The 286,268-nt window shown below is 43.6% G+C and overlaps 1 protein-coding gene across 4 annotated transcripts; it reads left to right on the top strand.

The window, feature by feature from the left end:
• Positions 1–43,195: 43,195 nt before the first annotated feature.
• Positions 43,196–164,410, top strand: LPIN1 (lipin 1). Of its 4 annotated transcripts, none has more exons than XM_075861094.1 (21): positions 43,196–43,371; positions 77,343–77,543; positions 98,182–98,277; positions 103,030–103,355; positions 106,209–106,328; positions 112,917–113,046; positions 114,354–114,660; positions 118,958–119,051; positions 120,519–120,709; positions 124,725–124,818; positions 126,975–127,044; positions 132,365–132,442; positions 132,603–132,695; positions 133,494–133,573; positions 135,454–135,595; positions 138,353–138,501; positions 140,682–140,768; positions 142,322–142,474; positions 148,642–148,756; positions 153,006–153,109; positions 158,724–164,410. In XM_075861094.1, the coding sequence occupies exons 1-21, from the start codon at positions 43,294–43,296 to the stop codon at positions 158,881–158,883; spliced, it is 2,868 nt and encodes a 955-aa protein (XP_075717209.1). In that variant the 5' UTR covers positions 43,196–43,293; the 3' UTR covers positions 158,884–164,410. The 4 variants fall into 4 exon arrangements, with proteins under 4 accessions (XP_075717209.1, XP_075717210.1, XP_075717211.1 ...); XM_075861096.1 differs by lacking the exon at positions 43,196–43,371 and adding an exon at positions 54,142–54,534; XM_075861097.1 differs by lacking the exon at positions 43,196–43,371 and adding an exon at positions 55,075–55,144.
• Positions 164,411–286,268: the final 121,858 nt, after the last annotated feature.

The following is a 286,268-nucleotide window of genomic DNA, read 5'->3' as shown; positions in this document are numbered from 1 at the left end:
GCTACAGCGAAGCTCCAGACAGAGCTACAGCGAAGCTCCAGACAGAGCTACAGCTAAGCCACAGACAGAGCTACAGAGAAGCTCCAGACAGCACTACAGAGAAGCTCCAGACAGAGCTACAGCGAAGCCCCAGACGTCACTACAGAGAAGCCCCAGACAGAGCTACAGCGAAGCTCCAGACAGAGCTACAGCAAAGCCCCAGACAGAGCTACAGAGAAGCTCCAGACAGAGCTACAGCGAAGCTCCAGACAGAGCTACAGCGAAGCCCCAGACGGCACTACAGTGAAGCTCCAGACAGAGCTACAGCGAAGCTCCAGCCAGAGCTACAGCGAAGCTCCAGACGGCACTACAGCGAAGCTCCAGACGGCACTACAGAGAAGCTCCAGACAAAGCTACAGCGAAGCTCTAGACAGAGCTACAGCAAAGCCCCAGACAGCACTACAGAGAAGCTCCAGACAGAGCTACAGCAAAGCCCCAGACAGAGCTACAGCGAAGCTCCAGACAGAGCTACAGCGAAGCCCCAGACAGCACTACAGAGAAGCTCCAGACAGAGCTACAGAGAAGCTCCAGACAGCACTACAGAGAAGCTCCAGACAGCACTACAGAGATGCTCCAGACAGAGCTACAGCGAAGCCCCAGACGGCACTACAGAGAAGCCCCAGACAGAGCTACAGCGAAGCTCCAGACAGAGCTACAGCAAAGCCCCAGACAGAGCTACAGAGAAGCTCCAGACAGAGCTACAGCGAAGCTCCAGACAGAGCTACAGCGAAGCCCCAGACGGCACTACAGTGAAGCTCCAGACAGAGCTACAGCGAAGCTCCAGCCAGAGCTACAGCGAAGCTCCAGACGGCACTACAGCGAAGCTCCAGACGGCACTACAGAGAAGCTCCAGGCGGCGCTACAGCGTAGCTACAGACGGCGCTACAGCGAAGCTCCAGACAGAGCTACAGCGAAGCTCCAGACAGAGCTACAGCGAAGCCCCAGACGGCACTACAGCGAAGCTCCAGACGGCACTACAGAGAAGCTCCAGACAGAGCTACAGCGAAGCTTCAGACAGAGCTACAGCGAAGCCCCAGACGGCACTACAGCGAAGCTCCAGACGGCACTACAGCGTAGCTCCAGACGGCACTACAGCGAAGCTCCAGACGGAGCTACAGCGAAGCCCCAGACGGCACTACAGCGAAGCTCCAGACGGCACTACAGCGAAACTCCAGACGGCGCTACAGCGAAGCTCCAGACGGCGCTACAGCGAAGCTCCAGACGGCGCTACAGCGAAGCACCAGACGGAGCTACAGCGAAGCTGCAGACGGCACTACAGCGAGCACTGAGACCCCCACCAATCGCTAAAATGAAGCGGCAGAAGCGCTCGTGTGAGTGCTCAGCTGCTTCGTTTCTGTTCAGCTTTTTCACTGTGACAAGCCAGAAGTTTGTTGAACGTTTAGTTACCATTTAAAGTGTAAGTTCACACAGGGCAGATACATTGCGTAAAAGTACACAGCCTATCCGCCCATGAGCCTGCAGGCGGATTGTCCGCTGCGGAAAACTGTAGTTAAAAAACGGTATACATACACGTAGTTATGGCAACGCGTCCCTCTGATGTCCTTTGGAACCTGGCCTCCTGGGATGACGATTTATCCCATGGGACCACTGCAGCAGTCACGTGACATGAAACGTCTTCCCAGGAGGTCGGCCTGCATGAAGAAGCATAGAGATCTTGGTAAGGCCTCATTCACACAAGCGTGGCGTTTTTGCGCACGCAAAACGCAAAATCCACTTAACAGCTCCGTGGGGCAGCAGCATATGATGCGCGGCTGTGTGCTTTTCGCGCAGCCGCTATCATTATGACACTCCATTTGGATGTTTGTAAACAGAAAAGCACGTGGTGCTTTTCTGTTTTCATTCATCCTTTTGACAGCTGTTGCATGAATCACGCTGTTCGCACGGAAGTGCTTCCGTGCGACATGCGTGGTTTTCACTCACCCATTGACTTCAATGGGTGCGTGATGTGCGAAAAACGCCCAAAGAACGGACATGTCGTGACTTTTTTTCAGCGGACTCATGCTGAGTAAAAATCACGGACATGTCTGCACTGCCCCATAGACTAATATAGCTCCATGCAACGCGCGTGCAAATCACTCGCGTTGCAGGGACGTAATTCACGTTCGTCTGAATAAAGCCTTAGAATAAGCTTTTTGTTTTTTTTCAGAGTTGCGATTTTTGCATCTTTTCCGCAGTAAAAATCGCAACATCTGCTATTTGAAGCGGATTTTACCTCCTAATTGAATTCAATGGGGGAAAGCAGCTATTCCGGAGCATAAATTGACATGCTGCGGATTAAAAAGTCGCACTGCAGGTCAATTTATGAACGGCATATTTTTTAAACAGCATCTGGATGTAATTTGTCATTTTTATCCACTCTGCTGCTACTGTATTACACTGCAGATTTTCCGCAATGAAATCAGTTGCGGAAAGTCTGCAGTGTTTACGCTACACACTAACTGCTGTTTCAGGGGACTTTTCAGAATAGGATGACATGTGTGTGTAGGAATATCAGGATTTCCGTCCATTATATGACTTGCATATGGCGGTTTTTTTTCAGCAGCTATCTCCTCTGCAGACTCGAATTGTTAATTTTCCCTGTACTCAGCTCCAGAGAGGCAGAGATTAATTGCTATGATGTCCCCTATACACAGCACACAGAAAGAAAAGAAGATCCTGCTTCCCTATCCCTCTCACAGCAGCATGTAGGACATTATACCGCAGTAATGAGCAGTGTAGCTGAGAACCCAGCACTGGGATGAGAGAGAACACTTACTAGAAGCAGCAGCGTTTCTGTGCATCTGTGTCTCTCTCTGACTCTCTGCCTCAGTTCCCTTCTCTTTGCCCTCCCCTCTCCCTAGACATATATGGATAGTAGAGAACCTACAACTGGAAAGGGTCAATAATTACACTAAAGTCATAATGTATAGAAAAAAGTATCAAACTTTATTAAGGACATGTATACAAACAAAGATTAAAAATGAGTCGTACAATGCAAATAAGGCGTCAGCCTGTGCCAGGAGTAAATGAGAGGATCGTACAGATATGTACAACAGGGGCAAACAGTTTGTCCATATACCTCGGACAAATGAATCTGTAGTGAAAGGAACTTAGTGGAGAAAAATATACACGCTAGTACAGGGACTAGTAATGCGTGGTTTAAGAAAGATCCCATTGATCACTGACAGCCCAATTGTGAAAAGTATGTGAAACATAAAAAAAAATCCATGTCCACAGACATGGATATAAATGGACAGATGTAATAACAGTCAGGGAAAAGCAAAAAATGCTGTCCCTGATAAGGTAAACATAAGAATAATCAGATAATACACATGATGTTTATCCCAATAAGGAAACCGAATGAAGTTATCATAAATAAATCACGGTTTGACATGACCATCACATGAGAAAATACAGGTAAAGTACCATGAATGCCCACACAGGTGAACACATACCCATGTAAGAGCTCCTGCACAGGAGACGCGTTTCGGCTGATGCCTTCGTCCGGGGGTGTTTTTTTTTTTATGGGTAGTAGCTGTAACCTGATCTCTCCCAGGGAGACTGATAATCCGTCTTTATCTCTGTCTCACTGAGTATGGATTTGAGTGAATTTGGAGTGATTGATCAGTGAAGGAGGCAGGGGAAGGAAAGGAGTCTGATAAGTGGAGATAGAGGCATTTTTCTGTATAAGGCTTCGTTCACATCTGCGTCAGGACTCCCTTCATGGATTACATCTGAGCTTTCCATCAGGGGAACCCATGAATGAAATCCAAACTGAAACAAATGAAAACCATAGGTGACAGATTTCAATGGTGACTGATACGATGTAAATGGTTTCCGTTTGTCACTGTTGTGTAAGGGTTCCGTCGTTTTAATGTGATTTGAAACCTATGGTTTCCATTTGTTTTAGTTTGGATTCCGTTCATGGGTTCACCTGACGGAAAGCTCAGACGGAACCCATGAATGGCGTCCCGACGCAGACGTGAAAGAAGCCTTAGATTTATTACAGTTTCTTGGTCCACTCCCGGCACCGACCTCACTTGCCTGCGGCCGGCCTGCATAATTTCAGATTCTGCAGAAGTCAAGTGGGATCTGAAAATATGGCCGGCCGCGGCCACTCTTCCTTTGCGCATGTACATTTTGGCGCATTCGCAGTGCAAAGTTACGGGAAAATAAGGAAAAATCCTGGACGGTGCTTTTTTTCTGCCGGACGCTACAGACGGCAGAAAAAAACACCTATTTTTGCGGACTGTCCATAAATTTACGGACAGTTGGCAACCCTGTCTAGCAGACACACCGCATTATAAAACATAGTTATTAACAAGTCTGAAGAACAAATGTAAATGGGTAACTTTGGATGTTCCCCTTGAAAGCTATCTGTCAGCAGTTCTGGGATGTCACCAGTGGCGTAACTACTGCTGTAGCAGCCATAGCGGCTGCTACGGGGCCTGCATAATGAGGTGGCCCACGCCATCTGGCCTGACACATATCATTATGACCTGGTGCCGGGCGGCATTGGCCCCCTCATTCCCAGTGGCGTTGCTAGTACCGAACAGCTGGGGGCCCGGGACACAGATACAATTGAACACTATTGCATAGCAGGGAGCTAGCTCTCTGCTCTGCCATTTACTAGGCTATATGCCATGTTATGCCTGCAGCCTATAAGGCGCTGGGACAGGGTCCCTGCGTAGGCCAGCGAGATGACGTGATCATTACGGCGCCGTACACAAGGGTCCCGCAGGCCGGCATGATGACGTGATCATCACGCTGGCCTACGCAAAGGTCCTGCCTCAGACTGCTGTGGAGCAGCTCCGTTTGGTGTGGGAACGATGCTAGGTGAGTATACGTTTTTTTATTTATTTAAGGTGGCATTATCTACAAAGGGGGCTCCTGGAGCTGTGTGGCACTATCTGCAAGGGGGCTATGTAGCACTTTCTACAAGGGAGGGGGGTATGTGGCACTATCTACAAGGGGGAGTATGTGGCACTGTCTACAAGGGGGGGTATGTGACACTATCTACAATCGGGAGTATGTGGCACTGTCTACAAGGGGGGGTCTGTGTCACTATCTACAATCGGGAGTATGTGGCACTGTATACAAGGGGGGTATGTGGCACTGTCTACAAGGGGGTTATGTGGCACTGTCTACAAGTGGGGTATGTGGGACTATGTACAAGGAAGGCTATGTGGCACTATGTACAAGTGGGGTTATGTGGCACTATGTACAAGGGGCTCATGTGGCACTATGTACAAGGGGGTTATGTGTCACTATGTACAAGGTGGACTATGTGGCACTATGTATAAAGGGGTTGTGTGTGGCATTATGTACAAGGGGGGTTGTGTGTGGCACTATGTACAAGTGGGGTTATGTGGCACTATGTACAAGGGGCTCATGTGGCACTATGTACAAGGGGGTTATGTGGCACTATGTACAACGTGGACTATGTGGCACTATGTATAAAGGGGTTGTGTGTGGCATTATGTACAAGGGGGGTTGTGTGTGGCACTATGTACAAAGGGGGTTGTGTGTGGTAAAATGTACAAGGTGGATTATGTGTCCCACTAGCTACAAGGGGGGGGGGCTGTGTGGCATTATCTACAAGGGGGAGGTTGTGTGTGGCACTATCTACAAGGGGGTTGTGTGGCACTATCTACTAGGGGGAGGTTGTGTGTGGCACTATCTACAAGGGGGAGGCTGTGTGTGGCACTATCTACAAGGGGGTTGTGTGGCACTATCTACAGGAGTCTATGTGGCACTGTGTACAGGGGTGTGTCCCGGGGCTTTAAGTTCCGGGTCCGTTTTTTAATAACTATTACGTCTATGAAATAACATAATTAAGTGATAACAAAAGTTATAATATTTGTGCTTAACTGTTTGTTAAAAATAAAGTGCCTGCTGACAGGTCCCATTTAAATGCTAAAGTGGAATTTGCTATGAAGTAACATTTTATAAGTGGAATGTTTTGCATTTGATTCCAAAAGTAGGGCTGGGTAGATGACAGTGCCCACTAGGTTTGGGGGGGCCCATGATGATTTGGGTAACCATGCTCTGCATGGAGGGGTGGGCCTGTTTTGAAACCTCAAGCTACATTTCATTGGAGGAAGAAGTGCATTTGTACAAACGTGGCACAGTCCACTACAATACAAAGCAGTATGATGCTGGCTTATAATGCGCGGGGTATAGATCACACGCAGGTCTATCTTGTGGTTATTTGCACACGTTGTTTCACATGATATGTAAAGTCACTTTATGAATTTCTTTACATTCTTTTTAACTGGGTCAATGTTCTCCCTGCAGCAGCTCAGCTTATTTTGAGCACATATTCAGATTGTTTGCTTACTACCTAGCTGGGATATAATAGCATTAAATGGCCTTTCCCTTAGATGGAATTTACTATAAAATGCCACCTGCTTTTTCTCAATGTTATCGCTCTGTACATAAATTGATTTTTTTATTTTATTTTTTTGTAAAGTTAATAATTTTTATTAATGGGTTTTTCTACTCTCAGACAATTCCTTCCCAAACACCGTCTTAGGGCATGTGTGCTTAACTGTGGGTTCTTTATGGGCACAGCTCTCATGTCCGCCAAAGTAGACAAGAGTTCCATAAAGCCATGTTAGTTTAGAGTGGCTGCTCATACGGATCCCAGGGGGCCACACTGCGGAGAGTCCTCCAATCAGCTGCAAGCTGCATGGGAGATGTAATGTTAATGATTAAAGCATGATGGTGTGCCCACTGAAATCAATGGGCATCCGTTGATTTCAGAGAGTACCCTATAATCTCCAGTGTTCCAGATAATGTTGCATTTGGGTTCCTTGGCTCCAAAGTCAACTCCAAATCCTGTAATACCTTTAATATCTAATATTCCGTGAGAGCCTGGGCCCACCAATGGATCCTCTGGTTATCTGGTGGGCCACTCAAACCCAGACATCAAACAATAAATCCCCTTCTCCCAACTAAGTCAGTTTTTAAAGGGTTATCTTTTGCAGATAGCCCTATTGATAGGATTGTTAACTGGAGGATATGACTTTACAAATTGCCCACTAAGGGCACATATTGGGTATCCTTTAGATCAGTGGTCTACAACCTGTGTCTTTCCAGCTGTTGAAATAAAATACAACTCCCAGCCTGTCTCTTTAAGAAACTGACATTAAACCTCAGAGCCATTCGTAGGTTTCAAGCTCATGAATGACGTAGAGTTCCTACACAGGTGCCAGCTTGTCAAGCCCTGGCAGTAAATGAAGTGCCAGTTATCACAAGCCTCCTCTGTGTACTGCGCTGCAGGGTCTTATATAACCACAGATATGTATTATGCTGCGGAGCCCTCGTGGCTGGCATGTAAGTTAATAGCAGGCACTGCCGTACTTTTCATGCACATTTCAGAACATATTTGGGCATTGCAATGCATCAGGTGATTATTGGGGCATGTAAGACATGTAACAACATCTTATCCTTATGACACGGTCCAAGATTTTATTCTGTATCAAGCAAAGACAAATTCAATGCATAATTTCTTATATAATCCTTATTATTAATATTATTACATGAAAAACACAGTTATTCTGGTAATGCGCAGTCCAGAAGTCCTACTACTAATCCCATTATTTAGGAGCATAGCTAGATGGGAGCTGGAGGGGAATTTGCTCCAGATGCTGAGTGCCAGGAGGGGGCGCCAACAAGCCACTGAGCATAGCTGGTTTCCTCCTCCTTTGTTTGCTAATGTTGTGGGGCTGTGGACGACCCCATGACATTAACCATGAACAAAGTCAGGTACACATAGACAATCAAAGGCACAAGAATAAGAGTTCTGGAGTCAGGATGGGATTTAATAATCTGACACCTATTGTGTGCCCAGAAATAGGCAGTCCAAATGAATCATTTGACACCAGAGGGAGGTCTTCTAATTTAAAGGTACAGTAGCAGCACACACTAACCACTAGAGGGAGCTACAGCATGTAGTACTGCATGCTGACCACTGGAGGAAGCTCTGGAAATTGCTGAAAGATGATATTGGGGAGAGGAGGAGATTAAGCCTAGGAGCTCAGTCCATAAAACAAGGTAAGTAGGCGCTTGGCACCGTTTTGTTACATAGGATTTAAAACTTCTCTGATTCACATTTTGATTAAAGGGTAACTAAACGTTCGACACACTTCTGACATGTTATAGTGACAAGTCAGAAGTTTTGATTGGTGGGGGTCCGTGCACTGAGACTAACACAATCGCTAAAATGAAGCGGCAGAAGCGCTCAGCCGCTTCTTGTCTATTCAGCTTTTTCTGGAAAGCCGATGTATCGGAGTACGGGCTTGCAGACTTTCTATTGAGCCTGTACTCCGATATATTAATTTCCGGAAAAATCCAAACAGAGACGAAGCGGCTTAGCGCTTACACGAGCACTTCTGCTGCTTTGTTTTAGCAATTGGTGGGGTCTCGGTGCTCGGACCCCCAGCAATCAAAACTTCTGACATGTCACTATAACATGTCAGAAGTTTGTCAAATGTTTAGTTACCCTTAAGTGTTTGGCTGCGTACGGCAGAATAGATTCTGAATCAATACAACAGGTGGCATCAGGGCATGGCAGGGTGCAGGATATAATGTAGGCTATACCTCCTCCTCAACCTGGGGTTGTAATGGTAGAGGGTGTATTGGTCGCAAGCGTGTTCTGTAGCCTGGAGGGCCCAAAACGCCTCATATGAGAAGACCAGTACTATAAATTACACATGATAGTTGGATTGAAGCTCAGAAGCGGCAAATCATGCCTCTGCCTCAGCTCCATATGTATTAATGTTTTCTTGCAGAAATAGGAGCTGTGGGTCAGGCGGTGGCTGCGGATGCCATAAATAAAAGCATAACTCAACTTTTGAACTATTTTCTTTACTGCACAGATGTTCTTATAATGCTGAGTTTCTCTAAGGCTCTCAGAGCTCACATCTCACTGGAGCCACTTGCTGGTTCAGCGTCTGTTTAAAGGATGCCCTGATATTTAGCATTTTGACAGATTTCATGTGTACATCAGACACTGTAGAGTAATCTGGCATGGAGAAAAGCTACAAATAATTGAAAGCATTTCACCAGAGTATCTTGCAATATTAGGCCTTATTCACACCAACGTGTTAAACGTCCGTGTGACGGCCATTGAAATAACGGCCGTCACACAGACCTATATAATTCAATGTGGCCGTTCACACAGCCGTTGGTTCAACGGACCGTGTCAAGGGTCCGTGAGAAAATAGGACATGTCCTATTTTTTCACGCTTCACGCATCCCCCCATAGACTCTAGTGTATGGGGGATGTGTGATATTGCGTCCCGCAGCGCATTGCACGGATGCACCTCGGACGTGAAAAATGTTAGTTTTTCACGTCCAAGATGCGCAACGCTTGTGTGAATTCGGCCTTAGACACGTGTCTATTAACCACTATTGGACTATTTTGAGTATTAATGTGGATGTAGCTAGGTCATAAGACAAGATGTAACCAGAGAGGACAAGATAAATAACGTTATGCAGATTTAAATTGTAAAATGAAGTTAAAAAATAGAATCGAGGAGTAAACATACACTTTATTCATTATTGACACATTCGCTCCATGCACTTCTGAGGAGAATTATTTCCCTGTGAACACTGCGTATGGTGTCATTTATATATCAGGCTCTGTTCACATCACGTTTTTCTCATACATGAAACGTTTACATCGGAAAAGCTTGTGACGCCATGAGATTTTCAATAGCATTTTATGGCATTTTCATCATAATGGGGTGATAATATAGCCTATGGGCGATGGATGTGCTAAACGGATGCCTAACAATGGCATGTGTCACCCATAGACTATTAGGGCATCTGTTTATTGGATACGTCATGAACTTTCATGACCCCTTTTCATGACGTATACGGATATCATTATAGCCCATGGGTGGCGGATGCCACTGTTAGGCATGTGTCATAGTCTACGTTTAATGTATACGTCAAAAGTAGGATAAAAACATTAACACAGAATTAAATGCTAAAAAGCCAAGGTCTGAACATGTAGGACCCCTAGATAGTGGTAATGGGGAGTTGGTCACAGGGGATCAAGAGAAGGCAGAGTTACTAAATGGGTTCTTTAGCTCTGTATATACAACTGAAGAAAGAGCAGCTGATGTAGCCGGTGCCAGTGCTGTTAATATATCAGTTGATATACTGAATTGGCTGAATGTAGATATGGTCAAAGCTAAATAAAATAAAATAAATGTGCACAAGGCCCCGGGACCAGATGGGTTACACCCTAGAGTTCTTAAAGAGCTTAGTTAGTTATTTCTGTCCCCCTTTTCATAATATTCAGAGAATCTCTAGTGACTGGTATAGTGCCAAGGGACTGGCGCAGGGCAAATGTGGTGCCTATTTTCAAAAAGGGCTCTAGGTCTTCCCCGGATAATTATAGACCAGTAAGCTTAACATCCATCGTGGGGAAAATGTTTGAGGGGCTATTGAGGGACTATATACAGGATTATGTGACAAAAAATAGTATTATAAGTGACAGCCAGCACGATTTTACTAAGGACAGAAGTTGTCAAACTAACCTAATCTGTTTTTATGAAGAGGTGAGCAGAAGCCTAGACAGAGGGGCCGCTGTGGATTTAGTGTTTTTGGACTTTGCAAAGGCATTTGACACTGTCCCTCATAGACGCCTAATGGGTAAATTAAGGACTATAGGTTTAGAAAGTATCGTTTGTAATTGGATTTAGAATTGGCTCAAGGACCGTATCCAGAGAGTTGTGGTCAATGATTCCTTCTCTGAATGGTCACCGGTTATAAGTGGTGTACCCCAGGGTTCAGTGCTGGGACCACTATTATTCAACTTATTTATTAATGATATAGAGGATGGGATTAATAGCACTATTTCTATTTTTGCAGATGACACCAAGCTATGTAATATAGTTCAGTCTATGGAAGATGTTCATGAATTGCATGCAGATTTAAACAAACTAAGTGTTTGGGCGTCCACTTGGCAAATGAAGTTTAATGTAGATAAATGTAAAGTTATGCATCTGGGTACCAACAACCTGCATGCATCATATGTCCTAGGGGGAGCTACACTGGCGGATTCACTTGTTGAGAAGGATCTGGGTGTACTTGTAAATCATAAACTAAATAACAGCATGCAGTGTCAATCAGCTGCTTCAAAGGCCAGCAGGATATTGTCGTGTATTAAAAGAGGCATGGACTCGCGGGACAGGGATGTAATATTACCACTTTACAAAGCATTAGTGAGGCCTCATCTAGAATATGCAGTTCAGTTCTGGGCTCCAGTTCATAGAAAGGATGCCCTGGAGTTGGAAAAAATACAAAGAAGAGCAACGAAGCTAATTAGGGGCATGGAGAATTTAAGTTATGAGGAAAGATTGAAAGAATTAAACCTATTTAGCCTTGAAAAAAGACGACTAAGGGGGGACATGATTAACTTATATAAATATATTAATGGCACATACAAAAAATATGGTGAAATCTTGCTCCTTGTAAAACCCCCTCAAAAAACAAGGGGGCACTCCCTCCGTCTGGAGAAAAAAAGGTTCAAGCTGCAGAGGTCGACAAGGCTTCTTTACCGTGAGAACTGTGAATTTATGGAATAGCCTACCGCAGGAGCCGTCACAGCAGGGACAGTAGATGGCTTTAAAAAAGGGTTAGATAATTTCCTAGAACAAAAAAGTATTAGCTCCTATGTGTAGAAATTTTTCCTTCCCTTTTCCCGTCCCTTGGTTGAACTTGATGGACATGTGTCTTTTTTCAGCCGTACTAACTATGTAACTATGTAACTATGACTAGCACTGCACTTTTTCTATGTGTTCTATTAGTGCATGCTGAGTTTAGAGAGCGAAGTCCTAAGCCCTCCACTCATGACCCTTTAAGGCCAAGATGTGCATTCAACGTAATTCCTGGCACTGGTGAACTGCAGGCGTTGATTACAATAAATGGACTCTTATTGATCTCCACGGGCACCCTGTGACATGAGACTAAACAATGCTGACATGCCACTGCCCATTTATGATATTATGATTTTCTTATGCATCAGAATGGCCTTTGGGTCCCCTCTGCAGCCCCTATAGCTATACCACTTACACCAAGCTTGTCTGGCTAACCTCCTTTTGGGAGACACAATAATGACTAGCTGCCATTCAGGAGTTTTGAACTCTTAGCGGAAATGTCTCACATGTAAGCGCCTAACTTAATGCTGTCCCTTATAACATTGACTATACTTCCCCAACCACTCCTGATTAGGAGTGTTGATCATTTTCTGATCACTGGGGGCCCCATCACTAGGACCTCCACCGATCTTGAGAGGTGGGTCCCGAACCCCCAGATTGAAGGACATTGAATGAAGCGGTGGTCTATCAAGCGCGCTGCCACTCCATTCAAAGTCTACAGGATTGACGGAAATAGCCGAGCACAGCACCCGGCTGTTTCCGTCATTCTAATAGACAGTGACTGGGACAGCAGTGAGGAGGATCTTGTGGTTTTGAACCCCCTGTGATCATGATCGGTGAGGGTCCCAGTGGAGGGGCCCCCAGTGATCAGAAAATTATCACCAATCCTGTGAAAAGGTAATAAATTATTAGTTTGAAAATACCACTTTAATAGTGGCCAAACCCTTTAAGGACAGAAGTGCAGAGTGACCTATAGTGCTGGGAATCCACGACACTTTGGAGTCAGGGGATAGGGTCGCCATGAGCCACATACAGCTCCAGGTAAGGTCGTATATACCATAGAAGCAGACCATGTGGCTGCTATGGGGCCCTTGAAGAGATGGGGCCCAACTCAGGTTGATCTCATTCCCTTCACTACTGGGAGATGGGAACCTGTGCAGAGGACCCATAAACAAGGTTGTGGGCAATTCACCCAAAGTAATGGAAGGGGTGTGGAGGGGGCAACAAACACCAGGCGCTTCTGTCCTTGGCAATACTAGTCACCATAATGGGGCCTATTTTAATCTTAGTGGCCCTCTATCTTCCATGTTTGTTATGGGTCTGGGGCCAAACTGTTATCATGGTGACTAGAAACAAAAGCCGAGATATCTCATAAAAATTGTTCCTGTCACAGGAAACAAATAAATGAATAGTCAATGCAGATAATCTTCTCTCTTAAAAGTGCTTGCTGCTGAGTAAATGCTAGATGTTGGGAGTGGATGTCACCTATGCACGCAACATGGTGACAGGTTTCAGATAACAGGTGAAGTACTGCACATTCACAGTTCTGTACATTAGGGTTGCACTGTGTGTGTGTATATATATATATATATATATATATATATATATATATATCATGAGCTCCACATTCTTGGTGCCGGAAATTGCTCTTCCCACAGGACTCTGTTGAAGTGAATAGTTACTCTATAGCTGAGGCTCGGCCAATCACATAGTATTAGGACTTGTGTAGTGATCACTGATTGGACAATAAGGACCACCGCCTCTTTCTTAGTAGAACATCTCGGAAACATTCAGTGCTTTCCAGGAAACTCTTGTTTTCTTCTGTAGTGTTGACATTCCTTCACTGACTTCTCCCTCACAAATACTTTCATTTCTGCTCTCATTGAATACAACTGTGGGAATATTAAGTAAGAAGAGTTTGTAGATTTCTGTAATCTGTCACATGTAGCAGAGCAGAAATTGAATTCAACTCTTTGGAACACTAGCAATTGTGCAGTGTGATCAATTTCTGAGATAAGATAATACAGCAGGCTTACCTGCAGTCCTATGTAAAGCCATAAATAATACATTGTGATATCATAGTGAGTAACACAAATGTGAAGCTCAGCTGAGAAATACTTTGCTACACCCATTGCTTTATTAGATAACTGTTCTTATGCATATTAATAATATTAAAGTTAACTTTCTGCAGTCATGAGTGGCAGAACGTTACCGCATCATAACAAGAATACTCGTCAAGAACGGCCGGACCAAGCCGCAGGCTAGGGGGAGGCCCCATGACGAGGGGAAGAGGAAGGGGAGGAGCTGTGGGACACTAGGGTGGGTTAGATAGCTCTCCGTGCTGAGTGCCAGTCTAACCCGGAAGTAGCAGCAAGTAGATTGTGTCCCGCAGCTCGCTCCACTACTGAAGCACACAACCCACCTGCAAACATGGCGGACGTCCCCACTCGGTGGGCGAGCGGGGAACGGACTGACTGAGGTCCCTGCTGGCCGGCCAGGCGGGAGAACCGCCGGTGATCGGCGCAGCGGCGCCCATAACAGGGAGAGTTACAGCCAGGTGAGGTGGAGGCGGCTGGGGGATCACAGGACCGCGATCCCCAGAATGTGAATCTGTGGCGGTTCAGGAGGGCCAGGCCGTCTGCAAGATGGAGCCGGACGCAACTTCCAGGGCCCGACGCAGGGTTGGGAGCCCCACCAGGGACCCTGGAGGCCGGGGCCTTCTGCCCTCTCATTCTGGGCGTAAGCCCCGGGCTGGCAGGAATCCCGTCTGCCGGCCGGAGCCAGCGGTGTCGGAGGGTCTGGTGCCCAGAAGGCGGGGGACGCCCTTAGGCCCCAGGACAATGGTACCAGGATCTGCGGCAGGCCGACCTGGCGATGCTCCAGTCGGGCGGCCTGCCTGTCTCCATGAAGACACCGCTGATGACATCGCTTGACGGTGGTCGTGCGGGGCAACAGCGGTGGGCGGCACTCCATGGGCTTGGCGATGGAGGACCAAAGGGCACGGACATCACGGACGGTGTTGTTGCCAGCATGGGCGGAGGGATGCAGGAGCGGACTTCCAGGGACGGCTGGTTACGAGACTCACGAGGAGGACCATGTGGGAGAACAGGAGGCATTTCACGGAGGGCGACGAGATGATCCGGTTTCCCCGGCTGGTGAGCCTACAGCTCTTACAAAGCCCGCTGAGTACACAAGTCCGTATTTTACTCATGCTAGCCTTAGTTTCCCAGGGTGGGGCGGGGAGTCACAAGGGGGGTTAGTAAAGGAATCATGTGCGGGTAGGGTAGGGCAGGGGCAGGACAATAGTTTGCATGATTTGTTGGGGGGTATACAGGAATTATTGTCGTGGTGCCAGAATGTCGGTTTATGGGGGAGTCCGTCGCCGGTTGATGCATGGGCAGGTGCCACGGGAGCATCTCAGAGGTCACTGGGGACAGGCACCGGGGGGTCAGGGGGTTACAGTTCGGGAGTCGGGTGTGGCAGTTTCGATTCAGACTGATAACGATGGAGAGGTTGATCGGGTCCAGTTAGCTGATAAGGCAAAGGGGGAGGTTTACGTTTGCTTTGAGGGACCCGGGGAGCATATTTAAAACCCAAGGTTAAGGAGAAGATATGGAAGGACAAGTGTGTGGAGATTTTTTCACTGCTACCGCTGGAGAAATTTAATTTGGATAAGCCAAAGCGGGTGGAGAGTAAGAAAGAGGAGGAGGAGAAGCATAGGTATAGATTAATACCACAAACTTTTCCCAACTGGTTACAGGCGTTTGCTATATTAGCAAGTGTCATAGGGGAGGAGGCGCCGGATAACTGCTCCAGACTCTTCTGCTATTTAGATTTCATAGATGAGACGTACAGGGTTTACGGGGGGATGACCTGGCTCAGATATGACGAGCAGTTCAGACAGCGTAAGGAGGTCCGCCCCAGTATACGGTGGGATCAGAAGGACATTGGGTTATGGCTGAGGGTAATGGCACCGGTAAGGTTTGGCAGGGAGTCCTTTCCAGGGAGGGCTGGGGGTCGCAGCTGCATGGGAGGGTGGAGTTCTGGTTTCGCTGGTCTAAAACGGATCAGTCAGGAAGGGGAAAGCGGGTGGTGTTGGGTACAGTGTCAGGGGCAATCATGTGTCTGGTGCGTACCATAGTCTCTTATTTGGGGACTAACGAGTTGGGGCGGGTCCATTGCTGCGTCATGCGGACAGGGGGTTTATGTCTCGTTTCCAGTCCACGGTTGTTTTTCGAAGGTGTCTGCGGGTACATGGGCCTAGAGGATACATCTTACGCGCCACATTCATTTCGGATTGGGGCAGCCATGGAGGCTGCCAGCTAGGGGTTGGCATTGGAAGTGGTGTGCGTCGTATAGGGAGGTGGGAATCTCGTCGATATAAAACATATATGCGTCTGCACTTGCTTGCATGAGGGCAGGGGAAGGTGGGGGAGCGGTTTCCGGGGGGGGTGTCGTGCCTTAGGCTCTTGTTATTGCTCATGCCTAACGGTTGTCTTCATTCTCTTTCAGACCAGTCCCCGTGCCTGGTATGGATCTTTGGGCACCCGTATGTCCATTGGGGGGCGGTTCGGGCGGATGTTTGGCCGGATGGGTGCCAGCTGGGATTCGATAGATCGGTAGCCACGTTGCGGTGGCTCGGATTCCGGGGCATGTCGCGGGTGAGGGTTTTGATGGAGTTCAATCACTCGGCAGGGCTGGATAGGGCGCCGGATGTCTTAGTGCTGCATGTTGGGGGTAATGACCTAGGCGTCCGTCCTTTTAGGGAGCTGATTCGGGACATCCAATTCGATCTCCTGCGGCTATGGGCCATTTTTCCCAGGGTGGTAGTGGTTTGGTCGGAAATCGTCCTGCGAAAATCATGGAAATCAGGTCTGTGTCAGCGATCAATAGGGCATGGGTGAAGGTGAATCGGGTGGTGTCTGCATTCGTGGCAAGGAATGGCGGAGTGTTTGTGCGTCATGTTGATTTTGAAGATGGTGTAGGTAAATTTTTTTTGGCGGATGGTGTCCATTTGAAGTAGGTGTGGATCTGTGGGCATTGAGGATTCAGGAAGGAACCGAGCGGGCCTTGGTGTTGTGGGGGAACTCGCATACTCGCTGTGGCGGGGTTGGGGGTCCTTGGAGTTGGTCAAATTTGGTGGGGGAGGGACTAATAGTAGGGATGGTCCCTCCCCAAATTATGTTCTGGGGGATCTGGTGGATTTGGGCTCCTGCTGGGTGGTGTCCCGAGGAGTAGGTACATGTGATGTTTTTAGCCATCTGCGGTTGGTCACAGTGCCCCTGAGCCTGTGTTTTGGACGGCTGGGGGTAAAATTACAATTGTATGGGCAGATTGGCGCCAGATCCTTCTTCCTGAGCTTCAAGGACCTCCCTCCCCATTGTTATGTAAATTGTGGTTATTTATTTCCTGTGTATTGATGTGTTGAATTGTTTTGTTTTGTTAATAAAATGGCTGCTGTGGCCAAATCCATTCCAAGCCAAAGTCTCTGTGTCTTATTGGGCTAGTTAGCAGTATGGTAAGTGGGGGGACGCAGGGTGTGAATTGGTACAGTAGTGGGAGGTAAGGTAAGACAAGACCACACTCTATTATCCCTCGTCATTATGATATCATGGGCATAGCAGGTGTGCCTCTGCGATCAGGAGCGGGGCAACAACTGTACTATACACTTGCAGCCTCACTCTAACGGCAGAGATCAGAGGAACCGCTGATCTCCGCCGTTAACACCTTCTCATCTCGTGGACCACGATCCTGGGGAAGCTCCTGATATCACGTCCATATATGGACATCCATACATGAAATACAACAGCTCCGATCCTTCTCTTCCCCGACTAACAACTAACAACTGTGTACTTATAGTATACAGACTAATGTACTAGAACATAGATACAGTATATGCTAATATATCCTAATAGAAAAAAAAGATCATAATTTAACCCATTAAATGGGTTGTCCAGTTTAGGCAAGCCATTTTCATATACCCTTTAAGGAATTCTAAGTTAATACTGGGGGATCCTCAGTTCAGGATCCTCTTCTCTAGTCCAGAGTGGAGAGCAGTTACAAAGAGTGTCTCTTGTTCTGGGGGACATGTTCTGTCCCCCATTATACAGACAACTAACTGCTATGAATGGACACTGTGTAATGCTTAATTTCTCCTGTGGTGGCACTGCAGGGAAAGTGAGACTTTTTTCCAGGTAAGAAAGGATCCCCAGCAATCAGCTGTAAAGTAACAGCTGATTGCTGGGGGTCCCTTTTAACAAATAGGGATTGTTAGAAGGGACAATCTCTGTAAGGACTCAGCCTATTTTGAGTTTCAGGACCGAGCTAATTTTTTTTATGTTTTTTCATTGCTGAATTCCAAGAGCCATAACTTTTTCTTTTTCGTTGAGATAGCCAAAAGATGGCTTGATTTTTTGCGGGACCAGTTCTAGTTTTTATTGGCACAATTTAAGAGTACATATAATTTATTCATTAACTTTTATGGATTTTTTTTTGAGGGAGGGGAATGGCAAAAACTGTAAATCAGTCACTGTTTTTTTACAATTTTATGTGCTACCTTTATTCTTCGGGTTGGTGCGAATACAGTGATACAAAATTTCTATAGCTTATGTTTTACTATGTTTGTACAATAAAATTAAGTTTAATGAAAATAAAAAAATGTGTCACTGTATTCTGAGAGCCATGACTGTCAATGTAGCCATATGATGGTTGTTTTTTCTGCAGGACGAGTTGCAGGTTTTGTTGGTACAGTTTTTGGGTGCATATCATTTATTGAATAACTTTAATAATTTTTTGGATGGGAAGGGAATAAAGGTAAATTTGCGATCATTATGTTTTTCTTTTTAAACCAAATGCAGTGCGGTATATATATTATGTTGACTTTATTTCCTGGTTAGTTACAATTGCGGCAGGGCCCTATATGTATTTTTTTTATTGTATACTATTTTCAAACAATAAAGTATTTTTAATGAAAAAAGAGGTTTGTTCATTTTTTGGGGGATTTTTTATTTTGCTTTTTTTTTGTTCCAAGCTTTGATCACTTGTATAATACCTCTGGAATGGCCTAATAGGCAAATACTGGGAGCCTTTGTTAAGCCCCTGGCTGCCATGTTAACCCAACGGCACCCCGTGATTGCATCATGGAGCACTGATGGGCTGACAGAGGGAGTCCCGTCTCTGTCAAGCTCCTTAGATGCCACGGTCAATAGCTATCAGTCCTCAATGGATTAAGACTATAACAATTCCAAATTATTAGCACATACATGTCAATAGGCTGGCATTCAGGGGGGTTATCAGCCCCTGTGCTTGGGCACTGTGATCATTTATGTGTCTAACTTTGAGGAGTGAAGCTGCCAAAAGCAGACCATGCAAAACCTTTCCATGAGTATTGTTGTAGTCTTTGTTGAAACTGCAGGCATTATGTGTGATGGATGATAGGCAGGTTTAGACCTATGGCTGACTGTTGAATTAGCTATTTTATCAGTGCAGAGCTTTTTCTGGAACGTAATTGCAAGAGGTCAGATTTTGCTTTTCCTATCAGATCCCAGAAAATGATGACATCATCGCTTTATATGCAACCAATATAAACATATCCTACATGGCCTGATGATGGCTTTGACTAAGCGTACCTGTTACTTATACAAAGGAGTGGAGTGAACTGTGCCGAGAAACTTGGAACTACTCTGAGGATTAGGACACGTTGGTCTTCATCTGTCGGATACTAATGTATATACAGTGCGGTATACTTCTATATTTTGTATACAGTTGTATTGAAAAGTACAGTTGACCACACTTATCAATAGAGTTAGGGCTGTGAGTTCCCAACATATCCAAGCTAAAGGTAGGCCAAAATAACAGCCTTTTGTCATACAGTATGGGCATGTTGACATATACATAGTTACATAGTTACATAGTTAGTACGGTTGAAAAAAGACACATGTCCATCAAGTTCAACCAAGGGACGGGAAAAGGGAAGGAAAAATTTCTACACATTGACATAGGAGCTGATATATTTTTATTCTAGGAAATTATCTAAGCCTTTTTTAAAGCCATCTACTGTCCCTGCTGTGACCGGCTCCTGCGGTGAGATATTCCATAGATTCACAGTTCTCACAGTAAAGAAGGCTTGCCGCCTCTGCAGGTTGAACCTTTTTTTCTCCAGTGCCCCCTTGTTTTTTGAGGGGGTTGAGCCCGCTGAATATTTAGCTGGTGTTGGCTGTATATTACAGCCGGTAATGAAAGCCTCCAGGTCTGCCATCTTTCTGCTCCTATTAAGCCCTGCCATAGGTATTGCAGTGTACTGTACCAGCAACCAAATGATTGCTTGTTCAAGTCCCCGGGACTAAAAAAAATAAAAATGTAAACAAGTTAAATACATTTTTTAATAACGTACAAAAAAAAATGTTAAAAAAAGTTAAAAAAACAAAAACCTTTTTCCCATTTTTCCCTAAAGTAGTGTAAAAAATAAAAAAGTCAACATAATTGGTATCGCTGTGTTTGTAAATGTCCAAACTATTAAAACATCACTTTATTTTAGCCGCAGGATGAACAGTGTAGGAAATTTTTTTGCAATGCTAGAATTGCTGTTTTTTGGTCCCCTCGCTTCGCAAAGAAATGTAATAAAAAGTGATAAATAATTCATATGTAAAGGAAAATTATACCAATAAAAAGTACAGCTTGCCTCGCAAAAAAACAAGCCCTCACACCACTTTATTGATGGAAAAATAAAAAAATTATAGGTTTAAGACTATGGCGACACAACATTGTTTGTTTTTTTTAAAAACTGATTTTTCTTTGTAAAAGAGGTACATCATAAAAAAAAAATACATTTGGTATCACCGTAATCGTATTAACCCACATAAAGTTGAAATGTAGTTTTTACCGCATGGTAAATGCCTTAACAACAAAACCCAAAAAATTTCCAATTCCACACCACAAAAAATATTTTTCCGTTTCCCAGTACATTATAAGGTACACTAAATGGTGAACTACAACTAAAAACAACAGTGATGAATTTTGGAAGATGGGGAGCAAAAACGAAGATGAAAAAAAGAAAAATGACTGACACCAATGGGTTAAAAAGTGCTGGATTCATACAATTCTTAACCTAGAAGACTTCTTTCCAGTAAGGAAGTTCATTTCTGCATAGAGTTAAATGGGGTGGAAGTGTTAACTCACAGTCTCTACAAATTGGCACCTATGGAGTTGTCACTTTTAAGCCTGCCAAGACTCTCATTGTACTACAAGTCACTGTAACAAGGCGTGACCTGCAGATACCTGCGGTACAAATTGCATAGAGTACTGCAGCAATTCTGAAGTGGACACAGTGGACACCTGTAATGTCCCTAGATATGTTAATCTGCTGACATACCTGTATAGCTGGCTTTTCCCTTATTCCGGCACAGTTTATTTTATCTTTGTAGCTGCCCCCGTTCCCCCCACAATTGACCAGTTCATCTCGGGCAGCTGATATGTTAATTTATGAATAAAATGACAACTGGTCGGTACCACCGCCCAAATGTCCACGGAACTTGAACCTAAGTGGCTCTGACAGCGTGGCTAAGGTTCATGCCCTGTTCACGCTGATTGGTGAAGACTGCCCAGTTGTCACTTTATTTATATTACAGTTGCAGTATTCCATAGAGAGCGTTATAAGAACCTATAGAACTGCTTCTTTTAAGGGGTTATCTGCTTTGGACAATCCAAGCTTGTTAGAAGTGTTCCTTGACAATCAGCTGATCGAAAAGTGTCCACCTGCTGGGACCAACAGTGTTCTATTTTGCTGTAGCACCACCACAGGATAAACAGAGCATTACACCGTGTCCATTCATTTCAATTGATTGTCTGTGTAATGCAGAACAGGATCTCCAGTACAAGAGACACTCTTTGTAGCTGTTCTCAGCTAGAGATAAGGATCCTGAGCAGAGATCCTCCCACCTCTATCAACTCAAAATTCCTTTATAGGCTATGTTCACACATGACGGATACCCTGCGTAAAAGCACGCAGCGTATCTGCCCTGTGTGCCGCAGGGAATTCCAGCTGAAAAACTGCACCAAATTGTGGTGCAGTTTGCCAGCTGGAATGTCCGCTGCGGAAAACTGAAAAAAAAAAAAAAGGATTCTTACCAGGGCGACTCATCCCTCCGAAGTCCTGACGTCATACGCTCTACAGCCCGGATCAGGGGTGGGATTCAAGTTTTTATCAACAGGTTCCCTGTTTTGCGGACAAAAACATACGCACTGGGAGGGGGGGGGGGTCGCTGTGTTTTGCGGTGTATTGATATTTTAATAATAAAATAAAACAATTATATTCCAAATACACTCTATATTAAAGTGGACTCTAAATAAAGAAATTCCCTGTCCAGAATGTTTAACTGGATTTCCACACTATGTATAGAATTACATAAGCATACATACCCACCTACCCACACTCATTATATTAAACTCACCCCAGAGGCGTAGCTAGGTTCTCCTGCACCCGGGGTAAAGATTCAGATTGGCGCCCCCCCCCCAACTTATTTGCCGACATCTCCTTCCCCCTCGCCATGTTTTCTTTCCCTACCAATCAATGAGATGTAATTTTTTGTTCACAATTTTTTGAATGTAACTTGAGTATAAAAGCATTTGTACATTTTACAAGCGATATAGTTCTATAATGTAATTAACATAAAAATAAATTAACAGAAAATAAATTAAAGAGGCCACACAGCCCCCTGTAGATAGCGCCACACAGCCCCTCTCTTGTAGATAGCGCCACACAGCCCCCTGTAGATAGCGCCACACACAGCCCCCTGTAGATAGCGCCACACAGCCCCCCTCTTGTAGATAGTGCCACACACAGCCCCCTGTAGATAGTGCCACACACAGCCCCCCTTGTAGATAGTGCCACACACAGCCCCCTGTAGATAGCGCCACCCAGCCCCCCTCTTGTAGATAGTGCCACACACAGCCCCCTGTAGATAGTGCCACACACAGCGCCCCTTGTAGATAGAGCCACACACAGCCCCCCCTTGTAGATAGTGCCACACACAGCCCCCCTCTTGTAGATAGTGCCACACACAGCCCCCTGTAGATAGTGCCACACACAGCCCCCCTTGTAAATAGTGCCGGCACACAGCCCCCCTTTTAGATAGTGCCACATTACAAACAGATAGTGCCCATTTACAAAGGGGCAGCGGGCTGCTGCCCCTTTGTAAATAGCGCCACACTCCCCCACCCCCTTTTAAATAGCGCCACACTGTGAACAGACCGGTGAGCGGTAGCCTACCGCTACCACTCTCCGCTCTGCCTGGTGTGACTTACCGGAGGAGCCGTGGAGGTCATTCGGCGCAGGCAGCGGCGGAGTTTCTTCTGACTAGGGTTGGTGACAGCCAGGGCCGGCCTGCCCTTGGATGGCGCCCTGTGCGGGACTCTCTATTGCCGCCCCCTACACAAACCAAAAATTAACCACATATATGGACACGCTGGAACATATATACTGTACATACATAAAGATAGATATTTAGACATACAGGCAAATATACATACACACATCAGGAATATATACAAACAGGTAAATATATAGACGTACAGACACATATACACACACACACACACACACACACACACACACACACACACCGGCAGATAAATACACAGACCGGAACATATGCAAATACATAAAAGGCACAAATATACAAGCACAAAGACACATTCACAAACAGACCCATATATACGCACACAGGCACATATGTACACAGCACAGATAATGTAGTAGATGTTACCTGCAGTCCTATGTAACACCACAGATAACACAGTGATAACTCTCTGAGTACAGATAATGTAGTAGATGTTACCTGCAGTCCTATGTAACAACACAGATAACACAGTGATAACTCTCTAAATACGGATAGTAGTGTTACCTGCAGTCCTATGTAACACCACAGATAACACAGTGATAACTCTCTAAATACGGATAGTAGTGTTACCTGCAGTCCTATGTAACACCACAGATAACACAGTGATAACTCTGAGTACAGATAATGTAGTAGCTGTTGCAGTCCTATGTAACACCACAGATAACACATTGTAGTAGAGCTGAGATTGTAATTTAGCACTATGTGTTATCTGTGGTGTTACATAGGACTGCAGGCAACAGCTACTACATTATCTGTAATCAGAGTTATCACTGTGTTATCTGTGGTGTTACATAGGACTGCAGGTAACACTACTACATTATCTGTACTCAGAGATAGGACTGTGTTATCTGTGGTGTTACACAGGACTGCAGGTAACAGCTACTACATTATCTGTACTGTGTAGCAGAGCTGAGATTGTAATTTAGCACACAGTACAGATAATGTAGTAGATGTTCCCTGCAGTCCTATGTAACATCACAGATAACACAGCCATATATCTCTGAGTACAGATAATGTAGTAGTGTTATCTGCAGTCCTATGTAACACCACAGATAACACAGAGATAACTCTCTGAGTACAGATAAAGTAGTAGATGTAAGAGACAAACACATGCAGAGACACAGAGACACCGAGACACAAACAGACACACACACAAACACACACACACACACACACACACACACACACACACACACAAACACAGAGACACACATTACACACAGACACTCACCATGTCTCCTCTCCTTGCTGACAGGTCAGGAAGGGCTGTGTGTGGGCGGAGCTTCCTCTCTGCTTCTCGGCAGAGCACAGGCAGATGCAGGGAGGCTGCAGCACAGGAGTGGACCTGTCCCCTGACCTGAGTCATCTGACCTCATGTCACTGACTTAAGGTCAGGTGACTGGAGTGGTCCACTCCCTGGCCGTCACGGACCCCAGTCAGAACGCCGTACTGTCCTGGCTCTTCCTAAGCTCCTGCAGGTGTCCCACATACGGGGCGCCTGTCAGCAGCGATCAGCTGCTCTTCGGTGCCCCCCTATCAGTATACTCCAGTCTGCGCCCGGGGGGAACATGCCCCGCTTGCTCCCCCCTAGCTACGCCCCTGCTCACCCATTACTTATAGACCTATATATGCACATTCAATATCCTAAACGTGCTCAGTCTATTTAGTTACACTGAGCTTTGTTCTGGTACTGTATATAAGTACTGAACTTTGTTATGGTGTTGTATATATGTACTAAGCTTTGTTGTGGTGCTGTATATATGTACTGAGTTTGGTTCTGGTGCTGTATATATATATGTACTGAGCTTGGTTCTGGTGTTGTGTTTATGTACTGAGCTTTGTTGTGGTGCTGTATATATGTACTGAGCTTGGTTCTGGTGCTGTATTTATATGTGGAGCTTGGTTCTGGAGTTGTATATATGTTCTGAGCTTCTCTTTGGTGCTGTATATATGTATTGATCTTGGTAGTTATGATGTATATAACTCCGGAACCAAGCTCAGTACATATATACAGCACCAGAACCACACTCAGTACATAAATACAGCACAGGCACAAATACAGCTCAGTACAGATATGATTTGAAAATTCAGTTTAACCCCTGTCATATAAGTTTATACGGCATAAAACTACAGCTCCCAGTATAGCCAGAACCATGGTAAGGATATGCTGGATGTTGTGGTTTCACAAAAAAGAACGATACACCCATCATCTCCCTGCAGATCATGCAGTGACTACAGTATTTAACAATCACAGGGAAATAAACATTTACATTTAGTGACTCACTGGTGAGGTCTTCTAAGATTGTAGTCGTTCTTTTTCTCTTCTCTTTTCCATCTGGTCCAGACCTCTATGATGACACCTCCTGGCCACGATCCATTTCTGCAGAGTTTGTCGCTCAGATGTGTTTATGAAGCTCACTTTTCCAACATTTTCACACCTATAAAGATAATATTCTCATGGTGCCGCACTCTATGCCACTAAATATAATAGTATCATACACTGTGACCCTGAATATAATAGTATCATACACTGTGCCCCTGAATATAATAGTGCTACACACTGTGCCCCTGAATATAATAGTACCATACACCGTCCCCCTGAATATAATAGTACTATACACTGTGCCCATGAATAAAATTGTGTCAAACACTGTAATGTAAAGCATCACACACACAGTGCCCCTTGTAGATAGTGCCCCTCATAGAACCCCCTGTAGACAGTGCCGATCATATAGCCCTCTGTAGATAGTGCTCCACATAGAGCCCTCTGTAGATAGTGCTCCCCATAGAGCCCTCTGTAGATAGTAGCGTTCCCTGTAGATAGTGCCACCTGTAGCACTCCCTGTTGATAGGGCCCCCTGTGGCAGTCTGTGTAGTGCCCCCTGTAGCGTTCCCTGCAGATAATGCCCCTTGCAGCGTTCCCTGTAGAGAAGACACCCTGCGGCGTTCCCTGTAGAGAGGGCCCTCTGTGGCGTTCCCTGTAGATAGGGCCCCCTTTAGCGTTCCCTATCAATAGGGCCTCCTGCAGCGTCCCCTGTAGTGTTCCCTGTAGAGCGTGCACCCAAGGTGTTTCCAGTAGATAGTGCCCCCTGAGGCATACCCTGCAGACAGTGCCCCCTGTGGCGTTCCCTGTAGATAGGGCACCCTGTGGTGTTCCCTGTAGATAGGGACCCCTGTAGCGTTCCCTGTCAATAGGGCCCCTGCAGCATCCCCTGTAGTGTTCCCTGTAGATAGTGCCCTTTGAGGCGTTTCCTGTAGATAGTGCCCCCTGAGGCATTCCCTGCAGATAGTGCCCCCTATGGCATTCCTTGTAGATAGTGCTCCCTGCGGCGTTCCCTGTAGATAGTGGCTCCTGCGGCGTTTCTTATAGATAGTGCCCCCTGAGGCATTTCCTGTAGATAGTGGCCCCTGCGGCGTTTCCTGTAGATAGTGCCCCCTGAGGCGTTCCCTGTAGATAGTGCCCCCTGTGGTGCTTCCCATAGATAGTGCCCCCTGAGGCGTTCCCTGTAGATAGTGCCCCCTGTGGCGTTCCATGTAGTTAGTGCCCCCTATATAGTCCCCTGTAGTTAGTGGCCCCTATAAAGTCCCCTGTAGTTAGTGCCCCCTATATTGTCCCCTGTAGTTAGTGCCTCCTATATAGTCCCCGGTAGTTAGTGTCCCCTATATAGAACCCTGTATTTAGTGCCCCATATATAGTCCCCTGTAGTTAGTATCCCCTATATAGTCCCTTGAAGTTAGTGACCCTATATAGTCCACTGTAGTTAGTGCCCCCTATATAGTCCCCTGTAGTTAGTGCCCCCTATATAGTCCCCTGTAGTTAGTGCCCCCTATATAGTCCCCTGTAGTTAGTGCCCCCTATAGATAAGGCCCCTAACACTGGCCACAATAAAAGGTAAAATTTTTTTATATGCTTACCTGTGCCCGTTCCCATGCCGTCCTCCAGAGATGCCAGGCCTCTAATCAGAGGAATGCAGCAACGCGATGATTAGCGGTGCGATGATGAGCGGTGCGATGACGTCATGGCAACGACTGCATCATCGATAAAGCGCCGAATGGTGAGACATCCTGTGCCTCGCCAGGGCAGCGCTAGGCAACTAAATTGTATCCGCGTCCTAAGGACGCGGATACAATTGTGTGCAGAGGGACCATTTCCGGTCTCCCGCTTCACTCCTGTTCTGCGAACCGACTGTAATTTTTACAACCGGTTCGGGCCAGATCCCACCCCTGCCTGGGATGACGTTTCATCCCGTGTGACCGTTGCAGGCTTTGATGAAACGTCATCCCAAGAGGCCGGCCTGGAGGAAGAAACACAGAGGTTTTCTTTTCTTCAGAGTTGCTTTATTTGTGGCGAAATCACTGAAATTCCGCTGCAAAAACCACAACATCTGCTATTTGTTGCAGGTTTTACCTCCCCATCAACAAATTAGCAGCGTTTACACAAATACAATTGACATGCTGTGGAATAAAATTCTGCATGTCAATTTCTTTTTCCGCTTATAATTTACGCAACGTGTGGATGAGATTTGTTCGAATCTCATCCACTCTGCTGCTACTGTATTATGCCATAGATTTTCCACAACAAGATCCAGAAAATCTGCAGTATTTACGCTACGTGTGAACTGACCTATAGGGTGTATCAATTTTTTTTTATTAACTAGACAACACCTCTAAGGAAGTCACTAATTCCCAATAACTATGGTATAAGCCACAACTAACTCTCCCTCATCACTACCATCCGGTCCGAACAGGGCCTGAAGCTGCCCATGGTTAGGACAACAGCTTCCTCTATCTTATCTATCCATTTGGCTTGGCTGAACGGGATAGTAGTTCTATAGGCAAATGGGGATAAGTGATCGTCTGACACCTACTGTAACATCCATGGCCGTGGACCGTTGGGATTACTCACCCCTCGATGACTGCAGCCATGGACTTGTGAGTACTGGTCTGCATCTCCTCCCCAGGAGACACCAGCGCTCAGTTCCGCTCCACTCTGCTGTGTCCCGTAGGGTGCATGCGCACGTTCGCGCCCAGCCTTAAAGGGCCAGTATGCACACATGTAAAACATCACTAATTAGCCCATGATCACCCTGGACTATAAGAAGGGCTCTGCCCTTTTACTCCTTGCCTGAGCATTGTTTGTATTCCTCTGTTAGTCTTGCAAATGGTCCCTTAGTTGTATCCTGTTCCCTGTGTTCCTGTGCCCTGCTACCTGTATCCTGTATCCCATGCTATATTTGTTCCTGTGCCATCTCTAGTGTTGGAGTCGTGTTGTGTTGTCTACTATGCCTGCTGACTTACACCACGTCTGGTGTCATCTGCAACGTTTTGCATCACCTGCCGCCAAGGTCCCATCTGTGCCTAGCTGTTGCTACTGTCTGGACTATTACAGGTACCCTTGTGCACAGACTCTATATTGACTTGGTACACCGTTGATTGGCCAGCTGCTACCCCGCTACGGCGGTGCAGCCTAGTGGGTCCACATACCCAAAAATCATGACACCTTTGGTGCTTCTTATCTCATGAAACACGATACTGTAGGATCAGACAGGCTGAAATCTAACCCGCCTTATAGCATGAATATTGTTACAGAAATTGGGTGGGCATCCCTGAATGGTCGCTCTGTTACTTAAAACATCTTTTAAAGTAAAAGAAAAGCACAGCTCACAAGAGCAGGTAATACAAAAAGGAAATACAAAAGTAAATATCTTTATTAAATCCATGACTAAAGACAATTTAAAACATACAAAAAAAAAACAAAAAAAACATTATGGCCGGATTTACACGAGCGTGTGCGTTTTGCGTGCGCAAAAAACGCTGCGTTTTGCGCGCACAAAAGTTACTTAACAGCTCCGTGTGTCATCACCATATGATGCGTGGCTGCGTGATTTTCGCTCAGCCGCCATCATTATGACACTCTTTTTGTATGTTTGTAAACAGAAAAGCACGTGGTACTTTTCTGTTTCCATTCATACTTTTTACTGCTGTTGCTCGAATCACGCGCGTCACACGGAAGTGCTTCCGTGTGCTGCGCGTGATTTCACGCACCCATTGACTTCAATGGGTGCGTGATGCGCGAACAACGCACAAATATGGGACATGTCGTGAGTTTTACGCAGCGGACACGCGCTGCATGAAACTCACGGACAGTCTGCACGGCCCCATAGACTAACATAGGTCCGTGGAAGGCGCGTGAAAATCACGCGCGTTGCAGGGACGTATTACACGTTCGTCTAAATAAGCCCTAATACTAGGAAATTGATTCCTGATAAGATGTATTCCTACTGTGCTCTCCATGCAAAATATTTCTCAACCTCTGGCACAGTTACTTTTCTCATAAATTCTTATGTAAAGCACTGGACTGTTTTTCTTCACTTTATACTCATTGTAGCTCCAGAACTTCTGTTTACGCCAACCATTGGCCATGTGCCCAGGGAGACATGTGGCTGTATTGGTAGTTATATTGTCCTCGGAAATTGTAAAAAATCATTGCTAAATTGTGACACACTGCTTGCAATTATACGTCTTATCTTATTTTTAATCTTTACGGTTGATATGCAATAGACGGGTGGAGTTGCAATATCTGATGTTTCTGCCAAGTTCAGGTGCTCTCCTGATCTTACTGTAACAATGTGGCTATATTTGCCTGTGGCAAGTCTGAGCGTATTTACTGCAGAATCCGTGGCAGAAATCTGACGATGATCTTGGATTTTTGCAGCAGATTTGCCGTTTGATGCGCAGCAGATCCGTGCGTGGATTAGCCATATTGTAAAGATATGGATTTCCCATTGCAATCAATGGGAGGTGGATATCAAATGGATTTCAGTGCAGAATCCGAGTGAAATCCGACCCGTGTGAACATAGCCTGTCCAACGCTATATAATACTTCTACTAAACAGTGTATAGTGTCTCCATCTTTAGCTGTAGCTAGATGCAGACTTGTCTTGCTCCATGCCGAGCCTCATGGTCATCATTGGCTGATTGATTCTTGAGTCAGTGACGTTCTTTAACCTCTAAACATTCCTATGGTATGTACGTACATCTTATTGTCCAGGACTCATTTAATAATATTCTCTTAAAGGGTGACTAAACTTTCATAAAACGTTTGACATGTCAGAAGTTTTCGCTCGGTGGTCTTCCGAGCACTGAGCCCCCCCATCGATCACTAAAACGAAGCGGCAGAAGTGCTCAGGTGAGCGCTGACCCGCTTGGTGCCTCATCGGCTTTGAGTTCGTTCACAAACAGCTCAGCTTTTCCGAGGATAGACAATCAGAAACTAAGTGGCACAGTGCTCCCCGGAGTACTTCTGCCGCTTCGTTTTAGCGATCAGTGGGGGTCTCAGTGCTCGGACCCCCCCACCGAGCAATGACATGTCAGAAGTTTTTTGAAGTTTAGTTACTCTCTAATGTCCAATCGTTAAGTGAACAAGTAAAATATTAAAACAATGCTTTACATATTACATGTAATAATTGGTAGGAGATATTACTAAACAAAACCAAAATAGTCTAATAAACTAATCAATAATAAAAAAAATAAAAATAAATAAATAAAAAAAAAAAAAATATATATATATATATATATATATATGTACACTACCGTTCAAAAGTTTAGGGTCACTTAGAAATTTCCTTATTTTTGCAAGAAAAGCACAGTTTTCAATGAAGATAACATTAAATTAATCAGAAATACACTCTATACATTGTTAATGTGCTAAATGACTATTCTAGCTGCAAACGTCTGGTTTTTAATGCAATATCTTCATAGGTGTATAGAGGCCCATTTCCAGCAACCATCACTCCAGTGTTCTAATGGTACATTGTGTTTGCTAACTGTGTTAGAAGGCTAATGGATGATTATAAAACACTTGAAAACCCTTGTGCAATTATGTTAGCACCGCTGTAAACAGTTTTGATGTTTAGAGGAGCTATAAAACTGACCTTCCTTTGAGCTAGTTGAGAATCTGGAGCATTACATTTGTGGGTTCGATTAAACTCTCAAAATGGCTAGAAAAGAGAGCTTTCATGTGAAACTCGACAGTCTATTCTTGTTCTTAGAAATGAAGGCTATTCCATGCGAGAAATTGCCAAGAAACTGAAGATTAACTACAACAGTGTGTAATACTCCCTTCAGAGGACAGCACACACAGGCTCTAACCAGAGTAGAAAGAGAAGTGGGAGGCCCCGCTGCACAACTGAGCAACAAGACAAGTACATTAGAGTCTCTAGTTTGAGAAATAGACGCCTCACAGGTCCTCAACTGGCAGCTTCATTAAATAGTACCCGCAAAACACCAGTGTCAACGTCTACAGTGAAGAGGCGACTCCGGGATGCTGGCCTTCAGGGCAGAGTGGCAAAGAAAAAGCCATATCTGAGACTGGCTAATAAAAGGAAAAAGATTAATATGGGCAAAAGCACACAGACATTGGACAGAGGAAGATTGGAAAAAAGTGTTATGGACAGACGAATCGAAGTTTGAGGTGTTTGGATCACACATAAGAACATTTGTGAGACGCAGAACAACTGAAAAGATGCTGGAAGAGTGCCTGACGCCATCTGTCAAGCATGGTGGAGGTAATGTGACGGTCTGGGGTTGCTTTGGTGCTGGTAAAGTGGGAGATTTGTACAAGGTAAAAGGGATTTTGAATAAGGAAGGCTATCACTCCATTTTGCAACGCCATGCCATACCCCTGTGGACAGCGCTTGATTGGAGCCAATTTCATCCTACAACAGGACAATGACCCAAAGCACACCTCCAAATTATGCAAGAACTATTTAGGGAAGAAGCAGGCAGCTGGTATTCTATCTGTAATGGAGTGGCCAGCGCAGTCACCAGATCTCAACCCCATAGAGCTGTTGTGGGAGCAGCTTGACCGTATGGTACGCAAGAAATGTCCATTAAGCCAATCCAACTTGTGGGCGGGGCTTCTGGAAGCATGGGGTGAAATTTCTCCCGATTACCGCAGCAAATTAACAGCTAGAATGCCAAAGGTCTGCAATGCTGTAATTGCTGCAAATGGAGCATTCTTTGACGAAAGCAAAGTTTGAAGGAGAAAATTATTATTTCAAATAAAAATCATTATTTCTAACCTTGTCAATGTCTTGACTATATTTTCTAGTCATTTTGCAACTCATTAGATAAATATAAGTGTGAGTTTTCATGGAAAACACTAAATTGTCTGGGTGACCCCAAACTTTTGAACGGTAGTGTATACTTTATTAGTCGTTGTCCCCTCTGAGGACAAAATTACCCCCCTACAAAAACAATTAAAAAACATAAGTAAAAACGGTCCCAGGAGAATACAGGTCACACCAAACAGGATTTAGGCCACAGTCACTATTATATAAGCACATCAGATAGGGATAATCTAGGATTCTCCTCCCCATTGTACCATAGTATAAAAGAGTAGGGTGACCAACAATGCAAAAATGATCAATATTCCCTTATTAGATTAGTTACCTGTGGTGGACATGATGGCAGATGAAGGTAGCTAGATGCAGATATTACTAAACAATCAGTACTACTCATGTTGTATTAGTTGACATTTTAAACTAATACCAAGCATACTACTACTAATATATTACTGATATAGTCATTGCGAAGTGTGTTACTGAGCCACCTTACCCCCAGGGATGTCATTCACCTAATTCTCTCAATCAGGTTTTAAATTCACAGCTGAATTGCAGAACTGATGTTGGCCAAATCCAGATCTGGTTCCCTTTCCGCACTGACAGCATTAGGGTATGTTCACACGGCCTATTTTCGGGGCCGTAAACACCTGAAAAACGGCCGAAAAATCGGAAGCAGTACGCCTCCAAACATCTGCCCATTGATTTCAATGAGAAAAACGGCGTTCTGTTCCGATGGGCTGTTATTTTTAAGCGGCCGTTTTGAAAAACCGCTGCGTAAAAAAACGGCTGCAAAAAAGAAGTGCAGGACACTTCTTGGGACGTTTTTGGAGCTGTTTTTCATTGACTCTAATGAAAAAAGCTCCAAAAATGGCCGTAAAAAACGCAGCGAAAAATGTGGCTTAGAAAACGTCTGAAAATCAGGAGCTGTTTTCCCTTGAAATTTTCAGACGTTTTGGAGTTTGTGTGTGAACATACCCTTATAGTGAACTCGGCCAAGGCTGCTTTATTACACGGTGGATGTAAGACTCTATTGCATTTAGGGGTTTTCCTGCATACATAGTCACATAATTAAAAAGGGTTAAAAAAAAGACACCAAGATCCATCAAGTCCAACTTATAATCCTACCATGTTGGACAAACTGGACAATTCATAGGGTAGAAGAGACAAATAGCCTACAGATTTGGTTGCAATGTAGAAGTAAGGATAGGTACGTTTAACAGACACTTCAGAGGTCTTGTATGGCACTGTGTGATGGAATATAAGCACATAAAGACATCATTTATATGGGAACTGTACTGCACGGTTTATCTGGGTACTGTGTGAACTAGTTATCTGGGCACTGTTTACTCTTACCTCGCAGTCATACGCTCTTCCATCCATCCCCTACTTTTTGTTAAACTACTTTCGGCAGAACATATTTAAGGCAGTATGAGCGGAGATTTGACTGCACAAGGTCTGTTTGTAGTGTGTTACCATGTAGACACATAGAAGCTGTAGGCACAAAACGCTAGAAGATTTTCAATTAAGACCTATTTCAGCGTTCCTTTTTAATAACATTTTTGCTCAGGTGTACATACCATACACCCCTTTAATGTGTTAGGCAATTGCATAAGTGAAAACCCCTTAAAGGAAATGACGGCAATCACTTACAGAAGCCGTCTGATAACAACCTTGCAGGGCTTTTGGGAACACAAACTTTTGTCTATTGCAATGCACATCCTTCTGAAGGATACAGGTTGAAGTTTACAGTAACCTGTACTCAGTCTTTGCAGCAGCAGATATACTGTAAGATGCCATAGTGGGTCCTGTACTTGTTGACACGCTGGTGGGAAGAAAACTTCTACTACTGTCAAGGGCCCAGTCCAAAAAGGAGCCCGCCCTCGCCTTTCTGCTCTCTTCTGCTGCCCAGTCTCTATTTAATAGGTAATTGTGTAAAATTGGAGAAATTTGCTCATGTAACTGAAACTGCACAAGCCCCAAACAGTCTTCGATTTCCCACTTCCCCAGTGACCCACCAAATATTTGATGTCAGCCCCACAGATTGAAACGTCCATGGGGCAATGTGAAGGCTGGTAAACTTTATGCTGGAGAAAAATTATATTAATACTCAGGACATCCAACAAAAATACACAATGCGGTCCACGACAGAAGATGGGAAGTAGTAATTGAGTACAAGGGTCATGGCCATTTGGCTGTATCGGACCTAGTTATTTCTGGTGGCAGATCTAAATATTATGTTACCAAAGGTGAACCACACTTCAATGGCTTTAACAGAAGCAGATTCATCAGTGTCTGACGCATATTTCCTTTATTATTTGCATTATGCATTCAGTCAGATGTTGTCGCTCACGAAAACCAGTTTTTCCCGAAATGTCCCGCCCGTTGTCACTGTGTCATTGGGTCACACAAATGATTGCATTAATGCCATAAGACACATGTTTATGACCATTGTGTATTGTTCTATTTCTTACAATGTTCATGAACTAGGGCCACTATTGTGAATATATCATAACTTGTATACAGTAGATATAATTAAAGCGCTCGTCTCCATCCAAAATGTTACTGTAAAGCCTGGTTTACATGGCGGTGTTATGGCGCTTTTGTCAAATTTTTGGGAACTGGACAAAAGAAGAATATACCGCTTTGTTTAATTTCTGCTTTCTTCAAGATTTAATCCTGTTTTTGGGTGAAGTTAAGTCTAGATAGTAAATTTCTTCCGCCTCAAAATATGAAAAGGGAAAGAAAAGTATATGTAATCCCTTTGATTTGGATGTCAGCTTTGCAAATGAAGTATAGGGAACATATAGCAGCCACAGCTGGCTGTTTTATTGATTGGCTGATCGTAGGGAGTGCTTGGCTCCCTGCACGCCATTTTTCATGCAGCCGGCAAGAATCTTTTAGCCTGTGGCCTGTGTACCATAAAAAGCTACTATGTGGTGCAGTACACGGTATGGCAGTATTTATCAGGCTACTGATAACACACATCCCCGATGTGGGAGCGAGGACAGGTAAGTTTAATGGGCACTTTTGGAGCACTGTTTAGCTCTTTATGGGGCCTAGGGGTATGAAATTACACTATTAGTATGTGCAGTGTATAGCACTGTTTATCGGGACACTTAATAGTAGTATATATCTGGGCAATGTATGCCAGTATTTATTAAATCACTGAATGGCTCTTTTAATCACGGCAGTGTATGTCACAATTTATCTGGGTACCGTATGGCTCGTTTCATTCGAGCACACTATATTTATATGGGCATTATTTATCTGGATGCTATAGTCTGATGTTTATCTTGGCACAGTATGGCCCTATCTGGGTTCTTTATGGAACTCTTTTTCTAGTTACTGCTTGGCATTTTTATCAGTGCACAGTAGGGCACAACACACTGTACATCATTATATAATTAATTAGGAGAGCAAAGGCAAAGTCTAAAAAATGTCTAGAATGTTGAAAAACATGCAATAAATATTTATTTCGGGGTCCCATTAATATTTGGTACATGTGGAATATTTTCATTGTTTTATTTGTTTTTATTTGGCATAGAAATAATTAGCATTGGCACTCTTTGCAACATCACAAGCAACCCCCCCCCCCACACCCACTCCACCACACTCCACTTACAGGTCTCACCTCTGGCTGCACCAATCAGCCGCCCCCTTTACCTAAGTTGAACTTGATGGACATCTGTCTTATTTCAGCTATAATAACTATGAAGCTTCCTGCTGAAACATAAAAGAAGGGTAATAAAAGGAACTGTAAAATAAATAAAAACATATAGCAGTTATATTGTAAACCTTTATATATACCCAAAGTTTTCTTTACCATATCATTGGACAGTACTTGTGCCTTACGTGCCATACTGCAGTCCTTGAACCAACAAGTTAAATATTAGTTAGCTTAAAGGGAATGTGTTGCGAGTTTTTTTTAAAAATTGAACAGTTAGTGTAAAAATGATTAAACATTGTTCTAATTTTTTACTTGTTTTCACTAGTCAGGAAATATTATAAATTAGATTCTAATTTATAACACTTCCCAGTGCTGGTCACTAGATAGAGCAATTCCCAAAATTGCAGCATTGCATGTGGTAAAGCAACCACATTGCTTTATGCTGCAAAATTTGGGAAAACTCACTCGCTCTAGTGAGCTCTCAGAATCACCCCCTCCTTTATCCTGGCTAGTGCCGGGAGAAACGAGGGGATTGAACGGTCAAACCTCCTACACTGTGTGTCGCCATTTTTTGAGCTAACACACAGTGTAGAAGGTTTACATACAGTAGTAAACACAGTAAAACACGAACATACATAGAAATAACTTACCTGCACCAGTCGCCGCCGCTCCCTCCGGTCCGTCCGCTCCGTCTGCTACTGCCGCTCCAAGTGCACAAGTCCGGAAGCCGCGACCGGAAGTAGTAATCCTACTGTCTGGCCGCGACTTCCGGTCTACAGGAAAATGGCGCCGGACGGCGCACAGTTTAACTTGGACTGTGTGGGAGTGGCGCATGCGCCGTTCCCACACAGACGGCGTACAGCATAGTTAATGGAACGGGCCCCGTTCGCATTCACTATGGGACTGTATGTGCCGTATTCCATGTCTGTATGTGTCGTTAATCGACACATACAGAAATGGAAAAAAAAATGGCAGCCCCCATAGGGAAGAAAAAGTTCAAAAATAAAAAAAAGTAAAACACAAACACACAAATAAATATAAAATGTTTTAATAAAACACTAAAATCAAACTGATGTAAAAAAAATAATTTTCGGGACACTGTTCCTTTAACAAGGCGCGCATCCACAATATATTATTGCGATGATGTAAACAATGAGTGATATCTCCCATCTAAAATCTTCACATAATTTTTTTATCTTGAACGACAAATTAAGTATATTTTACTAGTAAAAGACAATGCCCCTTTATTTATTGGAAGGTGTTAGGCCGTCCTTAGCCCCCTGCCCACTATTTTTCATCCAGGCTACAGTACTTTTGTGTTTTTGGGTCTGCACAGTTGTCCATTTGCAACCTTCATTACCGGACGCCAGCCAGCGTGATGACATTAAGGGGCAGCCTGGCGTCAGTACACATGGTGGAATATCCACAGAGCAGAAAAAGGCGCTGTATGGTATTATTTATCAGGCCACTGTCTGATACCCTTCATCTGGGTCTGTGGCCTACACATCCTCAACGTGTGAGTGAGGACAGATAAGTGAAATGGGCAATAATGGGGCAGAGAAAAATTCTGAAGGAGCCGCAGTGGCGCTACTACCCCTTTATTCTGGCAATTGTGGGGGTTCTAGTGGTCAGACCCTATATAACCATATGTCACCACTTGCTAAGATTGGTTCAGTTAAAGGGAAGGTGTCGCGGAAATTTTTTTTTTAATATAAATTTGTTTTTAGTATGTTATTAAAATACATTTTATTTATTTGTGTTTTTTTGTGTTGTACTTTTTTATTTTTTCTTACTTTTACTTCTCTATGGGGGGCTGCCATTTTTTTTCATCTCTGTATGTGTCGATTAACGACACATACAGAGATGGAATACGGCACATACATCCCCATAGAGAATGCGAACGGGAGCCGTTCCATTCACTATAGTGTACTCCGTCTTTGGGGAAACGGCGCATGCACCGCTCCCACACAGTCCAAAAGGAAGGTCTTTGGCAGAGCGACATCCGGCGCCATTTTCATGTGGACCGGAAGCCGCGGCCGGACAGTAAGATGACTACTTCCAGTCGCGGCTTCCGGACATATGTTCCATGCAGTGAAGACGCGAGGAGTCGGATCGGAGGCAGCAGCGGCGGCAGGAGCAGGTAAGTTATGTTTGTGTATGTGATGTGTGTATTATGTTCGTGTTATACTGTCTGATTACCACTGTATCTAATCCTCCTACACTGTATGCTGCCATTTTCTGAGCGAATGCACAGTGTAGGAGGATTAGAAGATTCAACCACCTCCTTCTCCTGGCACTAGCCAGGATAAGGGAGGGGGGATTGTGTGAGGACACTAGAGCGAGTGTGTCTACACCAAATTTGCAGCATAAAGAAATAAGGTTGCTTTACCACATTGCAATGCTGCAATTTTGGGAATTGCTCCCTCTAATGACCAGCACATGGAAATGTTATAAATTAGTATCAAATTTATAATATTTCCTGACTTGTGAAAAAATTTAAAAATTAAAACAATGTTTAATCACTTAAATACTAACTGTTTAACTGATAAAAAAAATAAAAATTTCTAGCGACACATTCCCTTTAAGAGTTCAGGTAAACAGTGAGCGATATCTCTCCTCTGAGATCACTATATCATCATTAGGATTTGGATGACAGTTTTGCAGATGATCCAGCATTACACACACTTATTGGCATAAACAAAATAAAACAAATGCAGTTTGCACAATAAGTATTAATCATATTCACTTCAAAGACCTTCAAGAAAGCCTGTCACCACCCTTCTTACCGCTCATGAGTTTGTCCCTGTTTTTGTCTCACCAACTTCTATACAGTTAGTAAATATTTCCGTCATAAATCATTTGTAGGAACTAAAAGTGAGGAGGAAACAAGGGGGTAATATAGGATAATATATAAGTAAATATTGTAAATGAAAATATACGAAGAATACAATAGTGCTTGGGGAGCGCTCATGTGTTCTTTTCTGTGATGAAAATTGCTTAGCTGGGTAGAGATGTATCACTTGGTATCAGCTTAGGGCTCATGTACAAAATTGGAGAATTTTTTTTTTTTTTGGCGGCGTGGGGGGGGGGGGGGGGGCGGGGCTTTATAAAAACTGGTTCCGATGAAAACGCATGGCAAAAAATCTGATTGATAAAATCAAATAATTTCAAAGCTGCAAACTGATTAGTTGCTATGGGCCACTGTTCCACATTTGGACCAGAACATAGTACTTCTAGAAGAAGACTTAGTCCAATACTCAGCATCTGATGGACCTTGCCACGGTTATTTATGTAGACTCCACATAGAAAAAATCTCTTTTATACCGTCACATTTTTATACGATGGTATGCATGGCCCTATTGAGATGAATAGAGGCTGTATTATGGTCGTTAGCCCATAGAGCAGTAACAGTCCATGCTGCCAGGGGCGTTACCCGTGCAGGGAATGGCAGTACAAACTAGCTTCAGGACGGGTTCATGATTTTGATATTTGTTACGGATCCCCTTATGTTCTATGTTTGGACTTGTGTGGTATGAAGAAGTCCTTTTTATTGTGACTACGACTACGATGTTTGTCTCCACAGCATTCTGAGTTGCTTATTAAATTAATATAGTAAAAGCAATTAAAAACAAAGACAAAAGATAAAGGTGTTGTGCACTATTTTTCGGCATTGTTGTAATTTGTAGGACTGTCAATTTGGTTTTGACTCTTGGTGATCCCATGGATATTGCTTTTCTAGTATATGTTCTGTAAGGGTATGTGCACACGATAACGACCATTATGTCTGAAATTACGGAGCTGTTTTCAGGAGAAAACAGCTCCTGCATTTCAGACGTAATTGCATGTACTCGCGTTTTGCGGGGCGTCTTTTACGGATGTCATTTGGAGCTGTTCTTCATTGGATTCAATGAAAAACGGCTCAAATTACGCCCCAAGAAGTGTCCTGCACTTCTTTGCCGAGGCAGTCATTTTACGCGTCGTCTTTTGACAGTGACGCGTAAAATTACAGGTCGTCGGCACAGAACATCGGCAAACCCATTGAAAGCAATTCGCAGATGTTTGCCGACGTATTGGAGCCGTATTTTCAGGTGTGAACCCAGTCTTAAAGGGTTTGCCTCATCAAGTCAACCTCTTTCCAAATGTGCTATTATGGACGTCATAGTGGGGTTTCCCACTCAAGAGAAAAGAGACGGAGAAAAGAACCGCTGAGTGCCACTCAAGACCACCCTTTATAAGCCAGAACGAAGAGTCGTAAGTAAGAGCAGTTCTCACTCTAATGGTTCCGGCTTATATATGAATTACAGCGAGTCAGCAATTTTTACCCTTCTCAAAAATGGACATAGATATACATCATAGTTGGGAGACGGGCAGTATGTAGCGGAGCCCGCTCCATGCAAAGCGAGTGTCAGCTATATATTACAACCGACACCTCGCTGTAACCACTGTAATACCGCCAAGATGCCGTGCTCAATAGTGACTGTGGAATCTAAGCTATTAGATAAAGGGGGGGGGTCCCCTCTGTCACCCCATCGAATAAAGGCCTCCAGGTCTGCCATCATGGTATTCCTATTAAGCCCTGCCATAGGGAGGACTTAATAGGAGACCGTTAAATGTACAATACAGTGCAATACATAAGTATTGCAGTGTATCGTGCAAGCGATCCAATGCTAGCAGGTTCAAGCCCCCTAGTGGGACTAAAAAAAGTAAAAAGTACTTTAAAGAATATAGGGAAAAAAAATTAAACAGTATAGAATTAAACATACATTGCGTTAAGTTATATATTTTGTCACAATACTAATTAAATACAATCGCCTTTGGATGGCATCCATCAGAGGCATCCGTCATAGTCATCCAGTAAAAAAAGTATACATTAAATGTATACGTTTTTTTAACATGGGAGTCTATATGTGACGGATGGCCGATGGGTGCCTCTAACGCTTGCCATCCATCGCCCATAGACTCCCATGTCAAAAAACGTCTATGCTTTTTGACTAGATGACTGTGACGTATACGTTTTTAAACATGGGAGTCTATGGGCGATGGATTAAGCGAACATGTCATTTTTACTGCACGGTGAACGCTGTAAAAACAAAAACTAAGAAACAATGAAGGATAGCTGTATTTTTTCCATTCAACCCTATAAAGTAATTTGTACAAGATTCCCAGTATATTATATTGAACATTAAATAGTGGCGTCAAAAACTACAACTCGTCCTGCAAAAAAAGGCCCTCATACAGCTATGTTGACAGAAAATAAAAAAGTTGTGGCTCTTGGAAGGAAGGAGGAAAAAACAAAAATTAAAAAAAATAAAACTGTCTACAGTAGAAAGAGGACAATGTCCGTATTCCCTTTTAGGCCCATTGCGCCAGCTTCTTCGTGAGATAATAATAATAATAATAATAATCTTTATTTATATAGCGCCAACATATTACGCAGCACTTTACAATTTAGAGGGAACATGAAACAAACAATATCAGACATTACATAGTGACAAAGTTCATTTACAATTCAAACCTGGGGATTGAGGACCCTGCTCGCAAGAGCTTACAATCTATGAGGACATAAGGGAGACACAAAGTGTAACAGTGTTTGTTCTGCACAATAGTCCGGCCATTTTTATACACATGCGGTGGTAACATAAAGCTGCATGAGCCGGTCACCAGCCACTATCCGTGTATGACGGACATGAAGAGAAGTAGTGTGAGGGAATCTTATTCTGATGACTAATCTAAATGGAGGGCCATGGAAAGGAGTCAGATTAGGGAATGTTATATGCCTGTCTAAATAGATGTGTTTTCAGGGCACGTTTAAAACTGTGGATATTGGGAATTAATCTGATTGTCTGGGGTAGCACATTCCAGAGGACGGGTGCAGCACGAGAGAATTCCTGGAGACGGTAGTGGGAGGTTCGGATTATGGAGGATTTTAATCTAAGGTCGTTGGCAGAACGTAGAGCCCGAGTAGGGTGGTAGACAGAGATGAGGGAGGAGATGTAAGGAGGTGCAGCTCTGTGGAGAGCTTTGTGGGTGAGAGTAATAAGTTTGAATTTTATTCGGAAGGGGATGGGCAACCAGTGCAGTGACTGGCACAGATTAGAGGCGTTGGTGTAGCGGTTGGTCATAAAGATGAGCCTGGCTGCTGCATTGAGGATAGATTGGAGAGGGGAGAGTTTAGTGAGGGGAAGACCGACTAGTAATGAGTTACAGTAGTCAAGACGAGAGTGAATCAGAGCAACAATGAGAGTTTTGGCAGTTTCCTCCGTAAGAAAAGAGCGGATTCTGGAGATGTTTTTGAGGTGAAAATGACAGGAGCGTGAAAGTGATTGTATGTGAGGAGTAAAGGAAAGATCTGAGTCAAAAATAACCCCGAGACAGCGGGCGTGCTGCTTAGAAGTTATGATAGTGCCACACACAGAGATGGAGACATCAGGTTTAGGGAGGTTAGTAGATGGTGGGAACACAAGGAGCTCAGTTTTAGAAAGATTCAGTTTCAGATAGAGAGAGGACATGATGTTAGAGACAGCGGACAGACAATCACTGGTGTTCTGTATTAGAGCAGGGGTGATGTCACGGGAAGAGGTATATAATTGGGTGTCATCAGCGTAGAGATGGTACTGGAAGCCAAATCTGCTGATGGTTTGTCCAATAGGAGCTGTGTAGAGAGAAAAGAGGAGTGGACCTAGGACTGATCCCTGAGGAACCCCGATATCAAGGGGAAGAGGAGAAGAGGTGGAACCAGCAAATGACACACTGAATGAGCGGTCAGAGAGATAGGAGGAACATAATACTACATTTGCTCTGCAGTGACCAGTGCAGGGGAGATATATGGCTGACGAAACTTTCGGCAGACAGGACGGCTGTCTTTAGAGAAGGGGGTTGTCTTCAAGAAACAACTACTTTAAGCTCTTCATACTTCTCAATGGCACAATTCATGATTTTTTAAAATTTTCCCTATCAATCCCCCCCTTTCCAAACATAGCTGTATTTTCCTGGCTCTGATGCATCATGGTTTGATTTGGACAATCATCTCTATTGTTTAGCATTTAGTAGTGTAAAATATGGTATTGTATACATGCGTGTATATATAAGCATTGGGTACACCGACCTGTATTACTGTTCTGCACTGTGAATTGGACGCTCAGCCCTCCTGCCTATTCTGCTGCGGTCAGAGAATGAGCTTACAGCATCATTAACAGGCTGCACACATCTACTAGAAAGTGCTGTCCCTCCATATAACAAAGCGTGCTGTATATTCTGGCCAGCCTGCCATCTGCTCTAGTTTAATACAGTGGATCCAGATACTACGGAAAACCAAGGATAAGCTGGCAGGTTGGCATTTCTGGAGCCCTCTATGAATCCAAGAAGAGTTCCAGATATATGGGGACCACAAAATGGGAAGAGTCAAACAAATCCTCCACTCCCTGAAGTACAACAGCTTCTTGTCGGAATCTGGAGTCAAAAGGACGACGGTTTGTAAAATTTTCCAGTAAATTATTAGCTGATAAGCACTGTATACATAGAAAACGATAGATTCTGATGAGTTTATTCGCTTTGCTGCTTCACGTTGTGTTGATATTCTAGATTTGTTCCATTGTTTAGTTCTGTTTTTATGTGTTTAGTACTGTGGTTTCAGAAATTTGGATAATGATGACAATATTTGGATTATATTACACAATTGTTTCTTACCAGTCCTCAAGTCCCCCCAACAGGTCATGTATGGTGGAATGAGCGCTTTTTTTTTTTAGTTTGGAATAGTTCTGTGGTTAAAAATAATACCTCACATTCCAGTGAATTGGATTTTAGCCATGTGGATTTTAAGAGGTGCCACAGATTTTATGTTGTAATTTTACACATTTCAATGGGGTGGAGAAGTGTGCATGGAAATCTGAATGCAAATTTGTGGATATAGTCCAGATGTACATACACAGCATGTAAACATATCCTCATATCGTGAGGAGGGCGTCAATTCATTAGTCGTTGTAACAGGTGTTGTGCGGTTAAACTGTGGTAGGACTATGATGTGTGAATATACCCTTAGAGTGCCTATACACATAGTGGTAGCATGCCGCGCGTCCAAGAGCTGCGAAGCAAAAACTCACCTGCTTTTACTGTAAATGACTGCAGTGTTTCACCTGTATAAGCTGTGCGGCCAAAAACAGCATTGCAAAACCGCAACAATTTGTGATAAAACGTTGTGCTGTTTTTCTGCACAGTTCTTAGTTGTGAGGCACACTACCACTATGTGTACAGGCACCAGTACCTGAGTATATAACACAAACCACAATGCTGTGCCGGATCCGTCCGTTTGATGGACCCGATTGACTTATAATTAGGGCCTGCCGGGTTCCGTCGAGGTGTCTGTCGTCTTAAAGGAAAAAATAGAACTGCTTGGGGCTGGTTCACGTCAGCGTTCGCTTTCCGTTCAGGGGTTCCATCTGAGGTTTCCGTGGTGGAACCTTAGCTTCCGTTTACATCACCATTGATATCAATGGTGACGGAAACATTGCTAATGGTTTCCGTTTGTCACCGTTCCGGCAGGTTTGTGTTTTTTCGACCGAATCAATAGCGCAGTCGACTGCGCTATTAATTCCGACGAAAAAACAGAAACCTGCCGGAACAGTGACAAACAGAAACCATTAGCAATGTTTCCGTCACCATTGATATCAATGGTGATGCAAACGGAAGCTAAGGTTTCCGTTTCACTTTGACGGAAACCTCCGACGGAACCCCTCAACAGAAAGCCAACGCTGATGTGAACAGGCCCTTACAGCGCTATTTTTTTCTGTTAAATGTGACTAAATCTACGTTAGAGGCTTCAAATGGAGCCTCTGATGCATATGTACGCAGCCGTGTTGTACTGAATGGTAATACAGTGCACATAGCCTGCTATGGGGCCATACTACACCCGTGTGCTATCGATTTCATACAGTAGCACACAAAAATGTTTTCTCATGGAAATTACAAAAGTCGAGGCAAAAACCATGATTAGACCCAACCTGTGACTACACCCTTACGCAAGCATTGCCTACTAGAAGCATTCTTTTGGCTAAGATCAAGTGCATGATCTGCATCCGAGGTTAGTAATCATTCCCGCCGGTGGTAGAGCCGCCATGGTTGGGAGATGACAGAACGCCGATATTAGGGGCAGAGAACCACACGGTCATTACTCTGGTGTATGCATTTGATTTAAAGGTACCATTTGTAGGTGACCAGGTCGTTAGTAGTTTGGAAGCCCGAGTTGCTAAGTGCCCCAGGGCTAGTGACCCTGGGGTGCCCTAACTCACAGTGGGTGGGATCCCACCGAGTGAAGGCACATTTGCACGCAATTGTCTTTCACGCTATTTGAGCACACACCTTTATTCTCCCGGCCTTCTCGCTGGGAGATGTCCAGGCTGTATCACAGCGTACATCCACTTATTTAGTTTCGTTTTCTACTGTGCGTTCGTCACGTGTGTCACAGGATTTTTGGATGCAGCGCCCTATTGGGACCCTACCAAGGTCTAGGGGAAAATGTGTGGTCTTCTGGTTCCGTTTTCCTCTGCAAACCCGGCCTCCCTTCTTCGGAGGGAAGGTGCGGATGCAGGCTCCTGGGTGGACACTGGGGTGGCAGCCCAGGTAGAAGCCTTGGTGTGTTGTTGGGTCTAACTAAGATTCGGCAAGGGTTGATCATCGATCCTTTCGGCCTACGGTTCAGAGGGTCGAGGAACGGGTATGCGGGGCCTCTCTCCTTTAGGAGAAGGGCTGTGATAGACCACATCCTTGTGCACTTTTTGTGCGGCACCTCTGCACTTTTTATGCACCTTCGTGATAGAAAGCACGACCCAGGCTTTCAATAAAAAAAGAAAAATTTGTTGTAGGGGAGAATACAGTGCCATACAGAGGCACCATATGGTGGCACACAAAGTGCCTATGCTCTGTAATATGGACCCGTAGGGACTGCATGTGCCATTGTATGTTGAATGGCACATGAAATCTGCACAGATTTTTGCCGCTACATGTGGGTAGGGTTTTGAAAACCAGATAGACTATAACAGTATTTCTGGGTAATTTTTTTACACATTGGAAGTTGGGAGCACAGGCAGGTACTCAATTTTGGCTGGAGGTACACAGATTACTGTTGGAATCAGCCATATTTAGTACGGAGAACCACATTGTAAATACCTGTTTTCCCTGTAGCCTTTATGCACGGAAATGAGACATTACATGCCATTCACTGTAAGTAATGGAGCTCTAGTGTTTTTATTGTATTTGTGTGGTACTCCAGCACCAAGAGCCTCTGTATTTATTCCATATACGCTAACAAGTTATGGTCAGCCAATTATAGTCATAGAGGACCATCCAGCATTCCAAAAATGTGGAGCAAACAGTGCGATGTTGTGCCATTTTTTTTTCTTTTGTCTTGCGTTGTTAGGTCAGTGGTGTTTTTTTTTTTTTAAGTTGCAGCATGTCAAAAATGTGTAACTAAAAAAAAAATGCCACCAAAAAGCGCTTGTGAAAAGTATGAAATTCATGTTGATTATTACAAGGCCCAAAATAAGCCACACATAAAATGTGTTTGAAGGAAGTCTTAAATAGACATTAACTTATGCTGATTTAATAGTATACCTGATATAGATCAACTTTTAAATTTACTTTAATGATACAATTTAGTTGTTTTATCCATGTAAATTCTGTGTGAAGTTACTGCCACTAGGTGTCTCCCTTCCTGTAATCTGATGTCCACCCCCTGTAGTCAAGCATTGGCCAACCCTAGTTACAGACAGGCTGCAGAAGTTGGGGGAGTATCTCTTTAATGCCTGGCTATACAAGTCTATGAAGAGGGAAGAAGCAGGAGAGAGGAGAGAGAGAGAGTGAGTCACGAAGACACGTTGCATACAAGTCTATGGGGAAGGGAGGGGTGAGAAGGGGAGGAAGCCGGAGCACAATGAGAAACACACATACGGCTGGTAAGATTTCTATTTCACCCCAGTGCTGGATTCACAGCTACAATGCTCATTACTGCTGTATAATCTCCCCCCTGTTGCTTTAGCGTCTCTCTCTCTCTATCTATATATATATATATATATGTATATACATCGCATTCCAAATTATTATGCAAATGTTATTTTTCGCTGATTTTCCTAAATAGTCCATGCAAATGACAGTCAGTATAATCTTCAAGCCATCAACCGTTGGAGTATAATGCGAATTTTATTGAACAAATCTCCTAATGATAACAGATTTTTTTTTAGAAGTAAAAAACTCTAAATGCACTGTTTCAAATTATTATGCACAACAGAGATCAAAACATTTTAAAGGTTGTAAAGAGAACTAAAAAGGTAATTTGTTGAATTTGCAGCATCAGGAGGTCATATTTACAGAAATCAAAAGCTCTTTCAATAAAAAAAAACTTAACAGGCCAAGTTACATGTTAACATAGGACCCCTTCTCAGATATCACCTTCACAATTCTTGCATCCATTGAATTTGTGAGTATTTGGACAGTTTCTGCTTGAATATCTTTGCAGGATGTCAGAATAGCCTCCCAGAGCTTCTGTTTTGATGTGAACTGCCTCCCACCCTCATAGATATTTTGCTTGAGGATGCTCCAAAGGTTCTCAATAGGGTTGAGGTCAGGGGAACATGGGGGCCACACCATGAGTTTCACTCCTTTTATGCCCATAGCAGCCAATGACACAGAGGTATTCTTTGCAGCATGAGATGGTGCATTGTCATGCATGAAGATAATTTTGCTACGGAAGGCACGGTTCTTCTTTTTGTACCACGGAAGAAAGTGGTCAGTCATAAACTCTACGTAGTTTGCAGAGGTCATTTTCACACCATCAGGGACCCTAAAGGGGCCTACCAGCTTTCTCCCCATGATTCCAGCCCAAAACATGACCGCCACCTCCTTGCTGACATCGCAGCCTTGTTGGCACATGGTGGCCATTCACCAACCATCCACTACTCCATCCATCTGGACCATCCAGGGTTGCACGGCACTCATCAGTAAACAACACGGTTTGAAAATTAGTCTTCATGTATTTCTGAGCCCACTGCAACCGTTTCTGCTTGTGAGCATTGTTTAGGGGTGGCCGAATAATAGCTTTATGCACACTTGCAAACCTCTGGAGGATCCTACACCTTGAGGTTTGCGGGGACTCCAGAGGCACCAGCGGCTTCAAATACCTGTTTGCTGCTTTGCAATGGCATTTTAGCAGCTGCTCTCCTAATCCTATTAATTTGTCTGGCAGAAACCTTCCTCATTATGCCTTTATCTGAACGAACCCGTCTGTGCTCTGAATCAGCCACAAATCTTTTCACAGTACGATAATCACGCCTAAGTTTTCTTGAAATATCCAATGTTTTCATACCTTGTCCAAGGTATTGCACTATTTCACGCTTTTCGGCAGCAGAGAGATCCTTTTTTTCCCCATATTGCTTGAAACCTGTGGCCTGTTTAACAATGTGGAACGTCCTTCTTAAGTAGTTTTCCTTTGATTGGGCACACCTGGCAAACTAATTATCACAGGTGTCTGAGATTGATTACAATGATCCAAAGAGCCCTAAGACACAATACCATCCATGAGGTTCATTGAAAAACTAATAATTAAATGTTTATGACACTTAAATCCAATGTGTATAATAATTTGGAACACGGTATATATGTATCTGTGTGTGATAGATAGAGATAGGAAAGCAGGATTATCTATCTGCAGATAGATCGGCAGAGGAGAAAACTGATAAATAATGCCGGAAATAGTGTTCACAATTACAGCTTATTCCAAAAAGCCCCTTGAAAAAGCTGACGGCGAAACGTGCGTCGGGGCGTTTGTTGTGGTCTGGTTTGTGTTTTTTTTGGGGGTATCAATATGCAACACTGGTTGGTATTTGACCTAATTTGGGTCTTTGATCCTTGTTAATTGTACATCTGTACCACTTGACTAGTGATAATGTATCTACATACTGGTGATTTTTGAGGTGTATATTTGTATACTGCTATTCAGTGTTTATATACCATACCCTAGTGCTGATTGTGTATGTAATTTGATGCATTGTGATCCCTCATAACATCACCACATTTTATTGTATGTTATTTTATTTTTATTTTTTTGATGGCCTATATGTTTTTATCATATGTTCTAATAAAGTATTTTTTATATACTGGATAGTGCTATATTTTGTACTATTGGTTATTTTTTTGTGTTTGGGAAACCATTATCTCTATATATATATTTATAGGTACTCTATTCTAAAAAGTCACCTGAAAAGTTAAGTAAGTATGCTCTAAAGCCAGGATACACATGCAATTTTAATAAAGATTTCAATGCCGTTTTTTTTTAGCCAAAGACAGAAGTGAATCCTAAAGGAAGGGAAGGTATAAAGAATAAAGAGAAGGTATAAAGAAAAGACTGATGCATCTACTTTCCTTTGTGCCCACTCCTGTGTTTGGCTAAAAAAAAAACGGAGCCAAAAACTGCACCAAAACTGCGTGCATGTGATCCATTTGTTATTGGCATCTAATAAGGCTTTATTCACACAGTGCAGTTTTGTTTATGCAGTTTTTGAAGCCACAACCAGGAGTGGATCATAAAGGGAGAAAAAGTATATAGGTAAGAGTGTACTTCTCTCCACTACTGGTTAAAAACTGCACCAAAACTGCACTGTGTGAATATACCCTAATGGTTATATCTATTCTCCAATGTGTAAGTATAATCCCAATAATACATTAACAAAAGCAGAATATATGCTACTTCTGTGGTCCTGGCACCTTATATAGGGGTTTGATTTGAACAGAACATGTGACCACACAGTTATAATACATGACAGTAGGTACAGTATACTTAATGGATAAGGAATTGCTACTCAGGTCACCTTGATGATCGATACCTTTCCTAATCTCTCTGGATGCTTTTATCAGATCCCATTCCCTGTGCCCGGCACGTCACAGCCTCCATGATCCCGTTCGTTCTATAGGATAACACTGATGTAATCAAAATACAGGAATCGTCCTTGTGCAGAAAAGTCTCTTGTATTCCCAGGTGTCTGAGCTGGCAGCAAAGTACAGGGTGGCGCAGAACACAACCAGCACTGCAGAGTCATCAGTAGATCCTGATCCTCTTATCAACATATGTACGCCTTATACACCTTCCCATATAGCACATCCAGTCAGTAATTATAGAACAGTCTTATGTTATATAGTAAAGACATTGCTGACCGGCAGTGTGCACAGTCCCACAGAGGAAGACAAGTGTCAACTGATTTAACCACATCTATGGCTTAGACAAGTGGTTATCACTTTTGAAGTCAATGCACCCAGTGGCCTGACAAACTAGTCTGAATATCTTGTCTGTACTAGTAAGGGTATGTTCACACGGCCAAATTTCAGACGTATACGAGGCGTATTTTGCCTCGTTTTACGTCTGGAAATACGTCTCAAATACGTCGTCAAACATCTGCCCATTACTTTCTATGGGTATAACGCTGTATTGTCCACACGACGCGTAATTTTACGCGTCGTACGGCAATTACGACGCGTAAAATTACGCCTCGTAAAAAGAAGTGCAGGACACTTCTTTGGACGTTTTTGGAGCTGTTTTCTCATAGACTCCAATGAAAACAGCTCCAAAAACGGACGTAAAAAACGCCGCGAAAACGGCGTGAAAACGCCGCGAAAAATGCGAGTTGGTCAAAAAACTTCTGAAAAGCAGGGTCTGTTTTCCCTTGAAAACAGCTCTGGATTTTCAGACGTTTTTGTTGACTACGTGTGCACATACCCTTAGGGTATGTTCACACGAGGGCGTCCGTAACGGCTGAAATTACGGGGATGTTTCAGCCTGAAAACATCCCCGTAATTTCAGCCGTAACGGCATGTGCAGGCGCTTGAACGCCGCGTCAATTACGGGCGTAATTGGAGCTGCTATTCATTGGAGTCAATGAATAACGGCTCCAATTACGGCCAAAGAAGTGACAGGTCACTTCTTTGACGCAGGCATCTATTTACGCGCCGTCATTTGACAGCGGCGCGTAAATATACGCCTCGTGTGAACAGACAAACGTAATTCGGGGCAAAAACGTCCGAATTACGTCCGTAAATAGGCCGTGTGAACATACCCTTAAACACACGCTTGACAAAAAACGTCTGAAAATACAGAGCTGTTTTCAAGGGAAAACAGCCCCTGATTTTCAGACGTTTTTTGAGCAACTCGCGTTTTTCGCAGCTTTTTTTACAGATGTTTTTGGAGCTGTTTTCATTGGAGTCTATGAGAAAACGGCTCCAAAAACGTCCCAAGAAGTGTCCTGCACTTCTTTTGACGAGGCTGTAATTTTACGAGCCGTCTTTTGACAGCGACGCGTAAAATGACAGGTTGTCTGCACAGTACATCGTAAGACCCATTGAAAGTAATGGGCAGATGTTTGCCGAGGTATTGGGGCTGTTTTTTAAGAAGTAATTTGAGGCGTAAAAAGCCCTTAATTACGTCTGAAAATAGGTCGTGTGAACCCAGCCAAAGGGTATGTGCACACGATAACAACCATTACGTCTGAAATTACAGCTCCGTAATTTCAGACGTAATTGCTCGTACTCGCATTTTGCGAGGCGTCTTCGACGGCCGTAATTTGGAGCTGTTCTTCATTGGATTCAATGAAAAACGGCTCAAATTACGTCCAAAGAAGTGTCCTGCACTTCTTTGACGAGGCAGTCATTTTACGCGTCATCTTTTGACAGCGACGCGTAAATTACTGGTCGTCGGCACAGTACGTCGGCAAACCCATTCAAATGAATGGGCAGATGTTTGCCGATGTATTGGAGCCGTATTTTCAGGTGTAAATCGAGGCATAATACGCCTCGTTTACGCCTGAAAATAGGTCGTGTGAACCCAGCCTTACACTGCCCCCTATGAACAAGAATATGGATGTGAATCAGTAAAGGAATTCTCATAGCTGACCGAAGTTGCTCTTAAAAATATACCCATTATTACTCATTGATAACTGGTATTCCATCAGGCTAGGGTTCACAGCAAATTGTGGAATTACTATAACTTGCCCGACTTTAATGTTCTCCCATGAGGGAAAAAGTTGCAGACGACCATGATGGAATCCATGCAATTGTCGCACAACCATATGGAAACTTTGAGATTGTGCTTGAATTATGTCAAGACTTATTGCAACTCATGGGCAACCAAATGTCACTGTGGAGCCCTACTCTTAAAGGGGTTGTCCGGTTTCTGCAAATTAATGTTATTTTTTGTATAATTAGAAGTTACACAATTTTCCAATATTCTTTTTGTATTAATTCCTTATGGTTTTCAATATCTCTGCTTGTTGTTATTCAGTAGGATCATTAATTGTTTACTTTCAGTGGATAAAATTCTGTCCATGGTCATGTGATGGACACACAGTGGCTGGGAGCGTTACATGGTCATGTGATGGACACACAGGTGTTGGGATTGTTAGAAGACACAGCTCTGATACAAATACTGTAACTGTAACGAGCCGTGCACCTGTGTGTCCATCACATGACCATGGAAAGAATTGCCTTCCCCTGGAAGTAAACAATGAATGTCCCTACTGAATGACAACAAGCAGAGATCTTGAAAACCGTGAGGAATTAATACAGAAAATATATTGGAAAATTGTCTAACTTTTAATAATACAAAAAAAGTAACATTAATTAGCAGATACCGGATAATTCCTTTAAGGGTAGGGCTCCACAGTGACATTTGGTTGCAATAAATCTTGACATAACCCGTTTAAGGAGACAATTGCGATCTCATGAAAAATTGAAAAAAAAATCCTCACATGCGCTACACTGGCCGCTATTGTAGTAAGTAGTGGAAATTCTTCAATTGGTTTTCTGTGATTGCGAAATCGAGGACGCATGACATCACATGTGAATCATATGCCCCCCATAGACTTCGGTTGGATCTGAAATTGTACAATATCGTTCTGCGCTCTAACACGCTTGTGTGATTATCGGCTGCCCTTGCCTAAAGCGTAACAATCACTGATGGGATTACCTACTGATTTGACAGTATATGTGTGCACTGATGTCCTGGTGAGCTGGTGCTATGTTTGTGCTTATACACAGCACAACCAGACATTTTACTTGGAGGGTGGTCTCCTGAGCTGGCTGCTGCTGCCGCCCTCCTTCAACGCCCAGTCCCTCTATCCAAAATCATGGCCAGCGCCGGTAGCCATTGTCCATCATTCACTTATCTAATAAGATGTGGAGACAGAGGAGAAGAGGGTTGGGTACATAGCGCCGAAGCCAACCGTACCCGCTAGTATCACGCTCTCCCACTTTCCTTACCGTGGTCCACATTGGCGTGCACTTCTCATGCTCTGCTGCTCCCTGGGGCTATGCAGGAATAAAATCTGAGGAGGAGGGGAAGAAGAAAAACAAACAAAGCTAACACACTCTAATAGCCACATAAGTAGAAAATGTAGGATCGGGGCAGTAAAGGAATCAAACCCCAGACCAGAGCCCAAAATAAGTATCAAACACCTAAATAAATACAAACCCCAGACCAGACGCCAACATGAATTCATACTCCAGGACTGGCCTCTTAAATAAATAAGACCCCCGACAAATCCAATAAATTAATTCAGACCCCAGATGAGACCCCTAAAGAAAAAGGAGGCCCTAAACCAGACCCCTAAATAAAATACAAATCCCAGACCAGAGCAAAAAAAAACGTAGATCTCCGATCTGTGCCATTTACTTACCGCTGTCACTCACGGGTCCCCTTGACCCCCAGGCGCTGCCGCACACTTTGTCCTGGTGATGGTCAGCATCGGGACAGCTCGACAGACCTGGATTGGATTTACCCCCCTCCTTCCAGATGACTGGCAGCTATATTGGTCTTTGCACAGCTTTCCCAGACTTCTGCATGGCAGCTGTGGTTGACTCATGCAGGAGCAGTAACAGCAGCCAGCCATAATGGTGATCACCCAGCTTTCCCAGACAGATGAATGGTACTTCTACCAACTTGTCAGTGATTTTAGAGGTGGGGGTGTTGTTAACTATGTGACTGCCTCTACATGATGCTGGTGGCCTCTTATCACACTGACTTACATCTTGCAATGATTTCTAAATATCTAAGCAGTTACTAAAGACTAAGATGACAAGTTCCTGCGCACACTAGTGAGGATTAGTAATATCCTGGGGTATATAGCATGACAGCCTGTGGAGCTGCTGATGTATTGGGCTGAGAGGCTGCAGGCCTGTGATAGGCTGTGAGGATCACCCCAGCCTCCTCCCTACAGCTCAGTCACAAGTCATTTCCAGCATGGGTGCAGACACACAGCCACTCCACTCCCTGCCTTACACCCACAGGATGCCCTGCTGCCTGCACCTACTAACTCTGTACAACAGCACCCAGATCTTATAACCCAGCCGCCTGCGCTGCTTCCTCCTGAGGACCGACCATTGGAGTATTTCTTCTAGTGCGAATTGGACGAGCCACCATTGCAATGCAGGCCAGAGACGTGTTGTCCTTGCTGTGATGCTGGATGTCGTAATACCCCCTAGTTCCCCCCCACTGCTGCTACTGCTGGCTGCTTTGTAACCTGTGCGGGGCCCCACCGTAGGGGCTGGGGGGTTGCAGGGTATCGTCTTAATTGGATCATTTCTCTGTGCACTGATCATTAGCCGTAAGTAATTGTGTATTTGCATTTATTTGAAGTATGAGTTCAGTAATGTAATGACAAGTCTCTATCTATCTAATCTATCCTATCCGATCTATCTATCTATGTCCCTTTAATCCAACCTTGATGCTGTCTACATGTGATATGTTTACAAACAAGGTTGATTGATGTGATACATTGTTGCATTATGAATACAACACTCAGAGAGGTGGATAACAGTTTACATAGTTGCATTGTACAGCTCCGGATCAGGCAATACATCCCTGTTACTACCGTATGTATAGCAATGACCAGGTGACATTATGGATCAGGAGATCTGCTGGTTCTGGTCATTATTGCAGGATCGGTACATCTTGGTTTTGAGATCTTTCTGTCATTGCTTCCTGGGGGTGGAGAGAGGGACATGGAGGCTGTTTTCTGTCTATTTTTCTTTAAACTGAGATTTATTTCCCAGGCCTGGGATGTCATTGGCTGTCTGTAGTAAGAGGCTGGCACCTGCAGGCGGGTAGGGAGGGCTCCGCTGGTGTATTTTGGGTGCACTGACAGCTGATGATCTGGGACTATACAGAGCACTGATATCCTGGGTACTTCTAACCTTATTCTCCTCTAGGACTATGTAAGTTACATCAAATCAGCATTTTCTTCCAGCTGTCAGGACCCTTTTTGTTGACCAAAATTCTTCTTCCTTTTGCGTGAATGTCCCATTTGTGCGATACATATTAATTTGCCTGAGGATCTCCAGCTCCTATTCCTGTTTATTATATCATATAATATGTATGTTTTTGTGGTGTTTGTAGCGTTCACTGTTTTTTTGTTTGTTTTGTGATGCACATTGTTGACTGTTGAGAATAATGAAGAATGAAAATCCACAAAATAGAAATTGTTCATACTCCAAACCTTCCGAGTGGGTCTACTGTTGAGAACTTTCTGAAATGACATCTATCGTGGTTCAGCTGCTAAAACCACTTCAGATGCCATGAATGAGAAGGGTCCTGGGGACTTCTTTGGCCCTAATTGGTTTTGACTTATTCTCTGACGCATTCACATGCAGTGGAAAATTGTGGAAATGGCTTTCAAAACTGCACCAAAATCTGCATGTATTGTTTGGATATTCTGCCATGGGTTTTGCTGCACATTCGGCTGTAGATTTTACTCTTTACGCATAAAATCAGCAGCAAATCCAGAAGAAGTCCACAACAGATACGACATGCTGGGGATTTGATATGACAAATTATTCAATAGTGAACATGTTCTTAATAAAGGTGCTCAAAGGGGGAGAATGGGACTTGTTTGGATTAAAGGGGATTCCCTTTAGCAGCAGTAAAAACCGCTCATTTTTACGTAGGTCATTGTTGGGCATCATTTACACGAGCGTAATATACGCGCGTGCGACACGCGTGATTTTCACGCGTGTCGTACGCACCTATATTAGTCTATGGGGCCGTGCAGACAGTGCGTGAATTTTGCCCAGCGCGAGTGCGTTGCGTAAAACTCACGACATGTCCTGTTTGTGCATCACGCACCCATTGAAGTCAATGGGTCCGTGAAAACCACGCATGCCGCACGGAAGCATTTCTGTGCGAACTGTGCAATTCGCGCAACAGCTGTCAAACTCTGAATGTAAACAGAAAAGTACCACATGCTTTTCTGTTTACAAACATCCAAACGGAGTGTCATAATGATGGCGGCTGCGGGAAAATCACACAGCCGCGCATCATACACTGATGACACACGCAGCTGTTAAGTGCCTTTTGCGCACGCAAAACGCTGCGTTTTTTGCGTGCGCAAAACGCACACACTCGTGTAAATCAGGCCTTATGGCGAGGCGTCCCTGAGTCACCGTCTGGTCCGGCCTCTCTGGATGACGCTGCAGCCCATGTGACCGCTGCAGCCTGCGATTGGCTGCAGCGGTCACATGGGATGCAGCGTCATCCCAGGAGGCCGTACTGCAGGAAGGAGGAGGGCGTTCTGGGTAAGTGTGGTTTTATTTTCAGTAGTTGCGATTTTTTTCGGCGTAATCACTGCGAATACGCCGCAAACGGAAAATCAACAAAAACGCAGCATAAATTGACATGCTGCAGGATTAAATTCTGTACTGCAGGTCGAATTATTAGTGTTTACTATGCGTCTTTTTTCCGCAGCGTGGGCAGGAGATTTTCTGAATCTCATCCAATTTGCTGCTACTGTAAATGCCGCGGAATTTCCACACAGAATTCCGTTGCGGAAATGACGCTACATGGGAACCTGGCCTAACTGTAAAGAACCCTTTCCTATATTGATGTCTGAAACGTCTTTCTTCCACACGCAATAAATGTCCCCCGGTCTTTTGTAGAGTCCTTGGAAGGAACAGATCATGTTCTAGTTCTCTGCATTGACCACACATATATTTATACATGTTAATAAGATCGTTACTATTTATTTTTTTTCAAACTAAACCAGCCCAATTTTTAATATTCTTTCATTGTAAGAGACAACTCCCACCCCATTTAATAATCTAGTCACCCTAGTTTGAACCCTCTCCAGCTCTCCAATATCCTTTTTACAATTTGTAGCCCAAAACCGAACTCCATATTCAAGATGTGGCCTTACAAGGGATTTATAGACGGGTAATATTCCATTTGAGTCACTGTTTTTTATGTCTCTCTATACACCTTCAAATCCTATTTGCTTTTGCAGCTGCTGCTTGACATTGAGTAGTGTTTCTTATCTTATTCGTAACCAGAATACCCAGGGGCCAGGGGACCTCTGTTCTCCTGATTGGTGAATGCCCCAGATGTGGGATCTTCATCTATCAGACATAAATGTCTATGATGGGAAAGCTCCTTTAATGCTGGATTCACACATACAGTTTTCGATGGATATTTTGAGCCAAAGCCAGACGTGTATACAAAAGGAAGAAAAAGTAGGGAGGGACGTCTGATACAAATCTACACTCTTTTGTATCCATTACTGGCTTTGGCTTAAATACTGCTTCAAAACCTAATGTGTGAATCTAGCCTAAAACAAAGCAAAAGCATGAACAGGGATATGTATTCATTTTTCTAGTAAGGCTGGATTCACACGTGCACATTACGTCCTCAATTGACGGACCTATTTCGACCGCAAGTCCCGGACCGAACACAGTGCAGGGAGCCGGGCTCCTAGCATCATACTTATGTACGACGCTAGGTGTTACTGCCTCTCTGCAGGACAACTGTCCCGTACTGTAATCATGTTTTCAGTACGGGACAGTTGTCCGGCAGCGAGGCAGGGACTTCTAGCATCGTACATAACTATGATGCTAGGAGCCCGGCTCCCTGCACTGTGTTTTCAGTCCGGGACTTGCGGCCGAAATACGTTCCATCCATTACGGACATAACCTGCTCGTGTGAATCCAGCCTAATAAGGATTCCCCTTTAATGTACTTGTACTTGATTTACTACCTACTAGCAGTAAAATATATTCTTCTTATTGTAGATTAGAATAAAGGAAATGGTTTGCTTTTCCTGCCAGGACATGCTCTATCGTTCCGCAGGATACATTGTTCGGTCTTGGAAAGTCCCATTTACTGCTAGATGATCGGGTTCGGCGAGTAAGGTGTCACACTTCTACGGTTTAGCAATTAGAGGTGCAGCTTACAAGATCAATTCGAGAACCTCCTTCTCCTAATGACAGATTTGTGGTTCATGGCGCAGGCTTTGTCCTAATGACTCCTGGCTGTTACCCAATGTCAGATGTCGGAGGAAAGAGGGATTGAGCATGTTAGATTAAGGCCAGATTTACACGAGCATGTGCGTTTTGCGGGCGCAAAAAACACGACGTTTTGCGCATGCAAAAGGCACTTAACAGCTCCGTGTGTCATCACACGTGGTGCTTTTCTGTTTTCATTCATACGTTTTACTGCTGTTGTTCGAATCACGCGCGTCACACGGAAGTGCTTCCGTGTGCTGCGCGTGATTTTCACATACCCATTGACTTCAATTGATGCGCGAACAATGCACAAATATAGGACATGTCATGCGTTTCACGCAGCGGACACACGCTGCGCGAAACTCACGGACAGTCTGCACTGCCCCATAGACTAACACAGGTCCGTGCGAGGCGCATGAAAATCACGCGCGTTGCATGGACGTATTACACGTTTGTGTAAATCCGCCCTAAAACATACCCGATCTTTTGTTAGGCCTTATTCACATGGACCTGTCCGTATTGCGCGCACAAAAAACGCTGCGTTTTGCGCACGTAAAAGGTCCGTGTGGCATCAGCATATGGTGCGTGGCTGCGTGATTTTCGCGCAGCTGGCATTATGACACTCTGCTTTTCTGTTTTCATTTATTTATTTTACTACTGTAGCGTGCATCACCCGGAAGTGCTTCCGTGTGCCGTGCGCAATTTGCACGCACCCATTGACTTCAATGGGTGCGTGCAGCGCGAAACACAGCCATATATATTACATGTCGTGAGTTTTACGCACCACACATACGCTGCGTGAAATTCACTGACAGTCTGAACGGCCCCATTCATTAACATAGAGTAGGTCTGTGCGACGCGAGGGAAAAGCACGCGCGTAGCACGGACGTATAACACGTTCGTGTGAATAAGGCCTTACTGTGAGAGATATATGCTTCTGCCTGAGTTGTCAGGCAGCGGCTTATTCCCTATTAAAGAAAAAACTCTCGGCCGAGCGTATGGGGGCGTCCAGAGAAAAATCTGTTAGCTCATGTTTATGGCAGGCTTAAAGGGGTTGTCCACTTTCAGCACATTAATATAATTTTTGGTAAAATTAAAAGTCCTACATTTTTCCAATATATGTTCTAGATCAATTCCTCATGGTTTTCAAAATCTCTGCTTGCTGTTATTCAGTAAGAACATTCATTGTTTACTTCAGGTGGATAAACCTCTATCCATGGTCATGTGGTTGACACACAGGTGCTGGGATCGTTACAGTTACAGTATGTCTAACAGAGCTGTGTCGTCTAACGCTTCCAGCACCTGTGTGTCCATCACATGACCAATTAACACTCCCAGCCCCTGTGTCTCCATCACATGACCATGGACAGAATTTTATCCCCTGGAAGTAAACAATGAATGTTCCTACTGAATAACAACAAGCAGAGATCAGGAAAACCGTTTGGGATTAATACAGAAAGTATATTGGAAAATTGTGTAACTTTTAGGGCAGATTCAGACGAACGTTGCGTTTTTGCGCGCGCAAACAACGCAGCGTTTTGCGCGCGCAAAAACCATTTGACAGCTGCGTGTGTCATCCGTGTATGATGCGCGGCTGCGTGATTTTCGCGCAGCCGCCATCATAGAGATGAGGCTAGTCGACGCCCGTCACTGTCCAAGGTGCTGAAAGAGCTAACTGATCGGCAGTAACTCTTTCAGCACCCTCGACAGTGAATTCCGATCACAATATACAGCAACCTGTTAAAAAAAAGAAAAAGTTTGTAATTACCGAGAACTTCCCGGCCGTTGCCTTGGTGACGCGTCCTTGGTGACGTGTCCTTGGTAACGCGCCTCTCTTGACATCGGGCCCCACCTTCCTGGATGACGCGGCAGTACATGTGACCGCTGCAGCCTGTGCTTGGCCTGTGATTGGCTGGAGCTGTCACTTGGACTGAATTGTCATCCCGGGAGGTCAGACTGGAGGAAGAAGCCGGGAGTTATCGGTAAGTCAGAACTTCTTTTTTTTTTTACAGGTTCAAGTATATTGTGATCGGAAGTCACTGTCCATGGTGCTGAAACAGTTTAACTCTTTCAGCACCCTGGACAGTGACTATCTCCTGACGTTGCGTACCTTTTGACAGCTGGTGCGCTGTTTCAGTCGGTTCGCATGGAAGTGCTTCCGTGCGACCTGCGTGGTTTTCACGTGATGCGCGAAATACGCGGAGATATTGAACATGTCGCGCTTTTTGCGCAGCTGACAAACGCTGCGCAAAAAGCACGGACTGTCTGTACTGCCCCATAGACTTGTATTGGTCTGTGCGTGGCGCGTGAAAACCACGCGGCCCGCACGGACCGAATACACGTTCGTGTGAATCCCCCCTTAATTCTACAAAAGATAACATTAATGTGCTGAAACTGGACAATCCCTTTAAGGCTCTGTTCATCTTGGCGCCATGATACAGGCCAACTAAAAAGTTGTTTTAAATACCATGATACATTTTCGTTAAATTTTCGTTACATTTTATTACAAAAACAAACAAAAAACAACTGTTCGAAGGTTTACATAGCCTTTAAGGCTATGTATTTCTTTATACTGCTTGGATAGTTCTCAGCCTGATACTCCATGCCTTTCCAGGATCCAAACCGGTTGCTCCATAATAAGTAAATATATATAAGATGCGGTGCATGCATTAAAATAGCACCTGATTTTAATTTTTTCACCTTCGGATAGCAGTTGTCAGAAGATTCTTTGCCTTACTATGGTATGTTCTGTCAGTTTAGCCTTAGGGAATGGGTCAGATGTTGTTGAATAGTGAATTATCATATTGTAAGAAAAAAGCACAAGGCACATGGCTCAGGGCAGGTCCCGTATATTTAGAATCAAGGACCGGATCCAATCCAAGCACTATAGGGATAGCCTTCGGCACAATGCCATAATACAGCCATGTGCGGAAAGCAATAAAACCTGGGGACCTGAGGTAGGAAAGTCCACCTTTACCTTGGAAGCTCGATACACAATCCACGTCTCTCAGGGGTGCCAGCAGTGATGGTTTTTGGGGTTAGCAAACTGGGCAATGCCCAGAACCCATGTTTCTTAAGGGACCCCAGGGACTGACCTGAGAATGGATCTTGTAAACCTTTACTACTCTGAACTAACTGGAACTTTACCATTATCCACTTTACTAACCCCTTCATCATTTAGGCATTGTATGACAGTATTATATGAGTATTGAACGGTACTATTATGTGGGAAATATATGTAATTGTTGTGTGGGCACTGTATGGTAGAATTATTTGGATACTGTATTATTTAGGCATTTTAAGGCCCCATGCACACGACCATAGAATTTGTCTGTAATATCAGTCTGCAATTACCGATCAATTCGCTTCTTCTGACCACGGACTCCTTCCCGTATATGGGGTGGGAAGGTGTCCGGGCCGTAGAAAGCCTCCGCAAAAGATAGGACATGTCTTATCTTTTGCTTTTTACGATCCGTGCTCCCATACTTTGTGTGGGAGCACAGGCTGAAAATGCGGATGGCTGTCTGCCGCTGGCTGTGCACGTAATCCCGGATTGCGATTACGAGCACGGCCGTGTGCATGAGGCATTAGGCGGTATTAGTTGAGCCCTGAATGGCAGTATTATTTAGTATTGTATGGTAGTATTGGGGTATAAATGTTTAGGTAAAAAGTGCATATGTATCTCAGGTTTTATATATATATATATATATATATATATATATATATATATATATTTTGAAATTATGAGAAAACTGTCTAAAAATGACGACCATGGGGAAAGTTCTACTTTGCTTGTTGCCCTGGAAACCTTTTTTTGTAAAACCAGTCCCGTTTCCAGCCATTATAATGGAGGGAGCAGCCCAGGTATTCAGAGAAAGCATCTATGAGCCGGACCACCTCAGAAAAAGCTACATCAGATAGTTTTTCAGTAATGAAAGTTCTTCCTATCACAGATTTTTACTCAAAGGTTTCACTAAAACTCCTACTAACAAACACATGAGTGATTCCTGCAGTTGAAGTACCAGAAGGCCACAGTTCAGACACGGTTTTCAGAGTGTATTAATATGTTGCATGGTTGAAAGCAGATATCTTGGGCATGAGAAGAGGGTATTGTTGCCCCAGATGGGTGGGATTGTGGAGGAAACCATGCCAAGATCCTGTTTACTAGGAATCGCTGTTGTGTCTTTGTGTATTTTGTCTCTTTCCTTATCCAGACTTCAAGCAATCAACATTTATGGCACGTCCACTATTGCTCAGTATGCCCCGTGAGGGGGACATGTGGCGAGGCGGTTGGCAGAGGAATATTGATGGAATTTGGGCTAATTACATCATTCGGTCCTCTTGTATTGCACGCTTTTTGTCTCCATTGTTGCAGTGTCTATGCTCAGATTGAGAGGCTTGTCCATCATGTATTGTAGTTTTATTCAGAATCCTGGCAGGTGCTAGGTCGTTGATGGCAGCCTCTGATCTGCGAATGGAGTGTGTGGTCCTGGGCCTCCCGATCACAGCTAGGTCGTTGATGGCAGCCTCTGATCTGCGAATGGAGTGGGTGGTCCTGGTCCTCCCGATCACAGCTAGGTCGTTGATGGCAGCCTCTGATCTGCGAATGGAGTGTGTGGTCCTGGTCCTCCCAATCACAGCTAGGTCGTTGATGGCAGCCTCTGATCTGCGAATGGAGTGGGTGGTCCTGGTCCTCCCGATCACAGCTAGGTCGTTGATGGCAGGCTCTGATCTGCGAATGGAGTGTGTGGTCCTGGTCCTCCCGATCACAGCTAGGTCGTTGATGGCAGGCTCTGATCTGCGAATGGAGTGGGTGGTCCTTGTCCTCCCGATCACAGCTAGGTCGTTGATGGCAGCCTCTGATCTGTGAATGGAGTGTGTGGTCCTGGTCCTCACGATCACATTGCAAAAGTTTTTCTAAGTGTTGGTCAATACAGCACGTCACCGTCGGCCAGGGCTGGGACATTGGATAGACTTTCATACATATACAGTTCACTTCCACATCCGTATTTGCTTTCTCTGTTTACTTGATGCTTGTCATTTTTCCAAAAACTGACCTTCCGAGGGAGTAAACATGACCTGCAAGTACAGCTACATCTACAAGTCCATATGTAGTTACACACACATATACACACTTCTCAACTGGAAATGGGGAAGGTGCCATAATACTTCCAAAACTGTTCTGCGCTCTATGATTGGGCAGAGCACTCGGTGTACAGGGGCACAGCTGCCCAATTATTAACCTGGGTAAGGTCATGCATCCTATGAAGTTTCCTTCTCTTGGGGCTCAGGATGCACAGCAAGCACATAGAAGCCAACATTTGGGCATCACTGGTATATTTGCTCCCTATAGTCATCGAGTACAGGCTGCCAGAAACGTCACCTGTATTCTGCTGTTGGGGACTCCACTACACTGCTGTCTTGCTGGAATTGTATTCCTGCATGTAATGATAAGATTCAGGTGGATATACATTGAAAGGGTTTTCCGGCAGCTTAAAAAATTAGCCTAACAGCAGGGAGTGTGATAAAATAAAAAATAACCCTTAAATCCCCCGCTACTCCAGTGGTCTACGTCGGCATCTGTTTACTTTGCTGAAGTAATGACGTGCCCGTAAGGCCAGTGATCGGCTGCTGTGGTCATGTGAATGTATGGCACGTCATCACCACAGCAAAGTAAACAAAGACGGCGGGGACCACCGGAGAGTCAAGAAATTTAACATGTGAGTAATGGGTTATTTTTTTATATCACATTTTCTGCTTTTAGGCAAAAAAATTTAAACTCCTTAAACCCATTTTAAAAGGGTTGCACCGGAATTAACAATTATCACCTATCCACAAGATAGGTGATAATATTCTGGGACCCCCCACCGATCGTTAGAACGAGGGTCCAGATCCCCCATTACTCTGCAGTGAGGACGACATTGAATGGAGCAGTGGTCAAGTATGACGGCTGCCGCACCATTCAAAGTCTATGGGAATGACAGAAACAGTCGAGTACCGCGCTTTATTTATCATATCTGAAGTGAATCTTAATCATGTTTAAAGCATGTATTAAAATACAATCTAATATATAATTGCATAATTTTTATTTATTTTTAAATTTAAAGGTTATGTGCACCTTTTAAATAGTGTTTTTTAAAAAAAAAAAAATGTGTTTGATGCAACTTTCTAAATACTTTTTATTAAAAATGATTTTCACTTTTTGAGATACAGCTGCTTTGTATAATGAATACAGAGCAGCTGTATCGTGCGCTGACACCTGAATCTGTTAGGTCAGCGGCACTGACGGGTTCAATTTCAGACACGCAGGATCCACCTGTAATCGATCACATCTAAGCTATGAACTTAGATGTGATTGGTAACCGCTCAATCCTGCGTGTCCGTGCCGCTGGCCTGGCGGATACATTTTGGGACCCCCGTTCTCGCAATCTGTGGGAGTCTCAGCGGTAGGGCCCCCGGCAGTTATACAATTATCACCTATACTGTATATATTTGATCATTTATGATTCTGGGAAAGCCCCTTTAAGAAATTGCCTAATACAACCCCTACAGGTGTTATAAGGGGTGCCACCTCCGCACCATCCTTTTTTTGGGTGGTTGAAGAACCAAAGCTCCTGTCTAGGAGATCATCGTCCTCCATGGTGAGAGGATGCATAGTACTCAGAAAAAGCCAAGCTCCAGATATCCAGTGTACCATCTGTCATGGCAGGCAAGTGGTGCAGCAGGCTGGCTAATAATTTGTCCAGCCTCGCCATCAATAAGCTGGAAATATTATGCTGGAAATAGTTTCTTTGCTCTTTTTCCTGCAGCCACATGTAAAGTAATTAATGATAGATCTGAAGCAGATGAATATTGCATTGTCACCTCTATAAAAAAATATGTAACCTTCCTAAATATAGTACATAGATGTGACTCTATTACATTGCTACAGAATGTCAGCCTGTCCTCTGGGGTCCTTCAGACATACAGAAGAGTCATTTCTTTCAACACTCTTAGTCAGTCTGAGTTTGGCAATGTAGGTTTTGCTGCCGTAATACAATCTAATTCCGCATTTGTATCAAGTGGCTCATTGTTTGTGGCAGGATAATTATTACCTATTTATTCATACTTGTTGTTTCTTGTGCTGTCCCCTTTCCACTTGAAAACCGTCAATTTGGCATTAGGGAGTAAAAAGAACTTAGAAATTACCCGAGAGTCTGGGAGTCCGCAATATCAATCCAGCACCATATAGCGCATGCACATTGTGCATATGAAGCCAAAGTGCATGCATCTGATGCCGCTGGACTAGTCTCCCTGTCTTGTGTCTGCTTGCTTGGGTTTTTCCGTATTAGGAATTAATGTAGAGAGCTGTTTTTATGAGCGGCCACCTCTCCAATTATTCCCTGCCTGGATGCAGTGGCCGGGAGCTTAAAGGCTATGTACACCTTTTGAAATCAATATATATATATATATATATATATATATATATATATATATATATATATATGTGTGTGATTGGCTCAACTTTGAAAATACTTTTTATTAAAAATGATTGTTACTTTTTGAGATAGAGCTGCTTTGTATCCTGTATACAGAGCAGCTGCATATCTCCCAACTTTCAAGTATCGCAAAGAGGGACAACCACTGCGGCCCCATAGCTGCCCCCATACAGTATAATGCTTCCACAGCTGCCCCATACACTATAATGCCCCATAGCTACCACCATACACTATAATGCCCCCACAGCTAACACCATACACTATAATGCCCCTCTATCTGCCACCATACAGTATACTGCCCCTAGTGCCATTGCCCACATAGTGTCACAGTGCCCATGTAGATAGTGCCACACACAGTGCCCATGTAGATAGCGCCACAGTGACGTCTGGGATTCCCTCTAGGATTGGAATCCCCGGCAATAGCGTTGGCAACGCCCTAGCAGGAGATTCTGCTACAGGAGGAGCCACTATCGTCACTGTCCGTATATGGACAGTGATGTCAAGGGATTCCCTGGGCTCAGCGCTTAAAGTAGCGCTGTGCCCGGAGAGTCCTCTGTACTAATACTGAAGCAGGGAGCTGACGGTTCCCTGCTTCAGAATTGGGTTCAACTGTATCGGCTTCCTGAGGACGCAGGTACAGTTGACACCGGGAGTCCAGGACATACCGCCGGCCGCCCGGGACTGTCCTGATGAATCCAGCACGGATAGGAGGTATGCAGCTGTTGTTAGCATTGAAACCTATATTCATCAGGTCCGCAGCACTGACCGGTTCAGTGAAAGCGGGTCCTGCGTATCTCTGACACACAGAATGGATAGTTGCCAACACTTGAATTTTTTTCCCCCAAGGACACTTAGGGTGTGGCTTCTTTGGTGGGTGTGTCTTATGAGGGAGTGGCTTATCTGGTTGGAGTGGCTAATAGGCGTGGCTTTCTTCCCCGAATTTCTTTACACAAATAAACGAACAAAAATGTCTTCACTAGTTTAGCTGACAACTACTATGATGGCCGGTATCTCTCTGGTTATCTGGTTGTTTACAAGTAAGTGATATCTCACTTTATCATTAGGTCTAGGTAATATGTGCTGACCACTACTGGTAGCATAAAAACCAATGTAGATAGTGCCACACTCCGTGCCCCCTGTAGATATTGCCACACAGTGCTCCCTGTAGATAATGTCACAGTGCCTTCTGTAGATGGTGCCACACATACCCCCCCTGTAGAGCATGCCACAGTGCCCTCTGCGGAGAGTGCCACACACACTCGCCCTCTGTGGAGAGTGCCACACACACTCGCCCCTGTATATTCGGGACAGTCCCGGCAAATTCGGGACTGTTGGCAACTATGATAATGCACCAGTAATCAATCACATCTAAGTTATGAACTTAGATGTGATCGACAACAGCTCGATCCTGCGTATCAGAAACACACAGTACCCGCTTCAACTGAACCAGTCAGTGCCGCAGAACTGATGGATACAGGTTTCAGCGCTAGATACAGCTGCTCTGAATACAGTATACAAAGCAGCTGTATTTTAAAAAACAATAATTTTTAATAAAGTTCTTGGAAAGTTGCACCAATCAAGCTGATATATAAAAATGTCTGTCTATAAAAAAAAAACTATTTCAAAGGTTTGCATAGCCTTTTAAAGTGTAGCTAAACGTTCAACAAACTTCTGACATGTCCTAGTGAATCCAAAGTTTGGTTCGGTGGGAGTCCGAGCGCGGAGAACCCCACCAATCGCTAGAACGAAGCAGCAGAAGCCCTCGTGTGAGCGCTCAGCTGCTTCATGTCTGTTCGGCTTTTTCCGGAAAGCCGATGTATCGGAGTACAGGCTCATAGACTTTTTATTGAGTCCGTACACCGATACATTTATTTCTGGAAAAAGCCGAACAGACACGAAGCGGCTGAGCGCTCACATGAGCACTTAAGCTGTTTCGTTCTAGCGATTGGTGGGGGTCTCCGTGCTCGAACCCCCACCAATCAAAACTTCTGACATGTCACTATGACATGTCAGAAGTTTGTCGAACGTTTAGCTACACTTTAAGCTCGCATTAATCATACATTTTGACCTAATTCGTAGATATGACATAAATATCAAAGGTGGACATACTCCTTTAACCCTTTACAAGCAGCTGTGTCTCCCTCTAGCTGTGCTGCATAATATATAAGGAATTCCTATTATATGGCTGATAAAATAATAATTTTCTCTGCGATAAAGTTCAGGCTCCTGGCTGAAGGTGTGGAAATTTATCGCCTGATTTGTGTTTCGCTGATTCGTCACTTATTACGATGCATTTGGAAATATATTATCTGGGTTTTAGATTTGCTTTTGGCAAGTTTTTGAGAAAAATAATGGGATTTATTCTCTCGTTGTATTCTATAGAGCAGCAAATCGGCAGAACAGGTGAATTAAATCTCCCACCCATACTTATGACCAGATCTGAGCACAAGACTTCACTTTGCTATTCGGACACTGTATAGAATCCGCTCCCCCCACCACACAGTTGGTATTTCCCAGAGAAAAGGAGAATTTCTTGAAATTGGGACGTCACTTTGCTGAAATGAAAGTTAAAACTGTGTCCTGTAATACCGAGAGAAATCTTCTGTTTTGCTGATGATATGTATTTAGGAAAAATCTTCGGATCTGTTCACACATGTTGGATTTGAAACAGATTTCCGTGTCTAAATCTATGTCCAATCCAATGACGATCCGCATCCCATGCATGTGAATGGGGTTTCCGCAACGTGGTTCACATGCTCCGGAAATTTTCTGCACTGATTTTTGAGGAAAAACTTTACCTGCAGAAATAAGACGCATGCTTCCGCGGATTACAAATGGAAAATGCGAGGATTAGGCCTGTTGATTGACAATGGGGCTAATCCTCATGCAAATCTGCTGCACATCTGTGGCAGATATGCTTCGGATTTCTGCCGCGGATCATGTAGTAATCACGTGTCCGAGTTACAATGCTTAAATTTAACATCTGCGTCAGGGCTTTCTATTGTTCTGCTTCGTCATAGTAGCAGAACAACGAAAAACTAGAGCAATCTCATCCAACCGTTGGGTTTCAGTCACGGTGTCCTCCATTCTGCGCTATTTTGTCCAGAAAAAACAATGCAATCTGTGAGCCTCCGATGCAGATGTGAACAGAGCCTTAAAGTTTAATACATATAGGTCTCTTTAATACCTTCAGGCTGAAGTTACTGTAATATCATAAGAATTGACTGTGTAACGCGGCTGTATTTTAGTGTCTTGTATTTTTGGGGCATGTCCCGGACTGATTGTGGGTTTATAACGCAAACTTACAGCATCCTAGAGATCTATGCTGCCTTTTTAGTTCTACAGTCAGGCCAGGACTTGTGGCCATAATATGGACACTAAAATGCAGTCACATTACAGGCGTCAGGTGAAGCCTAAGGCCGGGTTCACACTACCTATTTTCAGGCGTAAACAAGGCGTATTATGCCTCGTTTTACGCCTGAAAATAGGGCTACAATACGTCGGCAAACATCTGCCCATTCATTTGAATGGGTTTGCCGACGTACTGTGCAGACGACCTGTAATTTACGCGTCGTCGTTTGACAGCTGTCAAACGACGACGCGTAAATTGTCTGCCTCGGCAAAGAAGTGCAGGGCACTTCTTTGCAACATAATTTGAGCTGTTCTTCATTGAACTCAATGAAGAGCAGCTCAAGATTTACGAGCGTCACAGACGCCTCGTATATTACGAGGAGCTGCTTTTACGGCTGAAACGACGCAGCTGTTTTCTTCTGAAAACAGGCTGTCATTTCAGCCGTAAATGACAGCTAGCGTGTGAACATACCCTAAGAAAATAGTATAGCAGCCACATATGTATCGGCAGCTGTAATGATTTGCACGCTCAGTGTCCGTGTACTTAATACGTGGGTGTATTTCAGTCGACATGCTGGAACACAAAGGAACCACCTACAATGTTGCGATGTAGGATTTTCTAGGACAAGCAGGTCATTTGTATATCGTAGTAGGATCTTGGGATCGAGAACAGGAGGTGGAAACCAGCAAAGTTCTTGTCAGAGTACATCTATTTTAGTTGCTGATGTCAGAGCCTGAGATAGTGTTCCCCGAAGGTATGTCATTAATGATTAACTTTACTGTGCGGCGGTGGTAGGAATATTGAATGAGAAGCAAATCTGAAAAAACAGACAACGTGCGTGTGAAGAACAGCCATTCCGAAAAAGGCCTCCGAAATGACCATATCTTAGATCTGCAGTCCATTGTTAGTCCAAAATCTTCTTGTCCTTTTTCTGACATAAATGAAGACATGCCAATGAAAGTGAGATCGGTCAAGGTCATGTAATCATCTGAGGAATTATAATAACAGTACTGCTTTGTCATATGGTGTTCTTGAGCCCCATGCAAGTAGCTGTTTATCACTGCTTTTGGACTCCCTCCTTCCACAAATGTCTGTCTATCACTGTTCTTCATTTATATAGTACCGACATATTTTGCAGCACTGTACAGAGATTGTCATCACTCATCAGTCCATGCCTCGATTGGGGAACACAATCTAAATTCCAAATTAACCTATCAGTATGTTCTTGCAGTGTGGGAGGAAACCTACACAGACACCGGGAGACCATACAAACTCCATCTAGAAGTTGTCCTTGTTCGGATTCGAGCCCAAGGCTCTAACCACTGATCGGCCTCGCCGCTCATGCTGCCCTACTCTTGACCCTCTCTTGCAGTGACTGTAATGGCAGGGGGTAGGGAGACGGACAAGTGAGCCCTAATCTACCCGCCCTAGGCGACGGGGTACAACTGGGCGGCGGTCCCTGCGCTCAGTAAGTGCACGACAAACACGACAAACATACAAAGGAACACAAGCAAGAAAAAGGGGCCGTTGCCCACGGCAACACCGTGAGCAACCAGAGTGGTGAACGAGCCGAGTCAAACCAGGAGTGTGCGAGGTACAAAACGAAAAGCAGAAGAGTAGTCGGTAAGCCAGGGTCTGTATGGAGCAGGATCAAAAATAGCAGGAGCTGTAGCTGGGCCAGGAAACCACAAGGAAAGAATCACAAGCACCGAGGGACAGGAAGTGCAGGCTTAAATAGACCGAGGGCGGGAGCTAGCTGAGTCTGGCCAGGTTACGATAGGCTCCCCCACTCCTAAGCCTGCCAGCCTGAATGGTGGAAGCAGGAGTCAGTCTCAGGGATGTATTCTCAGGTGCTGACTGATTAGTTCTGGGAGTTAAACCCGAAGCTGTGCCTGGCAGATCCTTTACAGTGACGCTGTTGTACGGCCACAATTGTATAATAGTTTTAAGGTTCTTTAAAAACGTCATTGAAATGTGGCCGTGTATCCTGGTTCCTGAGATTCCCGTTGGTGTACCGATTTTCTTGAGATCCATGTATCGTGTTTCTAAGTGACCAATTACGGTCTATGTATCATTGTTCTAGAGCGGAGGTGTACCCCTGCTCTAGAACATGGATACATAGACATTCATACATGACTCAAGAACATAATACACACACCTGTAGGGAGCACAAGAAGAATGATAACCAGTACTTGAAAGGGATCTCAAGAAAATTGAACCACCAACATATGAGGGGGAAGCTTCATAAACTACTATGGAGAGAGTTGCACGAATGAACGTCATCTCCTACTCTTTGGAGTGTCAAACGGGGTCAGGGAACTTACTTTCTCCTAATATGTGGGGGTCACTGACATGAATCCCTCACCTATCAGACCTTTATGGCATATCCTGTGAAAAAATGTCTGATGGAAATACATCTTTCAAGTAGAACTAGTGCAGGCCTGAGGGGGCAGTGCATGACACAGGGTCAGGGATTCAAAGAACGCCAGAGAAATTATCTGTCATGTACCTCCCCCCCCCCCCAGGCCTAAACTAGGCATAACATAGGAACAGTTTTGCAAGCTGAATCTTTTTGAACTATTGGGATAAATGCAAACATGTCCATGTCCTGATGATTGGGGGCAACAGAACGGCATCATGGACTGCAGGCTGCTTGTCCCTTTTCGAGAGTTACGCTTATGTACGCTATAAGTATTGTGTTTTATATATATATATATATATATATATATATATATGTATATATATATATGTATATATAATGTGTGTATTACATAGGTTGAAAAAAGACACCGGTCCATCAAGTTCAAATATCTCTACCAATTACTTACCGTTCATTTCTTGATCAATTATAGCCTTTAATGCCTTTTCAGTAAATAATCATCTAGCCTTTTTTTAAATGCTGACATAGTATCTGCCTTCACTATGTCTTGGGGTAAGGCATTCCATAGTTCGACCCCTCTAACTGTAAAGAACCCTTTCCTATATTGATGTCTGAAAACTCTTTCTTCCACACACAATGATGTCCTTAGAAAGAACAATTATGTTCTGTTACTCGATATTACAGTATTTTACACGGTGATCGCTCCTTGTAAAAGAGCCTTAAGTGTCATGGTTCCTGAGTTTCCACCAAGTGTTGGTGTATTCTTTAGTCTCCTTTTAGATGTCATTGCATCATTAAACATGTTTCATTCTGCATTAGAGTGCCAACTCATAATGCCTGATTCACACATGTCAGATTTGGCACGGATTTCGATGGGTATTACGTACCGAAATCCGTTTCAAATCCCACAACAATCTGCATCCCATGTATGTGAATACGGCTTCCGCAACCCCATTTACGTACTGTGGAAAATGTCCACGCTTATCTTTATCCTCAATGGGGGCAAAAAAAATCAGCCAGGGAAATGAGTAGCCTACAACTTATTTCTGCATAGAAAATCCGAGGATAAGACCTATCGAATGGCAATGGGGCTAATCCTCCTGCGGATCTGCTGTACCTCCGCAGCAGACATGTCTCGGATATCTTCCGCGGATCATGTAGGATCATGTAGTATTTGCAATATGCAAATCCGTCGTGTGAACGTAGCCTTACAGTGTATCTGGTCTTGAGAACTCTCCATTTCATATTATTTACCACCTAAGGAATTATTTGTTGTTATTCTATTATGTCTTCTATATAGCGTCATTTAATTAGTAAATTCTCGGTAAGTCAGGCGACCACAGATCCATGACTGATTCTCAGACTTCATACGCTGCCTGTGGAGTACTGCACTTATGTGTTCTCTGGGAGTGGAACAAGTTGTTTGTTTGCTCTGTCAGCGGAGCGCGTGAGCGTAGTTTTTCAATGATGGCTTTTCATGGGATTCAATAACAAAGACAAGCCCTGAAGTCCTGGGATGAATGTAAACAAGGGTGTTTCACACCAGTATCACTTGTACTAACTTTCTGAGGTTATCAATGAATGTATAGCTCTGCTTTGTGTGTCTCATACACCTGTAGAGGATTGTATTTGTTGTGGTGTTTTATTTTTTATGTGTAAGGGCTCCTTTACACATGCTATTATTTTTATTTTTTTTTCAAACGTATTTAAAAAACGTCATGCTTTTTTTGGGCATTTTGTGAAATGTGTTTTTTGTTCCTGTTTTTAATTTAGTGTCATTTTGTACAGGCATTCGGCCTTGTGTTTTCACAGTCCTATCAAGTGGCCTGAAGCCTATAGAAAAAACACTGGATGTGTTTTGAAAAAAATGCCACGAAGTCCAAAAACGCTACAAAAACACCACAAACCAAAACCCATATGTATGTAGGCTTCATCACGTTTTACTATAGACTTTAAAGGGGCTCTGTCACCACATTATAAGTGGCCTATCTCCTATATAAGGAGATCCGCGCTGTAATGTAGGTGACAGTAATGCTTTTTATTTAATAAAACGATCTATTTTCACCACTTTATTAGCGATTTTAGATTTATGCTAATGAGTTGCTTAATGCCCAAGTGGGCGTGTTTTTACTTTAGACCAAGTGACCAATCAGCCTCATGCACTCCTCTCCATTCATTTAGGCAGCGCATAGAGATCCTACTAGATCCTTATGTGCTGTCTTATACTAACACATTAACAATACTGAAGTGTTTAGACAGTGAATAGACATTCCACGGGATGTCTATTCACAATCCCTGCACTTCGTTACTTTGTCTGTGGTAGTTACAGCAGAGGAAGCGTAATCTCGCGAGATTACGCGGTAAATGACAGGTTACAACGAGATTACGCTTTGCTCTGCTGTAACTACCACAGACTGAGTAACGAAGTGCAGGGATTGTGAATAGACATCCCATGGAATGTCTATTCACTGTCTAAACACTTCAGTATTGTTAATGTGTTAGTATAAGACGGCACATAAGGATCTAGCAGGATCCCTATGCGCTGACTAAATGAATGGAGAGGAGTGCATGATGCCGATTGGTCACTGATTGGTCAGCGTCATACACTCCTCTGTACAACGCCCACTTGGTCTAAAGTAAAAATACGCCCACTTGGGCATTAAGCAACTCATTAGCATAAATCTAAAATCGCTAATAAAGTGGTGAAAATAGATCGTTTTTCGAAATAAAAAGCACTGCTGTCCCCTACATTATAGCGCCGATCTCCTTATGTAGGAGACCGGGCACTTATAATGTGGTGACAGAGTCTCTTTAATGTAACATAGAATAGTGTCTAGAAAGTTGTTACATTTTATTTTTTTTTGTACACTAGTTGGAAACTATAGTTTATGGTGACAGTAAAATGTAATTTAAAAGACAGATATCTATTAAACATTCATCTCTAATAATAATTACCGCTATGACTGTAGTGTGTAACAGGTGTCGCTAGAGAGAAGCTGTCAGAAGATCTTACGCTAAAGATTGGGAACTAAAGGGATAGTGTTAATGTAAAAATGCACAAACTTTATTGATGTTTGTGTGTTCGGTGGTGTGACTGTTTGATGCAACTTACTTGATGGCGCGATCCAGATGCTGGTAAACGTTAAGGTCGTGGAGTCACTAAATGGCTTAATTTGGCTCAGATGGGTGATATTCTCACTATAGGGAAAAATAATAATGCTCCCTCCTTATATATGACCATGAGAGCAAATATGGGCTAGAGCCAAGATCTAGCCGACACTAGAGCCACTTGTAGCAAGGATGTATGAGATCCGTCCTTGACTGCTGAAGTGCTCTGTTGACGTCCTTGGCAGAGAGAGGGTTAATCTATTAGTATGTTTTTGGTGTGTGGAAGGAAACCCGAGTACATGGAGGAAACCTATATAAGGAGAACATACAAACTCCATGTAGATATTGTCTTTGGTTGGATTTGGACATAGGACTTTGGCGCTGACCACGGAGCTGAATTTACATGTGCTAGTTTTTATACTCTATTTATTGAAGTCTGATACAGAGCCCAGTTCTTATTGAACACCTAGATGAAATCTATTTTCATGAGCCCGCAGATTTTATTATTGATTTGCTGGTTGTTGACTTTTATGTACAATATAAAGTGATTCTGCCTTGACTCTTAGTTCCTCTTCATGCCTATTTTTGGCCCTGTCCTAGTAACCGAAGTAGAAGTGTTGATGTGCCGCAAGCAGCCGCCTTCCTGACTATATAGTTCGGATCGGGTAACTTCCTTCAAAGAGCATTTCCACTGTAAATAAATCCTTAAAGTGAATTTCGATCCCTAAAATTTTTTTTTTAATAGGTTGATAATTCTGCACTGATAAATTTCTTAATATATCTTTATAGCGTTTGGAGCTCAGTTTTTCTGATCCAAAGCTCCAGCTCTTCTGCATAGACAGATTTAACACAAGATAACATGTTGGCTACCTGCAGCCTCCACTCGGGAGATTTTTAAGCCTTTACTGCAGCGATCCCCAACCAGTTTCATGCAAGACAATTTTTTCACTGACCGGCGGGAGGGGAGGGAGCGGTCACTATCACACGCATTACAAAACACCCCGCAGACTGCAATTAAATGGAAATAAAATAAAAATTTTTTTTTTTTTAGGGTCAGTTCACACTTGTGTAAATACTGTGGATTTTCCGCAATGGGATTAGTTGTGGAAAATTCGCAGCATAATACAGTAGCAGCAAAGTGGATGATATAGAACAAATCTCATCCACACGCTGAGTAAATAGTGAGCAAAAACACCGCTCAGAAATTCAAGTTTTATTCGGCAGCATGTCAATTGTATTTGCGTGAACGCTGCTAATTTGTTGCGGGTTTCCCCATTTGAATTCAATGGCAGGTAAAACCCGCAACAAATAGCAGTTGTTGTGTTTATTCTGCTGCAATAAACGCAACTCTGAAAAAAACAAAATCTTATACTTACCCAGAAGTCTGTGTTTTCTTCCTCCAGGCCGGGATCCCGGACTGACATTGCATCCCATGTAATCGCTGCAGCCAATGAGACTGTAGCGGTGGTCACATGGGATGAAACGTCATCCCAGGAGGTCGGCCTGTATGACGTCAGAGGGCCGGCCTCCTGGGATAACATTTCTTTCCATGTGACCGCCGCTGAAGCCAATAACAGGCTGCAGCGGTCTCCTGGGATGAAACGTCATCGCAGGAGGCCAGCCCGTTAGCCGGCCGTCTGTTGCAGTTTTCCGCAGCGGACATTCCTGGGACGAAAAACTACACCACAGTTTGGTGCGTTTTTTCGCCCGAAATTCCCTGCGGCTACCGGGGCGGATAAGCAGTATAACTTTACGCAGCGTATCCGCCAAGTATAAACTCAGCCTTAATCTTCCTTTGCGGTTTGGTACCAAATGATCTACGGCCCGGCGATTGGGGACCACTGCTTTACTGCATATTGTTATACATTGAACTTCATAATAATGCAGTATATAGTAAGCTACCCCTAGTGGCGGCTGCAGGCTGACAGCTTGTTATCTTTTTTTAAATCGGTGTATGCAGGGGATCTGGAGCAATTTATCAGAAAAAAGATCTCTAACTGCTATAAAGATATATTAAGAAAATAATAAGCACAGAATTTTGGATCAAAATAAGACATGAGGCTAAAAGGTGGAGATTCCCTTAAAGTTGTCCTCTTCTGCCAAGTTGGTAACAGTTGTATTCAACTATCTTCTAGTGGGAAAGCCGGGTAGCCAGCAACCCAGCAACCCAATCGAGCTTACCACCCAGTATACCCACAGTCCTAAAGGGCATATGAGTTTAGTTATGTGTCGACCCATCCTGAATCCATGCACAACCGGCTTTTGGGAGATATTATTGCGGTGACATTTTCTGCACCCGTTCCAGATATAGGTAATGCTTTGTTTACATCAAATGTGGGCTCCAAAATGATAAAAACGGTATCCAGACATGAAGTTGTCAAACATATGCCAAAAGGAGCGCTCTTGGCACATGTTTGTCCCATAGACAAGAACGTTTAACAACTTGACAGAAGAGGACGACTGAAGGACGTGATTGTACATGGACATGAGAAGATGTAAGATACTAAAATAAATGCAGAACAGGAAGATCTTGAGATATCGGAACAGCCAGGAAGGTTGAGGATGTTTATATTCAGTGTGAGGCGCAAGACCTCCTGGGACAGACATTTGTCTTCTAGTCAACACCTGGATCTCTCTGAGGAGCTTTTCATCCGACATACTGGATTGCATTAGGAAGTCACTATGGAAATTCTGTCTTTGGCTTTTGCATAATAAGTATTTGTCTAGCAGTGGGGCTACTACAGATCCCATGTCTAGGCATGCTGGAATTTGTAGTTATCTGTCCAGTATAGAAACTGATTTTTTTTCTTTCTTCTTTTTTCCTTAGTCTCAAACAATGAATTACGTGGGGCAGCTAGCTGGACAAGTATTTGTTACTGTGAAGGAGCTGTACAGAGGTCTGAATCCTGCCACTCTGTCTGGCTCCATAGACATTATTGTGGTACGTCAGCCCAATGGAAATCTACAATGTTCACCATTCCACGTGCGCTTTGGGAAGATGGGAGTTCTGCGCTCCAGGGAGAAAGTGGTGAGTGCTATGATAATTCTGTGAATGTCCAGACTTCATTATATAGCAATTCGGTGTGTGTATATAATATTTTTAGTGGGGACACTACAAGCCTACAGACAGTTTCAGTCTTAGGGGTGTGCAACCTACTGAAGGGGAGTACAATTGGCCCTGATGGCATTGAGCTTGCGTCCCTAATCCCACAGGGTGCTCAAAACGTAAAATTTTTTGATTGGGCAGTGTTATATGGGTACCTTATGGCATTACTATTTAGACACTGTATAATTGTATTACAGATTTGTCCACCCTTACCTTTTCTTGAATTTAGTAAAGGACTCTAATTTCTCATGAAACCAGTTCAATACAATATCGCAACATGCTAGCAAAACCCCAAACGGGCTGCAACCCAAATCACAACCACTGGGTGGCCACACACAGACACATATAGCAAAGACATCTCGTGACAGTGTCACAAAATCATGTTCTTTCTCAAAACTGGTCATCTTGCGCCCCACAACTCGGGATATGTTAAAAGAAGAGGAGCGGTAGGGAAGGACATATCTGTGTATGTGAATTACATGGCACACAATGTGGAGGGGGCATCCATAGAAGGCACTTGTAAGCGCACCAACCAACCTAAGGCTGACCATGCCTATAAAATTATCTCTATTCTTGCAAAAGTCAAATATAAGGCCATCTAAACAGCTTCTAAGAGGAGGTGAGTTCTAAAGTGGATCTGGGTAGGGCTGTGGAGGTTGGTACATAAAATAAGAATTCTGGTACTAGGGAAAAATGTGTGTATTTGGGTTAATAACTGGCTCAGGAATAGAAAACTGAGTATTCTTATTAAAGGCTATGTACACACTTTCTCATTACTTTTTATTTAGAAAAAAAAAATACTTTTTGAGAACAGCTGCTTTGTATCCTTTATACAGAGCAACTGTATCTAGCACTGAAACCTGTATCCTTCAGGTCAGCGGCACTGACTGGTACATTGACAGAGGGTCCAGCGTGTCTCTGACAAGCAGGATCGAGCTGTTACCGATCACCAGGGCCGGCCCTAGGATAGATGGTGCCCTGTGCGAAATGATCTTTCGGCGCCCCACCCCATCATTAAAAAAAAATGCCCCTTAAAAAAATGATAATGCCCCTTTAGTGCCCCCATACAGTATAATAATAATATTTAATAATATATATTACAACCCCTTCAAGGACACAATATTTTGTCCTCTAATTGTGCCCACAGTATTATGCCATCTGTAGTACCCCTACATAGTATAATGTCCGCTTAGTGGCCCCCACACAGTATAGTGCCCCCCTGTAGATTTTGCCATACAGCCTCCCTGTAAACAGTGCCATAATTCCCCCCCTCCTTTTTGTAGATCGTGCCATACAGTCCCCCACCTCCCCCTTGTAGACAATGCCATACAGTCCCCCACCTTCCCCTTGTAGATCGTGCCATACAGTCCCCGCACCTCCCCCTTGTAGACAGTGCCCCCAAACAAAAACAAAAATTGTACTCCCCTAGGCCCCGTTCCCATGACTAACTGAGCTTCTCCATGATGGGACCCTGTAGCCTAGTACAGAATTTCCCAACCTTTTCGGACTCGAGGCAGCACTGGAAAAACAAAATTTCCTCAGGGCCCCCCTACCAAAAATTGTTTTGAGAAAGACAGAAAATGGCTAAGAACAAGCACTACACTCGTAGGGTATGTTCACACACGTTTTTTGTAAGGCAAAAAAAATCTGCCTCAAAATTCCTTCAGCAACTGACAGCGTTGGGTGACAATTTTTTTGTTTTTTGTTAAGCTGTTGAAGCGAATGCAAAAGACGCTGGAAAAAAAAAGCTCCAAACGGGCGCCGCAGATATTTTCTGCCTCCTATTAATTTCAATTGGAGGTCAGTGGTGGAAACAACTTGAAGACCATCAGCCCCCCACTCACAGTAAAATGACCATCAACCCCCCACTTACAGTAAAATGACCATCAGCCCACCACTCACAGATTCCCCCTTTAGGTAGCGCCACACAGCCCCATGTAGGTAGCGCCACACAGCCCCATGTAGGTAGCGCCACACAGCCCCATGTAGGTGGCGCCGCGCAGCCCCATGTAGGTGGCGCCGCGCAGCCCCCTTGTAGGTGGCGCCGCGCAGCCCCCTTGTAGGTGGCGCCGCGCAGCCCCCTTGTAGGTGGCGCCGCGCAGCCCCCTTGTAGGTGGCGCCGCGCAGCCCCCTTGTAGGTGGCGCCGCGCAGCCCCCTTGTAGGTGGCGCCGCGCAGCCCCCTTGTAGGTGGCGCCGCGCAGCCCCCTTGTAGGGAGCGCCGCACAGCCCCCTGGTTGGTAGTGCCCCTCAGCCCCCTGGTTGGTAGTGCTCCACAGCCCCCTGGTTGGTAGTGCCACACAGCCTCCTGGTTGGTAGTGCCACACAGCCCACTTCCCCCTGGTTGGTAGTGCCACACAGCCCACTTCCCCCTGGTTGGTAGTGCCACACAGCCCACAGCCCCCTTGTAGGTAGTGCAAGGACTACGAAATGACCCTGATAGCTGGCGGGCAATAGACATTCAAAAAAGGACAACTGTGCAGGAGCACACAAAATACCCAGCTTTCCCAGCTATCAAATAAATGTGTGGAAATAAACTAAGATATAACTTTTATTTAGTCTGAGTAAAGGATTAATCCTTTTAGCTAGATTAAATAAAAGCTATATGTAATGGCAGGGGGTAGGGAGACGGACAAGTGAGCCCTAATCTACCCGCCACTCTGTCCCTGCCTACTTGCAACGACCTGCCCTAGGCGACGGGGTACAACTGGGCGGCGGTCCCTGCGCTCAGTAAGTGCACGACAAACATACAAAGGAACACAAGCAAGGAAAAGGGGCCGTTGCCCACGGCAACACCGTGAGCAACCAGAGTGGTGAACGAGCCGAGTCAAGCCAGGAGTGTGCGAGGTACAAAACGAAAAGCAGAAGAGTAGTCGGTAAGCCAGGGTCTGTATGGAGCAGGATCAAAAATAGCAGGAGCTGTAGCTGGGCCAGGAAACCACAAGGAAAGAATCACAAGCACCGAGGGACAGGAAGTGCAGGCTTAAATAGACCGAGGGCGGGAGCTAGCTGAGTCTGGCCAGGTTACGATAGGCTCTCCCACTCCTAAGCCTGCCAGCCTGAATGGTGGAAGCAGGAGTCAGTCTCAGGGATGTATTCTCAGGTGCTGACTGATTAGTTCTGGGAGTTAACCCCGAAGCTGTGCCTGGCAGATCCTTTACAGTACCCCCCCTTTTATGAGGGGCCACCGGACCCTTTCTAAGTGGACCTGGCTTACTGGGGAAACGCAGGTGGAACCTCCTGACCAATACCCCAGCGTGAACATCCCGGGCGGGTACCCAAGTCCTCTCCTCGGCCCCGTATCCTCTCCAATGGACCAGGTACTGGAGGGAGCCTTGGACCATCTTGCTGTCCACAATCCTGGCCACCTCGAATTCCACCCCCTCAGGGGTGAGGATGGGAACAGGAGGTCTCCTCGAGGGAGCCAAGGACGGGGAGCAGCGTTTGAGGAGGGAGGCATGAAACACGTTGTGTATCCGAAAAGACGGGGGTAACTCCAGCCGGAAGGAGACAGGATTGAGGACCTCAATGACCTTATACGGCCCAATAAACCGGGGAGCAAACTTCTTGGACGGAACCTTGAGACGCAAGTTCCTAGACGACAACCACACCAGATCCCCGACCATAAACAGGGGGTTATCAGAACGTTTTTTTATCAGCCTGAGTTTTTTGTACGCTCTGGGACACCTCAAGGTTTTTCTGAACCTGGGCCCAGACTGTGCACAGTTCCCGATGAATGACCTCTACCTCGGGATTGTTGGAACTACCAGGTGAAACGGAGGAGAACCGTGGATTAAACCCAAAATTACAAAAAAAAGGAGAGACCCCTGACGAGTTACTGACCCGGTTATTAAGGGAAAATTCGGCGAGGGGAATGAAAGAGACCCAATCAAATTGACAGTCAGAGACAAAACACCTTAAGTATTGTTCTAGAGATTGATTAGTCCTCTCCGTTTGGCCATTGGTTTCAGGATTGAAGGCAGAGGAGAAGGACAGATCAATCCCCAACTTCATACAGAAGGCTCTCCAAAACAATGAAACAAATTGTACCCCTCTGTCCGAAACAATATTGACAGGGACCCCATGGAGACGCAGGATGTGTTTGACAAACAAGGTAGCCAACGTTTTGGCGTTGGGTAGTTTCTTGAGGGGCACAAAGTGGCACATCTTACTGAAGCGGTCCACCACCACCCACACCACCGACTTGCCTTGGGATGGAGGCAAATCGGTGATAAAATCCATGGAGATATGTGTCCAAGGTCTCTGGGGAATGGGCAACGAACGCAGTAAGCCCGCTGGTCGGGACCTGGGAGTCTTGGACCTAGCACAAACCTCACAAGCGGCAACGTAGGCCTGAACGTCTTTAGGCAACCCAGGCCACCAATAATTTCTGGAAATGAGGTGTTTGGTACCCAGGATGCCTGGATGGCCAGATAGTGCGGAGTCATGATTTTCCCTAAGTAACCTTAGCCGGAATTGCAGGGGAACAAACAGCTTGTTCTCAGGAAGGTTCCCGGGAGCTGCACCTTGATCAGCAGCAATATCAGAGACTAACTCAGAATCGATCGAGGAAATGATTATACCTGGAGGCAAAATACAAGCAGGATCTTCCGCCGAAGGAGGGCTGGCCATGAAGCTACGCGACAGTGCATCAGCCTTAATATTTTTAGACCCAGCCCTATAGGTAACCAAAAAATTGAATCTGGTAAAAAATAACGCCCATCGAGCTTGTCTCGGGTTTAGCCTCCGGGCAGATTCTAGGAAAACCAGATTCTTGTGGTCGGTAAGGACCGTTACCTGGTGCCTAGCCCCCTCCAGGAAGTGGCGCCACTCTTCAAATGCCCATTTAATGGCTAAGAGTTCGCGGTTGCCAATATCATAGTTACTTTCAGTTGGCGAAAACTTCCTGGAGAAGTAGGCACAGGGGCGGAGATGGGTGAGGGACCTGGTACCCTGGGACAAGACAGCCCCCACTCCCACCTCAAATGCGTCAACTTCCACGATAAATCGCTCCATTTGGTTGGGCTGAAGCAGCACCGGGGTCGAGACAAAGCACTTCTTAAGGACCTCAAAAGCCTGGACAGCCTCAGGAGGCCAGCGGAGGAGATCAGCACCTTTGCGAGTGAGGTCCGTAAGGGGCTTAGCGATGACCGAGAAGTTAGCAATAAATCTCCTGTAATAATTAGCGAACCCCAAAAAACACTGTAACGCCTTCAGGGAGGCGGGTTGGACCCATTCCGCCACAGCCTGAACATTGGCGGGGTCCATGCGGAATTCATGAGGAGTGAGGATTTGACCCAAAAATGGAATCTCCTGTACCCCAAACACACATTTTTCGGTTTTGGCAAACCGTTTGTTTTCCCGAAGGACCTGGAGCACCTTCCTGACATGCTCAATGTGGGAGGACCAGTCCTTGGAAAACACCAGTATGTCATCAAGGTACACTACCAGAAAAATCCCCAGGTAATTTCTCAAAATCTCATTTATGAAATTCTGGAAGACCGCAGGGCCATTACACAACCCAAAGGGCATGACGAGGTATTCGAAATGGCCTTCGGGCGTGTTAAACGCAGTCTTCCACTCATCCCCCTCTTTGATGCGAATAAGGTTATACGCCCCCCGTAGATCCAATTTAGAAAACCATTGGGCCCCCTGAACCTGATTAAAGAGATCAGGAATCAAAGGAAGGGGATACTGGTTCCTTACCGTGACCTTATTCAGGCTACGGTAGTCAATGCATGGCCTAAGACCACCATCCTTCTTCCCCACGAAGAAGAAGCCAGTACCTACCGGAGAAGAAGAGGGACGAATGTAACCCTTGGCCAGGGATTCCTGGATATACACTCTCATAGCTTCACGTTCGGGACAAGGAAGATTAAATATCCTACCCTTAGGAAGCTTAGCTCCTGGTACCAATTCGATAGCGCAATCGTATTCTCTATGAGGAGGTAACACTTCGGAGGCCTCCCTAGAGAAAACATCAGCAAAGTCCTGAACAAACTCGGGTAGCGTATTCGCCTCCTTAGGGGGAGAAATAGAATTAACAGAAAAACATGACGTACAATATTCATTACCCCATTTGGTTAGCTCCCCAGTATTCCAGTCAAACGTGGGATTATGCAACTGCAACCAGGGAAGACCTAGAACCAAATCGTACGATAATCCCTGCATCAACAGTACAGAGCATTGCTCCAAATGCATGGAGCCAACAAGGAGTTCAAAAACAGGGGTATGCTGTGTAAAATAACCATTAGCAAGAGGAGTGGAGTCGATACCCACTACCGGGACAGGTTTAGGCAAATCAATCAGCAAGGGACATAGCAAATTCCACAGACATGATATTAGTAGAGGACCCTGAATCCACGAAGGCACTGCCGGTAGCAGACCTACCACCAAAAGAGACCTGAAAGGGAAGCAAGATCTTAGTACGTTTCATATTTACGGGAAATACCTGTGCGCCCAAGTGACCTCCCCGATGATCACTTAGACGCGGAAGTTCTCTGGCTGCAATCTTACGCTTAGGACAGTTGTTCACTTGATGCTTGTCATCCCCACAGTAGAAGCAGAGACCATTCTTCCTGCGGAATTCTCTACGTTGTTGGGGGGACACGGAGGCCCCGAGTTGCATAGGTATCTCTGAATCTTTCGGGGAGGAACAAAGCAACGGAGCTTCGGGAGGCATCATGGGGGAGTCAGAGGAGAAAACACATAAACGTTCACGTTGTCGTTCCCTGAGACGTCGGTCAAGTCGTACCGCTAAAGCCATAACCTGGTCTAGGGAGTCAGAAGAGGGATAGCTAACTAGCAGGTCTTTCAGGGCATTCGACAGACCCAACCTAAACTGGCACCTTAAGGCAGGGTCATTCCACCGAGAAGCTACGCACCACTTCCGAAAGTCAGAGCAATACTCCTCAACAGGTCTCTTACCCTGACTTAAGGTCACCAGCTGACTCTCGGCAAAGGCAGTCCTGTCAGTCTCGTCATAAATAAGTCCGAGAGCAGAAAAGAAACAATCAACGGAGGAAAGTTCAGGGGCGTCAGGAGCCAAGGAGAAGGCCCACTCTTGGGGCCCTTCCTGGAGCCGGGACATAATTATACCCACCCGCTGGCTCTCAGAACCTGAGGAATGAGGCTTTAAACGAAAGTAAAGCCTACAACTCTCCCAAAAGGAGAAAAAAGCCCTCCGGTCCCCTGAGAACCGGTCGGGCAACTTGAGGTGGGGTTCAAGAGGTGCGGTGAGGGGAACTACCAGGGTAGCATCAGGCCGGTTGACCCTCTGAGCCATGGCCTGGACCTGTAGGGAGAGACCCTGCATTTGCTGAGCCAGGGTCTCACGGGGGTCCATAGTGGTGTCAGGGACCAGGGGTAGACTAGGTATGGGCTTGTGATTATGTAATGGCAGGGGGTAGGGAGACGGACAAGTGAGCCCTAATCTACCCGCCACTCTGTCCCTGCCTACTTGCAACGACCCGCCCTAGGCGACGGGGTACAACTGGGCGGCGGTCCCTGCGCTCAGTAAGTGCACAAACACGACAAACATACAAAGGAACACAAGCAAGGAAAAGGGGCCGTTGCCCACGGCAACACCGTGAGCAACCAGAGTGGTGAACGAGCCGAGTCAAGCCAGGAGTGTGCGAGGTACAAAACGAAAAGCAGAAGAGTAGTCGGTAAGCCAGGGTCTGTATGGAGCAGGATCAAAAATAGCAGGAGCTGTAGCTGGGCCAGGAAACCACAAGGAAAGAATCACAAGCACCGAGGGACAGGAAGTGCAGGCTTAAATAGACCGAGGGCGGGAGCTAGCTGATTCTGGCCATGTTACGATAGGCTCCCCCACTCCTAAGCCTGCCAGCCTGAATGGTGGAAGCAGGAGTCAGTCTCAGGGATGTATTCTCAGGTGCTGACTGATTAGTTCTGGGAGTTAACCCCGAAGCTGTGCCTGGCAGATCCTTTACACTATATCTTAGTTTATTTCCACACTTTTTTTTCATACCCGGGAAAGCTGGGTATTTTGAGTGTTCCTGCAAAGTTGGCCTTTGTAGGTGGTGCCACACAGCCCACAGCCCCCCTGTAGATAGCAACCCCCCCTTCCAGTAAAGATAGCGCCACTGTAGCTCCCTGGAGCGCTGCAGTCACCTTTCCACCCGGGCGCTTCTTCACTTACCGCTGTAGCAGCCATAGCGGCTGCTAGCGGTGACACCGAGCATGTGGGCGGTGGCGCCGCTAGTAGCCGCTGCGGCTGCTATAGCAGTAGCGACGACACTATAGCAGAGCAGGGAGATATCTCCCTGCTCTGCTGTCTACTAGCGCTACTGTAGCTCCCTGAAGGAGCGGAATCCCTGTGTGGCCTGGGATTCCGCTCCTGGAGCGCTGCTTGATGTTTCTGTCCATATATGGACAGTGACATCAAGCAGCGCTCTAGGAGCGGAATCCCCGGCCACACGGGGATTCCGCTCCTTCAGGGAGCTACAGTGGTGCTATCTACAGGGGGGCACTATAGCGGAGTAGGGAGGTATCTCCCTGCTCTGCTGTCTACTAGCGCCACTGTAGCTCCCTGAAGGAGCGGGGATTCCGCTCCTGGAGCGCTGCTTGATGCCTCTGTCCATATATGGACAGTGACATCAGGGAAAACTCCTGAAGAGGGATCCACGGTCACAGCGTGTCCATGACGTCATTGGCTTCTCCTGGAGTGGAATCCCCGGTCATGCAACTCTGTGACTGGGGATTCCGCTTCAGGAGTTTTCCCTGATATCACTGTCCATATATGGACAGAAACATCAAGCAGCGCTCCAGGAGCGGAATCCCAGGCCACACGGGGATTCCGCTCCTTCAGGGAGCTACAGTGGCGCTAGTAGACAGCAGAGCAGGGAGATATCTCCCTGCTCTGCTATAGTGTCGTCGCTACTGCTATAGCAGCCGCAGCGGCTACTAGCGGCGCCACCGCCCTCATGCTCGGTGTCACCGCTAGCAGCCGCTATGGCTGCTACAGAGGTAAGTGAAGAAGCGCCCGGGTGGAAAGGCGACTGCAGTTAGTGTGTGTATCCCCGATGGTAGTTGCAATGGCGCGGGGATACACACACCCGCTGGCGCCCCTCTTGCCGTGTGGCGGCTGGCGCCCTGTGCGACCGCACTGGTCGAACATAGCTAAGGCCGGCCATGCCGATCACATCTAAGTTCATAACCCGACAGATTCTGGTCTTCGTGCATGATACAGCTGCTCTTATACATGATACAAAGTAGCTGTATCTCAAAAAGTATTTAGAAAGTTGCACAAAACACACTGATACATTGTTGTTTGTTTTATTTAAGAATAAAAATGTCAAAGGTGTATATAGCCTTTAGGCCCTGTTCTTTGAAGTATATTTGTTACTGAACTTTTAAGAGGATCGTATTGTATTCCAGAGGAATCTAGAAAAGGATAAAAGCACTTGGTAGAAGATAAATTGCACCCAAGCACATGGTAATACTGACATTGAAAGATCTTATAGGATATTAGTAAGGTTGAGTGTAGCAACCAATTTCAGGAAGCTGCTGCCAAGGCAAATTGAAATTGTGGGATGCTGTAAAAGGGGACTGGATGTACATGATGAGAACATATTTTAACCCTTCTAGTCATTACTCACAGATGGGATATCTGCAGTTTTTGGCACTTGTATATTAAAAACACAGAGCAGGAAAAACGGCTTCGGGGCGAGCTATAGTACTTAGTTCACCCCGAAGCCGTTTTTGTTCTCAAAATTTCAATCTAGCAATTTTTTTCTTTTGTATTTGTATCAATGGACCGTTCATAGATCTATCTAATAATCTTTTTAAACCATGCCAAGAACTATAACAAGAGATGCAGATAAAACAAGGATCTATAATGGCGCTGCTGCTTGTTTGTGGACAAAGTTAAGTATCCTGAGGTCAAGTATAGAGTTTTGTAAAAAACTGTTTATTCGCAACGCGTTTCAGCACCGAACTGGCGCTTTCATCAGGCATAGGGTTACAGAAAAAAGAGACCTGTTTATATAGGGCCAGTTCAGATTGGATGATTGGGTAAAAAACCGCGAAAGCACAGTAGCAGGTCAAAGTTCAAAATGTACGATCTAATAAAACATGTTAAAATACAAATACATAGGGGGCAGGTAAAGGGTATAAATAATGAAAGGCTGTATGTTCTGTCAAAGATTGATTACGGGACGGAGTGAGTTAAAAAACATGTGCAACGTAAATGTGTATACTATCAATATCATTTTATTTTTACTTTTACTAGAAACAATGGTTGGTACAATCGGGAAGCAGGGGTGGGTAGACATGATTTTATTAGGGGTTTGTGTGTAGTGTTTTACGGAGTAATACTGTGTGTTGTTTTCAATGTTTACACGTTGCCTCGGGAACCAGAAGAGTTACGGAAGCCGAGGCGCTCCAAAAGGTAATGGAACGCAAGGTGAACCGCATTACGCGAAGGAAGGATGAGGTGCTCAGACAGGACCGGCGGAGACTGCTGGACCGAATTGGAATATGAAGATCGGGCAGGGGGTGAGTGAAAAATCTATATCAAATATAGATAAGCTCCAGAACCTTAGGTTAATAGGTTGATATAACACTTGTGGGCGTTTATTTGGAAGGAGCGTACATCAATGGTAGTGGGTGAGGATAACGGCGGTAAGGATGCCCATACCTGTATTAATTGTTTTGGTGACAATTGCCACAGTGTGCATTATATAGCAGAAGAATTGGATTATTGGTTTATTAGTTTGTTATGTAAAATGCATTACGTGATAAATGCTTATTGCCCATCTGGAGGTTGGATATGGCTAAATGTTGTAATAAAGAAGAGATCTAAGTGATGTTTTATTTTAATATTTTATTATTTTATAATTCTTTTAAAGAAATTAAAACTGGTTTAGTATATAGTCAGATAGATTAGTCTAGAGATGACTCTGTAATGTCATTTAGACCCAAAGGGTGAAGTGTGTTCATTTTAAAAATCCAGTAGTTTTCTCTTTGTTTTAACTTGCTGAATCTGTTTGGGACATCAATACTGATATGTTCTATTGGTGTGATATTGATTTTATTGAATTGGCAGTCATGCATTTGGAGGAAATGTCTAGAAACGCTATGCTTGAGGTATCCATTGTTTATATTGTACCGATGGTTGTTAACTCTGGTCCTTAGACACTGAGTGGTTCTACCAATATATTGTAGGTGGCAAGGACACTCTAACAAGTAAATGACATAGGAACTGCCACAATTTAGGAGAGTTTGTATATTGAAGGTTTCGTTGGTAACTGTGGATGTATAATCAAATTTTCTGTGGTTGATGGAATTGCAGCACAGGCAACGTGAGTGTCCGCATTTGTATGACCCTTTGATGCTGGAAAGGAAGTCTGTACTAGTTATAGGATGTTTTCTTACTCTGCTAGGGGCCAGAATATTTTTTAGGGTTAGGGACCGTCTGAAAGTGATATTGGGTTTACATAATAATGTGTCTTTGAGGTACGGATCATTTTTAAGGATGTGCCAATGTTTGGAAAGAATATTCCTGATTGTTTTATTGCCCCTGTTGTAAGTAGTGATGAAGTTGAGATTGGAACTATTTGCACCCAATTTTGAAATCTTGACGGAGGGGTTTAGACAAGACATTTGAGTAAGCTCTGAAGCTTTTGATCGTGCGCCTTTTATGAGATTTGTTGGAAAACCTTTGTCTTTGAACCTTTTTTCAAGGACTGCGCATTCTTTGTTGAAGTCATTGTCAGTACTGCAATTTTTCCTGATCCTCCTGAATTGGCCAAAAGGTATGTTTTTCAGCCAGGGGCGGTGGTGGGCACTTCTGAAGTCAATATAACTATTGACATCGACTAATTTAAAATGTGTTTTCGTTATAAATTCGTTGCTGACAATGTCGTAACACCTCATCAATTGAGGAAACCCTAAAGATGACGGACCTATACCTGTATCTTGAGGACCTCCTGAAAAAAGAGGCCCTACAGAACATCGACTGTCAATTTTTATTGTTATACATCTCTGCCAACATTACCCCTAGAGGGTTAAGGTTATCTATCACTAACCCCTACCCTGCAGACACATCTTTCAGCAACAACTGGAAGTCCCATATAGATGCATGCCATCTAGGTTTCCTTGAAAGACTGCTTACCAAACGTACATCACTTAGCAATGCTTTGCTGTCAGACATCTCTGCTACTAAGGAACAATTACTACACTACAGCGATCACTGTGATTTCCTCAAATTAGAGGAATCCACTAGTAGAAGACTAATCTCCTACGAAAAAGACCTCATTCTGAGAAAAGTCAAAAAATTCAAAAGGGACCAACTAGACTATGCCATTGACCCTGCCGGTGGATGGAAAACAAGCAACATTCCTCCCCTAGATAAAAAGACCACCATATCTGAACCTGATATTTCTACAAATAGAAACATTTCGAACAAACCCATTCATACAACCCCACGGGACAAGGTCATTACTTACAGCAGGTCCTTCAGGAATAGCTCCAAGTCCAGACCTAACCGAACCAATGTAACCACAGTACTCGGGAAAGAGGGTACTGAGTTGACTCAAAACCACCCCCCGAGGACGAACACCCCAATATTGGTCCCAGAAATCATGTGTCTCAATACAGTTACAATACCCACCCTAAATCAGGTCCCACAACCAAACATACCCTCCCGGTACAGCCAATATAGCCCCAGAATACCCATGAACGCTTTCAAATCCTCAGATTTAGCAATCCATTTATCCCGGTTACCCTCCGTATCGGAACCAATGGAAGTACCCCCAGCTATCAACCTTTCAACCACATCCCTGATCAACGATTCCATAGACGAGGAGGGTGGTAATCCTTTTCCATCCCTTCTTGAATTATCAATCCATGACACCCCCTATTTTTCTAATCCAACTTCACCTGATGACCATTTCTTTAATCACAACATCACCCAGGGGCTCATTAACCCCAATATTGATTTAGCCACATCGGTTTTGGATACTACATATGCAGCGACATCTTTTTTAGGTCTACCCTCCCAGCTAGTCAGACCTCCATTAACTCCCACCGTTGTGAGCAAGGACATACTGATCCCATACATCATGAGCCCCAAAGCTCAAACCATCACCAATTTCTTTCCCAAAATCCAAAAAATCTCAACCAAAAGGAAACTAGGTTCAGACCCAGAGGACGAAGAGGGGGTAAAAAACGCCACAAACCATCATCCATCTCTCAACAAAAAGAGGAACCTTGTCCAGCAATAAAAATATTCAATCTGTCACTACATTCTCTAAGCACATATGAACACAGCCTCTTGAATAGGGGTCTCTCTTTTTGCCCTACATCTTCAACCAACAATTTTGAGCTTTTTATGGACCTCAACAGGTTCACCAGGAAGCTCACCCTCACCAGACATTTTGCCATGACCAAATTCACCACTATACCTAGCATAAACATAGAAACATCTGAAAACCCAGCCACACCTAGGGCCATCCCAGTAGAAGTCCGTCCGAAATCGAATTTTTATCCAACCCACCACCAAGGGCCTATGATCGAAACTTTTTCGTCCCTGGTAAGCAATGAGTTCAGAACTCTTGATTTACCATCTCATTACTCTGACAATTTAACCATACATGAAAGGAAGGCCATGAAAAATCTTCAAAAAAACCAAGACATCATAATCCGCCCGGCTGATAAGGGAGGGGGAATAGTCATCCAAGACATGGATAATTACCTAAAAGAAACGATGAGGATTCTGAGCGACACCACTTTTTACACTAAATTGACCAGAAACCCACTACCTATGTACACACTTGAATACCAAAACCTAATTGAATCAGCTGCCTCATCAGGTTTGATTAATAAAAAAGAAAAAAGGTTCCTCTCTGTCACTTTTCCAAGCTTACCTTTCATTTACCATCTACCTAAAATTCACAAATCACTAATAGATCCCCCCGGACGTCCCATCATTTCGGGAATAGGTTCCCTCACCAGTAATCTCTCACATTTCATAGACCTTCATCTCCAACCACTCGTCCTCACCCTACCCTCCCACCTCAAGGACTCCACACAACTAATCAGAGACTTAAACGACCTAAAGCTTGACCCTACAATAGCCCCAGTCTGCTTCCTGACAGCGGACGTAACCACACTGTACAGCAATATCCCACATGATAAAGGCATAGAAGTAGCCCACACATTTCTTTCCCAAATTAACAATATTTCTAAACCCCAGGTTGATTTTCTAACAAACTGCATTGACTTCATTCTTAAACATAATATCTTCAGTTTTGACAGCAGCTTCTACCATCAAATAAAAGGATGTGCAATGGGCAGCCGTTTTGCACCATCCTATGCAAATCTGTATATGGGGTCCTTCGAAGAAACATACATCTATGGCGAACACCCCTACAAAAATAATATTCTACTATACAAACGGTACATAGATGACCTGTTTTTAGTGTGGAAGGGCACTGAGGAGGAAGCTGTACGCTTCATCGATACCCTCAATAAAAACAATTATGACCTAGCATTCACATATGCATTCTCTCCCACATCCATAGATTATCTTGATCTGACCATTAAATACGACATTGTCAGCAACGAATTTATAACGAAAACACATTTTAAATTAGTCGATGTCAATAGTTATATTGACTTCAGAAGTGCCCACCACCGCCCCTGGCTGAAAAACATACCTTTTGGCCAATTCAGGAGGATCAGGAAAAATTGCAGTACTGACAATGACTTCAACAAAGAATGCGCAGTCCTTGAAAAAAGGTTCAAAGACAAAGGTTTTCCAACAAATCTCATAAAAGGCGCACGATCAAAAGCTTCAGAGCTTACTCAAATGTCTTGTCTAAACCCCTCCGTCAAGATTTCAAAATTGGGTGCAAATAGTTCCAATCTCAACTTCATCACTACTTACAACAGGGGCAATAAAACAATCAGGAATATTCTTTCCAAACATTGGCACATCCTTAAAAATGATCCGTACCTCAAAGACACATTATTATGTAAACCCAATATCACTTTCAGACGGTCCCTAACCCTAAAAAATATTCTGGCCCCTAGCAGAGTAAGAAAACATCCTATAACTAGTACAGACTTCCTTTCCAGCATCAAAGGGTCATACAAATGCGGACACTCACGTTGCCTGTGCTGCAATTCCATCAACCACAGAAAATTTGATTATACATCCACAGTTACCAACGAAACCTTCAATATACAAACTCTCCTAAATTGTGGCAGTTCCTATGTCATTTACTTGTTAGAGTGTCCTTGCCACCTACAATATATTGGTAGAACCACTCAGTGTCTAAGGACCAGAGTTAACAACCATCGGTACAATATAAACAATGGATACCTCAAGCATAGCGTTTCTAGACATTTCCTCCAAATGCATGACTGCCAATTCAATAAAATCAATATCACACCAATAGAACATATCAGTATTGATGTCCCAAACAGATTCAGCAAGTTAAAACAAAGAGAAAACTACTGGATTTTTAAAATGAACACACTTCACCCTTTGGGTCTAAATGACATTACAGAGTCATCTCTAGACTAATCTATCTGACTATATACTAAACCAGTTTTAATTTCTTTAAAAGAATTATAAAATAATAAAATATTAAAATTAAACATCACTTAGATCTCTTCTTTATTACAACATTTAGCCATATCCAACCTCCAGATGGGCAATAAGCATTTATCACGTAATGCATTTTACATAACAAACTAATAAACCAATAATCCAATTCTTCTGCTATATAATGCACACTGTGGCAATTGTCACCAAAACAATTAATACAGGTATGGGCATCCTTACCGCCGTTATCCTCACCCACTACCATTGATGTACGCTCCTTCCAAATAAACGCCCACAAGTGTTATATCAACCTATTAACCTAAGGTTCTGGAGCTTATCTATATTTGATATAGATTTTTCACTCACCCCCTGCCCGATCTTCATATTCCAATTCGGTCCAGCAGTCTCCGCCGGTCCTGTCTGAGCACCTCACCCTTCCTTCGCGTAATGCGGTTCACCTTGCGTTCCATTACCTTTTGGAGCGCCTCGGCTTCCGTAACTCTTCTGGTTCCCGAGGCAACGTGTAAACATTGAAAACAACACACAGTATTACTCCGTAAAACACTACACACAAACCCCTAATAAAATCATGTCTACCCACCCCTGCTTCCCGATGGCACCAACCATTGTTTCTAGTAAAAGTAAAAATAAAATGATATTGATAGTATACACATTTACGTTGCACATGTTTTTTAACTCACTCCGTCCCGTAATCAATCTTTGACAGAACATACAGCCTTTCATTATTTATACCCTTTACCTGCCCCCTATGTATTTGTATTTTAACATGTTTTATTAGATCGTACATTTTGAACTTTGACCTGCTACTGTGCTTTCGCGGTTTTTTACCCAATCATCCAATCTGAACTGGCCCTATATAAACATGTCTCTTTTTTCTGTAACCCTATGCCTGATGAAAGCGCCAGTTCGGTGCTGAAACGCGTTGCGAATAAACAGTTTTTTACAAAACTCTATACTTGACCTCAGGATACTTAACTTTGTCCACAAACAAGCAGCAGCGCCATTATAGATCCTTGTTTTATCTGCATCTCTCGTACTCAAGCGGTCTCCTAGGCGACCGGCCCGGATCTGGCAGCAGCTACCCCGTGGACCCCGACGCTGAACTCTTTTAAACCACACGGTGAGCATTTATATTTCCTCCTATTCTTACCTCATCGTCTTTGATCCATACCAAGTGGCGCCGTGGCTTTGTTCTCTTCATTCTGAAGAACTATAACAGTGGGGCATCAGTATAGATGATGAATGAAGGTGTCAGGAAGCTTTTCTTGAGAGACATAACAGGGACTCATCTCTATAGATAACTTTTTATTAAAGAGGTTCTGTCACCACATTATAAGTGGCCTATCTTGTACATGATGTGATCGGCGCTGTAATGTAGATTACAGCAGTGTTTTTTTATTTAGAAAAACTATCATTTTTGACGGAGTTATGACCTATATTAGCTTTATGCTAATGAGTTTCTCAATGGACAACTGGGCGTGTTTTTACTCTATGACCAAGTGGGTGTTGTACAGAGGAGTGTATGACGCTGACCAATCAGCGTCATACACTTTTCTCTCCATTCATTTACACTGCAGATAGCGATATAGCTATATCTCTATGTGCAGCCACATAAACACACTATAACGTTACTGCAGTGTCCTGACAGTGAATATACATCACCTCCAGCCAGGACGTGATATGTATTCATTCTCCTGACCACTTCTGTAGCGTCTCTGTGATTTATAGCACAGCACAGCGAGATCTTGCTGTGAATGACAGTTTACAGCGTAATCTCGCGAGACTACGTCTGCTATGCTGTAACTCACAGAGACGTTACAGAAGTGGTCAGGATTCTGAATACACGTCACGTCCTGGCTGGAGGTAATGTATATTCATTGTCATGACACATGAGTAGCGTTATAGTGTGTTTATGTGACTGCACATAGTGATATAGCTATATTGCTATCTGCAGTGTAAATGAATGGAGAGAAGTGTATGACGCTAATTGGTCACTGATTGGTCAGCGTCATACACTTCTCTCCACAACGCCCACTTGGTCATATAGTAAAACACGCCCAGTTGTCCATTGAGAAACTCATTAGCATAAAGCTAATATAGGTCATAACTCCGTCAAAAATGATTGTTTTTCTAAATAAAAAAACACTGCTGTTATCTACATTACAGCACCGATCACATCATGTACAATATAGGCCACTTATAATGTGGTGACAGAGCCTCTATAAGTTTGGAGGAGTTTTGCCTTTCTTTGGATCATCGGCGGAGGATGATGGGTTCAACTAATCGTTTTTTGTTTTTTTTAATGTTTACGATAAACTATGTCGTTTTGGGGCTTGGTTGACTAAAAATTAATATAATATACAAATCGCGAGAAAAAAAATCTGTTTGTGACCATTATTGTTATTATTATCTAAGTGCTGATCATTTTAGAGCATAGTTTAGATGTTTTATACAGGATGGAGACATTTGAGAGGCAATTTTTTAAAATTCCTCTTAAATGCTTTTTATATTTTTCTCAAAACTCCCACCCAGGCTAGGATAACTGTACCTCAGTCGTCTGGGGAAAGGGAAGTGACAACTGCATCTCCTGAGCAGCTCAGAATGGTGCGTCTAGAAGTTTATAAAGATTGTAGGAACCAACCTTATGACTTTCCTTCATGTTTGTGTCTTTCTAGTTCAATATATATGTTTGTATAGAGCTGGTATATTGACCCTTTGTCACTAGAAATGCAAAGATATTTTAGCAAATTGGTAACATGGCCATTATAGGGGTTCTCATTTATAGTCCTAGAAACATGTCAGAAGGTAAAAACATTTTCCAGAATTATAGGGGTTTGCCTCATTACAGTTCCTCAGACCTCCTGCAAACAGCTGATTTTGCCTGAGAAAGCTGTGACTAGCCAGAAATTTAGTATTACACTGCAGGACCTTCAAATGACTGGCTGTCCATGTAATACATGAATGCAGTGTCAGAATGGAATAACTTGGCCCACCAGCGGAAATTATTTTTAGGTCCCATCCTTCAGCTATATAGAAATAATGGGAACACTATTAATTGTGTAGTAAAACGCATGTAGTAAAACAAAGACCAATATTACCACCATATAGTGGTAGATGCCAGTAAACGCTCTGCAGACCATATAAGTGAATACTTTACAGTTATATCCAGTGACTCACCGGTGACGTCTTCTCAGATTGGAGTCATTCACTTTCCCTTTTCTTCTTTATCCGGCCCAGAACGCCATGACAACCTCTTCCAGCTATGAATCGCCTCTGCAGAATTTGCAACACAGGCATCTTTGGCTCCTCACTTTTCTAGCATCTCCCCACCTATTCCCCACCCTCTACAAAATCTTGCCATTTATAGTGCCACCAGATGGAAATAATACCCCCTCTTGGTGCCCCACACTGTAATAGTACCACTCTTTAGGCCCCACACAGTAATAGTGCTCTTCGTAGTGCCCCCAAAAAGTAACAGTGCCCCCTTTAGGCATCACAGTAATATTGACCCTTTGTACTCCCTACAAAGGAATGCCTACCATATATGCACAAAGTAGTCTACTACGCTATTGATTCCGTCAAAACGATGGAACCCTTGCAAAACTGAGACAAACGGAAACCATTGGCACCGGATCCGTCACCATTGAAATCAATGGTGATGGAAATGCAAACCTTTGGTTTCCGTTTGTGTCGGTCAGGGTCCCGTTCCAACGGAAAGCTCTGTCGGAACGGGACCCTAGCGCAGACGTGAACGACGCCTTACTCTTCTCCTGTGCCCTCCTTCCCTCTCCATAGACTTCTATGGGCTGCTGTAACCTGATCCCTCAGTGAGCTGAGAGCGAGTCTTGTCTGAGAAAGCAGTAAATTCAAAGTGAGTAAACAGTTTAGGGGTTAGGGCTGATAGGTAGAAAAAGAGGCATTTTTTTCTAATAAGATATATTACAACATAATTTATATTCACATATACTAGTGATTTATGCAAATCGTGTTCAAAGTGCAGTGCTTATTTAACGGAAATGTCCCCCCCCCCTTGGGATTTCTTCTATTGCAATTAGCGACCGATTAACTTTTAACAAGGGCCTTTAGGTTATGCCATCTTTAAACTAGTAGACTAGCACCCACTATACAACAGCACATCACGTCCAGGAATTGACCAGATAGGTGTCAGTGTGAGGGTTTTCTTTTTTAGAATTACTCCTAGCTCTTTCAGTGATGCTGTGGACCGATTAGGGCTTTTCTGAAACGACAAGATCCATTTAGCCAATTCAGTTTGGTTTGTTGGATTCTATAGTGGGCACTTTCAAGCAGATTGTTTGGCCTGTTGGTTGCTAATCTAAAAATTAGTAGCAACTGTGGTTAATTAAAAGAAAACCTCTGATGGAATCCTGTTTCTCCTGCTGAGTGCTGATTCTACCTCTATACCATGTGCCTTATACTACATGAACCATTACTGGGGTCTTTTGGTCATCTTGCAAGAGGTAGAAGTGCCTGGTGGCTCATCAACTGCTACCAACACTTCTACAATATAGATGACCAGGTTGGTCTCCATCAAGCTGTGGAGAATCCAAGTGGTCACCAATGTTTGGTAGGGCTGTTAATGGATCCTTAAGTTTGTAGGACTTTTTAATAAATAGTTACAATTGAGAACTCTTGGAGGTGGAGCTTTCTAACCAAATTTTTTTTTGGGGCTATACATTTTTATTTTATATCAAAGAGCGGAGGAATACGGTGGAGAGAAGAAGAGGAAGCATAACTACTAATAGTGATGTCTTCATTCCAAGACCATAGAAGCAGGGAATACTGTCACACCAGCTTATTTTCTACCTTTTCGTTTTTGGACTACTCCTTAGTTAAAACATGGGCCACCTGGAAGTTCAGGATAGGCTTCTAAAAAGGGGAACTCCTGATTCCTTGTGTGTGCACTTGTTTTACTGTCCTATTAAAAAAAATATGTTTTAATATTCTAGGTTGATATTGAAATCAATGGAGAGTGTGTGGACCTGCACATGAAACTTGGAGACAATGGAGAAGCTTTCTTTGTTGAGGAAACTGAGAATAACGAGGTAAATTCTGTTCAGAACGAACAAGTCAACTTCTGTACGTAATAAGAACCTCGATGTTACGTTTCTATTCACACCACTGTAGAAAACATTTACAATAAAGATCGCTGCTCCTAGACTGTCCAAAAGTTCATTGACTATGAATGGCCCATGAGTGGTCTCCTGGATGGTCTAAGGCAGTGGTTTCCAATCTGTGGCTCTCTAGCTGTTGTGAAACTACAACTACTAGCAGAACTGCAGCTATTAGGGCATGATGGGAGTTGACATTTCACAACCGCTGGAAAGCGACAGGTTGGAGAACAGTGTATAGTGTGCTTTAGAACCCATGAACGGAGTTCCGACACAGATGTGAACGAAGCCTTAGATGTGTTCGACTACAGGTGGATCCTGGGTGTCGGAGACACGCAGGACCCGCTTTCACTGAACCAGTCAGTCCCGCAGACTTGACAGATTCAGGTTTTAGTGCGAGATACAGCTGCTCCATATCTCAAAAAACAAAAATAATTTTAATTAAGTATTTTGACAACCGCACCAATCACACTGATAGTTGTTTGTTTTTTTTTAATAAAAATGTCTGTTTCAAAGGTGTACATAGCCTTTAAGCAACTTTCAAAATCACTTTGATTAACTTTAATTAATTTTTTTTTATATAAGATACAGCTTCTGTGTATCCTGTATACATAGAAGTTGTATCGTTCTGTCTCAGCCGATTCCGTCAGTTCAGCTGATCGATATTAGCTGGATCCTGTGTGTCCGATACGCAGGACCCGCTCTCGGCCGAGTTGTCAGTTCAGCTGAACTGATGGAATTCGTTGAGACCGAATGATACAGGATACATAGAAGCTGTATCTTAAAAGTAAACCCCCCCCCCTTTTTTTTTTTTTTTTTATATAAAAGTGATTTTAAAAGTTTCTTTAAAAAAAACTAAATACATTAATTTAAATTAAAAAAATCCTTACAAATGTGTATGTGTACATAGACTTTAAGGCTGATGCTGAGTGATTCAAAATTATCCATACTGTTAGGGCAAAGCCACACGTGGCGGAATTGCTCTTGAATTCCGCTGCGGACACTCCGCAGCGTTAATCCGCAGCGGAGCCGTTTCTCCATTGCCTTCCACTTCTTTTTAGTAAGCTTCGTTTAGACGAGGCTGAAAATTCCGCTGCGGAGCATAGGCTGCGGTGCGGAATTTGGTGTCCGCAGCATGCAATGGCTGTTGCGGAGTTGTGGCGGACTGGTTGCGGACTCATGGCGGAATTTCTCCATTGACTTCAATGGAGATTCTAAATTCCGCAATGAAGTCCGCAGCTGTCATGCACATGTTATGTGTGGTGCGGATGCGTCTTGCTTTTTTGACATGACATTTCTTCATTCTGGCTGGACCTATGTATTTCTAGGTCTACAGCCAGACTGAAGAAATCAATGGGGCTCCCATAATTACGGGAGCGTTGCTAGGAGACGTCCGTAAATAGTCACTGTCCAGGGTGCTGAAAGAGTTAAGCGATCGGCAGTAACTGTTTCTGCACCCTGGACAGTGACTACCGATCCCAATATACAGCAACCTGTAAAAAAAATAGAAGTTCATACTTACCGAGAACTCCCTGCTTCTGTCTCCAGTCCGGCTTCCCAGGATGACGTTTCAGTCTAAGTGACGGCTGCAGCCAATCACAGGCTGCAGCGGTCACATGGACTGCCGCGTCATCCAGGGAGGTCGGGCTGGATGCCGAAAGAGGGACGCGTCACCAAGACAACGGCCGGTAAGTATGAAATTCGTTTACTTTCACTAGGGAAAGTGCTGTCCCTTCTCTCTATCCTGCACTGATAGGGAGAAGGGAAGTACTTTCACCGCAATACGCAGCAGCTAGTCCGCATCAATTTACTGCACATTTTGGGCAGATCGGCCGCAGAATCTGCAACGCAGATTCTGTGCGGCATTGATGCGGACAGTTGCGGAGGAAATCCGCCACGTGTGGGCATGCCCTTACAGTGTACTATTTATTGATGCTGATACCAAGGGCGGGGTTGTGACAACTATTTAGTTGGTCCTGCACCAAGGAATGGTGGCCGCCTTCTCCTTCCAAAGTGTTGAGCAGACAGGTGGTCAGGGCATAACCTGTGCAACCGCTCTGTTCTAACGTTCTGCTGGCGTATATTCCACCACTGTTGTCTATTTGACCTATTTATAATATCACTTTGAAATATTTTTTACTGATCATTTTGGTATTGCAACAATATCAATTGATGTTAACCCGTTAGGCCCCACCCCTTTACCCTATGATGTCATACTTTTATTTTCCCTACCTTTTTACTGGTGTATATAAACCCCTGTGTAATGTACTGCTGTTACACTTGCTTGAGGAAGACACCTGTTTGGTGTTGAAACGCGTAGCCCTATGAAATAAAACAACTTTTAATAAACGTATTCCAGTCTATGTCCTTCATCCAGCAGCGCCCAGATATCCTCGTTTTCCTAACTATATTTATGCCACTTATTGCGGGTGCTTTTATGCACGGCCGGCCAAGGAGGAGCTGCAGCTTCTCCTAAACTGTACAGAGTTGTGCCTGTTATTCGCACATCTTGCCCAGGTGAGCAGTTATATCTCCCTCTCTCCATTCTCAACATACCAAAAGGTTTCTTCATTATGGAGCGCCGTGTTTTTATTTCTTAAACACGTTTGTATGTTCTCCTGTGACCTGTGAGTTCCCATCTCCAGTACCAGCCCCACTCCAGTGAAAAACCTCGCCAGACCATTGCAAAGCCCGCATGTGTGACTTTTATGAGTAAATGACTCCTTGCGCCAATGTACTCCAAATTGTCACCACCCATAAATAAATTTTCCAAGATATATCACCTGATAGATCAGCACAATATTACAATACTGTCTTAGCAGAATTTCACGTCTTGCCCCTCTTTAACATAAGGGACTTCTTCATTTCTTCTTATGTGTCGGGAGAGCCTGGTTCTAGATCACAAACAGATCGGAGAAAGTACTGGAAGTTCTGTTCTGTGAGAAGGGGACATAGCGGGAGTTATTCAGACTCTATTTGTATAAAGTCCCTGGTCTTTGACATTAGACTGGACACAAATGGACGGCATTCATGTAATACCAAAGTGACAGAGCCAGCTCTAGACAGACGTGGTCTTGTTTTATCTTGGCTACATCTATGATAAAATCTTGTAGGGGCCAGACCAGAGCTGCTGGAGGGTTTCTTGGCAGGAGCTGTGAAATTCTGACCTATACGCGGCCTTGTGCTTCTTGTTCATATTAACCCGATAAATGAGTTACCCAGATAAATGAACAGTTTAACTCCAGGGGGTTCACCTAACAGACGTCTCCTGATCACATCTATGTCTCGAGACTTTTTATTAGATGCATTTGTGAAACCGGTCTCAATGACCTTGTACTGACCTTGTAGTTCTAATATACATAACCTGAGTGTTTTATTCGTTTGCTTTGTCATCCTGAGACATGGAAAGGATCCTGATAGAGGTGGACACTAGAATATCCATATTGCCTTTAGTCAGAGGTGTCAATTAAAACGAATGGGACAAAATGTGACATCTGTAACCTACCCCCCCCCCCCAACTGTTAACACCCAGTTGTCAATTTATTCATACATTTCCAGGAGGAATAACAGAGGAGCGGAATCGACAAAAAAACGAGAGAAAGATGTCTCCAGCTCACCTTGTATTTGGACTTTTGTTTTATGGTCTAAACAGAGGAGCGGCATAAGTTAGAGTACTAAGAACAGATGCTCCAGAATTGTTTTTTTTTTACATGGCAGGAGAGCAGACAAGACCTCTTTAATCACTGAGCTACAATGCTACTCTATACTTTGGGTTTAAATTCTGCCCTTTTCCAAGATGGCGTGCTGTCCGTAAATCAAACCACCTTGTTTACGTTTTTAAGGCTGAAAACCTGTAAAGGCCTAGTCCTATTTCCCCATATCTGCAGCACAGGAGTAAGATATGTGCTACTGCTGTGTTTAGTTCACAGAGGGATGCCTACAGTGATAGTGTTACAATCGGGGCAAAAACGCCCGAATTCCGTCCGTAATTAGTGTGTGTGAACATACTCTTACACTGATAACTGGCCAGAATGATTCTTTGTTGTTGCAGCTGATAAATATGTTTTAAAATGCTTCCTAATTCCTGGGGGGTCATCTCCGTTTATGCCAATAGATGGACGTCTCCACTGGATTCCCTAATAGGGTAGAACTCCCATTATTAGAAGCCTTCGAGAGCTAAGTGACAGACCAAGGCCATCAGTAGACATGTATGGAGCGATTTTGTTTTTCTTTTGATGAACTACGAAGCCTAAATTTCATTTAGGTAGCGATGCGTGAAATACCAGTTTTAACTTTATCAGATTTAAATGATAAAATTCTTTCTGCTGGCACTAGGTGGAGCTAACTGCATATACATATATTATAGAGATCAATAGGAGCTGTATACATTCTTATGCAGTGAGCTCCCCCTAGTGGTAGCTGCAGGCTAACCAAATTTTATCATGTAACTCCATGGCTGTGTGAACCTTATAAAGAATTTTGGACTTGTATAGATAAGAGAAAATGTAATTTTAGGTACATCACATGCCTTAAGCTACCTCCACTAACCCCTGCACCATCCCAAACCACCTGGAGTATTAGATGTTAACCAGAAGCTTTATCTTCCTATAGCAATTACTATGCTGTAACTGAATGTTATTGAATTAAATAAAATCCATACTTATACTATGACCTTTATCATCCCAGGAGTATGTCCCATCCCACCTGGCAACTTCTCCTATATTATTGGATGGAGCATCTCTTATGGAGTCGCAGTTGAAGAGAAACCCGATAGAATGGTCGAGAAATTTGGATGCGTCCGGATCAACTCTATCCCCTGGCAACATGCACCTGAATCAGGGTGGCACGGAGAGTGCCCCCTGTAGCTCTGCTAAGAAGAGACGGAAACGGAGGAGGAAGTCAAAGCTAGACAACTTAAAGAGAGAAGACAACGGGGACACGACGGAAGATGAAGATGTGTTTACCATAGAGATCAGCTCTGAGGAAGAGACTGAGCCTCTCGAAACAGCCAGGTTTGCTTCTGAGCTTATTTTTTTTTCATCATTTGTTTGTTATCCAATTTTTCCTTAATGCTTTTTATTATATAAGCAATGTTAAATACTTTTGTGTCAAAAAATCCAAAAATATAGTAGGTATGATACCTTTATTGGCTAACCATAAAAGTTCTATATTCTTTCACGGTTAGCCAATAAAGGTATCATACCTATTATACTTTTGTCTTTTTTTACACAAAAGTATTTAACATTGCTTATTGTTTCTGGCTAACACGGTACTACACTATTTTTTTTTTTACTATACTTCGTATTATATAAGCGAAAACTTTAAACAAAAAAAACCTTTATTACAAACAACATTTTTATTCAAATGGGAAAAATCACCAAATCCCTTCAAAGTGGAGGTGGAGCGTCGTTGCGGAATATAAGTAATGCATAGTTCCACTCTGAACATGATTTTATTCTTTGCTTTACATATTTTGAATTGATTTTGAGCTACATCAAATCACATTCAAAGCTGCTTTCAAAATTCTGCTGGTTGACCTCTAAACAGGGTCTGCAATTATAGTCATGTGACGTAACCGCTTCGCTCTTGCTGCGTAACTGGGTATCCACCATGCATTGCTCTCTGGTAACCAGCAGAATTCTGAATTTAGCTTTGGATGTCAACAGAGAAGAAAAGTCATTGTAACTCAAAATCAGTAATAGAAAAGTAAAGTATTTACAAAGTTTATTGTCATTTTATGCAGATTTCTACATTGAAGTCTTCTAAACTGGGGGGTTCTGAATGTTCACCCCCATGTGCCTGTTTCTGTAGCATTTCTCCTTCAGCTAAATAGGCTAGTTATCCTATTAATAATATTATTTATCATTACTATATAGTCACATGATGTTAAATTATAATTAAACATGAACAATTCCCATTATTGAAGCATTCTACTTTTCTTATGTCCTGAACAAACCTGTCAGGAAAAGGCGCGAGATAGGTTAATTTACTAGTCCAATATGTCGCAAGTCAATTGTTTGTAGCTGGCAGTGCTGAATTCTATCTGAATTCTGGGTTTTATGGCCTGAGGTGTGCCCATTATCACAGTCTGTATCTGATTCCGATACGTGAGTAATATCGAGAGGAGGTTATAAGAGGTGACGGTAAATAAATATACATGTCATATAACACACACACACACTATATATCTCATGGCATTTGTATTTCAATATATGATTTAATGGAGGTAAATCACGTTTCAGTATATATTAGTGTTTAGTGACCTCTGGTGGAAAAAGATAGTATTGCACGTGAAGCTCTGGCTACATTGATGTTATACTATGCGCTTGTCCACACACAATGGAATTACTGCAGAAAATTTCTGCAGCAATTCCGTTGATAGTTGCAGACTTTCCGCTGCGGCAAAAACACACCATTTCCTGCGTTTTTGACAGCAGAAAATGGTGCGTATTTTGCTGCGTTTTTCACAATGCAAATTGATGGTGACATCTCCTTTGAAAAACGCAGTGATTCTGGCCAAAAATGACGCACCGCATATCAATTTTGGCTCAGAATTTTTACACAGTGTGTGGATGGGATTTGTTAAATCTCATCCACTATGCTGCTACTGTATCCTGATGCGTTTTTTTCCATTCGCAATTCCGGATGGAAAAAAACGCAGCAGTTCCGCAGCGTGTGGATGAACCCTAATAGTAATAATATTTTCCTGTTTAATGTTTATATGATCCGCAGTACTAAAAAAATTTAAAATAAGTGTTAAAACTAAATATAATAAACAAATTCAGGTGGAGCGGAGACCACAGCAACCATAAATACATAGACATAACACATTGTACATTTTTTTTTACCGTAAAAGACATTTATGGCATATTGAATGCAATAATGCTGCTGGATCAAGGCTGTTTCCGTATAGCCACAGACTGTAAGCTCTTAAGCTCCCCCTAGTGGTGGCTGCAGGCAGACAGAATTTTATCATTTAACTCTGTCTACGCAGGGAATTTGGAGCTCCGTTTCAGAAAAACAAAGCTCTGACTGTTCTACAGATATATTAAGAAATAAATGAACACTGAATGCTGGACCTAAAATTTAAATGATGATAAAAGGAGGACATTTCCGTTAAGCTAACCCTCCTCCTGACACCTCAACCCTCACATGGAGAAAGCCATGCGGAGACACGTTTCAGATTCTACCAAATTTTTACAAGTTTATTTTGGTAAACTTGCAGAGGCCCCTATAGACTTGCAATGGGCTAGTTCATTCTTTCTGTTTTTGTTTTTTTTCCCACTCGTTTCTTGGTTTAGTGCATTTATTACTTAAGTATTGAGTCTTCCATGATGTCCATTATTATAGGCCATGTACACATTTGAAATGGTTGTTTTTGTATTTTTTAATAAAAATGTCAGTCAGCGTGATTGGTGCAACTTTCTAAATACTTTTTATTAAAAAAAGTTTTTGCTTTTTGAGATACAGCTGCTTTATAACCTGTATACAGAGCAGCTGTATCTAGCGCTGAGACCTGTGTCTCTCAGATCAGTGGGGCTGACTGGTCCAGTGACAGCGGGTCCTGCGCGTCTCTGACACACAGGACCCACCTGTTATTGATCACTTCTAAGTTAAGAACCCGTCAGTGCCGCTGACCTGATGGTTTCAGCACTAGATACAGCTACTCTGTATACAGGATACAAAGGAGCTGTATCTCAAAAACTAAAAAACATTTTTAATAAAAAAGTATTTAGAAAGTGGCACCAATCACACTGACATTTTTAATTTAAAAAAAAACACACAATTTTAAAGGCTTATGTAGCCGTTCAGCCTAGTGACTGCATTTAATGATCAATTATTATGTCCTGTGTAATCTTTTCTAGACCTTCAGTTCAGAACAGCTTCGGTGACCGGGTCCTTGAGATGAAACAGTCACTGGGTGGACACTTCCCTAAAACCGACACTTACCGCCACTCTGACGGAGAGTGGAATCCAGGACAAAGGTTTGTACATATCATGATAAAACATTGAATAAATGGACTTCACTTCATAGGGGGATATGCGTCAAATGGAAGGCCGCTGCCTTCTATGTATATTGATATTATTTGCCTGATGAAGGTTAACAATTAACCCGAAACGTTGCTGCAAAAGATTCATCAGCCGTGTTTTATGGATATGGTTGTAAAGTGTTAAATAAAGTTTTATGCTGCAGATTTTTTTTTTTTTTAAACTAGTCAAACAATTCAAGTGGAAACGCAAGATAAATTGACATGTATCATATTTTCAAATATTTATGTATGTGATGCCACGCACCTCCCTGTATGTGATGCCACGCACCTCCCTGTATGTGATGCCACGCACCTCCCTGTATGTGATGTCACGCACCTCCCTGTATGTGATGTCACGCACCTCCCTGTATGTGATGCCACGCACCTCCCTGTATGTGATGTCACGCACCTCCCTGTATGTGATGTCACGCACCTCCCTGTATGTGGTGTCACGCACCTCCCTGTATGTGATGTCACGCACCTCCCTGTATGTGATGTCACGCACCTCCCTGTATGTGATGTCACGCACCTCCCTGTATGTGATGTCACGCACCTCCCTGTATGTGATGCCACGCACCTCCCTGTATGTGATGCCACGCACCTCCCTGTATGTGATGCCACGCACCTCCCTGTATGTGATGCCACGCACCTCCCTGTATGTGATGCCACGCACCTCCCTGTATGTGATGCCACGCACCTCCCTGTATGTGATGCCACGCACCTCCCTGTATGTGATGCCACGCACCTCCCTGTATGTGATGCCACGCACCTCCCTGTATCTGATGTCACGCACCTCCCTGTATGTGATGTCACGCACCTCCCTGTATGTGATGTCACGCACCTCCCTGTATGTGATGTCACGCACCTCCCTGTATGTGATGTCACGCACCTCCCTGTATGTGATGCCACACAGCCCCGATGTAGATGATGCTACACAGCCTGACATGAATGCCCTACATACTCACCGATGCAGCGCTGTCTTCTTCAGGCAAGGCCTCTCGTCTTCACGGGATCTGCGGCGATGCGATGACACTCACCGATGCAGCTCGTCTCTACGCGTGGTCTCTCGTCTTCACGGGAACTTCGAAGGTGGCGTGATGACGTCATCGCGTCACCTTCGCAGAACCCGTGAAGATGAGAGATCACACCTGAAGATGTCAGCGCTGCATTGGTGAGTGTCATCGAGCCGCCGATAGCGAGCAAGGCAACCAGTAGTTCCCTTGCCGATCCCCATGTCACAGATGCGCTTTTAACGGTTGTTACATGTATTGACAGCCGTTAAAAATGGATCCTTTGACTTCTATGGGGGCCGTCCTATTTTTTGACGCCCATTATTCACTGCCATTAAAAAACCGGACATGTGAATACACCCATAGAACATCATTGTTCTGAAAACAGCTGTGGTGTGACGGCCGTTTAAAAGAACGGTTGTCACACTGTCGTTTTTCACTGTCGTGTGAATAAGGCCTAAGGCCCTGTTCGCACATGTTGGATTTGATACGGATTCCGATGACATGCCGATGATTCTGCATCCCATGCATATGAGGTTTCCACAACCCAGTTCACATGCTTAAAATTTTTTTGTCTGCACCATGATAAGAAATCCACCACAGTAATAAGTAGCATTCTAATTATTTTGCATGGAAAAGCCGAGGATAAGCAACATTGAATGACAATAGGACTCAGGCCTTGTTCACACAGTTTTTTGCAGGCAGAAAAATCTGCCTTGAATTTCCTTTATGCTTTCTCTGCCTCCCATTGATGTCAATGGGAGGTTAGAGACGGAAATGCTCGAAGAAAGGACATGTCACTACTTTTTTCCCGTAAGCGTTTTTTTCCGCTTCTGTACTCAGGCTTTGCAAAGCTTCAGACGTCACTTTACGTACATGGACATCAGGAACAGCGCCAGAGTCCCTGGGCAGTGCGCTAGTAGAAGGCTCCAGCCCTGGGAAAGCTCCAGGTGTCACTGCCATTCATGGGCAGTGACTTCAGGAGTTTCCCCTGGGCCATTCCGCGGGCGACGTATCCCACTATATGCCATACAGTGTGATACGTTTTGGCTACATCAAAATCCAGAGCATTAACCGGTCACTGCCTGCTCCATGGTTTCATTCACTGTAATTGACATCAGCACCAAAATAATTTAATGTGTATAACGTACAAACGTGAGCGCCACACTTTCCTTTGCTCACCTGAGGTAATGGGGCAGATATCTTAGCTGTATGGGGCCCAGAAATTCCTGATAGCGGCCCTGCCCCCGTCACATGAATACAAGACAGGGATTGGTGCGGTCCTAGACTGCACCAATCACTACCTATCACTGCCCTGACAGTGTTCGGTTTATGCCGAAAAAAGCTGCAATTGGATGGTCAGTATTGACCGTCCAATCACAGCGATCGCTGATGCGGGGGGAGGGACCCGATTGTCCCCTGGTCATTGAGTAAAGATGGCCTGCTGTCAGGGACAGCAGCCATCTTTACTCTGTCACCGTGTTCTTAGACACGGTGACCGCTTAACACAATTCAACTAACAGTTACGTTGAAGCGTTAAGACCTTGGCGACAGCGACGTAATAGTATGTGGCATGTCACCAAGGGGTTAATGCAGCTCCGTATATGACTGGAGTATAAGACAAGCCGTAAGGCCTCGTTTACACGAGCGTAATATACGTGCGTGCGACGTGCGTTCTTTTTCACGCGTGTCGTACGCACCTATATTAGTCTATGGGGGCATGCAGACAGTCCGTGAGTTTTGCCCAGTTGAAAAAAAACTCACGACATGTCCTTTCTTTGTGCGTTGTTCGCGCATCACTCACCCATTGAAGTCAATGGGTGCGTGAAAACCACGCATGCTGCACGGAAGCACTTCCGTGCGAACTGCGTGATTCGCGCAACAGCTGTCAAACTCTGAATGTAAACAAAAAAGCAGCACGTGCTTTTTTGTTTACAAACATTCAAACGGAGTGTCATAATGATGGCGGCTGAACGAAAATCACGCAGCCGCGCATCAGACACTGATGACACACGGAGCTGTTAAGTGCCTTTTGCGCACGCAAAACGCAGCGTTTTTTGCGTGCGCAAAACGCACACGCTCGTGTAAATGAGGCCTAACTCAGTTACACATAATTATATAATGCAGCTCTCCTGACATGTCTGTTTTAGAAAAATACTTGCGTTCCCCATGAAATAACAATGCTGGTGCATCTTTTCTTGGAATGTGCTATTCCTCCTGTAAATGTTTTGTGTATTATTCCTCCTGGAAATGTAAGAATAAACTAAAAACTGGGTGTTACCATCATCTTGTCAATAGGGTGTCAAACAGCACTGATTGGACAGTGTCAGGCTGTGTAGCGACTAGCTCCATTGTCTAGGGGAGTGGTAACACCTAGTTGTCATTCATACGTTTCCCGGAGGAATAACAGAGGAACGGCACAATGCAGAGTTCTAAAGATGCTTTAGCATTGTATTTTTTTCATGGGGAATACAAGTATTTACTAAAACAGAGAATCAGGATAAAGTGGAGATACAGTACACTTCAAGCTTACCTCATATATGTTGATGTGCTCCTTTTCTTTGTGATCTGTTGCTGCAGATAAATAACAATGTGAACCTTCTATTATACACGTTTCGTGTGCTCGGTCATGACTGATTTCTCCTGTTCCTTCATATCACATGGATGGAGCGCCATATTTTCTTTCTAGTTCAGCAGATCGAACATTTGTTCAAATGTTTCACCATTTGAAGCATTTCAAAAATCGCCAGGGACACTTAGGATGTGGCCTCTTTGGTGGGTTTGCATTATGGGGGCGTGGTTTATCTGGTGGGTGTGGCTAGTGGGCATGGCTTTGCAGAATTTCTGCATTGGAAAAAAAACGAACAAAATTTCTGCACTAGTTATGCTGACACCTACTATGGTGGCCGGCATGTATCTGGTTATCTGGTTGTTTACAGGCAGGTGATGTCTCATTTTATCACTAGGGCTAGGCGATATGTGCTGACCACTACTGGTAGCGTAAAAACCAGCTTAGATAGTGCCACTCTCAGTGCCTCTTGTAGATGGTGCTCCACACTGCTCCAATAGATAGTGCCACACACTGCTTCCTGTAGATGCCACAGTGCCCCATGTAGATAGTCCAACATGGCCCCCTGTAGATAGTGCCACAGTGCCCTTTGTAGAAAATACCACAATGCCCTCCATAGATGACGCCACACACAGGCCCCCTGTAGATGACGCCACACACAGGCCCCCTCCCTAGATAGAGCCGTCGTGGCTTCCTCTATGAGTAGAATCCCTGGCCAGGCGTCGGCAATGATCTGGCCGGTAATTCCTTATATGGACAGTGAAGTCATGGACTACTCCTGGAGCTTTGCTGACGCCCTGGCCGGGAATTCCGCTCCTAGAGAGAGCCCTGACTTCATTGTCAATGGCACCTCTTGCGTCGCAATCCCCGGCCAGGTGTCTGCAATACCCTGGCCGGTGATTCCGCTGCAGGAGATGCCCCTGACGTCACTGCCCTTATATGGACAGTGAATTCATGGGCCACTCCTGGAGCCCTGGAATCCCCGGCGAAACCGATGCTGACTCCCTGGCCGGGAAGAGAGAGCCGTGACTTCACTGTCCATATAAGGTCAGTGACGTCACTGGCACCTCCTGTAGTGGAATCCCAGGCAGGGCGTCGACCACGCTTTGGCCGGGGATTTCGCTCCATGTAGAAACCCAATAAAGGGGTAAAACAATGTATGAGGATACAAATGTAATATATAGTTGATAGTCGAGTAAGATCATTAATGGCCTAAACACAACTGAATAGGAGAGATGAGAAAGCGTACCCATGTTGTTCACTCTGCAAAGAGAGAGACGTCAGACCCAACACGCGTTTCGGCTATCAATGCCATTGATGATCTTACTCGACTATCACCTATATATTACATTTGTATCCTCATACATTGTTTTACCCCTTTATTGGGTTTTTACATGGCATTTCAGATATATGCAATCCATATCTTCTGTTTATTTCTCTGCATATTTCATGCCCTTTTTTGCATTGTTGCTTGTACATGCTCTCTCCATTGACAGACGTCTCTTCCATGCTTTGCATGACTAATTTTTTATTGTTGGTATTTCTAATAAAATTTGTATTTTTCTATTACATATTTGCTGTGTTAACTGTACCCCGCATTCTGTAGGCTATATACTAAGTGTTGTGGGTCAATTCCGCAAGATATACTTGGTTTGAATATGTTCTTGTCTGCACATGGTTTATAGTATACACTTTACATGTGTACGCTGGCAAGATTTCTTCCTGAATGTAGCAATAGGTTATGATGTACCATTGAATGAAGCCATTTCCGGGACAAGTCCCGGGACAGTAATTTGCGGGTGCTGTCTTTGTAAATTCTGGACAGTCCCGGCAAATTCAGGACAGTTACGCAAGTATGCAGATCTGTTCTTCTCTCTGGGTCTAATGTACAAGATAAACATTCACTGCATAGAGCAACTCATCTAATACCCATTAATAAACGAGATTCTGTCCTCTCCCTGGAAAAATAATGTCGGTAGCATTCTCCTACTCAACTGTGCGAGAAACGTGAGTCATAGCAAATTCTACAATTCTCACTCTCACTCTCACTCTCACTCTCACTCTCACACAGAACTGCAGTTTTTCTCGTCCGGTGTGCACCCGTGCGTGACCTGTTGTCACGGATCCCCCACAGACTAGACTCTATGGAGAGATGCGTGACACGCAGTAAAATAGGACCTGTCCTATTTTTTCACACGATCCGGTGAACGGCCCCGTTGAAATACAGGAGTCCATGGTATGGCCGTTGTTTTATTGGTTGTCACACTGACGTGATACACGCTCGTCTGAATGAGCCCTAAGGGTCGGAGGGGAGTCCCAGCAGTTGAACCCCACCAATATGGAAGTGATGGCATAGTCTAGCAATATGCCATCACTTCCTGTACTGAGAAAAACCATTAATGGATTGAGTACTATATAGGTTAGAAAATACAGGTGTTTTTTTTTGTCGTACGTCGTATAGATCTTGATGGCCACAAATGGGAATAGCATGATCTATTCCCACAATATCTCCCGTAATTAAGAAACAAGAATTTGTACTAAGTCGATCCCCCAAAATAAACAGGAACCACAATCTTAATGGGTATGTTAATGGTGTAGTCAAGGAACGGCCTACATCTGTGTTGTCTATGGCCCGCTTGAGAGATAGCTGGGGAGAGAGATGAAGAAATATAGGAGTGGATAGACGGGCCTGAGATAAGCCGGCCATACATATTAGGTTAAAGTTGGACAAACCTGCCGATGTCGCTAAAGAGAAGGATCGGGTACGTTCGATTTCTGCATGTCTAATACAATTTTCAGAACTAGTTGCTGTGGGTTAATGCAAATAATGTAATTAATGTCTCCTATATAACCAGCATTTCTCCACTGACGTCATTGTCTTATGTCATCGTCATCTCATCTTATTGTATTAGACACCATGAACTGCTGCAGTTTTTTTGGTTTTCTCACGTTCATGTTTTTCAGTCCTCCAGGTTCTCGTCCTGCTACTCCTAAAAGTGACTCTGAATTGGTCAGCAAACCGCAGGATAGGAAAATGTCCTCTAGTGAGCTCCCAATGCACTGGGCTTGGGGAGAACTACCTCAGGCTACCAAGGTAAATCCTAGTCATGTATGTGGTCACTTGAATAGAATTCTCTTTTTAGATTTGTATAGTGTTGTTTCTTCTAATCACAGCCAGGGGGCGCCAAACCCCAAGGCCCGATTGGGACTTTATACTGAAGAAAACAGGCCCTATTTTTCTGCTGCTTCCTGTCAAAACAGACCTAAGTGTATAAAGCGCTACGTTCACTCATTCGAAAGGGCTTCTTTGGGTCGCCAGCATATTGGGGTGTGGGTTGGTGGGTAAGAACCATCTTTATAATGATGGAGAAGACAGGAAACTGGTTTGGCACACACTTATGCATGTATAAAAGCAGCAAATATATAATTTTGTATTAAAACTCCCCTAATTACCCAGCTGGTGCCCAATTATCATACTGATTACTGAAAATTCACCATAAAGAAGGTAAAAAATGATGTATAAAGGCCACTAGGACGACAACTCCTCATTTTATTCCCCTGCAATTAGTTTCTCATGGGAGTCTTGCTGCCTGTATCTCCTGTGATTTGAGAGAGAACTGCAATGTACATGCTCCTTTTTCCAGTAGTGACACTGAAGAGAAGCTGGGTTCCCATTGATATGAACGAAAATGTTCCTTTAATCAAATTTTGCTGTATATAAAAGTGTTTATGTGCCTATCCTTAAAGCATACCTAACCTTTCAGGTGACTTTTCAGAATAAGCTGTCATATGTACGTACATGGCGAATAATACTATTTGTGGCCATTATATGACTTGTATTCTGCATTATTTAGAAGTTTTCCCCTCTGCAGGCTCTATTTCTAATTCTCCGTTTTCTATGAGCAAGTGGGCAGAGCCTAACTGCTATCATCTCTTCTATACACTGCAGACATATGGAGGAGACTGTGTGTGTGTGTGTGTGTGTGTGTGTGTGTGTGTATATATATATATTTTATAATGTTGCAGCAACATGGAGGAAATCATACAGCAGTAAGGATCAGTGTACGTGCGTATCCAGCACTGAGGTGAGATATAACACTAGAAGCAGCGGCAGCCTCTCTCTCACTCTGCACCTGTTCCCTCCTCCCCCTCCCCCTCCATAGGCTTTTATGGGCAGCTGTAACCCGTGAGTTGATGGTCTGTATCTCAAGATGGATTTTAGCAGTGAATTGGAATAGAATAATCAGTGCAGTCGAGTCTGATAAGTGGAGAAAGAGGCATTTTTGTCTAATAAGATATATTACAAAGTTTCTTATATTCGCTTATACTTTTGATTTATGTAAGTTTGTTGAAAGTTTATTAACCATTTATTGATGATGTGATGTTTATTTTTCACCTCAGTCTCTGTATAAAGTAAAAGAACAAACTGTTGTGAACATAAATCCTACAGCAAGCACACATTTCAGGATCATCCTGAACACAAATGAAGAAGGGAAATTCACCTCCTCCGAGAGCATAGGGGAACAGCCGTCGTCGCTGATTGTAGAAGACGTTGGTCCTGAATGTGACACTCCAAGGACAAGTGAAGCTGATATTGAATCTTTGGGAGCCGCAGCCCCTCCACTCTCCATTCATGAAGAGGTGACCCCCACATCATCACATATGACTCCCCTTCTAAGCAAGACCGACTCCCCTTCCAAGAAGAAAGGTACATACAGTCAGGGTCACACTGGAGCAATAGAAGTGATGATTCCTAAAAATGAATATAATCCTCTGTTACATAATAACATAATCGGAAACAATGCTACATCAATAGTGCTTGCGGTTCCCTGTGTGCCCCTTCACCCCTAATATTTCTCCATATACCAGGCACAATGTGGCAGGTACGATAAGAAAAAGACCATGTAAAAATACCTTGAGGGACTAAATCATTGGAGCTGTCGAATAATTCTTCATGTTGAAAGGATTGTCCGGTTTCAGCAAATTAATGTTATTTTTTTTGTATAATTAAAAGTTATAGAATTTTCCAATAGAATTTCTGTATTCGTCACCGGTTTCAAGATCTCTGCTTGTTGTCATTCAGTAGGAACATTCATTGTTTACTTCCAGAGGGTAAAATTTTGTCCGTGATCATGTGATTGACACACAGGTGCTGGGATCGTTACATGGTCATGTGATTGACACACAGGTGCTGGGATCGTTACATGGTCATGTGATGGACACACAGGTGCTGGGATCGTTACATGGTCATGTGATGGACACACAGGTGCTGGGATCGTTACATGGTCATGTGATGGACACACAGGTGCTGGGATCGTTACATGGTCATGTGATGGACACACAGGTGCTGGGATTGTTACATAGTCATGTGATGGACACACAGGTGCACGGCTCGTTACAGTTAGGGTTCATTCAGACGAGTGTGTATCACGTCCGTGTGACGGCCGTTAAAACAATGGCCGTCACACGGACACATGTATTTCAGTGGGGCTGTTCACATGACCGTTGTTTCAACGGAGCGTATGAAGGGTCCGTGAAAATATAGGACATGTCCTATTTTACTGTGTCACGCATCCGTCCATAGACTTTAATTTATGGGGGATCCGTGAAATCGCGTCCCACTTAGGTGCACCTTGGACGTGAAAAACATCAGTTTTTCACATCCGAGGTTGCCGACACACATACTGTAAGGCTACATTCTGACGAGCATCAGATCTGTGACTTCTAATGATCCCAGCACCTGGGTGTCCATCACATGCCCATGGACAAAATTGTATCCACTAGAAGAAAACCATGAATGTTCCTACTGAATAACAGCAAGCAGAGATCTTGCAATACTTTCTGTATTAATTCCTCAAGTATATTGGGAAATTGTATAACTTTTAATTACACAAAAAATCACATTAATTTGCCGAAACCAGAAAACCCCTTTAAGATAATACAGATTTGCTTCCAGTTCCATGTAAAACCTCGGATTAGACAGTAATCATAATATTACAATGAGTAATGTGAAATGACAAACTTGGCACTACCACATTTCTTCAGATGTAGCAGAGCTACATTTTGAGATTTTGGGCATGCATTTTAAAAAATTACATTAGGGTGACCTGTATTGCTATGTAAAGTAATCGATAATACATTGTGACATACAAAGTTGTGCCAAATAACCGGAGCCTGTCTTAGGGGTGTGCCACCTTTGCGTTCACACAGGGCACACTGGCCACCCCTGCGTAAAAGGGTGCCACAGATGGCTCTGTATGGTTGGGTTATTTGTACACTGTATGATCCTACACCATATGCGGCGAGGGGGGGCGCCAACTGAAGGTACGGCACAGGGCATCATCCACAGGCCGGCACCGCAATTAACAAGCTCTTTTCTTCTACATAATTACATGTACACCACTGGTTATCGGAACATGTCACTTTTACGCAGGCATTCCCAAAAACTGATCATCTTTTCTTTTTACTGATGTTTAGTTGTATGTGATTTCTAATCATTCTGTCCTGGCTCTAATAAAAATCAGCTCGCCGTGCCCATCCCCTGCTGGGCCTACGCTTATGAAGCACTAGCAAGTCGTGACAAGCAAAGCTGCAGTGTAAAGCATGGGGGAGACAGAACAGCATTCTTCCTGAAAGTTCATTCTTATATATCCGTAAAGATTTGTCCTACAGAAATCAAATTCTGTTTATTGCTGAATGTTGAATGCAACCACTGAAAATACAAACTCAATGCAAATGTCAGATCCTGCAATAATATAATTGTATTCCAGAGGCAGGAATGCAAATGATAGAAGAAGTAAAGACTTACAATGTGCCAAATGATGGAGCGTAGTCATGCATGGCTAATGTGGGCCGCTGGAGTCTCTCCTGGCTGATACTACTAAACATCGCTGTTGTTTGTGTAGATCACGTCATGTTCCAGGGTTATTCTCCGCTGCTGTTTGCTGCCGGCTCTATCTGCCTTCTTCAGTCTCGGGTACTCCGGGGTAACTCCAGCTGCGCTGCCTCGATAGACTACAAGCTGTATGCAAAGTTTAGGGATATTGTAGAAGTCGTAAAGTATTGCGGTAAATATTGGTACAAGCTGTCCTCAAATACAGGTGCAGGAAATCCAAAATTTACAAAAACAGTAGAGAAATTATTATGATAATATACTTATTACGGATGAAAAATATGAGCTCTACATAGTAATTCTTCATTCTGGAAACCTTTGATTCCCTAATTAATCATTTTTGAGCGGGTTGTCTTTTAAGCAGCAACTCGAAAGATTTCAATATGTTGCTTAGCAACAGACACTTCTGTATAATGAGTGACGCCGGCTGAAGGGTTGGGCGTGCATATTAATATGCGCCACCAGAACCGTTCTACAGCGCCAAAGAAAGCTCTGCATTTAAAATAGATGGAAGAAAGCACTACATGGCACCCGCTGAAATCAATGGGTCATCTGTGTAGTGGTCTGATTAACCAGGTCCTCCAGGATCCGGAGCAGTGGACTTGGCCTTTAAATTTGGTTTAGTACTGTTGATGGCAAAACAAACAAGTGGAGCAATCTTTAAAGTGAATGTCCACCTTAGAACATCTTGTACTTTTAAGGTCCAACACTACATGTTGATTATTAAAAAATATCTTTATAGTGGTCAGAGCTCTGTTTTTCTGATGGAGTAAAAAATCCCCTGCATAGATATGGAGTTCAATGATAAAATTCTGTCTGCTGGCATCCGCCACTAGGGGGAGCTCACTGGATACTACTTTGATTGTTAAATGTATGAATCATATGCATTAAGCTATAGTGGTGACTGCAGTCAGCATGACTTTTTTTTAATAATAATTTAAAGAGGATCAGTCAGATATTAATGTTGCCCTGTCTGAGAGCAGTATAAAGAAGTGACAGACACACGCTGATTTCAGTGTGCTGTCACTTATTAGTTAAAGAGGACCTGTCACTAGGTCATCAAATTAAAACTCTATATCTAGCCTGATTCCCGCTGTCCCTCTGATTTCAGATCCGTTTTTTTATTGTTTCTGGGCCCCCTGTTTTTGAAATATGGCCCCCTCTTGTTTTGGCGCATGATATGCAAATTCACTGTAGTTGGCCAACAGGGTGTGAACTACACTGATTCTCCCGAACTGGAGCCAGCATTACAGACTATGACGCTGTCCAATCAGGATGAGGCAGCTTCAGACCGGTTAGAGATACAATGACAAAAATCATGAGGCAGAATTTTTGGCTCCTGAACACAAGGGCCAGACTGGCCAAACCGCATAACCAGAGGATCCCCTGGTTGCCCAGACTTTGACAATAATGGCCCTTAATACAACAACGCCCAAAGGTCCATCTGAAGCCAACCCCATTAACTAACTTTGGAGATAATCACTTGCAATTAGGGTCTCTTCCAATATAAATGGAGGGTGGGTCCAGTGGCAGATCCCCATAGGGCCGTTTAGGGGAGATGGGCGGGGCCGAGGCTCCCGAGTGGCCCATGCCCGGCCAAAGAATAAAAGCACATTGCAAAATAACACTACAAAACTATTCAGTGCATGGGGCGCCCGCAGGGGCGTTTTCCAGTTGTGCGGAAGGCTCTTGCGTGCTATAGGGCTCAATCGTATCTGCGTCCATTGGACGCAGATACAATTGACATCGCTGGAGAGGCAAGGGAACCATCGGTTCTCTTCCCCGCCATTCGGCATTTTTGTGTGATGCAGGTGGCACCATGATATCATCGCGCTGCTTGCGCGCTCTGCTGTAGCAGGCCTGGGCCTGCATTGCTGGAGGAGAGCACGGCATGGGGACAGGGGGCAGTGTGGCACTATCTACAGGGGGCAGTGTGGCACTATCTACAGGGGGCAGTGTGGCACTATCTACAGGGGGCAGTGTGGCACTATCACTATCTTATTATATATTCAGGACGTCTGTCGGATTAGGGCCAAAATCTCAACATGTAAACTCAACTGAACATAACACAATGCAGCTAAAGTAAAAATCTTTCTTCTTTCCAATCTTGCAGATAAACGCAGCAGACATCTTGGGAAAGATGGTGTGTATTTAGATGATATTAACTGCATGGATCCTGAGATCGCTGCATTATATTTTCCAAAAAGGTGAGTAGTTTTACCTTTATTACATTCCGTTTTGTTTTATGTAATCTTCAGAAAGGCACAGCCAGTGTGGGAAGTCTTGTAGCCAAGAGAAAATAGAACTACCTGCCGACTAATGATGAGTATTCTTGTCACGAGTGGTAGACCGTAGCCGCTTCCTGACGAGCATACTCGTCACGCTGATCTCGCGGGCACTTCTAATGTGCCTGTGCGATGAGGACCCAAGCAACGGTTGTAACACACAGCCACAGCTCCGCTCTAAGGGTTGAGATCATTCAAATCTGTGATCTACATCCATTTTAAAAAGACACAAACGCACATATTTTTTTTTACAATAAAGAAACTTTATATTATTGTATGTCTTGGGACTTAAACTGGACAGATGTATTTGGTCTCTTCCTGACCATAACAATGAGTTTCTAACATTATTTATGGTGTATGGTTTATACATAATAAAAACTGCAGCAGAATATTTTTTTCTTCCTCATTTGTGTGAAATTAAAAATGTATATAAATTAAACGCTATTACAGAAGTACAAAAAAAAAATGGCACACATATAAAGTACAACTCGTCCCGCAAAAATCAATGTCTCCTGCAACTACGTAGAAAAAAAAAAAAATGATGTCCTTTGAAATGCAAAAAAAGCAAAATTAAAAAGTTGTTTTTGATCAAGGCCAAAATTGGCTCGGTCCAATAATCTTTACACCAGGAATTTGAAATTGACTGTACTCCAGACTTCTGTACTTGCCTTCAATTGCTGGGGCAGAAAGTAGTTGTAGATGTCAGACCGCTGTCAGCCATGTTGCCCATGATGGGACTGTTTATTCTGTCACCTGGTCACCCTGAGGTAAACTCTACCACTTAGTCCATTTCTGATATATTCATTACAGATCCAGTGTTAAGGGATCGAAATAGAAGCAGAACAGATACTTATGAATTCCATTGACATTAATAGCATAGATTTTGGTTTGGTTTACTGGGTAGAGTAACGTAGAAGACTATATTATCATTATCCTGTCTGTCAAAATCAACAGCAACCCGATAGAACGGAGGCTACCTGAAGCCACTGAGATCAATGGAGACATTTATAGGAACTTCTCTATGTTTTTCTGATAAAACGTCAGAACAGAATAACATAGTGCAACTTTATGGTTGACAGAGCCTTATCACTATGGTTTCTTCTATGCCCATTGTCGCCCCCGTTTGTTTTGTTTTTTTACTGGCTTAGCCATAGGGCTGTGGACTTCCCCTGTCCAAAGGCTCTCGGGCACGGTACTAATGTCCGAATGGTCGTTCCACCACTGGGTGCCCCTTTAAGTGTCTGCATGTACTATGTGTAACATTTCCCAGTCTTCTCCTTGTGCAGTAGTAGTACACGCTGTGACTGTACAGATATGTCATATCATAATGTAAGTACAGGTTTGCTCTTCTGTTGTCTTAATTTGTTCGTACATTGTTTTTTTTTCTAGTGGCGAGTCGTCCACATCTATAAAGGGCACAGGAGAGAATGGGGCTCGTTCTGCCAACCAGTCACCACAGTCTGTAGGAAGCTCTGGAGTTGACAGTGGAGTAGAGAGTATCTCTGATGGTTTACGGGATCTGCCGTCCATTGCTATATCGCTGTGCGGAGGCCTGAATGACAATAAAGAGCTGACAAAAGGTAGAATACTGAATGACCCACTGCTTCCAAATAGGGGTTTTCTGCTTTTTTACTTTACTAGGCATAAGAATCGATAATGGTTGGCTATTCTGAATGACAGTCTTCCTCATTAACATATGAATAAAATGTAAATCCTAATAAGATCAGTCAACAGCAACTAGACTGCTTGTTGACCGTTTCAGGTAGTAGTTGTTTTTTTTTTCTACACTGGACAAAGTCAAAACAAACTGGAAAAAAGGAAACCGCACCAAGTATTTTATCAGTTTGCTGATTTTGATCCCATCATTGATCATAATTGTACAAGACTCGTGATTTCCTTGTAATTTTATTTATATAGCGCAGCGATCTACAGAAGTTGTCGTCCCTTTGTGGGGCTCACAATGTAAATTCCCTATCCGTATATCCGTATGATTTTGGAGCGTAGGTGGAAACCCACGCAAACACGGAGAGAACATACAAACTCCATTCATTTTCTTGTTATTATTATTATTATAATTATTATTTTTGGGGAAATGCTCTTTACTTCTTTACATGCTACGGACATCTCCACATTCTCCAACCATATCTCTTCCATGATTTGCAGTCTGTATATATAGTTCTTACTTATGGATACAGAGTAGCGGGAGTGGGGGGCTGTCAATCACACGGAGTATTTCCTTCAGGAATTTTGAGGCAGATTTTGACCTGCCGGCACATTCTTGCCTCAGTTTGCGCTGCGTCTCTCTCTATGTTTTTCGTCCCCGGCCTTTGAGCGATGCGGGCAAAAAAACGCTGCGAAAGGCGCTTTTTCTGCCTCCCATTGATTTCAATGAGAGGACAGAGGCGGAGCCGCGGCAAGAAAGGACATGCTGCTTTTTTTCCCCACGAGCGGCTAGAAGTGAAATCAATGGGAGGCAGTTTCAGCCGTTTTTGGTGCTGATTCCGATGCGGTTTCCACGTCAAAATCGGCGCCAGAAAAATGCGTGTGAACTGGGCCTTGTTCTGTCTGCCATTTTCCCTGTGCCTCCGCTGACTGGTTTACCACAGCTGCCTTTATTTGTTTTCGCCTGGAGTAGTTGGATATAAAATAATGTTCTTTCCTGGCAAAGAGCCAGCTGCCTTTTTATTTTATTTTAGATTGCACAAACATAAAACGGTCCCTTGTATATATGCGATTTGTCATCCTGACCTCGAGGAAAAGCGGTTACCAGAGAACAAAGAGAATAAAATGCCATAGAAATGAACAACCTGTTTTACTGGAGAAACAAAACTAAGCCTTCATTTAATAATTCTAGATCTTCAATTTAAAGGGAGCTGCCAGTCGTAAAACGCTGAGCATTTATAATCTAAAATAATCCTGGCAGCATGAATGGAACTAGTTTTATATTTTATGTTTATTTGGAAAGTGCTTATTTATAGAGCAGAAAGGAAGGCCAGCTATCGTGTCAAAAATCTATCTATCTAATCTATCTAATCTATCTAATCGATCGATCGATCGATCGATCGATGTCCATATTCAAGGACTCAACTAATCCCTTGTACCACACAGTCAATGCATTTAGAAACTTGCTACTGGATCCTCACTTCTACTGAGCGCTTTAACGGTCCGTTCACACAGTAGATTGTGTGTGGCGGGTTCCGCCGCAGAATTACTCCTCTTCCCACTGAGTTCAATGGGAGGTTCGGGCAGAATCTGCCCAAAGATCGAGCAGGTCACTTCTTTTTCCCGCTAGCTGAAAAAATCGGCTAGCAGGATAAAGAAGCGTTCGACTCCCATTGAAATGAATGGGAGGCAGAATTTTGCGGTGGAATCCGCCACAAAAATTCCACCATGTGAACAGGGCCTAAAGGTTCCTTCTGCTGGGCCAATAAGAGAAAGTCATACTATCTACTGGATATAGCCTAACAAGCTTCTAAATGCTATAATATTTGACCCTTCACTACATCTACACTGCAATTCTCAACTGTCCGTACTATCAGAATTGCTCGCAGATTACTGGACGATATGGAGATCAAATTTCTCACCATTGTCCAGCAAATCTATCCACTGTTCCTCCACCACCAGGCTGCATGGTACCCCATCGATATCTGTGTACATTCCTATGTGATCTGTTATCCAGAGGAACATCCAGTTGTGTGATCACCGGCCGATTGCCACCCGCTATGGTAACGCCAGTAGTATTGGCTGATTTCTCAATATAATTTTTGTTCTATTTCCCCCACACATGTAGGACATAAAAATGTATGCTGAATTGTTCTCAGATCTTCCAGTAAACTTTCCAAATGTCATTAAATCATCCTTTGTAGGAATAAAGCAAACCGCTCCGCAGACAGAGGCTCGCGTGCCGCCAGTGTGTATTCAATATGTCTTTTAATAACACAGACTCGATGCTGTAACAGAGAAATGCTGGATTTATGGACTTTTTGCTCTGGGTGACACCTCTCATCGATCTATAGAGCTGATTCTGCCTGCTAAGCCAGAAATATTTTCTCCTTATTCGTGGCAATTCTCTGAAGAGAATGTAACACCATTTTTTTGTATTTCGGAAGGGAAGGACCAACTCTATAACATGGATTTGTTTGTATGTCCAAAATTGTGAGCAAATTAATTTCATAATATATTTTTCTAAGATTGGAGATCAGTTTTTTTTATACAGAGCTTCAAATTTCCTGCTTTCTTTACAGCCATAGTCAGATAATCTAATTCTGGTTGCCTTCAGCAGCCACTAGGGGGAGCTTAGAAGCTTGCTGCATACATGTATAGTATTGCGCTGAATGTATATGCATATGAAATAAGCTCCCCATAGTAGTAGCTGTTAGAGGACTGGCTGTGTATGGGCGGTGTGTGTTTATACATTTTGTAATCCATTAACCCCTTCCTATTAAATCCTAATTGGGGTTTTCTGGACGTAATGGTACGTCAATTGGATGCCAGGAACTGTACTTGCTCCATCTGCAGCGGGTGCCAGCAGTAATATACAGAGCAAATCCTGCTGCATGTAGATTCTGGATGTTTAACCATTTAGATGCTGCAGTTAATAGCGCTCACAGCATCTAAGTAGCAACAGAGGGAGACCTCCCTCTGTCACCCCATCAGCGTTCCACGACGCGATTGCTTGGAGCTGATTGGTTGTCATGGCGGCCGGAGTCTAACATAATAATTTTGTATGCTGGTTATAAAAAAGCATTATATAAGTAATCAAACCGTAAAGTCCCCTAGAGGGACTAAAAAAATATAAGTTAAATAAAGCTTATAAAAAAAAAAAAAAGTGTTTCAAGTGAAAATAAAACATGGTTTTATTGTGCAAAAATGCTTTTATTAAAAAAACCTGTACATATTTGGTATCGCCGCAATTGCGACTACCCATATAATAAAGCCAAGACTTTATTTATACAAAAACCAAAGCGCAGGATTGCTTTCTTTTTTTTTTTTCTATCCCCCTCCAAAATCTAAAAAAAAAAGTTAATCAATAAGTTCTATGTACCCCAAAATGGTGCCATTAAAAAAAAATCGCCTTGATTCGAAAAAAACAAGTCCTTATACAGCTACATTGGCGGAATAGTAATAAAACAATTTTGGATTTTGGAATGCAACGTTAAAAAAAAAACCTTGCAGTTCCAAGAACAGCCCATGCAAAATAGGGGTTGCTCTTAGACCCCTTGGTCTAATTTCAGAAACCCCTTGAATACATGCCACTTTTAGATTTTTGTGTACAATTGTGCTTCTGTAAGCTCAGATGTATTTGCTCCAGACATTTCCTGCCTTCAGATTATGAGACAGGAAGTAGCTGTCTGACAGCAACCCATCTCAGCCATATTTTCTCTCAGGGACACTATTTCATTTCCACACCATCACCCTAGAAGATCCTCCGCCATCCTCTCCGCTCTTCCAGGCAGTCAATCACAGTGAATGAATGAAACCCCCAATGAAAGAAGATACTTTATTAAACCTATGCCTTTAAAAAATAAAAAAAAATAAAGTTTTTTTTTTTAATTTCTAGAAACTACTTTCACTTTACATATTTTGTCTTTGCAGAGCAATTTTTAGAACAAGTAGTAACATACCAGCAATTTGTGGACAATCCAGCAATCATCGATGATCCGAACCTTGTTGTGAAAATTGGAAACAAGTAAGTATATGAATGTGTTAGGGCTTATTTCATATAGTGCACTGTATATTATTAGAGGGGCTGTATCATCTCCACAACCCCCTCCCCATAAGCCCTATTGGGGCATGTGGATGTCATAAAATGGATCCCCCTTTCGGGTTCCCGTCAATGACACAGAGCCACTAACAAGCAATTGCTCTCAGTCTGGCAAACTCGGCTTGTCCATGGACGACTATTTAATTGAATGGCACCTGTAATAGGACATATCACCTGCAGAGGAGATAAGCATCAACTTCCTCTAGCCAAAATCAGCTGTTTGCTGGGGGGGGGGGGGGGAATTTTTTGGTAGTCGGAACCATGGAAATCGACTAAATGCCTTGAGGGCTCTAATATTAAAGGGGTTATAGTAAGAGGCTTACTTTATGTATACATTTGGATATAGAGCTACAAGAGTTTCAATCCGGACCCAGTCTAGTCACAGTAGAAATGCTCTGCCGTCCATGAACGGTCTTGCTTGCCTATAGCAGAAATTACACACCCACGTACCATGACCAATACATAACTATTCTCCTCTTTCTCATATAGATGAACGAGAAGTTCTATGTTACGATGGACATATATATGCATTTCCAAATTCTGTTGTAGTAGAAATTTGACTATTTACATATGGCAATAAATGTATATTATCTATGGAAGTATCCCATACACTTCCTCTAGTCATGGTCCTTGTGATCAGCGAATTGGAACGTATTTTTAACAGAATTTGGAGAATTTCATTATCTGTCTGATCGTGTACTTACAGTTATACTTTTATTCTAAAAATCCAGAAGCATAAAGGATGTAGAGCATTTTTCTGTTTCTCTTAGGCCTTGTTCACTTTGCTATATTTGGGATCCCAAGTACGGTATTAATCTATTTCAATCGTGCCATGTCTACCACCCAATGAAATATGGCGGTATATGGGGACTCTGCAAGAAAAAAAATGCAGCATTCTCCATCAGATGCCATATACAGTATCCGACCGAGTCCTTGGTCTGTGAAACAGAACCTCTTGGGCGACAATTATAAATTTCTGTATTGTCTTACATTTTAAGGCCCTTTTACACCTGCCGATCGGTCAAACGAGCACTCGTACGAACAATCGTCCACGATCATTGACCCGTGTAAACATCGCAGAGATCAGCAGACTAACGACCAAACGCTTGTTTGTCGGCTGATCATCTCTTTTATGCCGCCATAAAAATGTTTGTTTCTCATCAGCACATCTTCCTGTCTAAACGGGGTATGTGTTGCCGACAGTATGCAAACTATATTGGGACAAACTATCATATTAATGATCATTTGCCCCAATGTAGCCACGATCATTGCTCCATGTAAATGGAATGAGCTAGCAGCGATTGACCTGTTATCGCCCATCGGCACTCCTTACCGTATTTGGTCCATGTAAAACCACCCTTAGAGGGTGAAATACACTCTGTAATAGACCCTACACGCCTACTTGTAAAAATCTCAGCTTCCTATAGCCACCACTAGGGGGCTGATATATATATATCACTCCGATTGACATATTGTCTCCCTAGCTGTTATTTTTTGGGGTGGGACAGAGGAACGGTGCTCTCTATACTAAGGTAATAGAGCGCCTTAGCCTGATCCACAAGGAGAAACACGCTGCTGGTGACAGAATAGCCATATTTATATAAAAGCATAGACCCTGTTACATTCCGCTGTACACCAAGTATTTTGAGGTTTGAAGAAGGCAGTGCTTATTCATTGTTATAATTTATTCGTCACTTGATTATAGATATTAGCAGTCATCGGTTTCCATGGCAACCGTATAAAAATGCTGAGTTAGCGATGTCAATGTCTAGAAAAAATTAGATGCTAAAAAGTCTCATTCGGCTTCTCCATCTTGGCTGTCTGCGTTGTTTGCATATATGTAAAGTAGCGATGAATAATTCATACGACAGAGCAATTGACGTGACCCTTGCAACTTTTTTTGGGTCGTCATTTTATGAAGTGTCTTTTTTTTTTTTATAATTTCCCTTGCAAATGTTTTCATTTAAATAATGTACAAATAATAATTTCTTCCTAATGCATTGCAGATCTGAAATTTCCATTCATTGTAGTTCTATCGGTTCCCATATATAAGTTGTTTAACCCCATCATTTCCTCCGCAGATACTACAATTGGCCAACAGCTGCCCCCGTTCTCCTGGCCATGCAGGCTTTCCAGAAACCATTGCCTAAGGTAGGCATAAGTAAAACAGCAGCACCAATTTAGGCTGGGTTCACATCTGCGTCTGGATTCTTTTTTTAAACGGATCCTTATTTTATTTGACCGATCGTAAATAAAAACAGACAAACTAAAAGGAGCACCAACAAAAGTGTTTTTTTTTTTTTAACAGATCTGTTAGACTGAGTCGCCATAAAACTGAAACTTTTGCTTCAGTTTGTAATCTCTTGTGCTCCGTTTTTGGCTGATCCGTTTTTTGGCTAATCAGGATTGCACATGTCCGACACTGGCGAGATTTCCTAGATTCTAGCTGGTCACTAGATCGTGCTCTGCACAGAATGTTATTTTGCACATGTACAGACTATTTAAACGAATCCATCAAACTGAATGAATGACTGATAAAAGCATAAGACATCGTCCATTGACTACCATGTCAAAAAAGTTCCATTAGGTTTCTATTTTTTGGGGCCAGAATAACTTCCTGCTTCAGTCTCCATTCATATTTGTGCTGTTTTTCTGTTCCATCATGGGAACAGGGGAATGAAAAAAAAGGAAGTGCCAGAGCCATTGCATCATGGACTCTAACGGTGCTCATAGGAACCTATTGATTTTAATGGGTTTCCATGAGGTTATCCGTCGTTTTGCCAGAAGAAATAGCACAACATTTCTTCCGCCATTTTTCACCGGAACTGCAACGAGGGCCCCTAACGGAGTGTCCGATGCAGATGTGAACAGAGCCTGAGTCTGCTAAAAACTAAATAAAACCTCACTGAACGGAAGTGAACTGAATCAAACGGAGCTTAAAAAATACCCATTTAACTCATTGGGTGTTATATTTCTGTTTATCGGTTCTTTTGACGGAACAGAAAAGCGCAAATCACAACGCAGATCTGAACCCAGCTTTACGTGTTGTTGAGAGCTCTGTCGTATCCTAACAGCTATAAATGTAGTAAGGTATAACAATTGCTACTCTGCTTGGTGGTCTTTTGTTGAGTGGGGGAATGACACACTGGTAAATCCCCATAACTAACACTATTTCGACACTAACTAAAAACAAACGCCACTTCCAGTTTGCTTTGCTGTCGCTTGTTTTTCCACGTTAAGGACAAATCCATTTAAGATCTGATAAGGCTGAATGCGAGAGAGTAGCCCTTCCAAAGAGCAACCAAGTATACTGTCCACTCATATATTGTTTATTATGTATGCAATCGGCATCCATTTATAAAAATTCTATTATGGCACATTTCACAAAGGTCAACCCTAAAAGCCCTCTTTTATGGTACTGAAATTCAAGGCCATGAAGCTTTACAGTAGGGTGCTGTCCTACAAGCAAAAGCTTAGTTTGAAGCTCTGTATGAGGGCCCTTAAAATGGCACTCAACCCGTGTCTAGGTGTGACTTTGACTACTGCACCGCTATACCACTGCTTTTTTCCTTGTCACTTATTCCTTCTAAGTTAGATCTCCATTACTCTCATATTGTATAGTGTGTCCGGTTGTCACTAGTTAGGGGTTGGCTTGTGGTGGAGAGCTCCTGCTGCAGCCAGTTGCCTTACAGTCAGAGAGAGGTCTTAGATTAATAAGAAGGGGTAAATTATTTATTTCTCACATTTTTTTTATTGCAACTGAGATAGAGTAGGATTAAAGGATAGGCAAATATTAACCCCTTCATGCACCAGGATGTGCTCGTACATCCTGGTGTGGGAGTTGAAATATGAGCTGGGGTTGAAGCTCCATAAGCTGTGTTACAGCTGACACCCTACACTAACTGCCAGGAACAGCGATCGCTCTGTTCCAGGACGTTTGACGGCTTAGATGCTGCGGTCAATAGCGACCGTGGTATCTAAGCTGCTAGAAAGAGGGGTTGGCCCCCTCTAACAACCCATCGGACCCCCCACGACGCAATTCTGGGATGCCAATGGTTGTCATGGCAGCTTGTGGATGTAATGAAGGCCCTAGCGCTGCCTTCTTTCTGCCTCTGTTAATCCCTGTCTCTGGTAAAAATTACAATGCACTGCAATACGTTAGTTATAAAATATTCAAAGTTCACATAACTGGTTCAATCGAGTCTGTAAAAAGCCAAACTATTAAAATATAACGTACCTTTTTAGATGAGCGCCGTAAAAAAAATAATAAACATTGAAAACGCCCAAATAAAATTTTTTGGTCATTTTAGCTCCCCCAAGAAATGGAATAAAAAATTATCAAAATTTCGCATGTACCCCAAAATGGTACTAATAAAAACTACAGCTCGTCCTGCAAAAAATAAGTCCTCGCTTCGCTAAATCGATAGAAAAATAAAGTTATGGCTCTTTAACAAATTTTTTAATTATAAAAGTGTTAAAACATAAAAAAAAAACATAAATTTGGTATCGCCATAATCACATCAACCCACAGAATAAAGTGTACTTGTAGTTTTTACCGCACAATGAACGCCGTAAAAATGAAAAATTGGCGCAATTGCTCCACAAATAATTTTTTCCCAGTACATTATATGGTACATTAAATGGTGCCATGGAAAGCTACAAGTTGTCCGACAAAAAAACAAGCCCTCCTATGGCTATGTCGACGAAAACATTAAAAAAAAGTTTACGGCTTTTGGAAGGCGGGGAGGAAAAAACAAATATTAAATAAAAATTGTCCGTGTCGTTAAGGGGTTAAAGAGGTTGTATCATTACAGATGACCCCTTTCATATGGGAGCCGCCACCAGACATTTCACCTGCATCCTTCATGTAATTTTTATTTTTTTTTTACTTTTGCTCATTCAAAGGCTTGTAAGAAAATGCACAGAACAAGTAACTTGACAAGGGGTGTCAAAACTTTTGCACAAGATTGGATATACATTTGAAATTTGTAGCATAAAGTATATTCAGATTTGTAATACAGCAGCCTTCTATTTAACATAACGGTAACGGAACAACCCCGGCCATTCTTATCTTTTAGATCCCTATCTCTATTCCATCAGTGATGTTTCCATTTTCAATTCCACTTTCACGATGGGAATGGGCCGCACTTATTCCGGCTTACGTAATGTTCCCGAGCTTTACTACTCAGGGCGAGAAAGCTTGATTTATGAGGATAGAAACAAAATATTATTGCCGGAAAGAAAAGCTTTTTGCTGCATTCTACGTTCGGTTACTATGGACAACTCATTATTCACATATAGACATAATTGAGGCGTCCTATTGTCAGGCGCTTTTTTCGTAAGAACAGATTGGTCGCGCAGCAACATTTTCCATTAGAACTTGTTTTGTTTATCCGGAGAATAATAAGACATGAATCATGTAATTACCCATTATGGCTGAGCGCTATTCTTTCAAGGTGGTTCGAAATAGAATTATTTGTTTGCGAATGCTCCATTTTCCCCGAGCACAATGGTTGATTATCTAATCTTCAGGCTATGGCTATTCAAACAAGTTTAGTATTTATTCGCAGGCTGTTTACCAAGCTGGATGAATCCTACAGAGCTATTTCTCTCTCTCATAGTTTATTTGTGATCATAAATTCTGATCTGAATAATTAAAATATTGCAGGGGGTTGTAAAATTTAAAATACATTTATTGAATGTAAGAGCAACAAAAAGCTTCGCAAACAAATGGGTGTATTGCTTTATACCTGAGGGGGCGCTGCATGACACAGGAGTCTTTCTTTGGTGTTCTTTGAATCTGTACGTCATGTACTGCCCCCTAAAACCCCACAATAGATATAACTCCATGTATTCGCTGTGCCTGGAGTGTTTCTTGTTCACTGTTTTACAGTTTGCATATATAATTAATCTACATAAAAAGTAGAGTAACTTTGTAAACACATTACATTATTTGTTACTACATTATCCCAGAGCTGCAATCACAACTCTGCAGACCTCAGAGCTGAAATCTCCAAACAATTATTGCTGGCTTTATGTCTCTACAAAGCTAGCTCTAGGGATTTGCATTCTGGGAAGTTTTGTCTTTATATCGTACCGTTTTCTCCCTGCTTTATCTGATTATATTTAACTATGCATGATCGTTCATTTATTTTTGTAGTGGTATCAACCAAAGATACGGTTGGAGGACCAATTGGTTGCCCTTCTTTGGGCCAGTTGAAATCTAATTTCTATAGTCTGCTACACAAAGGGCAAGGTTTTGCAAAGTTGTGACACGAGGCTTCTATTAAATTTGTAGAGGAAAACGATCCTGTGAGATGCTTCACTCTACAAAACAAAGTGCGTATAGTTCATCCATTTTATAAAAGGGATTGTCTCGTTTTAAAACGGAGATGCTGCGTCCGTCAGCTGATCGACACGAGTTCGGCTCCTGGCAACCACAACAAATAGCTGATTTTATCAGCGAAAGTCACAGCCAGCTGGGCATTTCCCTTGCAGCAGCCACTGCAGGGGAAAAGTAGTATTACATGGCAGCCATTCACATGTTTGGCCATCCATGTATTAAATGGGCAGCTAGAATCCGCCAAAATGGGAGCTGGTCTTACAGAGTGGCTCTCCGACCTGGCTCATAGAGAGGGTCCCGAGTGGGTGACTCCCCTCTATGTCGACTACATACCCTAATGGATCATATAGAGAGGGTTGTCTTTGTGAGACAACACTTTTAATTTATCATTATCATGCATGGAACTGGACCAGGGTGTGTTTCTGACCCTGTTCTTAATTAATGTTTCTCCAGGACCTTTGCTTCTTTGGTGGGATCACAAAGTATACCCTATAGCCTTCTCAACAGCCCTATCCTCCATAGTTGTGGGCATAAAAGAAAAATGTTGGCCAAGTGAGAGAGTGCCAAATTACAGTTAATTGTAATTTAGAGTCTTGTTCCAGATTTTCACACATAATTTTTTTTGGGAATGGGCATGTGAAGTTTATTAAGATCATATCATTCTCATTTGCTATTGGGTACATCAGAACAGTTTTTAAGGTGACTGAAGCTGACTATAAGTAATGCTCTGTTCACTGGTGATACTTTAGTAGAAAATGATTTCGAGATTGCTACCACTTGATGTCAGAAAACAAACTGGTTCTATGCCTATAAAAGATGAGGAGGAACGTGTCACCCATTGCCATGTGTTGCTATCTATAAGACCAAATAAAGAACAAAAGCGTATTATTTATTTGCTCAGGTGACAACTAGATTTTTATTTTTTTTAAAACCTTTTAAATACTCATGTGAAATTCCAGGTAGTTGCAATATATACTTCTTGAGGTTGTCACCAGAACCTGCTAATACCATGTTTAGATAGTGAGGGCACCTTGCAAGGTCCAAACCATTCTTTGTATGTGTCCATGTGTCTACATAAACTCCAAATACTAACAGACTTTTATATTTTTCTTTTTCTTGTCTTTCAAGTACTCTTGCTTTGATTACGTCTGTGCAGTGGTAGATTCCATTAGATTTTGTTTTTCTAGTCTCTGTGGCCAGCAGACAGTATGTATGTTTCTCATACACGTGCTTGCTTGCTTGCTTGCCATTGCTTCACTGCTTTCTACTTGTTGTTTTTTGTTTTTATACATTTTCATTTTATTCATTTTAGATATTTCTTTTTGCTTTCTTTTACGTTACTGTGGTCACCGTGCATTTATCACAGGTTACTGTGGATACTCTGATGAGAGACAAGATGCCCAAAAAGGGTGGAAGATGGTGGTTCTCTTGGCGTGGAAGGAACAATAATCTAAAAGTGGTAAGCAACTGTCACCAGGTTTCTTTATTTTCTATTTGCCCATGTATTACATGATTATATCTTAACTTACCTCACTGCATGGGCCAAAAATGACCAGCCAATTCCATATAGTTCGTGACTCGTGACTCAGAAATTCAAAGGGTTCCCTCATTCAGGTCTATTAGGGCCTGGCATTTTTGCTGGCATTTTTGCTGGGGGTCACAGCAGCAGGGCAGTCTTTCGTTGTCGTGGGACTTTTTAAAAAAAAGTAATTGTACACACCGGGCACCACCTATAAAGGGAAAGTACCACTTTGGCCTAAATAGTAAGCTGTTCGGTATCCTTAAAAAAATGGTCCAGACGCCAGGAAATGTTGTACATGGAGAGTCCCAAGAGAAAGATCCTAAGCTAAAGATGCTGTGGTGATTAAGATTGTAAGAGTCCCAAGAAATACTCCAGGATAGCTGAGCTGTGTTGTACAGTAAAATGGTGGTGGTCCCAGGAGATAGATCTGAGGCCATCATAGCTGGGTGGGATACACAGGGCTATAAGAACTCATCATGCTTATATATTGGATCATTATACAAGAAAAATATGAAAAAATGTAACAAATTTATTTTCTATGAAGTGTATTTCTCTGCCAGGTTTGTACCTTCTCAGTAAAGTTAATTTTAGTTGGGATCAAGCCTACAGATTTTTTTAAAAATCTTGGATCTTGGTAAAATCTTGGACATTCTAGATTAATCAAAGTAAGAAATGTCCCTTAACTACGCTTTCTTATACCTTAGACTAACTGGCTTTACATCTTATTTTTATTAGGAGTCAAAGACAGAACAAGGCTTAAGTGGACAAGAACCTTACCCTGGTGAACCAAATGATGTACATGGCATTGAACAGAGGTAGCTAATTACATCTGCCTAACAGACTGGAAAAAAATAATCTTTGACCTGAAAATATGGGTCTGATCTGAGTTTTTCTGTTAAAGCTCCAAATCCCCTGCTCCCCTTCATTGATTTTAATCGGCGCCATGAAATACTTAATTGTAATACTTAACTTCCCCTCTGGTGGTGCTGCAGGGCAGTTGATAACTTGCTGTCCGATTCCCATGCAGACTACACCTGATTGCAGGGGGTCCCAGCAGCAGGAATCCCTGTGATCCACTTATTTTCAGAGGGTTTTCCAACAAAAATGGATTGACCAATGTTGACAGTCTCAACCTTTTTTCTTTTTTTTTTAAACAATTGAGGGATGCTTTGACCACTCTTTGACATAAACTATTGACTCAAATAGACTTCATGTACTTACTCAGAAGTTAGTTCTAAAAAGTTCTATGTATACTGTTTACTATTTGCCAACATTGCCCAGTCAACCAATGGCTATGGCATTGAATTTTTTTTTATATTGTTAGAATTTGTGCTCTGGGGTTTTCTGAATTTCACATATTATTAATAAATCTGTTATATAATATAATTAATCTACAGCTTAAAGCGGCAGATAGAGGGGGAGACCCTGAGCTCGGAGATATATAGCTTTCTATAATTTGGGTAAATATTTATGTTTCTTGTAATAAGCTGTAAAAAAAGCCTATGAGTCCTTTTCCCCCTGACCACACATAGCGGTTGACCTCTTTTCATACAGGGAGAACTGTCAGACACTGTGTGGCTGGTGGGTAATAGGAATCACATGATTTCTCTAGGAGTCCAGGTGGCATTTAAATGTCTTTTTACATGAAAAGACTTATAATCGTGGTGTTAAGATGGGGCTCCCTTTATACACCCACCAGTGAACCCTGGCAACAGTTTTAAAGAGTCCCCATGACTGTTTAGTGGTATAACCAGTTACATTATAGAGTCTACCAATGCATTGTAGAGTCTACCAATGCATTGTAGAGTCTACCAATGCATTGTAGAGTCTACCAATGCATTGTAGAGTCTACCAATGCATTGTAGAGTCTACCAATGCATTGTAGAGTCTACCAATGCATTGTAGAGTCTACCAATGCATTGTAGAGTCTACCAATGCATTGTAGAGTCTACCAATGCATTGTAGAGTCTACCAATGCATTGTAGAGTCTACCAATGCATTGTAGAGTCTACCAATGCATTGTAGAGTCTACCAATGCATTGTAGAGTCTACCAATGCATTGTAGAGTCTACCAATGCATTGTAGAGTCTACCAATGCATTGTAGAGTCTACCAATGCATTGTAGAGTCTACCAATGCATTAATGAAAAAGTCCCCTAATGGGACTGAAAAAAAATATGAATGTAAAAATAATTATATTTAAAAATAAAACTCAAATGTTAAGAAAACATATAAGGTATGAGCGGATCACGAGGTGGCAAAAATAAAAACATTCCTTAAGGCCAAAATTGGCTTTGTCATTGAAGTGATATTTTTACTGCAATAAATAGATTATTTTTTTTTTTTTTTGCTGTAGCTGCTTTTTTTTTAAGCCTGGCAGGATCTACTGACTGTAAAGCTATGTAATCTGATTACCATACAGACAGGGTTATTTTTACTCCATATGATTCATAACTTATCACATCCGAGTGCTAGGTATTATAGGAAACCTTATTCTCAATGGAAAGAGTCTGGAATGAAAGTACGGCTAGCTCATTGACAGTTTAACATGCAGGTTTTCGGTATCCTCCCCGGAGACGTCTCTCTCAATAGACAATCAATTAATGCACTCACCGAGTCAGAGCAAATGTATTTTTTGAACCATCAGCCAAATGCATTTTCCGGTTCATCACGTCATCTTCATGTGTTTGTTCCAGACTAAAGGATGAATCGTCGTCCAGCGACGAGGACCCCAGAGTAGCCAAGCAGAATATAGGCTCCCTGCAATCGAACCAAAGCCACCTTTCATCATCTGGTGTTACATATAAGAAGACACTGAGGCTGACCTCTGACCAACTTGTGAGTGTCAGATACATGTCTATTCCCAGCAGAACATTAGCATGTAATTGAGAAAAAATAATAGTACAGTATAAGGTATTATTGCAGACAGTGTACCGTAAATAGTCATCATGTTTCTGGGCATTCTCACCGATCAGGTCTACCATAATATGTTTAACGTTGGGCTGGTAAAGGAACGTTATCTACTCTATATATTTATAGTCCAACATTTGACTTGATGACCTCTTAATGGGATTAGCTGACACGATGTGTCATTTTTATACAGCTCTATTTTGTCAGTCAAAATGGCAAAAACCCAATGGGTTTCGCGGGTGCTGATGGTTGCCATCATGTGACAGATCAGCGCTTCTGGTATTATCACTGTTCCTATAACGGAGCAGAACAACACAACCCAGATGTGAACACAGCCTAAGAAGCAATGACGCCGCCAATAAAACACTCCAGGAAAAAGATATACAGTGTATTATGCCTAGCACAGGACCTGGGGGACAGTACATGAACCAGGGATTTAAAGAACTTGGAAGAGGGAATTCCTGTGTCTTGCACTGCCCCAGTCAGGATTTGCGCTAGCCACAACACTGTGAATGAGCTTTACTCAGAGTGTTCCTTTAAAAAACAAGCTTTCAGTTTTACTCTACGTGGTGGGAGAAAAGAGCGGGGACTATAAATTTTTATAAAGCCTGGGTGACTCTGTGACACAATGATAGATCCATAGCTGCTTAAAATGGCTGCTGTAACTTTGCTATCTTCTGGACCCAGCTACAAAAGTAAGAAGTCCGGAACATAACTGGCTGACCTAGAAAACACAGAGTACAGCGATATAACAAGAAGAGTTCTCAGAACAGCTATTTTTAATTTTGAGCACAGACATGTTCTGAATAAAAACGTAGGTTGCATAACTAGCGATTCCATGAAATTAACATCTTATCAAAAACGCCCTCTAAAAATATAAGTGGGAAAAATCTGGTAGCAAAATTATAACTCCATGTGGCTTCCTGTCCACCCATCAGTAGACAAGGGTCGTGGCTGCCCCTGCACAGGCAGCCTGTATTCTGCAACTGGGCAACTTCTCTTGTTTCCTGAGAAAAGGTTGCAAAAGAAAATACTTAATTTAATTGATCCATACTTCTAATATAAACTGGCATTGGCTCTACTATAAATAATAATGATATATGCTTTGGAACAGATTGCCATATCCAGTCAGAAATGCTCACAGCTGTGTTATAAACCGCAACAACGTAGAAGAGAAATGGAGCCATTATTCCAGACGCAATAGATACTTGTTAGCAGAGGAAGACTAGGCTCAAACTTTGCGAGTAGTGTGCAGGTTCTAAATATAATTGGGCTGATGTCAGATGGGAGTGCATTAGGGATATCCATTAGATATATCATTCTACAATTGGTATGTCTAGTGAACGAGGCCGCAGCCAGTAATGAGTCACAATCAAATAAAATATATCCTCGGAGTAAAGAGATTTACAAGAAATATTTGATGTGAGAGGCAAAAAAAATAATGAATGGGTTTGGAAGAATGAAGGACTTATGAAGGGTTAGACTTCAGGCACTGGTTATTAACATAACAAATACCCTACAAACCTCCACTTTACAGCTTGTTTTCACATATTTTTGGTACGTGTGAATCAGGCCTAAAGATCATACAAACGTGTTAAACGTCCATTTGACGGCCTTTGAAACAGCGGCCGTTCCACGAACCTATGTAATTCAAAGTGGCCGTTCACACAGCCGTTGTTTCAACGGACCGTGTGAAGGGTCCGTGCGAAAATAGGACATGTCCTATCTTATCACGCATCCCTCCACAGATTCTCAACTATGGTGGATGCGTGACATCGCGTCCCGCAGCACTGAGCACAGATGCACATCGGACGTGAAAAAATTCAGTTTTTCACGTCCGAGATGCGAAGCGCTCGTGTGAATCAGGCCTCTTAAGTATTGCTTTTTGTATAAAAAAAAAAATGGCCACCCTATCTGTGTATGTAGGAATCTGTTATTTTAAAGGGGTTGTTCACCATTAATCGTTCCCCCAACAAGGACAGAAGTTAACCCACTGCCCAGATATATTAAAGATCTTATGGACACCCTCTATAAAGCGTCACAATGCCTCCCAGCTTCCTATTGGGACATTCGGCTCAAAATTAACATTTCACTTTTGAGGAACTACCTTATGGGCCGATTCCCCTCCACATCTTGCCCCAGATGTACTGAACCTGATGCATATATGTTACATAGTATACTGTGGTTATTCTATTTACAATCTGCTATACCAAGGTCCCAACCTCCAAACCAGACAAGTCCTCATGTGTTCGTTGCCTCTCGATTAATATACTGGACGTCTCCCAACCACTCTTTGGGGAAATCTCCAGGGGCTTCCTTCTGCAATTCATGACGGTATATTGATCGTCTTTGATTCTTGTAACTAGCACCATACTAATTGTACTTTATACGTACATCTATGTTTAGCCATGTTCTTATAGTTATGTATAAAGATAGAGTCCCCTATTCTCCCTTCTACCATTCCGCCTTCTCCTCCCCCTTGACTGTTGCGTTTTATTGAAAATGTTAATACATATAAAAAAAAAATGAAACAAAGAAAACTATAAATGATCTCTGTCCAACCACCTAAAAATTATCTGGCCCAATTAAATGCCTGGCCCTTGTTATATATAAACCTGCGTTGATGGGTTCGTGGAATGTGTTCTATACTCCACCACTGACTAATTTTTTTTTTTTTTTTTTTAGAAAAGTCTGAAACTGAAAAATGGTCAAAATGACATTGTGTTCAGCGTTACCACTCAATACCAGGGAACGTGTCGCTGTGAGGGCACCATTTACTTGTGGAACTGGGATGATAAAATCATCATTTCTGATATTGATGGAACAATTACCAGGTGAGTCCTTTGTGAGGTGCAGTTACTTGCGGGGACGCATTTCGAGCAGAATCTCCTTCCATTACCGTCCTTTAATTGCCATTTCAGAAAGTGTGTTGTGCCAGCTTCTATTCATTTCTAGAATTGATGGAAACTTTATTTTTTTTTTTTTACAATACCTTGTCTGCAGCGCCTAAACACAAATATATTAATGGTCTATAGCCAAAACTTTGAAGAAACTTGATCAGTGTAAGGTCTCCACAGTGGAGATGAGGTCATTCTCTATCAGAGGAAGAAAATACATTTAGTCTTCAGTTAATAGGATTTCTTACTGTAAAGCCTGTGATACGTTGAAATACACCACCACTGTAAGTGTAAACTGTAATAATGACAGATCTTTTATGGGCAAAGGGGCAATTGCCCCTGGGCCTCTATCACACTAAACCCATTATGGTCTAAATGAATTCCATTGTATCGGCTGTGGTGCTATTTAGGAATTGTAAAGTATTGTTATTTGGACAATACAGAACAATGTTATTTTTATGCTATATAGCGCTGTTATATGTGCACTGTATGGCACTATTGTTTTGGCAATGTTAAGTACTTCTGTTTGGCACTGTGTCATGGCATTATTATGGCACTGCTGTTGGGGCTGTGTTATGGTTGTATAACTTTCCATTTAGCTCCTTCCAAAAGAAAAAAAAAAGGCAAAGGACCCAGACCGGTTTTGACCAGGGACTTACACAGACCTTTATCCTGCCCTGAATATAATATTTATATGCATCTATATACAATGGTTGAGCATTAATAAAAAAATTCCCTTTTTAAATTTGGATTTTCCATATGGCCCACAATTTTATGGATTAAGTAAGAGGCGTAAAGCTTTAAAGGGCATAACTCTGGTATATATTTTATATATTCCTGATTTTTTTTTTTTTTTGTTTTTTTTTTGCTTTTTTTGGACAGTCATTCATCCAGTGATTCTGGAGTTGGATCATTTGTCTGGTCCTCCAGATGCCAGTCTGACACAATCTCTCTATTTCCATCCACTGTTGATCAGAATTGGAATAGGAAAATAACCTGAAATAACTAATTGGTGGCACCTAATTCTTTTAGGATCTTCTTACTTTTGTCAATAAATGATACACTATATGGCCAAAAGTATGTGGACACCCCTCCCAGTTATTGGATTGTAAACAGGTGCATAAAATCTAGCACACAGCCGTGTTATCGCCACAGACCAGTACACCCCTTATTTCCAGTGAAGGGTAATTTAGGAGCAGACAAGCACATTTTAAAAAGTGTATGCTTCCAACTTTGTGGCAACAGTTTGGGGTTCGGTGCTTTCCTGTTCCAACATGTTTGTGACCCTGTGCCCAAATCAAGCCCAATAAAGACATGGGGTGAGAAGATTGGTATGGATGAACTCTGCTGCACAGAGCCCTGATCTTAACCCAATCCAACACGTTCGGGATGAAATGGGACGCCAATTGCGAGCCACACCTTCTGCTCCAACATCAGTGTTTGACCTCACAATTGCTATTTTTGCTGAATGAGCAGCACAAATTCCCACAAACACACTCTAAAATCTTGTGGAAAGCCTTCCCAGAAAAGTGCAATTTATTATAGCTGCAAAGGGGGACACAACTACATAGTAATGCACCTGGCTTTGGAATGGGATGTCCAACAAGCTCATATAGATGTGGTGGTCAGGTGTTTGGCCACATATTGTTTCTCAGTTAACAATCTGTAATTTTAAATGACATTTAGGTTGTTAATCCTTAGTATAAATAATTGGAAAACAAATAATTATATTTTACAAGCAGGGGCTCTCCATTCTGTTGCATCTAATATGTCCGTTGAATCCTCCTGATGTAGAAGGTGCCAGCTTAACAATTCTTTTGCAGAGTCCACATGGGGTGCTATATATGCTAGTTTGGTCATCGTAATCTCTACTGTCATTTAGCTGTTTGAATGTATCATATGGAGAAAACACAACACATCTCAAATGGAAAACCACAGACCGCCCATTGAGATATCATAGCACATGGTGCCTAATGGCAATCTTTACCCAGTGACGTGTAGGTTTTTATTAAATGAATGTACTTTTACAATGTACCTAAAAGAAAAAGTTCTGTGGAATCCCTACAAGCCTGTTTTGGTCTCCAAAAAATCGGTAATGTATGTCTTTCTCCTTTCAGATCAGATACATTAGGTCATATTTTACCAACACTAGGAAAAGACTGGACTCACCAGGGTATCGCAAAGCTCTATCACAAAGTCAGCCAGTGAGTACTCCCAAATTATGCCAACGTAGTTGTTCTGTCTGTCCTTCGGTTGTAAGATCCTGAATTTACAACATGATTTGTATATGTGTGTATATATATATATATATATATATATATATATATATATATATTACTGTGTGTGTATATATATATAATATATGTGTATATGTATGTATATATAATATAATGTGACATCCATTAGAGTCTTGTGGTCTGATATCAAACTTTATGAGCTTGCCCACTCCAGCAGTAGACTGGCATCCCCATTGGGAATGCATCTCTTCTCTAATGCCCTAACCTATTCCGGATTCCCACCACACTCTTCAGCCATAAGTGGTTCCCTGGAGTTTCTTCTTTCATGTTAGAACATATTTGATGTGGTCAAGGAAACACTTTAGACACTTCTACACCGTTTATAGTCTTGTGGGTATCTCTCATTGTATTTTAAATTGACCAAATCTGAAATCTTAAAGAGGCTCTGTCACCAGATTTTGCAACCCCTATCTGCTATTGCAGCAGATAGGCGCTGCAATGTAGATTACAGTAACGTTTTTATTTTTAAAAAACGAGCATTTTCGGCCAAGTTATGACCATTTTTGTAGTTATGCAAATGAGGCTTGCAAAAGTCCAAGTGGGTGTGTTTAAAAGTAAAAGTCCAACTGGGCGTGTATTATATGCGTACATCGGGGCGTTTTTAATACTTTCACTAGCTGGGCGCTCTGATGAGAAGTAACATCCTCTTCTCTTCAGAACGCCCAGCTTCTGGCAGTGCAGATCTGTGACGTCACTCACAGGTCCTGCATCGTGACGGCCACATCGGCACCAGAGGCTACAGTTGATTCTGCAGCATCATCAGCGTTTGCAGGTAAGATCGACTTACCTGCAAACGCTGATGCTGCTGCAGAATCAACTGTAGCCTCTGGTGCCGATGTGGCCGACACGATGCAGGACCTGTGAGTGACGTCACAGATCTGCACTGCCAGAAGCTGGGCGTTCTGAAGAGAAGTGGATGATACTTCTCATCAGAGCGCCCAGCTAGTGAAAGTATTAAAAACGCCCCGAAGTACGCACATAATACATGCCCACTTGGACTTTTACTTTTAAACACACCCACTTGGACTTTTGCAAGCCTCATTTGCATAACTACAAAAATGGTCATAACTTGGCCAAAAATGCTCGTTTTTTAAAAATAAAAACGTTACTGTAATCTACATTGCAGCGCCTATCTGCTGCAATAGCAGATAGGGGTTGCAAAATCTGGTGACAGAGCCTCTTTAAATGACCTATGCACAAGACAGACACTGCATGTGTAAAACACCGTTATGGAGGTTGTCCATTTAGGACAAACCCTGTCCATATAACTTATTAAAGCGTTTTGATATAATAGAAGGGGAGCTCCCGCTCAAGACTTTCCTCTATGAGCTAGAACAGGGAGAAGCTCTGTAAGATCAGCTCTGGCGGGCGCATCCCGTCCATGCGTCACTTGTTATGATGAGGCACCCCCTTTAAGGTTTAGCTTTGCGGCTTCTTATTGTTTTTCCCATGTTTTGCAGAAACGGTTATAAATTCCTCTATTGCTCCGCACGGGCTATCGGAATGGCAGACATGACCCGAGGATATCTGCACTGGGTTAATGAACGTGGCACAGTGTTACCTCAAGGACCTGTCCTCTTGAGCCCTAGCAGTTTGTTCTCGGCACTGCACAGGTTCGGGCGCCAGCTGTTACATTTTTAATGACTAACAAAAAAATTACTGTCTTTTATTTTCCATATTGAACTGATTTATTTTCTTCAAAGTTTAGCAAAATTAAGTAGCTGGAACATAAGGGATCGTGCACATGGAGTATTACGGCTCCATAGGACTTCCAAATTATACGGAGCTGTAATACGACTCATAGAAGTGTGTGAGGCCCTACTTGACCTGCCTAGGTAGAGTCGTGTGTTAACCTTAAACCATACTATCCCCCACCCCCATTTAGTAACGACACATGACACCGAGGTTGGATGTGAAATGGCCACAGCAGCCGTTTATTAATTTCACAGTTTTATAAAAACAATTTAAATCCGAAACATTCGGATAACTAGTTAGGAATCCACCAGAGAATTCCTCCTAATAATTCACATGACCCAACATGGGTCAGAATCATAAATAACAATTAAACGTTAACATTAACCCGAGCAGAGGAAGTCCTTGAAGCCCCTTCAGATGTTCCTTTCAAGAACACACCGAATTAGCCATCTGCAAACCACTAATTACCTCCAGCCGTAAACCAGCTCGGAAGCACCGTTCACCTCTGCAGATGGCTCCAACCACTAGAAGTCCACTTCAAGGGGATAACACCCGATGAAGCCCTCAAGTGATATACCGACCACTAGAAGTCCACTTCAAAGGGATAACACCCGATGAAGCCTTCAAGTGACATACCTTCTACCAGAAGACCACTTCAAAGGGATAACACCCGATGAAGTCTTCAACCATGTACCTTTTTTGGGGGACGCATACCCCCGATGCGACCCCCCCACCATTTTGTACTGACTGGCCTCAAGGACTCCCCCCGCCACCGCGAAACAGGCCTTGACCACCTTAAGCCTGTGAGTTCCTCCACACCACCACCGCCCTTTCTATGCCTTCTGCTATAGCCAAGCTCCAAATATCAATGCCAACCTCGGTCAGATGAACCCCGTCACTCCTCCAGAAATTCCCCAATCCTGACTCCAAATCCCTATGCCTCACGCAAATGCCCCCGTTCTTTGCCACAAAACGGGACACCGCCCGGTTAACTTTTATCCGAGCCTTATTGACTCTCTCCACCGATCTAGCTAACCGCCAATGCTTCCTTGGGACTATGTCCGACCACACTACCACCAACTTGGGATAAGATACCCACAAACACAACAAATCATGTTTGATATCCCGCACCAACTCACGAAAAGGGCGGACTCCTAAGTCATTCCCACCCACGTGCAACACTAAAACCTCCGGAACCCTATCAAGCCGCACATATGTCTGGAATTCCGCCAACACCCTGTTCCACGACATACCTCTAAACCCCAGCCAATGCACAACCGCATCCTGTCGCGGAATGCGCAACTGGCGACCATCCGGGCGGACGTCCGCCCTCAAAGCCCCCCAGTGCACGTACGAATGACCCATCAACCACACCAGACAAGGAGGCGAATCTGAAACGGAAAACACAGTTAGGCACCACCATATAACATTTGCAAGCATAAACAACAAAATTACAACATATGGGGGCGGACATAGGACTTAAACCTTTTAGACTCCCAACGACCAATACGCCTCACCCCCTCATCATCCAACCCCCAGCGCCCTGCTTCCGTTGCTGCGCCAATCCGGAAGGAATGAGATGAATATGAGCCTGCCGCAACCCCAACCGCCGTCAAACATTTTTTAAAAACAGCTCCAAACTGAAACCTGGACAAGAACGACCCGTCCACATGACGTAACAAAGGCAAATCTGGAGACCCCCTGTTTTTTGTAAACCCCCGCATGCACTCTACTGGGCACATGACCGACCCCGGGAGAGCGAACAAAACTATCAGTTTTCCCTTCCCTAATTGGTCAGTTTTTGATCTACGCAACCATACCTCCAACCGATCTGCAAAAAGGCTCACCTCCCCAGATCTCAGCCCCCCTGCCTGTTTAGTACTTGGCGACACCAACTCACCTACTCTAAATGCTCCGAAGAACGCCAACGAGAAAGCCAACCGAAACAAATCCATTTCATCTGAAGAACGACATACCGATGCCAATGAACCGCCCAACAAGCCCAGCAAAGCAAACGACACCGGCCTTCTACTATCCGCCTCCACCCTACCTCTGCGCAACCCCTTCAAAGCCTGCGATACCAGAAATTCCTTCGATACATCCCGCAAGCCCCGCAACTTAAGCCCAAACGCCACCGCGGATATAAACCGGTTCACCTTCGCTACTGAAAACCCCCCCTCCCAGGCATCCCCTAACCAATACAAAAGTGCCACCAACCTGTCTCTATCCGTATTGACATCACCCAACTCTCTTACCCACTCCTCCCACTGCCTCCAACAAGCAGCATAAGCCCTCCACGTCGTGCGCGCCAAAGACCTTTGTAACAGCTGCTCTACGGGACCGATACCAGATCCCATAGATGATCCGGACACGCCAAACCGAGACGTTCCGCTCCCGGGGCCAATTGCCGAAACCGGTCCCACTGCGAGCGAGAAAGAGCATCAGCAACACAATTCCGTACACCCGGGACATGCACCGCCACCACCCACGCGTTCAGCGACAAACACACCAACACTAAATGTCGCAACAATTGAACTACCGGAGGAGAGGACGCCGTGATGTTATTAATGGCAAGCACCACCCCCATGTTGTCGCAGTAAAAACGGACCTTCTTATCCCTGAGCCTGTCCCCCCAAATGGTAGCCGCCACCACGATGGGAAACAGCTCGAGCAGGGCCAGATTCCGCGTCAATCCACTGGACACCCAGCTAGCCGGCCATTGACCTGCGCACCACGGACCTCCCCCGTAAGCTCCAAAGCCACCCGCCCCAGCCGCATCCGTGAAAATATTCAGATCACTCGTATCCTGCGCTGGGGCCATCCATAGCGAGCGACCATTGTACTGGCCCAAGAAGTCATCCCAAACCTGAAGATCAGCTCGGTGCTCCTCCTTGAGCCTCACAAAATGATGCGGCACCCGCACTCCCGCCGTTGCCGCCGCCAACCTTCTACCAAACACCCTCCCCATCGGCATAATCCGGCAGGCGAAATTCAACTTCCCCAGCAGCGACTGAAGCTCCCTCAGCGACATTTTCTTCCTTCTACAAGCCCGTCGCACCTCCAGCCTCAAAGCACCCAACTTATCCGCCGGGAGCCGACACTCCATTGCCACCGAGTCAATTTCGATTCCCAAGAAAGAAATCGTCGCTACCGGGCCCTCCGTTTTTTCCGGCGCCAAAGGGATCCCAAAATCCCTCGCCACCTTCTGCAGGGCATGAAGCAAGTTACCGCAAACCGGCGAACCCCCCGGGCCAACGCACAAAAAATCATCTAAGTAATGGATCAACGAATCGACCCCGGATACTCCCCTCGTTACCCACTCCACGAAGCTACTAAACGCCTCGAAGTATGCACAAGAAAGAGAACACCCCATCGGAAGGCACCGATCCACGTAAAAGGCCCCATTCCAAAAACAACCCAACAGCCGTTGGCTTTCTGGATGGACCGGCAACAACCTGAACGCCGCCTCGATGTCGGTTTTTGCTAGCAGCGCCCCCGGACCCGCAGCCCGCACTAACCCCACCGCCTTATCGAATGAGGTATAAACTACGGAACACAACTCGTGATCAATCCCGTCATTTACCGACGAACCTTTGGGATACGATAAATGTTGAATCAAACGAAACTTTCCGGGCTCGCGTTTTGGGACAATACCCAAAGGGGACACAACTAAATCTTTCACCGGCGACTCCACAAATGGCCCCGACATGCGCCCCAACGAAACTTCTTTTAACAACTTTTCCGACACGACTTCCCCATGCAAGTAAGCCGATTTTAAATTTCTCCGCGTAACCGGAACCTCATAAGGAGGCGGAGGAATAACAAAACCAACACTAAACCCTTCATAAAGCAACTTAGCTGCCGCCCTATCCGGATACTCATTTAGATAAGGGGCCATCCTTTCCACCCTCACCGGCGACACCCCCTTGACCAGCCCCGTGCTGGTTCCCGGACCTCTTTTTCCGCAGACATTTTGCCGCCCCGTGTGATGCACCATTACACTCGGAGCACACGTGCTTGAACTTGCACGTGGCCCCAAACTTGCACTGGCCTTCATTGAATTGCCAGCAAAACCCCGCCTTTCCCCCGCCGCTTGGTCCACTCTGACTAGTCTGGCCTCCCTGGCCACCGCTCCCGGGAAAGGGCTGCCTAACCGGAGCCGTAACCCGTAACCAGAGAGCAATATCCTTCTGGTCCCACCGAATCGCCGGCCGAACCGCCTTCCGCTGACGGAATTGCTCATCATATCGCAGCCACGCCTGACCCCCATACGCCCTATGAGCCTCCCCAATAGCATCAAAATAACAAAATAACGCCGAACAATTTTCCGGCGCCTTTTCCCCTATCACACTAGCCAATATGGCGAACGCCTGCGACCAATTAACGAACGTCTGCGGGATAAGCCTATACCGCCGCCGTTCCTCCTCGTCCTTTTTACTCTCATCCCGCTTGCTCTTATCCAAATTGAATTTAGCCAGCGGCAAGAGAGAAAAAATTTCAACATATTCATCTTTCCAGATCCGATCACGCACCTCCTGCTTTAAATGCGCCCCCAACGAACCCTCAAAACAAACATACACCTCCCCCCGAGCACGATCGTCCATGCGCACTCGATCGCCGTCCTTCTGTGCCTCAGTCTGCACCGACACCGCGACCGCCTCTCTAACCGCCACCACAGGACGCGCCTGCAACGATCCCACTTCCCTGGGGCCTTCCCAAACTACCGCAGGGGACACTTCCGTTACTACCGGCGCCGCGGCCCTATCCAGGCGCCCCACCAGCTCCCGTAAGCAACCCACTAACTCTGCCAAACCCGCTCCGTCGCGTCCGCCCGCGCCACTACCGGCCCCCGATGCTATGCTAGCAGCCCCCCCGCCGACACCCGACATAAAAATCGCTGGATAAGACAATAATGGAGTTATACACTCACCGGGCTGCACAGGCGCTGTGTTCCCGTCAGCCGGACCATCCTGACCTCGACGATAGACGTCCAGTTCACCTTCCTCCAGTTCTTCTCTCGCCGACGACTGTCCCTCCCAACGACCTCTTCGGAAAGGGGATGAGGACGCGCTGACCGATGGGCCGGCAACCTGCCGCCCGACCGCCGGGACCCAGACTTCCGACCGGACCTGTTGCCTCGACGTCGCTGCAGATCTAGTCGTCCGTCTAGACGATCCTGACGAAGCCTGCCCCCTGGCCGGAACATCACCATGCGGGGCGGCCGTACCTTGCTCTCGACATCTTCCATCTGATGGGGGAGGGGTGACAGGGAGCCCAGCCTGCGACTCCCTGCTTACCGCCGGACCCCGTCGCGGCCTGGGATTCCTGCCAGGACGCAGGGCCTGGGAAGGGGCGGTCCTCCCAGCTGCCTGGCCTGCAGCGTCCGGGATCGGGCTCCCTCTGCGACGCCGTGTCCGCGGGACTACCTCCGGACTCAGGCGCTCTGGAGGTCGGGACCGCCGAGAGGGACGGGTCGACACAGCCTGCATCGCCGTCACCCCTGCCACCGCTCTCTGCCTGCCCAGCGCAGGAGCGGTTGTTGCCGACTCCCCCCCCGCCGCCATAGCCATGCTCGTAGGGGGGCCGGGGGAGGGGAGCCTGTCCCTTACAACAGACCCCGAACGCCGTGCCCGACGTGGCGAAACGGCGTCCGGGATCCGCGTTAATGCAGCCACGGTCTCCTCCAGCCATCCGGGACCGTGGTGCACAGCAGCGGCGCGCAGCCGCTCTAAAATCAGGGCCTCTGCCATTACTAAAACACCGGGCAGCGGGGAGCTTTGCTTAATGTGTGTTACTCCTCCCGCTGCTTCCGGCTCAATGCCGAGAAACAGCGGGAAGCGCAGTAACGGCCCCCCCGCCCCCCTTAACTCCTCCCCGTCCCTCCTTCAGCTCCTTCAACTTTCCCTGACCTCGTAACATTAACCCTTTCCCTACCAGGACGGTCATGTCGGCTTCCCTTAAGCCTGCAGCTGCGTCCAGCCTCTTCTTTACTTCTGGTCTGCCTCTGAGTTTATACTTATGCTCGGATATATCTCCTTGGTGCACCAGATATGGTTTCATCTTTCCTTTTCTTTTTTTATTACAGGGAAGTAATAGAAAAGAAGCCAGAGAAATTCAAGATTGAGTGCTTAACAGATATTAAAAATCTTTTTCACCCAAACACGGAGCCCTTCTATGCTGCTTTTGGGAATCGGCCTACAGTAAGTGCAGCACATTTAGAAAAAAATAAAAAATAAAATACTTCTTGTCATTGTGGGACAGAAAAAAGTAAATTAACGTTTAATACAAAAAAAATAAAAAATAAACAAATCAACATTATTATTTAAAGAAACAAAACCGTTTTTATTAAGTAAAAGTCCTAAAGCATGAAAAAAATTTACCCATTAGGTTTCCTTATTTTTTGTTACAATCCATTCAATAAGGTTAACATGTAATTTAGCGCGTTTGAAGAACCATGTAAAAGAAAACACAATGGCGGCATAATTTTTTTTATTTATAGTAAATTACAAAAAGCCTAATGATATAAATAATATATACATGTTACAGTTAAGTCCAGAATTATTTGCATAGTGACAAGTTTTGGCATTTTAGCTGTTTACCAGAACATATTGAATATACAGTTATATAATTAATAGGGGCTTAAAGTGCAGACTCCGCTTTAATTTGAGGGTATTCACATCCTAATTTGAGAAAGGGTTTAGGAATTACAGCTCTTTAATATGTAGCTGCCTCTTTTTCAAGGGACCAAAGGTAATTGACAATTATTTCAAAAGCTAATTAATGGGCTGCATGGGCTATTCCCTCGTTAATCCATCATCAATTAAGCAGGTAAAATTTCTGGAGTTGATTCCAGGTGTAGCATTTGCATTTGGAAGCTGTTGCTGTGAACCAACAACATGAGGTCAAAGGATCTCTCAATGCAAGTGAAACAGACCATCGTTCGGCTGAAAAAAATTAAGAAATCCATCAGAGAGAGAGCACAAATGTTAGGAGTGGCCAAATCAACAGTTTGCTACATTCTTGAAGAAAAAGAGCGCACTCGTGATCTCGTAAACTCCAAAAGGCCGGACGTCCATGGAAGACAACAGTGGTGGATGATCGCAGAATCCTTTCCATGGTGACGAAAAAACCCTTCACAACATCTACCCAAGTGAAGAACACTCTCCTGGAAGTAGGTGTATCAGTATATAAGTCTACCATAAAGAGAAGACTTCATGAGAGCAAATACAGAGAGTTCACCACAAGGTGCAAACCATTAATCAGCCTAAAAAATAGAAAGGCCAGATTAGACTTTGCCAAACAACATGTAAAGAAGCCGCCCAGTCCTGGAACAGCACGAAACTAAGATCAACCTGTACCAGAATGATGGGAGGAAGAAAGTATGGAGAAGGCTTGGAACGGCTCATGATCCAAAGCGCACCACATCCTCTGTAAAACATGGTGGAGGCAGTGTGATGGCATGGGCATGCATGGCTGCCAAAGGCGCTGGGTCACTAGTGATTATTGATGATGTGACTGAAGGCAGAAGCAGCCGGATGAATTCTGAAGTGTTCAGGGTTTTACTTTCTGCTCCGATTCAACCAAATGCAGCAAGGTTGATTGGACGTCGCTTCACAGGACAGATGGACAATGACCCAAAACGTACTGAGAAAGCAACCCAGGAGTTTTTTAAGGCAAAGAAGTGGAATATTCTGCAATGGCCAAGTCAATCACCAGATCTCAACCCGATTGAGCTGCATTTCACTTGCTTAAGATAAAACTTAAAGAGAACCTTTCACCTCCCCAAAAATGTGCAGCTGAGTGCAGCATGTTATTGGGAGGGCTTCAAAAACAGTCTCACAAAAAAAAAAGAATCCTAACTATCTCCGTTATTTATATATCGATGTCGTTATATTTGGCGCCCGATATGTAAATAAGCCCCTGAACAGTCAATGGGGCCTTTCTTATTAGCTAAAAGGCAAGGGGGCGGGATGTCTCCGCTCTGACACTGTCCAATCAGCTGCGGACAGTGTCAGGGTGGCTTGCGGTGAGTTCCCTCCCACAAGTACACACACAAACTGTGTGTTCGTGCTGCATATAAGCAGCCTGTGTGTGTTCTCGTGGGAGGGAACTCACCGCAAGCCGCCCTGACACTGTCCGCAGCTGATTGGACAGTGTCAGAGCGGAGACAACGCGCCCCCTTGCCTTTTAGTTAGTTAGAAACACACCATAGACTGTTCAGGGGCTTATTTACATATTGGGCGCCAAATATAACGGCACCGATATGTAAATAACAGAGATAGTTAGGGTTTTTTTTTTCGTGAGACAGGGTTTTTGAAGCCCTCCCAATAACATGCTGCACTCAGCTGCACATTTTTGGGGAGGTGAAAGGTTCTCTTTAAGGCAGAAAGACCCCCAAACAAACAACAACTGAAGACGCTGCAGCAGAGGCCGGGCAAAGCATCACAAAGGAGGAAACCCAGCGTGTGGTGATGTCCATGGGTTCCAGACTTCAGGCAGTCATTGCCTGCACAGGATTATATAAAAAGTATTTAAAAAAAACATTTTATTTATGGTAATGTCCATTTGTCCAATTACTTTTGAGCCCCTGAAATGAGTACAAAAATGGTTGCAATTCCTAAACATTTCACAGGATATTTTTGTTCAACCCCTTGAATTAAACCTGAAAGTCTAAACTAAAATTGTATCTTAGTTGTTTCATTTCAACTCCAATGTGGTGGCAGCAAAGCCCAAATCATGAAGATTGTGTCACTGTCCAAATAATTCTGGACCTAACTGTATATGTATGGAAACATTATGCCATAGAAAATATACTCGAGAAACCAAAAACAAGACTTCACGCAGCATCACAAATGCACAGAAAATAAAAAAAGTTGTGTCTAGTAATGTCGTGAGGCAAAAAAGGAGCAACCTAGCGTCTTCCTTTAAGAAGTTACTTAAAGAGGCTCTGTCACCAGATTATCAAACCCCTATCTCCTATTGCATGTGATCGGCGCTGCAATGCAGATAAGAGTAACGTTTTGTTTTTGTTTTTTTTAAACGATCATTTTTGGCCAAGTTATGAGCAATTTTAGATTTATGCAAATGAGCCTTTCTAATGGACAACTGGACGTGTTTTCTCTTATTTCCAACTGGGCGTGTATTGTGTTTGTAAGATCTGCGCGTGTTTACTTGTTTTACTAGCTGGGCGTTGTGAATAGAAGTGGATGATGCTGAGATATGATGCTGACAAACACTTCTATTCCTAACGCCCAGCTAGTAAAACAAGTAAACACGCCCAGATGTTACAAACACAATACACGCCCAGTTGCAAATAAGAGAAAACACGCCCAGTTGTCCATTAGAAAGGCTCATTTGCATAAATCTAAAATTGCTCATAACTTGGCCAAAAATCAAAAAACGTTACTGTTATCTACATTGCAGCGCCGATCACATGCAATAGGAGATAGGGATTTGATAATCTGGTGACAGAGCCTCTTTAAGCTCTTCTGACGTGTCTGTTTTAGTAAATACTTGTATGTCCCATGAAATAACAATTCTAGAGCATCTTTTCTTTAAATCCTGCATTGTACTGTTGCTCTGTTATTCTTCCTAGAAATGTATGAATTAAATTGATAACCGGGCGTTACCATTCTCCTTCAGTCGAGTGTGCCCCTACATAGTCTGGCGCTGTCCAATCAGTGTTGTCAACACCCAGAACGGTAACACCAAGTTATCACATAATTCATACATTTTCAGGAGGAATAAGAGCGGAAAAATGCTCCAGCATTGTTATTTCATGGGAAATCTGAGTATTTAGTGATGTCAGGAAGAGTGACCGCTTTTGTGAAATCCCCTCTTTCTAAGAATTTTCATATTGGTTTATCTAAACATTGATCATTTTCTTGCAATAATCTTTTTAAATAAACGACCATTCGGGTTTTGAATTCTTACCACACGTATAAGGGTTAATCCTTGATCATTTGTATAGCTCAGCGCAGTGGGGTCGTTCCCTGTAAGGTAATGAAGCGATATTTCTTATGTGAAGTCACGAGCCCAAGTACAAGTTAATATTTTATATATCCACCTCGTATAAAACGCTGTGACATCCACAAAGCTTATCGCTCCCCGTGGTAACCAGATCTGGGTTTTGGCAGGATTAGATCTCGCTGAATAGGACTGAGATTAAAACACTTGTATTAATCCAGTAAAACGCGTCTGTGAATTTATGACGGCGTCCAAATAAAATCCAAGCGCTTGCGCACACTTAGAGAATATTTATTGAGTAATACACGGAACCTTTTTATTGGACTTTTTCTCGTTCTGTGCCTTATCTGCTTACACAGAGGACTTCTCTTTATGTCATGATAAATCAATTGAAATGTTGTGAACTTGCTGGAGTTGATGCCATTATTGCTCAGTAAAACTGCCAGCGCTGTAAACTAATATGCGTTTTTATGATTTACACAGGATGTTTATTCATATAAGCAAGTCGGAGTTTCTTTAAACAGAATATTTACGGTCAATCCCAAAGGAGAACTCATTCAGGAACATGCAAAGACCAACATCTCCTCGTGAGTATCTGTTCCATTACATGACAGACTAGAAGATTGCACTTTCAGAGCACAGTGGCGCAGATTTATCAGGGCATTGAAAAATATGGCATTCAATCCGGACGCCATATTTCTGAAGCCCATCACACAATTTTTTGACATATATACGAATGTTTCTGGGAAAGTAGATATGGATTTGCGGACACTCCGCGCCTTAGGCCTAATTCACAGGAACGTCTTTCACGTCAGGGTGCTGTCCGTTTAAAGGGTAACTGCATATTCAAAAAACTTCTGACTTGTCAGAAGGTTTGATTGGTGGGGTCTGAGCACTGAGACCTCCACCAATCGCTAAAACTGAGCGGCAGATGCGCTCCATTGAGCCACTTGGTTTCTGATTGGCTTTTCTTGGAAAGCCGAGCAGTTAGTGTCTGGGCTCATAGACTCTCTATTCTGCCACTTAGTTTTAGCGATCTTGCAGGGCCAGGCTCGCCCATTGAAGTCTGTTGGTCATGGACAGCACACGTGTGATAGAAGAAGAAATGCAGAGAAAAAAATAAGTAAAACCAAGACGTGCTTACAGAGGAGAAACACGGATGAGAAAAACAGATGACACGGAAACCACACTGACGCAACAGTGACAGCCATATGTATGAAAAAAAAACGCCCTTTATTTGGGGACGCAAATCGGACAAGTTCGTGTGAATAAGGCCTTACTCTTTTAATTTATCAAACTTTCTGACACGTGTCTTAGGACCTGTTTACATCCGCGTTCACTTTCCAGTGACTGGTTCTGTCTGAAGTTTCTGCCAGAGGAACCCATCAACGGAAAGGCAAATTGAAACCATTGCTTCCGTTTGCAGATAAACTATGCAAAGTGCACTGAAATTTTCTCACAAATTGCTCGTGTCGTACGCCAAATTTATTCTGTATTTTAGACATCGTTTTACAGTTTTGACAACTTCCTTTGCGCAACATATTGGTGTATATGTTCTGCAGCCATGAGGTTGTCAAGAATTGAAATGTGTCTAACGTGCCTTGTGAGTTGTACCAAAATTATGTTGTGCGTCTTTTTGATAAATCTGATTCGAAAACGGTATTGATGAATCTCCAGTAGACCTAATTTATTAAAGCTATAAAAAAAAGAACTGGTCTTGTTGCCCATAGCAACCAATCAGAGCTCCGCTTTTATTCCTTAGCTCTGGAAAAATGAAAGCTGTACTGTGATTGGTTGCTATTGTCAGCAAGACTAGTCTTAAATGAGACACGGAGTGGGTTACACATCACATATCTTATATGTCATGTAGATATTACGTCTGGTGGGTGGGATTACATCCGATTCACTGCACAAGGGGTCAGAGGTGCCACTCCCTTATATTTTTTCTCATGGCCTACATAACACTAACATATTCCTCAGTGCCAGAGGCATAACTTAGAGCTACTGGGCTGAGATACAATTTTTTTTTTTTTACGGGGTCTGACGTTTCTGTGCCTTTTTTAGAGTACTGGTAGTACCTTATATCTCAGATCCTGACTTTGACTGCGCCCCCTATAGTTACTTTTCTGTGAAACATTTCACACAGATTATAGTCACTATCATCAGTACTTGTTTCCAGTGGGGCCCACAATCTAACTCCCCTATGACTGACACACACATGTACACACTAGGGTCACTACTTTGGCAGGGGGGTACACACAGTGGCGGATTAAGTAGACCATGGGCCCTGGGCTGTTACCCATAGTTGGGCCCCCCTTGTCCACCGCCGCCCTGTAACTATTGTTAACACTTCCTTTTTGTCCAGGCATTAACAAATGGGTGTTACTACTCCCCTTGTCAAAAGGCTGTGTCCCCACATACTGACAGTCTCCAATCATCGCTGACAGTATCGCACCGTGTAGGGACACAATCTCCTGACAAGGGGAATAGTAACACTTATTTGTCTATCAGTCCTGGACTGCACAAAGACTTTGTTAAATACAAGGATTTCCTATAATAAACATGTCAGTAGAGATGACAGATTGTCTATAAATCTAGTGACTCACAGGTGACGACGTAGTTTTTTTCCTCTTCTCCATCCAGTCCAGACTTCATGACGACTTTTCCCGGCCATGACCCATTTCTGCAGAATTTGCCACTCAGATGTCTTTGGCTCCTCACTTTTCCAACATTTCCACACCTATAAACAAAGATAATATTATCATGGTGCCACACACTGTGCCCCTAAATATAATAGCACCAAACACTGCGCCCCTGAATAAAATAGTACAAACACTGTGCCCCTAAATATTATAGCACCACAGACTGCGCCCCTGAATATAATTGTGTCAAACACTGTAGATAGCACCACACACAGCCCCCTGTAAATAGCGCTACACAGTCCTCCCCCTCTGTAAATAGCGTCACATAGCCCTCCCCCTCTTGTATATAGTGCTACACAGCAATCCCCCTTAGATATAGTGATACACAGCGCTCCCTTCTATATAGTGCTATACAACAATCCCCCCTCGTATATAGTGCTACACAGCGTCTCCCCCCTTGGACCTGCAGCTCTTGTAATTGCTCAGTATAATGTCCCCCGTAGCTGCCCCCACAGTATATTGCCACCCATAGCTGCCCCCACAGTATAATGCCCTTCATAGCTGCCTCTACACAGTATAATGCCCCCATAGCCGCGACACAGTATAATATCCCCATAGCTGTGACACAGTATAATGCCCCCATAGCTGCGACACAGTATAATGCCTCCATAGCTGCCTCTACACAGTATAATGCCCCCATAGCCGCGACACAGTATAATGCCCCCATAGCCGTGACACAGTATAATGCCCCCATAGCTGCGACACAGTATAATGCCCCCATAGCCGCGACACAGTATAATGCCCCCATAGCCGCGACACAGTATAATGCCTCCATAGCTGCGACACAGTATAATGCCTCCATAGCTGCGACACAGTATAATGCCTCCATAGCTGCGACACAGTATAATGCCTCCATAACTGTGACACAGTATAATGCCTCCATAGCTGCGACACAGTATAATGCCTCCATAGCTGCGACACAGTATAATGCCCCATAGCTGACACAGCATAATGCCCCATAGAGGTGACACAGCATAATGCCCCATAGCTGACACAGTATATTGCCCCCATAGCTGACACAGTATATTGCCCCCATAGCTGTGACACAGTATAATGCCCCATAGCTGACACAGCATAATGCCTCATAGCTGACACAGTATAATGCCCCATAGCTGACACAGTATAATGCCCCATAGCTGACACAGTATAATGCCCCATAGCCGACACAGTATAATGCCCCATAGCCGACACAGTATAATGCCCCATAGCCGACACAGTATAATGCCCCATAGCCGACACAGCATAATGCCCCATAGCTGACACAGCATAATGCCCCATAGCTGACACAGCATAATGCCCCATAGCTGACACAGTATAATGCCCCATAGCTGACACAGTATAATGCCCCATAGAGGTGACACAGTATAATGCCCCATAGAGGTGACACAGTATAATGCCCCATAGAGGTGACACAGTATAATGCCCCATAGAGGTGACACAGTATAATGCCCCATAGAGGTGACACAGTATAATGCCCCATAGAGGTGACACAGTATAATGCCCCATAGAGGTGACACAGCATAATGCCCCCATAGCTGACACAGCATAATGCCCCATAGCTGACACAGCATAATGCCCCATAGCTGACACAGTATAATGCCCCCATAGCTGACACAGCATAATGCCCCCATAGCTGACACAGCATAATGCCCCATAGCTGACACAGCATAATGCCCCATAGCTGACACAGCATAATGCCCCATAGCTGACACAGAATAATGCCCCATAGCTGACACAGCATAATGCCCCATAGCTGACACAGTATAATGTCCCATAGCTGACACAGCATAATGCCCCATATGTACGTACCTAATAAATAAAAAAAACATAATTGCTTACCTATCCCGGTTCCCACGACGGTTGGGGATGCGATGCTTCTCCTCCTCTGCACTGTGCTGTGAGTGACTCCGTGCAGGCAGGCGCGATGACGTCACTACATCGCGCCTGCCTGCACCGAGCCGCTCACGGCAGAGTGAATGCTGGAGCGAGGCTCCAGCATTCAACCCAACTGAATCTGCGTCCTGCAGACGCAGATTCAGTTGGAAGCAGGCAGCGCGGCAGCTAGCAGCGCTGCATAGTTTTTTAAGATAGTGTGCGGTTCGGGCTGCGATGGGCCCCCTGGCAGCCTCGGGCCCCGGGCGACCGCCCGAAACGCCCATATTATAATCCGCCATTGGGTACACAGGAATTATAGGACACCATAGCAACATTTAGAATGGGTCCCATCCCCACTGAGAGCTCTGGCAAATGTAGTTTAAGGTGGCGCAAGGTCAAAGAGGTTTTCCCACAAACACATGTATACCCTATATACAGGGTAGAGGTATACACGTGTGATCTTTGGGGGTCTGACCGCTGGAATGGAGCGCTGGTACGCATGCTCGACCAGCGCTCCATTCACTTTCGATGAAGTTGCTGGAGATAGCAGTCCCAGGAGTTCACTCCCCACACTCATGGGTCTTGGGCACTCATGACCCTGTCCCCGTTCACCAGTTGTCCTTTTTTGGATCACTTTTGGTAGGTTCTGCTGTTTCGGAAATACTTTAACCCAGTCGTCTAGTCATCACAATGTGGCCCTTGTCAAAGTCGCTCAGATCCTTATACTTGTCCTTAATTCCTTCTTCCAACGCATTAACTTTAAGAACTGACTTTAAGAACTCGCTTGCGGCCTAATATATCGCACCCTTTGTCAGGCGCCATTGTAACGAGATAATCAATGTTATTCATTTCACCTGTCAGTGGTCTTAATGGGAGTGATGGATGTTGGCACCTTGGTACATGAAATATATTAGTAAATTGCAGCAGCTATGATTTCTCAACCATTCCATATTAAACATTTTCCACAGAATTTTTTTTTATAACAAAAATAGTTTCTGGTCTAATATTTAATTAAATGTCAATCTCTGGATTTGGTCACCTGTCAATTCAATGCAAAAATAGCAGAAATCTAATGATCACATAAATTGATTAATCTTTTTCACGTTTTTTAAAGTATGTTTCTTCAGAAGTGATCTCTGCTAATAATAACGCTCAGTAATTATAGGATATATTCCTCTGAAATCTATGCGCAATTTAATTTATTTTTGGGCTAAGCGCTAGTAACATATACTTAATATTGCTCCATTGTGTTTAACATTTAGCAGGATTTTACCTCTACATTTTATCAGCTTTAGTATTATATTTATTAGAATGATAGCAATGGAATGGATCACGTTATATAGCCTAAAAATGAAATGATAAAAGGTGGAGATTCACTTTAAGACCGCTGGTCCTGCATAGTCCTGGTCCTGTTTTATTCTCTGTTCCCCGATCCACTGCAGGAGATGGGGTGTGTGTGTGTGTGTGTGTGTGTGTGTGTATGTGTGTGTATATATATATATATATATATATATATATATGTATGTGTGTGTGTGTGTGTGTGTGTGTGTGTGTGTGTGTATGTATATATATATATATATCTCTCCCAATTCTGGGACTCACTGTACATTTCTTGTCTTTCCAGTTACGTTCGGCTGTGTGAGGTGGTGGATCACGTCTTCCCTTTGTTAAAAAGAAGCCATTCCTCGGATTTTCCGTGCTCAGACACTTACAGTGATTTTACTTATTGGAGAGAACCTTTAATCCCATTTGAAAACCAAGATATACACCCTACAGCTTCTTGAAGAAAGATCTTTACTTTATCTGCTACATTTCAACGTCCAGAACGTTATCGGCTGCACCAGTCGGGTGGGAAAAATAGTAAAATACTAATTTTGATTGATGTAATCCAGCTGGGATCGCTTCTTCTGTTTTCCGGGAGGTTTCTATAGAATTGCGTTCTACAGAGAAATGTATTGATTGACATATGTGCTTTTTACGTACATGGCTGGAGGGCCGTGTACTGTAACACTAGACTGCACCCCCGCCTCCTAACACACGAGGGTTCCCAACTGAGAAAAGAATCCAGGCTATGAAATCCTGCAAAGTGAGGAGACATGCAATTAAAATCCTCCTGCCATTGCTTTTCCCCTGTTCCCCTGCCGTCCTTGGATTTAAAGCTCATGTTAAAGTGAATTGAATTCGATCAGGTTGCAATGCTAGAGTATATTTTTATTAGTTTAGTTAACCCTTACATTTACATATCCATAAGGTTTGATTTCTCCATATTGTACCACGGGTTGTGATGGATAGGCCACAGAATTGAAGCCCGGTGGAGAGGAGGTGTGTCCTGTGGCAACCAATCCGATTCAAGTTAAAGCTTTTGTCAAATTGGTTACTGTGGTCAATTCAACCTCTATTGCTCTTCTGTATTTTTCATGAGCTCGGAAAACCCCTTTAATAGGGGCATCTATATGTGTCTGAATGCTCACCAGGTGATTCCACCGTAGATCAGCAGTAATTATTTTTCATTTTATCTATCCGGCTCTGTACAGAATCTCTGTTTTGATGCTGCCAGGGCTTGCTGTGGATGGGATTACCATGTAAAGGACTACAGGTCCCATGATTCCTCTTGCCTCATACAGACATTGCCTCTATTTACAGCTGCCTGCATGCCCCCCTATTACAAGGTGTAAGGTAGTGCTGTAATTACTCACCGTCCGCTATGGAGTCACTGCTCTACTGTTCTGCTGCTCACTGGCTCTGCACTATCTGCTGTCCAGCATATAAAACACCATCCCTCCAGAGACGTGGAGGAAGGGGGGAGAACAGGGGGCAGTGGCGTTGAGGCATGTGATGTACGTATGACATCCTGTACTACAGGGTAGGGGAAAGCGGAAAGCATAACCATGTGCTCCGTGTATGGATCGTCACACAAGCAGTAGATAAATACCAGGAGCCTGCTCACATGACTTCATGTGAGAACGGCATACAGAGACATTTCAGCTACAGACAGCACATTCATAAGTGTCTAATCCTACTGCAGCTAAACCATTTACACACCATTTTATAAAGATCAGAAAACCCCACTAAATGGCCCATTGTTATTCCTCCACTAGCCACTTCTATTTTAGGAATAGATTAGCGTATACAGTGGATATGTTTGTGCACAGCTTAGGCCTCGGTTACACAGCCACAAAGATTTAGCACCCAACCACTGGACAGGTGATCATAGTTAGATAATTGGGGGGTCCGAAAGCTGGAAACATACTGAATGCTAGAATGGGAGACCCTGGTCCTCCCCCATGCAGCGTTCATTCTCGACCACTTTATCCAAACTCACTTTTGCCACGGTTGGGGGGGAAGGCAGGATCCGTCTTGCATGTCACCTGTCCATGGACCAACAAATCCAGTAATCCACAAATATGAACATTGCCACAGATATTTTTTGTGGCCATCACATATAGAGGTGTTGGTTTGGTTTCTCTCCTCCCGTTGGAAAACATCCAGTCCTGTGTGTATGAACTTACTGGTACAATTTTATACAAAGCAAGACTGGCATCAAGTGCCCCTGCAGTAACACAGCACTATACGGCAAGACGGTATACAGGGTACATCCTCCACTTGTTTATGCATAGCAACAAGAGAAGTTTAACTGTGGAGATCGGGATAAGCTGCCATTGAACAGTACATAATCCTATTTCTGGTTCAAGCCCTCACTCCAACTGAAGCTCCAAGATGGCGCCTGTTCTTTGCATTTCATTAAAATGGATCACACCAAAAAGATTTTCCTTCTGATATGAAGAAAAAAAAGCCACGGGTGAAGCGTCTGCTTTCATGTGTAGTGTAATAAACACATTTGCCTCCAGATGGCGCTCTCCTGCGATAGACATTTACCTCACTGGCCCATTGGTCAGCTCTTCTCAGAAGGTTTTCAGTATCCATAAAAAAACATATTCATGAGCATTGAATTTTCCCATGCAAAAATATCATCCCAACTGACGCCAGATGGCGTCATTCACACACTACCTAGACATATATAATATGCAGGATTCCATAGGACCCTTGTGGAATATTATGTGGACTATTTATTCTTTCTATGAAAGAAAATCAAGGGCCGCTTACATAGTAATGCTGGTTTCTGATCAACAAAAAAAAAAGAAAATGGTTTCTATTCACCTATATTCTCATCTCTATTTTTTTATTGTGTAATTGCGGAGAGGATGTATTGGGGTGCAACCAGTGTTGTGTTTGAATTGTGTCCGAATATGAATAATCGGGGAGGATCACTGGGTTTACTGTGATGATATATTATTACTGGATGATTTCATGCACTTAATGTTTGAGATATATATATATATATATATATATATATATATATATACTGTGTATAATAGCACAAAGTGAAGAAACGTTTGCGTCTTAAGGATTGATTTGGGTTTGGCTTGTAGGTGTGTACAGACTGCGGGGGTCAATCACAGTATTTTGCCCATGGATAAAATTCTCCACCGACATTACTATATTTTATACTTCATATGGGTTTGAGCGAAATATTGTGGCTTCATGAGGATCAAGATAGTAAGTCAAGATCAGATTGTTCAATTAAGATGTCTTTAAACTTCATATTAGACAACTATAATATGTGGATATATTGATGTAGCAGTGCTGAAATTGTTATTTAACTCTTTCAGTGCATGAATTCTGATAATGCAGTGCTGTGTGTGAATATAGAGTCCTTGTGGCTTCTAGTACGGACCCGAAGGCACTATGGGGAAGATTTATTAAGACTGGCGTTTCATACGCCAGTCTTACTAGAAAAATAGCGGGAGTAAGATGCGCCTAATTTATTAAGTGGCGCACGCCTCTTGTTAAATTAGGCACGTCTATGACTGTCTGTGCGCCTGAAAGAAACGCCGGTCTCTGGCGTAAATTATAGTAAAACTGTCTGGATGCGTCTAGCCATGCCCCTTTTGCTAAGCCTAGGCCAATTTTTGGAAAAGTTGCACAATATGCGCTTTTTGATGCATTCGCAAGTGATCAATTCCCACACTGCGGATTTTCAACAACTCTCGAAAAAAAACGTTCATAAATTGACCTTGGTTTTTTTCAGTCACAGCCTGTCCATGTATGCTGTGGAATCACTGCTCTTGTGTTGCGGGTTTTCAATGGGGTGCTTAAACCCGCAACAAAGTGGTATGCGTTACGACATTTGCGGCGGAAAAAAAAAGAAGTTATACTTACTCAAAATTCCCTGCTTCTTCTTCTCCAGTCCAGCCTCCTGGGATGACGTTTCATCCCACGTTACCACTGCAGCCAATCACAGGCTGCAGTGGTCACATAACCTGTAACGTCATCTTAGGAGGCCGAATTACGCACCGAAGAGAGGGTAAGTATAAAGATTTTTTATTTTTTTCAGCGCTTCTCTCCACAGCACAAATTCCACCTGAAAAACTGCACCACATCGTGGCGCGGTTTTTAGGACGCCATTCCCTGTGGGGTTCAGGGCGGATACGCTGTGCAGCTTGAACAGGGCGTGATTTATTTTTGTATGAATTCGGAGGTATAAAGAGGTACCATAAGGTCCCACACCCCTGTGGTTGCTGTTTTACGGCACCATACAACCCTGAGGTTTTACCTTGCCATAATATAATAGTTTGCATAAGCCCTATACCGAAGATTACTTGAGGTCCTATATAAAACTACAGAGCCAAGTGACCCTCTCAGCTCAACTACATCTGTGTGTATATATATTTTTAGATTTAAATATTCTCAATATAGTTATTTTTGCCAAATTGGTACAGCCGAGTATTTTAGATGCCGAGCTTGCATTGAGTTACTTAATATTTTGTAATCGAAGTAAATATTAATGCTCTAATGTTTTTCGTTTGTTACATACACTCATCTACTTACTCAGTTTAGCTTTTTTACGGCTGCTGTAGAGTTTTTGACGGTGTAATCAATCCGCACTTATTCTAAATAGATTAAGTTGTGTTACCCTAAAACCAGCCATACACCTTGTGATTCTACAAGAAGTCGTAGGGAAATCTAAAGTTGGACGGGAATTCCTATACGAGTCCAAATTTACACTAATGACTGTAGACGGATCACATGGGGCGTGTTTTAATCATGTACTTGCTTCGCTGGGAATTCGCTTTTGAGTAAGGCCACAGGCTGCGGTTTTGTTGCAGTGTATTGTTGCGATCTTTGGGAAAATCGCGTTGAAAACGCTACGTGGAGCTTTTTATTAAATATTGGTGATTGGATAATATTAGGACATCATTCCTAGTCCCAATTGCATTCACCATTGACCAGGTCGTAACTGGTTAAGGTGCAAAAGGTGATTTTTGGACTCTAATGCCACCAATTTGACCATGTGCTGAAGACCAGATCTCAACCAATTTGACCATGTTCACATGTAACCAAAACGGACTAAGCCTCCTGTTCAGTGGCAAGATATGCCGAAGTGGTCCTGACCATTATGGTGATGACTCTTGGTCTTTAAACATTGAGTACCTGTGGGAAATCTGTGGCAACGTAAACTCCAGGTCGTTCTGAAATGGAATACCCATGAAAAACAAGTAATCGTGTACGCAATTTGTTGCACCTAATTTATTTGCTGCTCCAATGCATATTAAAAAAAAAAAAAAAAAAAAAAGTGAAGAGACTTTGCAAATATTTTTGATTTGAAAAAAAATCCTACCGTTTTGTGTACACAGCTCCTATACAGAAGTATCTGTTTCCATGTTTACAGACTACAAACAAACCTAGGTCCTGCTGTCTGGTGTTACTTCATTCTATCAGCCCCTTCTACTTTCTGTAATGTTATCAGGGTGAGACAGATGAAAGTTAGTAATACATGACTGCAGGATCAGGGTTTGTTTGTAATCTGCAACTGCGGAGACACATATTTCTGCATAGGAGCTGTATACACAAAATGGTAGGATATTTTTAATGAAGACTATTTGCACATTTCCTCATTTTTTATTTTCGATGTATTGCAGTAATAAAATAAAAATGGTTGCATATCCTTTAATGATAGAAAAAAATGGAGTTTGGCATCTGGTTTTCAGTAGGGACAAAGATCTCCCTAAATTAAATAGTCTCAATTTCAATGACCGCAAAATTCTACGTAGGAGTTAAACGTTCTCATGAGCTCTAACGTCTCCTGTGTGAATAGTGATTTATCTTGGGAAATAAGTCGCTGACAACAATGTCACTTCCTGACACCTATTGTTGTAACTGTGCGTTTCGAGTATTCAGTGGAGATCACGTTGGTGTGTAGGCTGTGTAAGAATTATAATAAACTGTAATAAATGAAAATTGGTTGCAAAATTCTGTCTTGTGTCTTATTTCTTTGAGCTCGTTGTATGAGATGGCTGTTTTCAAACGGGAACATGACCTATATTAGATTTATGCTAATGACTTTCTTAATGCCCAACTGGGCATGTTTTAACTTTTTGACCAAGTGGGCGTTGTGGAGAGAAGTGTATGACGCTGACCAATCAGTGACCAATCCGCGCCATACACTTCTCTCCATTAATTTACTCTGCACATAGTGATCCTGCGTTGCTCACTATGTGCTGTCACTTACTCACACATTAACGTTACTGAAGTGTCTTGAGAGTGAATGGACATCACCTCCAGCCAGGACGCGATGTCTATTCACAATCCCGACACTTCGGTAACGTTTGTGTGGGACTTAATGACAGCAAGCGTGATCTCATATTTAGAAAAATGCACATAAGTTTGCAAATAATAAGTTATTTTTTTTTAAAACAAATCACACTAGTTATCAGCAGCAAAGAGCTTATCAGGCCTCATGCACACAAACGTGTTTTTGTGTATGCAATTCATCCACAAAAATGTGGATGAATTTCGGACCCATTAATTTCTATGGGCCCATGCACCTGACCGTGGTTTCCATGGTCCGTGCATTGGCCGGGAGACCCGGACCGCAAAAAAATAGGAAAAGTCATTATACGGTTCGGAATTGTGGTCCGGGCTCAATGTGTGCAAGGTCTGTGAATTGTGGACGGCCTGCGGATGACCCTCCACGGCAGTCCATGCCGTAGTGACGGACCATGCACACGTGAGGCCTTAGATTAGTTAAGAGATAGGGAATTAATAAACTGAATGGTCGCCTTGTCGTGGCAGCTGGACTCACACAATTTGATCAAAATGTGCGCTAAGAACCTCACTGGTGTAAGTAGATTTAGCAGTAATGCATATTTATTTATATTTAGTGGCATTGGTGTTCGCAGTGCGCTGTCGCCATTTTCTTGTGTGCTGAATTAATAAACTGGTGACAGAGCCTCTTTAAATACCGGACGCAAGCCATGGACAAGAGTAGTGCTGTTTCTGGAAGAAAGCAGCCATGTTTTCCAAATCTCATACAACCCCTTTAACTTCTGTGTTTTCATGGTTATAGCATACCTCTTCTCGAAATATAGAATACGACCGTTCTCTTGATTTTCTAATGCCCAGTAGCCATGTGCATTCTGCCTCTTGTAAGTTCATCTGTTTGTGCTTCAGACTTCTCCTGCTTGTAGTTGGTGGAAGTAGCTGTCTGAAAGTCATCATAGTCAACCACATTAGCTGTTCTGAGGCAATTTTTTGTCACTTGGTCACTCAGTCCCTCTCCAATCACAGTAAGGGTACGAACACACAGCGTAAACACTGCGCATTTTCCGCAACAGATTAATTGCGGAAAGTCCGCAGCGTATTACAGTAGCAGCAGTGTGGATGAGATTTCAACAAATCCCGTCCCCACACTGCGGAAAAATGGCGCCGAAAAAACGTACATAAATTGAACTGCGGTGCGGTTTCTTCAACTGCAGCATCTCAATTAAAGCTGTGGAATCGCAGCTCTTCTATTGCGGTTTTCCCCATTGAATTCAATGGGGTGCTTAAACCCACACCAAAGTGGTGTGCGTTGCGACATTTGCAGTGCTATGAATCACAGAGTCGAAAAATCGCAAATAAGGAAAAAAAAAAAGAGTTATACTTACCCAGAGATCCCTGCTTCTTCTCTAGTCCGGCCTCCTAAAACTACGTTTCATCCCATGTGACCGCTACAGCCAATCACAGGCTGCAGTGGTCATATGACCTGCAATGTCATCCCAGGAGGCCGGACTGCGCGCAGAGAGGGGGTAAGTATGACATTTTTTGTTTTCATTTTCCGGCGCTGCTTTGCGCAGCGGAAATTCTGCCAGGAAAACACCCGACAATGTGTTGCGCTTTTTCGGAGGGCATTCCCTGCTGTGTTCACAGCGGATACGCTGCGCAACTTGAGGCAGCGTATCCGCCCAGAACACACTGTTTGTTCCTACCCCAAGGCTGGTTTAGCATAGAAAGAGTAGCTATAGTGGGTTATAGAGGTACTAGCCATGGTGCCTTAGTGAGTCCTTCTGTCATTAAAGACACCAATATTATAAATGACTAAAGATGAGCACATTTCCCGAAATTTGTTTCGGGGCTGATTCGGTCCAAATAAATGTGCCGCGAATCGCAAGTGCCCTGTCCTGGAAGACTTCAGAGCCAAACAAGACAATCGAAGCACTTGCGATTCCACACGAAAATAAAAAGATACCATATTCAGCATCCCCCTAGTCTTCCGTAGTGACGTGTCCCTGCCGGCTTTCGGAGTTGACATTGTTTTGACCTATGTGACTGCTGCAGCCTGTGACGTCCTCTCAGGAGGCCGTCAGGGACATGTCGCTATGGGAGGGTATGATATTTTTTTTTTATTATTTATTTATATTTTTTAATCTTCTCTTTGCCCCTCCTTTTTTTTTTCTTCTAATCTGTGAAGCCCCGTCGCCATTTTGCCAATTCGTGCACTGCAAACCCCAAAAGTTTCAGATTTCAGTGAATCCCAAACTTTTGGGAAATTCCAACCAAATTCGATTTGTGACTAATCAGTTCGCACATCTCTATAAATTACACATAATAGTTGGGGGGCAGGGCTGTTACAGATTTTGCATAAATGCTCAGGAGCTTCAATTTACACCTCTACACCTGTATTACATTTGTGTGAAATCGGCCTAAGGGTATGTTCACACGCAGTGAGCAAAAACGTCTGAAAATACGTTCAGACGTTTTTTTAACAACTCGCGTTTTTTACGGCCGTTTTTGGAGCTGTTTTTCAATGGAGTCAATGAAAAATTGCTCCAATAATGTCCCAACAAGTGACATGCACTTCTTTTTCTTGGGCATCTTTTTACGCGCCGTATTTTGACAGCGACGCGTAAAATAAAGGCTCGTGGGAACAGAACATCGTAATTCCCATTGAAAGCAATGGGCAGATGTTTGTAGGCGTAATGGAGCCGTTTTTTCAGGCGTAATTCGAGGCGTAAAACGCCCAAATTACGTCTGAAAACACTACGTGTGAACATACCCTAAGGGGACCTTCTCTCTCCCTCCCTCCCTTCCCACTGTGCAAACCTATTTGATTAAATCTATCAATGACCAAAAGTTTCCATAATGGCATACGAGAACAGTCACCCTTAGGCCGGATTTACACGAGCGTGTGCGTTTTGCGTGCACAAAAAACGCGGCGTTTTGCATGCGCAAAACGTACTTAACAGCTCCGTGTGTCAGCAGCTTATGATGCGTGATTTTCGCGCAGCCGCCATCATTATGACACTCTGTTTGTATGTTTGTAAACCGAAAAGCACGTGGTGCTTTTCTGTTTTCATTCATAATTTTTACTGCTGTTGCGCGAATCACGCATGACTTCAATAGGTGCGTGATGCGCGAACAACGCACAAATACAGGACATGTCGTGAGTTTTACGCAGCGGACACACGCTGTGTGAAAATCACGGACAGTCTGAACGGACCCATAGACTAACATAGGTCCGTGCGAGGCGCGTGAAAATCACGTGCGTTGCACAGACTTATTATACGTTCGTCTAAATAAGCCCTAAGGGTATGTTCACACGGCCTATTTTCAGACGTAATTCGGGCGTTTTACGCCTCGAATTACGCCTGAAAAGACGGCTCCAATACGTCTGCAAACATCTGCCCATTGCTTGCAATGGGTTTTACGATGTTCTGTTCAGACGAGGTGTAGTTTTACGCGTTGCTGTCAAAAGACGGCGTGTAAAAATACGCCCGCGTCAAAGAAGTGCATGTCACTACTTGGGACGTTTTTGGAGCCGTTTTTCATTGACTCCATTTAAAAACCGCTCCAATAACGTCCGGAAAAGACGCCGCGAAAACGCGAGTACTTGCAAAAACGTCTGAAATTCAGGAGCTGTTTTCTCCTGAAAACAGCTTTGTAATTCCAGACGTATTTTGCTACTGCGTGTGAACATACCTTTAGGGTATGTTCACGCGGCCTCCAAAAACCTGCCCAATGATTTCAATGGGAAATACGGCGTTCTGTTCCGACGGGGTGTTTTTTACGTGGCCGTTTTTCAAAACCGCTGCGTAAGAAGAAGTGCATGCCACTTCTTGAGCCGTTTTTGAAGCCGTTTCTCATTGACTCAATGGAAAAACAGCTCCAAAAACGGCCGTAAAAAACACGAGTTGCTTAAAAAATGGCTGAAAATCAGGAGCTGTTTTCCCTTGAACACGTGTGAACATACCCTTATTTACAACATGTAAGGGTCCCTTAACATATATAAGGTGGTCAGGCTCCATTCCCCCTGGGAACTGATGGAACAACTGATCCCGTTGTTTTAATCATTAGGCTGGGTTCACACGACCTATTTTCAGACGTAAACGAGGCGTATTATGCCTCGTTTTACGTCTGAAAATACGGCTCCAATACGTCGGCAAACATCTGCCCATTCATTTGAATGGGTTTGCCATCGTACTCTGCAGACGACCTGTAATTTACGCGTCGTCGTTTGACAGCTGTCAAACGACGACGCGTAAATTGACTGCCTCGGCAAAGAAGTGCAGGGCACTTCTTTGCTACGTAATTTGAGCCGTTCTTCACTGAAGTCAATGAAGAGTAGCTCAAGATAATGCGAGGAGGAGCTTTTACGTCTGAAACGACGCAGCTGTTTTCTCCTGTAAACAGTCTGTCTTTTCAGACGTAAAAGCAAGCTAGCGTGTGCACATACCCTTACTGTCTGACTCTTTATTATATCCTGACATATTATAAAAGGAAAAAAAATCCTGCGGCTTTTGCACTTAATCATGTGCCGCCATTGTAAGCAGTAACCCTTTATTCTCTGCATTTATATAGAGTAACCAATGTGCATAGAAAGCAAGTCACATTATGTTTTTAGCACTCTCAGTTCTTCACTGACAAATTACTTCATATATTATAGTTGAAAAGGTTCATACATAATTTACAAAGCAAATTAAAGTCTCTACCCCTGTGTTCTGTGATCTGAACAGTGTAGAATAGAATTGCATATTTGTTACTCCTCCATCCCAGCGGCAAACATCAAGATAATGAAAAATAGATTCTAGAGGAACTAAATGTGAAATAAACATTGTGCAGATAGATGTAAATAGGAATAATTGGCAGATGATGTCTGTAATAATTCATGATGGTGTGGGTATGCATGCATGGAGATATATATATATATATATATACACACACACACACACACACACACGCACACACGCACGCACGCACGCGCGCACGCTATAGATGTGTATTTCTAGCAGAGCTAAGCTGTTTTTCATTTCCTCATTTGAAGAGGTTGCCTGGTTTAGAAAACAAATTTTCGATCACCATATTAGAGTATTCTGGGAAAGTGGAGGGGGGCGGGTCTCCTGTTAAACCAGAGAGGGAACCCGCTAAAAGGCGCATCTCTTGCACTGGAGGACCCAACATGTCCACTTGTAGTGTCCCACTAAAACGCTACCAAATATGATATGTAATGTGTTTTCTGTTAAAGGAATGGATTTGAACTTTATTTGAGTCAGAATCCTGCTTTATCCCCTTCCCGCCACAACCATTTTTTAAATTTGAATTTTCGCTTTTTCCTTTCCACGTTCCAAAAGCCATCACTTTTGTATTCTCCGTCGATAAAGCCGTATAAGAGGTTGTTTTTGCAGGACAAGTTGTAGTTTTTCAAGGCATCATTTAATGTACCATATACTGTACTGGGGGAAAAATATTTGTGGGGTGGAAAAAAATGTTTGCGGGGTGGAATGGGAAAAAAAATCATTGATTTCCTTCATTATTTTTGGGTTTTGTTTTTACGGTGTTGACCATGCAATAAAAACGACATGTTAACTTTATTCTGTGGGTCAATACAATTATGGCAATACCAAATTTATATTGTTTTTTTTTTCTGTTTTACTACTTTTACAAGAAAAAAACGAATTGTTAAAACATTTTTATTTTGTGTCGCCATATTCTGAGAGCCATAACTTTTTTTTTTTTCGCTGATTGAGCGGTGTGAGGGCTTATTTTTTGCAGCGAGCTGTAGTTTATATTGGTACCATTGAGATGAAAGAATTAGGCTTACTTCTGTCAGGAAAGTCTAAACTTTGCCATGGCTAACGCCCCCAGTCAATTAATCATTGTCACGATCTAGGGCTATGTGGACTCACTAGGCCGCTCCACCGTAGCGAAGAGGCAGCTGGCCAACTCACAATCTATGCAAAGTCTTGTGGAAGAGGTTCGTAGCACAAGGGTTTCTGAGATAGTCCAGTCAGTGGCAGGGCCTTGGCACAGATGGGGCTAGGTGTGGCAGGTTGCACCCAATGTGGCGGATGGCACCGGGAGTATCAGATGACACCAGACGTTGTGTAGTCTGCACCGGAGTGGCGGGTTGCGCCAGACGTGGCGGATGGTACCAGGGATGGCAGATGACACCAGACGTGGTGTATCAAGCAGGCGGCACAACACAACTCTGATACAAGGCAGGCACAGGAACGAAACACAGCACGGGATACAGGAGATAGGAAGCAGGGCATGGGAACACTGGGAGCAGGAAACACTAAGGGACCATTTGCAATACAAACATGGGAAAAGTACAAACAACACTCCTCCCAAGGAGTGGGAGGGTGGAGTCCTTTTTATAGTCCAGGGTGCACTGTGGATAGGATAGGGAACTTTTAGGAAGTGCGCGCTGGCCCTTTAAGGCTTGGGACGAGCGCGCGTGCACCCTATCGCATATTCCAGGAAGGGAAGGCTGCACCAGCCGGCGTCTCTGGGGAGGAGGACACTAACAGATGGCCAGGAAGTTGCGGTCGCGGGCGTTCGCAGAAGGTGAGCAGACCGCAGCCATAATGGTACCCCCCCCTTACGCCCCCTCTTCTTGGGTCCGGGGCGTAAGATAAACTTTTTAATGAGGGCAGGTGCACTAAGATTCTCTTCTGGCTCCCAAGACCTCTCCTCAGGGCCAAACCCTCTCCAGTCCACAAAATAGAAAGTCCTCCCTCATACTCTCTTGCGGTCCAGAATCTCCCTCACCTCGAATACATTAGAAGAACCACTGGGGGCAACTGCAGAACCAAGGGCTTTACTATTGCGGTTCCGTAGCACAGGTTTAAAGAGGGACACATGGAATGAATTGGGAATCTTGAGAGTAGAAGGCAACTGAACTTTTATAGGATACAGGGTTAATCCGTTGTAGAACCTCGAAAGGACCGAGGAACCTGGGAGCAAATTTGTGGGAAGGCATCTTGAGTCGAATGTTTCTCGAGAACAGACAGACTTTAACTCCAGGAGAGAATTGAGGAGAGACTTTTCTTCTTTTATCGGCATGCCTTTTCATGCGGTCCACTGCTTGCAGTTTGCTGCCGGATGTGAATAAAAGAGCTAAAAGAAGTTACCTGCCGATACTTGAGTCATGGCTGGCACAGGAAGAGGAACTTGAGAATGCTGGCTGTGCACGATGTAGAAAGGAGACGAGACAGTAGACTCACATGTGAGATTGTTGTATGAGAATTCTGCCCAAGAAAGGAGTTGTTCCCAATTGTCGTGTTGGGCGGAAACAAAATGACGAAGGTAATTCTCTAAAATCTAGTTGGTCCTCTCCACCTGACCATTGGACTGAAGGTGATGGGCAGTGGAGAAGTCCAGCTTAACGTCTAGCAGTTTGCACAGGGCAATCCGGAACTTGGATGTAAACTGTACACCCCGGTCTGAGACAATATGTAGAGGAAGTCTGTGTAGCCAGATGATGTGCGAAATAAACAGGCATGCCAGGCCAGGAGCAGGCTGAATAAAATGTGCTATTTTAGAGAAACGATCCACTACTACTCAGCTCGTAGTACATCCAGCTGAAATAGGAAGGTCAGTGATAAAGTCCATAGCGATATGCTGCCAAGGGGCATCAGGAACGGGCAGGGGTAGGAGCAGACCAATAGGTTTGGAGCAGGAAGACTTGTTCGTGGCACAATTCGCACATGAAGAGACATAGTCCACAACATCTCTCGGCAGCCTGGGCCACCATTACTGATGGGCTATGAAGTCCTGAGTCTTTCGAACACCTGAGTGCCCCGCCAATTTGGAGCTGTGTCTCCAGCAGAGAACTCTCCTCCTGTCGGCAAGGCAGACAAAAGTCTTTCCAGGAAGAATGTCTCTAATTTGCCACGTGCGAGCGAAAATAAACCTTGACGGGTCTATAATATATTGAGGAATTTCCTCAGAGTCATTAGTCTCAAATGATCGGGACAGGGCATCAGCATTCACATTCTTATCAGCAGGGCGGAAGTGAAGCAAGAATTGAAACCTGGCGAAGAACAACGACCACCTGGCTTGGCAAGTATTTAGTCATTGTGTTGACTTTAAGTACGTAAGGTTCTTGTGGTCCGTATAAATGATAATAGGGTGAAACGCGCCCCCCAGCAAGTGTCTCCATTCCTCTAATGCCAACTTGACGGCCAGCAACTCCCAATCCCCGATGGAATAGTTGTGCTCTGCTAGAGAGAACAATTTCGAGAAGAAGCCACAACCCACCATCTTGCCCATAGAGTTCCTTTGACATGGTAGTGCTCCAGCACCAACGGAAGATATGTCCACTTCCAGGAAGAACTGCCGAGAAGCATCAGTGTGGTGGAGAACAGATGCTGAAGTGAAAGCGCTCTTGAGCTTAGTAAATGCCGATTGCATTCACCCCCTTCTTGGTGAGGGCCGAGATTGGAGCAGTCAGAGATGAGAAGTTCGGGATAAATTGCCGATAGAAGTTTGCGAATCCCAGAAATCGTTGTATGGACCTGTGGACGTGGCCAATCTAAGACGGATCTCACCTTCTCTGGGTCCATCTTGAGGCCACGGTCAGTTACAATGTAGCCCAGGAAGGGCAGAGAGTTTTTTTTCGAACACATTTCTCAATTTTAGCATATATAGGCGATACTCTCTTAACCGCGATAGAACTTGGCGAACATGCTTCCGATGTGTCATCAAAACAGGTGAGTAAATTAGGATGTCATCCAGATAGACCACCACACAAACATACAGCAGATCCCGGAAAATATAATTTGCAAATTCCTGGAACACAGCTGGAGCGTTACACAGTCCAAAGGGCATCACAAGGTATTCGTAATGGCCGTCACGGGTATTAAATGCTGTTTTCCATTCGTCTCCTCTGTGGATACGAATCAAGTTATATGCTCCGTATAGATCCGGCTTTGTGAATACCTTGCCCCCACGAATTCTATCAAAAAGTTCTGAGATGAGCAGCAGGGGATACTTATTTTTAACCGGAATTTGGTTCAGACCCCCATAGTCGATACATGGACGAAGAGATCCGTTTTTCTTTTTCACGAGCGAAGTGGCAGCTGGCCAACTCAGAGTCTATGCAAAGTCTTGTGGAAGAGGTTCGTAGCACAAGGGTACCTGAGATAGTTCAGACAGCGGCAGGGCTCTGGCACAGATGGGGCTAGGTGTGGCAGGTTTCACCAGATGTGGCAGATGGCTCCCGGAGTACCAGATGACGCCAGACGTGGTGAAGTCCAGCCGGCATGGCGGATGGTACCAGAAATGGAAGATGACACCAGATGTGACACCAGCAGGCGGCACAACACGACACCGATAAAAGGTAGACTCAGGAATGAAACACAGCAAGGGATACAGGAGATAGGAAGCAGGGCACAGGAACACTGGGAGCAGGAAAACACTAAGGGACCATTTACAATACAAACATGGGAAAAGTACAAACAAATCTCAGGCAAGGAGTGGGAGGGCGGAGCCCTTTTTATAGTCCAGGGAGTGCGCGCACTGGTCCTTTAAGGCCGGGGACGAGCGCGCGCACCCTATGGCATAGTCCATGAAGGGAAGGCCACGCCAGCCGGTGTCTCCGGGGAGGAGGACGCTGACAGACGGCCAGGAAGTTGCGGTCTCGGCCGTTCGCCGAGTGTGAGCGGCAACGGTACACGACCGCAGCAATAACACATTCTAATGGAAATTGGACTAGAAGGTTGACCAGGGGGAAGCACTAGTCTCCACTTTTAGGGGACCTAAGTCCTTCAAAGTGGATGATGCTTTGAAAAAAAGCCATAATTTCAAAAGTGTAAACATCATGAGTACAGTCCATGTTTCCTATGGATGAGGTACACTTAAGCAGTGGGGTCCTCCTCCAAAGATTTATATGGCTATTGTCAAGATTATCCAGGCGTACTTTTAAGGGCCTACTCTGCTGAGCAGGGCCAGTGGTGCAATGCATTACGCGTCTGGCTATGAATAACAAGATTGTGGGTTCGGCTCCTATCTGTTTCTATAATGTTGCCTAAACCTATGGCTAAGCTAAGTGTGCCTGATCACAGACGTTACACGGCTGAGGGTCTGGCTTATTTCGGCATGGAAGACTAGCTGGGAATCCGTGGTTCCATTGACTTCTGGAAATCTCCAAGGCTCAACAAAAATTGATCCTTCAGATCCAAGTAGATATAGATGCTGGAGTTACACATGATGAAATCATCAGTTGGGCCCCTGACTATCTGGGTGATGCTAGCTTCCCAACAGGTAAAGTTGTCAGACAAGACTATGGTCCTATCTACCGCTTGTGGATGATTTCTCTGGCAGTTAATGCTTCCAAGTACAACCTCTGTGAGTTAGAGTATGAGTCATGTAGACTCCTTGGCTCCAAATCATGTTGAGCCTCTCTGACAAAAATGGTTAATTATAACCACAGTCCTTTGTGTTAGACATAAACCCTTCAAACGTTGAAAAATTTCCTCTGACGCCACAAAACTCAATACCGAGGAAGACGAGGGTTCCACAGAGGGGGATTGAGAGGTTCCATAATCCTTACCAAAGTCCATCAAGATGACTGAGCAGTCTAAGGGTATGTTCACACAACCTATTTTCGGAAGCAGAACGTCTCCAAACATCTGCCCATTGATTTCAATGGGAAAACGACGTTCTGTTCCGACGGAGCGTTTTTCGCGGCATTTTTTTATGCGTAAAAAAACGGCCACGAAAAAGAAGTGCAGGACACTTCTTGGGACATTTTTGGAGCCGTTTACCATAGACTCTATAGAAAAAAGCTCCAAAAACAGCCGTAAAAAATGCAGCAAAAACACAGCGAAAATCGCGAGTGGCACAAAAAACGTCTGAAAATCAGGAGCTGTTTTTCTCTTGAAAACAGCTCCGTATTTTGAGACGTTTTTGACTCTGCGTGTGAACATACTCTAAGACTGCGTTGAGGTCGTAGTCTCCACTGGAGGTGGTGATTCAGATTCCATTTCTGACACTAGAAAGCCCAAACTCTGAGGCCAGATCCCTTCCAGTAGGTAGCGCCTCCAACTTTCTCTGAAGCTGGGAAATTATAACCTTTTCCAGGGGTTGAAGATCTCACAGTCCGACTATTCAATAGATTCTTATTCGCTTCCTCCGTGAAAATTTCTCGTACTGCTCCTTTACATCAGGTCATCCTGAATGTCGCCTTTCTACAATTCCTAGAACAGAAGATCCTAGAGGAGGTCCCTACTCCTAGGAGAGGAACTGTAGTTTTTCTCCTGTAATTCTAGCTCCTAAGCCTTTGGACAAATGAAGGAAAGGTATTGACCTCCGATTCATCACATAGAAGAAATACAGATAGGAGACAATCATATCCATGAAAAGGAGATTTTATGACCTCTCTGGTCTTAAAAGATGCATACCTTCACATTCCAATTTCTCTGCCTCTCAGAAAATTTCTAAGAACAGCTGTGTAGATAAGAGGCAGTGTCAAGCACCCTGCAATTCACAGCTCTTCAGTTTAGTATCTCTTCGGGTCCTCACACCTTTTCTAAGGTGGTGTCCACTGTAGTTGCATATAAGAACACGGGATACATGTGGTTCCATACCCGGACGACTCATCTGATGCTCCATCTTCAAACAACTGTCCAGTAACTTCAACGCTGATGGATAATAAATTGAGAGAAGTCGGACATTGTTCCATCAATAACAAAGATGTTCCAAGGCGTAAATTCCCAGGAGATAAGAATCTTGGCCGCAGATGCAGTTCTTAGGGCACTTATGGCCCCTCCAAAGAGAGATCCAGAACCTAATGTAACGCAACCCAGAGGATTGAGAAAAAGGTGCACCCTCATTTTAAAATCATAAATCCGTTAGATATGGAAACATCTCAGAGACGAGAGGTCCTTGATCCAGCATCTCTGGATCTTGATGACTACAGAGACATCTCAACTAGGTTGGGAGTACATCTGGAGGAGTGTACAGCCTGGGGCTCAAGGAGTCCCTTACTGAGGTCTACGTACCACAGAGGTCATGGTATTCCCAACTCATTCAGATGAGTCAAGGGTGTTACTGAAGACATACCCTAGTGCAGAACTTGGTGTCAAGACTTACAGAATTTCAACCTGACAGCCTGAAAGACTCTCCAACTAATCTAAAGGACTCTCTATAAGGGGAAGTGTCCCCTAATATATATAGTGTATGTAATATCTCATGAGCCATTAGAGACACAGCCCTGGTCATGAGCAACGGCTACACAGCAAAGCAGGGCATTTGTTTGGAAGCTTTGTTTGGAAGCAATGGAGGCAGGAGATCCTGCTTTGATCTCCTGTCTCCATTTTAAACTTCCCGCGCGCACGGTCGTTCTCGTCTGACCTTGCTGCATACATATGTGTTAATATCTGCACCTCGCTAATAGGAACTGTAGAAATTACAAGATATTTGTGCACCCCTCAGTTGTAAACTGCATACTAGAGGAATCGCTGAAAAATTACATCTGAGAAACGGATTGCAACAGTCAAGAGAAAACGTATGTTTAGGGAAGACTTGCTCAGTCAGCCCATTGTTGGAAGACTGCCTTGTAAGATTGTGTACCGCCATCTTGGAAGTGTTTATTGACAAGTAAAGAAGCTGTGAGTTATTTGTTCAATTGCCCTACAGTCTCATGCCTATTATTTGCACCACACCATCAAGGGCGCCCTGACCTTCCACCAGCCAGGAGACTCTACACAGGGAGCACCTCAGGGGGAACAACTACCACCATCATCTAAGTGCAACTCGCTCATCACTGTGCCAGCCCTAGGAGTGTAGGAGGTCTAGTGGAGGCAGTCCCTGCCACTGTGAACACTGTGACCAGACCTTGATAGAGCACTGCTACTCCCAATGTTCTGACTGCAGCTGTCCCACTGGGTCATACTGCATATCGATTTCAATGAAAATTGAGTAATTTTTCTTTTTACCTGTGGGGGCGCTGCAGCGAAATTGAAAACTTGCTGCCAGGTTTCCCTACTGATTGAAGCTGAACGCTAGGTTTCCCTGTACCGGGACAACCTGTGTTCAATTTTTTTTCCGGGATCCATCTAATAAAAAGGATTTTGAAAAGCGGATAACCCATTTAAATCTGTGGCTGCATCTTTTGTGCGCTGTGATAAGACTCTTGGCTACTATACTGCAGTAGCTTTACCTGCAGTCCTATGTAAAACCAGAGATTACAAACTCTGATATCACAATGGGGCATACATATTAATGCAGGAGTACTGCCGACTGGTACACCAATATGGAGTTTGAGTGTAGCGTTCACTGTATTCCTTATCACGAATCACGCTGATTGAGGAATATGGAGTAGCTACTGAGCTATGCCAGATGTTGCCTGACCTGGTGTAGCTCTACAACACTATTCTATGCGGAAAAATGGAAGAAATCTTTTGTAAGTAACTAGCACATTTGCAGCGATAAATATGCTTCAATATGCTGTGCCAAAAGGCAAACTCAGCTCCGCTACATCTTTATATATTATTTAAATGCATGAGGCACAAGGCAATCCATGGAATGCCAGAATCTATTTATCGACGTAGGAAATCCAATGTGCCTCGCATTGCCTTTAATGAGTTTTACAAGCAAGTGGCCTCTTCCTGTGACTCATTCTGTTTTCTGAACCGGAGATTGTGGTTTTAGGTTTCACATTGGAAATCCACCACTACGTCTGTATTATTTTTCTTCTCTCTCTGCAGTAATCAGGCACAGTGAGCTGAAAATAAAAATCCATCTCCTCGTCAGTGAGATTTTAGATAAACACATGATTATTCCTGCTATGCAGACCCCATGCTCCAATGTCAAGGTCACACACCCAGCACCTCCATTCTTAAAGGTAAACAAGCGGGGAAATGTTACTAAAAGCACCAAGAAAAAAAAATCCCTGAAGTAAAATATGCGATTGTGTGTCTAGAAGCCAGGGACGGACACACACAGCAGAGGAACCCTGTGTCAGGGCCCCTTGCTCTTAATAAAGCCCCCCATATTATCAAGCAGTGGGGGCAGTGGCCCCCCCTTACATACCAGGCCTATGTGCAGCTACACAGTATGCACATATGGTACGTCCACCCTTAATAGAGGCCAAGACACAATAATTAGCGATGAGCAAATTGATCCCCCGTTTTATCAGCTCATAGATTACAATGGATGATTAATTTGTAGAGTGTTCTAGGATATGTTCACACACAGCAGATTTGCATATATTTCTGCAACAAATATGCCACGAGTAAATACTTCAATGCTTCAAAACAATTTACCCAAGTATCGTATAGGCACACAGATCCCAAAACCCCTCACAAATCGCCAAAATCGTTTTTTTCTAGTTCTTTAGGCTGTAATAGTAGTTCTACTCACAGTAATACTCCACAAATATATACATACATAAATGCATATATATATATATATATATATATATATATATATATATACATATACATATACACAGTCGAAAACACGGCACAAGTTAAAAAAGACAAAAGTTATAAAAACACACCTAAATCATTGCGGTCATTGAGGCCAAGGTTACCTAGTGCATTTGTTTTTATAATCCATCTGGCCTCTCTCTGAAGTAACAATCTATTGCGGTCACCTCCTGCTGGTGGTGGATTAAATATTTCTATCCCTGCAAATGTAAGGACATCTGATCTGTCTGCGTGAGTGTTCCTAATATGTTCTATCAATCTTGGGGCTCCCGCACCCGTTGCAATAGAATTGCAGTGTTCCCGGAACCTCACATGTAGGCAGCGTATTGTCTTGCCAATATAAAAATGACCACATGGGCAGAAAATGACATGAAATTTACTTTTGCAATTAATGAATTGGCGCACCCTGACAGTTATGCCCCCTATTTTTAAACGTCTAGATTTCAAAAGAAAGCGACAGTGATTACAGTGGCCACATTTGTAATTCCCATCCGGGATAGATTTATCTAGCCTATTTTCGTTGTTAATTTTAAGTGTACTGCTTACCAACATGTCCTTGATATTTTTACTACGTCTGAAACTAACCAGTGGTTTATTCAAAGCCACGTCTCTCAAATCAGGATCTCTCTCTATAATATGCCAGTTTTTATAGATAGATTATCTAATGACAGATTCCAAGGGGCTAAATTGGAAAGTGAAGGTAAATCTCTGTTTTCTCGTATTAATTTCCCTATTGGCACTATTACGATGCTTGTGGAGCAGTTCAGACCTATCTTTCTCAAAAGCCCTTTTCCAGGGCAATATCCAATGATTCCTCTGAGTAGCCTCTCTCCAGGAGGCGTTCTTTGAGTTTGAACGCCTGCTGGAGAAAGGCCTGCTCGTTGTCATTGATACGTCTAAGTCGTATGAACTGTCCATATGGTAAGGCATTTTTAGTATTGTGTGGGTGAAAGCTGTTGTTATGCAATAATGAGTTAGTTGCTGTTGGTTTGCGGTAACCTAGCGTAGTCATCTTGTTCTCTTTGATGGATATTTGAACGTCTAGAAATTCTAGATAATTTGAATCGATTTTAGAAGTGAATTTCATATTCATGCTGTTATTAGAGTTGAGGTGGTCCACAAACCCAGAAAAATCTGCGTCTGTGCCCGACCAGATTATAAAAATATCGTGCACATATATCAAATAGAGTTTCACGTAATGAGAAAATTTGTTTGATACATTAAAGATATGTTTCTTCGAAAAATGCAAGAAAGATATTTGCGTATGTACACGCTACGTGGGTCCCCATGGCGGTTCCCAGTGTTTGTGAATACCACTTGCCATTAAATCTAAACGCATTATGGGTTAGGATGAATTCCAACGAGTCACAAATGAAGTCATTGTATTCAACACTTTTTTCTGTATTTCCTAATAGTTTTCTAGCAGCTGTAATACCCAAGTTATGTGGAATTCGGGTATAAAGACTTTCCACGTCAATTGAAGCTAGTTTATATCCCCTACACCAGTCAAAATCTTCAAGGGCCACAAGAAAGTCATTGGTATTCTTCAAGTAAGAGGGAATTTCCCTCAGAATAGGCCTAAGGAGCCAGTCTATATACTTGGACAAGGTTTCAGTCACTGACTGTATTCCAGCGACTATAGGGCGTCCTGGGGGGCGCTCAGTATTCTTGTTTATCTTGGGGACAAAATACCAACTTGGTTTGTGCGGATGAATGGGGTATAATTTCTCAGCTAATTTGGTGGATAGAATGCCTTTTTCCACATTAGTACGTAGGAGTGTTTGGAGTTGACCTTGATATTTTGGGGTGGGGTTGCTCATAAGTTTTTGATACACCAATGGATTACCAAGTTGCCTTTCAGCTTCCTCCAAATAGTTATCTTTGGTCATCAGTACAATATTTCTCCCCTTGTTGGCCGGTTTAATTACTAGATCACAGTAGGATTACATTTTTTCTAGAGATTTGATTTCACCTAAGGTGATGTTACTCTGGTGGGTTTCGTATAAAAGGGCCTTAACATCCCTGAGGACCAGAGAGGAAAATATTTCTATAGAACCACCGGCCTGCAAGGGGGGAGAAAAGCCTGATTTTAAGCCTCCAGTAAACTCATTGACTTCTATGTCAAAAGACAAGTCAGTTAAAGTCATAACGCATTGTCTTTCTTCATCAGATGGAGCACTGGGAATGCTAAAACCCAAAGGGCCTATTACGGCAGGGATTTCCCCTTCTTTTCTTTGTTTTTCAGCATTCCTTGAACGGTCAAACAATTTATGTAAATTTAACTTTCTTACAGCCTTAAATAGATCTATTTCAAAATTCACAGGATCAAATTGTTCAAAAACACAAAAATTCAAGCCTTTAGAGAGTATAGAGACAGAGTCCTCATCTAGAATGACGTTGGACAGGTTCACGATGTCGGACTTCCTTTTCAGCGAGTAGCGTTATTTTCAACTCCAGGTTTTTAGTGCTAAGCTTGCACAATGCAAAAAAGTTGCTCACTATTATGACCACTATTATGACCACCTCCTACTTTCGTCATCGGCAGTGCGTAGCCCATGAAGGAAGTGATGTGTCGTGGGCTGGCTTGGTGGGTATATAAGGTGTGTGATAGGCTGTCTGAACACATATCACTCTCGTTGCAATGGGTAAAAGAGGCGATTATCAGAGTTGCAAAAAGGGATGATTATTGGCTTTCGGGCCAAAGGTGGCAGTATTTCTCACACTGCGCAGTTTGTGAACTGTTCACATGCTGATGTGGTGAAAGTGCATCGTGAGTGGACAAATGGCACCATTGGGAATAATCGACGTGGAAACTGCGGAGCACCACGTGTGAGAGGTGAACGTTGGCTACGAAGGTGCGCGAGGGCCGAATGACACAGCAGCTCACTGTGAAAATCAACCAGGGGTCTACCAGATGTGTGTATTAAATAACAGTTTAGTGAACCCTACTGCGTATTGGGCTCTGAAGCAGACAGATGGTCACTGCTCCTATGCTAACAAAGATGCATAGGAAAAAAAGGCTTCAATTTGCACGACAGTATTGGAATTGGACCCCTGATGATTGGTAAAGGGTTGCCTTCTCCGATGAGTCATGTTTTCTGCTTTCTCAAATGGATGGACGTTGGTGTGTCAGGCGAGAAACACCAGAGAACAAACACCCTGCAACCATTGCTGGAAGAACATAAGCTGGTGGCGGCAGCATTATAGTCTGGGGGATTTTTTCATGGCATTCTCTGGGCCCACTCATCCATGAGGAAGGCACTCTCAACCGATTTGTGTATGAATCCATTGTTGCAGATCACGTCCACCCATACATGCTGTTTGTCTTCCCTGGGGCAGATGGAATCTTTTCCGGCAAGACAATGCGACATGTCACATGGCTAGAAATGTCCGACAGTGGTTGGAAGAGCACGACCAATACTTCCAAGTACTACCCTGGTCTCCTAATTCGCCAGACTTGAACCAAATAAAGAATCTGTTGGACCACCTTGATTGTCTTGTTTGCTCTATGCATCCTCCCCCACACACCCTCCAGTAAATGTGGGATGCACTGCAGTCAGCACAGCTCCAGATATCTGAGACAACCCACCAGCACCTTATTGAGTCACTCCCAGCCCGTCTAGCTGCTGTCCGTGCTGCACACGGCGGTTACGCTGGATATTAGCTGGTGGTCATAATAATGTGACATCGACTTTGTGTGTATATATATATATATATATATATATATATATATGTGGATATACAGATACACACACCTATATACATACACACACACAAACACTTATATTGATTTATACATACTGTACATACATAAAGATTTTTGGGTTTTATTTGGCATTGGAGGGTCTGGGTTCTCTGCGCAGGGTCTTTTCTCCACTTTGGTGAGTCCTTGAAGGGGCTAAGAACTCTTTTTGTAGGCCTCATGGCTGTAAAGTATAGTATAAATAACCATATTCCAATGTCAACAAAAATAAGGTCACTATTATAGACCTAACAAGCTCATACAAGTGAAGCACCGACATTATAACATAATATAAGATATACAAAAATTCACCATGTATGTAACGACATACTTGCTCTGTTTTGGCTTGCTAAATCAAGTGGTTTGTATAACAAGTGGAGTTACTAAACCGGATTGACTTGCTGTGTTCTGGTGTCGGGTACTGTGTGGAATACTGTGTGTGATATGTGAATTGAGTGCTTGCCTATAGAAGTTTGCAAAACTGACACAATTTAAAACCCTTTTTTCATTCTTAGCTTCTGTCCTGCTGTGCAGCTGACTAGGGGAGCAGTTAACTGCTCTCAGGTGGTATAAATTATCCCTCAGGCCTCTGTAGAACTTGCTCTGTCTGGGCTTGCTAAATCAAGTGGTTTGTATAACAAGTGGAGTTACTAAACCGGAGTTCAAAAGAGGAGTTAAAGCCCCTGTAAGTACTGTAAGTACTCTTCTTTTCTTTTACTTTAACAATTGTTCACTGTTTTTTGTAACTGAAATAATGAAGAGCAAGATTGGAGGTTTTCTTCAGTGCACAGTTTGCCATATGTATGCATGACTGGAGCAGGAGTTCCAGGGTGAATACCTCTGTGGCAAATGTGAGCATGTTGTTCACCTGGAAGCTCGCATTAGAGATCTGGAGGAGCAAAATGCAACACTGAGGGCGATAGACAATCTTGAGCGGAGCATGCTGCTCACTGAGCAAGCAGTTAGTGGGGTAGATCTGGAGGGTGAAGACATGGGTCAGCAGGTCCTGGCAAGTATCTGAGTTAATGTAGTTAGGGGTAGTAGAAAGGGGTCCAAGAAAAGGAAGGCCAATCCTGTTTCTGATATTCCAAGCAAAATTGCCAAGTTGGGTGATGATGCGAGAGTGTCGGTCTCAGAAATGGCAGCCCTAGTGGATACTGATTTCCCTAACAGCCGGGAGAACAGCCCAGCTAGTAGTCGGGGGGATGGTAATGCAGGTAAGGCAAGACAATTGGTAGTTGTAGAGGATTCTATAATCAGGAAGACGGATAGAATAATTTGTCGCCAAGACCACCTCAATCGAATGGTTTGATTTCTTCCTGGTGCCAGGGTTCGGCTTGTGGTGGAACGGGTGGATAAATTACTGGGAGGGTCTGGTGATGATGCAGATGTTGTGGTCCATGTAGGTACCAACAACAGAAAAAATGATAGGTGGAGGAGCCTTAAGAATAATTTAAAGAACTAGGCTACAAGCTGAAGGGAAGGACCTCCAAGGTTGTATTCTCAGGAATACTGCCTGTGCCATGCGCATCACAGGAAAGACAGCGGGAGCTCAGGGAGTTAAATGTATGGCTTAAGTCTTGGTGTAGAGGAGAAGGCTTTGGGTTCCTAGAGCACTGGGCTGACTTTTCATTGGGGTACAAACTGTATTCTGCAGATGATTTGCACCTAAATGGAAGGGGGTCTGCTGTGCTGGGGGAGAGAATTCTAGCTGGGGTGGCTGGGTATTTAAACTAGGGCTGAGGAGGGAGGTCAATGTAGAAAATAAAGGGGTGGTCTGGTTAGAGAGGTGTCAAACTATATTGGTGGGGGCGAAACAGACTGTGGGGAGAGGACTAGTCAACAGGATAATGAGATCCTTTTGTTACAAAACAGCAATGAAAATAAAAATGCCCAAATAATGTAAAATAATCACATTTCTGAAACTGAAAGTGAAAAAATTAAAGGCAAGTTAAAGTGTTTGTTCACAAATGCCAGAAGTCTAGCAAGCAAAATGGGGGATCTGGAGGCCTTGATAGTGGACGAAAATATAGATATAGTTGGTGTTGCTGAAACATGGCCGGACTCTTCACATGACTGGGTTGTAAATCGACAGGGTTTTACACTGTTTCGGAAAGACAGGTCAAATAGGAAAGGCGGTGGTGTATGTCGTTATGTGAGAAGTGATATGAAGGCGGGGGTGTATGTCTGTATGTGAGAAGTAATATGAAGGCGGTGGTGAATGTCTGTATGTGAGAAGTGATATGAAGGTGAGTGTGAAAGAGACAATAGTGGGTGAAGATTGTGAGGAGGTTGAAACCTTGTGCGTGGAATTACAAAGGGAGGTAAACACTGAAAAAAATTACTTTTGGTGTAATCTATAGAACCCCCAATATAACTGAAGAGATAGAAGGTCAAATAGATAAACAAATGGAGCAGGCTGCACAGTGGGGGGGGGGGGGGGTACTGTAGTGATAATGGGAGATTTTAATTACTGGGATGTTAATTGGTGTCATGGTTCGGCTTCAACTGCATAGGGGAGACATTTCCTCAACCTGTTGCAGGAAAATTTTATGGGCCAGTTTGTGTAAGACCCGACTAGAGGTGAAGCTCTGTTGGATCTGGTCATTTCTAATAATGCAGAGATTGTTGGGAGTGTCAATGTTCGTGATAACCTCAGTAACAGTGATCAATATAGTTATATATTACCTATACTGTAAAAAACAAACACAGGCTGCAGGGCAAAAACACTTAACTTTAAGAAGGCCAATTTATCCAGAATGAGGGCTGCAATTCAGTACATAGACTGTGAAGAACTAATGTCAAATAATTGTAAAATATGATAAATCTGAGATTTTCAAATCTACATTGGGTAATTATAGTGCAAAATTTATTCCTATAGGTAACAAGTATAAACGACTAAAATTAAACCCCACATGGCTTACACCTTCTGTAAAAAGGGCAATACATGACAAAAAAGGGCATTTGAAAAATACAAATCTGAGGGTACAGCTGTAGCCTTTTTAAGTTATAAAGAGCTTAATAAAAACTGTAAAAAAGTAATAAAATCAGCAAAAATACAAAATTAAAGGCGGGTGGCCAAGTATTGTAAAACAAATCCCAAAAAATTGTTCAAGTATATAAATGCAAAAAAGCCAAGGTCTGAACATGTAGGACCCCTAGATAATGGTAATGGGGAGTTGGTCACAGGGAATCAAGAGAAGGCAGAGTTACTAAATGGGTTCTTCCGCTCTGTATATACAACAGAAGAAATAGCAACTGATGTAGCCACTGCCAGTGCTGTTAATATATCAGTTGATATACTGAATTGGATGAATGTAGATATGGTCAAAGCTAAATTAAATAAAATAAATGTACACAAGGCCCCGGGACCAGATGGGTTACACCCTAGAGTTCTTAATGAGCTTAGTTCAGTTATTTCTGTCCCCTCTTCAGAATATTTAGAGATTGTCTAGTGACTGGTATAGTGCCAAGGGACTGGCGCAGGGCAAATGTTGTGCCTATTTTCAAAAAGGGCTCTAGGTCTTCCCCGGGTAATTATAGACCAGTAAGCTTAACATACATCGTGGGGAAAATGTATTACAAGTGACAGCCAGCACGGTTTTACTAAGGACAGAAGTTGTCAAACCAACCTGATTTGTTTTTATGAAGAGGTGAGCAGAAGCCTAGACAGAGGGGCCGCTGTGGATATAGTGTTTTTGGACTTTGTGAAGGCATTTGACACTGTCCCTCATAGACGTCTAATGAGTAAATTAAGGACTACCTATAGGTTTAGAAAATATTGCAATTGGATTGAGAATTGGCTCAAGGGCCGTATCCAGAGAGTTGTGGTTAATGATTCCTACTCAGTATGGTCCCCGGTTATAAGTGGTGTACCCCAGGGTTCAGTGCTGGGACCACTATTATTCAACTTATTTATTAATTATATAGAGGATGGGATTAATAGCACTATTTCTATTTTTGCAGATGACACCAAACTATGTAATATAGTTCAGACTATGGAAGATGTTCGTGACTTGCAAGCGGATTTAAACAAACTAAATGTTTGGGCGTCCACTTGGCAAATTAAGTTTAATGTAGAGGAAAGATTAAAAGAATTAAACCTATTTAGCCTTGAAAAAAGATGACTGAGGGGGGGACGACATGATTAACTTATATAAATATATGAATGGCACATACAAAAAATATGGTGACATCATGTTCCATGTAAAACCCCCTCAAAAAACAAGAGGGCGCTCCCTCCGTCTGGAGAAAAAAATGTACAATCTGCAGAGGCGACAAGCCTTCTTTACTGCGAGAACTGTGAATCTATGGAATAGTCTACAACAGGAGCTGGTCACAGTAGCTACAGTATATGGCTTTAAAAAAGGCTTAGATAATTTCCTGGAACCTAAAAATATTAGCTCCTATGTGTAGAAATTGTTACCTTTTCCTATCCCTTGGTTGAACTTGATGGACATGTGTCTTTTTTCAGCCGTACTAACTATGTACTATGTATACTATGTAACTAGGAGTCATTTAAAATATATGGACAGTGATGTCAGAAGCATAGCAATAGTCCCAGGAAGAGTGCTAGAAGCGGCTCTGCTCCGGGACTCTGGCTCTGGGGAAACCCTCTCAAAAGCATAGCAGGAGTCCCAGGCAGCTAGCTAGAAGCGGCTCTGCTCCGGGACTCTGGCTCTGGGGAAACCCTCTCAGAAGCATAGAAGGAGTCCCAGGAAGAGTGCTAGAAGCGGCTTTGCCCCGGGACTTCTGCTCTGGGGAAGTTCCTGACATATATGGACAGTGATGTTAGGAGCAGAGCTGGAGTCCAAGGCAGAGCGGACTCTGCCACTGGGGTTGGCCCTGACATCACTGTCCATATATGGACAGTGATGTCAAGAGCAGAGCTGGAGTCCCTGGGACTCCGGTTCTGGGGTTGCCCCTGACATCATTGTCAATATATGGACAGTGATGTTAGGGGCTTCCCCAGAGTTCCGGAGCAGAGCCTATACTAGTGCTCTGCGACTCCGACTCTGGTGTTGCCCCAGACATCACACTCCGGTCCAGGAGGATCCCCTGATGTCACTGTCTATGGACAGTGACGTCAACTACTCCTCCAGCAGAGGAATTTCCTGCAAAAAGAGTCGGCAACGCTCTGGCTGGGGATTCCACTCATAGAGGAAGCCCCAATGGAGCGATCTACTGGGGTGTGTGTCACTATCGACTGTGTCATTATCTACATAGGGCACTGTGGCATTACATAGGGGGTATGTAGCATTATCTAAAGAAGGCACTGCGGGACTATCTACAGAGGGCACTGTGGCATTATCTACGGGTGGGTGTGTGGCAGTATCTACAGAGGGCACTGTAGCATTATCTACGGGCGGGTGTGTGGCAGTATCTACAGAGGGCACTGTGGAAGTATCTACAGAGGGCACTGTAGCATTATCTGTAGAGGGCAATGTGGAACTATCTACAGAGGGCAATGTGGCATATTTAGGGCGGTGTGGCATTATCTATAAATGGCACTGTGGCATTATCTATGGGTGGGTGGGAGGCAGTATCTTCAGCAGGCACTTAACTACAGAGAGCACTGTGGCATTATCTACAAAGAGCACTGTGGCACCGTCTAAAAATGGTCTGCCCAATCTTGACATTCTTGTGTCTACCAAATGCTGCCTACTGGATTGTTGAAATAAGCACGTGGAGAATTCTCTCAAATTTTAAACCTGGCGTTATTATTATAGTAATGTAGTATTATTATAGTAATGTAGTATTATTATAGTAATGTAGTATTATTATAGTGATGTAGTATTATTATAGTGATGTAGTATTATAGTAATGTAGTATTATTATAGTAATGTAGTATTATAGTAATGCAGTATTATTATAGTAATGTTGTATTATTATAGTAATGTAGTATTATTATAGTGATGTAGTATTATTATAGCAATGTAGTATTATAGTAATGTAGTATTATTATAGTAATGTAGTATTATTATAGTGATGTAGTATTATTATAGTAATGTAGTATTGTTATAGTAATGTAGTATTATAGTAATGTAGTATTATTATAGTAATGTAGTATTGTTATAGTAATGTAGTATTATAGTAATGTAGTATTGTTACAAGTAATGTATTATTATAGTAGTTAAAATAACTAATTGATTAACAAACAATTTTGTATTGTATCAAACTTGAAAGTAATGCTTCACATTTTTTCAATGTGTGGCCCATTTACCCCTCCGTGTTCGAGACCCCTGATTTAGAGGATGTAAAAAATAATGCAGCAATAGGTATTTCTTCCATACTGTTAAAAATACCACAATAGTATCAATTTATATAACATAAAAAAATGTATAGCATCATACATACATAACATAACTTCTTGCCTATATTTCTGAGAGGTTGCAGCAAAGTTGGGTCCATATAAATTTGGCCTGTTCCCAAAGGCAACACTATAACAGGTCAACAGGTAATAGTGATGCCCTTGATACTATATGCATATTAGCTGTGAAGGCCCCATGCCAAGTCTTACTTTCTCATTAGTGTGGCCTGGAGGAGTAGTGTAGGCCCGGGCATGGAGACTCCACAGATAATGGTACTTATCACATTGTGTCCTGAGGCCCACACAATGGTTCTGGCCTATGCAATTAACAACCTTTCACCTCTAAGGACACACCACAGAGAACCTGGGAACCGCAGGGACGTTTTATCAGGTAATTTACCCATTAATCTGACATAGGATTATTTTGTCCCATTCCTTCCTGCCCTAAGTGGGAGAAAAGGGGCATATGACTCCTATATAGATTATTCTCTACCATGTTAGTTTATGTCATGCCATCACGTCATAACCGTGGTCATAATCTCATGACCAAAGGTCCTGTACTGGTGGAGCAGGACTGTAAATTAATGTAGTCTGTGTATCTCGTGTTTATGTACAATGTTCATGGTGTAATGCTTTATTTCTCCTGTGGTGGCACTGCAGGGAAATTAACACCTGCTATTGAATTCCACTAAAGATGTCATCTGATCACTGTAGGTCTCAGCAGTGATTATCTTATCACCAGGGGACCCTTCTAACTATAAAGTATTGTCCAAAGAGGACAACCTTTTTTTTTAACCCATTCCCACTCGACTTGGGAATTGACAGTATATGCCTGGATTTCATTTTGTAATAGAAATTTTATCTAGAAAAAAAGAGATTATTTAAGTCGTTCCATATTCTGCTGCTCTATGAAATATTCACAAGTGCATGTATGAATTTGTCGGCGTTTGCTCAGGCTCGTAACTCCCACTGCACCAAATGACTCTGATACATTTCATTAAACATTTCTTGAATTTATGACTCAGAAAACCGAGACATACAGCGTTTGTGGATAACACCTGGAGCAGATTTGCATACATTTGGTTAGCAAGAGGCGCTTTTTTATTTATTTTTATACTTTTTGCTGACCTTGATTTTTTATTTTATTTATTTAATTAACTTTGCAATTCATGATCCAGGTAGATTATGTTGATGCGACACTTTTAAAGTCATTTTTAGATTATTTTCTCATTTTATATGTAGCCCTTGAGCATAACTATTTGTTATCCTGCAGGTTGGGAAAAAAACCTTGTCTTTTAAATTCTGTGTATTTATTACAAATATGCTTTTATACATTCAAGAAAATATACTGTATGTATCTTGGGATACATATATTGGGAGGAACGTTATTTAAAAACGTGTATAGTGTTAACATATAATTATACGTCCGTCTATCTATCTATCTATCTATCTATCTATCTATCTATCTATCTATCTATCTATCTATCTATCTATCTATCTATCATCTATCTATCTATCTATCTATCTACGTATTAAGTAGACCATAGGCTCTGGACTGTTCCCCAAACTTGGGCCCCCTTGCCTTCCACCTTTTTGTGCGAGCATTGTCAAATGGGTGTTACGATTCCCCTTGTCAAAGGGCTGTGTCCCTACATACTGACAGTCCCCAACCATCGCTGACAGCATCACACTTCCTCTTGACAATGGGAATGGTAACACACATATGTCTATTAGTCCTGGGTACACAAAGATATGTAGAATACAAGGATTTCCTACAACAGACATGTCAGGATCCCCTATAGATCCAGTGACTCACAGGTGAAGTCTTCTCTGAAGGGAGTCGTTTTCTTCTCCATCTGACGCAGACCGTTATGGCGACTTCTCCTGATGAGACATCTTTGCCCATCACTTCTGCAGCCATTTCCAGCCTCTATAGAAACACACAAATTTAGACACCAAGGCCCAGAACCATACATTAAAGGGGTTGTCCGGGCACACACCGTTTTTTTATACTGATGACCTATCGATGTGCCTGGACAACCCCTTTTACTCAGATTAATAAATTTGGACCCCAGACTAAATCATAGAATACATACAGACCCAGACCTTCTAAACTATTGCAGTCCCCAGACCAGGACCCCCTAAACAAATACAGACCCCAGAACAAGCACCCTAAATAAATACAGACCCCAGACCCGACCCTCTACACTAATAATGACCACTGACCTGACTCCCTTAATACAGACCCCTGACCGGACCCCCTAAACTAATACAGATCCCTAAATAAAGACCCCTAAACTAATACAGACACTAGACCAAGCCCCCTAAATACAGACCCCATAAACTAATACAGACCCCTAAATACAGACCCCCTAAATACAGACACCAGACCTGACCCCCTACACTAATAATGACCCCAGACCTGACTCCCTTAAGTAATACAGACCCCAGACCAAACCCCCTAATCTAATAAAGAACCCAGACCAGACACCTAAATACAGACCCCTAAATAAAGACCCCTAAACTAATACAGACCCTAGACCAGGTCCCCTAAATACAAACCCCATAAACTAATACAGACCCCTAAATACAGACCCCAGACCTGACCCCCTATACTAATAATGACCCCAGACCTGACTCCCTTAAGTAATACAGACCCCAGACTAGACCCCTAAATACAGACCCCTAAATAAAGACCGCTAATCTAATATAGACCCTAGAACAGGCTCCCTAAATAGACCCCATAAACTAATACAGACCCCAGATGTCAAACTAATACAGACCCCCTAAATACAGACCCCAGACCCCTTAAAGTAACAGACCCCTAAATATACAGACCCTAAACCCCTTAAACTGATACAGACCTCAGACCACCTAAATACAGACCCCACACCCCTTAAACTAACACAGACCCCTAAATATACAGACCCTAAAGCCCTTAAACTAATACAGACCTCAGACCCCCTAAATACAGACCCCAGACCCCTTAAACTAACACAGACCCCTAAATATACAGACCCTAAACCCCTTAAACTGATACAGACACCTTAAAGTAATACAGACACCAAACTTCTTAAATACAGACCAGACCCCCTAAATACAGTCCCCAAACCAGACCCCCTAAATCCAGCCCCCACACCAGACACCCTAAATACAGACCCCTTAAACAAATCCATCCCCTTATACTTACATAGCAGCTCACCTCAGTCTTCTCTGTGGAGTTTTGCTGCTGCTGATGGAGCTGCAGTCATGTGACCAGCAGGTCTCTAAACAGTAGTAAGAACTTCAGAGATGAGGTCATGTGACCTTATGTCTAAAGGTCCTTTTGCAGGACATATACAATGTTGGTTCGTCACGGTTTATGCCGCGATTTGCGGCAAAAACGAGACAAAACTACATTGTACTTTACACGCCATGGGCCCCCTGGGAGCCTCAGGCCCCGGGCGGCCGCCCAAAATGCCCTTTGATGATCCGCCAATCTATCTATCTATCTATTTATCTATCTATCTATCTATCTATCTATCTATCTATCTATCTATCTATCTATCTATCTATCTATCCTTCTGTCTGTCTGTCTGTCTGTCTGTCTGTCTATCTATCTTTTATCTATTTTTTTTCCAGCCTTGCCTATCTAGAGGACAACCCTGTTATTGAGTTATTTGATAACATGTAGTAATTGTAATAACAGACACAGCCCATAGAAAATAGTGGCAAACTTTTTTCTTTGCTTGGATAAACCTTTTAGGACCAAAATTAACTGTGTCCTTAAGTGGTTAATATCCAGAAGCTGAAAGCCTTTTCATTATATGAACAACTGACACAGGTGCACAGCTTGTTACAGTGTATCAGAGCTCTTTCTTGTAAGACATTGCTTAATTTTAAAAAAACATTTGCACAAAATTAGAAAACCTCTTTAACTAGCATTATGTGTAAATTTTTATTTAAAAAAAATAAAAATAGTTACTGTCATAAACCTATCTTGCCAGCTGACTTGACGTTTTGCCAGTATTCGTGTGGTTGCTCTACTTCTTCAATATTTCTAAACAGGATGCATGAATTTCCTCCAGCTCTTATGAATCTTTGCCTCATTTCGAAAGCTGTGGCCAAGGCCAATATAGAAACCTCTGTGGTGATGACACAACCCTACGCTCCTCACCTTCTCCCAGACACATGCTCATCATATAATTAGATACATGGGGGAAAAAACCCAACAGCTAAATATCCCACCATCCACTCTTCTCATCACTTCGGTCTTATGTTTACACATCCCCAACAACTATCATGTTTTTTATTTTATAATTGCAGAAATGAAATGTTTGTATTCAACAATGTCTAAGACCCTTCCATGTTCCATAATTGTCCTTAATGAGACGTGATGAGGGACCTGTCAAAACCAAGGCTGGTGTTACATTGTGAGGACCGTCTTACAATGCTTCCATGGCAACATCTAATAAAACCATTCCACTTGACCGGTCTCTGGTTGTCACTTAGCTGCCATTTACAAGAGCTTCATTAGCACCTGGAAATCTTTGTGTGCCCATAAAAAAAATCAATGCACACAATATATAGTTGTACTCTGTAATCCTTATTTTGGAGTGTTAATGCGGATCGCGTGCATTACAGTGATTCTTTGAGGAGATATTTATATCCTGGAATCAGTCGCTTACTATCTATCTCTATCTATCTATCTATCTATCTATCTATCTATCTATCTATCTATCTATCTATCTATCTATCTATCTATCTATCTATCTATCTATCTATCTATCTATCTATCTCTCATTATCTCTCATTCTCTCTCTCATTCTCTCTCTCATTCTCTCTCTCTCTCATTCTCTCTCTCTCTCATTCTCTCTCTCTCTCATTCTCTCTCTCTCTCATTCTCTCTCTCTCTCATTCTCTCTCTCTCTCATTCTCTCTCTCTCTCTCATTCTCTCTCTCTCTCTCATTCTCTCTCTCTCTCTCTCTCTCATTCTCTCTCTCTCTCTCTCATTCTCTCTCTCTCATTCTCTCTCTCTCTCTCTCTCATTCTCTCTCTCTCTCATTCTCTCTCTCTCTCTCATTCTCTCTCTCTCTCATTCTCTCTCTCTCTCTCATTCTCTCTCTCTCTCTCATTCTCTCTCTCTCTCTCTCATTCTCTCTCTCTCTCTCTCATTCTCTCTCTCTCTCTCTCATTCTCTCTCTCTCTCTCTCTCTCATTCTCTCTCTCTCTCTCTCTCTCTCTCTCTCATTCTCTCTCTCTCTCTCTCTCATTCTCTCTCTCTCTCATTCTCTCTCTCTCTCATTCTCTCTCTCTCTCTCTCTCTCTCTCTCTATCTCAAATATCTATTGCCCCTTTATTTCTGAACTATTTGCTCATTACAAGGTGATTAGGATCTTCATGACACTGGATCTGAGGGGAGCCTATAACTTAATTAGCATTTGCCAGGCCGATGAGTAGTAGACGGCATTTAATAAAATGGATGCTTACTGTGAATATTTGGTTATGCCATTCAGACCAGACAATAAACAATTTGAGCAATGCTCCTGTTGTCTTTCTAGAATTTGTAAATGAGATTTTCCGGGACCTACTCAACACCTGTGTGGTCGTGTACCTGGACAACATTCTCATTTCCTCCCCAGATGTCCAGTCACATCGTGCTCATGCAAAGACTGTTATTTAGCGTCTGAAAAACAACAAGCTAGATTCTAAACTCCAGAAAGAAGTGCCAGTTTGAGGTATCACAGCTGCCATTTCTGGGATTTGTTGTGTCTACAGATGGATTGGAAAGGGATCCCCAAAAACTCTCTTTGGCCCTGTACTAGCCTTGGGGACTAAAAGTCATCCAGCATATTATCATCAGTTCATCCTTGACTTTTCCACCTTTTTGCCTCCCATTTTTGCTCTGACTCGTAGTTATTGCTTTCACTTCAGTTCCTCAGCACCCTGACCCCCACCGTCAGTTCATTCTGGAGTTCCATGCTTCATCCATGGGAGTTGGTGCAGTTCTCTCGAAAAAGAACGGCCTTGTGGTTTCTTCTCAAAAACATTCAGTCCTGCCGAATGAAATTACCTTGAAGTTACTCGCTATTAAATCAATGTTAGAAGAGTGGCGACTTCTATTGGAAGGAGCTTGTTATCCAGTATTTATATACACCAGAATTTATTATATATTCAAACTGTCCATAGAGTGAAGCCTCGCCAGTCAAGATGGTCTACACTTCCGTCCTGCTGATAAAACGTAAAGGTTAGTGCTCTCTACAGATCCTTCGATCTGGAGGATGCCGATGTTGAAAAGAACATCACTGACGCTGCCTTCATATTTCAAGTTTCTGTCACTCATCCTTATGACATAACTCTAGGTAAAACCTATGTGCCTGAAGAGCAAATAAGAAATATTGTTCAATGGGGACAAAGCTCAAAAGTGGCGAGTCACTCCAGCATCCGCAAGTCTCCAGAACTCATCTCTCAATTGTATTAGTGGTTTGCGCTGTCTCAAGATGTAAAAGAATTTCACTGTACATGCCGAAAATAAAACCTCCTAGCAGAGACCCGCGGGTCTTCTTCTTCCACTTCCAGTGTCTGATCATTCCTGAGTCCATCTTTTCCTTAGATTTTATTACAGAAGTTCCTGAATTGTCTGTCATCTTGGTGGTGGTTGACAGATTTTCCAATATGGTGCATTTCATACCACTCAGAGGTCTACCTTCTCCTGTCAAATTGGCCTCTTTCTATACAATATATTTTTTTGTTTACTCGCTCATTCTTGACCACATTGTATCCTAAAGATGTGCGCAGTTTCCTTTAAGGTTCTGGTAGGCTTTTTGTAAATTTCTGAACATCCAGCTGGATTTATCCTCTGTGTATCATCTGCAAATGAATGGCCAGAATGAACGTATCCACCCGGTACTTGAATGTTTTTTTTAGGAACTTTTTGTCTTATTGAGACAACTGTGGGTGGATCTGCTTCCCTTGGTTGAACTTTATACAACAATCACATAAGTGAATCTTCTGGAAGGTCCCATTACCTCTTTGTACTATAACGGGCCTTCGGCCACTGTGCATGGCTGTGTGGCTGACATCCCTCTTCTTGTCTTGTTGCCGGCCACACCACAACGATGTGCGCGCAATCTCTGCTACATCTTTAAGGGACATGCCTGTCACCTGTCACTGACCTGTATGTGTATGATCATGCTGCATCAACTTGGCCAGCCCTGACCACGGATTTGTATGACCACCTTTCTGGTAACTCGTTTTGGGAATACGATCTGCAAGTTTTCCCCCCTGCAGGCTCTATCTATAATTTTCAGTTTTCTATGAGCTAGTGGGTGGAGTCTAACGACTATAATGTCTTCTATACATTGCACATATAGAGACGAGGAGGATCCATCTCTCCTATCTCTATCTATTACATATATAGAAGCTGCAGCAGCATGGAGGAGATTATACAGCAGTCCTTTCTTCCTCTCTCTCACTCAGCTCCTGCTCCCTCCTCCCCCCTCCATAGACTTCTATGGGCAGCATGTAATCTGATCCCTCAGTGAGCTGATAGTTTGTTTAGTCTTGAAGAGACAGATTAAGGGCTCATTCAGATGAGTGTATATGTAGTCAGTGTGACGGCTGTTAAACACGTCACACTGACTCATGTACTTCAATGGGGCCGTTCACACGAACATTGTGAAATAATAGGACATGTTCTACTTTTTTGTGTTTCACGCATCCCACCATAGACTCTAGTCTATGGGGGATGCGAGATAACGCGTCCCACACGGGTGCACTTCGGATGTGAAAAACTGCAGGTTTTCACATTGAGGTTGGCTACGTTCGTCTGAATATAGCCTAAGCAGTACATTCCGTGTGAGTAAACAGGAGTGGTGGGAAGGGGAAGAAATGCCTAATAAGTGGAGAAAGGGGCATTTTTCTCCAATAAAATATATTACAAAGTTTTGTTATATTTGCTTGTACTATTGATTTATGCAAAGTTTGTTAAAAAGTTAGCGACCATTTAAGAATTGTTATAATGTTTGCGTTTAAAGATTTTTTTAACACTGGCTTCATTGCTTTTACAATGAAAGCAATGAAGCAGTCCCGGATCCATCCAATAATGAATTTACACGGTGACTGACTAAACCCTTTTGACTTATTATAATGTCCGCCAGGGTTCTGTCGAGGTTTCATATTGGGGACTCCATTGAGTCCTCGATATTCATGCTGCTAGCCTCGCCCACCTGTCGCTGATTGGCAGCTTTCTCCCCATAAACGAGCTGCTGGAAAAAAAGGTGATTTTAACAAAAACTATTAAACGCTGACAAATGAGTGATACAGCATTTGAATCGGGGTCTCTGGCACTACTTTATGCTGCCCTCAGATAGTGCAGCATAAACCTGGTGACAGATTCTCTGTAAATGCTAAAAGTCTGTCTGACAGCAGTCAACATTAGGGGGATCTTAACCCCTTAAGGACACAGCCTAGTTTGGGTCTTAAGGCTCAGAGCCCGTTTTTCAAATCTGACATATTTCACTTTATGTGTTAATAACGTCGGAATGCTTAAACCTACCCAAGCGATTCTGAGATTGTTTTCTCGTGACACATTGGGCTTCATGTTCGTGGTAAAATTTGGTTGATATATTCAGTGTTTATTGGTGAAAAATTGCAAAATGTAGAGAAAACTTTGAAAAAATTGAATTTTTCAGAATTTAAATGCATCTGTTTGTAAAACAGACGGTTATACCACCCAAAATAGTTACTAGTTCACATTTCCCATATGTCTACTTTAGATTGGCATAGTTTTTTGAACATTCTTTTATTTTTCTTGGACGTTACAAGGCTTAGAACATAAACAGCAATTTCTCATATTTTTAAGAAAATTTCAAATGCCTTTTTTTTAAGGTACCTCTTGAGTTCTGAAGTGGCTTTGTGGGGCCTATGTATTAGAAACCCTGATAAACCACCCCATTTTAAAAACTAGACCCCTCAAAGTATTCAAAACAGCATTTAGAAAGTTTTTTAACCCTTCAGGCATTTCACAGGAATTAAAGCAAAGTGGAGGTGAAATTTGCAAATTTCATTTTTCTTGCTGAATTTCAATTTTATTCATTTTTTTTTCTGTAACACAGAAGGTTTTACCAGAGAAACACTACTAAATATGTATTGTCCAGATTCTGCAGTAGAAATGTCCCACATATGGCTCTACTGCGCTCGTGGACTAAAACACAAGCCCTAGAAGCAAAGAAGCACCTAGTGCATTTTGAGTCCTCTTTTTTTATTAGAATATATTTTAGGCAGCATGCCAGGTTTGAAGAGGTGTTGAGGTGCCAAAACAGTAGGAATCCCCCAATAGTGACCCCATTTTGGAAACTACACCCCTCAAGGAATTCATTTATGGTTGTTGTTACCATTTTGACCGCACAGTTTTTTCACAGCACGTATTTGAATTGGGCTGTGAAATGAAAAAAATTTCATTTTTTCCAATAAAATGTCATTTGTGATCAAAATTTCTTATTTTCACAGGGAACAAAGTACCCCATTTTGTTGCCCAATTTGTCCTTAGTGTGGCAATACCCCATTTGTGGTGATAAACTGCCGTTTGGGCCCATGGGAGGGCTCAGAAGGAAAGGACCACCATTTGGCCTACTGTGGATTTTCTGGTGCGAAGTCATGTATGCAGAAGCACCTGAGGTACCAGTACAGTTGAAACCCGCAAGAAGTGACCCCGTTTTAAAAACTACACCCTTAACCCGTTAGTGACCGCCAATACGCCTTTTCACGGCGGCCACTAACGGGCTTTATTCTGATGCATAGGCCTTTTCACGGCACTGCATCAGAATAAAATTGCGGCGCCGTGAAAAGAGATAGCTCTCTGCTCTCAGCTACCGGAGGTAGCTGAGGGCTTGGAGCACAGTCTGGGGACCGTTGTTTGCGGTCCCCAAACCGGCGATCGCCGGTATTCAACGAATACCGGCGACCGCCGTTACAATTAACGCAGTGGTGGAAAATTAAATTTTTTATCTCCTCTCACCATGAATGTTTGGTGAGAGGAGATAAAAAACTAACCTGAAGGGCCTCCGATGCCCGCGATCGTGCCCCCCTTCTCTTCTCCTCCCGCAGCTGCCGGGAAGAGAAAAAAAATGGCGCCCGCGCATGCGCACACAATCTAATTGAGATTGCGGCGCCGTGCAGTGGGATAGCTACCTGCCCTCAGCTACCAGAGGTAGCTGAGGGCTTTCAGCACAGTCTTGGGACCGTTATTTGCGGTCCCCAAACCGGCAATCGCCGGTATTCAACGAATACCGGCGATCGCCGTTACAATTAGTGCAGCAGTGAAATCTAACTTTTTATCTCCTCTCACCATGAATGTTTGGTGAGAGGAGATAAAAAAACACTTGTTAGGCCCCCGATCGTGCCCCCCTCCCCCCAACCGCCGGGAATTTTTTTTTTAAAATGGCGCACGCATGCGCTGTCAGTGAAAGGCAGCTATTCTGCCTGTACATAGAAACTGATCAGGGACCGTTATAATTGGTCCCTGATCAGATGGTCACTGTGATATACCTATCACAGTGACCATAGTCCCATATTTTCAAAATACAGCACAAGATTTGTGCTCTTTCCCTCCCTCCTCTCACTGTAGTTGATCTGTGAGAGGAGAGAGAGAGATACTATACAAATCTTGTGCTGTATTATACTGTGAAATACACCACATACTTACTCGCCAGTGTTCCGATATTATCCGAATATTGTCCGTAATTACCCCAGATTACCCGTAATCACCCCAGATTACCGTAATCACCCCAGATTACCCGTAATTACCCCAGATTACCCGTAATTACTCCAGATTACCCGTAATTACCCCAGATTACCGTAATCACCCAAGATTATCGTAATCACCCAAGATTACCCGTAATTACCCCAGATTACCCGTAATTACCCCAGATTACCAGTAATCACCCCAGATTACACGTAATCACCCCCGTTTTTTTGTTTGTCTTCTAAAAAAAAATAAAAAATTATTAGTGTGGTGAACATGAATCGCAGAAGCCGCAGAATGTTCTCTGCAGAGCAGGCATACGCCATGCTGTGCTCTAGCGGTTCCGGCAGTGATACGGACACTGCGTCAGAAGCAGAACTTGGCTCAGAAAGCGACACAAGTTCTGCTTCTGCCACTGGACCCCCCAGCCCTATGGTGGTGGACGCAGCGGTCAGCGGTGAAGCGTCAGGAGACGGGCCTAGTACTGCAGTCCCTTCCGCAATTTGGGATCCTGCAATTGCTATCTCCCCCCAAGTTTTGCCATTTACAGCGACTCCAGGCATCAACGCAGATGTCTCAAATTTTAGTCCCTATCATTTTTTTCATTTGTTTATAGGCGATCAGGTCCTGGAACTAATCGTCCAGCAGACGAATTTATACGCCAGGCAATTTGGCACCCAAAATCCCAGTTCTTGCTATGCCAGAGGATGGATCCCCACAACAGTTTCTGAAATAATTTTTTTTTGGGGAATTAACCTTAACATGGGCATAGTAAAAAAAAACTCTATCCGCTCCTATTGGGCTACCAGCGCTATCCATAGCACGCCTGTATTTGCAGCCATTATGGCCCGAACGCGCTATGAGACTCTAATGCGTTTCATGCATTTTTCTGACAATACACAAATTCCCCCAAGAAGTGACCCAGCCTATGATTGCCTCAACAAGCTGAGACCCCTAATCTCCCTCCTAAGTGACTAATTTTTCAATTTATACACCCCAGGCCAAAAACTAGCGGTAGATGAGTCCCTTATGTCCTTCAAGGGCCGTCTATCGTTTCGCCAATACATCCCCTTCAAAAGAGCCCGATACAGAGTGAAACTCTATAAGGTGTGCGAGAGCACAACGGGCTACACCTGTGGCTTTTTCATTTATGAGGGCAGGGACCGCCACCTTAATCCACCAGGATGCCCAGAGGATACTGGCATTAGTGGGAAAATTGTCTGGGAACTCATGGTGCCATTCCTACAAAAAGGGTACCATGTGTACACCGACAATTACTACACCAGTGTCCCCCTGCATAAGTCCCTCCATGCTGCGAATACAGGGGCCTTTGGGACGGTACGAAAAAATAGAGTCGGCTTCCCTCAACGACTGGTGTTCAGGCGACTAGTAAGGGGTGCGTCACTCTCATTTGCAAGTGACCAGTTGCTCGCTGTCAAATGGAGTGACAAAAAGGAGGTTTACATGCTCTCCACCGTGCACGAGGACACCACAGTGGCAGTAAGAGAGAGGGGCGCTACCTCTGATAAGAGGAAACCGGTCTGCGTGGTGGACTATAACAAGTTCATGGGGGGAGTCGATCTATCTGACCAGGTCCTACAACCGTACATGGTCAAGCGCAAAACTAGGGCCTGGTATAAAAAGGTAGCGATCTACCTTATCCAGATGGCCACTTACAACAGCTATGTGCTGTACAAGACCCAGGGAACGCTCAGTTTCCTCCAGTATCAGGAGAAAATTATAGAGCACCTCCTGTTTGACTCCACCGCACCTTAGAGTCAGAGGATGTCAAAAGGCTCACTGAGCGCCACTTCCTTCACCCCGTCCCTGCCTCTGTGAACCAAAGATACCCCCAAAAGAGATGGCGGGTGTGCAGTAAACACGGAAGGAGGAGCGATTCCCGGTTTTACTGCCCCATGTGCCCTTCAAATCCAGGCCTGTGCAACTACCCCTGTTTTGAGACATACCACACCGTTTCTAATTATTAATTTTATCTATAATTTAGGGAAAACCAAAAAGGGTGGGGAGGGGGGATTCTTTTTAGGGAGTCAATTTCATTTATGCATATTTTTTTGTTTCGTTTCTGGGCTTTCCAAGGGAGGGAGGGATTCTCACGGGGAGGTAGTAAAGTATTTATTTCAGACTGTAAAACTAAATTTCCCCTTTATGATTTTTTTTATACATTTCTTGGACAATTAAATCCAGGACTTGATCACTCACAAATGAATACAGTTTATTGTGCAGGAGCCCACATCTGTCTATTCAGAACATGGACCCCACAAGTGTTCTTGAAATAAAAAATAAATATGGCCATTGCATTTATTAGTAGATAAATCCAACACCTGCGGCCTAAGCCGCCCCTGAATTAGTGGAAGTCGTGCATTTTAGCAATGGTTACAAGAATAAATTGGGGATGTATTTCCTTTTTCTTATGACTATGTCCTGCCACATACGGCTGTTACATTCCTAATTCTGTACCGTGATACGGGCATGATATTTTTTTTTTGGAGGGTCTCTAATAATTGAGCTGTTCCTTATCAATACACCATGGGCTTTGTTACGGTTCTTCTGGAAATACTGACATCATTTTGGGGATTAGTGATCCTTTACTGTTCCTATAGATGGTTTTGGACACTGTCCCTTTATATATTCTGTAGGTGATTGGTTGTTTTGTGCACATAGCGGTTCCTACCTTGCCGGGCAGGGGCCTGTTATGGTGTACCGCGTCACTTGGCACATTCGTCCCTCATAAGGATTGATGGAGCTAAAGAGACGTTGTACAACCAGTCACTGAAAAAACAAATCCTTGTCATGACAGCCCTGCAGGTGTTCTTCTATCTAGTGAACAGACTCGAGTTTGCAACATAGTTGGATACATTTTCCTCCATTTGTTTGAAGATATTGCCCGTCACTCCAGTACAGTTTATTTTTTCCTCTCTGACTGATTTTATATTAGGACAGAATTCTGTCCACAATGACATCATAATGGCACCAACTGCTTCTTCAGCAAGACGTAGTCATAAGTACAGGCAAATACGTCTATAGCGACATGTATCCATTATGAATACACGGCTTCACTTCTCTTCTGTATGGCGCACAAATTTATTAATGTGGCATATTTCTAACAAAATAACCTTCTACCACGTCTCCTCTATTTCATGTGGAAACGTAATAAAAGCTTGAAGAAAACATTATATACCCATAGTGTCTGAAATGATACCCATTATTTCCTCCTTTAAAATTTTTTTGGTCCGCATGCCCACTACACCACTAGATGAATACCTTTAGGGTATTTTTAGTTTTTAAAATGGGGTAATTTCTGCGCGGTTTTTTTTTTGTTCAGGCAGCTCAATGCCTCTAAATGCATGATATGGGGCCGAGAATTTATTCAATTGTGCCCTGAAAGCCAAAGGGTGCTCCCTCTCTTTTTGGCCCAGCCACACGTCTAATAAGCAGATTGGGGCAACAATGGGAGTATTTTTGAAAACAGGAGAAACCGGGTGATTGATTTTTTATTTTTTTTCCTCATTCTCATGTTCGCTTTACAAAGAAACCGGTCTTCAAACTGATACTTTTATGAAAAAAGTGAAGTTTAATTTTTTTTCACCTGCTATGCATTAAATTTAGCAAAAAACTGTGGGGTCAAAATACTTACTATACCCCTAGATAAATACCTTAAGGGGTCTAGTTTTCTAAATGGGGTCGTTTATGGGGAGTTTCTATCGTTCTGGTAGTTCAAAACCTCTCCAAATGTACAGTGGGGCCTAAAACATTTTCAAGCAAAATATGAGACCTGAAAGTTTCCGGGTGCCCCCTTCCTTTGGGGCCCTGCCGTGTGTCCAGGCAATGCATTAGGGTCACAATGTGGGCATTTTTGAAAACAGGAGAAACAGGGTGATAGATTTTGTGGTGTGTTTCTTCATTCTCATGGTCGCTTTACAAAGAAATCGGTCTTCAAAGTAATACTTTTATGAAAAAAGTGAGATTATATTTTTTTATGCCTGCTTTGCATGAATTCTTACAAAAAAACTGTGGGGTCAAAATACTTACAACACCCCTTAATAAATACCTTAAGGGGTGTAGTTTGCAAAATGGGGTCACTTGTGGGGGTTTCCACCATTCTGACACCTATGAGCCTCTGAAAACCTGGCTTGGTGCAGGAAAACCAAATGTACTTCAAAATGTATAAAATTATTACTAAACTTGTAAGTCCTCTAAATTGCTCAAAAAAATAATTTTTTTTTCAAAAGTGCTGCCAAAATAGAGTAAAGAGATGGAAATATATATTTAATAAAAAAAATTGTACAGTATGTGTGTACATATGTGACATATTGCAGTTAAAAATAGGGGAAAATGGTAATTTTTACAAAATTTCTTCCATTTTTCTATTTTTTCATTAATTTCCGCAAATCGTATCAGTCTACTTTTACCACTAAAATAAAGTACAACATGTGACGAAAAAACATTGTCAGAATTACTTGGATATTCAAAACTTTCGCTGAGTTATTCTCTGATAAAGTCACACATACCAGATTTAACAAATCTGGCTTGGTCATTAAGGCCCAAACAGGCCCGGTCATTAAGGGGTTAAGGCATTCATCTAGAGGTGTAGTGAGCATTTTGACCGGAGACCTACACCCCATAAACTGTAATGTGGGTTCTCACGGGTAGGACAATACCCTACATGTGGCTGTTATCAGCTGCCTGGGCACGCAGCAGGGCTCAGAGGGGAAAGACGAGGGGGGATAAGCTGTGCGGAGGGCATCAGGGTAAGTAAAATTGGGGTAAATTATAAACCAAGGGATGTATGATAAATTTTAAAACACTTTCATACAGAGCTCTGGTTATTCGGGACACGTGTCACATTGATATATTGTGTCATCCCTTATCGCCCTCTTATAGAAGACTTTGCACCTCTTTTGACTTTTTCACTTCTTGCCAGTTTGGGGAACTTCTCCTGGAAAGTGTTGCCGCCCTGGTACGATGCGTGTGGCCCCGCTTCCAGAAGTACTGGGTGCCCCCCCTTCTTGGTCCCTAAAGATTAGGTTCTTGATAATCACCTCTTGAAATTCCAGGAAAGTTCCCGTCTGGCCTGCACATCGACGTAGCACGTACGCATTGTACAATGCCATCTGTATGATGTGCCCGGCCAGCTTCTTATACCACACCGCATGGCGCTGTAGGGCTTCAGGACTTGATCTTACAAGTCCACCCCTCCCATGTACCTATTGTAGTCCAGGATGCAGTCTGGTTTGGGGGTGGCCTTTCCTTCATATATCCTAAACCTGTAGGTATACCCTGATGCACTCTCGCAGCTTATACATCTTCACGCCATACCTTGCCCTCTTACCCGGCAGGTACTCGCGGAATTGAACCCTCCCTTTAAAATCCACCAAGGACTCATCTATAGAAATACACTTCTCGGGGGTGAATGCTGGGAAAACCGGGCACTGGAACGGTCTAATAGGGGTCTCCGTTTATACAAACGGTCAAAACTGGGGTCATCTCGGGGTGGGCGCTGCTCATTATCAGTATAATGTAAGAAGCAAAGTATTGCCTCATTTATTTATTTTTTTAGGTTCCAGTTCAGTTCTGAAGTTGCTTTGAGGGGCCCATATATTAGAAACCCCTATCAAATACCCCATTTTAGAAACTAGACCCCTCAAAGTATTCACAACAGCATTTAGAAAGTTTGTGAACCCTTTAGGCGTTTCACAGAAATTTAGAGCAAAGTAGAGGTGAAATTTAATTTTTTTTTTTTGTCAGAAAATCCTCTTTATACCATTTTTTTTATAACACAAAAGCATTTATCAGAGAAACGCAACTTAATACGTATTGCCCAGATTCTGCAGTTTTGAGAAATATCCCCCATGTGGCCCTAGTGTGGTAATCGACTGAAGCCCCGGCCTCCGAAGCAAAGGAGGACCTAGTGGATTTTGAGCCCTCTTTTTTATTAGGCACCATGTCCGGTTTGAAGAGGTCTTGTGGTGCCAAAACATTGGGAACCCCCCAAAAGTGACCCCATTTTGGAAACTAGACCCCTTGAGGAATTCATTGTAGTTTTCTTGGGGTGCATGCGACTTTTTGATCAGTTTTTATTCTATTTTTAGTTGGCGTGGTGACTAAAAAACAGCAATTGTACTATTGTTTTTTTTTTTTTTTTTTTTTACAGCGTTCACCGTGCGCTATAAATGACATATTCACTTTATTCTGCGGGGCGATACGATTACGTCGATACCAGATGTTTATAGTTTTTTTTTATGTCTTATGGCGTTTGAACAATAAAATAAGTTTTGTAAACAATCATTCACTTTTTGTGTTACCTTATTCTAAGAGCCAGAACTTTTTTATTTTTCAATCAATAAAGCCGTGTGAGGACTTATTTTTTACGTAACGAACTGTAGTTTCGATCAGGACCATTTTTCGGTACATGCGACTTTTTGATCTCTTTTTATTCGATTTTTTGGGAGGTGAAGTGACCAAACAATTGTGATTCTGGGACGGTTTATTATTATTTTCTTTTACGGCGTTCACCGTGCGGGATAAATAACGAAATAATTTTGTAGTTCAGGTCGTTACGGACGCGGCGATACCAATTATGTATAGTTTATTTGTTTGTTTATATATTTTTATTAATAATAAATGACTGATAAGGTAAAAAGGGGGATTTTTACTTTTAATACTTTTAAAACTTATTTTCTTATTTTTACACATCTTTTTTTTACTTTATTACTTTGTCCCACTAGGGGACTTGAGGGCAAGAGGCCCTGATCGCAATTCTAATACACTGCACTACATGCGTAGTGCAGTGTATTAGAACTGTCAGCTACTCACTGACAGCAAGCATAGTGGGTCCTGACGTTGTCAGGACCCACTAGGCTTCCGTCTATGGCATAGCTGGACGCCATTGTTTGGTGTCCGGTTGCCATAGTCACCATCGCCGGCCGCTATCGCGTAGCAGGCCGGCGATGGCAGCTTAACCCCTAAAAAGCTGCGATCTCTAAAGAACGCGGCTTTTAAGGGGTTAATCAGCGGGGACACAGCGATCGGTACCCGCTGTAGGAGCTGCGGCAGCTGCTGTACGAGACAGCAGCTGTCACAGCTCCTGTATGTGTCGGGAGGACGGCCGAAAAGGCCGTTACTCCCGAGACGTACTATTAGGTCATGGAGCGCGAACGATACAGCTACCATGACCTAATAGTACGTCCAGGAGCGGGAAGGGGTTAAAGGCTGTGTAAACCTTTGAAAGTGATTAATCTTTATTTTTTTAATAAAAATGTCAGTGTGTTTGGTACAACTTTCTAATTAGTTTTTATTAAAAATTATTTTTACTTTTTGAGATACAGCTTCTCTGTATCCTGTATGCAGAGCAGCTAAAACCTGAATCCGTCAGTCCTGCGGATCTGACGGGTTCAGTGAAAACGAGTCCTGTGTGTCTCTGACACGCAGGATCCACCTGTAATCTACCACATCTAAATTATGAACTTAGATGTGATGGATGATAACAGGTGGATCCTGCGGGTCAGAAACACACAGGACCCGCTTTTACTGAACCCGTCAGATCCGCAAGACTGACGGATTCAGGTCTTAGCGAAAGATACAGCTGCTCTGTATACAGGATACAGAGCAGAAGAATCTCAAAATGTAAAAATAATTTTGAATAACTTTTTTTTAATAAAAAAATCACTTTCAAAGGATTACAAAGCCTTTAAGAGCTAACTGCATACAGTTTATACATTGAACTTAAAGGGATTGTACAGGATTAGAAAAACATGGCTGCTTTCTTCCAAAAACAGCACCACCCCTGCTCACAGGTTGGTGTGTAGTATTGCAGCTCAACCCCATTCACTTCAATGGAGCTGCAATATCAGACACAACAACTGTCTAGGTGTGGAGATATTTTTGAAAGAAAGCAGCCATGCGGAGTTACCCTTTAAATACAATGTATCTGTCCTTTTTTTTTTATGAATATGTCTTATGGCATAAGAATTTCATTTCATGTCCATCTTCTTGGGCTGACAACCTGAATTATCATTTAACTACATCAATATTATATAAATAAGAACAAATTGTTATTTTTAAGATTTATAACTAGTACCGTAACTCAGTATGAAGAGTGCAGATAAAAGCCCACTTTTCTCCCAAAGTATTTTCCGCTGCATGAGCTTCTGCCTGGTCCAGTGAACACATCGGTAAAACATTTTAAATAATTTGTGAGCACTAACAGCATACAGCATCTAATTGCCAAAATATTATAATCCCAACAGCACTCCAGCACATAGTCTGAAATGCCAGAATGGAAGAACTCATTTAGTAAATGTTTTATGCTGCTACTGGAAACACAATTTTGAAGCTTTGTGTCTCTATGTGACTGGAATTCTGAGTCCTGACATTCTGTTCTATTTGTAAGATACAGACTAAAATAGAAAAATAACAAAACACGCAGCATAAAACAGATAGTAATAAAACAAAGCATAAAATAAAACATTAGTGGTCAAAGTCCTAGACTCAAAACAACGTTATTATAACTGTAAGGGTAACTACACCCAAAATGCTGAAAGGGGTTTGTATGAGGTTAGAAAACAAGAAGTGTTTGCTTTTTCTCCCAGAAACAGTGCCACTCTTGTCTATGGGATGTGTCTGGTACTGCAGCACATCCCCATTAACATGAAAGGTGGTGAGCTACAATACGGGAAACATCCTATTGTCAGGGGTGGCACTGCTTCTGAAATGTAAGCAAATATTTTTTCTAATCTCATACAAACTCTTTACATTTTTAAAAAAACCTGTATTGTGTCATTAAAAGTAGAAAAGCCAATTAAGCGTTCAGGGAGTGTATCTAAAAAAGGTTATCAGCATCCATACTTGAGCATTCAGATTATATATAAACAAGGTTATCACCACCCACACTTTCTGAGACTGATTTTGAACAAAATCTACATTACCTACTTAAAGGGAACCTGTCACCAGCATTTCCCCTGTTAAACTCTACTCACCCATCGCAGGCCGCTGCTGTCAAAAGTTCATTGCCATTATCCCCCTCCTAAACTCCTCCGACTGCAAATAACGGTCTGCTAACATTTTTATGGTAATAATCTGGTGTCCCTTTGTGCGCACACACACCAGAACAGGACAACAATGCGCAAGCGCGGAATTTTGTGTGTCCTGGGGGGAGGCGAGGAGAGGTCAATCAAAAGTAAGGGGGCGGGGTAAACTCTTGAGGAATGAAGATATGACTATTTTCAAACGAAGATATGACTCATTAGCATACGGTGTGGGGGCACTAAATAATTGAATACTAAAGGTACAGAGCCTACTTAGAAGACAATTATAGGTTATATAGAAATAATTTTTTACTCACTTCCACCAGGTATTGCTGGTTTAATAGGTGAAATGCTGGTGACAGGTTCCCTTTAAAGCGTACCTATCCCTTCATGTGACTTTTCAGAATAAGCTGTCATATGGGTTTACATGAAGAATAACACTTGTTCTGGCCTATATATGACATATTCTGCATTTTTAGCAGTTTTCCTCTCTATATGCTCTATCTTTAATTCTCAGTTTTCTCTGAGCTAGTGGGTGGAGCCTAACTGCTATCATGTCTTCTATATACTGCACACAAAGAAGAGGAGAATCCTGCTCTCCTATCTCTATCATATATATATATATATATATATATATATATATATATATATATATATATATATAAGTTGCAACAGCATGGAAGGGATTACACAGTAGTAATGAGCAGTGTAGCTGTGAATCCAGCACTGGGGTGAGATATAACACTTACAAGAAGCTGCAGCAGCAGCATCTCTGTGTGTTTCGCTTCCTATTATGGAAAATGGAAAATGAAGAGTATCCAAACAAAATAGGAAGTAACACACTTATTATGCAAAATTAACAGCACTTGCTATGGCCAGCAAAGGAGTAAATAACGGCTGGGCCGGTAACTTACTGGCCTGGTGGTGGCAATGCTAATGTAAAACTTGTGACATGCCCACAACTACCATGCACCATTTAGGGTATGTTCACACGATGAGAGGCATTTACGTGTGAAAAGACAGACTGTTAACAGCTGCCTCGTTTCACACGTAAATGCTCCTCCTCGCATTTTGCGAGCCGTCTGAGACGCTCGTAAATCTTGAGCTGTGCTTCATTGAGTTCAATGAAGAACAGCTCAAATTACGTGGCAAAGAAGTGTCCTGCACTTCTTTGCCGAGGCAGTGCATTTACGCGTCGTCGTTTGACAGCTGTCAAATGACGACTCGTAAATGACAGGTTGTCTGCACAGTACGTCGGCAAACCCATTCAAATTAATGGGCAGATGTTTGCCGACGTATTGTAGCCCTATTTTCAGGCGTAAAACGAGGCATCATACGCCTCGTTTACGTCTGAAAATAGGTCGTGTGAACCCAGCCTTATAATACTGTATGTGACTACTATCTCTGAACTCCCTGTAGCTACTCCCCTGCTTGAATCAATGAAAAGTTAGATAAAGAACTAGAAATCGATACTTTACACGTGACATAACCATGAGATGACTAGATCCCTACAGATTACTGCAGAGCCAAATATTCTACATAAGTAAATGTGTACTTCAGAGATAGCGAAGACAATGTTGTAATTCCTAAGTAAGATAAGTGTTTCCTACCCCAGAACTGGTCTCGTTGTTTCCTTTCAGCTGAATGAAGAGCTATTTTTGGTACAGATATGCAAAAATCAATCATTTTTTTAGATCATGTAATGTGACAAGGCCTGAGCCTGAGGCTAAACACAGCTCTGAATTTGCTGCTGTAACCGGGGAAGTATCTCTTTCAATCAAATCACTGGCAAATAGGAAATCACCAGAATCAGATGGCTCTTTTCATGTCATTTACATTTTGCAGAGACTAAATTTACTTTTTTTGAAGAAATAGAGCAAAAAAGAAAAGACAAGACTTGAGCGTGATATTAAGAATACACTGGGGGGGGGGGGGGGGGGGGTGGATTTACTAAGAAAAATATGCCAACGCCAAATTACGCCTACTGGCAGATTTGTAAGCAAAAAGCTTGGCTAAAAGGAGCCGTAAAAAAAAATTGCCTAATTCATTATAGACACGTTCCATTTTTTTTTAGCAGAGTATTGGTGTATATGTACGACAGCCATGCAGTGGGGTAAGTAAGAGGAAAGTGTCTAGTAAGTTGCTCCAAACAAGTTGCAATAAATTTGGAGCAATTTGCTCTAGCTAAATGTGCGGGTGCGTCTCCTACCAAAAGGAGCTGTAGGGCATGGCCAGATGTGGCGGAATTGCTCTGGAATTCCGCTGCGGACAGTCCGCAGCGGAAATCCGCAGTGTACACGTTTCTCCATTGCCTTCCACAGCTTTTTCGTAGGGTTAGTTTGCACGTTGCGGATAATTCCGCTGCGGAGCATAGGCTGCGGTGCAGAATTTGGTGTCCGCAGCATACAATGGTTGTTGCGGACATGTGGCGGACTGGTTGCGGACTCATTGCGGAATTTCTCCAATTTCTCCAATTTAATGCCCATTTTGGGCAGATCCGCAACAGAATCTGCAACGCAGATTCTGTGCGGCATTGATGCGGACAGTTGCGGAAGAATTCCGCCACGTCTGGGCATGCCCGTATTGTCTCTGTTTGCTCTCCAAGATGCGTCTCCCACTATTAGGCCTGATTTACACGAGCGTGTGCGTTTTGCTCACGCAAAAAACGCGCCGTTTTGCGTGCGGAAAATGCACTTAACAGCTGCGTGTGTCATCAGTGTATGATGCGCAGTTGCGTGATTTTCGCGCAGCCGCCATCATTATGACACTCCGTTTGGATGTTTGTAAACAGAAAAGCACGTGGTGCTTTTCTGTTTACATTCAGAGTTTGACAGCTGTTGCGCGAATCACGCAGTTCGCACGGAAGTGCTTCCGTGCGACCTGCGTGGTTTTCAAGCACCCATTGTCTTCAATGGGTGCGTGATGAGCGAAAAACGCTGAAATATAGAACATGTCGTGAGTTTTACGCAGCCCACTCACGCTGCGCAAAACCCACGGACTGTCTGCACTGCCCCATAGAGTAATATAGGTGCGTATATTACGCTCGTGTAAATGATGCCTTACTTTTATTCCTCATGCACTCAAACGTATTGGTCTTGCGGTCCACAAAACTACGGGTCCATTGCAGTCCGTCGGACCGGAAAAAACCCTTGTTGGGCATCCGTGTGTCATCAGAGCTCACAGATCCACAACAATTCACCAGTATTGGTGAACCCGCAAATTTGGACTATAAAATGATTTGTCCTGAGTTTTTGCGGTCCAGATTTGAGGCCCCGGCACGATCTATGTAAATCATGGTCGTGTGCACGGGGCCATAGAAAATAATGGGTTTGCAATTTATCCGCAAAAATGCAGATAAATTGCGGCCGCAAAAATACAGTCATGTGCATGAGTCATTAGAATAAAGTGGGAGATGGGATGGCCCTTGTAGTCGGAGCTGTTCTTCAAAATTCAATAGCTATAAATGTAACTGTCCAATGTCAGCTTATGCTTACGTTACCTGTTGTGTCGTGGAGAGAGTAAGAAGGGTAAAGTATGGGCACTCTGGCTGGCTCCCTTTCAGAGGCACTGTGGCTGGCATGAGTATTGGAGCACTGTAGCTGATACCAACATAGTGACACTGTGGCTGTCAATATGATAGTGACACTGTGACTGGCACTAGTATAGGGACTATGGTAGACATTACAACATAGATACTGTTGTTGACACTTTTATAGGTGCACTTTGACGTGCACTAATATAGGGAAACTGTGGTTGACACTGTAGCATGGATACCGTGGCTGGCGCTAGTACATGAGCATGGTGTCTAGCACTAGCATAGCGACTCTGTGGTTAACATATTAACATAGACATTTTGGTTGTCACTATTAAAGAGACACTGTGGCTGCCACTAATATAGGAGACTGAGGCTGGCACTATTGTAATAAGAAAAAGCCACTGAGGCTGGCACTATTATAGTGATAGTGGCTGGCACGAATATAGTGACACTGAGGCTGGCACTATTATAATAAGAAAGGACCACTGTGGCTGGCACTAATGTGACATTGAGGCTGGCACTATTATAGTGATACAATGACTGGCACTAATATAGTGACACTGAGGCTGGCACTAATATAGTGATACTATGGCTGGCACTAATATAGTGATTCTATGGTTGGCACTAATATAGTGACACTAAGGCTGACACTAATATAGTGATAGTGGTTGGCACTAATATAGTGACACTAAGGCTGGCACTAATATAGTGATAGTGGCTGGCACTAATCTAGTGACACTGAGGCTGGCACTAATATAGTGACACTGAGGCTGGCACTAATATAGTGTTACTATGGCTGGCACTAATATAGTGACACTGAGGCTGGCAATAATATAGTGATACTATGGCTGGCACTAATATAGTGACACTGAGGCTGGCACTAATATAGTGATACTATGGCTGGCACTAATATAGTGACACTAAGGCTGACACTAATATAGTGATAGTGGTTGGCACTAATATAGTGACACTAAGGCTGGCACAAATATAGTGATAGTGGCTGGCACTAATCTAGTGACACAGGCTGGCACTAATATAGGGACAATGAGACTGGCACTAGTATAGTGATACTATGGCTGGCACTAATATAGTGACACTGGGGCTGGCACTAATATAGTGATACTATAGCTGGCACTAATATAGTGATTCTATGGTTGGCACTAATATAGTGACGCTAAGGCTGACACTAATATAGCGATAGTGGTTGGCACTAATATAGTGACACTAAGGCTGGCACTAATATAGTGATAGTGGCTGGCACTAATCTAGTGACACTGAGGCTGGCACTAATATAGTGATACTATGGCTGGCACTAATATTGTGACACTGTGGCTGGCACTATTATAGTGATACTATGGCTGGCACTAATATAGTGACACTAAGGCTGGCACTAATATAGTGATAGAGGCTGGCACTAATCTAGTGACACTTAGGCTGGCACTGATATAATGACACTGTGGCTGGCACGAATATAGTGACACTGAGGCTGGCACTATTATAGTGACATTGTAGGTGGCACTAATAAAGTAAAACTGAGGCTGGCACTCTTATAGTGACATTGTGGCTGGCTCTATTATAGTGACACTGTGGATAACATTAGCATAGACGCTATGGCTGGCATAATCCAAAATAAAACACGCATGAATTTCCATTAATACAGATTGAGAAAATAAAATGTGCCGAGTTTCCCCGGGTCTTTTTTTCTCTATGTTATATTTCAGCGATTGCATTGAGTGTTCTTCATGACATTGTTTATTAGTGACTGCATGCAGCTTGGATCCCTTGGAGAAAAACACAATTTAAATGTCCTATATGGTTACTGTTCAAGCTCTATTGTGGCATCAGAGCAGTAATGCCCTCATGTCCGTTGTTTTATGTATACAGGGTATTTAGTGTTCATGCATGGCTATGTTCCTCTGGAGTCCAGGCTTCATTCAGATTGACGGGGACATGAATTGAAGAATCAATAAACTGTAAAGTACAATTATTTTAACAAAGCTGAAGAAATAATAGCAGCGAAGAAAACAAACAGACTGGTCAACATCACAAATCGTAAAATCATTCGCTGCGTCACATTTTATAGAAGGAAAAGTTCTGCACAAGATAAATTGTGGTTCAGGGTTTCCAGCCTGGGTTTCATGTAACAATGCAGATAGTTCGGATAATTAACAGTTAAATGCTGATATATAATACCCACGTCTTCCTTATAGTAAAATCTGCTTCATTTCTGAAATATTTACCTGTCAATTTCTGAACCCAACAACCATGTTTTTTCATTGGCTTTACTATCGGTTTAGTTCTATGTACAGGGGCCGCCATAGGGGTATGCCATCTGTGCAGTTAAATCTACCCTTGAACCCCTTTTGTTTTATTTCAATGGGTTAAAATTCCTGCAGACAGCCCATTTTATTATTTAGCTCTATAGGGGAATACAGGATATTAGAAGCTCTGTATCAAAAATCCATTGATACAATCCAAATCCATTTTTAACCATTATTGAGATATTTTAAGAAATCAGACAGAAAAGAATGTTGGACCTGAAAATTAAATGGTGTTAGAAGGTGGACATTCCCCTTAAAGGGGCTATCTGCTTTAAACAACCCTTATTTATATGTCCTATAAGGACATATGAATGTAATAATGGAGAATCCCTGGCTAGGGACCCCTGCTGTCCCGATTGGTGAGGGTCCTAGAGGTGGTGGGACACTCACATATCAGGTATATCCTAGATATGTCATAAATGCTTACGATTGTAATGCCCCTTTTATGATTGCTCACTTGCCTCCTGGAATATGTTACGTTGCTTATTTCTAGGTTGCTAACAAATTACTGATAATACCCAGACACGTTAAAACAACTGCAAAGACCCTGTTGTATCTCGCTGACCCTGGGGTGTCCCTGCATATAGTACTCTCTATAATGACACGTTTTGGTTCAATGTCTGGTTTATCCATTAATTAACCCCTTAAGGACACGGCCAATTTTAGCCTTGAGGACAGAGCAATTTTTTTTAAATTTCCCTCTTTGCATCCCGACGCTCATAACGCTTTTATTTTTTGTACGACGTAGTTGTATGAGACTTTGTTTTTTGCGGGACGAGTTGTACTTTATGTACGTACCATTTTTTGGTACAAATACATTATCGTTTAATTTCTATAAATTTTTAATTCGATTAAAATGCAGAAAAAAAGCAGTTGTGCAGCAGTTTTAATAATTTTTTTTTTACACAATACACCGATCATCATAAATAATGTTATACATTTGTTGTACAGGTTGTTACGGTCGTGGCGATACCAAATATGTCTATATTATTTTATGTTTTGGGACTTATATTTGAAAAAGTTGATTTATTATAAAAAATGTATGTTTCTGTGTATTTTATTTACTTTTTATTTATTTATTTACCATTATTTTTTTTTTACATTCATTTAACTTTTTTTTTTAATCCCATAAAGGGATTTATCATTTTGATTTTTATTTTGTAACTGTAATGTACTGGCATAGATCTATATGCCAGTACATTAGCCTGTGTACTGATCGTACACAGGCAGTTGTTAGGGCATACCTCAGTATGCCCTAACAACAGGAAATATGTTCAGACAGCCCTGGGGTCCTTCACTGGACCCTGGGCTGTCTGGCCATACGAGTTGTGGGCTTTGATCGCGTCACAGTTATTTTCTGTGACGCGATCAATGTGCAGTCCCCTCTCCTTGAACACCGCGATCAGCTGTCATCGCAGCGTTCAAAGGGTTAACAGCGGAGAGAAGATGTTTCTCTCCTCTCCGCTGTCAGAGCGGGGCCGTGGCTGTGTATTACAGCCGTTGCCCCGCTCTCGATCGCACACACAGAGACGGCACAGACGGCTGTCACACAGGACGAGTATGCTCGTCCTAATGCGCGAAGTGCTCGCTGCTCAGGACGAGCATACTCGTCCTGTGTCGGCAACCAGTTAAGTCCCATATTCTACCATTAGATATATCAGTCCCTGTTGCCTCGGCGATCTCTACCCCACTCACCTGGTCCACCTTTATTTCGTATCTTGGCATACAGATCTACAGATCAGTTTTTGATTTTGAAGCTTTGAATATCACCCCTTTGATTTCCTTTTTACGTACCAAGATTGCCAGATGGAGCCAATTGCTCAATCTACAACTGCAAGAGTGGGTTTAGTTAAAATGACCCTAATGCCTAAAATCCTATATATTCTCCAGCAATCTCCCATATATTTATTACAGCATATTGAAAGTATACTCACCTCCTTTGTGTAGAGCAATGGTAGGTCTTGGGTGGCTAGCCGGCGTCTATGGGCCCCATGGGATGAGGGAGGTGTATTTTTCCCCAGTGTTAAATGGTACTATATAGCTGGTCAGTTGTCTCACCTGGAGAGATGGGGAGCGGCCGAACGTGTGAGAGTTTAGACCCTACTTATTTCCCCATTTAGTACACCTTATGCTCACCCCTTGCATATTTTTTTTGTGGCCAACTGCATACCGGTGGAAACTTACGTGACCACCCGATCCTAAACCAGGCCCTACTGGATGTGGGATGTGTCCCAGCGCATGTTCTACTGCACTGGCATCACTAGACACACACCCCTATGGCACTGTAAAGCACTCCCAGAATTGTTACAGCTCTCCTTTGATATACCCTGGCACAAGAATGGTATTTGGTATCTATCCCATGTGTATTCTGACTCAGGTATTAAGACCTTCCCAGAGCTGCGGGAGGAAATTGCTCTCCCCTCCTCCCAATTGTTCTCCTATTTAAAGGAAGGGTGTCGCGAAACCCTTTTTCTTCACTATGGGGGCTGCCATTTTTTCTTTCATCTCTGTATGTGTCGATTAACGACACATACAGAGATGGAATACGGCACATACATCCCCATAGAGAATGCGAATGGGAGCCGTTCCATTCACTATGCTGTACGCCGTCTGTGTGGGAACGGCACATGCCGCTCCCACACAGTCCAAATGGAAGTTTTCGGCCGAGCGACATCCGGCTCCATTTTCTTGTGGACCGGAGGCCGCGGCCGGACAGTAAGATTACTACTTCCGGTCGGGGCTTCCGGACATGTGTTCTGAAGCAAGCACTAAGAGCGGAGGGAGCGGACGGAGCGGGCGGACAGGAGGGGGCGGCAGGAGCAGGTAAGTTATGTCTGTGTTTGTTCGTGTTTTACTGTGTGATTAGCTGTATGTAAGCCTACTACACTGTGTATTCGGTCAAAAAATGGCGGCACACAGTGTAGGAGGTTTGAACATTCAATCCCCTCCTTTCTCATGGCACTAGCCAGGATAAGGGAGGGGGGATTGTGTGAGTACACTAGAGCGTGTGTGTTTACACCAAATTTGCAGCATAAAGCAATGTGGTTGCTTTGCCACATGCCAATGCTGCAATTTTGGGAATTGCTCCCTCTAGTGACCAGCACAGGGAAATGTTATAAATTAGAATCTAATTTATAATATTTCCTGACTTGTGAAAAAAATTATAACAATGTCTAATCATGTATACACTAACTGTTTAACTAAAAAAAAAATATATATATTTCTAGCGACACATTCCCTTGAGGGTCAAACATGCACTTGAGACTCAGCTGGGCCCCGGGGTAATAACGTATCAAAGCTTCCCACTTCCTAACTTTCTGCATTCTCCCCCTGTTAAACACCTTTCATGTCTTTATGGCTTATTATCCTCCGGAAAGTCTAGAGAATCTATGCTTGTCCCGCTGAATTTAAAATAGGAAGGTGATATAGGTCCGCTGTCTGATGATGAGTGGGACAGAGCATTCTCCTCCGCTAAAACTGTATCATCCAATTATAATAAGTGGCTCACACAATTTTACATATTGCATAGGGCGTATTATACCACCTCTAGATTACATAATTTTCGTCCTTACTACCCTGACGAGTGCCCTAAATGTGGAATCGCCTCGGGTTCTTTTTATCACTTGGTGTGGTCTTGCCCCAAGGTGGCCGGGTTCTGGGATTAGGTTATCAAATTCCTGAACGATCAGATGGGGTCTCCTGTCCCGCTGTGCCCTAAGATCTGTCTATTTACTCCTGACCCTGCGGAATATGACTCCCGTCATAGACATACATTTATTGTAGAGACGTTATATTATGCCAAAAAGCTGTTAGCCAAGACTTGGTTGTCCTGTCGGTCCCCTACATTTGCAGAATGGCTGTCTCTAGTTGGTGGTTTGTTACCTCACAAGAAATGGTTATACCAACATAGAAACTGTCCTCCCAAATTCGCCAAAATTTGGGATAGATGGCTGCAGTCTCCTGCTACTGTCTGCTCCCCCACACAGCATTTCTGACTCGCCCCCGAGCCCTTAATCTGTTTGCTGCCACGGATGTGGCTCATATTTGGCCCAGGTCCAGTTGGCCGCTCTTGCATTCCATGTATATATTATACATTATAGACCTCTACTTGTAATATGATGTAGAATAGGTCCTGATCTTCTGCTGCATGGTACCTGGTTTATAAACATTCAAGAACTGTATACTTTTCAGATACCCTGCTCGCTTTATATTGTTTTGTCTGCCATTTCTTTACTCTATGTATTACATTGTCCTACTCAAATGTACTGGTGATTCCTCTTATACATCGCTATATTGAACTGCTGATTTCCTTTATACCTGCAATGGACATGTTGTCTATACATCTCACTGCTCTGTGTTTACTTCTGATGTTTTACAATAAACTTTATTTGTGAATTAAAAAAAAACAAAAACTGCAAAGTTTAAAGGGTTTTCCCATTAGGATATCCTGTTAGGGCATATGGATATAATCGAGGAAGTCCGTCGCTTGGGACCTCCTCTCTATGAGCCAGAACAGAGAAGTTTGCAGGCTCCATGTGGACGACCATTCATTGGAATGGCCTTCATGTAATATTACATTTCCCCTGTAGTGGCCACTGCAGGGAAAATTATCACTGTATCTTAAATGCTGGACCTGTGGTTCTCATATTAAAGGGGTTGTCTATTCATGAGACAACCCCTGTAAAAAAACACACAACATCACTATGGTTACCTGCTCTTTTTCTTAATTATAATCATATTTTCAGAATTATGCTTGTGTTTCCGCTTACAGGATTTCTGTATAATATTAGTTTCCATTCTACAGAACAGATATAGGGTATATAGTGTGCAATTACAATGCAAAGCATTAAAGCCGATTTCAAGAAGGAAGCTTGCCTCAATGATTATCACCAAATACATAGCAACAAAGCTACTTCATTACAGTTATAGGGATATGTGATCTGTGACAAATCAATTTTTCATTAAAATGTTCTTTGCAGGTGATAATCCATGGGGAATGGGCACTGAATTGAATCACAGGATCACAGCGTGTGTTGTGTTACTGATCTTTCATTAAGCCACGTATTTATGGTTTAATTGATTAGGCAATAATTTGTTTTAAGGAATGCAACAGGGATTTCTTGAATACATGTACCTTAATCCCCGACTATCTTTGGTTTAGACCATTGATAGCAGAATGGGATGAACCACCAGAACTTGCTTCTCATTTTGATTTATTGACTTTAGTAATCCCGTTACATAGACACAATTAAATTTAAAAGACGTTATGAAAAGCCCTGAGATAGTTGAATCTCCAAACAGTTTTGACTGACTAAACTCGGGGGGAGTCTAAAGGCCCTATTACACTGGCCGATTTTGGCCGATGCAGCGAGCGCCGATCAACGAGACAGCTCGTTGATTGGCGCTCGTTTGCTCCTGTTACAAGAAGCTATGGATGGGGACGAGCGGTCGTTACTCGCTCGTCCCCATACATTATCATGTCAGCAGCACATCTGTACAGGGAGATGTGCTGCCGACAACGATAATATTTTACCTTTTTAAAACGATACGATCAGCAGATGAACGAGTGTTTGCTTGTTGCATAGATGACTTCTTCATAATAAAGAAATAATATATTTCTGTTCATTTAAGCAACGCGTTTCTTACTTGGACAGAGTCCTTCTTTAGGTTTAAAACCTGAAAAAGAATATGGTTCGAGTCTGAAACACATTGTTTTAAATAAGTACATATAAATTATTTCTTTATTATAAATTGGCTAAAGTTCATAGTTGGAATTAATAGGCACAGGACAAGGCAATAATACAAGCAGTAACTGGTTCAGGTTGCCATGATAAATTGGCGCAGCTAGGGACGGAGATACGGAGAACTCTACTAGGAAGCAGTAGACCAGCATTGCAGTACAGAAGCCGGATAAACCTGTCTGCAGGGAATGGGACAGTGGAGAGATACAAAAGAATACTAAACCTAGAAATGAAAGATAAATGTAAACAGCTGAAAAATGTGACCGCCTTATAAGAGGGTCAGTTTTTAGTGTATGTGTGGCCCTTGGTTCTGACACGGTACTACACTCGAGAATGGCGCAGTAATGGAATCGGACACAGCGGTTGTTAACAGGAAATGCAACTTTACTCCACTTTGGGCAATGAGCAGAATGGCTACAACACTGCACATTTCTTGAATATTTCAGAATATGACACACAAAGAAGCAGCCACAGTCATAAACTGGCACAGAGCTTGGTGGTCACGGTCACAACTGGGCACAGAACTTAGCGGCTGCATTCTCTTAATGAGTACAGGGCTTGGCGATTTCCATTTCTTAAACAAGAACGGCCGTCACACGAACGCATGTATTTAAATGTGGCCGTTCAACGGTCCATGTGAATGGTCTGTTGATAAATAGAACATGTCCTATTTTCTTCCGTTTTCACGGATCCCTCGATAGACTCAAGTCTATGAGGGATCCATGAAGACGGGTTCCACACGGGTGCAACTCGGACGTGAAAAACTACAGTTTTTCGCGTCCGAATTTGCACTCATTTGTGGGAATAAGCCCTAAGTCTCGGCTCACCCTCAATCCAGGAGGGATCCACAGCTTTTACTTGCCATGATACAGAAGCTCTATCCCTGTGGAAGTGGTCCATAAACACTTACAGTAGACACAGGGCCTCCAACTTGTCAGGGCCCAAGTCACACACAGCAGCCAGTTCAGATCGAGGTAAACTGGCGTTTGCCACCCTTCAGGATTCCCAGGGCCTACCCTTTCAGGGACAAATGCTGGCACAACCCAATTCCTCTAGACAGACCTTCCTTCCGTCTCTGCAGTTCTGTCAGTCCTCTGCGGTATCTACTTCTCGCACATGACAGTTCGCTCCAAAATTCACCACTCTGACTTTCTCTGACGCACCTTCCATGCACACATGATCAGATCCCTCCAAACTCCCGTGTGCCTATGTGCATGTCAACGAAACATGGCTTGACAATTAAAGGTACAGTACCAACATAACAAACACATGAACAGCAACATAGTGTAACTTCTGTATAAGGTTAGGTTCACACGACCACATTAACGTCCGTAATGGACGGACGTATTTCGGCCGGAAGTCCCAGACCAAACTCAGTGCAGGGAGCCGGGCTCCTAGCATCATACTTATGTACGATGCTAGGAGTCCCTGCCTCTCCGTGGAACTACTGTCCCGTACTGAAAACATGATTACAGTACGGGACAGTTGTCCTGCAGAGAGGCAGGGACTCCTAGTATCGTACATAACTATGATGCTAAGAGCCCGGCTCCCTGCACTGTGTTCGGTCCGGTACTTGCGGCCGAAATACGTCCGTCAATTACGGACGTAATTAGTCTGTGTGCACATACCCTAACAGTGAGCGGGCAGTCCAAGTGCTTTTTTTTCAAAGCCCCTCCTTACAGCGTTGCTTATTGATTGGCCGCATTCTTTATTTTAGTGGGCGGTGAGAACCTGTTCAGGTATTTTCGCTCCACAGGCCCTGTAACATTAGCATTAGGTGTGGTGAGTCAACCCAAGGATCATGGTAAGGAGATGAAGCGCAAACAAGCATTAAAAAGGCTCTGTCACCACATTATAAGTGGCCTATATTGTACATGATGTGATCGGCGCTGTAATGTAGATTACAGCAGTGTTTTTTATTTAGAAAAATGATAAATTTTGACGGAGTTATGACCTATTTTAGCTTTATGCTAATGAGTTTCTCAATGGACAACTGGGCATGTTTTACTATATGACCAAGTGGGCATTGTCCAGAGGAGTGTATGACGCTGACCAATCAGTGACCAATCAGCGTCATACACTTCTCTCCATTCATTTACACTGCATATAGCGATATAGCTATATCGCTATGTGCATCCACATAAACACACTATAACGCTACTCATGTGTCATGATAATGAATATACATTATCTCCAGCCAGGACGTGACGTGTATTCATTCTCCTGACCACTTCTGTAGCGTCTGTGTGATGCACAGCACAGCGAGATCTCGTTGTGGATGACAGTTTACAGTGTAATCTCGCCAGACTACGCCTGCTGTGCTGTAAATCACAGAGACGCTACAGAAGTGGTCAGGAGAATGAATATACGTCACGTCCTGGCTGGAGGTAATGTATGTTCATTATCATGACACATGAGTAGCGTTATAGTGTGTTTATGTGACTGCAAATAGCGATATAGCTGAAATTGGAAAAAAAATGGATTCCTCCATTATTTTTTAGGTTTTGTTTTTACGGCTTTCACCGTGCGGTAAAAACATCAACTTAACTTTATTCTGTGGCTTAATACGATTACAGTGATATCAAATTTATATGTGATTTTTTACAATTTTACTACTAAAAAAACAACTTTTTGTTAAAAAAAATAAATCGTTTTGTGTCGCTACATTCTGAGACCCATAACTTTTTTTTATTTTTCTGTGGATTGAGCGGTGTGAAGGCTTATTTTTGTGGGAAGAGCTGTGGTTAATATTGATATAATTTTTTGGTACATACAACTTTTTGATCACTTTTTACACTTTTTTCACGTTCACCATGCACATTAGATAATGCTACAATTCAGACTTTTACGGACGCAGCGATACCAATTTTGTTTACTTTCTTAATTTTTTACATTACTTTAGAGTAAAAATGGTAAAAGGTTTTTTTTATGCTTTTAATATCTTACAATTTTTTTTCACTACTAAATACTTTATTTCACTTTTTTTTTTACACATTTTATTAGCCCCCATAGGGCACTTGATCCAGCCATTGTTAAACTAATGTATGGCATTGTATAGTCATTTTTACAGGCTTCTGTAAGAGATAGACTGAGAGTGAAGGCAGGCCTGGGGGCCTTCATTAGGCCCCTGGGCTGCCATGACAACCATTGGCACCTCCAGATTCCATTGTTGGGCGCCGATGAGCTGTCAGAGGGTTCCAACCCCCTCACTTTAAGGTCTCCGATGCAGCGGTTGCGATTGACCGCAGCATTTGAGGGGTTAAATGGCCAGGAACAGTGCGATTGTTGTTCCTGGCCATTAGTCCCCGGGTGTCAGCTATAAAACACAGCTGAAAAACCGGAGCATATGAAGCACACTTAGCGAGTGAGTGCACTCCATACATCACCCCTGCTCCAGGACGTAATGACACGTCATGGTGCGTGAAGGGGACTATACAGTATATAGCAGTATGTGACAAAAAATAGTTTTATAAGTGACAGTCAGCACGGTGTTACTAAGGACAGAAGTTGTCAAACCAACTTGATTTTTTTTAGAAGAGTTGAGTAGAAGCCTAGACAGAGGGGCCGCTGTGGAAATAGTGTTTTTGGACTTTGCAAAGGCATTTGACACTGTCCCTCATAGATACCTAATGGGTAAATTAATGTCTATAGGTTTAGAAAGTATCGTTTGTAATTGGATTGAGAATTGGCACAAGGACCGTATCCAGAGCGTTGTGGTCAATGATTCCTACTCTGAATGGCCCCTGGTTATAAGTGGTGTACCCCAGGGTTCAGTGCTGGGACCACTATTATTCAACTTATTTATTAATGATATAGAGGATGGGATTAATAGCACTATTTCTATTTTTGCCAATGACACCAAGCTATGCAATATAGTTCAGTCTATAGAAGATTTTCGTAAGTTACAAGCCGATTTGAACACACTAAGTGTTTGGGTGTCTACTTGGCAAATGAGGTTTAATGTAGATAAATGTAAAGTTATTCACCTGGGTACGAACAACCTGCATGCATCATATGTCCTAGGGGGAGCTACACTGGGGGAGTCACTTGTTGAACAGGATCTGGGTGTACTTGTAGATCATTGACTAAATAACAACATGCAATGTCCATCAGCTGCTTCTAAAGCCAGCAAGATATTGTCGTGTATTAAAAGAGGCATGGACTCGCGGGTCAGGGGGATATAATATTACTGGAGAGAGGAGAGCGTGTGCGGCAGACAAGGATTTTTTCACAAGTCAGGAAATATTATAAATTAGATTCTAATTTATAACATTTTCATGTGCTGGTTACTAGAAGGAGCAATTCCCAAAATTGCAGCATTGGCATGTGGTAAAGCAACCTCATTTCTTTATGCTGCAAAATTGGAGAAGACACACTCGCTCTAGTGTGCTCAAACTATCCCCCCTTCTTTATCCTGGCTAGTGCCAGGAGAAAGGAGGGGGTTGAATGTTCAAACCTCCTACACTGTGTGCCGCCATTTTTTGAGCGAATGCATAGTGTAGGAGGATTAGATACAGTGGTAATCACACAGTATAACACAACCATACACACACATCACATACACAAACATAACTTACCTGCTCCTGCCGCCGCCGCTTTCCCTGCCGCTCTCGCCGCTTCCTCCACTACTAGTCCTTGCTTCTGAACATATGGACGGAAGCCGTGACCGGAAGTAGTCATCTTACTGTCTGGCCGCGGCTTCCGGTCCACATGAAAATTGCGCCGGATGTCGCTCTGCCGAAGACCTTCTTTTTGGACTGTGTGGGAGCGGCGCATGCGCCATTCCCACACAGACAGCGTACACTATAGTGAATGGAACGGCTCCTGTTCGCATTCTCTATGGGGATGTATGTGCCGTATTCCAAAAAATGGCAGCCCCCATAGAGAAGTAAAAGAAATAAAAAAGAAAAAAGTAAAACACAAAAACACAAATAAATAAAATTTATTTTACAGTAAGGAAAAGGGAGGAAACCTCCAGCTCACCGGTTCTGCGTCTCCAGTAGTATCGCTCGGATCCCCGCGACGGCCCGCGGTGTGTAATGCAGAAGGGAAAGAAAGGATGATCCAGCGCTGATAGTAGTTTAAAAGGGACAGATGGTTCCCACTTTTATTGGCAAAATCATTTAAAATTGGAAAGGAGACGCAGTCTCAAGGCAGGAGTAATAAGGGTATATACCCAAGCCTACGCGTTTCGAACGCAAACAGCGTTCTTAATCATGGCAAAAGAAGTTGACTCACGTTATAATTTTTTTCCCTCACATCGTTAGCAATGTGCGTCCCCAGGGGGGCCACCCCACAAAAATATGTATCCTTGAGCAGCATTCCCGTATTGCCTATAGCTTGCACAGGCTGCGGCGTAACCGCCCCTGGCATGGGCACTGGGATCCCACTCCCACCCATTTTTTCCAACACGTTTTTTAGCATACCAAATATTTCATCCCCACCACTAGCATTTTTGTGCCATGCTTGTATGCATGACAACTCGCCACTCTGATGCAATGCAGGCTGAACATCGCGAGCCAATGCAGTGGGCAGCGGAGGAATGACAGCTGCTGACGCCGCCGGGGGAGTATTTTCTCTTCTTCTTCGGCCATCCGATCTGCTTCTCCGCCCAAGTCTCCTGCTCCCATATGACTGCCTGCTGGGAATCCTCCGTGGAGGCTGAAAAAGCATGATGCATCGACCGGCTCCTACGCGAGCTTCGGGAGTGCCAGCCATGATCTCTGCTACGAGAGCGTCGTCTATGTCTGTCTGTCCGATCCCTAGTGCTGGATCGCCTGCGGGAGCTATATCTAACCCGGTGACGCCTCACTGATCTTTTATATCCAGAGTCTGAATAAGTGTCCAACCTTCGGCCGTGTGACCCGCCTCTGTGGGATCCTCCATGTTCGTTAACACGTGGCATGCTTAAAGGCCCGCTGTTTCTGTTTTGGGGGGTACCTGGAACACATTCAAAGAAATCGTCCTCACTATCTCCTGCAGTATTGATGATCCCTGCTGTGTTAGGGGGAATGGCACTATCTCCTGTATCGGCTTGTATACTTGTAGCCGCACTAACCGCGGGAGAGGGGGGCCTTCCTGCCAAACCACCTAGCAAGCCTGCCAAGTGGTTTAGGAGCAGGCTGCTCACTCGCAACCTCCTGTGCTGATCGACTCTGCTGTAATTTATCAGCCATCTCTGACGTGTGTAGGAGAGTGAGCTGTCTCACTATATTTTGCGGAGGCCGGCATTGTAATGGGGGTGGTGAGGCTGACACATTGCCATCTGCCACACAGCTCCGGCCATGGGAATTGGACGGTTCGCCCACACGATGCTCACCTGATCTATCTGGGCGCTGGGGGACTGTCGAGCGAGAAGGCGCCGTACCCCGTTTACGAGGTTTAGTAGGGGAGGGACTCAGGTGCGCAGGTGGGCAACACCTCCTTGAAGGCCGCGCACCGCTGGAAAACGGCCCTGACACAGAGCCAGCCGTTTGGTCTGACCCACCTAGTAGGAGCGGGGTAAGCCATGCTGAGCCTTCCTTCTCTATCTTGTCCTTAAATAAGGCCAATAAAGCTTGATTCACCATAATCAATCACAGGGGAGACTCCTCTGAAATACTGAATAGCAAAGAGGTTACTTTTCCTTAACAGGGGAGCGGGAAAAGTGGCTTAATAGAGGAATTGCACTTGCTTTTATGAAAAACTTAAGACCTCCCCTCATATGACTACCCTTTTACCCAATTAAATTTTACTACACACTCAGAAGCTGCATTATGGGAAATCCCTTAAAGGAACCTGACCTACAGTCAGTGGTTCCCTGTCTTAATCAGCCTGTGAGCCATAATACTTTTAATATATATATATATATATATATATATATATTTCTTTTTACACTACTGAAAACTTTTTCTTACACATTTCATTAGTCCCCTAGGGAATTTGAACCAATTAATCCCGGGTGTCAGCTGTAATACACAGCTGACACCCGCTGCGTATGGGGGCTAAGCGGGTGAGCACGCTCCATAAATCACCCCCGCACTACAACGTGCTATTACGTCGTGGCGAGCAAACAGGTTAAACAGAGTTCTATAATTGGTTAAAATTGATAAACATATGTCTTTTTTTTAAGTGTAAAGGGGACAACATCTAACATCGTTGTCAATAGCACAGTTCAAAATGAAGTGCCGTAATCGATAACAGCAGTCCAGTGGTGCACAACTCCACTGACAATTGTCAATATTAAAGAGGACCTACCACTAGGTCATATAAGTTGAACTGGTTTACTGACCTGAATAGCGCTGTCTCCCTGATTCCAGCGCTGTTTTTTTTTCCTGGACCCCCCGTTCATGAGATATGGCCCACTGTTGTGTTGGCTCCCTATATGCTTATTTGCTGTAGTTAGCCAATGGGGAGGAGCTAGCTTGCCTGCCCCTAATGCTGATCAATCAGCATTAGGCAGCTTGTGGGTAGTTCACGCCCTGTTGGCTAACTACAGCAAATTAGCATAGAGGGAGCCAACACAACAGTGGGCCATATCTGGGACTGAGGGGTTCAGGAAAAAAAAAAACAGAGCTGGAATCAGGGAGACAGCGCCTTCAAGGTCAGTAAATCAGTTTAACTTATATGACCTAGTGGCAGGTCCTCTTTAAGTATAAGGGTATGTGCACACACACTAATTATGTCCGTAATTGACGGACGTATTTCGGCCGCAAGTCCAGGACCGAACACAGTGCAGGGAGCCGGGCTCCTAGCATCATACTTATGTACGATGCTAGGAGTCCCTGCCTCGCTGCAGGACAACTGTCCCGTACTGTAATCATGTTTTCAGTACGGGACAGTAGTTCCACGGAGAGGCAGGGACTCCTAGCATCGTACATAAGTATGATGCTAGAAGCCCGGCTCCCTGCACTGTGTTCGGTCCACTACTTGCGGCCGAAATACGTCCGTCAATTACGGACATAATTAGTGTGTGTGCACATACCCTAAGGCAGTGGTGAGCAGACGTCTCCCTGCTGTCTGTGCTTCTATTGTGCTGAACGTGCGTATGCGTACAGGATGGCAATGAAGGCAACGTCTGTACTGAGATTGGACTGTTTAGTATCTGGTTAAAATACTTGATCTTATGCATAAAAATCTACAGGGGAAAGTGGAGCAGTTACCCATAGCAACTAATCACATTTATCTAAAACCTGATTGAAAGCAGCAACCTGATGGCTTTCTATGGGCAGCGTTAGCCTTAAAGAGGATCTGTCACCAGTTTATAACCGCCCTATATTCTACCTAATCTGATAGGCGCTTTAATGTTGATAACTACTGTGTTGTTGTTTTTTTTTTTAAAAAACAACTTTTATTTTTGATAAAGTTATGAGCATTTTAAGTGTTATGCAAATTTGTTCGTAATGCCCAAGTGGGCGTTTTTTTACTCTTGACCAAATGGGCGTAGTAAAGAAAAGTGTATTGCGCTGACCAATCAGCATCATAAACTTCTCTTCATTCATGTCCAGCTTAATCCACATCACAGCGTGACCTCGCGAGAAGGTACTGCACATGGCCCAACTAGCCTACGTCCGGCAACTTTGCCCTTACACAAGTTTTAATAAATCCCCTGCTATGGGTTATCACCCCCTCCATACCATTGTGACCCCTTTAATACCATAGTAACTTAGTGATTAATTATAGTGGAAACTATTTGAGCTGTAAACAATGTACATTGTATTGTAAAATGTATGAAACTTTGACAATAAAAAAATATTTGACAATGTGGGCAATTAGTATCTATGCCCACCCTACCTAGTCATCATTGCACTTTATTGCTGCCCTATAAATTCATGCAGAACATTAATAAAGGAACATGGTCTGACACACATCTGTTAATGCAGTTGGGAAATACTATAACAATACATCCTTAACATAGCCCTGAGCCGTAGCCACTTGTTCCTTTACTACTAAGATATGCAAACTATAAATTGACTTGTGACATTGAGTTGGCAGAAGATCTCAGACTGTGGTTCTCCATTACAGAGACCAGTTCCTTAACCACAGGGCCACTCTCCTTTTACCACATCTCATTTCCTTCCTGAGGCTTTTAGTTTACGTTCTATGCAACTGCTGGGACAACATATGGCAAGTCCGCAGCTCTTCTACACCCTCGAGAGACAAAGCACTCCCTCTATTGCGAATGAAAACAAATTGAAAACAGCTTGCATACTTGCAAAATGATGCAAAAGTCTTGGCTCTATGCAGCTATTATCTAAAGAAGAGTACGATATGATTGTCATAGACCTCATCGACCACCATAGAGATTTAAATAAGCACATTCATGGCCTGAAGTCATCCGTAATATATCAAGCAGCGCAAAAATGGAACATTTTACTTACTTAGACAGCAAAAAAGTTTGTAATTTAAAAGACAATGTAACAATGAACACACATTACAATAGACATTTTCATTAATGTATTGATCTGCTGGAAAAATATATCTAAGATATTCTAAGATTTTTAGTCTAGTTAAAGTGAAACTGATGAAAACCATCGTTTCCTATGTGAATTCTCCCCACTAATCATGATTTCTGATGCCACTGCTTTGGCTCCATAGCAACAATCATCTCTCCCCCTCCCGGCAGTGGACTGGAATTTCCACATTACCTGTGACATGCATGCTGCTGCACAGGCACAGTCTGTAGCCTCTCATGGGCCTTAAACCTGCATCTGTGGCTCTCCGGCATCCTGTTCACAATTTGAAATAAGATATGTATCTATAGATTTAATCTGGTCACATCGTCCTTTTATGATGCCTGGGCCAATGCTTCTACCAGACCTACTACTTGCAAATGGTGAGCTCTACTATCAAGATGGTGGATAGTAGCAGGACAATTCCTAGTGACAGTGTTTATTCTGCCTGTGACTGGATCTAATCATTACTTGATTCACTTGAATGGTTTGTAGTGTGATGATACTTGATTGTCCATGTATAGTGGTATCTGGCAGCTGTATGACTGTATTATTTATATATAGATTAGTGTTTATGAGAGGGGGACATTTTTTGGGGCAGGGCTGATGCAGGACAAACATTTATACAATAAATCCAAATTTCAGACCTCACAGTGCAGTGATTTTAATTATGAAGTAACATCCAGGGTCAGTGTATTGCTGAAAAGTTGTATTAATGCTTATCACGTGTTATAAAATTTGTTCTATAGCTACTGTATGCTGTCCTCAATTTTTTTTGGGGGGAGTGGCAAAGGTGTGAGTTGGGGAATGTGATCCTGATCTTTTAAGACCCAAGCAATGCCCCTGGTCATCAGCACAGACAAGGGATCTGATTTTCATTGTCAGGCATTGATAGCTTATATTATATCAGTATTCTTCTATTTTCTTCCACTCTAAGTTGCTTTTTACAAAAAGAATACCTGTTGTCCACCGATCCCATTTATCAGAAGCTACAGTCATACAGATCATTCCGCATTGTAAGCAGGATGCTGGAGAGCCACAGATGTATGTCTAAGGCACACGAGAGGCCACAGACTGTACCTATGCAGCAGTATGCATGTTACAAGCAGTTTGAAAACTTTTTCTATAGGAGGTTTTTAGTATTTACGTGTGGGGATCCTTGCATCATGGGTTTGTCGTTCCATTTCATTTTCTCTATTTATTTGGTATATAATAAAGATGTTGTATTTTGCAATATACTGGTTATCCTGCCTGTATTTTGTGCTAAGAGTATTTGCTATAACATGTTGACTCTAAGAAAAAAAAGAACTAAAGTCTCTTATAGCTCTAAAGGCCCTATTACACGGGCCAATGATCTGGCAAACAATCGTTCATATGAATGCTCGTTCCCGATCATTGCCTGATGTAATAAGGGCAACGATCAGACGATGAGCGAGCAAACTCTCGCTGCCGACATGATAAAAATTTATGGGGACGAGCGATCGGAGTGATGAGCTGTCTCGTTCATCGGCGCTCGTTTACACGGTCATGTCGGGCCATGTAATAGTATCTTAAGATCCCTTTGTATTGACTCTCCAGCTTTGATCAAGTCCCCTAATGAAGCCGTCTCCTTGTTCTGCAACCTGCTAAAGTTTTGAGAAGTCTAATTATATTCTGTCTGGGAAGCAGATGCATGGAAAAGGAAAACAAAACTAATTACAGAACCTATTGTTATCCTTGGATCTTCCCTATTTGCTGACATGCTCATGATGGGTGTAGCGGAGCATGTTAATGAACTGAATTGTGATTCTTGTTTTTAATCCAGTGCAAGACAAATAGCACAAGATAGATGTGTGACACATGACCTCTGAGTCTCCATAATGTGATACTTCCCTTTGAGACCTGCACTTTGTACCTGTCATTTAATTCTGAATTGAAATGGATAATTCATCAGCCTATTGATCGACGGGTACGATTTCCTCCTAAACAACTTATACTGTGTTAATATTTATTGAGAACTACACAGATAAGAGTTGGAGAAATTTTTGACTCACTGTCTATTTTATACAGTCATGTGGTAAAGTATCTGCCCCCTTGCAGATGTCCTATATCATTACATGTTCGTCACTTTAAATGGTTTATATTTAAATTAAAAAAATGTTATCAGAGAAAGGCAACCTGCGTAATCATATACCAGAGGTGTTGAATTATTGCTGCATTTACTAAATCAAATGTACGTTACGCACTACAAACGCTAAATAAAATCTGAAACAATTATGTAAATAGTCTTCATTTAAAATGTCCCACAATCTTGTGTCTACAGCTTCTATGCAGACCTATGTGTCTCCGTGGTTACAGACTCCAAACAAACCCTGAGTCGTCTTATCTTGCAGTTATACTCTCTTGTATCTGTCCTCTTCTTGCTAACGTACATTCAGTACAGATTGAAGGGAAGACTGAATACTCAGGGTTTGTTTGTAGTCTGTTACCATGGAGATGCATTGGTCTGCATAAGAACTGTATACACAAAACGGTAGGATACTTTTGCTTGATTACTTTCTAAGAATCATGTACATGGATAACACCGGTCTCATTTGTTAAAATACTGCACAACTCATTACACTGGTTACCCATTTCTTTCAGAATAAAATTAAAAACACTCCTCCTAGTCTACTAAGATCTTCACAATACTGCACTCTCATATATGTTCGCCAATCCGGTTGCGCTATTCACTCACGACCTACAACTCTCATCCTCCCTTATCTCACTCCCATCTGCAAGACTTCTCCCATACTGCACTCTGAGGAACTGCCCCGGACCGTTGGACTTGCACCTAACATTCCTAGTTTTAAGTGTGCCTTAAAAACGAATTTCTTCAAAGAGACTTAATTCACATAAGCATAGTTCATAGTCTAAACACAACTTGACCTGGTCACACACTCCTACATCCCACTCTGCTATTTCTTCTACTAGCTACTCTTACACTTTATATATGTGTAGGCATGGCCGGTCTTGGATACGTTTGACCAGTGTGGTCGCACAGGGCGCCAGCCGCCACACTGCAAGAGGGGCGCCAGCGGGTGTGTGTATCCCCGCACCGTTGCAACTACCAGCGGGGATACACACACTAACTGCAGTCGCTTTTCAGCCCGGGCGCTTCTTAACTTAGTGGCCGTCGCATGTGGGCGGTGGAGCTGCTAGCAGCCGCTGCGGCTGCTACAGCAGTAACGACGGCACTATAGCAGAGCAGGGAGGTATCTCCCTGCTCTGCAATCTACTAGCGCCACTGTAGCTCCCTGAAGGAGTGGAATCCCCGTGTGGCCGGGGATTCCGCTCCTGGAGCGCTGCTTGATGTCTCTGTCCATATATGGACAGTGACATCAGGGGAAACTCCTGAAGCGGAATCCCCGGTCACAGCGTTGCAGACGCTATGACCGGGGATTCCACTCCAGGAGAAGCCAATGGCGTCATGGACACAGACATGGGGACATGGGGATTCCGCTCCTTCAGGGAGCTACAGTGGCGTTATCTATAATGGAAGGGGTTGGGTGGGGGGGTTTCTATCTACAAGTGGGCTGTATGGCACTACCTACAAAAAAGGACAACTGTGCAGGAGCACATAAAATACCCAGCTTTCCCGGCTATCAAATAAATGTGTGGAAATAAACTAAGATATCATTTTTATTTAATCTAGCTAAACAGATTAATCCTTTAGCTAGACTAAATAAAAGTTATATCTTAGTTTATTTCCACACATTTATTTGATAGCTGGGAAAGCTGGATATTTTGTGTGCTCCTGCACAGTTGTCCTTTCTTGCATGTCTATTGCCCGCCAGCTATCAGGGTAATTTTGTAGTCCTTGCACTACAAGGGGGCTGTGGGCTGTGTGGCACTACCAATCAGTGGGCTGTGTGGCACTACCAACCAGGGGGCTGTGGGCTGTCTGGCACTACCAACCAGGGTGCTGTGGGCTGTGTGGCACTACCAACCAGGGGACTGTGGGCTGTGTGGCACTACCAACTAGGGGGCTGTGTGGCACTACCAACCAGGGGGCTGTGGGCTGTGTGGCACTACCAACCAGGGGGCTGTGGGCAGTATGGCACTACCTACCAGGGATCTGTAGACTGTGTGACACTACCAACCAGGGGGCTGCAGGCTGTGTGGCACTACCAACCAGGGGGCTGTGGGCTGTGGGGCACTACCAACCAGGGGGCTGTGTGGCACTCCCTACCAGGGGTCTGTGCGGCACTCCCTACCAGGGGGCTGTGCGGCACTCCATAGCAGGGGGCTGTGCGGCACTCCATAGCAGGGGGCTGTGCGGCACTTCCTACCAGGGGGCTGTGTGACACTCCCTACAGGGGGCTGTGTGGCACTCCCTACAGGGGGCTGTGTGGCACTCCCTACAGGGGGCTGTGTGGCACTCCCTACAGGGGGCTGTGTGGCGCGATCTACAAGGGGTCTGTGTGGCGCTACCTACAAGGGGGCTGTCTGGCGCTACCTACAAGGGGGCTGTCTGGTGCTAGCTACAAGGGGGCTGTCCGGCGCTACCTACAAGGGGGCTGTCTGGCGCTACCTACAAGGGGGCTGTGTGATGCTATCTACAAGGGGCTGTATGGTGCACCCACAAGGGGGCTGTGTGGCACTACCCGCAAGGGGCTGTGTGGCGCTACCTACAAGGGGCTGTGTGGCGCTACCTCCAGGGGGAATCTGTGAGTGGTGGGCTGATGGTCATTTTACTGTGAGTGGTGGGATGATGGTCATTTTACTGTGAGTGGCGGGCTGATGGTCATTTTACTGTGAGTGGTGGGCTGATGGTCATTTTACTGTGAGTGGCAGGCTGATGGTCATTTTACTGTGAGTGGGGGGCTGATGGTCTTCAAGTGGTTTCCGCCTCTGACCTCCAATTGAAATTAATAGGAGGCAGAAAATACCTGCGGCGCTCGTTTGGAGCTTTTTTTCCTGCGTATTTTGCATTTGCTTCAAAAGAATAGGAAAAAAACACAAAAAAAAGGTCACACAACGTTGTCAGTTGTTGAAGGAATTTTGTTGCAGATTTTGTTTGCCTTACAAAAAACGTGTGTGAACATACCCTACGAGTGTAGTGCTTGTTCTTAGCCATTTTCTGTCTTTCTCGAAACAATTTTTGGTAGGGGGGCCCTGAGCAAATTTTATTTTTCCAGTGCTGTCTCGAGTCTGCAAAGGTTGGGAAACTCTGTACTAGGCTACAGGATCCCATCATGGAGCAGCTCAGTTCGTCATGGGAACGGGGCCTAGGTGAGTATAATTATTGTTTTTGTTTGGGGGAACTGTCTACAAGAGGGAGGTGGGGGGACTGTATGGCACGATCTACAAAAAGAAGGTGGGGGATTATGGCACTGTCTACAGAGAGGCTGTATGGCAAAATCTACAGGGGCGCACTATACTGTGTGGGGGCCCACTAAGCGGACATTATACTGTGTAGGGGTACTACAGGTGGCATAATACTGTGGGCACAATTAGAGGACAAAATACTGTGTCCTTGAAGGGGTTGTAATATATTATTAAATATTATTATACTGTATGGGCGCACTAAAGGGGCATTATACTTTTTTTATGGGGCATTTTTTTTTAATGATGGGGTGGGGCAATGAAAGATCATTTCGCAAAGGGCGCCATCTATCCTAGGGCCGGCCCTGTGTGTAGGCTCCGATTCTGGTTGATTGATGGGTCCAAGAAGCTTTATTTATATTCCCCTTGCCAACACAAGGGGCAGGTCCCCTGGATACAATTAGCACCTTAATCCAACCTATATTCACTGCATGTGATTCCATTACCTGGACATCATAAATAATCCCAAAATATAACAGATCTGTACTCATATATAGAGCTGTACTCATTTCATATATACTCATTTCATATATATGAAAATCAATACAAGACTGAGTCTTTAAGATCAATAAAAATAGATACATTATTCATATATTTAAAATATCTGTGACAATATATATAAAAAATGAATCCACATTGACGAACAAAATAGAACTACCACAACAGGGATATTGTATAACAATACTGTACCAATTTGTCAAAATACACATACATATGATATAAAAAAACACATATATTAAAGTGCAATGTGTAAAGGTAGTATGGACAAGAAAGGCCAGATTGCTGTTTAGTTAGCGGATGAGCGTATAGTCTGAAGAGTGTTTTTGCTAAATAGCATAAGAGTAAGTTCACACGCAGTAGCAAAATACGTCTGAAATTACGGAGCTGTTTTCGCCTGAAAACAGCTCCTGATTTTCAGACGCTTTTTAACAACTCGCGTTTTTCGCGGCGTATTTTACGGACGTTGTTGGAGCTGTTTTTCAATGGAGTCAATGAAAAACAGCTCCAAAAACGTCCCAAGAAGTGACATGCACTTCTTTGACTCGGGAGTCTTTTTACGCGCCGTCTTTTGACGGCGCCGCGTAAAATTACACCTCGTAGGAACAGAACATCGTAAAACCCATTTAAAGCAATGGGCAGATGTTTGTAGGTGTAATGGAGCCGTTTTTTCAGGCGTAATTCAAGGCGGAAAATGCCCGAATTACGTCTGAAAACAGTGTGTGTGAACGTACCCTAAATGTCACTAAACTTCCACTCTGAAGCTGCATATAAGGTGCATATAAAGTGCTAAGTCCAGACAAAGTCTGACCCCCAGACGAAGGCGCTAGCCGAAACGCGCGTCGTGGTAGGATGCCATTCCAGGGAATGAGAAAATGACTGTTTAGTAGTGATGAAATTTTGATGCAGGGGTTCTTGTGATGAGTCTTCATCGATTTTCTGCACTTAGCAGTTTAGTGACATTTATGCTATTTAGCAAAAACAGCGCTGTTGAATATGTCTTTCGCTATATCTATTAAGATAATTATTATTATTATTCACGGCACGTTACAAAACAATTTGCACAGATATTATATTTTTGGCATTGTATTTATTTCTATTGATTTGTATTTATTTCTATTTTTGTACTTGGTCGATTATAATTATCGGCCGATCCGGTCAAACAGATTCGTAGCTAGGGTTTTCTGCACTCAGGCAAAGGTTCATGCCACTACCCTATCTCTGTATCTAAATACCTTAGCCAAGGAAGAGTGATTTGTTCATGGAGATTCAAGAAAAATTTGACCCCCTGGCACTTAGCACTCGGGCACATACCTTGCCAGCCCTCCCCTAGCTATGCGCCTGGGGTCAAATTGTTATTGAATCTCCATGCATGGTCAAGTATTGAAATAAAATGTAAATGTATTTAATTTTAAGTTTCATAATCACTTATCAGTCGTCCTTGCATATTGTATTTATTACAACGTTCTACCAGCAGATGGCATCGTTCTGTCAAGATCTATAGATATAAGCAAAACGCGTTTCAGCTCCCTGGCAGAACCTTACACAAAACACTTTGCGTCTGTCAGCACATTCCTGGAAGGTCACAGTGAATGATGAATGCTGCAGTGTAGGAGCCTATTTTTTTTTTTTCATGGGTTGCATCACTTGGCCGAGGCTGCTGCTGGCTTCATTCATTTGACTCCTGTGGTTAAAAACCTTTCCCCAATTGTTCTGAGGCTGCTTCCTCCACAGGCCCTTTGTGGCCAGAGCAGGATATCCATGACTGGCTGGCCTGTGCAAACTGGAGAAACTCCAACTATTTTCCATAATGGAACTGCACAAGTTCTACTAAAATATCCTGTGGTTATTCTGGTTACTTTTTATTCCGGATGCACGTTCAAGACCATGTGATATCCAGCCGGCCTACTCCAACGTAGCTCCCCAGCACCAACGTCAGTTTTTGTCAGCAATTACAAGTACAAAAGTCGCTGTGAAATTATTTTTGTTTCCTTTCAAGCAAATTAAAAAAGATCAAAGCCGAGTAACAAGTTTAAGCTGGTGTTTTTGTTTGTTGTTCGTGCAGCCGTGCATAATTTTTTTTCTTTGTGCAATGAAAGAAATTATTGAAAAGAACTCTAGGGAACCGTGTATGAAAATTGTTTCATAGGCAACGGCGATTCAGATCCCCAGTGGGATCCTGAAAGATCTTTTAGTGCTTAGGCTATAAATATATTAGTGTCTAACACGGTGTTATTATAAAATATATATTTATGCTGAGCTGATGTGTTGCCTACAGTAGGTTATTCTCCAGGGGTTTAGAAAAAGTAATACAGGTATAAAGAATGCAGAAGACGGGGATATATCATATAAAGAAAGAAATATGGCTTCCTCTTATTTATATAGCTCCAATATACTGTATTCTGCAGCGCTGTACAGAGATTGTTATCATTTTCATCACCAATCAAATCTCTTCTGGCTGCTCCGAGATCCCTCCCTACCCAGCTCTCCCCTCCTTGTTCCGCTGTATGTCCCCCATGCATATAGTGATGCTGTAGAGATTATTTCTGCCCTATCTAAAGGAGTGCAGTGATATAATAGGTGAGTCCATACAATGATTAGCTGCAGTTATTATACTCCCTGGACGTACATAACTGTCTATACTATGTGTGAGTGCTGTGTGCAGAATCTCTTGTGTATTTCTATGAGATGCTGCCCCTCACTGTCTCCTGTGTAAAAATGAACACAAGCAGAGCTGCATCACATAGTATACACAGAGATTCTGCAGTGTGAGTACAAAAATTCACTAATCTATCACTTGCTGCACTTCGATAGGTCTCACAGCTGAGCAAGTGCAGTCATGAGACTCCGTCCCCTTTTCCTCTGCAAAGCCAGAAGCATCATGGGAAATGTAGGCTGCATTAGAGAAACCATATTCAAACTGAAGAAGAAACCAAAATGGCAGACAACCCATAAATGGCACATCAACTAAAACATTCATACACACGAGCCTCTACGTTATTCTTTAATAATAGCCTATGCTGCACTATATAGGCAAAAAAGAATTCTCTAGCGTTTCTTTAAGCCGAACTTCTGGGATGACGTTGCGTCCCATGGGATGAAAAATCATCCCAGAAGGCCGGCAGCATTGGGACCAGTCAGGGGAGCAGTGAGGCATGGCTATAGGAACGCTAAGAGAGGTGAGTATGTTTTAAAAAATAAATAAATATCAAAATAGGGCTTTTTTCTTTACCTACGTATGATTTTTGCTGCGTAAACTGTTGGTGTTTGTTGCAGATTTTTACTTCCCTATTGAACTCAATAGGGAAAATTTCCAACAAACACGCAACCATTGTCAATTTATGATGCAGATAAAAAAATCTTCATCGCATATAAATTTCTGCACGGAAATTTTCTGGAGAATGTGGATAAGATTTGTTCAATCTCATTCACTTTTCTGCTACTGTAACACAGTGCAAATTTTTGAGCCGCAAATTCAAACTGAAAATCTGCAGCAATTCTGGTACGTGTGAACGTAGCCCAAGGCCCCCTGCACACGGCCATAGCTGTAATCCCGGTCCATGATTACGGCAATCGTTGGCCGCGGACACTCACCTGTATTAGCGGGCCGTGCTCCCTTTAGAAAGTATGGGAGAGCGGTTCGTAAAATAAAAAAAAGTATATGTCCTGTTTTATGCGGGTCATTTCTACAGCCCGGACACTTTCATGTAAATATACGGGAAGGTGTCCGTGGGCAAATAGAAATGAATGGGTCCGTACTTTGATCTGTAATTACGGTCCGTTAGGCTGAAAAGTCACATCAAATTTTTTATGTTAGTGCAATTTTTTGAACGCCAGAAGTGGATTTAATAGCAATGGGAAATATAAAGGTTGAACTTCTACTTCTCCTTCCTCCTGGATCCACTTCTGGCTTTGGCTCAAAAAACTGCATCAAGATCTGCAACAAAATCTTGCTGTGTTTCCAACCTAAAGGGGTTTTCAAGTTTTATGTACAGTAAATAAGATTTAATCATTGTATAATTAAAGGTTCTGCAACTTTTTAATATACTTTGTTTATATTTCTTGCCATTTTCAAGATCTGTGATTGCTGTCAGTCAAAGTAAACATTTTTGCTTACATCCAGATGCTAAAGTTTACTACCATTGTATCCAGTCTAGGCAATCCTCTGTGAGCTGAACAGCCTGACCTCCTGTCTGATACTTTGTAGCAAACTATCAGGATCGGGAAAGAGATTTGTGCTGATGATGGATTTAGCTCGCAGAGGATTGTGTAGACTAGATACAATTGTATCCACATCTTTGTGCAGCTCTGAAGTCAGTGGGGTCATCAGGATCTGCTGCATAGAAATTGGTCCAACCACCAGAGGTGACCACTTTGGTGACCACTTCTGCTGTGTTTCTAACACTTCCACCCTGGCATTTAGCAATAAAAAATGTCGGAAACAATGGAGTGGGGACTAGAAGGAGGGAAATTGTCTTCCTGCTAGAGATTGCCTCTATAGTGTTGTTGCTGGGTTAATAGAGAGATGTCATTCTGGACTTCAAGTTAGTCAGAGTAGAGTGTCTACAAAGAATGTCTGCCACTCTGGAGGACCTGACATGTCAGTGCATTACATGGACAGTTTATTGATTTCAATGTACAATGCTTAATTTTGCCTGTGGTGGCGCTGGAGGTAAATGAAACACTTTGTAATGATAGGGGTAGGGAAACTGACAAGTGAGCCCTAATCTACCCGCCACTCTGTCCCTGCCTACTTGCAACGACCCGCCCTAGGCGACGGGGTACAACTGGGCGGCGGTCCCTACGCTCAGTAAGTGCACAAGACAAACATACAAGGGAATATAAAGCAAAGGGAAAGGGGCAGTTGCCCACGGCAACACCGTGAGCAACAGAGTGGTGAACGAGCCATGTCAAACCAGGAGAGCATGAGGTACAAAACGCAGAGCAGAAGAGTCGTCAGAAAGCCAGAGTCAGAATGGAGCAGGATCAAAATAGAAGGAGCTGTAGCTGGGCCAGGAAACCACACGGAAAGAATCACAAGCAAGGAGGAACAGGAAAGGCAGGTATAAATAGACAGAGGGCGGGAGCTAGCTGAGTCTGGCCAGGCTGCGATAGGCTCGCCCACTCCTAAGCCTGCCAGCGTGAGTGGTGGAAGCTGGAGTCAGTCTCAGAGAGATAGACTCAGGTGAAGACTGATTACCTCTGGAAGTTAACCCCGAAGCTGTGCCTGGCAGATCCTTTACAGTACCCCCCCTTTTATGAGGGGCCACCGGACCCTTTCTAAGTGGACCTGGTTTACTGGGGAAACGAAGGTGGAACTTCCTGACCAATACCCCAGCGTGAACATCCCGGGCGGGTACCCAAGTCCTCTCCTCAGGCCGTATCCTCTCCAATGGACCAGGTACTGGAGGGAGCCTTGGACCATCTTGCTGTCCACAATCTTGGCCACCTCGAATTCCACCCCCTCAGGGGTGAGAACGGGAACAGGAGGTTTCCTCGAGGGAGCCAAGGACGGGGAGCAGCGTTTAAGGAGGGAGGCATGAAACACGTCGTGTATACGAAAAGATGGGGGTAACTCCAGCCGGAAGGAGACAGGATTGAGGACTTCAATGACCTTATACGGCCCAATAAACCGGGGAGCAAACTTCTTGGACGGGACCTTAAGACGCAAGTTCCTAGATGATAACCACACCAGATCCCCGACCATAAACAAGGGGTTAGCAGAACGTTTTCTATCAGCCTGAGTTTTTTGTACGCTCTGGGACGCCTCTAGGTTCTTCTGAACCTGGGCCCAGACTGTGCACAGTTCCCGATGAACGACCTCTACCTCGGGATTGTTGGAACTACCAGGTGAAACTGAGGAGAACCGTGGATTAAACCCAAAATTACAGAAAAAGGGGGAGACCCCTGACGAGTTACTGACCCGGTTATTAAGGGAAAATTCAGCGAGGGGAATGAATGAGACCCAATCATATTGACAGTCAGAGATAAAACACCTTAAATATTGTTCTAGAGATTGATTAGTCCTCTCAGTTTGGCCATTGGTTTCAGGATGGAAAGCAGAGGAGAAGGACAGATCAATCTCCAACTTCTTACAGAAGGCTCTCCAAAACAAAGAAACAAATTGTACCCCTCTGTCCGAAACAATATTGACAGGGACCCCATGGAGACGCAGGATGTGTTTGACAAACAAGGTAGCTAACGTCTTGGCGTTGGGTAGTTTCTTGAGGGGCACATCTTACTGAAGCGGTCTACTACCACCCACACTACCGACTTGCCTTGGGATGGAGGCAAATCGGTGATAAAATCCATGGAGATATGTGTCCAAGGTCTCTGGGGAATGGGCAACAAACGTAGTAAGCCCGCTGGTCGGGACATGGGAGTCTTGGACCTAGCACAAACCTCACAAGCGGCGACGTAGGCCTTAACGTCTTTAGGCAACCCAGGCCACCAATAGTTTCTGGCAATGAGGTGTTTGGTACCCAGGATGCCTGGATGACCAGATAGTGCGGAGTCATGATTTTCCCTAAGTACCCTTAGCCGGTATTGCAGGGGAACAAACAGCTTGTCCTCAGGAAGGTTCCCGGGAGCTGAACCTTGATCAGCTGCAATTTCAGAGACTAAATCAGAATCAATAGAAGAAATGATTATACCGGGAGGCAAAATACAAGCAGGATCTTCCTCCGAAGGAGGGCTAGCCATGAAGCTACGCGACATTGCATCGGTCTTAATATTTTTAGACGCAGCCCTATAGGTAACCAAAAAGTTGAATCTGGTAAAAAATAGCGCCCATCGAGCTTGTCTCGGGTTTAGCCTCCGGGCAGATTCTAGGAAAACCAGATTCTTGTGGTCGGTAAGGACCGTTACCTGGTGCCTAGCCCCGTCCAGGAAGTGGAGCCACTCTTCAAATGCCCATTTAATGGCTAAGAGTTCGCGGTTGCCGATATCATAGTTACTCTCAGTGGGCGAAAACTTCCTGGAGAAGTAGGCACAGGGGCGGAGATGGGTGAGGGACCTGGTACCCTGGGACAAGACTGCCCCCACTCCCACCTCGGATGCGTCAACTTCCACGATAAATGGCTCCATTTGGTTGGGCTGAACCAGCACCCGGGCCGAGATAAAGCACTTCTTAAGGACCTCAAAAGCCTGGACAGCCTCTGGAGACAAGTGGAGGAGATCAGCACCTTTGCGAGTGAGGTCCGTAAGAGGCTTAGCGATGACCGAGAAGTTAGCAATGAATCTCCTGTAATAATTAGCGAACCCCAAAAAACACTGTAACGCCTTCAGGGAGGCAGGTTGGACCCATTCCGCCACAGCCTGAACCTTGGCGGGGTCCATGCGGAATTCATGAGGAGTGAGGATTTGACCCAAAAATGGTATCTCTTGTGTATTTCTATGAGATGCTGCCCCTCACTGTCTCCTGTGTAAAAATGAACACAAGCAGAGCTGCATCACATAGTATACACAGAGATTCTGCAGTGTGAGTACAAAAATTCACTAATCTATCACTTGCTGCACTTCGATAGGACTCACAGCTGAGCAAGTGCAGTGTCATGAGACTCCGTCCCCTTTTCCTCTGCAAAGCCAGAAGCATCATGGGAAATGTAGGCTGCATTAGAGAAACCATATTCAAACTGAAGAAGAAACCAAAATGGCAGACAACCCATAAATGGCACATCAACTAAAACATTCATACACACGAGCCTCTACGTTATTCTTTAATAATAGCCTATGCTGCACTATATAGGCAAAAAAGAATTCTCTAGCGTTTCTTTAAGCCGAACTTCTGGGATGACGTTGCGTCCCATGGGATGAAAAATCATCCCAGAAGGCCGGCAGCATTGGGACCAGTCAGGGGAGCAGTGAGGCATGGCTATAGGAACGCTAAGAGAGGTGAGTATGTTTTAAAAAATAAATAAATATCAAAATAGGGCTTTTTTCTTTACCTACTTATGATTTTTGCTGCGTAAACTGTTGGTGTTTGTTGCAGATTTTTACTTCCCTATTGAACTCAATAGGGAAAATTTCCAACAAACACGCAACCATTGTCAATTTATGATGCAGATAAAAAAATCTTCATCGCATATAAATTTCTGCACGGAAATTTTCTGGAGAATGTGGATAAGATTTGTTCAATCTCATTCACTTTTCTGCTACTGTAACACAGTGCAAATTTTTGAGCCGCAAATTCAAACTGAAAATCTGCAGCAATTCTGGTACGTGTGAACGTAGCCCAAGGCCCCCTGCACACGGCCATAGCTGTAATCCCGGTCCATGATTACGGCAATCGTTGGCCGCGGACACTCACCTGTATTAGCGGGCCGTGCTCCCTTTAGAAAGTATGGGAGAGCGGTTCGTAAAATAAAAAAAAGTATATGTCCTGTTTTATGCGGGTCATTTCTACAGCCCGGACACTTTCATGTAAATATACGGGAAGGTGTCCGTGGGCAAATAGAAATGAATGGGTCCGTACTTTGATCTGTAATTACGGTCCGTTAGGCTGAAAAGTCACATCAAATTTTTTATGTTAGTGCAATTTTTTGAACGCCAGAAGTGGATTTAATAGCAATGGGAAATATAAAGGTTGAACTTCTACTTCTCCTTCCTCCTGGATCCACTTCTGGCTTTGGCTCAAAAAACTGCATCAAGATCTGCAACAAAATCTTGCTGTGTTTCCAACCTAAAGGGGTTTTCAAGTTTTATGTACAGTAAATAAGATTTAATCATTGTATAATTAAAGGTTCTGCAACTTTTTAATATACTTTGTTTATATTTCTTGCCATTTTCAAGATCTGTGATTGCTGTCAGTCAAAGTAAACATTTTTGCTTACATCCAGATGCTAAAGTTTACTACCATTGTATCCAGTCTAGGCAATCCTCTGTGAGCTGAACAGCCTGACCTCCTGTCTGATACTTTGTAGCAAACTATCAGGATCGGGAAAGAGATTTGTGCTGATGATGGATTTAGCTCGCAGAGGATTGTGTAGACTAGATACAATTGTATCCACATCTTTGTGCAGCTCTGAAGTCAGTGGGGTCATCAGGATCTGCTGCATAGAAATTGGTCCAACCACCAGAGGTGACCACTTTGGTGACCACTTCTGCTGTGTTTCTAACACTTCCACCCTGGCATTTAGCAATAAAAAATGTCGGAAACAATGGAGTGGGGACTAGAAGGAGGGAAATTGTCTTCCTGCTAGAGATTGCCTCTATAGTGTTGTTGCTGGGTTAATAGAGAGATGTCATTCTGGACTTCAAGTTAGTCAGAGTAGAGTGTCTACAAAGAATGTCTGCCACTCTGGAGGACCTGACATGTCAGTGCATTACATGGACAGTTTATTGATTTCAATGTACAATGCTTAATTTTGCCTGTGGTGGCGCTGGAGGTAAATGAAACACTTTGTAATGATAGGGGTAGGGAAACTGACAAGTGAGCCCTAATCTACCCGCCACTCTGTCCCTGCCTACTTGCAACGACCCGCCCTAGGCGACGGGGTACAACTGGGCGGCGGTCCCTACGCTCAGTAAGTGCACAAGACAAACATACAAGGGAATATAAAGCAAAGGGAAAGGGGCAGTTGCCCACGGCAACACCGTGAGCAGCAGAGTGGTGAACGAGCCATGTCAAACCAGGAGAGCATGAGGTACAAAACGCAGAGCAGAAGAGTCGTCAGAAAGCCAGAGTCAGAATGGAGCAGGATCAAAATAGAAGGAGCTGTAGCTGGGCCAGGAAACCACACGGAAAGAATCACAAGCAAGGAGGAACAGGAAAGGCAGGTATAAATAGACAGAGGGCGGGAGCTAGCTGAGTCTGGCCAGGCTGCGATAGGCTCGCCCACTCCTAAGCCTGCCAGCGTGAGTGGTGGAAGCTGGAGTCAGTCTCAGAGAGATAGACTCAGGTGAAGACTGATTACCTCTGGAAGTTAACCCCGAAGCTGTGCCTGGCAGATCCTTTACAGTACCCCCCCTTTTATGAGGGGCCACCGGACCCTTTCTAAGTGGACCTGGTTTACTGGGGAAACGAAGGTGGAACTTCCTGACCAATACCCCAGCGTGAACATCCCGGGCGGGTACCCAAGTCCTCTCCTCAGGCCGTATCCTCTCCAATGGACCAGGTACTGGAGGGAGCCTTGGACCATCTTGCTGTCCACAATCTTGGCCACCTCGAATTCCACCCCCTCAGGGGTGAGAACGGGAACAGGAGGTTTCCTCGAGGGAGCCAAGGACGGGGAGCAGCGTTTAAGGAGGGAGGCATGAAACACGTCGTGTATACGAAAAGATGGGGGTAACTCCAGCCGGAAGGAGACAGGATTGAGGACTTCAATGACCTTATACGGCCCAATAAACCGGGGAGCAAACTTCTTGGACGGGACCTTAAGACGCAAGTTCCTAGATGATAACCACACCAGATCCCCGACCATAAACAAGGGGTTAGCAGAACGTTTTCTATCAGCCTGAGTTTTTTGTACGCTCTGGGACGCCTCTAGGTTCTTCTGAACCTGGGCCCAGACTGTGCACAGTTCCCGATGAACGACCTCTACCTCGGGATTGTTGGAACTACCAGGTGAAACTGAGGAGAACCGTGGATTAAACCCAAAATTACAGAAAAAGGGGGAGACCCCTGACGAGTTACTGACCCGGTTATTAAGGGAAAATTCAGCGAGGGGAATGAATGAGACCCAATCATATTGACAGTCAGAGATAAAACACCTTAAATATTGTTCTAGAGATTGATTAGTCCTCTCAGTTTGGCCATTGGTTTCAGGATGGAAAGCAGAGGAGAAGGACAGATCAATCTCCAACTTCTTACAGAAGGCTCTCCAAAACAAAGAAACAAATTGTACCCCTCTGTCCGAAACAATATTGACAGGGACCCCATGGAGACGCAGGATGTGTTTGACAAACAAGGTAGCTAACGTCTTGGCGTTGGGTAGTTTCTTGAGGGGCACATCTTACTGAAGCGGTCTACTACCACCCACACTACCGACTTGCCTTGGGATGGAGGCAAATCGGTGATAAAATCCATGGAGATATGTGTCCAAGGTCTCTGGGGAATGGGCAACAAACGTAGTAAGCCCGCTGGTCGGGACATGGGAGTCTTGGACCTAGCACAAACCTCACAAGCGGCGACGTAGGCCTTAACGTCTTTAGGCAACCCAGGCCACCAATAGTTTCTGGCAATGAGGTGTTTGGTACCCAGGATGCCTGGATGACCAGATAGTGCGGAGTCATGATTTTCCCTAAGTACCCTTAGCCGGTATTGCAGGGGAACAAACAGCTTGTCCTCAGGAAGGTTCCCGGGAGCTGAACCTTGATCAGCTGCAATTTCAGAGACTAAATCAGAATCAATAGAAGAAATGATTATACCGGGAGGCAAAATACAAGCAGGATCTTCCTCCGAAGGAGGGCTAGCCATGAAGCTACGCGACATTGCATCGGTCTTAATATTTTTAGACGCAGCCCTATAGGTAACCAAAAAGTTGAATCTGGTAAAAAATAGCGCCCATCGAGCTTGTCTCGGGTTTAGCCTCCGGGCAGATTCTAGGAAAACCAGATTCTTGTGGTCGGTAAGGACCGTTACCTGGTGCCTAGCCCCGTCCAGGAAGTGGAGCCACTCTTCAAATGCCCATTTAATGGCTAAGAGTTCGCGGTTGCCGATATCATAGTTACTCTCAGTGGGCGAAAACTTCCTGGAGAAGTAGGCACAGGGGCGGAGATGGGTGAGGGACCTGGTACCCTGGGACAAGACTGCCCCCACTCCCACCTCGGATGCGTCAACTTCCACGATAAATGGCTCCATTTGGTTGGGCTGAACCAGCACCCGGGCCGAGATAAAGCACTTCTTAAGGACCTCAAAAGCCTGGACAGCCTCTGGAGACCAGTGGAGGAGATCAGCACCTTTGCGAGTGAGGTCCGTAAGAGGCTTAGCGATGACCGAGAAGTTAGCAATGAATCTCCTGTAATAATTAGCGAACCCCAAAAAACACTGTAACGCCTTCAGGGAGGCAGGTTGGACCCATTCCGCCACAGCCTGAACCTTGGCGGGGTCCATGCGGAATTCATGAGGAGTGAGGATTTGACCCAAAAATGGTATCTCTTGCACCCCAAACACACATTTTTCGGTTTTTGCAAACAGTTTGTTTTCCCGAAGGACCTGGAGCACCTTCCTGACATGCTCAATGTGGGAGGACCAGTCCTTGGAAAACACCAGTATGTCATCAAGGTACACTACAAGAAATATCCCCATGTAATCTCTCAAAATCTTATTTATGAAATTCTGGAAGACCGCCGGTGCATTACACAACCCAAAGGGCATGACGAGGTATTCGAAATGACCTTCGGGCGTGTTAAACGCAGTCTTCCACTCATCCCCCTCTTTGATGCGGATAAGGTTATATGCCCCCCGTAGATCAAACTTAGAGAACCATTGGGCCCCCTGAACCTGATTAAAGAGATCAGGAATCAAAGGAAGGGGATACTGGTTCCTTACAGTGACCTTATTCAGGTTACGGTAGTCAATGCATGGCCTAAGACCACCATCCTTGTTCCCTACGAAGAAGAAGCCAGCACCTACCGGAGAAGTAGAGGGGCGAATGTAACCCTTGGCCAGACATTCCTGGATATACTCTCTCACGGCTTCACGTTCGGGACAAGAAAGATTAAATATCCTACCCTTAGGAAGCTTAGCTCCTGGTACCAATTCGATAGCGCAATCGTATTCTCTATGAGGAGGTAACACTTCGGAGGCCTCCTTAGAGAAAACATCAGCGAAGTCCCGAACAAACTCAGGTAGCGTGTTCACCTCCTCAGGGAGAGAAATAGAATTAACAGAAAAACATGACGTCAAACATTCATTACCCCATTTGGTAAGCTCCCCAGTATTCCAGTCAAACATGGGATTATGCAACTGCAACCAGGGAAGGCCTAAAACCAAATCGGACGATAATCCCTGCATCAACAGTACAGAGCACTGCTCCAAATGCATGGAGCCAACAAGGAGTTCAAAAACAGGGGTATGCTGTGTAAAATAACCATTAGCAAGAGGAGTGGAGTCGATACCCACTACCGGGACAGGTTTAGGCAAATCAATCAAAGGCATAGCAAGAGACATAGCAAATTCCACAGACATGATATTAGCAGAGGACCCTGAATCCACGAAGGCGCTGCCGGTAGCAGACCTACCACCAAAAGAGACCTGAAAGGGAAGCAAGATCTTATTACGTTTCATATTTATGGGAAATACCTGTGCGCCCAAGTGACCTCCCCGATGATCACTTAGGCGCGGAAGTTCTCCGGCTGCATTCTTACGCTTAGGACAGTTGTTCACTTGATGCTTGTCATCCCCACAGTAGAAGCAGAGACCATTCTTCCTGCGGAAATCTCTACGTTGTTGGGGGGACACGAAGGCCCCGAGTTGCATAGGTACCTCTGAGTCTTCCGGGGAAGAACGAAGCGACGGAACCTCGGGAGGCATCATCGGGGAGTCGGAGGAGAAAACACATAAACGTTCGCATTGTCGTTCCCTGAGACGTCGGTCAAGTCGTACCGCTAAAGCCATAACCTGGTCTAGGGAGTCAGAAGAGGGATAGCTAACTAGCAGGTCTTTCAGGGCATTCGACGGACCCAACCTAAACTGGCACCTTAAGGCAGGGTCATTCCACCGAGAAGCTACTCACCACTTCCTAAAGTCAGAACAATACTCCTCAACAGGTCTCTTACCCTGACGTAAGGTCACCAGCTGACTCTCGGCAAAGGCAGTCTTGTCAGTCTCGTCATAAATGAGTCCGAGAGCAGAAAAGAAAAGATCGACGGGGGAAAGTTCAGGGGCGTCAGGAGCCAAGGAGAAGGCCCATTCTTGGGGCCCGTCCTGGAGCCGGGACATAATTATACCCACTCGCTGGCTCTCAGATCCTGAGGAGTGGGGCTTTAAGCGAAAGTAAAGCCTGCAACTCTCCCGAAAGGAGAGAAAAGCCCTCCGGTCCCCTGAGAACCGGTCGGGCAACTTGAGGTGGGGTTCAGGAGTTGAGGTGAGGGGAACTACCAAGGTACCATCAGGCTGGTTGACCTTCTGAGCCAGGGCCTGGACCTGTAGGGAGAGACCCTGCATTTGCTGAGCCAGGGTCTCAAGGGGGTCCATAGTAGTGTCAGGGACCAGGGTATACTAGGTATATGGGCTTGTGATTATGTAATGATAGGGGTAGGGAAACTGACAAGTGAGCCCTAATCTACCCGCCACTCTGTCCCTGCCTACTTGCAACGACCCGCCCTAGGCGACGGGGTACAACTGGGCGGCGGTCCCTACGCTCAGTAAGTGCACAAGACAAACATACAAGGGAATATAAAGCAAAGGGAAAGGGGCAGTTGCCCACGGCAACACCGTGAGCAACAGAGTGGTGAACGAGCCAAGTCAAACCAGGAGAGCACGAGGTACAAAACGCAGAGCAGAAGAGTCGTCAGAAAGCCAGGGTCAGAATGGAGCAGGATCAAAATAGAAGGAGCTGTAGCTGGGCCAGGAAACCACACGGAAAGAATCACAAGCAAGTAGGAACAGGAAAGGCAGGTATAAATAGACAGAGGGCGGGAGCTAGCTGAGTCTGGCCAGGCTGCGATAGGCTCGCCCACTCCTAAGCCTGCCAGCCTGAGTGGTGGAAGCTGGAGTCAGTCTCAGAGAGATAGACTCAGGTGAAGACTGATTACCTCTGGAAGTTAACCCCGAAGCTGTGCCTGGCAGATCCTTTAAACACTTACTGCCAGATTCCCCACAGATCACAGCTGATCAATAAGGGTCCCAGAAGCAGGACACTCTGTGATTATCATCATTAGGCGACCCTTCTTGATGTACCGTTAACCAAAAGCTGAATGGGGGAGGGACTCCTAGTAACAACATTAGTAAGGTAAAAAAAAAAAAGATATAGGTAGATATAGATCTAGTTCAACCTATTCTCCTTCAATGTTGATCCAGAGGAAAATAAAACCTCATGAGTCTGAAGACAATTTTCCTCATCCCTAGGGGGAAAATTCCTTCGCAACTCCAACTATGACAGAATAAACGCCCTAGATCAACGACCCATCTCCAGTAATGTAATACTTATAACTGGTAATATTATTACTTATAAGAAAGACATCCAGGCCCCTTTTAACTCTTACAGTTCTTGAGGACTCTGCAGTAACTTAAACCTGATGACCTCTAAGAGTACTTTTACACGGCCAGACGTGGGCTGTGTGCACGAGCGCCATTTAACGAGACAGCTCGTTGATCGGCGCTCGTTTAGTCCTTTCACAAGGAGCTATGGATGGGGACGAGTGCTCATTACTGCGATTGCTCGTCCCCGTATATATTTCTATCATGTCGGCAGCGCATCTCCCTGTTTACACAGGTAAATGTGCTGCCGACAACGATAATATTTAAAGGGTAACTAAACATTTGACAAACTTCTGACATCATAGTGATATGTCAGAAGTTTCGAATGGCGGGGGTCCGAACACCGAGACCCCCACCAACTGCTAAAACAAAACGGCAGAAGTGCTCATGTGAGCCGCTTCGTTTTTGTTCAGCTTTTTCCAGAAAGCCGATGTTTCGGAGTACGGGCTCATAGACTTTCTATTGAGCCCGGACCCTGATACATTGATTTCCGGAAAAAGCCAAACAGACACGAAGCGGAGCGCTTCTGCCGCTTCGTTTTAGCGATTAGTAGGAGTCTCATTGCTCGGACCACCACCAATTAAAATTTCTGACATGTCACTATGGCATGTCAGAAGTTTGTTAAACGTTTAGTTACCCTTTAAGGCAATTAAAACAATACAATCAGCCGATGAACGAGCATTTGCGCAATAATTTGCCTGTGTAAAAGGGCCCTAACCCTGTGCCTACTGTTTGCAGTATAGCAAATCCACATCATTGCAGGTATCATTTATGGGACATAGGACAATGCAACTCAGAGTAAACAGCATTTCTTCTCCTTTTTTTAATGCTTTATGTTTTATTTCTTCTATTACTGTTTGTATACTTTTTAATGTAAAAAAGAATGCCTCTTTGTATGTATTGCCTTGCCCATGTCAACTTTCTTTCACCACGTCCATCAATTATTGAATCCTTTTCTTCTATTGTAATGCTATCATTTATCATGACCTCAGCTCTCACTGTTCTGCGTAGAAAGGGCAAAGCTCTTTTTATCTCATGTCTCCTCCCGTGCCCCCATTCCTGTCATTCACGGTACAGTAGATCTTTGTGTCCTGTCACTTCAATGACTTTGGTCCATAGCTGCCTGATCACACAACCAGGTTCTTACATTAATTCACAATTGTCTTACTAATTTATTTTTCCGGCTAATCAATTAGGATGTGACAAATTTATTCCGAGAGTCATTCTTATGTAAATAGATTGCTTTTCTCAAGCCATTGTATTTAGCCTTTTATAAAGCACTAATCAGAGATTTACTGATGTTTTTTTTTAAAGAAATGTCATAGGGAAGGTTGATATAAATAAGCCGCGCAAATTTCTGATGAGAATGAAAATGTTTATTTTCCTTAGAAGTCAAAAGTCATTAGGTTTAGGAAGCCATAGCCGTAACTTAGTATATCACTTTATAAAAGTAATGTTTGTATTCTCTTACAGTAAACATGTTACTAGGACAGATTATTAATCTATTGCGTCCACTAAATGACCCCTAAACTGCTGATCTAGGGCCCCAATTGAGCGTCCTGTTTACTATCAATGAATAGTAGCAGTGTAATATAGAGTGAACAGGGAATTTCTCGGCAAAGATAAAAATGAGGCCCCTTTCAGGAGCTGCTTGACACCACCACACTGGTAACCCCACTGGACAGGTGGTTCTGGTGCTCCCATAACAATTTCATGATTAAATTATATTTTCCACTTTGTTTGCTTAACACTGCAACAACTGTGAAGACCACATCCTTGTATACGATCTCACTGCACATTAAAATGGGACAAGAACAAATTGGAATAAGCCGCATGGGCTGCCTCTATGGGTCATACACCTTTGTGCAGTTGTAGTTTGAGATACACATGAGTCCTCTCTCGGCACTGCTGATATTCACCTGTTCTGTACTACTGTCCAAAAATGTAAAGATTTGATTAGATACATAGTATGGCTGAAAAAATACATATATTCATCAAGTTTAGCCAGAAGAGGGAAGATGGTTGGTGGATTAAATAAAGGGGAGGCGTAAATGATAGAACATAGTTCCTCCTTATTGATCCAGGGAAAAGCACAAAACAAACAAAAAACTATAAAGGATGAGCCAAACTGCCGTAAAAAAGAAAAATGTTCTTCCTTTGGTGATCAGACTGGAATAATAATCAAACAAGGATTGTCAATGATCATAGGAGCATTCCAGTGTTGTAAAATATATCCATAAACGTCATACATGTGATGAAAATAATTCTGATTGTAATAAAAACCTTTCAGATTCAACATTTGTAGAGTATAGTCATAAATAGTCATAAATAGTCATAAATAGTCACAAATGGCAAATTCTCAGACAATTGCTATAACTGTAGTGACAATGGCTAATGAAGAATAATACTAAATTGTGTCCAATACATTTTCCAACCTTTGCGATAGATTTCCGTCAGCCAGGACATATTATTTTATCAACCATGGCTTAAATTGCTCAATATTATTCGGATTGTCAAAGTTATCGGTACATCCATCTTTAAGGACTTTCTATAGGATGTGTCATAAGTGTGTGATATGTGGTGGTCAGATTGGTAAGAAACCCACCGACCACCAAACACTGCAGCCCCCTTGTAGTTTTACAAGACACTGGTCTACTCCCGTCCATCAGCTTTGTCTAGCCATGCAGTGCATTTGGTGCATACAGTGCGTAGATAGTAAATACAGTGCGTAGATAGTAAATACAGTGCCTAGTTAGTGACATCTATTACCCAGATGCAAAGTATATAATACATTACCTATAGTACCGTACTGTGCCCTGATACATTCATATATTGACAACAGAAAGCCAAACAGTACACATATAGTGCCATACTGTGCCCGCATCGTTTTAAAAAGAGAGTGCCAGATTTTGTCAATGTAGATGTGATAGGGTAATCTTGCTCACCAATCGGTGAGGTGGGAGAGATATTTGAATCTCCTGTGCACTGATCTCACTGTATTCTTGCCTCTGCACTATCTAGTAACTTTGCTCTGCCTCGGGGCCGAACAACATGTCCGACCTATAAAACAACTCATACAGAGGTCCCCATGTCTGTGCTGATGTCTCCTTTGTATTCTCTAACAATTATCAGACATCCCAGGCATTTCCCTTATCAACTAAATATTATTCTCATTTATACAGCTTAATCTCCAATCAGGTCCCAGAAGACAGTGAAGAAGCTGCTGTACATCTGTAGATATATTATCCTATCATCCCATTCACATAGATACGTATAGACTACAGAGTTTTAATTTAATGCCACACAGTGCCCCTTGTTAATAGTAAAACAATCCTTTTGTAGATAGTGCCACAGTGCCCCCAATATAGTGCCACACAGTGCCCCTTGTAATTAGTGCCGCACAATCCTTTTGTTGATAGTGCCACAGTGCCCCCAATATAGTGCCACACAGTGCCCCTTGTAGATACTGCCACAAAGTGCCCACAGTAGATAGTGCCACACAATGCTCCTTGTAGATAATGCCATAGTCCCTCCTGAATATTGTCACACTGTCCCCCTTGTAGATAGTGATACACAGTGCTCCCTGTAGAATGTGCCACACAGTGCCCCGTCACGAAAGTGCTACACAGTGCCCCTTTAGAAAAGGCAGAACACAGTGCCTCTGTAGAAAGTGCCACACAGTACCCCTTGTAGAAAGCATAAAACAGTGCCCCTCTGAAGATAGTGCCACACAGTGCCCCTTGTAGAAAGTTGTAAATAGTAAATTTGAAACCAGCCACAAACTCACCTTTTCCCATTCCTAATCTGTCATCCAGCTTATGCAGGCCTTGCCTATTCTGGCCAAGTCTGCTCCATCGGAGCGATGTAGGTGGCACGATGACGTCATTGCTGTGCCTGCATCACAGGAAAAGCGCTGAATGGCTGGGCAGGGAACTGATGTTTTGTTGCCTTGCCATCACTATTTAGGCTTTTCAATTGTATCTGTGCACTAGGAGGCAGAGACAATTGAGTGCAGGGGTCTGGGCACCTGGCGTCTGCGGTCTGTATCCTGGACTACAGTAAGTGCCCCTGGTATAGTATATGATTTTTGCACTGTATAATTGTAGTGGCACTGTATGACATTGTTATTTCAGAAACTGTGCAGAAGTATTATTTAGGCACCATACTGATCAATTGAATACTGTTTGTATGGTCATTTGTGCACTTTGTGACAGTACACCCTATGAGGAGGGCACCAACAGGAGGTATCATGCAGAGCACTATGGCATACATATGGTAATATGGCATACAATGAAACATACAACAATTTCTTTGCCCCAGATTGTATGGAATCATGGGCACACAGAGGTACAGATTGACCCTATAAATCTTTATGGGTGCTGTCTTATGCATTCTTACAACAGGGAACCGTAATACGGTTGTGTGCCTAATGCCGTAATTCTTTATCCGGAAATACTCAGAAGCAGGCTGAAGATAGATGTTGGTCACGATATTACTCTTAATTTTTCATGAATGTTATCTTGTATAAAATGGTAATAAATCAAGAATAAACCTCTTTTTACTAATACTGATCACAGCTACACGTCTAAATCTCAATCTCATTACTGTACATTATGTGAATATAAGATGTGTTGAAAGGATACATGAAAGTGCTGCACATAACTGATGACTTAGAGGTTCCATTTATAATGTAGCTTTTAATCGGGCATGAGGGAAACGTTAGGATATTTAATGATCAGATTTAGGAGGTTGCAATTAATGTTGAGGTAGCGCGGCAATTTATTTGGATGTCTTGCTCAAAAAACATTTCTATATAATTGAAATATCTCCTCATTACAGATAAAACAGATTCGGAATTGCCCCTTGGACATTATAGTATATACATATATTACAAATATGCTAACGTTGTTATATTTATCCGCCTAAAGTTATTTCAATGATGTTTATCAACGTGGACAACTGATAGAGCAAAAGCATTTCATTAAGCCGCAGGCCAAGAACATACAAGCTGTTTAATTGGTTTTTCAGGATGTCAGTCCTAACTTGTCAGTGTCATTGACTGTGTCAATTCAAAGAAGTAGAGAAATGACATTTTGAAGGGGTTGTGAGGTATTAGAAAAAAGGGTCTTCTATTTTTTAGAAACAGCGCCACTCTTGTCCATGGGCTGTGTCTGGTATTGCACATCAGCCCCTTTCACCAGAATGGGGCTGAGCTGCATTTAGAAGTGTTTCTGAAAAAAGTTGACCTTTTTTTCTTCTTCTAATCCTGGACATACCCTTTAGGCCAAGATCACACGATGCGTAAATACTGCTGCTTTTCCGTATTTTGTCGCGGAAAATACGCAGCATAATACAGCAGCAGCAAAGTGGATGAGATTTGAACAGCGTTCACATGGAATAAAACATCATCCTAGGAGGCCGGTCTGCAGGAGGGTAAGTATGTGTTTTTTTTTGTTTTTTTTTTAACGTGCAGTTTTCCGAAGGGGACATTTCAACCGAAAAACTGCACAACAAAGTGGGTGAGATTTAGTAAATCTCATGGCCACGCTCCGGAAAAAAAGTGCAGCGTAAACGTTAATAACTTGACCTGCGGTGCGGAATTTAATTCCTCAGCATGTCAATTTATGCTGCGTTTTTGTTGATTTTCTGTTGCGGGTTTTCCACATTGAATGCAAAACCCACAACAGAAAGCCAAGCATTGTGACATTTGCAGCGTAATCGCAGCGGTTACGCCGCAAAAATCGCAACGCCGGAAGAAATAAAAAAATCATACTTACCCAGAACGCTCTCCCCTTCCTGCAGTCCAGCCTCCTGGGATCACATTGTATCCCATGTGAATGGCTGCAGCGTCACATGGCCTGAAACGTCATCCAAGGAGGCCAGAGCGGACATCAGAGGAGGGAGGAGGTAAGTATGTGCGCTTAATTACGCAGCGGAATTTCCGTCTTAAAAATCGCACCACAATGTGGTGCGATTTTTAGGACAGAAAGTCCTGCTGGTTCCAGGTCGGATACGCTGTGTGCTTTTTACGCAGCGTATCCACCCTGTGGGAACCCGGCCTTAATCTTCAAAGAGGCAGAGTCTAAAATGTATGTACATCTTAGGGCTTATTTACACGAGCGTGTTAAACATCCGTGGGACAGCCGTTGAAACAGCGGCCGTCCCACGGACCTATGTAATTCAATGTGGCCGTTCACACAGCCGTTGTTTCAATGGACCGTGTGAAGGGTCCGTGCGAAAATAGGACATGTCCGTTCTTTTCGCGCATCCCGCATCCCTCCATAGACTCTCAATTATGGGGGGATGCGTGACATCGCGTCCCGCAGCGCTGAGCACGGATGCACCTCGGACGTGAAAAACTGCAGTTTTTCATGTCCGAGATGCGCAGCGCTCGTGTGAATCAGGCCTTAGGCCGAGCCATGTGCACGGAGTCTGTACAGAGGTACAAGCACCTGTGGCTCCATACAACTCGGTGTAGGGATATAAGGCCATAGTAGGGATCTATCCTCCCTTAGTAGCAATGTTTTCTCCATGTCCTCTTGTATTCCTCATTTTACGGAGCCAACATACGGTTGTGTGCATGATGACTAAATAAATGCAGCGGCAGGAGATAGAGAATTAAGTCCTTCAGGCTTGCCACGTTTGCTTTCTGTCCCTCAGTTGAGTGACATTTATGCCTTGAGCTAAAGCCTGGTTGCTATGGAAAGTGCTGCTTAACCCCTTAAGGACGCAGCCTAGTTTTGGCCTTAAGGCTCAGAGCCCATTTTTCAAATCTGACATATTTCACTTTATGTGGTAATAACGTCGGAATGCTTAAACCTACCCAAGCGATTCTGAGATTGTTTTCTCGTGACACATTGGGCTTCATGTTCGTGGTAAAATTTGGTCGATATATTCAGTGTTTATTGGTGAAAAATGTCAAAATGTAGAGAAAATTTTGAAAAAATTGCATTTTTCAGAATTTAAATGCATCTGCTTGTAAAACAGACGGTTATACCACCCAAAATAGTTACTAGTTCACATTTCCCATATGTCTACTTTAGATTGTCATCGTTTTTTGAACATTTTTTTATTTTTCTTGGACGTTACAAGGCTTAGAACATAAACAGCAATTTCTCATATTTTTAAGAAAATTTCAAAAGCCTTTTTTTTAAGTTACCTCTTGAGTTCTGAAGTGGCTTTGTGGGGCCTATGTATTAGAAACCCTGATAAAACACCCCATTTTAAAAACTAGACCCCTCAAAGTATTCAAAACAGCAGTTAGAAAGTTTTTTAACCCTTCAGGCATTTCACAGGAATTAAAGCAAAGTGGAGGTGAAATTTGCAAATTTCATTTTTCTTGCTGAATTTCAATTTTATTCATTTTTTTTTCTGTAACACAGAAGGTTTTACCAGAGAAACACTACTAAATATGTATTGTCCAGATTCTGCAGTTTTTAGAAATGTCCCACATGTGGCCCTACTGCGCTCGTGGACTAAAACACAAGCCCTAGAAGCAAAGAAGCACCCAGTGCATTTTGAGTCCTCTTTTTTATTAGAATATATTTTAGGCAGCATGCCAGGTTTGAAGAGGTGTTGAGGTGTCAAAACAGTAGGAATCCCCCAATAGTGACCCCATTTTGGAAACTACACCCCTCAAGGAATTCATTTAGGGTTGTTGTTACCATTTTGACCGCACAGTTTTTTCACAGCACGTATTTGAATTGGGCTCTGAAATGAAAAAAATGTCATTTTTTCCAATAAAATGTCATTTGTGATCAAAATTTCTTATTTTCACAAGGAACAAAATACCCCATTTTGTTGCCCAATTTGTCCTTAGTGTGGCAATACCCCATTTGTGGTGATAAACTGCCGTTTGGGCCCATGGGAGGGCTCAGAAGGAAAGGAGCGCTATATGTTTGTTGGAGTCCAGATTTTGTTGGATTGGTTTTCGGGTGCCATGTCGCATTTGCAGAGCCTCAGAGGTATCAAAGCAATGGAAACCCACCAAAAGTGACCCCATTTTGGAAACTACACCCCTCAAGGAATTCATTTATGGTTGTTGTTAGCATTTTGACCACACAGTTTTTTCACAGCACCTATTTCAATTGGGCTGTGACATTAAAAAAATGAAATTTTTTCCAATAAGATGTAATTTTTTACCAAAATTTCTTATTTTCACAGGGAACAAAATACTAAATTTTGTTGCCCAATTTCTCCTGAGTGCATCAATACCCCATTTGTGGCAATAAACTGCCGTTTGGGCCCATGGGAGGCCTCAGAAGGGAAGGAGCGCTGTGTGTTCTTTGGAGTACAGATTTTGCTGGTTTGGTTTTCGGGTGCCATGTCGCATTTACAGAGCCCCAGAGGTATCAAAGCAATGGAAACCCACCAGAAGTGACCCCATTTTGGAAACTACACCCCTCAAGGAATTCATTTATGGGTAATGTGACCATTTAGACTCCATAGTTTCTTCACAGAACTAATTTGAATTGGGCTGGGAATTAAAAAAATATATATTTTTTCCAATAATATGTCATTTTAGCTCAAAAATTCTTATTTTCACAAGAAATAAAATACTCCATTCTGTTGCCCAATTTGTCCTGAGTGCGGCAATACCCCATTTGTGGTGATAAACTGCCGTTTGTGCCCATGGGAGGGCTCAGAAGGAAAGGAGCGCTGTGTGTTCTTTGGAGTACAGATTTTGCTGGATTGGTTTTCGGGTGCCATGTCGCATTTGCAGAGCCCCAGAGGTATCAAAGCAATAGAAACCAACCACAAATGACCCCATTTTGGAAACTACACCCCTCAAGGACTTCATTTATGGGTGTTGTGACCATTTTGACCCCATAGTTTTTTCACAGAACTTATTTGAATTGGGCTGGGAATGAAAACAAAATTATTTTTTTCAAATAATATGTAGTTTTGGCTGAAAATTTCTTATTTTCACAAGAAACAAAATACCCCATTCTGTTGCGCAATTTGTTCTGAGGGCCGCAATACCCCATTTGTTGTGATAAACTGCCGTTTGGGCCCATGGGAGGGCTCAGAAGGAAAGGACCACCATTTGGCCTACTGGGGATTTTCTAGTGCGAAGTCATGTATGCAGAAGCCCCTGAGGTACCAGAACAGTTGAAACCCCCAAGAAGTGACCCCGTTTTAAAAACTACACCCTTAAGGCATTCATCTAGATGTGTAGTGAGCATTTTGACCGGAGAGCTACACCCCATAAACTGTAATGTGGGTTCTCCCGGGTATGGCAATACCCTACATGTGGCTGTTATCAGCTGCCTGGACACACAGCAGGGCCCAGAGGGGAAAGACGAGGGGGGATAAGCTGTGTGGAGTGCATCAGGGTAAGTAAAATTGGGGTAAATTATAAACCAAGGGATGTATGATAAATTTTAAAACACTTTCATACAGAGCTCTGGTTATTCGGGACACGTGTCACATTGATATATTGTGTCCTCCCTTACCCCCTCTTATAGCAGACTTTGCACCTCTTTTGACTTTTTCCCTTCTTGCCAGTTTGGGGAACTTCTCCTGGAAAGTGTTGCCCTGGTACGATGCGTGTGGGCTCGCTTCCAGAAGTACTGGGTGCCCCCCCTTCTTGGTCCCTAAAGATTAGGTTCTTGATAATCACCTCTTGAAATTCCAGGAAAGTTCCCGTCTGGCCTGCACATCGACGTAGCATGTACGCATTGTACAATGCCATCTGTATGATGTGCCCGGCCAGCTTCTTATACCACACCGCATGGCGCTGTAGGGCTTCAGGGCTTGATCTTACAAGTCCATCCCTCCCATGTACCTATTGTAGTCCAGGATGCAGTCTGGTTTGGGGGTGGCCTTTCTTTCATATATCCTAAACCTGTAGGTATACCCTGATGCACTCTCGCACAGCTTTTACATCTTCACGCCATACCTTGCCCTCTTACCCGGCAGGTACTCGCGGAATTGAACCCTCCCTTTAAAATGTACCAGGGACTCATCAATAGAAATACACTTCTCGGGGTGTATGCTGGGGAAAACCGGGCACTGGAACGGTCTAATAGGGGTCTCCGTTTATACAAACGGTCAAAACTGGGGTCATCTCGGGGTGGGCACGGCTCATTATCAGTATAATGTAAGAAGCGAAGTATTGCCTCATTTATTTATTTTTTTAGGTTGCAGTTCAGTTCTGAAGTTGCTTTGAGGGGCCTATATATTAGAAACCTCTATCAAACACCCCATTTTAGAAACTAGACCCCTCAAAGTATTCACAACAGCATTTAGAAAGTTTATGAACCCTTTAGGTGTTTCACTGGAATTTAGAGCAAAGTAGAGGTGAAATTTACATTTTTTTTTTGTCAGAAAATCCTCTTTATACCATTTTTTTTATAACACAAAAGGATTTATCAGAGAAACGCAACTTAATACGTATTGCCCAGATTCTGCCATTTTGAGAAATATCCCACATGTGGCCCTAGTGCGGTAATGGACTGAAGCACCGGCCTCCGAAGCAAAGGAGCACCTAGCGGATTTTGAAGCATCTTTTTTATTAGGCACCATGTCCGGTTTGAAGAGGTCTTGTGGTGCCAAAACATTGGGAACCCCCCAAAAGTGACCCCAATTTGGAAACTAGACCCCTTGAGGAATCCATTGTAGTTTTCTTGGGGTGCATGCGGCTTTTTGATCAGTTTTTATTCTATTTTTAGGTGGCGTGGTGACTAAAAAACAGCAATTCTACTATTGTTTTTTTTTTCGTTTTTTTTTACAGCGTTCACCGTGCGCTATAAATGACATATTCACTTTATTCTGCGGGGCGATACGATTACGGCGATACCAGATGTTTATAGTTTTTTTTTATGTCTTATGGCGTTTGCACAATAAAATACGTTTTGTAAACAATCATTCACTTTTTGTGTTACCTTATTCTAAGCGCCATAACGTTTTTATTTTTCAATCAATAAAGCCGTGCGAGGACTTATTTTTTGCGTAACGAACTGTAGTTTCGATCAGCACCATTTTTCGGTACATGCGACTTTTTGATCTCTTTTTATTCCATTTTTTGGAAGGTGAAGTGACCAAAGAATTGTGATTGTGGTTCGGTTTATTATTATTTTCTTTTACGGCGTTCACCGTGCGGGATAAATAACGAAATAATTTTGTAGTTCAGGCCGTTACGGACGCGGCGATACCAATTATGTATAGTTTATTTGTTTGTTTATATATTTTTATTAATAATAAAGGACTGATAAGGGAAAAAGGGGGATTTTTACTTTTAATACTTTTAAATCTTTTATTTTCTTATTTTTACACAACTTTTTTTAACTTTTTTTTCACTTTATTACTTTGTCCCACTAGGGGACATGAGGGCAGGAGGCCCTGATCGCTATTCTAATACACTGCACTACATGCGTAGTGCAGTGTATTAGAACTGTCAGCTACTCACTGACAGCAAGCATAGTGGGTCCTGACGTTGTCAGGACCCACTAGGCTTCCGTCTATGGCATAGCCGGACGCCATTGTTTGGTGTTCGGTTGCCATAGTCACCATCGCCGGCCGCTATCGCGTAGCAGGCCGGCGATGGCAGCTTAACCCCTAAAAAGCCGCGATCTCTATAGAACGCGGCTTTTAAGGGGTTAATCAGCGGGGACACAGCGATCGGTCCCCGCTGTAGGAGCTGTGACAGCTGCTGAACAAGACAGCAGCGTCACAGCTCCTGTATGTGTCGGGAGGACGGCCGAAACGGCCGTTACTCCCGAGACGTACTATTACGGCATGGAGCGCGAACGATACAGCTGCCATGACGTAATAGTACGTCAAGGAGCGGGAAGGGGTTAACAACCTGATTTTGTATCACTGCTTTAACATAGTAGGCCTTTCCTAAGGATAGACTATAAAATGTTAAAGGAGTCGTATAAAGTAAGAAAAAACATGCTTGCCTTCTTCCAGAAAGAGCTCCTCACTTGTCCATGGGCTGTGTGTGGTATTGCAATTCAGTCCCATTCAAGGGACTGCAATACCAGACCTGGCCCATGGACAAGGTGGGTGCTGTTATGAAGATCCCATATAAAGGAATGGGTTTCAGCAATGGATCTGTCCCGTAATGTTTTTAGGTCAATAAACCACAATGACATGGTAATATAAGCAAGGCCTTACTTATCCGGGCTATAAAATTCCCAGTTTTAATCCAAGAAGTGATGTGACCTGGAGTGACCCGGTATCTCCTGCAGAATGAGGCGTTGGTTCATTTATGGTGAGAACTGGACGGGTAATATAAACCTCGCCGTGTTTATTTTGATGAGCAGATTTCCCTGTATTTTCATATGCGCTGTAGTTTACGGCTTTCTTATAAATTTGGCAGCTGCAGACAATTCACATCTTTCCAGTCATGTAATTGTGTGATTTCCAGTGTCCAGGGATATATTTAGAAAATAAACACACATCAAACATATTTGATTACCCGTCTTCTGCCAAACGAGCGGCGTTAACATAGAACACATGACACGTATCCTGTTTACTGTTCATGACCGGCCTATAGCTGAGCCGTGGTCTGAAGGAATGTCTTTTCATGCCAGTTCTTGGTTTCTTGCTCATTTGTTCATTAGAAGAAATTAATTTATTAATTAAAGGAATTATTTCATTTATAAATCAAATTATTAAATTAGAGCATAGAAAAAAAACCTGAGATATATGCAAATTTGATTTATTTTTGCGCTGAAGAGGGGTGTGGCTAAGAGCAGTTGCTTTTTTTGTGCAAAATACTGGTGCACATGAATGGCGTGAAGAAGAGAAAAATCATGGCTATAGGCTAAGTTCACACTTACGTTGTGTAATCCGTTACTCTTTTCCGTTTTCAGATCAGAATAAGGATAAAAACGGATTCGATAAAAATCTCGCTGAAAACAATGGGATTTTTAACTACATCCGTTAGCATCCGTTATGTTAGTCATCCATTTTTTGGATGGAGAGTACAGGACTTTTTCTCCTTTCAAAAACACGGATGTCTAACGGATGAGTAATTTTTATCATTGGTGTCAATGTAAAACAGATACAAACGTATTGTAATCCGGTTATACTTTATCACTGTGTTATTCAAAGTCTTTTGCTAGTTTTCCCTAGAATATATATTTAATTAATCACTGATTTTTAGTCAATAGGGATATTATGTTATTTCTAATAGTCATGTAACTACATGTATCCACTTCATAAATTGTATCTGTGTATAATTAATAATGCAGATATAACAATATTTACTATTAGTGCTTTTGCACTTACATTGATGCTTTCAGTACTGATAAATTGGTAGGCTAAAACCACTGGCGTAGCTATAGGGGTTGCAGCGATCCCCCGCACCACATCAATAAAAAGTTACTATAGTAACTCGGGCCGCGGGCCCCGGTTACTATAGTAACAGACTGTACTTACCTTCCTGGTTCCGGATCGCAGTGGAGGTCCTGACGTCAAGCGCTGTGCGCAGCGCATGACGTCACAGCGCTATGCGCCGCGCACAGCATCGAGATGACAGAACTACCGCCGCGGCTGAAGAGGAAGGTAAGATTAGCCCTGACTGGCGGGGTCCGACTCCCGGGACCCACCAATCAGCTGTTTTGAAGGGGCCGCAGCACTCGTACGAGAGCTGCTCCCCTTCATTCCTGTCACTTCATTCCGGTCACACCCTTTATTACCCCGGTACCCACCGCCACCAGGGGTGCTGGGAAGAGCCGGGTACAATCCAGTACCTGACCATCTGTAGTGATGGTCGGCCACTGGGGTGGCCGCAGGCTGGTATTATCCGGAGGTGAAAGGCCACATACAGTGGCCCTTCCCACCCTGGTAATGCTAGGCTGCTGCTGCTTTATTGTATCTGGCTGGTTATGAAAAATGGGGGGACCCCACGTCATTTAAAAAAAAATAAAATAAGAAATAATTGGAAAGAACGATGTGGGGTCCCCCCCAATTTTCATAACCAGCCAGATACAACACAGCAGCAGCAGGCAGCATTACCAGGGTGGGAAGGGCCACTGTTTTTGGCCTTCCCCAGCCTAATACTTCCAGCCTGCGGCCGCCCCGGTGCCTGCCCGTCACTACAGATGGTCGGGTATTGGTTCGTACCCTGCTCTTCCCAGTACCCCTGGTGGCGGTGGGTACCGGGGTAATAATGTGGGTTAGTGTTGGCCTCTGCACCTGCTAACATTAAGCCCCGCCTTAGTAATGGAGGTTGTCAATCAGCCAGCGGCCATTACTAAGGCGGTGATAATAAAGTTTAAAAAGATACAAGCACATAGAAAAAATATTTTATTGAAATAAAAAAACACAACCCTCATTAACCATTTTATTGAGAATAAAAAAAACGCCGTCATTGAAGTCCTCGAATCCGAAGTCCAACAACCGAACCTGTAAAAAAAACACAAACACACAAAAATAATCAGTAACACATAAAGAAGCAAAATTATTATTCTTACCTTTCCTGGGTCCAGCGCTGGAGCCGCAATGTCAGCGAGCTGAGTCCTGTATCTAATCCGATCATATGTGATACTGTCTGCTGGGCCCTATATCTAATCCAATCATGTGTGATACTGTCTGCTGAGCCACTGTATCTAATCCTATCATGTGTAATACTGTCTGTAGGGCCCTATATCTAATCCAATCATGTGTGATACTGTCTGCTGAGCCACTGTATCTAATCCTATCATGTGTGATACTGTCTGCTGGGCCCTATATCTAATCCAATCATGTGTGATACTGTCTGCTGGGCCACTGTATCTAATACTATCATGTGTGATACTGTCTGCTGAGCCACTGTATCTAATCCTATCATGTGTGATACTGCTTTCCGAGCCACTGTATCTAATCCGATCATGTGTGATACTGTCTGCTCAGCCACTGTATCTAATCTTATCATGTGTGATAGTGTCTGCTGAGCCACTGTATCTAATCCTATCATGTGAGATACTGCCTTCTGAGCCACTGTATCTAATCCTGTCATGTGTGGTACTGTCTGTTGAGCCACTGTATCTAATCCTATCATGTGTGATATTATCTGCTGAGTCATTGTACCTAAACCTATCATGTGTGGTACTGTCTGCTCAGCCACTGTATCTAATCCTATCATGTGTGATACTGTCTGCTGAGCTGTGTATCTAATCCTATCATGTGTAATACTGTCTGCTGAGCCACTGTATCTAATCATATCCATAGTTTATAGGGTCGTAGTGCTATAGATATGCTATGCTGTCTCCTATACACAAATTTTTTTGGGGCGGACACATATGTATTGGGGCTATTTCCCCTGACATTTTAAGCCCTGAGAGTTTGTTCACACAGCAGCGTCCGTTACGGCTGAAATTACGGTGCTGTTTTCAGGAGAATACAGCTCCGGAATTTCAGCCGTAATGGCATGTGCAGGCGTCTTTCGCTGTGTCCATTACGGACATACTTGGAGCTGTTTTTCCATGGAGTCCATGGAAAACGATTCCATTTACGTCTGAAGAAGTGACAGGCACATCGCCCGAATTACGTCCGTAAATAGGGTGTGTGAACCCAGCCTTAGTGATGCCCCGGCTGCTAGTGCTGCATTGTTGTGTCACATCGTGTCACCGTCGGCCATGAGGAGTTTGCGGGGGGGGGGGCCCAATAAGAACTTTTGCATCGGGGCCCATGAGCCTTTAGCTACGCCCCTGGCCAAAACGATACGTGCTCTATGCCTATTACGAGTTTAGTCTGGATTTTATTTAGATGCAATACTATGTTTGTATATATTTTTATTGTTTTTGTATTTTTACAACTTTTATTTTTTATTATTTATTATTTTATCTCCAAGCTAGACTTCTAATATACATAGGCAATGATTCACGCAGATGTAATATTCCCTTATCCCTACTCCGATCATACTGCTAGTGTAGTCAGGGACCTTGTTCCCGTATATTCTACTCTATAGCCAGTACTCTGAGATATTCGTGCAGCTTCTCAATCTCAGATTGCTGCACTGCTTCGGAGTTAGCCAGCTCTATATTAACCGAGGCACAGTCAATACTGCAGCTACTATGTATTAGTCCTGGTTATAGCTCTAATATCGTTCAACCTTAAATTGTCAGCCCTACGTGTTTCTTTACTTCTATTAAGATCTGCCGTAACTCTTCAGGGGCCTGCAGATTTTAATTTTATTGATAGTGTTAGCGCTCAATGTATTAAAGGCATCGATTCATGCCTAACGTGGGGTCCAGTTTGCTTGCCGCAGTTGGCGGCAGGACGCTTCACCTTAAAAAGTGAAGTGTCCACCCCTCTCAGTATACACAGCCAATCATAAGGCTCAGCCCATTCAGTATGCCTCTCCCCCTAAACAGGGGCTCGCCCGTCTTATCCAATCATAAGTCGTCTAAGACGACTACTCCAGAATGACGTGTGGGAAGACGATTGGATAGACGAGTAGCACTGAACCCAGTGCTAATGATTCCACCCCTCCCTCCACGTTCGGGTTGGGGGCGGTACATTCACGGGACATACATTGCCGTACCAGGTATGAATGAGCCATGCCTATACTCTCAACATTCCTGTGTATGTTAGGAGGGATGCAGTAAAATGTTTAGTGTGTGCAGGTTTACTTGTTAGTTAAACAAGGCTATCGATGTATGTGTGTTTACTCGCCACATTGGTTCTTTTTGCTTTATTTAAAAATGCACTCAAATATAGTGGGAGAGAGCTAATAGTTATCTAGTGAAGAGATTACTTAAGTTGGACCAGAATGGATAAGCTTTCTTATATATAGGTGATCCATCCCTTAGATGGAGGTCTATGGACCAGAGCAAAATGTCCCATATGTATAAATAAGTTCCATAGTTTCCCCCAGTTTTATATATAAAGAGCATAACTACTATCTGTTCCATTGTATTATTATATAGATCTTAAATTGGTCACACGAGTAGTTTAATAAAGCAACTATATTTGCTATATTCATATAAAACTAGTGAACGACATATAGTCATTAATTCCTTCAGGGCTCAAAGTGTGGAGTCTATATATCCATCTACATTCCTTCTGGAGTAGAAGTTTATCCACATCTCCTCCTCGACCAGATGGTTTTATTACCTCTATAATTTGGAATACAATCTCTTCCTCTCTGTTATCGTGTTTCTCATGCATATGTGTAGCGTCCATGGCTGCGGGCCGTCGGGTTTACTCACCTCCTGACGCCCGCAGCCATGGATCTGTGAGCGCTGGTCGCAATCTCCTTCCTAGGAGACGCCAGCGCTCACTTCCGCTCCGTTCGGCTGTGTCCCGTAGGGTGCGCGCGCACGCTCGTGCCCGGCCTTAAAAGGCCAGCGCGCGCAAATAGGAGGAAGTCATCATCATCAACTGCCACGATTCCCTGGTCTATAAGAAGGCCCCTGGCCTTCTAATCCTTGCCTGAGCGTTGTTAGTTTTCCCAGTCTGTCTTGCAAATGGTCTCTTAGTGTTTCCCGTTCCTGTTGTTACCCGTGCCTTGTTCCCCATTCCTGCTTCCCGTGCTATGCCTTAGTATCAAGTCGTGCCACGTCCGGTGTCTTCTGCCGCGTCCGGAGGAATCAACCACGTCCTGTGTCATCTGCCACGTCCTGTGTCATCTGCCACGTCTAGAGGAATCTGCCACGTCCTGTGTCATCTGCCACGTCCAGAGGAATCTGCCACGTCCTGTGTCATCTGCCACATCTGGAGGAATCCGCCACGTCCTGTGACATCTGCCACTTCCGGAGGAATCCGCCACGTCTGGCGCAACTTGCGGCTCCTGTGTCATCCGCCACGTTTGGCGCTGTCTGCTGCAACCATCTCCATCTGTGCCAGAGCTGCGGCCACCGTCTGGACTATCCAGGTACCCTTGTGCGGGACATTGTATCTCTGGGGTTTCCTGTGGTTTGGCCAGCTGCCTCCCCTCTACGGCGGTACGGCCTAGTGGGTCCACTAACCCGCTTCGTGACAGTACGCTCAGGCCATGGACCCCACTGGTCAACCTGAGACTTTGACGACACAAGCCATGCTGGCCGAGATGGAGGATCACCAGTCACGACAAGACCAGCTCCTCCTGTCGGTGAACGCCATAGCCCATCGGTTGCTCGCTCCAACCACAGTCATCCACACCCGTTCCTGCGGTTCCTTCTGCTACACTTTCTGTCTGTACCGGTACCAACCCCCTGTGTTTCTTGCCGCTACCTCCACGCTATGACGGAGATCCGAGGTCCTGGAGGGGATTTTTGAATCAGTGCCTGATCCATTTCAGACTACATGCCAGGTCCTTCTGTTCGGATGACATCAGGATCGCCTTCATCATCTCTTTCCTTACTGGCAAAGCCCTGGCATGGGCTAATCCTCTGTGGGAACATCAGGGACCAGAGACCCGGGACTTGCAGTGCTTCCTACAGACCTTCCGCTCGATCTTTGAGGAACCTGGGAGAGTTTCTTCGGCTGCTGCAGCCTTGCTAAGCCTACACCAGGGAGACCTCTCCGTGGGCGAGTACGCCATCCAGTTCCGTATCCTGGCTGCTGAATTGATCTGGAACAACAAGGCTTTGGTGGCTACATTCTGGCAGGGACTGTCTTCAGGGATCAAGGACGAGCTGGCTACTTGCGATCTGCCACCTACGCTAGACGATATTATCCTACTCGCCTCCCGGGTTGACATGAGGATCCGGGAACGTTCCCAAGAGGTTCTCCGGGAGAGAGAACTTCCTAGGCTGGATTCTGCTGTCCTGCAATCCCCCTCAGTCGTCCCACCAGAGGATCCGATGCAGGGTAATTATGTCAAATTGTCTACCCAGGAGAGACAACGCAGACGCACTTCTGGACTTTGTTTGTATTGCGGCCGTGGAGGCCATATTGTGCGTCTGTGCCCCCAGAGGCCGGAGAGACCCCATTGCCTAGGATTGGTTGGAGAGACAACCCTAGGTGGAACGGAATCTAACAGAGCATTCGGTTCCAAATTGACTATTCCTGTGACCCTGGAATCCGGCGAGAGGACGCATCAAGTTTCTGCCTATCTTGACTCTGGCTCTGCTGCTAACTTCATCCAGAAAGAGCTAGTGGATCATCTTCAGTTGCCCACAGTTCCCCTAGAGACGTCTTTGGCTGTTGCCTCTATTAATGGACTGCCTCTGCCGGATCCCATCATTTCTAAAACCAAGCCGTTGAAGCTCCAGGTTGGAGTCCTGCATTCTGAACTAATTTCCTTCCTTGTTTTGCCCAAGGCCATCAATCCTGTTCTGCTGGGCCTGCCTTAGCTTCGACTACATGCCCCAGTCCTGGACTGGAATTCTGGAGAGGTTCTCCAATGGGGCTCCAAGTGCCATGGTTTTTGTCTGTTGCAGATCCATCCTGTCAAGCCTCCTCTGCCTCAGTCGTTGGCGGGACTGCCTCCCCATTTTGCTCAGTATGCAGTGGTTTTCAGCAAAAGGGAGGCTGAGACGCTGCCTCCACATCGGACCTATGACTGCCCCATTGAACTGGTTCCTAATGCGTCTCTCTCCCGTGGACGGGTATATCCTCTCTCCTTGCCTGAGTTTCCATCCATGTCGGCCTATATCAAGGAGAATCTGGAGAGGGGTTTTATACGAAAGTCTTCCTCCCCGGCCGGGGCTAGATTCTTCTTCGTTAAAAAGAAGGATGGATCCCTTCGTCCCTGCATTGACTACCGGGGCCTCAACCTGATCACAGTCAAGAACAAATACCCGTTGCCACTCATTTCTGAGCTGTTTGATCGCATACGAGGGGCCAACATTTTTTCTAAGCTAGACCTGCGGGGGGCTTACAATCTAGTCCGGATTCGCCGGGGTGATGAATGGAAGACGGCATTTAACACCTGGGACGGGCACTATGAATACCTAGTGATGCCCTTCGGACTGTGTAACGCTCCCGCAGTGTTTCAGGAGTTCGTTAACGATATCTTCCGGGATCTACTCTATGTCTGTGTTGTTGTTTATCTCGATGATATTTAGATTTTTTCCCCAGATCCGACGACTCATCGGAGGCATGTCCATCAGGTTCTACTACGATTGAGGGAGAATCATTTATACGCCAAGTTGGAGAAGTGCGTCTTTGAGAAGAGTTCTCTGCCCTTCCTGGGCTACATCATCTCGGATCAAGGCTTCACGATGGATCCTGAGAAAGTGAAGGCTGTCCTGGAGTGGCCACGTCCTCAAGGCTTAAGGGCCATACAGCGGTTCCTGGGATTCGCCAATTTCTACCGGCAGTTTATTTCTAACATCTCTTCTCTGACGGCTCCCATCTTGACCCTTACCAAGAAGGGTGTGAACGCCAAAGTGTGGACTCCAGAGGCAGAGTCCGCATTTATTAGCCTCAAGAGAGCCTTCACTTCAGCCTCGATCCTCCATCACCCTGACGTATCTCGGCAGTTCTCACTGGAAGTGGACGCTTCCTCTGTTGGTGCAGGTGCACTTCTGTTCCAGAGGAGCTCCAAAGGAAAGGCAGTAGTATGTGGCTACTACTCTAGACAGTTTTCTTCTGCTGAGCGCAATTACTCCATTGGAGATCGGGAGCTGCTGGCCATCAAATTGGCTCTGGAGGAGTGGAGACATCTTCTGGAGGGCGCTGCTCACCCCATCCTGATCTTCACCGACCACAAGAAACTTACTTACCTTCAGTCTGCACAACGACTCAATCCCCGTCAAGCCAGGTGGTCGCTGTTCTTCACCCATTTTCAGTTTGTGCTCCATTACCATCCCGCGGACAAGAATGTGAGGACCGACGCCCTGTCCAGATCGTTTGAGACGGAAGACACGGTGGAGTCCCTTCAGACCATCATAGACCCGTCCTGCATTGTCACTGCTAATCCTCTGCAGGTTAGAGACATCCGTCCTGGGAAGACTTTTGTTCGGTTGGCAGACAGGAGAATAATTCTCCGCTGGGGACATAGTTCTAAACTTGCTGGGCACGCTGGTGTCCGTAAAACCCGAGACCTGATTGCTCGTCACTTTTGGTGGCCCACGCTACCTAAAGATGTTCTGGACTTTGTCTCTTCTTGCACGGTATGTGCCTCTAACAAAGTGACTCACTCCAAGCCTGCCGGCCTGCTTCAACCTCTGCCTGTACCCAATGCCCCCTGGCAGCACATTGCGATGGACTTCGTCACAGACCTTCCCCTCTCAGCAGGATGTAACACTGTCTGGGTGGTGGTGGACCGGTTCTCTAAGATGGCTCATTTTATCCCGCTGACCGGCCCACCTTCTGCTCTCCGACTGGCGAGTCTCTTCATTCACCACATCTTTCGCTTGCATGGCTTGCCTCTACACATCGTGTCAGATCGGGGTGTTTAGTTTACCTCTAAGTTCTGGAGAGCCCTCTGTAAACTCCTGGATGTGAGTTTGGACTTTTCCTCAGCCTATCACCCCCAGTCCAATGGGCAAGTTGAGAGGATCAACCAGATCATGGAAAATTATCTCCGCCACTTCATCTCTTCACAGCACGATAACTGGGTTCAGCTTCTTCCATGGGCCAAGTTTTCATACAACAACCACACAAGTGAGTCCACCACTTCCACTCCGTTTCACATCGTGTACAGTCAACATCCCAGAGTCCCTCTTCCTGTGTCGACTTCATCTCAGGTACCCGCTGCTGACTCTGCATATTGTGACTTCCTGCAAATCTGGCAACAGACACGGTCCTCTATTTTGCTGGCGGTAGATCGCATGAAGCGATAGGCAGATACTAGGTGTAGAGAGCCACCTCAATATCTTCCGGGGACTAAAGTCTGGCTGTCCTCTTGGAAAATTCGCTTGAGGGTGCCTTCATACAAGTTTGCTCCCAGGTTCCTTGGTCCTTTCGAGATCCTGCAACAAATCAACCCTGTCTCCTATAAGCTGCGGCTGCCTCCTATCCTCAGAATCCCTAACTCCTTCCATGTGTCCCTCCTGAAACCAGTGGTCCTGAACCGCTACAGCAAGACTTCTAGTTCCACAGTTGCTCCCAGCGGTCCTTCTGATGTATTCGAGGTAAAGGAGATCCTGGACTGCAAAAGGGTAGGAGGAAGGACTTTCTATTTGGTGGACTGGAGAGGGTTTGGTCCTGAGGAGAGGTCCTGGGAGCCAGAAGAGAACCTCAGCGCTCCTGCTCTTATTAAAAAGTTCCTCTCTCACTCTGGCCCGAAGAAGAGGGGGCGTAAGAGGGGGGATACTGTAGCGTCCATGGCCGCGGGCCGTCGGGTTTACTCACCTCCCGACACCCGCAGCCATGGATCTGTGAGCGCTGGTCCCCATCTCCTTCCTAGGAGACGCCAGCGCTCACTTCCGCTCCGTTCGGCTGTGTCCCGTAGGGTGCGCGCACACGCTCGTGCCCGGCCTTAAAGGGCCAGCGCGCGCAAATAGGAGGAAATCATCATCATCAACTGCCACGATTCCCTGGTCTATAAGAAGGCCCCTGGCCTTCTAATCCTTGCCTGAGCGTTGTTAGTTTTCCCAGTCTGTCCTGCAAATGGTCTCTTAGTGTTTCCCGTTCCTGTTGTTACCCGTTTCTTGTTCCCCATTCCTGTTTCCCGTTCTGTGCCTTAGTATCAAGTCGTGCCACATCCGGTGTCTTCTGCCACGTCTGGAGGAATCAACTACGTCCTGTGTCATCTGCCACGTCCTGTGTCATCTGCCACGTCCAGAGGAATCTGCCATGTCCTGTGTCATCTGCCACGTCCTGTGTCATCTGCCACGTCCAGAGGAATCTGCCACGTCCTGTGTCATCTGCCACGTTCGGAGGAATCCGCCACGTCCTGTGTCATCTGCCATGTCCGATGGAATCCGCCACGTCTGGCGCAACTTGCAGCTCCTGTGTTATCCGCCATGTTTGGCACTGTCTGCTGCAACCATCTCCATCTTTGCCAGAGCTGCGGCCACCGTCTGGACTATCCAGGTACCCTTATGCGGGACATTGTATCTCTGGGGTTTCCTGTGGTTTGGCCAGCTGCCTCCCCGCTACGGCGGTATGGCCTAGTGGGTCCACTAACCCGCTTCGTGACAATATGTCTTGCCAGACACGTATCTTCCTTCCGTCTAATATTTCCAATATGGTCCAGAACTCTTCTACTGAACTCCCGGATTGTTTTTCCCACATAGTTTTGTGGGCAAGTACCTGTTGCCCTGTATATCACACCCTTAGACCTACAATTTCGAAATTCTCTGTTTGCAAAAACCTGTCCTGTGGTGGCATTTCGAAAGGTTTTATTCTTAACAATGTGTTTGCATGCCTTACATGATCCACATTTCTAGGTTCCCACTGGGATGTCCGGCAACCAGACCATAGGTGGTGAACCCTCGTCAAAGTGAATGTGAACCAGTCGATCTTTTAGGTTCCTACCTCTTCTAAAAGTGATAAGCGGGTAGGATGCCACCGCTTTTTTAATGTCATTATACGCTATCAGAATCCCCCAGAGTTTTTTTAACATTTTTTCCTAATTTCTCTATGCCTATTGTCATAGGTGCCTATCACTCTGATCTGGTTTTGGTTCTCATCCTTTGTTGTCAGTTTAGGAACTAGTAACTTCGGTCTATTGTTAGATAGAGCATTACGATATGCCTGTCTAAGGGTTGTGTCTAGATATCCCCTAGTCTGGAATCTCTGTCGTAGATGTCTTGACTTACTCATGAAATCTCCCAAGTCTGAACAATTTCTCCTCAACCTGAGGTATTGTCCCTTGGGGATCCATCTCCTCAGGCTGATTGGATGATGGCTGTCCCAAGCTAGGAGACTATTAGTTGCGGTAGCCTTACAGAAGAGCGTAGTGGTTATATCGCCTTTCTCCGTTTTGTTAATGGTGATGTCTAGGAAATTGATTGATGTTGCATGTATTTCAGACGTGAAAAATAATCCTAATTCATTAATGTTCAAAGTACTGACAAATTTATTGAAATTCTCAACTGAGTCATTCCAGACAATCAGTATATCGTCTATATATCTCGCCCATAGTAAAATGGGAGAGGTAAATGATGTGAGGTTATCCGAGAATACCACCTAATCCTCCCACCAACCCAGGTATAGGTTAGCATAGATTGGAGCGCAGGGACTGCCCATCGCAGGCCCCCTTACTTGATGGAAAAGTTTGCCTACAAATAAAAAGATGTTCTTTGTCAGAATGAAAGTAAGCATATTCAGGATCAATTCATTGTGGGCCTTATATTGTGTGCCCCTTGTTTCCAGGAAGCACCGTACTGTCTCACATAGCTATAGAGGGCCTCCACGTCTAGGCTCGCTAACATTGCTCCAGGGGGAATCTCTATCCCCTCCAACCTCTTTAGAATATAGGTGGTATCTCTTATATAAGAGGGGAGGGCATGAACAAAGTCTCGCAATACACTGTCTACATATATTCTAATATTTTGTAGGAGATCATCAATGCCAGACACAATTAGTCGGCCTTTGAGGGGGTTTGGGCCCTTGTGTATTTTTGGTACACTGTAGAATGTTGGAATTTGGGGATTCTTCGGGCTCATGAATTCGAATTCTTGTTTACTAATCAATTTGTCTTGCATAGCCCTCAACAGGATGTTTTGAAGTTCCCCCACATCGCTGTTTATTGGGTTATTGACCAATTGTTGATAACTGTCCTTATCATGTAATATGCGTTGGCACATCATTTTATATATTAGTACGTCCATAACTACTAGATTTCCCCCCTTATCCGTGGGTTTAATCACGATTGATTTATCACCCTCCAGTCTTAGTAAAGTTGTGGTCTCCTCTGATAACAAATTATTATAGCACTGATATAGATCTTTGCTCATCCCCATTTGTTCTATTTCCTTTGTTACAAGTTCCACAAATTTATGGAAGTTATAGGAAGTTTATGCCTTGAGAAAAATGTGTCTTGAATTTCAATTTGTAAATCATAGGGGTCCTGATGACATTTGTCCATCATAGTAACTTCAACAGCTTCTCGTTCAGGCAATTGCCTAGCAACAGGGTTTGGTGGTCTCACTTGCTAAAGTGTAGAAGGAAGGTAGCCCTTACTGATGCATGTTAAAGTTTAGAGGTGAAAGATGACCACCCAGTGGCTGATTAAGCAGACCATAGTCCATGGGCTGTTAGCAAAACTTGGGCCCCCCTTCTCCACCGCCGCCTTGCCGTGTCGTAACTATTGTTAACACTACCTTTTTGTGCAAGCATTAACAAATGGGTGTTACGATTCCCCTTGTCAAAGGGTTATGTCCCTAAATACTGACAGTCTCCAACCATTGCTGACAGTATCACACTGTCAAGGGGAATTATAACACTCATTTGTCTATCAGTCCTGTACTGCACAAAGACATTATTATGTGGAATACAAGGTTTTCCTATAATAAACAGGAGAGGTGACAGATTCTCTATAAATCCAGTGACTCACAGGTGACGTCTTCTCAGATTCTAGTAGTTTTTTTCTTCTCCATCCGCTCCAGACCTCATGACGACTTTTCCTGGTCACGCCCCGTTTCTACAGAATTTGCCACTCAGATGTCTTCGGCTCCTCACTTTTCCAACATTTCCACAAATATAAACGATGATAAAATTCTCATAGTGCCACACACTGTGCCCCCTATATGTAATAATATAATAATATCCATATACTGTGCCCCTGAATAAAATAGTACTAAACACTGTGCCCCAGAATATAATTATGTCAAACACTGTAAAGGAAAGCACCACATACACAGTGCCCCTATATATAGTGCCACACACAGCCCCCTGCAGATGGCGCCACACACAGCCCCCTGTATAAGTGCCACAGCTCATCCCTGTAGATAGTGCCACACACCCTCCTGTAGATGGCATCACATACAGAACCTGTAGATAGCGCCACCCCACTGTAGATAGTATCACACACAGTCCCCTGGAGATAGTGCCACAAACCCTCCTATAGATAGCGCCTCACAGCACCCCTGTATATAGTGCCACCTAGCCCACCTTTAAATAGTGGCACACAGCCCCTTCTGTAGATAGTACCATACACAGCCCCTGTAAATAGTGCCACACACAGCCCCCTGTAAATAGTGGCATATAGCCCCCCTATAGATAGAGCCACCCCCTGTAGATAGCGCCATCCCCTGTAGATGTCACCATCCCCTGTAGAAAGCCCCCCCTGTAGATACGGCACACAGCTCCTGTAGGTAGCGCCAGACTTACCTGTCCCCGTTCCAGTGCCATCCTCTTCTCCAAGGATCCAGGCCTGGTCTCTTCTGATGACGCCTGCATCACAAAAAAAAATGCTGAATAACGGGGAAGGGAACCGATGGTTCTCTTGCCTTGCCAGCAATGTCCAAAGGACGTGGAAACAACTGGGTCCAGGACCTTCAGTTTTGTCATGGTTTTTCACTGCAAAAACGTGACAAAACTGTGATGAGGTCTTTGAGCGCCCATTGGTCCCCCAGGAGCTTCGGGCCCAAGGCAGCCACCCATTACAGACCTATGGGGATCTTCCAATGTGACCACCAGTTGCCTCCACTCAAGTCTGGATTATCAAATGAGTATTTTAGTTTTTTAAGTAGATGTCCTGTAGTAGAAAAAAAAGTATCTATTTTCCCCCAGAAACAACTTAATTCTTGTACATGGACTGTGCCTGGTATTCATTTGAATGGGGATGAGAACTAAGTTAATAGACAAGAATAGCGCTGTTTCTGGTTTAATCAAGGTAACATTAAAGTGAATATTCACCCTACGGTTTTCTTGATACCATAATTTGGACTTCGATACCGATACTTCGTTTAGTATTGCGCTTTTCTATACCAAATCGATACTTTGCCAACAATAATAATAAAAAAAAGTCCTTCCATTTTCTAATGTGAGGCGCCTGGTGTGATGAATTTTGAACCTTCATGTGCCTCACAATAATAGTAATTAACCCCATCATGTTTCTCACAGTCATAGTGGACAACATTGGGTTAATGTGTGAGGTACATGATGGGGTTAATTACTATTAATTTGAGACACAGGGGGGGGGGTTTAAAATTCATACCATGTGCCTCACATTAACTCGTTGAGGACCAAGCTCATTTTGGCCTTGAGGACCAGACCCATTTTTTTCAAATCTGACGTGTCACTTTATGTGGTAATAACTTGGGAATGCTTTTACCTATCCAATTAATTCTGAAAATGTTTTCTCGTGACATATTGTACTTTATGTTAGTGAAAAAATTTGGGCGATAAATTCATTGCTTATTTGTGAAAAACACCAAAATTTAGAGAAAATTTGAAGAAATTATGATTTTTTCAATTTTAAATGTATCTGCTTGTAAAACAGATAGTAATACCACACAAAACAGTTACTAATTAACATTTCCCATATGTCTACTTTATGTTTGCATCATTTTTTGAACATCCTTTTATTTTTTTGTAGGACGTTACGAGGCTTAGAACTATAGCAGCAATTTCTCACATTTTTAAAAAAAATTCAAAAGGCTCTTTTTTTCAGGGACGAGTTCAGTTCTGAAGTGGTTTTGAGGGCCCTATATATTAGAAACCCCCATAAAACACCCCACTTTGAAAATTGCACCACTCAAAGTATTCAAAACAGCATTCAGAAAGTGTTTCAACCCTTTAGGTGTTTTACAGGAATTGAAGCAAAGTAGAGCTGAAATGTTCAAATTTTTTTTTTTTTTTACAAAATTCATTTGTAATACATTTTTTTCTGTACCACAGAAGGTTTTACTTAAGAAATGCATCTCAATATTTATTGCCCAGGTTCTGCCGTTTTTAGAAATATCGCACATGTGGCCCTAGTGTGCTAATGGACTGAAACACAGGCCTCAAAAGCAAAGGAGCACCTAGTGGATTTTGGGGCCCCCTTTTTTTAAAATATATTTCAGGCACCATGTCAGGTTTGAAGAGGTCTTGTGGTTCCAAAACAGTGGAAACCCCCAAAAATTACCCCATTTTTCAAACTACACCCTTCAGGGAATTTATCTAGGGGTATAGTTAGCATTTTGACCCCACAGGTATTTTGCTATATTTATTGGAGTTAGTCTTTGAAAATGAAAATCTAGAAACTTAGAAATTTCGAATTTTGCAAGCAATAAAGGAGAAAAAGCACCCTAACTTTTGTAAAGCAATTTCTCCCGATTACGGAAATACCCCATATGTGGTAATAAACTGCTGTTTGGACCCACAGCAGGGCTCAGAAGGGAAGGAGCACCATTTGGATTTTACTGGAATGGTTTTCAGTGCCGTGTCACGTTTGCAACGCCCTGGATGGACCTAAACAGTGGAAACCCCCCAAAAGCGACCCCATTTTGGGAACTATATCTCCCAAGGAATTTTTCATTTTGACCCCACAGTTCTTTTGCTGAATTTATTGGAATTAGTCTGTGAAGATGAAAAGATACTTTTTTCGGAAAAAAACTGAATTTTCTAATTTTTATAAGGAATAAAGGAGAAAAAGCACCTCAACATTTGTAAAGAAATTTCTCTTGATTAAGGCAATACCCCATATGTGGTAATAAACTGCTGTTTGGACCCACGGCAGGGCTCAGAAGGGACTGAGCACCATTTGGATTTTGCAGCTCAGACTTTGCTGAATTGGTTTCTGGGGGCCATGTCGCATTTGCAGAGTCCCTGAAGTACCAGTACAGTAGAAATTCCCCAGGTGTCATCCCAATTTGGATACTATACCCCTGAAAGAATTAAATTAGAGGTGTAGTGAGCATTTTGAGCCCTCAGGTGTTTTATAGTTTTTATTAGAATTGGGCCGTGAAAATGAAAAAATTTTTTTTTTCCAGTAACCTGTAGATTTAGCTCATAATTTTTAATTTCCACAAGGAATACAGAACCCCGCGATTTTTTTGCGGGGGGGGCGCAACGGGGTGCAGAGGGAGCCTCCTCCCTCTGTATCAATCACTTAAATGCCGCTGTCCCTATTGACAGCAGCATTTAAGGGGTTAAATGACGGCGATCTGAGATGGCAGTGAGATGTCGACTGTATATTACAGCCGACACCCGATGAAGATGGAGCGCGCACAGCTCCTGTGCCCGCTTCATCCACAGGGAGTTACTATACGCCCATTTGCGGGAAGGGGTTAATAAAAATTGTGTTGTTTTTTTTTTTTTTTACATGTCATTCTCTGATCTCCTCACAGATCTCACAGAAATGAGGAGATCAGAGAAAGTGACAGGAGCTTTCTCCTGTAGACAACGTCACAGACGGCTGTGATTGGTCAGTCTCTGAAGACTGACCAATCACAGCAATCGCCGGCAAGGGGGCCTGCTGATTGGTCCCCTGGCCGGTAACAGAGACGGTTAGCTGTCAATGACAGTTGCCGTCGCTGTGTTATCACTATGTGATTTCACATAGTGACAGTTTATTCCTGCTCCGCAATAGTACGGCGCAGGTCCACTTCAATGAGCGGCATGTGTCGTACTATTGCGGAGCAGGTACGCAACGGGTTAATATGTGAAAGAAAGCCGTTTTTATTTTCTTTTTTTACAGCGTACACATCATAAATGATGCTATAAATTTTGTTGTGCAGGTTTTTACGGTCGTTATGATACCGAATGTGTGTATTTTATGTATTGAGACTTTTATTTTAATGTTTATTGTAAAAAATGTGTGTGTATTTTTCTTTACATTTTTTTATTTTATTACATTTTTTTTACTTTTCTATTTTAAAACTTTAATGTACTGGCATATATCTATGCACTGATAGTACACAGGCAGTTGTTAGCACATACCTAAGTATGTCCTAACAACCGGAAATATGGTCAAACAGCCCTTGGGTCCTTCAATAGACCCTGGGCTATTTGCCCATATATGGGTATGTCCTTTGATTCCCTGTGATGCGATCAAATAGGTATCCGCCTTCTCACTTTCCTCTTGAATGCTGCGGCCAACTTTGATCGCAGCATTCAAGGGAATTGCGGCGGAGATCAGGGAATTCTATTATTTCCACAATTAGAACTGGGCTGCGGCTGTGTAATACAGCCATTGCCCCGCTCCTGACAACAAGTGTGCACACGCGGTCAACATTAGGTGATGCGGCCAGATGCCGGCACTGAAGACAGAGAACAATGGGGGGTGTTTTGCAGTGTGCCCGCCATGTTCTCTATCTTCAGGGCCGGCGCCGCCGCTCATTAATGCAGCGCCGGCCGCATCACCTCATTCTGACCGCGTGTACACACTTGTTGTCAGGAGCGGGTCAATGGTAGTATTACACAGCTGCAGCCCCGCTCTGACTAAATTCATGTGTTACAATACTAAGCTGTGCGGCTGCAGATCTTAGTATCGAAATACATGAATTAACGGTATTGAACCATTTGAGGGTGCACGGCTTCGAAATAGCATCAATATAGTATCAATATTTCAATGCATCATGCAACTCTAATTCACCCTGGAACACTGATGTATTTCTTAATGCATTTTCATAATAGTCGGAGCGTCTTTTTTCTGATACAGAGCTCCAAATCCCCTGCATAGACATAGATTTCAAATTGGAGGTCACATGCAGCTGCCACTAGAGGGAGCTCAGAAGCTTATTGCATACCGTTATACATTGAACTCATTAAAGGGGTTATGCGGGGACTGAAAAGTATTAGAAGTGTACTCACTGCATTATGTGAGTACACTGCTAATATACATTCTGGTCCCCAGTCGCGCTGGTTATGAGATTTTAATAGATTTTTATAGCGCTGGTGGGGGACCGGAAGTTTAGTCTTCCTTGATGACGACACTACTCTTCGTCATGTGACCGGCCCCGCTGTACTGCATGTACTCACTGTGCTACTTCTACAGCGAGTACATGAAGTACAGCGGGGCCGGTCACATGATGAAGAGTTGTGTGGTCATCAATAAAGAAAAAAAGCACAGCGCCACATAGTCTAAGTAAATCCAATGAGTAGCAGTCAGTAAATACAAGTGAATCCTCACCACAGGGTAGAGGATATTCGCGTTGAAATTGCTGTATGGAGTGAGTGCTGCTGCCGAGATCCCAACCGGTGAGGCCAAATGGCCCCCGCAATAGAGACAATATATGTTGAAGGAAAAAAGGACCAAAGACGGCGCTGCTACTCAATAAAAGTAAATATAATGAACAATGAAAATGATGTTTTATTACAATCCAGGATGCGTGGATTGTAATAAAACATAATTTTCATTGATCATTATATTTACTTTTATTAAGTAGCAGCGCCGTCTTTGGTCCTTTTTTCCTTCAACATATAGTGTGGTCATCAAGGAAGACTGAGTGACTAGAAATTTTGGTATCGTGACATCCCTACACTGTGGGTCGCGTCCCCCTGGGGGTCCCAATTCCATTCAATCCTGGAGCAAGGAGCTGATATCTCCTTGATCCAGCATTCACTGTGCCCTGAGCGGCTCGACGCAGGCAGATGGAATGTAGCGACATCATCGCGCCTGCCTGCGCAGTCACTCATAGCACAGACCGGAAGAGGCAAAGGATCCTCCACCCGATGTGGGAACGGGGATAGGTAAGTAATTATGCTATTTTTCTATTATGCACATATGGGGGCATTATACTGTATGGGGGCTGATATTGCGGGGGGTGGCATTATACTGCATGGGGGCTGATAAGATGGGGGCATTATACTGCATGGGGGCTGATATGGGGGAATTATACTGTATGGGGGGCTGATATGGGGAGCATTATACGGTATGGGGCTGTTATGGGGGGGCATTATACGTTATGGGGCATTATACTGTGTGGGGGCAGCTATGGGAGCATTATACTGTGTGGGGGCATTATACTATGGGGGCTGTTGGGCAAGGTGTCTGGGAATAGGCACGCGCAGGGTTCTGATGATGATGATGATGGTGGTGTTGGGGAGTGGTAGGGGGGCCCAAGCTGAATTCTTGCACCCGAGCCCATGAGACTTTAGCTACGCCCCTGAGTGTACTCGCATACTGCAGTGAGTATACTGCTAATACTTTTTGGTCCCCACATAACCTCTTTAATAATACAGTATGCGTAAGCTCCTAAGCCCCCTCTAGTGGCGGCAAAAGACTATGTCTATGCAGGGAATTTGGAGCTTTGTATTAGGCCTAGTTCACACTGAGTATTTTGCAGGCAGATAAAATCTGAAGGAATTTTGAGGCAGATTTTCAATTGTCTGCACTTTCTTGCTGTGTATTTCGCTGCGTTTTTTTGTCCAAAGTTATTGCGCGCTGTGGGGAAAAAACGCAGCCTAAGACCCGCTTTTTCTTCTACCCATTTCAATGGGAGTTCAGAGGCTAAATCAAGGAAAAAAAGGGCATCCTAAAAGCCGCTCAGGAAAATAAAACACCTTTCCCTCCCATTGCAATCAACGAGGAAACGTCAAAATCAGCGCCAAAAAAACTCTGTGTGAGCTGGGCCTCGGAAAAAAGAGCTCAGACTGCTATTAAAAAATTCATCAGCCCAGGATTTTGGACCTGTAAACAACATGGTATTTGGAGATTCACTTTAAGCATGTTTCTAAAATAAATGATAAATGCAATAAAATCCATCAACCACTGTGAAAAATTAATGATTTTGGTCACACAGAACAGAGACAGTTTATTAAATATGAATAAACTAACCATACAGAAGGTCATGCCTTCACTTTTCACAAGCCAAGCCGAGTTGGGAAGCAGGTCTATGGGTCCCGATCATCATCCGGCCAAGAACAACAACCTGGGATTAGTCGTTCATGTCGGAACTAAACAACACTGACAGATACATTTCTGTTAGAATGTGATTAGAACTTGGTTTATGTAAAAGTGTGAGTCACTGTGACAGGACTAATTTAAGATGAAAAATGGGTCTATTAAACTGATCAGCCATTACATTCAAAATGAGCAGAAACTGGAGATTAATATCATTTTCTCATTACATTTTGTGAAATAAGAAATTATACATATAGTAAACACACGACTAAATGTAATAATAACAACATTATACAACTATACGTAATATCAATAATCTCCAATTAACTCCCAATAAAAATTACGGTTAGAAAAATAACCCTAAAGACAAACCCCAATGATAAACTGATTTTTTCCATGATCTATTTTGGGATCAGCTCATCTCAGACATCACAAGGATAAGCCACCAATGTCTGAGCGGCAGGGGGCCGACTGCTGTTACCCCCACCGATTGGTAGAATGAAGTGACATGGGTGTTTCGTTTGCCGTTGGCTCCACTCATTTTTTTGCGTCACATAGACGTAGATTGACTATAATGAGAAGCTACGCGGCTGTTTAGGAAAGCAGAGCTGACAGTAGACAAAGTGGGACAGTACCTTCTTAGCGCCTTTAATACTACATTCAAGTAATTTACGGGGTTCACAGTGGTGGGACCCAGGCCGATCAGACATTGGTGGCACATCCTTGCTATATGCCATCAATACCGGAGATTAGCCAACCCCTTACAAGTCCTTCAGAATCCCTAAAGATTCCCTATTTTACAGATTGTTTGAAAATTAACATTGACATGGGTTTGGCCTGTTTGCCTAGTAACAAGTAGAGCTGGATTTAAATGACCATGGCAAGTGCTGTACCCTTGTGAGACCAGTGCTGCCACCCACCAGTAGTTCTGATGGTACACATTGCCTATTATGGCATATGGAAGTCATAGAGGGCAGCCAGAATGGAGAACCTCTAAAAAGCAGTGGCTCTCGCTCTGACAGACCCCAACTATCCATGAACCCCTAATGCACACGACCATGTATGCCGCCCGAGTCCCGTCCGTGATCCGTGGAGGGATAGGACATGTTCTATCCTTTCACGGATTGGAGAGTTGGGTCTGTTGTCATGGATCCCATTCACCCACTAAAGTGAATGGATCCGTGACAACTTTTAAGTGCCACTCGGATTCCATGAAAAACGGCCTGAGTGGTACTTGGTCGCCTGCAACAGGGCTAATACATGAATTACTTAATGCAATATTCAATTTTCGCTGTAGCAACCACTGCATGGGAAATGAGCAGCCGACGGCATCTTCCCATGGCAGTGCTCATATTCAAGGAGTTATCTGGGATTAGAAAAAGGAGCCTATTTTTTTTTTTCCAGAGTGTCACTCTTATCCATCGGATTTGTCTGGCATTGCAGCTCAGCCCCCAGACAGACTCTATTTCGAATTTCAGAGACATAATCATCACTGCGACATCTAGAATTACTCAAGAGAAGATGATGAATGGAGTAAGATTGATTTTATAAATATAGATGCTTTAGACATTTTACAGTACTTTACTGCCTGAGATATTATTTATCTAAGAAATACTAAAAAGTATTTATTCTCCATTTCCATATTGTAGCGTCCATGGCCGCGGGCCGTCAGGTTTACTCACCTCCCGACGCTCGCAGCCATGGATCCGTGAGCGCTGGCCCCTGTCTCCTTCCTAGGAGACGCCAGCACTCACTTCCGCTCCGTCCTGCTGTGTCCCGTAGGGTGCGCACGCTCGCGCGCGGCCTTAAAGGGCCAGCGCGCGCACAAAAGGATAGTCCTCATCATCAACTGCCATGATTTCCTGGTCTATAAGAAGGCCCCAGGCCTTCTGCTCCTTGCCTGAGCGTTGTTAGTCTATCCCAGTCTGTCTCGCAAATGGTCCTTTAGTGTTTCCCCGTTCCAGCTGTTACCCGTGCCCTGTTACCCGTTCCTGTATTCCGTATTGTTCTAGTTCCTGTGCCTACCAGCGTTGGAGTCGTGTCTACTGCACCTGCTGTCGTTTGCCACGTCCATTGTCTTCTGCCACGTCCAGTGTCTTCTGCCACGTCCAGTGTCTTCTGCCACGTCCAGTGTCTTCTGCTACATCGGATACTGCCCGCCACGTCTGGCGCCACCTGCCGCATCAGCCTCCATCCGTGCTGAAGCCACAGTCACCGTCTGGACTATTTCAGGTACCCAAGCATTACTGTCTGCCATTGACTTTCGCATAGACTGTGACCTGGTCAGCTGCCTCCCCGCTACGGTGGAGCGGCCTAGTGGGTCCACATACCCTGTGTCCGTGACACATATTTAGCTGCAGTTACAGATTTGAATTTATTATGGAACATTTCTATGAACTGTATACATCTGGATGCTGCAAATTTTTTCTTAGTGCCTATTCACATCAACGTTGAGTGTCCATTCATGGGTTCCGTTCGACCTTCCCATCAGAGGAGCCGATGAACGTAAATCCAAACAAAAACCATAGCTTCTGTTTGAATTAGCATTGATTTCAATGGTAATGCTTTATTTGCCATTGGTATCCGTTTGTTTCTGTTCTGTAAGGTTTTTGTTTCCTTGACCTGGAAAGGTTGAACGGAACCTGACGCTGATGTGAACATGGCCTTACTGATAGAGATCTACCACATTGGATATGGCTCATCAGCAGAAGCAATCTTCCAGTCATAAAGATCTTCCAAATGGGATTCAGGTGTGTGTTTACTTGGCTATTCCAGGG

This window comes from Rhinoderma darwinii, chromosome 4 (genome assembly GCF_050947455.1).
Source record: "Rhinoderma darwinii isolate aRhiDar2 chromosome 4, aRhiDar2.hap1, whole genome shotgun sequence".
Classification (NCBI taxonomy): domain Eukaryota; kingdom Metazoa; phylum Chordata; class Amphibia; order Anura; family Rhinodermatidae; genus Rhinoderma; species Rhinoderma darwinii.
The sequence above is the reverse complement of the archived record's forward strand: the minus strand, read 5'-3'. Positions and strand labels throughout refer to the sequence as shown.

Bases quoted from the DNA above. Each gene is read 5' to 3' on its own strand.
- LPIN1 (XM_075861094.1), top strand. From the start codon at position 43,294: ATGGGAAGAGTCAAACAAATCCTCCACTCCCTGAAGTACAACAGCTTC. The intron at 77,544-98,181 runs GTGAGTGCTATG...TTAATATTCTAG, and splicing joins TGCGCTCCAGGGAGAAAGTG to GTTGATATTGAAATCAATGG. The intron at 142,475-148,641 runs GTTCGGGCGCCA...TTTTTATTACAG, and splicing joins TTGTTCTCGGCACTGCACAG to GGAAGTAATAGAAAAGAAGC.